At 44.2% G+C, this 252,715-nt stretch overlaps 1 protein-coding gene across 6 annotated transcripts; it reads left to right on the top strand.

The window, feature by feature from the left end:
* The first annotated feature begins 51,986 nt into the window (after window positions 1-51,986).
* SNX31 (sorting nexin 31) lies at window positions 51,987-210,989 on the top strand. Of its 6 annotated transcripts, none has more exons than XM_029591811.1 (14): window positions 51,987-52,056; window positions 52,457-52,531; window positions 64,358-64,472; window positions 74,618-74,682; window positions 118,636-118,746; window positions 125,816-125,906; window positions 131,639-131,726; window positions 142,270-142,339; window positions 163,338-163,424; window positions 170,631-170,834; window positions 184,919-185,011; window positions 189,407-189,481; window positions 190,752-190,826; window positions 206,719-210,989. In XM_029591811.1, the coding sequence occupies exons 3-14, from the start codon at window positions 64,415-64,417 to the stop codon at window positions 206,809-206,811; spliced, it is 1,110 nt and encodes a 369-aa protein (XP_029447671.1). In that variant the 5' UTR covers window positions 51,987-52,056; window positions 52,457-52,531; window positions 64,358-64,414; the 3' UTR covers window positions 206,812-210,989. The 6 variants fall into 6 exon arrangements, with proteins under 6 accessions (XP_029447671.1, XP_029447667.1, XP_029447666.1 ...); XM_029591807.1 differs by lacking the exon at window positions 51,987-52,056 and adding an exon at window positions 52,160-52,361 and having other exon boundaries at window positions 52,457-52,495; XM_029591806.1 differs by lacking the exon at window positions 51,987-52,056 and adding an exon at window positions 52,160-52,361 and having other exon boundaries at window positions 206,722-210,989.
* The last annotated feature ends 41,726 nt before the right edge of the window (window positions 210,990-252,715 follow it).

Below are 252,715 nucleotides of genomic sequence, written 5' to 3'. Positions count from 1 at the left end.
CTATTGCCCACAATAGCGTGTCGGTACGAGCGGTGCGTGCCGGCTCTGCACATCTGCTGTGCGTATAACGTTGCACACATTGTAGCGTGCATCTCTCAGTGCAGAATTGAGGTAAAGCCAAACGCACGGGCTGTGCACGCACCATGCTGTGGCCCACATAGCGCCCAAAATCTGTGCGCACAATATTTTAAGCACAAGCCAGCTGAACACGCTGTTACTGTCCCTAATGGCTCCAGTAGCAAAGAAACATAAGTACCATTCTCTCTGTGCTGCCTGTCATATTAGGGCTGCACAGTCTGACCTTGATTCTTACTTATGTCAGAACTGTGAGGAGGCCCAGGGAGAGTTGGCCTCCCCAGACTTTACTAAGCCCAGATCCTCCCACTCTGAGGATGGGTCAGCCACAACCTTAACCGGAAATACCCTGAATCTGAGAAATCCCGGGGCTGGGTCTTCCATGGGAGAGGAAAATCCAGCAGCACCTACCCCAGTATTTCCTGGGCTAGGCGTGGACCCAGCAGCCTTAGGTGAAATTCTTTCAAGGCCTTCAATCCTTTGTACAGGCGCAGTCTGCTTCACTTGCCCCTGGCTGGACAGAACCCCAGCTGATAGGGCCTCCCTCTCCCAGCCCTGTCAGGCCTCGAGACATACCTCGTCTCACCAAGGTTATCCCTTGCAGGGACCCAGACAACACGGACGAAGAAGGGGATCCAGATTCCTCGGAAGATGGGGAAATCCCACCAGGTTTGGAGCCGTATCGGACCATGTTACATTTTTTTCCTTAGAGATGAATTGCTGGTCCTGGTTTCCCAGACCCTGACGACACTGGAAGTTCCTGGGGCAGACTCTGACGGAATCAAAGAAGAATCCCATTCTGGTGTCTCTCTATGGGAAGCCTCTTGCTATTTTCCGCTGCTGGAAGCCATCCTGGAGTTAATTGACCTGGAATGGGACGCCCCTGAAGCAAGTTTTAAAGGTGGTCAAGCATTAGAAACTCTATACCCACTGGATCCAGCGGCAAGAGAACACCTGCATTTCCCTAAAGTGGATGTGCTGGTCTGTGCTGTTTCGAAGCGAGCAACTATCCCAGTGGAGGGAGGAGCAGCCTTAAAGGATTCACATGATAAGCAGATGGAGTCCATCCTTAAGCCTTTGACGCAACAGCAATGACTTTACAGATTGCTTCCTGTTGTGCCCTGGTGGCTCGCTCGTGCCTGTACCTCTCTAGAGAGGTAGATGACTCAGGGACGTATTCTAGAGAAGCTATGGAGCCTGCCACTGCCATTTTAGCTGACCTGGGCTCTGACTTAGTCCGTACCTCAGTGATAGCAGCCAGAAGACAGCTATGGCTGCGAAATTGGTCAGCAAACGTGACCTCTAAGGCAAACCTTACAAAGATGCCCTTTAAGGGATTATGCCTCTTCAGAAGCAAACTGGAAAAGCTGGCCAGTAAGTTGGGTGAATCTCCAGGGTCCCGGCTACCGGAAGATCAGAGAAAGCAGTTACAGTGCCCCTCACCTATGAGGGGTCGATCCAGGGCTCCCATCGCTTTTGGCCCTACAGAAACTCGATATTTCAGAGGTCTCAGTTATTTCAGAGTCAACAGCCCAAGAGAGGGGCAGATTCAGGTTTGACCCAAACTCCCCAATGAAGCTTTGCTGATCCAGCCACAGAACGAGGAAATATGAGGTTGACTATCCCTCTTCTACTAGCGGTGGGTCGAGATCATGTCGGACAAATGGGTACTGGATGTCATACAAGAAGGATACGCACTGGAATTTCGCAGCACTATTCGGTACATGTTCATGATGTCTCCTTGCCACTCCCAGCACAAGAAGCAAGCTGTGGAGTCTACCTTGATAAGGCTCCTCAAATTGATGGTGTTAATTCCAGTACCTGCGCTCCAGGAAAATATAGGGCATTATTCCATATATTTCTTCGTACCCAAGAAGGAGAGATTCTTTCATCCCATCCTGGACCTCTAGTGTCAACTGACATCTATGGGTAATTCGTTTCTGCATGGAAACTCTGCGCTCCATGGTAATGGCCGTACAACTGGGAGAGTTCTTAACCACCCTGGACCTTTCCGAGGCCTACCTTCATATTCCAAACCGGCAAGAATATCAGGGATTCCTACGCTTTGTGGTACTGGGCTGCCATTATCAGTTCCGGGCGCTTTCCTTTGGCCTGGCTACAGCTCCCAGAGCATTTTCCATAATTATGGTGGTCGTAGCGGTGGCACTGAGGAAAGAGGGAATCCTGGTGCACCCGTACTTGGACGACTGGTTGATCTGGGTGAAGTCATTGGAAGAGAGTCTCCAAGTGACCAGCAGGGTGACATCCCTGCTTCAGGAGCTTGGTTAGGTCGTAAACATGGACAAAAGCAGTCTCAAACCCTCCCAGACCTTGGAATATCTGGGAGTCCGGTTTGACACCAAGCAGAGCAACGTCTTCCTCCCGCCCTCGCAGTTAAGGAAGTTGATATCCCAAGTGCATCAGTTGATGAACACGATATGCCCCAAGGTGCGGAGCTATCTTCAGGTCCTTGGTTTGATGGCGTCAACCCTGGAGGTAGTATCGTGGGCGAGGACACACATGCAAACACTTCAACGCTCCCTGCTGTCGTGTTGGAACCCACTGCTTCAAGACTATTCAATTCGTCTCCACCTACCGATGGAAGTATGTTCTCGGCTCCAGTAGTGGCTATAGGAAGCTCACCTGGGCAAGGGTGTACGCCTGTCCCCACCGAACTGGCTGGTCCTCATGACAGACACGAGCCTCCGGGATTGGGGAGCTCACTGTCAGGAACTGACGGCCCAGGGGCGTTGGACCAAGGAAGGAGGCGATCTGCCTGGAAGCCCAGTCAGTGAGATTGGCATGTCTACAGTTCAGCCATATACTCCAGAATCATGCGGTCCACGTAATGTCTTACAACGCAACAATGGTAGCCTACATCAACCGCCAGGGGGGGAGACCAAGAGCCAGTAAGTGTCACTGGAGATAGGTCTCCTTATGGAATGGGCGGAATTACATATATAGTGGGCCCTTGAGTTACGACCGGCTCGGGTTACGACCAAATTTCGAGTTACAACCAAAATGTTTCCATTTGGAGAGAGAGAGCGAGCCTAGCCATAATGCCCTCATACTAGGTAATTATTTATACCCCTATATGAGGCCCACCTAGTTACTCGAGGTGAGGTGTGAATATTAGTGTAGGGGTTAGGGGCCGCTTTGACATGCAGAGTGTGGCGCACAAACAGAACAGTGCACTCTTGTGAAGATTTGATGACCTTCGGAGTGAGGAAACTCACCCAAAGATGAGATTTGTGCAATGTTCTCTCAACCTAGCTTGATGTTACCCAGGTAGAGTGTCCATATGCAGATATCGTAAAGGAACTGGTGGAGGAGGTGAAATTGTTTCTGGTAGGCTAGGCACATTTTATAACTTTTTGGTGAGTACACTAGGAAATTATTGGTGTTTCTGGTAATTACAGACATTATACAACCATTTTTTATTATAGAAATGGTTAGGTAAGAGGTGTTTTTGGGAGATTTGGAACACATTATGGGTATTTCCATTATTTCCTATGGAAAAAATAGTCTTGACTTACAACCAACTTGTTACAACCAGCCCTCTGGAACCAATTGAGTTCGTAAGTCAAGGGACCACTGTACAGATGATCTCGTCCTTCCACATTGAAGGAAAAGACGTTAGAGCAAACTTTCTAAGCAGGGAGAGTCTGGATCTAGGAGAATGGGCATTGTCAACCAAAGCCTTTCAGCTGGTGGTATATAGCTGGGGCCTTCAGTCAATCGACCTGCTGGCTGCATCTCACAATGCGAAAGTTCCCTGATTTTCAGTCGCAGAAGAGATCAATGGTCCCTGGGGATCGACGCCCTAGTTCAGACCTGGCCAGAAGTGTACTTACTATAGGCCTTCCTTCCATGGCCCCTGCCAGGCAGGGTCATTCACAGGATTGAGCACCACAGGGAATTAGACCTACTAGTAGCTCCGGATAGACCTAGGCATCTGTGGTATGCAGACATGTGGAGACCCCCCTGTGTCTCCCACCGCACAGCGACCTGCTCCAGCAAGGTCCGGTCCTTCATGAGGATCAAACTAAAAGGCTCACCTGTTGAAGCATGGATATTCGGCAGTAATTACCACCTTGCTCCGCGTGCGGAAGTTCTGTATGTCCTTAGCATATGTGCAGATCTGGAGAGTATTTGAGCCTGGTGCAAGGAATGCGGTGTTGCCCCTCGGATGGTCAAAATCCCACTGGTTCTGGAATTTTTACAGGACAACTTGAATATAGGGTTGGCCCTTAACTCCTTAAAGGGCAGGTAGCGGCGCTCTCCTATTTCAGGGGCAAGGTGAATGGAACCCACCTGTGGACGCATCTGGACATGACCCATTTTCTCAAAGGGGTGTAAAACAGCTCTGGCCACCCCTATGGTGGCCGGTTCCCTTGTGAAATCTTAATCTAGTTTTTGAGTTTTTGGCAGAGCCCTCCTTTCAGCTGCTGAACAGTCTTTCCTTGTGCTTATTAACCCTGAAAACAGTATTCCTGGTGGTGATATGCTCGGCTCATCGCATCTCTGTACTACAGGCATTGTCGTTTCGGGAACTGTTCCTCTGGATCATTCCAGGAGCATTACAACTTTGTACCATTCCATCCTTCTTGTCCATGGTAATGGTGGAGTTTCATTTGAATCAGTCTTTCATTGCCATCCCTAGATAGGCACACGGACACAGAAGAATACCACCGCCTCTGCCATTTTTTTAAATTGTTTATCAGTATTTTTACAAATTAATACAAAGAGAACTTTGCATAGAATTACAATAAATCTATATTGATATTATTCCAACTTGTATAATTTCCTTTTGAAATACAACAAAAAAGAAACATAAGAATATCATAGATCTTTCTTACGTAGGAAAATGAGGAAAAGAAAAAAAAATTAGAATTCAAATACCATTAAACATTAGGCTGCTTTACATCAGGCAATTTTACTTATAGATTCTTCCCTATGGGATGCAGGTTATTGCGCCCGAGCCTCTAGAAAAGCCTGTAATTGTTCTAGACTGAAGAATATGTATGTATTCCCTGAAAGTTTTATGATGCATTTACAGGGGAAACATAAAATATAAGTACCCCCTAATGCTAAAATGTCTGGGCGCAGAGCTATGAATTTCTTCCTACGCTGTTGCGTGGACTTTGCTAAGTCTAGAAATATGCGGACCTGACCTCCCAAGAATAATACATTCATATTCTTAAAATAATTCTTCATGATTAAACCAACATCATTTTCAGAAAAAAAGGTTACAAATAAAGCAGTCCTCTCAATTATTTCAACCTCTGAAGTTTCCAAGAAATTAGACAGATTAGACATATCTATCCCTAAATTAGGTATTATGGGAGTGCTGCTTTGTTTTAGGAAGAATATTTTTTTAACAGAAGGAACTTTATCTAGAGGTATTTTTAGGATCTCAACAACATAGTTTTTAAAAGTCTGAAAAAGTAACTCTCCCAACACCTTTGGAAAATTAAGGAGTTAAATTTAAGAGTCTCAAGTAGTTTTCAACCAACTCAAGTCTTCTCAGCGACCAGAGTCTCTCATTAACAGACACAGCACTCAGGTCTTGTAATTTTTTAACTTCTTTGGTTACCTTCATCAATGTATTTGCTTGATCCATTTTTTCTTGCTGATGGTCAGATTCCAGCTTATCCATTCTTTTCGAAACCAGCTTATCCTTTTTTTCGAAACCATCTCCGTATTGTGGGCCTATTTGAGTTTTGCCGCGTTCCCTGCAACCAAGTCCCAGAGGGTGTCAAGTGTTACAACCGCCGGTTTTACAATTCTCTGCGGGGTAAATGAGCCAAACCTTAGCTCAGATATTACTGTAGCTCTGAGACCCTCTCCACCACACTCTGAGGTCTCAGCAGGAGCCTGGATTGCTCCTCCCTCCGCTCCGGTGCCAGCAGCACCTCCCGTCTGAGCATGCTCGCTGGTGTCTCCAATCGGCCTCTCAGAAGCCGCGACCTCGGGCAGTAGAGAAGCTTGCGGCGGTGTTCTAGGATCAGGAGTCATCAAGGATAACTCCCCAGGTGAGTAATGGGCTCCTTTCCCTTCCTCTCCAGGGGGGCTAGATGTCCTCAATCCTGATATCTGGGTCGCATATTGTGATATTAAGCGTTGCCCCTCAGGATTCTTCAGTATGGAAGGAAAGACTCTGATCTTTCCTTTTCTTTTGTGTGGCATTTTAGTCAAAAGCAATAAAGAACCAATATAAAGAGGCACAGAAAACAGAGCAAGTTAATATGCGACCTCTCCGGCAGCCATCTTGATTTCCTCTCGACCTCGGAATCTTTGCCTCCGCCATTTAAACGTCAGTAGACATTTGGTGTGGTATCTGGAAGTTTCAGAACCGGTGCTCAAGATGGCCCGCTTGTTAGTTCTTCACGGTGGAAGGAGACAGGGTGATCCAGCTTCACGGGCTACCATAGCTCACTGGATCAAGGTAGTGGTCACGGGAGCCTATGTAGCCGCAGGAGAGCTACATAGGCTCAGGTTAAAACTCATTCCACTAGGGCCCAGGGTGGAAGCTATACTGCTGTCTCCCATTGACAATCTGCCGAGTGGCGACGTCCTTACACATCTCCAGGTTCTATCACCTGGACATTCAGGCCTGAGAGTGCGCAGCCTTTGCAAGGGTGGTGCTAACCAGATCGCGGGCAGCCTCCCTCCCCAATCAGGAGTAGATTTTGTACATCCCATTTCTGGCTACACGCTAGGAAACAGAGAAATTACTTACCTGATTTCGTTTTCCTTAGTATAGACAGGTGGACTCAGCATCCCGCCTACGGCTGCCCAAGAATGGTGCCAAGGAATCATCTGTGAAATGAATATCAATTCCAAGAGGTTACAGGTAAGCAGTGTCCCAATCCCTAGATCAGGGCATCTATAATCTTGCTGGGATTCAGAGTTTGGTTGAATACAGTTACGGTTATCCATTTTTAATCAAGTATTTTCATTAGTCTGTCCACAATGGCTTTTGAAGAGAATACTGAAGGGCTGAGGTCACTGCAGGGGTGTATCTAAGGTGTCATCAGCTTTGAAACCTGACTCAGTCTCCATCTGCTAGCAGGCGAGCATATAACCCATTGGTCCTGAGTCCATCTATGTACACTAAGGAAAATGAAATTATCAGGTAAGTAATTTCTCCATTTTACCACCTACTTCTTCCAAATAACTTTGAGGTTTGTGTGGTGGCTCTTATTTCTTGCTAACATCTGCTCAGTTTGCTGGTTCTGATTCATAACCAGTTGGTTATGCACCTCTACTAGCAGATGGAGAATGGAGCAAAGCTAATGTCATGGTGTATACCCCTGCACAGGCATCAGCCTGCCAGTATTCCCCATCGCCAGCAGATGGAGGATGTATATATAGATACTGATGGAGAAATGAAAAAGAAAATTCCATGGCAATACCTTACGGTCCCTTCTTCAGTAAAGTTTTCCTGAAGTGATATCTGTGGATCCCTCCCTCAGATGAGTACCTCGGTCTGGTAGTCTGTTTTCCAGTGTAGACTTAGCTGTTAAAAAAAAAAAAAAAATGCTGAGAGGCTAATGAGTACAGGAAGCCAAGAATGATGGTGAAGGCCTTTGCCCTCTCCCCCGTTAGCAGAAGATAGACTCTTTACTCGTCCGGGATGGGTTGAGTTCAGGTAAGGAGTAAAAAAGTCTCGGCGTGCCAATCCAACATCTATTTCTGCTTCTGAGGGAGCTGAGGGATTCGTGGTAGCTTGGTGGGTTGAGCAGCCTTTTTGGTTAGGCCCCGCTCTCAGGCTTTGCTTAGATGCTGCGTGGTAGGCCATGGCAGTGATCGCGCGTGCTTTTCTATGCTCGTCTGCCGCAAAACATGGCTCGTGCTTGTGTTCCCGGGTGTGCACCTGGGGGGTGGGGAAACGCAGGTGGGCATGCTGGTGGGTACCTACCTGGACCGCATGTTGTATGCCTTGTTTTTGGCCGCCCTGTCCACGCTTGTTTGGCGCACAACTGGGCACACAGTGGTCCAATGCCTTGGGGTGTGCTATTTTTGTGCTGTTGGCCATATTCAGGCATCTCAACTTGGCGTCTCCTCCCACCCAACTTATAACTTTTTGGTGAGTACACTAGGAAATTATTGGTGTTTCTGGTAATTACAGACATTATACAACCATTTTTTATTATAGAAATGGTTAGGTAAGAGGTGTTTTTGGGAGGTTCGGAACACATTATGGGTATTTCCTATGGAAAAAATAGTCTTGACTTGTATCAATGCTACTTGGAGGCTCAGGGAAAGTTTTCTCCGACTGCTTTTGCTGAGCCTGCCCTTCCCAGCATGATGTGAGAATGGGTCCAGCGGGAGACCAATCAGAGGTGTCACCTGGTTTTTGGGCTCCCCTAACTAGATCGTCAACGGAGGAAGGTTCTCAGTGAGCGCAGAATTGAGGCCCTCTGGTTTTGGTATGGGTCGCGGCGGCATTTGCGTGCTTTTCCATGCTAAAGTCTGCTGCAAAATAGCTTGGTGGGTTGAGCAGCCGTTTGGCTAGGCCCCACTCGCAGGCTTTTGCTCAGTCATTGACATGATAGGCCTAAGAGTTCAGGATCACAGTCTGCCAATCCCTGCACACCTGGTGCCGCAGGTAAGTATCTAAGTGTCTACACCTGCTACTGGTCACGCTGATAAGGACCCTGGTAGCACAGATGGTAAAAAGCGCCCCCCTACTCTGTGAAGGATAGGAAATTCCTCTGTGGTTGGAACTCTGTAGCACATTGTTGCGTTTCTTTCATAGAGATGGGTTGCTGGCTCGGATCGCCCAGGCACCGAAGATGTTGGGGTTTGCTGGATACTGAAGCCAAACTAGAATCCCATTTAGATTCCTTACGTGAAGCAGTATGGATGATATTCAAGAACTGATTGATCTTGAATGGGGTGCCTCAGGTGCTATTTTTGCAGGGGGATGAGCCTTGGTAGCGCTGTACTCCCCTGCCAGAGAGAGAAAACAGTTGTGCTGATGTGTGCCATCGCCAAGCAGGCAACTATTCCTGTGGAAAGGTGAGCGTCTTGAAGGAGGTGCTGTATAGGAGAGTTGAGGCTATCCTTAAGCAGGCCTTGAGGCAGTGTCAATGAATTGCAGATGGTCTCTTGCTGCTCCAGGGTGGATCACTATGCCTTGCATATTCTCAGGAAGTCGATAAGTCTGATTTGAATTCAGGGTAGTTCCCAACAACCTCTCCACCCGGATGAGCCCAATCTCATTTGATTTCAGAAACTAAGCAGAGTTCAGAGTCAGCTATGGCTGACGAATTGGCCAAGACAAACCAGGAGTCTGCTCTGTCGAAATGGCCTATTAAGGTTCATTCTAGTTTGAAAAAAAAAATTGCAAATAAGTGGGGCGAATCCCAGGTTCCTCGGTTACCAGAGGATTAAAAGCAGGTGCTACACTTGTTTAGCACTATATGTCATGCTGGGAGTTTTCAAATGTTTTCGACCCTACAGCGGAGCGACCTTTCTTAGGGCTTGACCTTTGAGTAGGTTCAGTCATTCATTCCAGGCAGCCAAGATGGGGCGCAGGCTTGAGTGGCGATTGCCCCCCCCCCCAAACCCCTCAATGAGGGTATGTCAACCCACTCCCAGGAACGAGGTAGGGGATCGCCGGTTTCTCCTTTTTCTCGGAGGTGGATCAAGATTACGTCAGACCAATGAGGTCTGGAGGTAATAAGAGATGGCTATGTTCTGGAGTTTCTCCGCATTCCTTGGGATGTTTTCGTGGTGTCTCCCTTCAGCTCTCCGCAATCTTGGCCCTATTCGCACGGAGCCGAAGGACTTGCGTGCATGGCGCCGAAGAAGTCCGCGCGCATGTCGCTGAAGACAGCTACGCGCACGGAGCTGAAAACATACGCGCACAAGTCAAGATCGGCGCACACGGCGCAGGAACACTCGAAACACCCATCTCATTCAATACATCATGGGTTAAAACAACAACGTGAATCCTCAGGAATATCTTATTCCACCTCTCCATCTATAACCCCACCTCGCTCGGGTACTTCTCACTCCTCGAGATCTACTTCGACAGGTTTGACAACAAAACGTAGAAAACGATCATCGTCTTCACGTAGAAGTCACACAGAATAGTTGTCACACCATTATCATAAACATTCACATCACTCGCACCACAAAAAGTCGTCAAAGATGAGTGCAACATGGAATGTAAGCCCTTCTACTTCTATGTCTTGTACACAAGGTACGAGCATCTTATCCCACAGAAAAGTAATACAAGTCACTTCTTCTAATGCTTCTACATCCTCAGATGATTCAATGAGCATAGTACATGAACAGAAGGGGAAAGAATATAAAGTTTCAAGTACTTTACCTCAAAACCTCCAATGCAACCTAAAGCATGTGCATCACCAAAATCAGTTGGTCGTTCAACAATGCCCCCTCGTACAAAAAAGGCATTTTTTCAATTATCCCAATCCTTAGCAGGGTTTTATGAAACTCTTTAAGTCATCCTTCAAGATGTCTAATGATAACTCTGTCAGTTCACTGGAACATAAGACACAAACTACTACAGAACCGTTGGTGGAGCCTCCAACATCCCCAATAATAAAACGAGCAAATTCACCAATTCATAAACATGATACACCTCTTGATTCCCATTCTCCACAAACATCCCCATTATCTACGGGATTTCCATCAGACCCGCAGGAGCAACCTCAGGAACCATATTCCCCTTCGGAAGACCTTACATACCCCAAATTTTTAGAAAAATTGGGTAAAATATTACATGTAGAGGTCCAAAAAGAGACAGACCCTAGATCAGAAACCTTTGGTCTCCTAAAGATTTTCGATGCTCCAGGAGAACCAACATCTCTTCCACCACAAGAACTCCTGCATACAGTCTTACAGAAATCCTGGGAAACACTTTAGGCACTCTCAGTGGTTTCCAGAAAGATGGATATAAAATTTCGTATGCGGAAAACATCACCTTACTCAATACCACAATTACCACATGCTTCAATTGTGGTAGAGTCGGCGATGCAAAGATTCAAGAAAACAAACTCGCATTCCTCATATCCACCGGGCAAAGATAACAGATACTTAGACGAGTTTGGCAGGAAGATATACCATAACTGAATGCTGAATGCCCGCATTATGCACCATCAATTCTACATAGTACAATACCTATATGAGTGCATACAAGCTACAAAAGGTATGCTTTCCTCGACGGCAGATCAGATACCGCTGCCTCTTCATGACATGGAAGAGTGTTCACGACACCTTTTGAGGTCAATATATGAGGCATACGAAACATCTTCCAGGGCATCTGCAACAGCCATGGCAGCCCAAAGACTGGCATGGTTACGCTCCAGTACGATACTTGAAGATTTACACGAGAAACTAACGAACCTCCCGTGTACAGGAGGACAACCTGTTCGGAGAATGATTTCAGGACACAGTGGGGCAAACTGAAAGAGGAAGCTCTAGCAGTACAATCATTAACATCACAACCTCACTATTCGACCACACGTCGTTATGTTGGATCTACTTGTCGGCAATCGTATATGCCCGGAGACCTTACAGGTCTTACCAGTCCTTTCGTACACAATCATATCCTCCTTACCAGTGTCCTGCTCTGCAACAGAATACCTCAAACCAACGTAGGGGTAAAGCACGTAACCAGAGACAGCAGACTCAACAGCCGGCTGCTGCAGTGAAATCAACGCCATCTTTTTAGTTACCCAGCCACCACCACAATATCAAGCACCACCTGGCAGAATCTATTCTTGCCTGGCAGCCTGGGGGAGGATAACATCCGATCAATCAGTTTGAGATAGTATGACATGGCTACTACAGTTTACCACAAAACCCATGCTACCTCACCTTTCTACTCTAAAGATTCAAAGCTTCCAACCACAACTTGGGGAAGAAATTGCCTTGCTTCGCAAACAACAAGCCATTCGACAATTTTCCCCCGAGGACCCAATCAGTAGGATTTTATTCCTCATACTTCCTCATACCCAAGAAATCGGGTGGCCTTCGTCCCATCCTAGACTTGAGGGAATTGAACAAATTCCTCACCAAGGAGAAGTTCAAAATGGTATCGTTGAAATCAATCCTTCCTCTGATTCAACCCAATGACTGGATGTGCTCCATCGATCTAAAGGAAGCTTACACGCATATTCCGATCCATCCCTCCTCTTGGCGATACCTGTGCTTCTGCTACAAGCATCACCACTATCAATACAAAGTTCTTCCCTTTGGACTATCGGCTGCACCCAGGGTTTTCACCAAATGTATGGTCGTGGTGGTGGCTCAACTCAGACAACAGGGTATAACCATATTCCCATATCTGGACGATTGGCTCATAATCGCCTCAGCTCCAAATATCGTGCTCGATCACCTCTGTCAGGTGATACAATGCTTACAGCAATTAGGACTAGTGATCAATTTTCAGAAATCATACCTACAACCAACACAACAACTACAATTCATAGGAGCACGCCTGGGCACAATTTGCAGCCAGGCGTACCTACCAAAAGACAGAATATCACAATTCTGTCACCTTCTACATGGATTGAACCATACTCAGACACCTTCGGCGAGACAAATTTTAGTAGTCCTAGACCACATGGCAGCAGCCATTTTCACAATCCCCAACACCAGGCTACACATGAGACGCCTGCAATGGGGACTAAAACGCCAATGGAAGCAACACTCACAACAGTTGACACAGAAGTTATTATTGACCTCCGAGATGAGAGAGGATATAACATGGTGGCTCCTAGATTCCACCATGTTTTAAGGGAGCGTTGTTCAGTTCCCCTCCTCACAACGCAGTATTAATCACAGATGCGTCTCACAAGGGATGGGGAGCACGTCTCGAGATCTACGAAACGCAAGGTTTATGGACAATCTCAGAGCAGAACCTGCAGATAAATTTATTAGAACTCAGAGCGATTCGAAATGCACTACAACTGTTTCAAGACTACCTGAAAGGCCGCAGGGTCATGATCTACACGGACAATCAAGTGGCGATGTTTTACATCAACAAGCAAGGAGGGTCCGGTTCAAGGTCCCTGTGCAAGGAGACCCTGACAATCTTCGAACATGCTCATCGAAACTGCATACATCTGCAGGCAAAGTACCTACCAGGCGTGGCAAACACAAGAGCGGACAGGCTAAGCTGCATCTTTCATCCTCACGAATGGGCACTCAATTCAGAAGTAGCCCAAGACATATTCATGCAGTGGGGGACACCTTTGATAGATCTCTTTGCAACGGAGATCAATGCTCAAGTTCCCAAATTCTGCTCGATAAGACCAAGCCAATTCAGGATCGCTCAAGATGCCTTTCTCATCCCTTGGACGACAGGCCTCCTGTACGCCTTTCCTCCTATACCACTCATAACAAGGACAATTCAAAAGTGCATAGCAGACAAAGCTCAACTGATACTCATCGCCCCGGCCTGGCCGAGGCAACCATGGTACAGTTTCCTTTTCCGACTGTCCATCATGGATCCAATTCGATTACCGAACCGCCAAGATCTTCTCTGCCAAAATCAAGGGATGCTTCTACACCCACTACACTCATCTCTCCACTTGATAGCGTGGAGGTTGAGAGGCTCCTTTTAACAGAACAGGGAGTTTCCACTTCGGCACAAGTCATCTTGTAAAAATCCAGGAAACTCTCAATGAGGAAAAATTATAGCTATAAATGGAAACGCTACTCTACCTGGTGCACTTCCAATGGTGTGCCACCATTGGACTGCTCACCTGAGTTACCATGGATTATCTTCATACACTATAACACAGCTGATCTAGCAACATCATCCATTAGAGTTCATCTCAGTGCCATAGGGGCATATCATAGACCAGTTAACAATATACAGATATCCAATCACCCCTTACTATCTCGTTTCATTAAGGGATTAACTCACCTTCGTCCTCCAATCTCTAAGCCTCCAGTTCCATGGAACCTCAACATAGATCTGCAACAGCTCATGCTATTCCCGTTTGAACCCATGGACTCTGTACATATTAAATACCTCACATGGAAAGTTGTATTCCTGGTTGCAGTAACATTGGCACGAAGAGTTAGTGAATTACAGGCCTTGGTCCATTATTCTCCATATTTGCAATTTCATCACCAAAAGGTGGTTCTCCGAACTCACCCATCCTTCCTACCAAAGCTGGTTTCTCAATTCCATCTCAATCAAACCATAGAATTACCCACCTTTTTCCCTAAACCTCATGCAAATGATAGGGAAAAGTTACTGCACACACTAGATTGCAAAAAAGCTTTAGCATACTACAAAGAAAGGACAAACTCGGACTCCCGTGTTTCTCAACTCTTTTGTCTCTTTTGATCCGAAGGCACCTGGACTACCAGTGGCGAAACGCACCATCTCCAGCTGGATAGCACAGTGTATCAAATTCTGTTATGATAAACAGGATTTACAGCTACATTCTGTTCCTAAAGCTCACCAACTCAGAGCAGTGGCAGCCTCCTTGGCACACCTTAAGAATGTACAACCCATAGACATTTGTAAGGCAGCGACATGGTCATCGCTCCATACCTTCACATCTCACTACTGCCTTGATCAACAAACAACCACTGATGCGAAGATAGGACACGCAATCCTGCAATCTCTATCAACTTGTATTCGGTGACTGCCACACTATCAAAGATCACGTACAAACATATTTATCACAAACAACATGATCGGGAGCTTGGGACTCCCATGACAGCATGGCTAATTCAGCCCTGCTATCAACGAGAAAAAGCAAGTTTGCTTACCGTAAACTGTGTTTCCGTAGATAGAGGGATAAATTAGCCATGCTGACCCACCCTCCTCCCTGGCAATCACTAAGTCTTCGACTACACTACAGCTTAATCACAGACTGAGGAGATTCCGTTACTTTCCTGCACGGGAACATGCGCAGCCGCAGAGAGCAAAAATCTAATCTCTGCTTACAAACTCCGCCTCCCGGACCTGATTGACAGATCCCATGACAGCATGGCTAGTTCGTCCTGCTAGCTACGGAAACACAGTTTACGGTAAGCAAACTTGCTTTTACGCGCCTATACCCATGGCACCACCGGAAACGGAGATCAAGGCTCAAGGCCTCTGCATGCCACATTAGAGCCGCACAAAATGAAGAGTGCGAGGAGGCCCTGGGAGATACAGTCCAGGGCCAGCCCCACTCAGGGCAGAGTACTAGCTCCTCAGTGAGTACCCCGGACCTAGCAAATTACAGCAGGACACACCCTCAAACGGGGACCCCCAGGGACATGGCGCCCCCTTAGCTTGGACCCAGCGTCTATCTCATGGGTGGAATTCTTCAAAGGCCTACACACCTTCGTTCGTATGCAGACAGAGCCTCCGGCTAACCAGCCACAGCTCCACCAGAAGACCTTTATGCCCCAGGCCCCTCTAGGCCCAGACAAATGTTTCCACCGCCCAGAAGCCCCAACTATGGGGACACGGACAACTCTGAAGAGGAATCAGAGCCCCTAGAAGAGGGGGAACTCCCCCCGGGGACAGAGCCTCACCGAACCATGAGACGCTTCTTCACCAAGGACGAGCTCCCAGACCTGGTCACCCACAGCCTGAAGGAGCTTGCTATCCCGGGCACAAGTGCTTCGGGGGAGCCTAAGATGAATACCCTGCTAGAGGGACTCTGCCAGACCTCTCGCCATTTCCCTCTGTTACAAGCCGTCCAGCAGCTAATTGACCTGGAATGGAATGCTCCAGAGTCCACATTCAAAGAGGGACGAGCTATGGCAGCCATGTACCCCCTGGACCCGGCGGCCAAAGACCTTCTGACATACCCAAAAGTGGATGCCATGGTCTGCGCGGTCTCGAAGCGCATTACTATCCCAGTGGAGGGAAGCGCAGCGCTCAAAGAGGCTCATGACCGTCTGGAATCCATCCTTAAACAGTCCTTTGAATTCACCGCTATGTCCCTACAAATAGAGGCCTGCTGCACCGTGTTATCACGTGCCTGCCTATCACAGACCAGGAGCAACACGGAAGTCATGGAACCAGCAGTATCATTCCTTGCGGATGCTGCTTCCGATCTGGTGCGCACAGCGGCCAGAGGAGTGTTTTCAGCTGTGGCAGCCAGGAGACAACTCTGGCTCCAAAGCTGGTCGGCCGACGCATCTTCCAAAACGAGACTCACGAGGATGCCCTTCAAAGGATCCTTCCTGTATGGCAGCGAACTAGAGAAACTGGCTAACAAATGGGGTGAGTCCCCATTGCCGCATCTACCGGAGGACAGGAATAAGAAAAACCAGCGACCCTTTCCCTGGTCCTCCAGGGGCAGAGGTACACAGCGCTTCAACCCATACAGAAATAATTATCAAGCGCCCCGCCCTACAGGCAGGAACCAGTCCTTTCAGAACAAGTACAACAAAAGGGGAAACAGTTCGGGTCCAGTTCCCAGCCGCACCCCACAATGAGATTCAGCCGACCCGTCCAAGGGAAAAAGCCATAGGGGGCAGACTAGCCCTATTCTACCACAGATGGGTCGAGATAACTTCGGACAAGTGGGTCCTAACCATCATTCGAGAGGGGTACTACCTGGATTTCCTACGAACCCCTCTGGACAAGTTCGTGGAATCCCCCTGCCACGACCTCTCCAAGAGGGTGACAGTGGAAGCTACACTGACCAGACTACTGGCCCTCGAGGCCATAACCCCAGTACTTTCACAAGAAATAAATACTGGGCATTATTCCATCTATTTTATCATCCCCAAGAAAGAGGGGACATTCAGGCCCATCCTGGACCTCAAGTCGGTCAACCGCCACCTGAGGATTCCCCGTTTCCGCATGGAAACCCTAGGCTCTGTAATAAGGGCGATACAACCGGGAGCGTTTCTCACATCCCTGGATCTTTCGGAAGCCTATCTACACATCCCAATCCATCAGGAACAGAAGCGCTTCCTATGCTTCAAAATCCTGGACTGTCACTACAGTTCCGGGCACTACCCTTCGGGTTAGCCACAGCACCCCGGACAAAGATCATAGTGGTGGTGGCGGCAACACTGAGGACGGAAGGAATCCTCATACACCCTTACCTAGACAATTGGCTGATCAAGGCGAAATCCCCAGAGGAAAGTCACCAAGCAGCCAACAGTCAAAACTCTACTGGAGAGCCTCGGATGGGTGGTTAACACAAACAAGAGTTGTCTACAACCCTCACAATCTCTGGAATACCTAGAAGTCCGATTCAACACCAAAGAAGACAAGGTCAGCCTGACTCCCACAAGGAGATCAAAACTGAGGAATCTGTTACAAATCCTGCTGAGCGAACCTCGCCCCATAGCATGGGATTACTTACAAGTCCTCGGTCTGATGGCATCCACACTGGAAGTAGTGCCATGGGCGCGAGCTCACATGAGACCCCTACAGCGCTCACTTCTATCGCGATGGAATCCACTGTCTCTGAACTATGCCGTATGTCTACCACTACCGGGCAGAGTTTGGACCCAGCTACGATGGTGGCTGCAGGTCAGCCACCTGAGCCAGGGAACAAGACTATCTTCACCAACCTGGTCCCTGCTCACCACAGATGCCAGCCTATGACAATGGGGAACACACTGCGAGGAGCTAACCGCCCAAGGGCAATGGCACGCAGAAGAGTCGGGATGGAACATCAACCGCCTAGAAGCACGGGCGGTCAGACTAGCCTTCCTACGGTTCGTTCACAGACTCCGAGACAAAGCAGTCAGAGTAATGTTGGACAACGCCACAACAGTGGCCTACATCAACCGTCAGGGGGGAATCAGAAGCCAACAGGTGTCTCTGGAAATAGACCCCCTAATGTTGTGGGCGGAAGTAAATTTCCAGGAGATCCCGGCCGTCCACATCGCCGGGAAAGAAAACATCACGGCGGACTACCTCAGCAGAGAAAGTCTAGACCCAGGAGAATGGAAGCTGTCGTCTGCAGCGTTCCAAATGATAGTGACCCGGTGGGGGACACCAGACATGGACCTTCTGGCAAACCAGTCCAACGCCCAAGTACCGAGGTACTTCAGCCGCAGGCGGGAACCTCAGTCCCTGGGGATCGATGCCCTGGTACAGACCTGGCCACAGGGGACTCTATTATACGCCTTGCCACCGTGGCCCCTTTTGGGCGCAGTCATTCACAAGATTCAGCTACACAGGGGACTAGTACTTCTGGTGGCCCCGGACTGGCCAAGAAGACCGTGGTACGCAAACATGAGAAGACTACTGGCAGGGACCCCCCTGCCGCTGCCTCCAAACAGAGACCTGCTTCAGCAAGGGCCGATCCTCCTCGAGGATCCAGCTCGATTCTCTCTTATGGCCTGGCCCTTGAGAGGGCTCGCCTGAGAGTGCGGATACTCGGGGGCTGTAATCAACACTCTACTCCGAGCACACAAGTTCTCCACATCTTTAACGTACATAAGGATTTAGAGAGTATTCGAAGCCTGATGCGAAGACCACGACATCATACCATGCTCAGTCAAAGTTCCCATGATCTTGGAATTCCTGCAGAACGGGCTACAGAAGGGTATGTCCCTCAACTCCATCAAGGTACAGGTGGCTGCATTGTCATGCTATGACACCAAGAGCGAGGGCGACAGCATAGCCTCTCACCAGGACGTTTCACGCTTCCTGAAAGGAGTCAAACACATCCGCCCACCCGTAAAGTGACTGCTACCTCTTTGGAATCTCAACCTGGTCCTGGAGTTTCTAGCAGGAGCCTCCTTCAGGCTCCTCAGAGGACTGTCTCTCCGACTATTAACTTTAAAGACAGCATTCCTGCTGGCAGTTTGTTCAGCCCGCCGCATTTCAGAACTACAGGCACTGTCCTGCCGTGAGCCGTTCCTCAGGCTCACCCCGGGAACCATCCAGCTGCACACGGTCCCTTCGTTCCTTCTCAAAGTGGTGTCGCACTTCCATCTTAACCAAACCATCTCGCTACCATTGCAAGATGAGTTTAAGAATTCGAAAGAAGCTCGTAGTCTACGCCACCTCAACATTGGCAGACTCCTATCCAGATACCTTGAAATGTCAGAACCTGTACGAAAAACGGACCACCTATTCGTCCTTCACAGCGGGAAGAGATAAGGAGAAGCGGCCTCATGGGCAACCATAGCCCGCTGGATCAAGGAAGTCATCAAGGTGGCCTACGTAGAAGCAGGCAAGCCACTGCCTCTACAGGTTAAGGCCCATTCTACTAGAGCCCAGGCAGTGTCCTGGGCAGAAACCAGAATATTGTCACCTGCTGAGATTTGCAGGGTGGCGACATGGTCCTCCATCCACACCTTCTCCAGATTTTACCGCCTGGATGTTCAGGTTCGGGAGGACACGGCATTTGCAAGGGCAGTACTAAGTGGGTCACGGGCAGCCTCCCACCTGGTTCGGGAGTAGCTTTTATACATCCCATTGGTCCAGAGTCCATCTGCTGCATGCTAGGAAATGGAGAAATTACTTACCTGATAATTTCATTTTCCTTACTGTAGACAGATGGACTCAGCATCCCACCCTTGGCTGCCATTACTTATGGAATTTCGAATGATACAAGGGTAAGCCATGCTTTCCTTCACTTTGGACACCCATCCTACCAGGTGTCGACGCTTTCTGGTTGAGGGCACTGGCGGTCTCCAGATATAGCCAATTCAACCAGATCAAGTTATAAAGTTTAACCAAGTTATGAAGTTATTCAAGTTAATCAAATTAGTCAATCACACATATATACACAATGCTTTTCGAGGAGAATACTGAAGAGCTGCACTTCCTACAGGGGTATATGTACTAGGGGCTGACGTCAGATTGAAATCTGATCCATCTCCAAATATTAGGAGTACACTATATCCATTGGTCCTGAGTCCATCTGTCTAAACTAAGGAAAACGAAATTATCAGGTAAGTAATTTCTCCATTTTCTAAGTCAACTTAATTAATAAGTAATAGACTTCTCCTCCAAAAACGTATCCAATTCTTCTTTTAAACCCACCTACACTAACTTCACTAACCACATCCTCTGGCAACAAATTCCAGAGTTTAATTGTGCTTTGAGTGAAGAAGAACTTTCTCCGATTAGTTTTAAATGTGCCACATGCTAACTTCATGGAGTGCCCCCTAGTCCTTCTATTATCCAAAAGAGTAAATAACTGATTCACATTTACCCGTTCTAGACCTCTCATGATTTTAAACACCTCTATCATATCCCCCCTCAGCCTTCTCTTCTCCAAGCTGAACAGTCCTAACCTCTTTAGTCTTGCCTCAAAGGGGAGCTGTTCCATCCCCTTTATAATTTTGGTTGCCCTCTGTACCTTCTCTAGCACAACTATATCTTTTTTGAGATGCAGCGACCAGAATTGTACACAGTATTTAAGGTGCGGTCTCACCATGGAGCGATACAGAGGCATTTTGACATTTTCCAAGTAGGGCTCAATCTTTCTCCAATTTAAAGGTAAAAGTAAATTTTCTTCTTCGAACTAGTACTGCAGTCCCGCTAAACACCAATCCTGGTGTGGGGATAGCACATCCACATCTGCTAGGAGATAGAGAGATACTGAATGGCTGAGGTCACTTCAGGTGTATATCTAAAGTGACGTCAGCTTTGAAACCTGACTCAGTCTCCATCTACTAGCAGGGGAGCACATAACCCATTGGTCCTGAGTCCATCTGGCTACACACTAGGAAATCTGTATTTGTGGCGTTAACATTACCTACGCATTCATGAATCAGAGGGTGAGGAAGTGGGCTCTGTCTACTGAGTTCCTCTCAGATGTTTCCTTTCTGGACCAACAGCCATTTCAGTCACTTTCATAATCAGGGTTATAGACTAGTGTGCTCTTGGACAAGAAACAAGGAGGATTCCCTTCCAGACTTGCTACAGCATATTTCTCCTCAGGAGGACCTCTGCTACTCCCTGTTCTTAGATAAAATGGTAAAGACTCTTGTCAATGACAGTAAGGCAAAGATGTGAGAATAGACATATTTGGGTTCGTGGAGTTTAATTCACAGTTGATACTGTTTCTAACCTTATTCACAAACTTTTCCAGGACCTTCAGAGGAGGGAGGTGGCAGATGCCTCAGTCATGCTGTCTAATGGCTTGGAAGCTGGACTTAAAATATAAAGTTCAGGCCACCCTGGCATTTGGGATGGTGGAATCGGCATTCAAGTGTGCTTTTAATGATAAACAATTTTCGCACAGTTCTACAAGCAATGATATTCGCAAGCACAGATTATTGTAATTCCCTGCTATTAGGACTACCTCAATCTATGACTCGGCCTTTGCAAATACTGCAAAATTCCGCTGCTAGAAATTTGACTGGCAAAAAAAGAAGTGACCACACTACAGGAACACTTGCTGAACTTCATTGGCTTCCAATTGAACAAAGAATACAATATAAGGCACTATGTATAACCCATAAACTAATCCACGATGAAAAAGCCGACTGGCTTAACACGGCACTAAGCGTACTTGTTCCACAGAGAAACCTGAGATCTGCGAATAAGGCTCTTCTAACTAACCCCTCTGTCAAATCACGTCTCATGCAAGTAAGGGAAAGAGCACTGTCACTGGCTGGTCCCGTACTATGGAATACCATGCCACTAGAAATAAGACTGCAGAGAAATTTGAAAATTTTCAAAACTAATCTGAAAACCTGGCTTTTTAAACAAGCTTTTTATAAAGATAAAGAGAAGGAGAAAAACAGATGATGGATAAAGATGCACCAAGCTAGAAGCTGTTATGTTTTAACCTACAAATGCATAGTAATGTTAAAATCAAACCGCCTAATATGTTCCTAACAAACAGGCTTAACTTACACACTTAGTTTATTATTATAAATTGTTACGTACTATGATGGCACATGACAAATTTGTAATCTATACCACCTGTATTTTTCATTTTTGTGCCCTTCTGTAAACCGTTGTGATGGTTATCTAACTTAACGATGGTATAGAAAAGTTTTTAAATAAATAAATAAGCAACTCATGATCACTCTAATGCGCCCCCAGGGAAGGACTCAAAGGTGTTTGGTCATGGCTCACTGGCTCTAAATGGTGCAATATTTGCATAAATGTGTTCAGAAGCTAAAATCCTTGACAGAATCATCAGACCCAGAACAGGTGAACTTCCTTCAAGCAGTAAAAGATGTGGATGAATTTGAGAAGCTCTTTATCTATTCCATATATGAAGTTTTTGATACTGCAGCCAGAACTTCAGCTGATTCTGTAAGGGCCTGAAAGCTCAAGTAGTTACAGGCGAGCAGCTTCATCGATGATGTGCAAGATCGTTTCACAGATACATCCTATACAAGAGATAACTTATTCAGTGACAAAGTTAGAGATGATTCTGATTATGGAGCATCAGTTCACACTACAATCCTTATTAGCTGTAATAGGAAACCAGCTGGCTTCTGCCAGAGTTTTTCTTACAAGCACCTATTCTTCCAAGGGTGACCCTTCTGCTCTTTTCATGAGCTTCTACTCTTTGGTAACTGCCCATTCAAGGTTGACAGAAGGAAAAGCAACAGCTCGAGGCTCAGCAACAGATACAGTCTAAGCCAAGCACCAATTTTTCACGACTCCTCTTCTCCACTATATCTGGGAGGAAGGGATCAATCCTTCCTTTCTGATTGGCTCTGGATCACCAAGAACTGGTGGGTTCTGAAATGTGTAGAGTATAGCTCTCTTCCATTGCAATGGATTTCAGTCTTCAACTCTGACCCTTCTCAGTCTGCCCAGATGGAGGTGGAGGCCCTCCTCTTTCAAAAGGCAGTCAAACTTGTACCTTTGTAGGAGTGTGTCCAAGATTTCTAGTCCTGTTAATTCCTAATCCCCAAGAAGTCAGGGGGATTGAAGCCTACATTGTATTTGTGGAGACTAAGCAAACTGCTAGTTCAGGATGAGACTCATTCTAGATGAATCTCCCTTTCATTCAACCAAAGATTTGATTGTGTTCACTGGATCTGACAGACATTTGTGCATATATTTCTATTAATCCTGTCCATCGGAAATTCCTTAGGTTCATGGTGAAGGGGTGCTCCTCTTTGGCCTCTTGATGGCTCTGAGGGTGTTCATGAAATGTCTTGCAGGAGTGGTAACCAAGTTTTGTCAGCAGGGAGGGTGTCTGTTCCCATACCTGGATGATTGGTTGGTGAAAGCTTCATCTCTGTCAGGAGTTCTGGATTTCCAAACAGTTCCTCTAGTCCCTGGTCTTCCTAGTCAACTAACTTCTAAGTGAAATCTGGTTCCGGCTCAAAGAATTCAGTTCATGGGAGCCTGGATAGACTCATTTCAGGTGAAAACATTTCTCCCTATCCAAAGAGCCACCCTGCTCATGCTCCTGATCCTTCACAGTCACCTGGCAGTTGCCTAGCATGTGGTACCTCTGATTCGTGTGCACAATCAAAGCCTTCAGTGGGGGCTCCAAAGCCAATGGAATCAGCTTTATTAACATTTATCCCACCAAATCTCTGTAACCTCTGGTATGAGAGCATCCCTTCATTGGTGGATAAATCTTGAAGTACTAAAGGTAAGTCTCTCAGTATAGTTCCATTCATATCAAGTGATTCTGTCTACCTATGCCTCCACCATAGGATAGGGAGCATGCACCGATGTGATGTGAACCAAAGATTGTGGCCCCAGTGGAAAGCTATCTGCAAATCAACCACCTGGAGTTACAAGCCATTTGCTATGCTCCAAGTGCTTTCACCTCAGAAAAGATAATCTTAATCCAGACAACAACTAAAAGGCCATTTCAATATTAACAAGCATGTAGATGCAGAATCTTATGCTGTCTGTCAGGAGGCCATCTAAATCTGTTTATGGGCAAGACATCCCAATCCTCATCTTCAGGCGACTTACCTTCTAGTAATCTAGAATACATTGGTGGACTGCCTCAGCAGAATGTTATAACTGTAAGAGTGATCCTTGGACGAAAGAGTCATGGATGCCTTGTTGAATCACTGGGGAAGAATGATCAAATTATTCACCTCAGAAGTCAACATGAAGGTCAAAATGTTTGGCATCATGCATCTGAGCAGTTAGGGAGGAATTCCCAATGCTTTTATGCTAAAATAAAATATCATTCTACTCTATGCATATCCACCGATTCACAAAACAAATGTCTCATTGCACTATCCTGGTAATGGCAAGTGTGGTTTTCTGTATGAACTCTTGATATTGACTAAATATGGAAACAATGCTGCAAAAATGTAATGCATTTGATTGATTATTTCAAGGACAGGTCCACATTGTATTAGTGGCACACTTTTTTGTTTGAATTAATTATCTTTGCATTGCTGTTTTCTCCATCTTGCTATCTGTGTTTCATTTAAGAATGCTATACTGGATCAGACTAAGGGTCCATCAAGCCTAGTATCCTGTTTCCAACAGTGGCCAATCCAGGTTACAAGTATCTAGCAGGATTCCAAATAGATTCCATGCTGCTTATGACCAGGGATATGCAGTGGCTTTTCCCAAGTTTACATAGTTAGTAAGGTTTATGGACTTTTCCTCCAGGAATTTGTCCAAAACTTTCTTAAACGCAGCTAAGTTGTCTTTATCACATCCTCCGGCAATGAATTCCAGAGCTTAATTGTGAGAAGTGAATAAAATATTTTCTCCGATTTATTTTATGGGTGTTACTAAGTAACTTCATGGACTGACCCCTAGTCTTTTTGTTCTTTTTTTAAAGAGTAAACAACTGATTCGTATTTACCTGTTCCACTCCACTCATGATTTTATAGAACTCGGTCATATCACCACTGTCATCTTTTCTCCAAGCTTAAGAGCCCTAACCCATTTAGCCTTTCCTCAGAGGAGCCATTCCATTCCCTTTATCATTTTGGCCACCTTTCTCTGTACCATTTCTAGTTTTATTATATCTTTGTTTTTAGATGTGACTAGAATAGCACACTGGAGGAATTCAGAGGTATTATATTCTCCATTTTATTCTCCTAATAATCCCTAACATTCTCACAGGACAAGCAGGATGGTAGTCCTCACATATGGGTGACATCACAGGATGGAGCCCTGTAGGGAAAACTTTTCTGTCAAAGTTTCTATAAAGCTTTGACTGACACTGGCACACCAAGTGCACTGAGCATTCTCAGCCTGCAATTATCCCTGTGACCACAGGTGTCTCCCTCAGTCTTCTTTTTTCCGCTCTGCAGTAAGCATAGTGATTAGGAGCTCTATGAGAAATTCTAACACTTTTTCCTTACGGAAACACTTAAACTTTTACTTCACAAACACTTTTCCCTGCATGGGTCTCCCTTTGCGTACATTTATTCGACGCTCAGTGAGTACCATGCCCTGTTTTTCGGTTTGTTCCTGTCACCTCCCTGGCCTGCCAACCGACTGCGGCCTTCCCTCTCCCTATGTTTTCATGGTTAGCGACACATAGCCTGCGAGTGTCCCTCTGTGACACTCTGCCTGGTTATTAGCGCTAGTGGGATAGGGACTTCCACGGTTTCCGTTGCTGCCAGGGCCCCTGTCGAATCCAGGTCCTTCGATTTCCTCGGTGCCCTCGTGCAGTCAATGCCCCCATTGCTACCGTCTGTACCCCCTTCCAGACTGTCCTTCATTCTTCGATGCCATCGGTACCCCTCCCCCGCGGTACATTGATGCCTTCGATCCCTACATTGATTCTATCGGTGCCATCCATGTTTTTCATCCATGGTGCTGATTTTTCCCTGGGTTTCATCGATGCCATCACTACCTGGATGGATGCCATCGATGCACACCCTTGTGTCATCTGTGCCATCAATGCCGGGGTCGATGCCATCGTTGCCCAGGGCACTTCCATCGATGCCATCATTTATTTTATTGACGTCATCGATGCCCAGGACACTTCCATCGATGCCATCATCTATTCCATCGGTCCCATCAATGCCATCGATGCCCAGGTCGACATTCCTGTCGATGCCGGCATCATTTTTTCCGATGCCAACAATGTTTTTCAATTTTTCGATGCCACATCGTTTCCATAGATACCTACGCCGATGCCATGAGTGCTTTCGTCACTGTTGTCCTTGCTCTGCCCGGGTCATCGACATTTTTCATATATATATATTTTTGACGATGCCCTCGAGGCCACCGAGGCCGCCATCGACACCGTCAATACCGACATAGCACCTCCACGTAATGCCCTCGCCTAAACACAGTGCTTCATGCTTTGGTTTCTTATTAAAGCCCCGTATTAGCCTATGACACTACATAGTGCCAGGAGCAGTGTAGGCATGCTGACAGTCCATCAACATTCACCATCCAAGGCAGCGAGGGCATCCACCTCGGCACTGGGGATAGACAGGGCCGAGCACCGTGGCACTCGTCACCAGCATGGTGACCGTCTGCCACCGACGCCATCCAGCACATCGGTGCTATCCTTATCTGTGCTGGAGAATGCCTGGGCCGAGCAACATCACCACTGCCATCGCCACTGTTCCACACAGTGCTGGCAGTCCCTGGTGCTCCAGAAACACTGGAACGAGTTCCGAAGAATTCTGGACTGGCGTATGAGACATCGAGCCGCTGCAACGAGGGCCGGGTTCACAAGTCAAAAATGGCTCCCCTGTACCCGAGGCATTCCCCACAGACACCGGTGCAGGGTTCTGTACCTCCACAAATTAATGTGGTAGCGACAGACACGCTCAGCCTGGACTCCTCTGTACCTGCGCCACCATACCAGGTTACAGAGTTGAGTCGGACGTCTACATCCACCAGGCTATCCCTCGATGACTCCTGAAATCCACGGAGCCATCCATCTTCGTCGGCTCATCCTTCTGCGATCCACGACGGATGGTAAGTACTCTACTTTAATCGCCCTTCAGCGACAATCCCATTGAGACCTGTTCTCTAAATCAGGCCATATGGTTCGATAGGTTCTAGGTCGTCTGGCCTTCCAAGAGCCGTATTAGTGTCACATATCGCTATTGCCAACTATGTTGGACACAATACCAAGAGACCCTCTCTACCAATCATTTGGGATTACATCAGGACATCCTCCCGTTGTTAGCAACGGGACTCTGTACTGATTAATACTCTGGTTTCTGGTTCCTAATTAAGGACCGAAATTCCAGATGCATTCGCTGATTTGCTAAACACGTGATTCAGCAAACACTGTCTCAATTGCAAGTCCACCTCAATACCTGGCGACAGGTCTCGACGTTTTCTTGTATAGCACACACAAATGCGGGTAAGACTTTTACCGCTCACACTCCCGTGGGAGATTACATGATATCCTAATTACGTCAGCCCCGCCATTTGGACACCTCCTGTCTCTCAACTTGCCGGATATCAGAGCGGCCACCCCACTATGTACCAAGCTTCAGGGTACAGTCCCCCGGATGCTTCAAAGTGCAGAGAGGGGGGGTGGGGGAGTTTTAATCTCACTATTCTTTCTTTCAACAGAAAGTAGTTACTCTCCGCCCATCCTGAACCTCAGAAATATCAACTTTCTTCAGAAGGGACAGGTAAAATGGTGTCTCTAGTCACCATGCTTCCATATCGCAGTAAGTAGATTGCCTCTAATCTTTCTATGTGCTTCATGGTGAGTCAACAATATTACAATCCCAAGCTCTGCCGGTTGCACCAACTTCGGCAACTGGGGTATTTCATTAAATCACTATCTGTGACTGCTGTTTCTCTACGGAGTACAACATCATTCACGCTTTTCCTTGCATGGACAGCTGCATAACCACAGTCAATCCAAGCAAGGAGCTCTAACTTCTTCATGACTCACTATAAATCTACTACCTGGGATTGCTGTCACTGCCATAAATCCCTTATAGAACACTTCTGGACACCTCAGTCACAACGACCTTCCTGTCCAGCAACCGCGCAGACATTCTAACAAATTCTTATATGTCCCTGCGCGCATATTCCATAACTTCAGCCCCTCAATTCTTTCATTGTCGGGCCATGGGGTTTTTTCACTATGCACTTTCCTCATAGATCCAAAATTGCTATGGGTTAGGTTCAGTGAAATTTCATTATCAGTGGGTCTAAGCTGTTCAACCGCTTTCGTCCCTCATCCATATTGCAGATCTAGAACCAAACCTAGTCTGGTCCTACTAATGCTCGCATTTACTCAGGGTTGTAAAGTTTGACCTAACATCTTCTCAACCCAATATGCGTCTATTCCGCTCCAGGCACAGTTTCACATGAACTTCCTGGAGCTTATGCCTTCCAATACTGCCTCTGCAACAAATCTTTGTGCATACAGACAGACAGCATAGGGACAATGTGCTTTTCCAACACACAAGCATGCATAACCTCTTAGCTGCTCTGCTAGGAAGCTCCACAGCTCTACCCTTGGCCCTTGCTCACTCCATGCATCCTCGGGCCACTTATCTAACAGACTTACTGAATGCACTAACAGACCTCCTCCATATAGGTTTCCATCCTCTTGAATGGTCTCAGACTACATGTGTAGCGAGAGAAAACTTCTAGCGCCGAGGTCAATCAAACTTGCCCTCTGCGTCCACATCGAACCCTACGGTGCATGGATTCTCCTCCCTACACATGTTTCCAATGTATTCCCATAGGCGCCTTTGTTCCATCAACGCCCTCTTATATGTGTCTCTTCCGCTGCCTCTCATAGCACTCTTCTAATGCTGAAACGGGACTGGGTTTACTGTTCCTCAGACCCACGTCCTGGCCAAGACCAGTATGCTTCCCATACTTCTCAGTCTTTCACACTGGTAACCAATTCGCCTTCTCACAAGTCAGTCTCATATCATAGACTCACTGATGTTCTCAGATACTGGTAGCGTCACAAAACCCCTTCCACACACAAATCCTACCATTCAAAATGGCATGATTTACCACATGATGCTTACAAAAGGGTTTTACCCTTTTTCTTTTTCCTACACCACTCTTTTTTCTTACTCCCTCGGATTCTGCTCCCCAGACATCCTTCACATGGGTACACCTCGGTTCCAATTGGCATACCAATTAACGGTCAACCCCTTCTGAGTCAGCTTACCATGGATTATCCACTGATCAAACCGCCTCTGTTTTCACTAGTCATGGAATGGGACATGTAATTCGTGCTTACAAGACTCATACGTTCTCTGTTCGAGCCTTTCCGTTCCTCTCACTTAACAGTCTGCCATGGGGAGCTCTTTCCCTCATAGACATCACTTCTACCAACAGGGTCAGTGAGTTACACACCTTGTTACATACTCACCCGACCCTGCGCTTCTCCATGACCGAGTAGTTTTATGTTTTCAATTCATATCCTTCTGAAGGTAGACGTTGCATCTCACCTTACTCAGAATATACTTGGCCCACTTTCCCAACACCTCTCTCTCACCAAAGCGAGAGGGTTTTTTCCACTCCTTGGACTGTAATAGTGCACTTGCATTCTATCTAGACCGCACTACACTCCATAGGAATTCCACCTAACTCTTTCCTTCTGTGGCAAGAGCCAAACTGTGAGTTTCAGTGGGCAAACAGACCTATTCCTCCTAAATGACGGTCTGTATCTCTTTTTCCTACCAACAAGCAGGCATTTCACTACAACACTGTGTGTAACCACACTCTGTTGCGTCCTTCTCAGCCTCCATAGCTTATGTTCGGCCGCTGCTGCTTGTACATATTTATCAGGCTGCGACCTGGAGCTCTCTCCATACCTTCGCAGCCATTATTGCTTAGATACGACTAGCCGGCATGCTCCATGTTTGGCCAGTTCGTCGTCTACTTTTCGGTTTAACTACCCAACATTCTTCCACCAACCTGTTAAGGGTTTCAGGATGCCCTCCGTTCCAAATTCCACCCCCATCATTGCGCCTTTTGCGCATCTTGTGTGCATCTTGTGTGCATTTGGAGGAGGAATAGCCTAGTGGTTAGAGCAGTGGACTATGAACCAGGAGACCAGGGTTCGAGTCCTACTGTCGCTCCTTGTGACCTTGGGCAAGTCACTTTACCCTCCATTGCCTCAGGTACAAAAATTTAGATTGTAAGCCCTCTGGGGATAGAGAAATACCTACAGTACCTGAATGTAAACCGGTGTGATATCTCAATTGAGATCGAATGTCGGTATATAAAAATAATAAAATAAATAAATAAATAAATTTGGTGCACTCTCGGGCATCCTCAGCTCGGTACTCACCCATATGTGAGGACTACCATCCTGCTTGTCCTGTGAGAAAGCAAATGTTGCTTACCTGTAACAGGTGTCCTCACAGGACAGCAGGATGTTAGTCCTCACGAAACCCCGCCCGCCACCCCACGGAGTTGGGTCTGAGCATGCTCAGTCTGCCAGTGTCAGTCTAAGGTTTATAGAAACTTTGACAGAAAAGTTTTCCATACAGAGCTCCATCCTGTGATGTCACCCATTTGTGAGGACTAACATCCTGCTGTCCTGTGAGAACACCTGTTACAGGTAAGCAACATTTGCTTTCTCTTTGCTTTTTTTGACCTGCTGTACGCTGAGCCGAGGATTTCAATTTGACACCTAGAGCCTGTTCCTGCTGAGTGGTGACTCCTAACATGGAACCTAACATCGTGTAACTATAATTTGGATTATTTTTCCCAATGTGCATCATTTTGCACTTGTCCACATTGGGCAAAAATTTAATGTCGTAAGGTCCTCCTATAATTTCTAACAATCTTCTTGTGATTTAACAACTGGGAATAATTTTGTTTCATCTGCAAATTTGATCACTTGTTCCCTTTTCCATCTCTCCTTTGTCTCCATTTTCATTGGGGATGTCTGACTTTCATCATACAGAATGGGGGCAGACTCTGCCATCCAAATCTACCATCTCTGGCCCCTGTGCAGTAGTCAACTCCTTTCTCCTTCCTAAGGAGATGGAGGATGCGCTGATCTTTCCTAGAAAGTCTTCATACAGAAGGCCCTACAGTTTCAAATGGAAGAGGTTCTCAACTTGGTGTAGGACCAGGCATCTGGATCCCTTATCCTGTGGCCTGAGGGATTGCTTCAGAATGTATTCTTCCTCATGTGCTCATGCTTTAGCACCTCTTCAATTTTCACCTCAATGCCATTGCAGAATATTACCAGCAGGTGGAAGGGGCTCCAGGGAAGGACCACAGAGTGATGAACGCTCTTGGGAGGAAGGTATTCCAAGGCATCATGCTTATTTCGTGCATCGTTGCCTACCAGCTCTACATAAACCAATACTTGCGGGACATCTGGAAACAGGTGCAGGAGGTTGCTTTGCAGCTACTACAACAGCAGCAAGACACCCTCGTGTCGCTGATGCACAAGAGTCTGGAGTGCAGGAAACACGAGGTCCCTATTAATTGTAAACCCTCTGGGGCTAAGGAAATACCAACAGTACTTGAATGTAATCCACTCTGAAGTGTCAAACAGTTGGATATAAATAAATACAAAAATAAAAACTACATGATTTAGCTCAAATATGTAATGGAGGAAAGATTTTGGCTTGCTTTTTCACTGTGCTTTTCAATTACAACTCCCTATTATATTTGTTGTAACATTGCTATAACTGACAAGTCCCTAATAAAATATACACTATTCTAAGAAAAGTATTTCCTTGTGGTGTCTCAGAGAAGGGTGGCTGGCAGACCATTATATATAATCAGGGGATTTACAATTTACATTAGTGACCTTCCAATGTGATCACTGCTTGAGATCTGTGGCTGCTTTCCAGCCGTGGAGAAGAAAGTGCAGAGTCATGTCCAGAGCTTCATGGAGTGATGATGTCAAACTGGTGCCTGCTGTGGTTTATTCATCATTTTTATTTGGAACTTGTTCAGTTTGTGTGCTCTGTAGTGTGTTGGTTTTAGTTAATCCAGTAGGGTAACTTGGTCCCACTGAGATCGGTGAGAGGGTAACAGGAGTTCCCGCCATGATTGGTTTGACTCTGGGGTAATTTAGGTCCCATTGAGGTCAGTGATGGTAATGTGGGTTTCCACTGTTTTTAAAGCTCTGGGAAGCTGTAGTTGGTCATTCTCGAGTAGAGCAGCCACTGGGATACTTGGTAGTAGGACATAGAGGTTCTTTTAGGGTTTTTGGACCCTCACAGGAGAGAAAATGATGGACTCCTTTTGTGGGCAACATGCCAGAAGAAAATTGATGGAACTGAGAAATAGCTGAGGAGAGCAAGTGCACTGTATAGCTGGGAAAGAAAATCTGCTGATTAATATAGTTCTTTGTAAATTATACAAATAATTATGTTGATGACGTTACCTGAATCAGAACTTGTCACAGTAGGATTCAGGATATAGTATATAGTTATTTAGAAAACTTTTTCCCCAGATTTCTTTGTTCGTGTAAGATCTTGTAATAAGAATTATCAGCTGCTAAGGCAAAAAATACTTTTAATTTTATTGCCTTTTTTTTTTTAACTTTAAGAGAAAGTGTTGAGCTGTGCTTTGAAATGGATGGGAGACAATGTTAGAGAGAAAAACATAGCTGTTGGAAGTTTTAAGGAAGTTATAGATCACATACAGAATTGCACTTAAGATCTGTGATTCAGAATTTGTTAACCTTGTAAAAAGAATTAATTTCTTGGAAACTATACCATTGATTTTCCCTACCATGATTCTGCTAAAAGACTAGCCACCTGGTTTATGGGGTCTTTGTGTTTGCTCAAGAGTGTAACTTCCCAGATAACAGTAGAGAACCAGCAAAACTTAAAAGAAATTATTGAATTATTTACTATTCCACTGTTTTCAAAAAGACTAGATAACAGCGCTGATTGTGTGCTATTCTGGCACATATCCAAATATATTAACATAGTAAATGTTGATAGAAAAAGACCCAAGTGGTCCATCCAGTTTGTCCAGCAAGGTTTTAAGAGTGGTAACTGCCACTTCATGCGGGTTATCCCCATGGGTCGTTTTCCATGGACAAGCTGCACAATTCAGCCACACAACGGAGATGTCATCCAACCAGGCTGAGTAGACTACTGCTCTCTCCTAGCTCAGGTTTTTAACTAGAAGTTCCCTGAGCATGCGCAGTGCTTTGTGCACTAATGTCTCCGTGCAAGCCCATCTCAGTCTAAATTTAGCAGCTGTGTGAAATGTTGGGACATCAACTCTCTTCTAATTTAATTTTTTAGCTATCAAGTTGGTACTTAAATTAGACAAAAAAGTAAAAAGAGTTCAGAGAGAAAAGATGGGAACATTTTAAATTACACAATCAACATTATCTCTATCATATATTTTTAGAGCCATAAAAATAAATAAGAATAAGGCTCCTGTGGGAATATGACTTCCTGTGCTATACATACAAAAGACTTGAAGCTGAGATACAAGTTACTAAAATCTTGAAACAGGTCAAGTAATAGAACACAGACAAATGTTAATTATCTTCAAATGAGGAATGAGAGTGGCATAAAAGTTTGGTATGTGCATTAAATGATGCCGTAGTACTATTGGTACATATGGCATTTCAGCTTTAAGCCATGTGTTTCAAAAAAATTTGATAGTGCTTAGAAACTGTCAACATATGAGCACTGTGTCGATGCCGAAAGATAGCTCAAATATTATGTTACAAACCAAAACAACCAAAGAACCACAAGCGTGGGTAAAAAATCACACACTCTTAAAGAACCCAAATCATACTGTTCATCCTAAAAAAAAAAATTTTTTTTTTTTAATTATTTCCAAAACTTGTATCAAAGAGAAAAACCCTCCTCAATATCTCAAATGAAATTACTTAAATAAAATTGAGAGAACAGCGGTAGTTTCATATACAATAATGTATAGGTACCATCCAGGTTACCCACATCAGCTGATTATAATCATGATCAAACTACCATCCACCCTTTTATTTGTTACTCAAAAAATGTGGAAAAACTGTGCTGAATTCAAAATGTCCCAACGTGACTCCAATCTCAAAAATGTCATAAGTTCTTTCCTGCATAAATTAATTATTTTCATGTACTCAATGTTCATTGTTCATAACCGCTTTCCTATTACTTAGCTGCATAAGGTTTAGCTGTTCCTTTTTCCCCGATATGGCCAAGTTTAGGACGAAATCCTTCATCAGGGGGTGAAAGCTCACCAAATAGCACAAACATCTCAAACTTTTCCCAAAACGCGGTACTCCTGATCACCAGTCCACCATGTGTGTTTTTAAAAGAGAAACACAGGACTCTACCTACTACACCTTCTGGAATTGGTATAATCAGTTGCACAGTGAGGGGGAGTCAAGCCATGCACCACTAAAATCCAGTTACTCACAAACTTCTAGCACAGCTCACCTGGTTCTAGTACTGCATACCTGGTTTCCTGCTTTGACTAAGCCTAACAGTCTAATTTAATATAACTTTATTCTGTATTTTCCCAATATACAGCCCAATACAGAAAGGATTGCGGGAGAACGGCGCTCTTTGTTGAGCATCCACTCTCCCAGCGCGCGCTCAGCCACCTCTCCTGGGTGCGTGATCCTATATTTAAATGAGGGGTCGTGCTAAAAGGAGGTGCTAGGGACAATTTTGCACCCCTAGGGACTCCTTGGCCCAGGAGAGATGGATCTGTCAGCGGGTTCAGGAAACCAACGCTCCCGAATCTGCTGACAACGATCAGTTGGGAAAACTGACACCGGTAAAATTGAGCATCTGATCTCCTAACTGAACCGGCCGGCACTTTTTTATTTTTATTTTTTTTATATTTTTGGTTCCTCCGACTTAATATCGTTAGGATATTAAGTCGGAGGCTGCTCATAAATTGTGCAGATTGGCCGCACATTTTACTTTCTGAAGCCCGGGTGACTGACTAACAGCCTCATCAACATGCTACGCGCGCATGTTATAAAATCAGGCATACATTTGTGCATGCTGGGTTGCACGCACAAATGTATGCCCGCACGTAGGTATTAAAATCTGGCCCTTAGTGTTTTGACTAGGAGGTGAGCCTGCAACCCACTTTGCACAAAATTAGCCCAGAAACACATTAAATTTACACTCCGATACCCAGTGAAATTGCAGATTTGGTTTGAAGATAAATCTCAGCTGTTTAAAGAAATAGAGAAAGCACAACAGTTCGTCAACATGCTGTAATATCACTTTTTTTGTTATATTCTCAATCTTACTGGTTTTGGCAGTATAGTTTCAAATACTTGTTGAAAAGAAACTAGTCCCATGTTTGAAACTTTTCATTTTCCTTTCCCTGTTGGTTCTACAATTCTTGATGCTGCCAGTTTAAATTTTGACCGTTTCCTATTATATGCCGGTGAGAAAAGGCAGGTGTCGAAGGATTTCAAAATCAGGAGTTTCTCAAAATGATGTTACTGACAAGCCAAAAAGTGCTGAGGAGAAGCTTCAACTGGGCATTACTTAACCTTAACTCCTATACAGATCGATACTCTAAGGCCGCGGTAGAAACAGTGCGGCAGTGTCAGGCGCACCCTCGTTCCCCGCACGCACAGTTCTCTTCACCTACCGCTCGATACTCTCTTCAAATTGCATGCAAATGCATGCCACAGCTGCGAAGCCTTAGGCAAGCGTTAGGCCCGCGCAACCCATTATACTGTATAGAGCGCCTATACAGTATCCTGGGTTCGCGGGCCTAACGCTTCACGGCCGTGCTGGTATCTGTCATTTCAAATGACATTTGAAATGACAGGTACCAGGAAGTGGACAGTTATGTTCCTTGATGCTCGGCAAACTTTCCCCAGCCCCCGCTCACCTGCCCTGGCCCTGTCCGGTCTCCGGTGCAGCCCCAGTCCTGTCCCCTCCTCCCGAAGCAAAAAAAAACAAAACCGAAAAAGTAGCAAGGCTCGGGCTTGCTATGGTAGTCCCTTCTCCTCTCCTCCCGATTTCGGCGCTCAAGGCGGCCGGGTGGGCGTGCATTCATCCAGGCAGAGGGAGCCGGCGGCGAAAGCGGCCTCCGGCTCCCTCTGCCTGGATGAATGCACGGCCCCTGCCGGCAGTGAATGAATACCCGTGCGATTTCGGCGCTCAAGGCGTGACGTCACGACGCTTGACGTCATGGCATGTGACTGCCTTGAGCGCTGAAATCGCACGGGCATTCATTCACTGCCGGTGGGGGCCGTGCATTCATCCAGGCAGAGGGAGCCGGAGGCCGCTTTCGCCGCCGGCTCCCTCTGCCTGGATAAATGCACGCCCACCCGGCCGCCTTGAGCGCTGAAATCGCACGGGCATTCATTCACTGCTGGCGGGGGCCGTGCATTCATCCAGGCAGAGGGAGCCGGAGGCCGCTTTCGCCGCCGGCTCCCTCTGCCTGGATGAATGCACGCCCACCCGGCTGCGGCCTGGATCGAACACGCGCCCATCCGCCTGCCGGCTCCCACCGCCTCCTGGATCCAACGCGCGCCCACCCGCTCGCCGGCTCCCGCCGCCGCCGCCTGGATGAACGGGCGCCCACCGCTCCTGCCGCTCCCGCCTCGATGACCGCACGCCTTGGGGGATTCGGAAAGTGACAAAGTGACAGGTATTTATACATATATATAAACAACTTACGCTGCAATGTTTTTTACACTTTACTCCCTTTGGTTTTACCCCCATTTTTTACACTTTATTCCCGTTTTAATTTAAGAACACCACACTAACACCAAGTAGAGGGTAGGCGGTAAACTAACAGGTTAAGGACGCGGCAAAATAGCGGGTTACAAAGGAGATAATCTGAGCGCGCGTCACGGTATTGGAGGGGAATAGCTAATTCCTTCATTATACAGCTAATTCGTTCATTTACATATCATATACATGCTGCGTGCGGAAAGGGTTATGCATCTGTTTTAAGAAGCGCTAAGGACGCGTGAAACTGGAGACTGTATCGCTGGATCGCCTTACGCGTCCGAATTGTGCGCTCCCAGCACGTTACAGACGGGAAATCTTCAACCGCACGTTACAGTATCGACCTGATGAGTAGAATAATTTTTCCAACTGTTGCTATAATAAGTCAATTCATGGCTATGGAGGCCAGATGTGAGAGAAGGAAAGTTAAAATGGAAAAGGAAAAAAAATGGAAAATAGCATTTGAAAAATAAGAGCGGATGACGGGCATGTCCAATGCCAGCCTTAACATAGCTGGGTGAAATGTAAGAATGGAGGAACAATCTGAGATCGCTCACCTCCAGGATTACAGATTGGTCAATGAGGCAGGACATTTGGCAATAGGAAGTTTACAGTGAATCGCACCGGTGGTGACTTGCTTGGCTGTAAAGAAACGCTTTATTAGAATGCAAGCTGAATGTTTATACTGAGTTCAATAGGAAGAGAACAACAGCGGTCACACTGGAGGTGGCCCACTCATCACAGAAAAGAAGCTATTTAAGGTCATACAGAGGATGAAAGACCTTTGCTTTACAAGTGGGGAAAGGACAGCAACATTGCAGAAGACCTATGTATTTGGTATATCTTTTGTTATTGGAAAATCACAGGGAGAGATTCATGTCAGTAGTGGGGAGATGAAACACCCGTTCACATTAAACGGATCCCATGCTCTTATATAAAGAGCATATAGGGTACATTTTCAGGGAAAAGAACAGAAGAGTTAATGGGGGGAAGGGAGGGAGTGGTGGTGGGAGGTAAAGAAAAATGGTGAGCAAATGGGAAGATTCATAGAGAACACTGGGCTATTAAATTTGGGGAGTTGAATGGCCATTGAATGTTTGGTTGGGGTTCGAATGGGTGAAGAAGGATGTGTGGGACAAGGCTGGGTGCCTCACATTGGAATATTTAGTTTTTATGTATCTAATTTTTGGGGACATTTAGATAATGGCTGACAGTATTAAGCTATTATCTTTGAATGTGAATGGTTTGAGCTCTCCTGTTAGGAGGACAAAAATGTAAGTGCTGAAAAGAAATAAGGCTGATATTGCATGCATTCAAGAAACATCTATCAGACTTGGAAAGTACAAAATTAAAGAGGGCATGGGTAGGCTCCTGCTATTATTCTAGGGCAAAGGGACAGAAGGTTGGAGTAGCCATACTCTTTCATAAGCATATAAACTTCCAGTTAGGAAAAGAAATCATTGATCCAGAAGGCAGATTTAAAATAATTAAAAAATTAAGAGGTACTGAGATTACCATATGCAACATTTATGCCCCAAATGAATATCAACACTTTTTTTTGTTAATCTTGTAAATTTGTTAATATCAAATAATATAAAAGGTCAATTATTTCTAGCTGGATGTTTTAATTGTGTCCATAATTCACAAATTGATAAATCACCAGGATCAAAAGTGTTATATAAAAGTGAAAAGAAAGGTATAGCTTTCCTTTGCCGCAGATTACAAGTTCTAGATGTATGGAGGTCTTTGAACCTGGAGGTAAAAGATTTCACTCATATTTCAAGAGCAGATGCATCCATGTCAAGAACAGATTATATTTTGGTCTCATAGGAATTTTTCTCCTGTATCATATCAACATCGACAGGTTAATTTTTTAATTATTTTATTTTATTTCATACTTATAAGTGTGTCAGATCATGCCCCTTTATGAGTAGACTTCCAGCTGGTAGCGATGGAAAGGGATGAGAATGTATGGAGGTTTCTAGGCTAATTTAAAGGGTGATAGAGTTTCAGACATTTTTGCAAAATAAGTGGAAAGAATTTGCTTTTAACAGTGCCCAACATGCTGGTCACCCGAGTTTGTTTTGGGAAACCAGCAAGGTGATCATAAGAGGGGAGATAATCTCCTATTTAATTGAAAGAAGGATGCACCATGATAAAATGATTTTACAGTTAGAAGAAAAATTGAAAGTGGTGAAAGACAAGATGATACGACTAAGAAAACTAAAGAGGAATATCAGTATTCTTGAGAGTTTGAATGCTTGCCTTTATCAAAGGGTGCAAAAGTTGGTATAACATTCAGAGCACAATTTCTTTCGATTTGGAAACAGGGAGATTCTTAGCCAATGCAGTTAGAGTTTGGAAAAGGAAAACTTATATAGAGAAACGCAGAACTAAGCAGTGGACACCAGTAACCAAAAGGGCAGGAATTTGTGAAACCTTAAGAACATTTTATGAATTTGTGTATGCAGAAAGAGCGGAAAGACAGGCAGAGGAAGAGAGTATCTTTGTGGTTAGTGCAGTTAGTATAGCGGTGTTTAAAAAAGGATTGGATAAGTTCTTGGAGGAGAAGTCCATTACCTGCTATTAAGGTCACTTAGGGTCGGATTTTATAAATTAGCGCGAGCGTGTAGTTTTGTTCGCGCACCAAGCGCGAACAACAGTACGTGGGATTTTAATAGATACGCACATAGCCATTATAATCCGGGGTCGGTGTGCGCAAGGCTGCCCAAAATCAGCAGCCTGCGCACGCTGAGCTGCGCAGCCTGCCTCCATTCCCTCCGAGGCCACTCTGAAATCGGAGCGGCCTCGGAGGGCACTTTCCTTCCACCCCCCCCCCCCACCTTCCCTTCCCCTACCTCTTCCCCTGCCTCTTCAGCTTACCTGCTCCAGCGCGACCGAACTGCTCCAGCGCGACCGTCCGTGCGAGGCCTGCGCAGCCGGCGCCGAGACCCACCAGGGTAAGGCCTTGATCGCACCCTTGCCCCCGGCAGACCTCCGCGCCGACCACGAGGCACCGAGCTGTGACCCGAGGCGCCTCCCTCTGCCCTCCTCCGGGCCGGAAGCAGCCAATAAAAATCTAAAACCACCCGCCAATCGCAGCAGGGCCAGGAGCCCTTTAAACACATCGCGGCGACGAAAACACAGCCTCTTCAGCTTACCTGCTCCAGCGCGACCGAACTGCTCCAGCGCGACCGTCCGTGCGAGGCCTGCGCAGCCGGCGCCGAGACCCACCAGGGTAAGGCCTTGATCGCACCCTTGCCCCCGGCAGACCTCCGCGCCGACCACGAGGCACCGAGCCGTGACCCGAGGCGCCTCCCTCTGCCCTCCTCCGGGCCGGAAGCAGCCAATAAAAATCTAAAACCACCCGCCAATCGCAGCAGGGCCAGGAGCCCTTTAAACACTCCGAGGCGCCTAGGCGTCGCACGCCGAGCGTCGCACGCCGAAGGAGCACGACAAAGGGGCTGGCCCCTTTGTGCGCCCCTTCGTGCAGCCCCTGAGAGCCCCGGAGCGCTCCTTACTACCATCAACACCCAACCACATTAGGAGCCGGCGAAAATCCTCTATTACAACGAGACTCCCGAGCGCCAACAGCACAGCGAAAGCAGGTCCCCAGAATAGATAGGTTCCATCCTGCATCCATCAAAATCCTGCATCCACCCATCCACCTTACCATCATTCATTCATCCACTCATCTACCATCCACACCGCAACCACTCATCTAATCGTCTTCTAACAGCCACCCAACCACAACTCTGGATTCCAAGAAAGGATACAATTCAACACACCAGCACCATAACATGCACCCTACATCTATACCTACTATCCATTACACTCCTAAACTCAAACCCAATAAACCCAGGATTCTAGGCTTACGACAACAGAGATTGATTCCAATCATGATCTCCCCCATTTCTCAAACGCTAGGATTAACACTATTCACGCTCACACTATTCAACGCCCAATCGATCACAAAAAAACTCCACCTCCTCAACGACCACCTGACAGACAACAACCCCGATATCTGCGCCATCACTGAAACATGGCTGAAACCCACAGACACAGTTCTATTAAACCAGCTACCTAACCATCTTTATGACATACATTCAATCCCTAGAACCAAAAAAAGGGGTGGTGGGATCCTTCTAGCCACAAAAAAGGGCCTAGGGCTCTCACTCCAATTATCTACCACAATAAAGAACACTGAAATTGCCTTTTTCAATTCGGACCATCTACAAATAACTTTAGTCTACTCACCTCCTGGAACTTTAGACACAGACCCTTCTCCTCTAATTGAATTTACAACAAAACATTGCAATCAGAACAAACCAGCCATGTTGTTGGGAGACTTTAACTTACATGTAAACAGCGCACCTCTAACCCATAACTGTGATATCCTTCTCTCAGCACTCAACTACCTAGGCTTCAATCAGATAGTTAAAGATCCCACGCACAAAGCGGGACATACCCTCGACCTGATCTTTCTCAACCATGGCATAACACCAACAAACAACCCTATTTGCGTCCCAGTCCCATGGTCGGACCATCACGTCATCTCTGCAGAATTCAAATTAAAGACCAGCCCCGTCCTATATTTCCAGTAACCACTATACGTTACAGGAAACCCTGCTCCATAGACAATCTTAGTAATATACTTTCCAAAGAACTCGACCGACTGGATTTAACAGACGCATCATCAGCTATCACCTCCTGGCTCAACATTACAAATGAGATCGCAGATCTTACCTGTCCCTCTATCACCAAATCCGTAAAACCACCCCAAGCAAAAAGACAACCGTGGTACACTCCGACACTCAAAACCCTCAAACAAGAACTTCGGAAAAAAGAAAACAATTGGCGCAAGTCTCCTTCCACCATCACAACGCTAAACTATAAAGCCCATCTCAACACATACAGATTAGCCATCTTAAAGGCCAAAAAAGACTTCTTTGCAAAAAAAATCCACAACTTTGCACTGGACTCAAAAGCTCTATTCTCATTTGTATCTTCTTTAACAAAACCCACTCCACCTATCATTCCAGATGAACAAGCAGCCAACAAAGCTGAGGAACTAGCAATCTACTTTGATAAAAAGATCACCAACCTCCTTAAGCCAATCTCCACCCAACTAACAACAGTTCCACAGCCAACAACCTCATCACATTACAAAGAATACAGCTTATCATCATTCGAAACTCCTTCATCATTGGAAATCGAACTTATTCTCAAGAAGCTCAAACCTTCTTCCCATCCTCTGGATACCATACCCTCCAATCTTCTCCTATCGACCCCTAACACCATTTCTAAATCAATAGCAGACATCATCAACTGCTCCTTAATTCAAGGAAAGGTCCCAGATCAACTCAAAATAGCCGTTCTGAAACCTTTACTAAAAAAACCAAACCTTTCAACGGATGACCCTGCAAATTTCCGCCCTATCGCTAACCTTCCCCTGATCTCAAGAGTAATGGAACGATTCATCAACAAGCAATTGTCGGAATACCTGGAGGATAACAACATTCTCTCCCCTTTCCAGTTCGGCTTCAGGAAATCACAAAACACTGAAGCACTTCTAACATTGTTATCGGACACCATCCTTCTTAATCTCGAAAAAAAACAACCTTACCTCCTCGCTCTTCTCGACCTATCCGCCGCATTCGACACAGTCAACCACACCATCCTACTCGAGCGGCTATCCGATATAGGAATTCAAGGAGAAGCCCATAGCTGGTTCCAATCGTTCCTGGAGAACAGATTCTACAAAGTAAAAATCAATAATGAAGAATCGCATCCTATCAAATCAACTCGAGGAGTACCTCAAGGATCATCTCTCTCACCTACGCTATTTAATATTTACCTGCTTCCACTCTGCCACTTACTCTCCAACCTCAAGCTAAAACATATTTTCGCTGATGACATTCAGATTCTCTTGCCCATCACAGAATCACTGCAAAAAACTTGGGCACATTGGAATAACTGCTTACAGGCTATCAACACTCTGCTATCCAGCTTGAACCTCATACTTAATCCAAACAAAACAGAAATCCTCATCATCTCACCAGACGAAAACAATACCCTTACCAACTCCCAAAGCGCAACACAATTCTCAAAACTAACTATTAACCACTCCACCTCCGTCAGAGACCTGGGAGTGGGTCTCGACAACAAATTCAACCTTAAATCCTTCATTACCAACACAACTAAAGAATGCTATTTCAAACTCCAAGTGCTAAAAAATCTTAAACATCTTCTTCACTTCAGTGACTTCTGGCTAGTAGTCCAGTCTATAATTCTGTCTAAGCTGGATTACTGCAACTCTCTACTGCTAGGTCTTCCAGCCTTATCCACAAGACCATTACAGATGGTGCAGAATGCCGCAGCGAGGCTACTCACTAACACAAATAAAAGAGCCCACATAACACCTATTCTTCACAGCCTTCACTGGCTTCCTATAAAAGCTAGAATCTCCTACAAGACATTATCAATGATCCACAAGGATATCATGGGCATCGCACACCTAAATCTAATCTCACAACTCCGCCCTCACACATCACAAAGACCCATCAGGTACAACTACAAAGGTTCCTTATATGCTCCCCCGATCAAAACTACACTAACAAAACGAGCACTCTCCACAGCTGGGCCCACCCTCTGGAACTCATTACCGCCGGATCTACGCCAAGAGACTTGTCATCTAACTTTTAAAAAAAACCTAAAAACGTGGCTTTTCAGGCAAGCCTATACAGAATCACAAGATCACTCAGACACCTGTCAAAGAGGAAAATAGTCCAACATCAGATCCTCGATCACCCATATTCCCCTCAAGAACCAACCACGCCAGATCTGAACAACTCACCTGTTTAAGACTCCTTCTCTGATTCATCAGTCTTCTTTAATTCATGCATAACTCGGATTTTTGCACTTCAACAAGGTCTATGTACCAACACATCACAATTTAGACTATCCCTCTAATTATTAAAGATATTTATTCACGCTTTAAACATTCCTTACATTGATCCTCGTCCTGTTGACGAGTTAGTATCATCATTATTATTATTATTATTGTCTATGTAATATTTAAGTTGTATTATTTATATTTATATTTACATGTTATATGTTACTCTTATGTTAAGAAACGCTGTTTAATGTAACGCCTTTATTGCGACAGTTATTGTTCTATGTAAACCGACCTGATTAGATACTTGTATTGAGAATGTCGGTATATAAAAATCCGAAATAAATAAATAAATAAATACCTAACCCACCCCCCCGGCCCTATCTAACCCCCCCCCTACCTTTCTTGGCAAAGTTACGCCTGCTGGAAGCAGGCGTAACTTTGCGCGCGCTGGCCGGCTGCCCCACTCCATGTTCTGGTCCCGGGGACTGGTCCGGAGGCTGCGGCCATGCCCCCGGGCTGAAACCACGCCTGCGGCACCGCCCCCTAAACGTCATGTCACACGCGACATGCCCCCAAAACGCCGTGTCACTCCGGGCACGCCCCCCGACACGCCCCTCCATGCAAGCCCCAGGACTTACGTGTGTCCTGGGGCTTGCACGCGCCGCCAAACCTATGCAAAATAGGCTCGGCATGCGCAGGGGGGGTTTGGGGTAGGTTTTTGGGGGGTACGTGCGTATCCCTTTGACAATCTACCCGTTAGAGAATAGCCACTGCCATTAGCAATGGTAACATGGAATAGACTTAGTTTTTGGGTACTTGCCAGGTTCTTCTGGCCTGGATTGGCCACTGTTGGATACAAGATGCTGGGCTTGATGGACCCTTGGTCTGACCCAGTATGGCATTTTCTTATGTTCCTTTATCAATAATCACTGAGCAACAATTGAGCTACTTAAATAGACTAATCCAGGCCTATGAAATTCTGAGGGTGATTGGCATGAGTAAATAGGGTAAGGCCTCGGGCCCAGATGGATTCTCCCATGATTACTATAAGATTTTACAGTCACAGATTTTTGCGGAAGCCTTAACATTAGGAGCATTCCCCAGAGAATTTAACACAGCATATACTATGGTCTTAGCTAAACCAGGGAAAATGCCAGAATTACCATCATCATACAGACCTAGCTTGCTGCTGAACTGTGATCTAAAGGTTTTCTCTAAAATATTAGCTGACAGATTGAATTTAGTACTCCCTTCAATCATCTCTAGTAATAAAAGTGCAAAAGGTAGGACGGCAGGCACCCATATTATCAAACTGACCACAGCTATGACCTTCTGTAAAATGCAAAACATTCAAGCCATGGCTCTAGGTTTCTACTGTGAAAAAGCATTTGACAGAGTTTCATAGTCATACATGTTTTCCATCAAAGATTTGGATTTGAAGGGGACATAATTAAGTGTATATCGCTTCTTTATAGAGCTCCAATGGGGGCAGATCCCTAAATTTTCAGGTACAGAGGGGTGAAAGACAAGGATGTCCCCTCTCATCTTTATTGTATGTGGTGTCCATCAATCCTTTGCTGAGGAAAATAGAAAGGGATAAGTCAATAACGGGATTTAATTGGAGGGGCTGAATTTTCAAGATTGCAGCCTTTGCAGACGATGTTCTAATATTTTTAATCAACTCGGTTAACTCCTTACCTAAAGTTTTAGCACATCAGAAGTTATTCGGAGAATTCACAGGATTAAAAATTAATCAAGAGAAGTCTGAGGCTTTGGTGGTATATGGAAATTTGAAAGAACAATGGAGAAATAATTTTCCACTGCGATGGGTTGAGGAACAAATGAGATACCTTGGTATCAAAATCCCTGTTGATATAAAATTAATATATAAAGCAAGTGTTATCCCCCTACTGCAGAATATGACTAAATATTTAAAACAATGGACCTTGATGCCCCTATTGTTAATGGAAAAATTCAGTTACTGAAAATAATGGAGATTCCCAAATGGCTCTTTTTGATGCAAATGTTATCAATTTGGCTGTCTTGGAGGGACCTCACAGAGATAAATAGATGTATAAGACTTGGAATGGGAAAAAGGCAAGACTGCCATTAAATACTGTGATGAAGTCTCTGACCCAAAGATGGCTAAGCTGCTTGAACCTACAACGCTATAATTTAGCATGTATGCTGAGACACATTAATATCGTGGGGTTTTCCTATCGTTTTGGGGGAGCCCCCGATTTCTGATGATTTTGAAAATATCAACGATATTTTCAATCGTCCGAAGCCCAATTCACATCTCTAATATATATATATATATTCCTGTATATAATCCTCAAATACTGAAATGATATACCCACACTTGTATAACATGAAACAAAATACAAAAAATAGAAGACCTGTTATATATAACATAGTCATACAGGTTCAGGTATTGGGACAGTTCAGCTATCGTGTATGTGAGCCAAGTTCTGGCTTCTAAATCATTAGGCACCTCAATTAGGTTTTAGATTTTATGTTCGTGTCCACGGGTCCACGGGTCCAAGTGCATGGGGTGGCAATGGGGTCCCCAGTGGCCCCTGATGTGGCAAATCTCTTTGTGGCAAAATTTGAAGAGGCTGCAGTCTATACTAGAGATGTGAATCGTGTCCTCGATCGTCTTAACGATCGATTTTGGCTGGGAGGGGGAGGGAATCGTATTGTTGCCATTTGGGTGTTTAAAGTATCGTGAAAATCGTGAAAATCGTGAGCCGGCACACTAAAACCCCCTGAAACCCACCCCCGACCCTTTAAATTAAATCCCCCACCCTCCCGAACCCCCCCCCCCCAAATGCCTTAAATTACCTGGGGGTCCAGCGGCGGTCCGGAACGGCAGCAGTCCAGAACGGCCTCCTGCAATTGATACGTGTTGTCTTCAGCCGGCGCCATTTTTCAAAATGGCGGCGCAAAATGGCGGCGGCCATAGACCAACACGATTCGACTGCAGGAGGTCGTTCCGGACCCCCACTGGACTTTTGGCAAGTCTTGTGGGGGTCAGGAGGCCCCCCCAAGCTGGCCAAAAGTCCCTGGGGGTCCAGCGGGGGTCTGGAAAACGATCTCCTGCCGCGAATCGTTTTCCGTACGGAAAATGGCGCCGGCAGGAGATCGACTGCAGGAGGTCGTTCAGCGGGAGTTCCGGTCCGCCGCTGGACCCCCAGGTAATTTAAGGCATTTGGGGGGGTTCGGGAGGGTGGGGGATTTAATTTAAAGGGTCGGGGTGGGTTTTAGGGGGTTTTAGTGTGCCAGTTTTCCTGCCCTCCCCCTTCCCCCGATTTACGATTTTTTGACGATAAATCGGGGGACTTGGTATTGTATCGTGGCCCTAACGATTTTTGACGATTTAAAATATATCGGACGATATTTTAAATCGTCAAAAAACGATTCACATCCCTAGTCTATACTTCTAGTTTTTTTAAACATGTTACACAATGGACCAGATACATAGATGACGTCTTTTTTATATGGACAGACACAGAAGCCACATTACTGCAGTTTCATCAGTGGTTGAATCAAGCACATCCAAATTTAAAATTCACAATTACATACCATAAGGAGTTCATATCCTATTTAGACATTAAAATAATTAAGAAGGGATCCACATTACAAACCACCTTATATAGGAAACCAACGGATAGAAATAATTTACTTCGCTTCGACAGTCACCATCCAAGGAGGTTTAAAGAAGGCTTACCCGTCGGACAATTCTTTAGGATACGCAGGTTATGCTCAGAAGAAGCAGAATTTCACAAACAAGCGCAAACACTATCTTCCCGGTATGCTGTCACAGGCTATCCCAAACAGGTGATCAATCATGCCTACAAAAGGGCAATGTATTCCAATAGGGAATCCCTCTTACAATATAAGAATAAACCAAGTAGCACACAATTAATATGTGTTCTTCAACATATCCAAATGACCACACAGATTAGAAACATTTTGATGAAATATTGGCACGTTCTCAGCCCATACCCGATATTCAGTCAAGTGCCCATGTTCGCGTACTCGAGAGGACGTAACATACGACAACACATCATCAGAGCAGCAATTCCAGAATCAATTAATCCCGTCACAACTGGGCAAACTACCTGTGGAAAATGCATATTTTGTGCACAAGCCCATCAGGGCACCAATTGGACTCATCCAAATACAGGATACGTGGTAAAGTTAAGCAGTGACGTTAATTGCAACTCCGATCATGTCATATATATGTTGCAATGCCCTTGTCCCAAAGTATACATTGGTAGGACCAAGAGAAAAATACGGATTCGACTCACAGAACATAAATGTAGGATTAATAATAAAGATCTCAAGGCTCCCATGGTACAGCATTGTGTGGATACCGGCCACTCTTTTGCTGATTTAGAATGGGCAGTGTTAGAACACGTGTGGACATCCTGGCGAGGTGGAGATCGTGAAAGCATTCTCAATAGAAAAGAAAATCAATGGATTTACCGTTTGAACACACTAGAACCCAACGGTCTTAATGATAAAATTGAGTGGTTGTCACTGATTTAGCTTCCACTCACGTCACTGTTACTCCAGTGACGTCAGCAGTACCGCCCCGCACGTCATGAGTGTGGCTAGAACGAACCCCTTTAAAAATGGCGGCTATTCTCGCCGGCTCCCGTGCTAGTGAAAGGAGCAGGTCGTGGCAGCCGTCAGACATACAGTAAGTATTATCCATTCTAACATGTAGGCAATGATATATATATATATTTTAAGTGGGCAAATATATCTGCACCATCTGAAATATGTTACAAGTTCAATCAGAGGCGAATTCTGTACTCCACAGCAGAGTTCAACAACCTGCACTTCCAACGCCGAAGTCCACAGAAGTCTATACAGCCACCTGAGCAAGTATGTATTCTGTTCTTCAGATAAGTGACCCAATCAAGTGACAGCCAATGTCAATCTTTTCAAGATGTTAGTAATGGTTTATTTTTATGTTATGTAGTTTTCCACAGCGTTTTCCGCGGTCTCTCTTGTCAAAGCACAGCCCGTGAAGAAGGAGCCCCGCTCCGAAACACCCCGGTGTCGGCAGCACAAGATTGACTACATATACGCAAGTACATGATAAGTGGTGGCTATATTATATTTACAGTCAAGGAAATAATTTCAAGAGTACGCAAACCCGTGGACCCGTGGACACGAACATAAAATCTAAAACCTAATTGAGGTGCCTAATGATTTAGAAGCCAGAACTTGGCTCACATACACGATAGCTGAACTCTGTTCGCATGGTATGAAGGCACACTCAATTCACATCTTATATATAACAGGTCTTCTATTTTTTGTATATAATCCTCGGCATTTTTAGCCTGATGTATCAACCTTGTATATAACCCTTTTGTTTTACAATTACTGTATAAATTCCTCTGCATAATGAAACCATCATACCCTTTCACCCTCTACCCCTCTCTGGTACCCCTCTTATCTCTACCTATCTCTGTCTCCTTCCCCCTACTAGTTTTATTGTAACTTTGCTTTCTGCTTCTGTGTTAAGTAACCTGAGTTCTATGTAAACCGGTGTGATATGTTACATGAATGTCGGTATAGAAAAGTTTTAAATAAATAACCACAGCCACAAGAGTTCACATTGCTTACAAATAAAGTGATAAGCAATGGTCATTGCAACTTTTTTTTCCTTTAAAAAAATGTTTCTTTTATGGGTCAGACTATTTCTGTATTTCCAGATGGGGTAAAAGGCTAGGAAACTAAGGTTTCAGCTGGCATATGATTCTACAAGGCATTGTTTTTGGGAATATTATGCCTTACTTAGTATAATAAGACATTGCCTCTACTGTTTTCATGTCTGCTAATGCTATACCATATTTGTTATATACTTCTTGACTGATCTTTCTATATTATTGTATTCTGCTGTTTTGAATTTATTCCACTCTTTATTGTATGCTGTTGCTTAAATAATCTTAGAGGCAAACTTGTAAGATTTACTTGAGGGACCCAATACCGTTGCACTGGACTTGATTCTATGCAATGTCACACTAGAGAAACAAACAGATGCATTTCCTCCAATGCTGTGAAAACTACAAAGATCAGGAGTTGTTTTCTCACTATCGAGTTTCCTTGCTTATTTTCTTCCCATTTTCTGGGCTCTCCCTCTCTTATGTTTTTGGGCTGATAGAGAGTATGCATTATAATTGTGTTTTGTTACTTTGAATATGTCCTATTTTTTGTTGCTATTCTGTTTCTGTGCACGTGTATGACGTTTGTATAAGAACATAAGAAATTGCCATGCTGGGTCAGACCAAGGGTCCATCAAGCCCAGCATCCTGTTTCCACAGAGGCCAAAACCAGGCCACAAGAACCTGGCAATTACCCAAACACTAAGAAGATCCCATGCAACTGATGCAATTAATTCTCCAACACCTACTAATTCAAGGGAAAACCTTGCTCGGTGGTTTTTTTGTAAATGGCTTTGTACAAGGATAACCAATTTTTAGTTATCCTTCTTGTTTGCCCTGTCTATTATTCTTTATATTTCTTTTTTCTTTTTACTTGTAAAATCCCTTCTCCCCTGGCTACTTAACCTACCCACTTGTCTGTTCTTATTATTATATACTTTAAGGCTGCCGCCCTTGTCGCTTCTTATGGGTTCGGATCTGCCCATAAGAAGTGACAAGGGCGGCGGCTTTGATAAGTATACAATAATAAGAACAGACAAGTGGGTCTGATAAGTAGCCAGGGGAGAAGGGATTTTACAAGTAAAAGAAGAAAAAAAGGAATATAAATAATAAAGAATAATAGACGGGGCAAACAAGAAGGATAACTAAGAATTGGTTATCCTTGTACAAAGCCACCGTACAAAAAAAACACCGAGCAAGGTTTTCCCTTGAAGTAGTAGGTGTTGGAGAATTGTTTGTGAAGGGAAAGAGGTTAGTTGGTGTATACTGATGCAATTAATAGCAGTGGCTGTTCCCTAAGTAAACTTGATTAATAGCCGATAATGGACTTCTTCTCCAAGAACTTATCCAAACCTTTTTTGAACCCAGCTACACTAATTGCACTAATCACATCCTCTGGCAACAAATTCCAGAGCTTTATTGTGCGTTGAGTGAAAAAGAATTTTCTCCGATTAGTCTTAAATGTGCTACTTACTAACTTCATGGAATGCCCCCTAGTCCTTCTATTATTCGAAAGTGTAAATAACCGCGTCACATCTACTCGTTCAAGACCTCTCATGATCTTAAAGACCTCTATCATATCCCCCCCTCAGCCGTCTCTTCTCCAAGCTGAACAGCCCTAACCTCTTCAACCTTTCCTCATAGGGAAGCTCTTCCATCCCCTTTATCATTTGGTTGCCCTTCTCTGTACCTTCTCCATCGCAACTATATCTTTTTTGAGATGCGGCGACCAGAATTGTACACAGTATTCAAGGTGCGGTCTCACCATGGAGCGATACAGAGGCATTATGACATTTTCTGTTTTATTAACCATTCCCTTCCTAATAATTCCTAACATTGTTTGCTTTTTTGACTGCTGCAGCACACTGAGCTGATGATTTTAAAGTATTATCCACTATGATGCCTAGATCTTTTTCCTGGGTGGTAGCTCCTAATATGGAACCTAACTTCGTGTAACTACAGCAAGGGTTATTTTTCCCTATCTGCAACACCTTGCACTTGTCCATATTAAATTTCATCTGCCATTTGGATGCCCAATCTTCCAGTCTTGCAAGGTCCTCCTGTAATGTATCACAGTCTGCTTGTGATTTAACTACTCTGAATAATTTTGTATTATGTTGAAATTCTAAATACATCGTTTTTAAAAAAAGATATCAGAGATGCATGTTTCCTAAGACTGAAAGAGAACATCGAAGATTTCCCTCAAAGGGAACAGCCTAGAACGCAGTTCCGCCACTTCTTTTCAGACTTCGGAGGCAGAGTAGCATGGATGTCCTGCTGCAGCCCCTCCCTTCTAGGTAGGGTACAAGGAAGAAGAGTGGAGGGGGGAGGGGGGTTTGAGCCTGGAGCAGACAAAACAAAGAATAGCCACTCCGCTCCCAAATCCAGCCCTGCCCTCTTAGTATGCAGGAACAGGGGGGAAGGGGGGGGAGGAGTGTGATCCTGAAACAGAGCAAAAAGGAATTAGCACAAGTTTGAAACTTGAGAGTAGCAGTGCCCATAATTAAGGCTTCAGTCCTGGCCTCGATGGTGGACACTACGGCTCACAAGTTTCAAGTTTCTGTTAATTCGACCCATTTTGTGTCCTTTACCGGAGGCTTCATTTCTGGCAGAATAACTGTTTTCAGGCATTGTCACCTTTTTTCCAGGACCCAATGAACCGGACCAGAATTAATGGTGTAACTCATTGTGCCTCCCCCTTGGAAATGGAGTGCAAAATGAGTGTTCACCTACGTGTAAAAAAAAAAAGAGAGAGTGGACGTAGGGGAGAGAGAGTTTATGCCCTGGGCTTGCTCCCTTCTCAACCAACCCCCACTCCATAGTTCTACTTCCTTTTTTTTTTTTTCTACAAATTAAACCATGAGATAAACTGGGAAACAGTAGCTATAGCAGCAAAGTGTGTGAGATCCTGAGCCCAGGCGAGAAAAGAAATCGGACCAGGGACAAAACAGCACCAACAGGGTAACTTTACTTGACTTTATTACTTTACAATTCTTCGCCCCCTCCTTTATCTGAATCATTATAATAATTCAGGCAGACAGGTAAAATGGTCGCGCCAGTCGAGTTCTCGGAATGCGAACGTCCCTGGGAGCAGGGGAGGTGGCAGTGGGCGGCCTTTCCCCGCACAGGCTCCGCCCCCTTCCTCAGGTGCCGCTCGCGCTGGGGCGGTGGTGGTGGTGGAGGTGAGCGGCGCCTGGGCTCCGGCCATGCATTTTAGCATCCCCGTCACGGAGGAGCTGCTGGACGCCTTCGGAGGCCGCTATGTGGTTAAGTATTTGCGCGCCGCTGCCTCGCTGTCGTCTGCAAGGAGCTGGTCGGGGTGACTCGGGCTGACCTGGGGTGCTCTCTCTTCTCGTTGCAGCTGTATTCCGTGTATCTGGAGGGCTTCCTCCTCTGCAAGGTGCGCTACAGCCAGTTACACCGGTGGGACGAGCAGGTAAGGGAGCGGGGGCGGCTTTGATCGTTTCGAAGGGAGGGGTCGGGTCGAGCGTGGTATGCATCCTGCGTTCAGCCCCCTAGCACGCCGGCTAAAAGGCAGTCTCCTTGTTAGGGTTAGAGGAGGCCACGTGATAGGACCCTGAGTTTGTGGTAGCCCTTGGGAGGAAAGAGAACTGTATAACAATGGCCTGATGCAGGAGGTTTATGCGTTTATTGGTTCCACATTGTAAATATACAATACAGTAAAGTTCCAATAGCCGCATGTGAGAACCGTCTTGATGTTTCACTAGGATTAAAGGAAAGTGAGTTTGTGACAGAAATTTGCAGTGAAGTATGAATTTCATGGCAAACGATCTTAAAGGTACAGAGTTAATTCCATTCCTTTCTTTCTCGTCTGCATCCTATCTTTCTCTTCCTCTCCAGCAAATGCTCCCACCCTCAAGACAATAGACCGTTTTAAGTGTGAAATGACTCATTACAAGCGCTGTCATAAGCAGATCGGTGTTAATACTGTTAATTCATGTTCTAGTTACTGAAGGGGAAAGAAAAATCTGTCCCTGGCTGATATTGTTGCCACTGTTAGTATCACGCAAGATAGACCTAAAATTGAAGATGGCATAATGTTCTACTAATCTAAACTTTTGTAGTTTTTCACAAGTTACATTTGATTGTATCATTTTGTTGGAATGGGATTTAAAGCAACTGTATTGAGCTAGATTCTTCCAAACATCAACAAGCTTGGTTTTTGTCTCTTCCTCCTTGGTCTTAATCTGGGGTGGGTGTGTGTATTTGTGTACACACCCACCCACACCACAAAGAGCTGAAGTATGGTCTCACGGGGATAATAGATATTTAAAAACAATGCAAGTATAATGAAAGACCCTACTGCTCTTATTTCAATGGTGTTTAAAACTGTAAAAAGCATGTTTGTGTGTACACACTCGCTTCTCCCCCACCCAGTCCAATGAATAAGACCAAAAGAGCCAAGTATCAGGCTCCTTGATGTTTTGGAAGAACCTAGCTTAATACAGCTGCTATTTTCCCCCCTACCAAAATTATGCAACCAAATAAAACTTGTGAAAGGATGCAAATCATTTTTAGAATGTTTTATGACAGTAGAACATTGTTCTACCTTTTTAAATTTTAGGGCTATGTGGATTGATAGCAGTGGCAAAACTATTGCCTCAGTCAGATTTTTCTTTCAATATCTATATTCACACATACACAAGCTGGGGGGGGGGGGGGGGCAATACATATGTGTGTATTTGTGTATATATATATGTACCTGACCAGCTCTGCACTCTTCAGTATATCTGGTGGGGGGAGGGGTGCATCAGCATGCATGAGCACCCCACCACTCACTCACCTTTCCACCCAGTCGCAGTTACAGCAGCAGGAGCATGCTCGCCGGCTCCCACTGTCTGTTGCAGCAGCGGCAGGACTCTGTCAACACGCCTTCACTGCTGGACAGATGATTGCCGTGGCCTGCTGCTCTTCTCTGTTCCCTGGGTTCTGGAGGTAGGGTCTGTGGCACAAGAAGGCAAGTGATATTGAGGAGAACCGGCGAGTCTGGCCAGGAACTGGAATTGGGAGCTTGCTGGGGCTAGGGATATTGGGTCAAAATGTGTTTTAGATTGCGTTGGGGAGGGGGTTGGGAGTATGGAGGGAAAGGAGAGTGCTGCACGGTGGGAAATAGAGGGCTAGGCTGGGAAGTGGAGGGTAAGTCCGTGCTGGTTCTGGGGAGGGGGAGTGGGTACAGAATGCTGGGTCCAGGCTAGGGGGATGAGAAAAGAATGATGAAGTGAGGCGGGGCAGAGTGTGCCGGAATTGGGCTGGTGAGAGGGGGAAAAGGCAAAAGGAGCGTTGGGATTTTTTTTTCTTTTCCCCTACACCCTTCCTCATAAACTCTACTTATCAGGCCCTTCTCGTCTATTGCTGACTCTGTGCTTTCCACCTGTTTGTGCTTGCCTGCTTCCCTTTCTTGCCTTATTCAAATTCATTCTAAAAACCCACCTTTTTGAGGCAATTTTTTAAATCTTAACCACTGATCATCCTGCTTACAGCCTTATTGATTTTAACCATTTTCTTAATGAAATTCCCAAAGGTTCTTTTGCCTTGCATGTTTGTCTATATTATTTATTTTTTAAATTTAAATTTTATTAATGGAAGCAGCAAGAAGCATATACAGGGGGGAAAAACATTTCCTCAGACATTGCCACCCAAATTAAACAGCAAATATAATGATACAATGTGTTATATAGCTGCTAACAAAGTTTTGAGTGTAGACCCCCCAATCTCCCACCTCCCCAGATCAATAGGGCATTCATTCTATGCAAACTAGGTGAACAAGGTTGGCACACTTAACAATAAAAAAAATAAAATCCGCTTAACTACTTAGCAAAAGTATAGTAACAAAAGTGAAAGGGTAAGGAGAATCCAGGAGACATAAACTGGTGAGGCAGTTCAATGAAGAAAAAAAAACCCCTTAAAAAAATCAGTATTAAGGAAGCTGTTGATACCATCAAATAAAAGGTTTCCAAATCTGTACATGAGCAGCCACCTTGTCCTTCTTAACGGCCGAAAGATAAGATAAATGATGAACATCCCAAAGCAATGGAAGAAACGAAATAGCAGAGGGAACTGCCTCCTGTTTCCAATGAACTATTTCCTACCGTGCTGCTCACAACACGATTTGTTATGCAATGTTCAGCGTAAGTCCAACAGGATGGAAATTGTAAAAAAAAAAGGTAAGGTTGAGAATCAAAGATGATGGTCAGAGAGGTAAAGTCACATAGGACTGACTCAATCCATTTCCGAAAAAGAAACTAATTTTGGACAAGTCCACCAGATATAAAACAACCTAACCATCCCACATAATCTCCAACATTTATCAGAAAAAAATAGAAAAGATCTTATGTAATCTTAGAGTGGATAAGGTACCAGCAATACAGAATTTTATAATTGGTTTCTACAATGGAAGTAGATATTGAACTCTTGGCTATAGCAATATAACATTTTCCACACTTCTCAGCGAACCACTGGCTCCTCAGTCGGATTCCCAACCCAACACATGTTTAAATGGAGGGATCTGTTTGGCAAATAACATAATATATAATTTGGAAATCAGCCCCTTCTCAGTACATTGTTGAAAATATAGATCTTGAAAATCAGAGAGAGCCCGAGAAACCTGGGCCTTGAGAGTTAGATTAGAAAAACAATGTAACAATTGTAGATAGCAATAATAATCAGAATCTGTGATAGTGTGATTTCAAGTCATCAAATGTTAAAGGCTTAGAATTAGCAAACAGTCGTCCGCAGCACCATATCCCCTTCTGGGTCCAACGGGGGAAAAACACTTATAGAATCAGATAAATAATGATCCCCCTAATAAAGACCCAGGGGTAACAATGGTGACAGATATTGGTGACCCATCAATTGTTTCCTCCAATGCCACCAAATCTTCAAAGTTAACATAGAGAAGGGATTGGTGCTATTATAACTCCTCCCCGCCTCTGGCAAACCCTGTGCTCTAAAATAAAATACAGGGAACTTAGTGACAGAGTAGCCTGCTCTATAAAAACCCACTTCTTATGAGCTGACTGAGAGGACCACTCGCAAACTGCTCTCAAATGAGCGGCAGCATAATATTTCATGAAATCCGGTCCAGCTATAACCCATCCTTAAGTTTGGGAAGAAATAGCAACCTTTTAGCTACTCGAGGCAGCTGTCTCTTCCAAATAAAGTGAACATTTTTCTTGTGCAGTGATTATATGAAAGCATATGGAACTTCACTAGGAAGGGTATGAAAAAAATAAAGCTACCTTGGTAAAATGATCATTTTGATAGCCACTATTTGGCCTAGCCATGAGAAGTTGTAAGGGGACCAGATAGCCAAATCTTTAGAAGTCTTTTCTAAAGAGGAGTAATTCATAGCAAACAATTGCTCCCCCACCTGAATACCTAGGTACCGAATACTATGTTTCATTTGATCCAACTCAAAAAATATCCGAGTACAATCCATTTATCTTTATACATGCCTTTGGGGAAGAATACATAATTTTCAGCCAAGCCAAAAAATTGCATCCCATCCTGATTTTCTGTAAAACTTTAAACATTGCACATGGTCAAAGGCCTTTTCAGCATCTATAGCTAAAAGAACTGATGGTATTTTCCCTTTCCTAGCACACCATAATCAAATTTACAATTTATGGGATATTGTCCACTGCTTGTCCGCCCGGTATAAAACTGGACTGATCCACATGGACCAGGTCAGGTAACACATTATTCAATCTCCCAGCCAATATTTTTGCAAGATCTTCAAATCTAAATTCAATAATGAGATTGGTCTATAGGCGCCACATAAGGAATTATCTTTTCCAGGCTTTGGCAGAACTGTAACTCCTGCCAAATTCATAGAAGGCAAAATTGGATTAGTCAATAACTCATTAAAGAGGCAGTCGATTAAAGAAATTAGCAGATCCCTGAATTTTTTATTAAAAAAGGCCTGTATAGCCATCTAAGACAGGAGCTTTATTAAGTTTGAGAGATGATATAGCTACCTATATTTCTGCTTGTGAAATTTCACCATCCAATTTCTGAGAGGCTTCCCATGATAGAACAGGAAATTGGACCTCTTCCAAATATGCATCAATGTCCGAGTCCAATATAGAGCTCTCGCATGTATATAGCTCCTTATAGAATTGGGCAAACCTTTCCCATATTTGTTTATTATCATAAACAACTCCCCCCCCCCCCCCCCCGCCCATCTTTGATGTTCAAAATTTGGCTGTGGGATATTTGCCTTTTTAACTGCCAGGCAAGCCACTTGCTATGTTTGTTGCCTTCCAAAAAAAAAAACAAAAAACCTGGCGAGACCTCTCTATTCTATGTTGCATATCACTGCACATGATGGCATGCAACCTACTCCTTTTTTGCATCCAGCGCCCTCAAGATTTTCGTACCCCCAAATGTTTTATGCCACCACTGCTTTAGAAATGAATTTACCGTGGAGAACAGCTTTAAGGCAGTTCCAGAGAGTCTGAAATGACACATCACCTGTGTCATTAAACTGAAAGTACTGTTTAATATCATTCCGTAGTTCCTCTCAAAATCTTTTATCTGTCAACCGCCAGTATCTTTATCCCTTTTCAGTCTGCAACAGCTGAAAATTTCCAATGATTGGGGCATGGTCGGACCAGGAAATCAGGCCTATATCAACCAGAGTATACCCTTGAACCCAAAATTTTTCCACAAGCATCATGTCAGTTCTAGAATAAGAGCCATGTACCCTAGAATAAAAAGTATAATCTTTCACCGTGGGATTCGACACCGGACAAATGTCTTGTAGACCCCGTGGTTCCTGAAAGAACTTTAATCTGGTTCCCTGTGATTTTTGGCCATCCCTGGGTATAGGATAATTATCAATATTAGGATTTAAAGAAAGATTAAAGTCCCCTTCCATCAGTAAGTGTCCTTGAATAAAATCCCGCAAATCACGTTCAAGTAGCACAAAAAATTCCTCTTGTGCAGCATTGGGAGCATAAACCATTTATTATTAAAGTCATTAGAACAGTATCTATCTTAGCTTGTAGCGCTATGTATCTCCCCTCCCTGTCTTTCCTACAATCCAAGACCTCAACTTTTAGATCTTTAGAAAACATAATACCCACATGTCCCTTTTTCCGGTATAACATATTGGAGGCCAAATATATGTGCGGGGAAAAAATTCCGTTAGTAAGGGTTCATCTTTTTTAATAAAATGTGTCTCTTGAAGAAAAAAGACAAAGGTACACCAAAGTCGTGCCTCCTCAATTAAAAGTTGCCTCTTCCGAGGAATATTAAGACCTTTCACATTTAGAGATCAGTAGTAATATCAGCTATACTAAACTAAATAAGACCATAAGAACAATTTGGCCCAACTCGCCTGTCGAATAAACATCAACCCGGAACACACAAAGCCCACTGAACTCTTCTTCCCCACCCCACCAAAGAGGTGGGGTGGGGAAGAAGAGTTCCTTAAGCAAGGAAACATGATGGCAAAAACATCACCCAAGCCATGATGGCAAAAACATTACCCAAGCCAAGATGAATGACTCCTCCTAACATGGCACAAATATCATAAGCTGAAACAATGACAATGTTAATATAACATCTTTGAATACAACAACATAAACAAGAAAAGATCATCCAGAACAATTTCCTGGAAATCATATATGGAGGAAAAAACTAACACCCCGAGCTGGATAATATCCAAAGTCAGGTTCCAGTAGCGTGGAGAGAGAGATCCCTGCTAGAATTTCTCTATAATCGCTTGCCCACTTTACCAATGCGCTGCCATCTTGTTACTTCCCTTCGAGGGCCAGGGTGTTCATCCATTTTAGCTTCTTTGATATCAGTACTCTTCTATCTTTAAAAGACCCACCGGTGTTCGGGCAGTAAATGACTAACTGCTTATAGTGAGATATGCCAAAGGGATTTAGCCACTTATTTCTGATTATTACCAGCTTGCAAAGAATCAGTGATATATTTCATATGTCTGCAACTTTGTAAAGTAATGGCAGAGACATCATTGAAAATCTGGAGCTTCATTCCCTTCCAAGGAATAGCTCCCATGCTTCTTGCCTTTTGCATTATTTTATCTTTTACTGGAAAGTCATGTAGGCAGGCTATAATATCTCTAGGTTAGTTGTTGAGCGCTCTGCTCAGGGATCTATGAGCTCGATCAATCTTACAGCTACAGTAGAAGTTATCAGTAGATTCAAAGTCCAGAACAGCCTTACAGATATCCTGAACAAGCACACTATAATCAGTGGAGCCTTCTTCCTCAGGGACCCCTCGGAACCTAAGTTTATTCCGGCGAGATCTATTTTCTAAATCTTCCAGTTTATTGGTGATTTCCTCTCTCATGCTTTAGCTGCTGGATATTTTTAGTTTGCTGTGTCACATCTTCCGATTTTTACCTCCATCTTATGCTCAAGCTCTGACACTCTTTGGTCCACCTCAATTCTCCCATAGCATCATGAATTTTCATTTTGACGGCTGCAATATCATTTTTTAAATCTTTAAACCATTCCAAAAATTCATCTCTGGTTGGTCCTGTTAAGCCGCTATCCACCGCAGCTCCCATGTTGGGTGTTTCTTTATCGAATGTAGTCTTGCCAGCTTCGCCAGAATCGGCCTCCTTCAAATAAGCTGTGGCCCCAGGAAAAGAAATTTCACGATAAGTGGTATCTCCAATAATCTAGGGCTCAAAGAGTACTTGACCACTTTTAATGCTAAGCCATGTGGCGCAAGAGCTTCTAGCAGCCATGTTGGACAGCTGATGTCACTTTCCTCTATAAGCTCTCTTTTTGTAGAATGCTGTGTACATTGAGTAATGCTATAGAAGTATTAAGAGGCACAGTATGAGAGAGTGATGGGGCTGGGCTGCTGAGTGGGGAGAGGAGAAAGGAGTTGTTCTGGGGAGGGTGATCAGTATGTGCAAGCGATGGGAAGGAAATGCTAAGGTCAGACTGAAAAAAGTGGATGGGTAGACTAGGGAGTAGGACATGGGGTTTCTGGAGAGTTTTTCGGCAGGTTTCACCTAATGTGTGCATGTGGTCTACTGAAAAATCCCCTTCATGCCCTTCAGTTGCAAAACTCTGCTGCCTGGTTAATCACTGGGAGGCCTAGCAAGGTGCATATCACCTTACAATTAGTTGAACACCATTGGCTACTCTTGATTTATAGAGTCAATTTCAAGGTGATCACGCTTGTCTGCAAGGCTTTGAGGGGTGTGGGTCCTCTGTACTTAAAAGATTATCTTTGTTTTACAGTCCTGTTTGTGTACTAAGATCTGCAGATAAGAATTTGCTGGTAGTTCTTCTCCTGCTGATGGTCATTTGGCTTCAACTTGGCAGCATGCTTTTTCTGTAACTGGGCCAATCCTTTTACTTTATCTTTATTTAACATTTGTACACCGCCATATAACTAGACCCAAGGTGGTTCACAGCTAAAAAAAACACACATTAAAACAATAGACAGCAATAAGGTACAGCAGATAAAACAAATGCTAAAATGAAAGCATGTAAAATCATAAACAGTAAAATAAAAAACATATCAATTAAAAAAACTCGAACAGAAATGGTTTTAAACATTCACATACAATCCAATACAGTGACATGTCAATTAAATGCATGCTCAATAGGCAAGTTTTAAGTATTCCTTTAAACGTCCCAGTTCAGCCTGTAAGACATAATGCCATGGAAAGTGAGTTCCACAAATCTTGAGCAGCAATTGAAAAGGATCGCTTGCGAGTTTCCACTAAGAGGGCTAGGTGCACTGAGGACACTCCAGTAACCCTCTCTGGCAGAACGCAAGGCATGGCATGGATAATAAACCTGCAGGAGCGAGTTGACCCATAGAAAAGACTTCAGGACAAGCAAATTATGGACCTAGCAATAAGACCTTGTACATGATTCGTGAATGAACTGGCAATCAATGCAATTCCTTGAGCATGGGAGAAAAATGGTCTTTCATTGATCGGCCAGAAATCAACCTGGCAGTGGTGTATTTTCCAGTATTTGCAAGGCTCTAAGGGTTGATGCAGGGAGACCAATATGCAATGCATTACAGTAGTCCCAATAGGGGCAATATCAATGCTTTTGCAACAGCCTGAAAGTCAGCTGAAAATAGTAAAAACATAACATTATGTAGAACATGTAACTTAAAAAAATCCCGCTCAAACCACTAATTTAATTTAGCTTGAAAATGAGGCGTGTCAGTAAGAAAAAGCAGACTTTTAACAGCAGGAGACATTGTAGAATGCTGTACCTAAGCTATTTGTGAGATCATTGATTATCATGCTTTAAGGGAGCAACTTAAAGCATTTTATTTTTCCCAAGCCTTTGGAGGTTGAGAAACGCACTTTGAGCTTTACTATTGCACGATTACTAATTTAATTTTGACTGTGATTTATGCTTTTGTTTGTATGTCCAAAATTTGTTTTTGTGTATTAAATTGAAATCTGCCCTTAGCTAATTGTCTGGGTAGGATAAAATATAAATTTATATATAAATTCTTTGAAAATGTCCATTCTGTTAGCAATGAGCTAAGCAAAAGAGTGGCTATATGAATTTTCAAGACCCTTTATGTTCCATAATGTATTGTAGATGCCCTGCACCTAAAATTTGGTGCTTGGTGCCTTCCTTGGGCAGTAAGAGCCACTGTAGTCATTTGCCATTTGACTGCACAGAAGAGAGGCTGAGGTGGGGAGAGAAGGAACAAGAGGCCTTTAAGCATGCCAGTAAGGTTTATTAATGATTTCTAGTGTAGATACGGTGAACAAATTGCACCTAAATTTCCAACTCTAGGCAAATGAATTACCATTCTAAATTTAGAAAAATTGCTGGCCGAAGATCCACCTAAATTTAGGGACAAAAATTTAGCACCTAATTTAGGTACTGAGCAATTTTGTTTTTTCAAATTGACTCAGAAGTTTTTAATTTAGTTTGGAGTGGGGGTGGGGGCTACATGATTACAGTTAGCAGGCATTGGGTAGAGGGAGATTGCAAGCTATGGTATTGTTCTCTAATAGAAGTGAAGTGCTTGTTTCAAGAAGGATGAATGCAAGGGCCAGAAAGGTCAGGGGGTGGGGGGGTGGGGCATACAAAAAATAGTGTATTGAGTTCAGTGCTGTATTTGGCTGCTACGTGTGTTTTTCTAAAAACTTCTTAATTTTGGCCTTAATCCCACAATAGTTTTCATGACATGCATAGTATCATCTGTTTTTTCATAAATATTTATCAACTTTTATTTGTTCTTTTCATTGCTTTTCATATGTCTTACTATTTTTTCTCAACAATGAAGCATTTAACAATTTTAATACCACAAACTTAAAATCACAATCTCATAAGGGTACATATAAATATTAATATCAGACCCTGCTCTAGCTTAGTTCTCCACCTTCAGTCTAAGACATTTTTCCATTCGGTATTGGGAGGGGAGGAAGTTTAGTAAAATGGGCTCTGGGTCTGATTTAAGCTGAGCCCATAGGACTGCAACATTTAAAATACTTAATCTTCAATTCCTGTCTAAATTCCATTAGATCATTTGTTGGCTTGCATGGTAATTCATTCCTGGGGACCTTCATTTTCAGTTTTTAGTTTATTTTTCCATGGAATTTTTTCAATATTTATTACAAGAACAAAAATATTTACCTAGAAAAATGTCATTTTTTCCCCTGCTAATTTCACCCATTTTTCTTCTTGTAAATATACTGAGAATTCCCAGGAAAAATAAAATAGGAGCTGAAAACGAAGGTCCCTATTCATTTCATAGTTGTAGAACTTTGTGTTCAATTGTGGCTACCAAGCTCACTTGCTATACTGTAGGTACCTTCAATAGCCCTTCCTACCTGCAATTTGTTATGTATTTGTCCAATTTCCTGTTGAAGTGCATGGGCTCCCTGCCATGTAACATTTATAAAGGTCAAAATTAAGGGCTTGAATGTGATGTGAGCCTGGCTAGGGAGCCAATGCAATTGAGCAAAAATAGGCATGATATGTTGCCCAGATTTGCAGCCTATCAGCGATCAATTTGAAGTTTCCTCAAATATATATATATATATATATATATATATATATATATAATTTTATTTTTTTTGGTTATTCCAGAAAAAGAATATTCCAGTATTCCAGCCATGATGATAATTTGTCATAGATGATAACCACAAAAGAGTTCTGCTCAAAAAGGGTGAATTTTACTTGATTGGTGCAGATAAAAAGAACCATGCATAATGAGCCAAAATCTGTGGTTCAAATGATAACTGGGTATCCGTCAAAACACTCAGATTATGAACCATATCTTTAACAAACAGAAGATTTAGGGACATAAAAACTTTGTTCTTCCTCACCCACAACACTTTTTTTTTTTTTTTTTTTTTTGTGGGCCTTAGCTTGCTAAGGACATAGCAGCAAATGACCCAGAGTCTTCTCTCTGTCTGGCCCTAAGGGTACAGTTGTTTAGCATCTGTGATTGTTGGGTAATTAATCACGTTTAGTTTTTTTTTTTTTGGGGGGGGGGGGGCTTGGAAAAGGGAGAGAAGACGGAAGACAACATGCATTCACTATGCTAACGGGATCCTTGGTGGCAGTGTTGTAAATTCTTACTGTTCTTAAACCATTGTATATTGAGTATCAGTTTTGGGGGGTATTGATATGCACAGCAATCAAGAAATTGCTAGAAACTAATCGAACATATTAAAGGTCAATACCATAAGTAAAAAAAAAAAAAAAAAACTAAACTAAAAGATGGTGACTGTTACAGTATAATTATGCTTAATATCACAACATCATTGTAGTACTTTCAGTTTTTCTGCCTGTGGTAATATTTTTCAGGAAATCATTAGCAACCTAAATAATGCATTAACCTTTTTCTATCCTGTGGAAATCATCACCATTTTACCTGTCTAAGTTTGAAAATCTGCTGTATTAAACAAGAACTCATTGATTGAAGCCATTTTAAATAATTACAGGGGTGCATGATGGTCAAGTAACCTTTTATCAGCATTAGTCTGTTTTGAAGGATCTGTGCAACTTGCCTCTTTTTAACAGGTTCACTCTCTTTGTCCTTTCTTCTTTGTCTACTTAAGGACAATTTGTTTTTAGAACAGAGAATTCATGTTAAGTGTTTTTCTGTAGAGCTTGTTCTCTGTGCTTTTCTAACAATATTCCTGCTGGCCTTAAGTGCAGCTTAAAGTTGGTTACACCATAAAGTGCCTTAATTCTCATTCCAAAAGTATATGGTGTGCATGTGATTGAATATTGATTGTATTCTCCTGTCTTAGCTGAGACGAGTCTTTGGCAGCAGTCTGCCCCTCTTTCCACCCAAGTTTTATCTGGCAATGACCAAGTCTATGACTGCTGAGAGGAGACTTCAGCTTGAGCAGTATCTACAGAACGGTATGTGCTGTCTCCCTCTATTTCTTTTTTTAAATTAATGAAAATAAGTTAGGAAATATTTCTTCAAGGAAAGGTAGATGGATGCATGGAGAACCCGCCCAGTGTAAGATGGTGGAGGCAAAAGCAGTAACTGAAAGCATGTGATAAGCACAGAGGGTCCTCGTATATATGAAAAAGTGAAGGAAACACCAGAAACGAAGTGGGAACTTTGGGATTGCAACAGTGCAATAATATTTTTATCATTACCCTTGTTGCTCCGTGGAAATAAGACACACACACACACTCTCTCTCTTTTCTTTTGTTCTGTGGCATTGGTGCAACAATGGCTTCTTTTTGTCAACTCTGCCATGCAGCCAATTTTTGTTCAAGTACCATATTTTTCGCTCCATAAGACGCACTTTTTTCCCCCCAAAAGTGGGGGGAAAATGTATGTGCGTCTTATGGAGCGAATATTAAAAAAAACAAACAAAAATCTAACAACCCCCCCCCCCTGACTCCCCCAAGACCTGCCGACTTAGTTTACCGCAACCCCCCACCCTCCTGACCCCCCCAAGACCTGCCAAACGTCCCTGGTGGTCCAGCGGGGGTCCAGGAGCGGTCCGGGAACGATCTCCAGGGCGTGGGCCGTCGGCTGCCAGTAATCAAAATGGCGCCGACGGCCCTTTGCCCCAGTGACATAGTGAGGGCAAAGGGCCGTCGGCGCCATTTTGATTACTGGCAGCCGACGGCCCACGCCCTGGAGATCGTTCCCGGACCGCTCCTGGACCCCCGCTGGACCACCAGGGACGTTTGGCAGGTCTTGGGGGGGTCAGGAGGGTGGGGGTTGTTAATTTAAAGGGTTGGGATGGGGTTTTTTTTTGGGGGGGGGAGGGGTTCCCAGAGAAAAAAGTTTTCTGATCTGGGGAGTGGACCGAAATGGCCCTCCCCAGACCCGAAAACAAAATGGGGAGGAAAAAAAAAGCTATGCACTCCCCTAATTTGCTCCATAAGACGCCCAGACGCAGAGCCGGTTTAGCACAATTTTTTTTTTTTTTTAATTTTCCCCCTCTGAATCCTAGGTGCGTCTTATGGTCAGGTGCGTCTTATGGTCAGGTGCGTCTTATGGTCAGGTGCGTCTTATGGAGCGAAAAATACGGTATCTCCTTATTGTTCATGCTGAAACACCCATGCCACTTTGTTTCAGAGAAGCCTGTATTTTAGTAGAAGTTGCTTGTGGTTTTTTGTTTTTGTTTGTTTTTTTTCATCCCAACAAATTTTTCTGGTAGTTGTCTGAAATCTTTCTTGGCCTATAGGGAGACCTTGAGTTCAACCCCTCCTCCTTTTATGTATATATACCTCCTATTTACTCAGCGATTCTCCTGTCCATCTGCTTAGAGAATTAACCAAACTGTCTGAAGAATATCTTTACTTATTTCGAATTTACTCAGGGCTAAGCTTCATACTTCATCAGGAAACATACACAATTAGGGAAACAGAAAAAAAGAAAAACAATAGTCACAAAAGCACGCTTGATATCCAGTGCTTATCAGATTACCATTAAATTAATGCTAGCTTCACCCCCTCTAGCAGAGACTTGCATGTAAAATATTAAGAACTTTAACTTGCTAACTCACTGAATAGGGAATGGAGCCCACGGTTTCTCACCATATGGGACTTGCAATGACACAAGCTCTCTGGATCTGGTCCAGCGGTCTCTCCCTTCTCAAGTCTTCAGTGCACAGGCAGAGAGGATGTTATGACTCCGATTAGGTATGTGAATCCTAAATAGCCAACAGACTTACCTTAGGCCATGACTGTTGATCAGATGGTTGAACGGGGCCACAAGAGAAGATGGTTCCAATACCCAGTCCAAGATCAGAGGGAATGGCAGGTAAAAGAAAGTCCAATCCAGTCCGGGTCGTGGAAAGGCAGCAAACAAACAGATCCAAAGCACAGTCCAAATTCAGCAAGACAAAAAGCAAAATCCAACGGGAGCACCAGCACAAGCAAGCCTGTAGCCGAGGCAATGCTATGCTGGGCTCAAGTCTTTAAATATCAAAAGTTCCCGTGCAAATGCGGGGACTTCCAGGAAGGCTAATGACGCGCCCCAATGGGCGAAGCCTGAGCACGGGTCACACTGGGCCATGCTGCCACAGGAAGACGCCGCTGAATGGCAATCCTGCCGGGAGCCCTCTGCTGCACGGATCGCTGAGAGGTAACAGAGGACAGCCTCTGTCAGAAGCAACAGGGCTGTTCAACTCTCTAGGCTTTGCAAGCTGCTTCTGCTCAGGATGCAGGGAGGCAAGGTGGGAAGTAGCAGCACTCGGACAGGTCATCCTTCTCTGGGGATGAGCAACGTGCTTGCCTTCTGCCACTTTAAGGGCTTAACTATGCATAATTCAGCAGCTTCATGCATAGTCAGGTAAATGCATAATAAAGGCTTTAATTAGCTGATTTTCCTGCTTTTTTTTTTACCAGTTCATTTCTCTTCTCTGGGTTCATCCAGCAATCAGTTTTGATGACTGCCAGTTGTTAATCTCTGACTGGGCACTGATAAGTCCTGCTCTTGGATTGACTTTAGAGCCATAAAAAGAGGTTCCTAGTGCTCTGGGTATGCTGACTCACACAGTACCAATTGTCCTGGTGTTTCTTTTGACCTCTTTCAGCTCCAGCTCGACTGGAAGGGGGCCATAAATCTGTCCAGGCTAGTCATGTTCACAGAACTGCAAAATCTGTTTTCATCTCTGCATTTAGCTGCCCATAGATAAACAGGCAATGTCCATTTTTATTGATATCAGATAGTCCAACTTAGCTGCTTGTCCTATTACCAAGAACAGGGATATTCCTACAGGTCTACCTTGGTATTAACAGAACTCATTTTTTCCACTTCTTTATCAGTTTGAACAGTACTGATTGGCATTTTCAATTCTTAGGATATCTTTTTATATCTTTCTCCCGATTTATAAAGTTAAACTACTTTTGCTCGCAGATCCTTTGACTGTTCATTTGCTTCCCCATGCTTCAGTAACCAAAATCAGTGCAGCCCTGGATGAAATGCACAAGGGGTTCTCAAGAACCAAGAAACTCATTGACTATTTATAAACAGACACTAATTTCAATTAAAGCACAGACAATGATACCTACCCTTCATTGCCATCTCAACCTGTGTGTGTCAACTTGAATGTATATTATCAGCCCAGACATTCAAGGGTATGTAAACTTTTGAACAGGATAATTTTATTATTTCCCTTATTGCTATGGTTTGTTTAATGATTGTGCTATTCTGTGATGCATAATTTTTAATTTTAAACACACAAAAAATAACAGATGTGTTTTGTCTGATCACTCATGTTTCCTTAACATGCTTACACATCTTACAAATTCTGCCAGGGCTATTTAAGCTTAGGAGCATGTCTGTCTGTCTGTTACAGTGATGGCATCAAATCTGGGTCTTGTTCATCATTTGTACCATTTGTGTTGTGCTCAGATTCTTTATATACTGTATGAAAAGGATCTTGCTTGCATAATGGCAGTCTTGTTTACTGCCCTTTACAATTCAGCCAACACCCCAGTTAGGAAATAGAGGGGGCCGGAGGAAATGATGTCATCTGGATGAGCAGAAGCCCAAGAATAAGCTCCTCCATCAAGTGGCCTAATCTGGGAGATATCTTAGGCTTTACTTATTAGTGTGGTCCTCCTCTCTGTGACTGTTAGTGAAGAAAAAAAATCTGTCTATTTTTGCAAATAGTTAATGTTTATGCACCTGATTCCCAACAGAGGAACCTTTTTTGATTCTCTTGGGGCCCTGTTGCAGGAGAAGGAGGAAGGATTTTTAATCATAGGGGGGGAGTTCAATGTCACTCTGAACTCTGCCTTATATAATTCCTCCTATCAGAGTACTGAACCCTGCCATGCTAGAGCAGCTTTAAAATTGTTAATGTCCCAGGGGAACGTAATTGACATCTGGAGATCACAGTATCCTAAATCTAAGAATTTTACATTCTTCTCATGCCCACATCACTCATACTCTCGCTTGGATTTTTCCTTGCTAGATAAGGGGATTGTTAATAGGGTTCTGGAAACTGGTATAGAGCCTGTGATGTGATCAAACCATGTCCCTATTTGGTTCACTATTTCCTTTTCAAAATAAGATCAGAGCCATAGATACCAGTGATTGAATGATTTCCTCTTAGTTGATAAAGAATTTGTGGATAAGCTTAGTGTTGATATTCAAGATTATTTAACCCTTATCGATAATGGGGAAGTAACACCAGTAGTGGTCTAGGACTGTCTAAAAGCTCTAGTTCATGGACTAGATACCAGAATCTCTCTGACTTCCTAAGGGAATATATCCCATCTGGCCTCATTACCTTGTCCACTTTCAATTTTGCTTTCAAACCCTCTCTTCTGTATATGAAATGATATCTATCTTATAATTTAAATACTCTTTTTATGTTTTCGACGATTCAAATACTGTATATTCAGGAGGACATCAAAAAAAGTCGTACTTATAAATGTAACTCTTTATAGGAATCCCAATGCCACAAAACACTCTTATTTTTCATTGACGATATTCATACCGCTCTACAGTATTCTTGAGCATTGCTGCCCATAGGCTATACTGCTTAGAGAGCCATCTCTAATCATTGGTTGTTTAATGAATTTTGTCCCTTTTTTTTTTTTTATCTTTTTCAAAATTATGGTAAAATTATAACGCCCGCGGTTGAAAACATTCTCGTAAAAGAATTTTAAGAATATATCCCTTGGCATCTGAAGTACTGGCAATCCGAATTTGATACCAGAGAGGTCCCTGAGGCAGCTGGGATGCGAAACGTAATTATGTTTCATAACTTAATATCTTGAGAGAGAACTAAAAGCAATATAAAATTTGAATTTTACCATAATTTTGAAAAAGATTAAAAAAAAAAAAGGGACAAAATACATTATACGACCAATGATTAAAGATGGCTCTCTAAGCAGTATAGCATACGGGCAGCAATGCTCAAGAATACTGTAGAGCGGTATGAAGGTCGTCTATGAAAAATAAGTGTTTTGTGGCATTGGGATTCCTATAAAGTAACATTTTATAAGTACGACTTTATTTGACGTCCTCCTGCATATATGGGGGTAGATTTTCTAAATCTACGTGCGCGCGTACATTTGTTCGCGCACCAGGCACGAACAGAAGTATGCCGGATTTTATAAGATACGCGTGTAGCCGCACGTATCTTATAAAATCCGGGGTCGGCGCGCGCAAGGGGGTGCACATTTGTGCAACTTGTGCGTGCCGAGCCCTGCGCGTGCTGCCCGTTCCCTCCGAGGCCACTCCGAAATCGGAGGGAACTTTCCTTCTACCCCCCCCCCCCCCCGCACCTTCCCCTCCCTTCCCCCTACCTTTGGCAAAGTTACGCCGGCCGGAGGCAGATGTAAATTTGCGCGCGCCATCATTTATTTTATTTTATTTATTTAACAGTTTTTTATACCGACCTTCATAGTAAATTACCATATCAGATCGGTTTATAGTTTAACAAAGGGAAAAACTAGAGTAACAATTCACGTAAAAGAAAGATAACAATAAGTAGGAATAAGTCAAAGTTACAATCAACAGGGGGAGAGAACTTGGAAGCTTGCAACAAGCTGGAAAGAAGAAAGGCCGGTACAAGTATTGTATCATCCGACCCGGGGGCTGGTCCGGAGGCCTCGACCACACCCCCGGGCCGGTGTCACGCCCCCGACATGCCCCCTTTGCGAAGCCCCAGGACTTGCGCGTGTCCCGGGGCTTGCGCGCGCCGCTAAGCCTATGCAAAATAGGCTCGGCACGCGCAAGGGGCTTTTTTAAGCCCCTTGCGCGTGCCGAGCTTTTTTAAGCCCCTTGCGCGGGCCTTTTAAAATCCGGTCCATGATATCTATCCTGCCATACATAGCCCTGCCAATATCTGTGGTTCTTCTACAATCCCTTTGCTGAACACAAGAAGTTGTTGGAGATGTTGCTCCTACCCAGTGTTCTGTATGGGTTCTGGCATGCTGTTTGCCTTTTCAGTCTCCTCTGGGTCCAAAATTTGAAGGGGTTGCCTGTGGTCTTATCCAGCAATCCTGAGAAGTTCTGATTATTTCCTGGTTGGGATTCCCTGGGCAATGAGTAACCTGGTGAATCCTCATCCAGCCCAGTGAGAGAGAAGATAATGATTCATTAGTTCTCATCCAGTTAGGAGTGAGATGACGACTGAGAGGGGAGAGGCTGTTTTATTTTGCCATGCAGCAAAATAAATGAAAATCCCAGTGAGGGGACTGAGAGACGGAGGGAGAAGTAACTGCTGCTTCCTGAGCAGTTGGTGGAGAAAGAAAAAAGGTTCTTCAGACCAATGAATCCAGAGTGATTTGATACTGAAATCAACTGACAAGTGATTTTTTTTTTTTGCTTCCTTGAGAAAGGTGTTGGTGTGATAGTGAGAACTGCAGAAAGTTCTTTGACACTGTCATGAATAGTTCCCTGAAAGAAAAAAAAAGGTGGAAACTGTCTGTGTGCTCTCTGCTGCCTGTGTTTCAGTAAGGACCAGGACTGCTTGAAAATAAAGTGGAAAGGAAACAGAGAGGGCCAGATTTTCAAAGCTCTATGTGCATAAATCAGCTTACGTAAGTCCCCGGGCTTGCAAAAAGGGGCGGGGCGGGGCCAGAGGCTCCCGGCACAGTGGCCATTTGCCCTAAGGCTGAAGTAAGTTTTTAAAACAAAAAAAAAACTAAGTAAAAGGTAGGGGGAAAAGGGAAGGGAAGGTGGGATGGGGGAAGGCAGCACGGCTCGGCGCATGTAAGGTGCACAATTGTGCACCCCCTTGCGTGCGCCGACCCCTGATTTTATAACTTGCACATGCAAGTTATAAAATCGGGCGTACATGTGTGCACACCGGGTAGATGAGACGTGTTTTATTCAGAAGCTAGTGCCTAATTGGCTATGATGAGGACAAATCTAAAGCCCTGCCCAAGTACTGGAAATTTTAGCAGGCATAAAAAGTGTAGAAACAAGAACGATCTTTAGTGTATTTCCTGGAACTTTCTTGATTTTATATTTTGCTTGCCACAGTGACTGTTTGTTTGTTTGGTTTTAAGCTAAGACTGCATGACCATTGCAGTTTCTGTTTTGCTGTATATATGCAGAGAAGTTAAGATTAACAAAAAAAAACGTTGTGATATCTTTTTAATGGACCTACTTAATACATTTTTTGACTAGCTTTCGGGACTATACTCCATCAGGTCAGAGCAAAAGATGACATTGATAGAAAAATAAATACAGGTGGATCTCAAAATGTGTTTCCAATGATAGTGTGAAGGGGAAAGAGAAGGGAGATGGGTATGATGTGTTAGATTGATCCAAGGGTGACAAGCAGCAGAAATGTATTTTTTATACTTCATAGTGTGTTAAGCCCAGGATTTTGTTTAGATCAGCTGTCGATAAGTAAAGTATGCATATTTTTCATATTTAATTGAACTATATTTAGTTGAGTGAAGTTGTATTGAACTGCACCCTTGGTATTTTCTTACGTCTTCTGTGAGAAGAGGGGAGGAACTGAAAAACCCTAAGGGAAATCAAGGTGTGGTATTGTGTAATTAGAGCACGATTATCCTGTAAAATCCTATTTTTGCTAAATGAATTTTAAGAAGTAGCAGAAGTCCTGGGAATCTTAATTATTTCCAGGCCCCCTCCCCTCCCCCAATAAAATAAAAAATAACTTGTGGTGTTTTACCAGTGATACAGGAGCAGGATTAGAATATTTTCTATAGTGGTTTCCCGCCATTGACTGGCTGAACATCCCGGTGAGGGGCCGGGAGAGGAGAGTTTACAGGCATTTCTGTCATTTCCTTGTCGCCCGTCGCACATTCCTCCCCTTTTACAGCTGTCTGCACTTCCTTTTTTCACAAACGCATAATAGATTTTTATGTTATTTATTTATTTGCTTTTGTATACTGACATTCGTTGGGGGTACATCACATCAGTTTACATGTTGGCGTGGAGAAGTAGTAGGACGAGCGTGTCTTACTATTTTACATGGAGGAGGCAAATCAACAGTTCAATTACGTTATGCAAATCAGCAGTTAGTACAATTACCGTTTAGCAGTGGTGAACATTGAAATGGAATTGATTCAAACGGCTTAACAGGGTGATTTGGTTCAACAGCTCAGCAGGTCAATAACTATGGTTACATAGGGAGGTAAATGTGCAGAAAAATTCAATGTCCGCACATAATTTTAAGTGAGAAGTATTGTAATTTTAAGATGGCAACTCCAGAGTGTTATACAATGGAATGGGGGACCCGTTCTGAACCATTCCATTGTATAATACTGTGGAGTTGCCATCTTAATTTTAAGTGAGAAGTGTTGTAATTTTATGTGTGGACATTGAATTTTTCTGCACATTTGCCTGATTGATTTGATTGATTGCGTGCAGTAGTGCTCCCTCTCTGTTTTTTGGATTACTTAGGGAGGAGGTAGGCATCTCTAGTTATTTACAGAGGGGGGGGGGGTCTATACATAGGAAGGAATATGAGGACCATAAGGCCTCATATAACCTGCCCGCTTTTATTTTCTGGTACAGTTCCAAGGACCCGATTCGATTTTGCTGCCTTTTCCTTCACATCCGCACACTTGGCAATCTCCTCTGCTTATCCCGGACAACTCAACAGTTCCAAAGTCACAAAGCAAGAGGGCAGAAAAATATCAGAGAGCCTGATTCACTTGCAATTCAACAGGGACTAGAACCTAGTCCTGGAGTTAATAGTAATATCACGTCTTTGGTTTCTCTGTACTTGCGTGACAAGTGTATGTGGTATTTTTCTGTTAGGTCTTATTAGGCCTAACAACATGTTTATGTATATTTTTAATCCAGTGCACTTCAAGAGAGATTTAGACATTTTCATCATATTCTTTATTTAAAATATTTATACCATATTAGTCTGAATATAAGATGAGGCATGTTTTTGGAAATGTTTCCAAAGACTACCTCTTATATTTGCAGCCTAATCTAAAGAGTGCCCCTGCTGCTGTCCCATGTGGGAGGAAACTGCTGCATCCAGTGATGAAACTGTGACCGACCCAGGCCTGGCAGAAGAGGTGGTGGCTGATTCGGAGTTGGGGGGGGGGGGGGGGGGGGGGGGAAGAGGCGTCCCAGTCCCCTGGACCCAGAGGGGGGAGCAGGCAGCAGCTCGGATGGGAAGAGGGATCAGCAATGAAAGATTAAGGGGGAGAGAGAGCCTGTGGGAATGGAGAAGAAAAGTGGAAGATGGTTGGTCGGAGGAAGCGAGATAGCTGGGGGGGGGGGGGGGGGAGAGGAGAGGAAGGGAGCAAGGGCAGAGAGAAAAAGGGATAAGGGGAGGCCAGGGAAAAAAGTAAGGTGAAAGGGGGTAGGCAGGAGAGGGGAGCAACAAGAGATGATGATTATTCTGATTGGTTCTCAGAAAAATGACAACCCACTAAATCTAAGGCTTTCTATCCACGCCAGTCCAGTGTAGGTGACTACAGGTATTGCCACCCAAAAAGTTCCTTTGCCAGTCCTCTCTTGAAAATTTTCACCCTGCAGGTTATTGCATGGTTTTATAGCAAGCTTAATGGCATTTTAGTGTCTGAATCCTTATGCATTGGTCCCCCTAGACTCAGAATAGCAGAAAAATATTTGTGAATCAAGTCCTCGTTCTGCAGTTAAACCTGCACGTTTGCTTTATTGTACTGTGAAAGAAGTGGTTATGGGGCCGGTATTTTCAACTTTGTCTATGTTGAGAAAAGAGCTTTTCAGACATCCAGGTCCATTACGTGGGAGACGGATTAAGTGTTTTGTTTTATGTGTAATTAGAGTGCTCAGGCTATAGCCCCTTGCAGCCGTCTCCCTCCTATCCGCATCCAGCCGCTATGCAGGGATGTTCATGACGGCCTTTCATGCACCTTTTATGTCTCTGTAATGGGAACAAAGCATATTTCTCTGAAAAATGATGCAACAGCAGAGGTTTTCACATCCATTTATAAGGCATGGTATTTAAAGAGACGCTGAAGTAGATATCATCTTTCTTGCTATCCAGTATTTGCACTTCATTTTATTGATAGATTCTTTCTTTCCCCTCCCCCTCTTCCAATTTTCCAACTCTTGTCATTTTATACCTTTTTTTTTTTTTTAATATTTTCAGTTGCTGTAACTCCACATATTGCGAGCAGTGAGATCTTCATCGGTTTCTTAAAGAAATTACAACTGGTATGTCTTTTTTTTTTTTTTTTTTTTTTTCTTTTCTGCTATGTGATAATTGAATGAGATTTTGTAGAGGTGTGGGGTGTGTTTTTGTTTGTCGCTGAAGTCTATGGAAGGATGCTTACTTTTTCTTGCAGTGAAGAAGAGTTAGTGTATGCACGCTCAGGGCCAGCAAAATGTACTGACAGCTAGGGTTGTGCATTCGTTTGCGACGAAATAGGAAATATCGTCCATATTTCCTATTTCGTCGGGGGGGGGGGGGGGGGTCCCCGAAAATGATAGGAAAACCCCATGAAATTTCGTGTGGTTTACCAGCCAATGGCACTGATAGCCCCTGTCACATGGTAAGGGCAAAGAGCCACTGGCGCCATTTTGATTAGTGGCAGCCGATGGCCCGAGAGGGGGACATTGCTCCCGGGACCCCTGCTGGACCACCAGGGACTTTAGGCAAGTTTGGGGGGGTGGGAGGGTGGGGGATTGTAAATAATTAGATCTAAAGGGTCGGGGTGGGTTTGGGCTTTTTTCTCTGTGTGCCCTTTCTCCCCCCCCAAAACAATGATAAAACCACACGAAAATTTCATGGGGTTTTCCTATCATTTTTAAGGACCCCCGATACATGACAGATTAGAAAATATCATACGATATTTTCATCTGTCAAAAAAAACGATGCATACCCCTACTGACGACCACTCCTGGCAAGGTTTAGTTTGCCACAAATTGGAGGACATGGAGGATGAGCAACCTTCCTTCGGTTTTCAAAGAAGCGTGGTTACTGTTAAGTAAAACCTGAGCCAAGAGCACTGATCTTCCAGGGCCATCTGAAGGGATGGCCCTGGACAGGCACCAAGCCGGGGGGGTGCCATTCGGCACGCTACCACTGTTGTGCCAGTGGCATGCTGCACAGGAGCTTGCTGCCATGGCTGGCATGTCCTCCGCCAATGACGAGTGGTTACATGCTTGGAGGAGGACTGGCTGGCCTCACCACTGTGGGAGGGCAATCCCAGCTGCCTGCAATATCCAAAGAGGACCCCTGTACCCCCTTCCCCCGGGACACTATTTAGTCCCATGATGGTCCTTTTGGTTTTCCTGCTTTTTCTGTCAGCTTATGTTATTCTTATTTGTATTGAATCTGGGCTAATCAGATGCTGCTGAATGTGTGTGTGTGTGCTCTCCCTATGCCACTTTATCATTGCAACAGCTGGACCTTGCTCCATCAAATTTGTGTGGAGGTAGGTCCATGGTAGGGGACGGACGGGGGACATTGGACTTTTCTACTCTTCAAAATTGGGGAGTGATGTGAGAGCGGGTGGCGTATTTTTTATTCTGTTTTTATTGTTTTTATATTTTTACTGATGTACACTATTCTGACCAGATCTGGTATCTGACTTAGCAGTCTGAAACAAATTCGGAAATAAATTCAGAAGGTGAGCAAAATTGGCACTTTTCCCATAAGAAATGAATTGGTTTTGCTTAATAATATAACCAGGCAATGACGGCAGAAAAAAAAAAGACCAAACGGTCCATCCAGTCTGCCCAGCAAGTTTCTTATGGTAGTAACTGCCGCTCCGTGCAGGTTACGCCCATGCCGTACGTTAATGGTGGTAATATTTACAATCAAAATCGAATCACTATCAAGCCCAGAAGAAAATTACTGCTAGAAACATTTCTTGGGTTGAGCAGCCTTCATGATTCAGGTAATTCATAATAATTCATACAATGCTGGAACGTGCTTTGCTTTTGGACTTGGCCATAGAAACAGTCCTGTCCTTTTTTCCGGAATGTCTCTTACGATGTCATCGTAAGCATCGTAAAAGTCAGGGCCCGGCATTGGCTGTCCTTTGAATCCAATTCCTCCTTTTGTCCCCCACCGTCGAAACAGAGAGCAGTGTGGCAGTTGCTTCAAAAGCATTAAGGATACTAATTCCCATGCCTTCTGTTAAAGGTAGTAACTGCTGCTCCATGCAGGTTACCCCCGTGCACTCTCTCCTTCATTTCCACCCTCTGCCTTTATGGTTTTGAACCAAGGCTATCTAGAATTTCACACTTTCTACCGGTCTTCTGAAGTGGTCGTTTGCAAGGTGAAAAAACAAGCAGTCCACCTACCAGTTTGCAGCGTATTTCACACGAACCTTCTTTCCTTTCCAGAAAAAGCTGTCCTTGTAAATGTAATGGTTTCCATCTTTTCTCCTTCACATCTCCAGAGTTTTCTGATATTGGCGTGCTTGGGAAGGCACCAGGTGTAGCCACTCTCACAAGCTGAATCGGATAAATAATGTTAATTAAAGAGACTGGAAAGTTCTTCAGCCGGTTAGTTTTTATTGCAGGGCCTAGTTTAGTAAACAGTGATCTGACACCCGTAAAGTAAGGATGTGCCACAGAATTAGCCAAGGGGCCGATGTAATAAAGTGCGCTGAAGCTGCTGCGGGTTTCTATGCGTGTTTTTTCCTGCGCAAAGACCTACAGGGGTATGTAATGGTATTTTGTGCGTGGGGGAAAAAAGCGTGTACAAACGCGCTTACTGACCTGTGGTTTTTCCTGTGCAAGTGTATGCTAATGGCATTCAAAGGAGGCGATTTTATCTATTCACAGGCAATGGAGGGAGCCGCAGTAGTAGGGAGATCAGATTAATGTGGGTTATTTTAATGCTGGTTTTTAGCACCTGAGTCAGGGCAGGAGTTAAGTGAAAGTGCCAGTTTTTGATGATTTTGCGGGTCAGCCAAATTGGTGGATGGAACTGGTAGATAGAAGGCAGCTTCTCAATGAGGTAGAATCACTGATCTGCATTTCACGCTCTCGCTGGCGGTCAGAGTCCGATCATGAAGGGGTTAGATATTACTCTACCCACCTTCACGTCAACTTCCGGACCACTAATTTATTCATTTCTTAGAAGAAGAAAGGCTTTTGCCTTGAGAGTCAATCGCAGGTGTTCACCCACCAGTAGGTGTCAGAGCAGTTTTCTCTGCTCGGATGTGTACACAATTCATTACATAGGGCCATGTACACATTTTGGTGTGTGTGGATTTTATGCACATATCTAATTAGCATATGTGGTCATTATTACATCCCCCACAGCTTCTGGCTTTTGCCATGAGCACCAAAAAAATCTGCACAGACAAATCAGTGTGGACTTCAGCGTGGGTCTTATTACATCGGCCTAAGGCATTTAAAGCATATTTTCCATTCTTGTATAACCCCAGGCAGTCAATTGTGCCAGCAGCAGGGTGTTTTTTTTTCTTTCTTTCGTAAGCCTGTCTGAACAAAAATATTGCAAATGTCAGGGCTGATACTAGCTCTTGATACTGTAAAGGTGTTTGCTTGTATACAATGGGATTTTCGATTTCCTGCTCTTAGGCAATATAGCTTTGGCACTTATTTTTTTAAATTGGATCCTGGCTCTATATGTTCATCCGTCAATTAGAGTGTTGGCAAACCAGTTTTCATTCTGTTCCCTTTCCTATTAGGAGGGGAATGAGACAGGGGTGCCCTCTTTCCCCTCGTTTGTTCAGTTTTAGATGTTTATGCTTTGGCTCAGGTAATCAGGCTAGAACCGAAGATTCTGGGATTTCAGTTGGGTACCAGGGTGGGTGCATAAAACTTTGCGCTCTGCAGATGACATAATCCTTTTTCTAATTAACCCGCAGGCTTCCATGCCTAACCTTTTTTGTGTCTCTTGGAGGACTATGGTTTGGCATTGGGTTATAAGGTCAATCTTCAGAAGTCTGAACTTTTTGTAATAGGGCCTGGGAAAATAAGTCTCGTACCTCATACTCCTGGGAGAATTCTGCGCATAAAAACTTAAAATTCTGCAAACTTTATGTTGGTCAAAATAACACAATTTACATGACAGTCTTTCAGTAATTACATTTTAAATTAATATAGAAAAAAGTTATTACTTAAATATGCAGAATTTTAAATATTTTGAGTAGAATTTCCCTAGGAATTCACTGTAAGAGTGTCCCTTCCACTCGCTCTTCCTACTCCCCTGACCACTTTGCCCTCTCAGGCCCCAACTCCTCCACCTGCCAATATCTCTCCCCTCCACCTCTAGGCTCAACCCTTTCCACTCTATCGTCAGTCCCAGAGTTTGACCCCGTTCTCAGTACTGCCCCTCACACAGACTCCCTTTGTCCCTCCCTCTCTCTAGTACATATATACACACACCCCCTCATACATGCTCCCTCACTGTCTCACGCACACACACACACACACACACACACACACACACACATCCCCTCATACAGGGCCCTCTCTCTTGCATACACACCCCACACAAGCTCCCTTTCTCTCTCACGCATATATCCTCACACAGGCTACCTATGTCTCTCTCTCACGCACCCCTTCACACAGGTTCTGTCTCACACATACACAATCCCTTCACACAGGCTAGCACCCTCACATACACACGATCCCTTTTTCAAACACACGAGCTCCCAATCTCACACACATATACACACTCCTTTACAATCTCCTCATATATGCTCCCGCTCTCTGAAACTCACACTCAAACATCCCCCCCTTACCTCCCATGCTCTCACTCACACTCTCCTGCTACTTTTCTCTGAAATCCACACCCAAGCATCCCCCCCCCCCCCAACTCCCTTACCTCCCATGCTCTCTCTCTCACCCTCCCCTTCCCTCGTTCATACCCATTCTCTGTCTCACCGGGGCCTTTATCTTTGCTGCAAGCAGAGCAAACTCCGTTCGCAGCACACAGGGGCCTTCCATCTTCGCCAAGAACGGAGCACATCCCATGGCACACGCGGGCCTTCGTCTTCACGCGCTCCATTCGCGGCATGCCGGGGGTCTCCTTTGCTATTTTCAGAGTTTGGCAGTTCTGCGCAGGAGGGAATTCTGTGCAAATTCTGCGCTCCGCAGTAGCACAGAGTTCCCCCAGGACTAATTGCTTGCAGCATTTCTGAAGGGCTAGGAAGTGAATTAAGTATCTTTGCATTTTCATTTCTAGTAGATGGGCAGACTTTTTTTATAAAAGAAGAACTATGTGCCTCTTGTACAGAAGATGGCCGATAACCTGAAATATTGGCAGGATCTGTTTATATCCTGGGCTGGGAGAATTCCAATCCTTAGGATGAATGTCTTGCCTAGGTTAATATTTTTCAGCAAATCCCATACATATTGCCTGTGCCTTTCTTTGCAATCTTAACAGGGATTTATCAAGTTTTATATGGCAGTCTAAGATGCCTAGGATTAAATTGAGTTATCTGTGGAGGACAAAATTAAGTGGGGGTATGGCAGTGTTCAACTTATTGTCCTATTACTGGGCATCTAGACTTGCTTGTCTGATAATCGAGGACTAGCTTGGTTTTCTCTTGAGGCTGGCATGGTGGAGAGAGTTGATTTATCCTCCTCTCTTGAGTGCACTTTTCAATCTAATCCAGTAGTGGCACACACTGTAAGGATGTGGAGGGCCTTCTGCAAAGAAAATGTTATGGATGGTGACCTTTCTCCTCTTTCATTGTTACAAAGTCATTAGGATTATCTCTTATTTACCTTACATGTTGATATGGTGGATTGGTGGAATGTTTATTTAAATTTACTTTTATCCTGCACCCTCCAAAGTTTGCAGTAGGTTACATCGTAAACATACACAATAGATGAAAGCAGAACATTACAAAATGACAAGGGGCAGTTTGCTGTTACTGCAAATAAAAAAAAAATGGCTGCAGAATACAATGATGGAACAGGACACTTTTATGGAAAGCCTGAGTGAATAGATACGTTTTCAACGCTTTCTTAAATTCCTTAGGGTTTGCCATGGATTGTAATTCTGCTGGTATGGAATTCACATGTGATTGAGAGTCTGATTTATTTTGCAACTGGGATGTTGAGGAGAAATTGATTCGCTGATCTGAGATTTCTAGTCGATGTGCAAAAATGTCGATTTGGGCTCATCTCTGGACTGGTGACATTGTGTAATAGGTCATGAATTATTACTACAATTTTATAAGTTATTTGCCATCTAACTGGTAACCAAGGAAGAGATTTGATAAATGGTGTTGGTTTAAGGTTCCTAGTCAGTTGTGGGATGAATGGGGATGGATAACGTTTAGATCTTTAAAGGCTGACTTTAGTTTAAGGGATGAATCGAAGGATCTGTATAAGCGTATTAGAGGAGCCTTGACCAAAACTGAGGGTGCTAAGTGGAGCAGAAGACTGCCCATTAGGGCAGAAGCAGTGTTCATGCAGGCTGCTGAAGGGGGTAAAATTGTTTATTCATTGTTCGAGACTGCTATTCAAATCTTGGAAGGTACAGCCCTCTTGACTGTTCTGCTTAATTAGTGGAATACAGACTTGGGATTGAATATACAGGAGAGTGATTGGGAAAAGATCTGGAGGATGACCCCTGCTGTCTTTTATATAGTTGTAGGATGGATTACTTTGTATGCTTGTTGCGCTGAGCATATAAATACCATGTTTTATATACAAAATGTTCTCCTCCCTCTTCAGGAATTTGTTGGCGAGGCTGTGTAGGGGGAGGGGAAGGATTTTCTATCCATATGTGTGGTGGTTTTGCTTGCAGTCTGTGGGTTCTGGTCACAGATGGTGGATAAAACTGAGGAAATTCTTGGGGTACAAGAACGTCTTATGCCTGCCTTGTGTGTGTTAGGCTGGCGAGAATTTGCAACTTTTAAATGTATATTTACGTAAATTGTGTATGCAGTTGCTCTTGCCAGCTACATTTATGATAGCCACGTTCTGGAAGGTGAACCTATTGAGTGTGCATTGGAAGAAACAGGTGCATGAAGTGGCCCTAACTGAGAATTTGACACCAGCTGAGAAATAAGAGCTCTGGTATGGTCAAATATGGGGGAATACTAGGACTTTGTTTCAAGACAGAGATTTGGCATTTTACTTCAGTGTATACTATTGCATTTTTTTTTCTGTATTATTGAGTCTTCTGTAATGTACTGAATATTGTTGTATTTGCATGACAGCATTGTTTGATCTGCCAATTTCAATAAATAGTTTAAAAAAAAAAGTTGCAAAAATAAAACTGAAACCTATTTGAGGGAAAGGGAAGCATTGGTAGCTGAGAAATGACCCCTCTACTTCCAGTCGGGGATGTCGTCCGGCTCCAAGATGGCTTACTCTTCTTGCATCCAGTTAGTAGGGGGAAATCTCTCTTCTATGTACTCTACTTCCTTATCAGCCTCCAGTCCCAGTGGATATGATCTTCATAAAGATACTTGGTTTAAGGATAGGTTCCCGATGCTGTGGTTGCAGATCCATTGAGAAGAAGCAAAACTAAGCGCTGTATCATTAAAATAAAAAAAAAAAGGTGATTCAATGGCCCCAACTGTGCTACCCCTCTCCCCAGTGGATGGCATTAGAGGCCTTCATCGGGCCCCTAGTGGGACACCTCCTCTTTGGGGTGGTTCAGATGCCGGACTGCTTGAGAATGTCTTTCCCACCTGCTCGTCAGTTTCTCCCTGTAATTTAGTAGGTGTTTGGAGGTGGGGGGGATGTAGGGGTAGACTGAGGCGCCATGAGCCACCTATTCAGAAACCGATTTGTTAAGGTGGCTCTGGTGCTTGCAGGCCCGCAAATGGGATTTTCAAAGGGAAACTCTCCACAAAATTTCCCTTTTTCAAAATCCACTGCTCGGTGCCATGGGTAATCTCCTCCCCACGTGCTTTGCAAGCTCATAGTATGCAGGGATTTCTCTATGAAATCGCCATGCTTGCATAAGCTGGCCGTCCCCATGCCATCCGTTTTTTCCCCATTTTGGGGGGGGGGGAATGGGAAGGAAGACTTTTCAAAGGAGTTTCTTCTGTGGGTAAACACCCATTTACCAAGAGAAAGCCCCTGACTGGATTTCACCCATTTGTAATTCCTCTCCCCTCTGGCTAAGGGGCACAGATCATGGTTCATTAAGGAGCCCAGCAGAGAGAGACCCCCTTATCCCAGCTAATAGAAGTCACTGTTGAGCAGTAGAGGGGACTCTTTTCTCCCAGGGAACTATGAATGTTGCCTCCGTAGTATCCTCAGCCCCTGCTGGCTTTATGTGTGTTCTTGGCATCAAATTTTAAGCAGTGGAAAGTGTGTTTCCTCTCCAGGCCAGTGGCTTTTGAACTGTTTTTCATATGAAAGAAAAATACTTATGCCTCCCTTCCCCCTGCTCGTTATGTTCTGGAGCACCACTCTTGCACATGCCCTGCTGCTGTCTTCGGAGCCCCTGTTCCTGCCACTGCCCTGGATACTGCAGACGCTTCTTGAATCTGGCTTCGTGTTTGAGCTAGATGGGGATCTTAGCTGGCAGTGTGGGACTTGAGCCAGTATATGGCTCAGACTTGCTGAAAGAGCCACGTGAAGCCAGATTAGAGGAGCAGTGGTGGTACAGGGGCCATGCAAGCTGTGTAAGACCACACGTTTTGTAAAATATTGCTCTGGGCCAGCCCTGTGGCTCAGTGCTAGTTCTGGGCGCTGCCATGTGGAAGGTACCTGTTTGATCCCCAAGTGAGCTTTCCACCCCTTCTCACACCCCGGGGTTGGCTAAGGATTGCTGTGGGAGTCCTTTTGGAGCAGCGCAGAGTAATATCTTAGGGAAAATATCAGCGGGATCAGGCTTTACCACAGCACTGCAATCCCACAGGCCGATTCAGTAAAGTCCGCGGGAGAGCGGACGAACGCCCGCTCTCCCGGCGCGCGTGATGCAGTATACAAATTAGGTGGCGCAGTAGAAACAGGGAAAAGGAGGCACTAGGGACACTAGCGCGTCCCTAGCGCCTCCTTTTTGACAGGAGTGGCGGCTGTCAGCAGGTTTGACAGCTGACGCTCAATTTTGCCAGCGTCTGTTTTCGAGCCCGCTGACAGCCACGGGCCCGGAAACCGGATGCCAGCAAAATTGAGCGTCCGGTTTTCGGCCCGACATCTGCTGACCGAATTCAATTTTTTTTTTATACTTTTTTTACTCTTCGGGACCTCCGACTTAATATCACTATGATATTGTGATATTATCACTTAATATCACTATGATATTAAGTGGGAGGGTGCACAGAAAAGCAGTTTTTACTGCTTTTCTGTGCACTTTCCCGGCGCCGGAAGAAATTAGCGCCGGCCTGTGCGGCTTGGCTGCACATTTTACTTTCTGTATCTTGCGCGCATACCTAATAGGGCCACCAACATGCATTTGCATGTTGGTGGCCCTATTAGGTGCTGCGGGTTGGACGCGCGTTTTCCTCCCCTTACTGAATAAGGGGTAAGGGAAAACGCGCGTCTAATAGCAGGGTAACAGTGCGCTCCGCACTGTATCAGTCTGCCAGTGGGGAAGGGGGATGCAAAATCTCCTCACTTACAGTCCAAAAAATGCTTTAAAGCTGAAACTGGACACATCTTCTTAACTGGTATTCACGATGTCGCAGGTGCTTGCCACATTCAGGTTGTGAGTGGGCTCGCTGGCCTTCAGCCCCTGTGCATTGAGTACCCAGTGAGGATGATTTTCCCCAAAGAAACACAGTTCCTTCCAAAAATAGGACTCTTCTAGCCTTAAACATCTCTCGCAGCAGGATCCATCATTGGTGCTTGCCTACCTAGGGTTTAGAGTAGGCTTTACAGGTCTTTGGTCACCTGGTGAGAGCGCTTTTTCCTCTAAAGAGTATCGGGCTTACAAATGTATCTTTCTGTAATTTATAATGAGAGGGACCTCTGGCAGGGATTGCACTATGAGGTATCTCTCCTCAAAGAAAACTCCTTTTGGCAAGGCCAGGAGTCCCTACCAGAGTGAAAAAAAAATACATCTATACTCTGACTGCTCCTCTTAAACTGAACCCCCTGAGCATTAACATGGCTTAGTTAAATAGCATTGAGACATCCAATCCAGAGCCTTCAGGTGGAAGGGACTGAAGGATATAGATGGCTAGTGTGAAAAAGGTGCTAAGGACAGGGATAGTGGCATCTAGTGGCCAGACCAGGAAGGTCTGCCACATAAAAATAATGGATGGAATCCAAGATGTTTTCCATACCTTAGGAAGAAAAAGAAAACCACTTCCAGTAACAGAAATACAATAACAAAATTGCAGTGATACTTAAAAAAAAAAAAAAAAAGGCATGTCAGGCTAGGATCTATCTTTCTTCTTTGTAAATGTTTTCCATGTAGCTTCGTTCTGACTCCATTTTTCCCTCTCAATTGTGTACATCAGGTTTTGGGTTTCACTTTGCCCTGGATCCATGCTCCTTGCAAAGTTGTTGCTACATTATACCCAATACGGCTTCAGCCATAGGTGCCACTGTCAGAAGTGTGTCCTCATTCTGCACCCAGGAGGGGATGTATTAGGGAGCAGATTTGCTCTTCTTTTGGTTTGTTCTGCTCTATCCATGCCAATATCTCATCCTCCCTTCCTGCAAGTTGTGCGCAGAGGGGCTGGATTAGGGAGCAAAATAGCTCTTTTCTGCTCTGCCGTCCCAAGCACTGCCTGGTAGGGGAGGGTCTAGAGCAGGAAGCAGAGGACTGCTCTGCATAGTAAGATTTCTTGTAGAATCCTTGTAGGCCTATGACTAGGGAAGGGGAGAGTGCTGGGGTTATCCCTGGATAGAGAGATGTGGCACGGGAAGGGAGTGCAAGAGAGAAAGCTGGTGTGCACCCTTCCCATCCCCAGTCTACACTGAATCTCAGGGTGACCACATCTGAAGAGTTCCCAGGTGTAGCATGTGCAGAGAGGTAACTGAGTGGGGAAAGGGACTAAAGTGAAAAAGTCAGACGGCACTTGGAACACACACATTTTCCTTTTTGAAAGTCTGCAGGCAAAAAAAGTGCCTATGGATTTTATAACCAAGCAAACAGTTTGAAAATTGCCCCCCAGGTTAGGGGGTGGGTACTGAATCTGGTAAACTTATCTTTCAGTAAGGCTTTTCACAAAATATCTTCCTCGCTGTCCGTTCAAAGAGTTGAAAACCAGTGGCCATCTCGACTCCCCGTCTATCTATAAGCCCAAAGAGTTCTGCAGGGCCATCGCAGCCTTGGGCTAGCAGCGTTCCCCATCCCTCAGCCAGCTGAAGAGAGAGGGTCTTGGCCACAGATGGCGTACAGCAGGCATTACCTGCCCACCTTCTTTTCGGTTTGAAATACTCTGAGGCGGGTTTCTTGCAAAAGAACATGTATGTTTTCCTCTATTTAAAGCAGCTAACACTTTTTGCCATTTTACTACAGAGTTAATCCCCTTCCTCATTCCAAGAGAGAATTTTGAAAGAATTTGTTTATCCTCCTCTAGAACATAATTCATCAAAAAGAGGAAAGATAAAGGTTCCAGTATCATACCACAGATGAGAACCCCCCATCCCTAGCCTAGGCTCCCATCACATGTGCCACTTCCAAATCCAATTGTAGATGTGTATGAAAAATGAACAAAAGATCCCTTTACTCACTCCTCATCCCACCCCAACTAAATCCTCCCCTCTTACCTAATTATCCTCACCACCCCCCAACTTATTGAGCGTCTGCTTTCCTAACGTGTGCACAGCCACTTCACTGGGCGCTCAATGCTATATTTAATGGAGCTGGTGCATTAAACAGGACGCGCTAGGGACAACTTGTGCGTCCCTAGTGCTCAAATGCATCGGGCGCCCAGGCGACATGGCTGAACGCTGACATATTACTACGGGCACTCCACGAAAGAATTAATGTAATGGATCGATTACAAAAGAGGCTTTTCTGGATGCACAATAGCAAGGGGCGAAATCGGCCTGGAGCGTGTGTACTGTGCGTCCAGAATTTTTATATATTTTTTTTAATTGATCCATTTCATTAATTCGTTATTGTTAATCACCAAAAGCAACAGATCTACTGTTCTTTGTAGTTCTTTCTCTGTGGAGAGACCAGAGAGAACAGTGTACTGGATTTTTTTCATAAACCCATGACTCGTGGAGTGACTTAACACCAGCTCTGGGGCTGGTATTAAATTTGCTGCATTAAAAAGTGTGTATTAGGTGCCCAGGGATTTACTGCATCAGGGAGTAATAGCTAATAGCATCATCCTCATAGAATTTACATGTGATGAGCGCTGTCAGCTCGCAGTGTGGGCCTGCATTTTGGATGCACTAATCCTCTTATTGCATGGGTGTTAGTTTAGCGTGTCCAAAACGCATGTCTAATTGCTCGTTAACATGAGCGCTAGGCTGGCCACACTTTTTTTTGTATCGGCCCCTAAGATAGTTATCTACTCTAACCCACTGCACCCCAAACCTACAAAACAACCCCTCCACTTTACAACTCCCTAATTTGGTAGTCTACAAACCTCGAAACCAAAATGAATCCCCCACTTAATGGAAATATATTTTTTTTTAAAAGTGCGGTATCCAGTAAATAAGTAGAACATACATCCCTTGCTTCCTGCACTTCCAATCCCAAGATTGCAACCTAAGAGGGACCAGAAAAGAACACAGAAAAGAAATGCAAAGTTTAACTAAAGATACAACTATCATTAGCCCCCTTCAAGCTCTGCCAACCCACTGCTGTCATAGGAAAATACAAGTTTAAACAAGACCAATGGTCACTGCTTCACTATCAGATTAAATAAGGAAGGCTACAAATGTTCGAATTTTACTTCCGAACAGAATCTAATCCCCAGCATAAAAATTGCACAGCAGATTCAAATGAAGACTGAATTGCAGTCAGATGTAATAAACAGTGGGCTTATAGAGCTTCAGTGATCCAACAATGCACTCTCTCCCCAGTATATAATTTTATGATGAGCATTGAGAAGTAAGAGCTAATGCTGTGAGCATCAGCACTAGCACAGTCACGCATTAGATCAAAGGCAGTACTCAAGAGCTGGATGCAAGATATCCAGATGCATTAAAGGAAAACTGTTGATATAGTGACAAAAGCAAATAATTGTCTGAAAAAATGACATTGTCATGGTCTCCAGCTCCCTCTGTCCTTCTAAGGCCGCAATGCCAGGAGCCGCAATAAGAATTCAGCCTCAGAAGTAGTACCAGTGGCCCTCACAATTTCCATAGGCAAGAATATAAAATAGTCTGTAAAACAGCAATACGCCTCTGTTAATGATGGTTGTGAAATCACTTATAGAGCAATATAAATGGTTGAAAAGCACTACTTCAGCAGGTTCCCCCTGTTTATTGTTCAGAGCCCATAGAAAGTCCTTAACCTTGGCAACTGGCACAAACCACTTAACTTCCCCATTGTACCACACGTAATTTCACGGGGTACAACAGTGAACATCGAACCTTATGAGCATGGAGTATTGAGCGTATGGGACAAACCTCACAACAGATGGCCGATAATTTCGCCAAGTAGTCTTGGAAAACCAGCATTGCTTTATTCTCATACAGTAGATACTTTCCAAAACAGAATGCTTGCAAAATAGCAGATTTATGGGCAAAATGAATTACCCGAGCAATTGCCATTTGCAGCTTTATAGACAAGGCCTTCTTCTGGCCTATTCTGTGCGTGCACTCAATATTGAAGCCAGAACAGGCCCAGCTCTTGTAGTAATCTTTCCACTAAGAAGCCCCAGGGTTCTCCATCAGCAAGAATCTCCAAGAGGCCGACAAAATGGAGGTTATTAAGCTATGCCTTGTTCTCCAAGTCTTCCAATTTTTCTTCGCAAGCATGCAGAGAGGTTTTCATCAAGGTAAAGTTATCTTCTAGCACATGAACATCATTTTGTACATTTGATACTCTGCATTCTGCTTCAGATATTCGACTTCCGAATTATGCAATTGCAACAGTAACCTCCAAGTTACCCTAAATCTTGTCAAATTTAATCCCAAGGGCCTTTACCGCAGTCTCAGTGAGGTCCATCAAAGTCATAGCAGCCACAAATTTCTGGTCTTAGTTAAGGGGTGCAGCTGCCATTTTAGAGTCCTGCTAAAGGCATTTCTCCTTTTTGGTTGAGTGAGAGCTCACTGCATAGTCATAACAAGTGACAGGATGCATATATCGAATATGCCAGAGAGATCTTGTAATGCTACAGAAAGGAGGCAGATTAAGATAGATAGCCCCCAGAGCAGGGCAGCTTAAATTTTGCCCTGTTCATAGTGTCACCTGATCCCCAACCAACAGATTTAAAGCAAATCGTAGAATACATTTTTTTCATGTAATGCATAATCAGACCTTGGAATTTGTAGCCAGAGGATGTGGTTAAGGCATCTAGCATAGTTTAACAGAAGTTTGGGCAAGTCCCTGGAGAAAAAGTCCATAAACAGTTATTAGCTAGGTAGACTTGAGAAAGCCACTGCTTATCCCAGCAAATGATTTTTAAGCAATTTGCTGGGTACTTTCTAGTGACTCGAACTGACCACTGTCAGAGATGGGATGCCTGGCTCTATGATCCTTTCATCTGACTCAGCATAGCATCTTATGTTTTTAATCCTTGGAAACTAAAAACAACCTGCGCTGAAGGTTTCGTTAATACTCCCAGCAGCCACGAACAACAAAGCGAATTGTAAAATGTAGTAGCAACCTTCAAAAATTCAGTGGTTTTTTTTATTATAAAAAGCTAGCCAAAAGGTAAGATAAAGGCTTAGTTTGTCTTTCCCTCCCACCCACCCCTAGCTCATCCTTTGATTTATAAGCAGGAGATACTTTCACATTAAAAATCAGTCAGCCTTTTATCTAAAACACAGGATTGCCCCAGTTGCACTGGAGAAGGTACAGAGAAGGGCGACCAAAATGATAAAGGGGATGGAACAGCTCCCCTATGAGGAAAGACTAAAGAGGTTAGGGCTGTTCAGCTTGGAGAAGAGACGGCTGAGGGGGGGATATGATAGAGGTCTAGAACAGGTAGATGTAAATCAGTTATTTACACTTTCGGATAATAGAAGGACTAGGGGGCACTCCATGAAGTTAGCAAATAGCACATTTAAAACTAATTGGAGAAATTTCTTTTACACTCAATGCACAATTAAGCTCTGGAATTTGTTGCCAGAGGATGTGGTTAGTGCAGTTAGTGTAGCTGGGTTTATAAAAGGTTTGGATAAATTCTTGGAGGAGAAGTCACTTAACTGCTATTAATCAAGATGAGTTAGGGAATAGCCTCTGCTATTACTGGCATCAGTAGCATGGGATCTTCTTAGTGTTTGGAAACTTGCCAGGTTCTTGTAGCGTGGTTTGGCCACTGTTGGAAACAGGATGCTGGGCTTGATGGACCCTTGGTCTGACTAAAGAACATAAGAAATTGCCATACTGAGAGTTTAGTTATCCCATTGCAAGTCACTACCAGATTAATAGTGAATATACCAAATTTAAAGGACTCTTATTTCCACATTCTTACTTCCTTAGCAACCTAAACTTAAGAACTAAGAACGCAACAAAATTAAGATGAGGGGAGCCTTCCAGTCTTCTGCATCAAATGTCACATGTGTGATTTTTTACCTGCTGGTGAGAGGTTTTATGTTTGCATCCACTGCAAAGAGCTCCTGGCTCTCAGAGAATGAGTCTGATCTCTGGAGACAGAATGGTTTATAGATGAGATCTTCAGAGACGTAGCCAAATCCCAACTCCAGTCTAGCAGCCCTGGTGCTGCCTTGGAGGAGGAAGGTCTCCTGGTCTGACAGCATCAACCGTGTGTAGCAAAGACCTGCTCTTCAGGTGATGCATTGTCCTCTCGCACCAAGGATGAATCTGAGGGCCACTGCCCAGGAGGGGAGGGCTAGGATCACAGTCATAGTTGGTGATTCAATAATTAGGAATGTAACTAGCTGGATGGCTGGTGGCCACAAGTATCACCTGAAAACATGCCTGTGCGAAGGTGGCAGACCTTACGCATCAAATACATAAGATTTTACACAGTGCTGGGAAGGACCCGTCTGTCATGATACATTTGGCACCAACAACATATGAAAATGTGGGAGGGAGGTTCTGGAAGCCAAATTTAGGCTTTTAGGTAAAAAGGTGAAAGCCAATTGCTCCAGTGTAGCATTCCCTGAAATGCTCCCTGTTCCATGCGCAGATCCCCAGAGGCAGGCAGTGCTCCGGAATCTCAATGCATGGATGAGATGACGATGCAAGAGAGGGATTCAGTTTTGTAAGGAACTGGGGAACCTTTTGGGGAAGGGGGGGGGGGGGGAGTCTTTTCCAAAGAACGGGCTCCACGTTAATCAGGGTGGAAGCATAGAAAAAGATGGCAGAAAAGGACCAAATGGTCCGTCCAGTCTGCCTAACAAGCTTATGGTAGCATCTGCTGCCCATACAAGTCACGCCCTTACTTAGTTTCCCAAACCGTTAAAGTCAGAGCCCTTGTTGGTTGCCTCCTAAGCCGAATTCCCTCTTATCTCTTGCCATTCAAGCAAAGAGCAATGCTGGAGTTGCATCAACAGTATGAAGGCTTGTTGATTAAGGGTAGTAACTGCCCCACCAGCAAGTTACCCCATGCTTATTTGTTTTCCCAGGCCATAAAATCCAATGTCCTTGTTGGTTGCTGTCTGAATCTAATTCCCCTTTTCCTCCCTGCCATAGAAGCAGAGAGCAATAATGGAGTTGCATCAACAGTATGAAGGCTTATTGGTTAAGGGTAGTAACTGCCACACCAGCAAGTTACTCTAATGCACTCTTTTTTTTTTTTTTTTTTTTTTTTTTTTCCATTTCCATCCTCTAGCCCAGAGCTTTCCAAACTGTGTGTCGGGACACGTTAGTGTGTCGCCTGCAGTGTGCAGGTGTGTCGCGCAAGCCTGGTCAACTCTGCGAGTTTGGGCTTTTTTTTTTCTAGAGATTCACTTTTTTTTTTCAGTTTATGGGTTGCTTATTATTGGGTGATTTTTGCTGTCAATCGCGTTTTTTGGGGGGGGCTTGGTGGGTGGAACGAGCCCAGCCATCCTTGCATTGGCTGCTGCTGCCGCCGATGAGGCCTGGCCATGAAGAGTACTGACTGCAAGCAGCAGTGTCTGGTGATCATGGAAAGGAGTGAAGCACTTAACTGGCAACAATCAAAAAGACGAGGTACATGAGTGTGGGGGCCAGACATGTGCTGGGGGGAGAGAGATGAGTGAGTGGTGGGCACACGTGCTGGGGGGACAGACATGTGCTTGAGGGGGAGAGATATGAGTGTGTGGGGTACAGACATGTGCTGGGGGGAGAGAAATGAGTGTGTGGGGGTCAGACATGTGCTTGAGGGGGAGAGATATGAGTGTGTGGGGTACAGACATGTGCTGGGGGGAGGAGAGAGATGAGTGTGTGTGGGACAGACAATTTGTTTTATTATTGTTTCTCATAAATTATAACAATAACATGAATCTTGGAATATATATTTTTAATATAAATTTAAGGTTTTCATGAGATAGGTTGTGTCGTGAAACATTTTATTTATGTATATATTTAAGGAAACGTACATAAATTGTCGAAATATGTTTCGTTCGTTTAACCTTTAACCTCTGGTTTACTAGTAGACTGAATTACTGTGTCCCGAAATTATGTTTGTCTAAAAAGTGTGTCACCAACATGAAAAGTTTGGAAAGCTCTGCTCTAGCCTTTAGGGATCCCATGCCCCTTTGAAATCTTTCACCGTTTTTTTGTCTTCCCACCTCCTCCAGAAGGGCACTTCAGGCATCCACCACCCTCTCTGTGAAGAAATATTTCTTAACGTTGATCTGAGTCGTCCTCCCTGGAGTTTCTTTATGTGACCCCTAGTTCTACTGATTTCTCCAATTGAAAAGATTTGACAATTGTGCATCATTAAAACCTTTCAGGTATCTGAAGGTCTGTATCATATCTCCCCTGCACCTCCTCTCCTCTAGGGTATAGATATTTAGGTCCTTCAGCCTCTCCTCATAAGTCATTTGATGGAGACCCCCCCCCCCCCCACCACCACCACCATTTTTGTTGCTCTTCTCTGGACCGCCTCCTTCCTGTCTCTATTCCTTTTGAGATACAGTCACCAGAACTAAACACAATACTCCAGGTGAGGTCTCACCATGGATCTGTACAAGGGGACTATCACTTCCTTTTTCATATTGGTTATTCCTTGCACTATACAGCCCAGCATTCTTCTGGCTTTAGCTATCGCCTTGTTACTTTGCTTTGCCGTCTTCAGATTGCTAGACACTATCACTCCAAGGTCCCTCTCTCTTGCTCCATGCACAACAGCCCTTCACCCCCCAAGACATACAGCTCTTTTGAATTACTACACCCCAGATGCATGACTCTGCAATTCTTGGCATTGAATCCCAGCTTTACTTTACCACCTATTGAATCCCAGCTGCCATATTTTTGACCACTGTTCAAGCTTCCTTAAATCACGTCTCATTCTCTCTACTCCTTCCAGTGTGTCCACTCTGTAGCAGATCTTAGTATCATCCGCAAAAAAACAAACTTTACCTTCTATCTCTTTCTCAATGTCGCTCACAAAGATATTGAACGGGACTGGTCCCAACACCGATCCTTACGGCACTCCGCTTAACACCACTCTCTCTTCAGAGTAGGTTCCATTTACCAACACACGCTGTCTTCTATCATCAATCAGTTTCTAATCCAGGCCACCACCTTGGCGCTCATTCCAAAGCTTCTCCTATGCAGGTCCATATCAAAAGCTTTGTTGAAATCCAAGTAGATCACATTGAGCACTCTTCCTTGATCCAATTCCTTAGTCACCCAATCAAAAAAGTCAATCAGATTTGTCTGAAGGACCTTCCTCTGGTGAATACATGCTACCTCTTGTCTAGCAATTCTTCTGACTGTAGATAGTTCACTATTCTTTCCTTCAGCAGAGTGTACATTAATTTTCCCACCACTGAGGTGAGGCTAACTGGCCTGCAGTTTCCAGTCTCCTCTCTGCTCCCATTCTTGTGACGCGGGACCACCACCTCTCTTCTCCAATCACTCGGCTCCACGCCCATTTCCAGGGATCTGTTGAACAGGTTGTGCAGCGGACCCACCTGTACATCTCTGAGCTCCCTCAGTATCCTGGGATGAACCTCATCAGGTCCCGTGGCCTAGTCTACTTTGTTTTCCCTAGCTCTTCCCATACATTCTCTTCTGTAAATGGAGTTTCGTCTACTCCACCCTCCTCATTTTCTTGTTAATTAGCGAGGATCCTTCTCCAGGGTCTTCTTTAGTGAGCTCTAAACTGAAATATTTGTTTAATATTTCTGCCATTTCTTTGTCTCTCTCCACACACTGATCCTTTTCACCTTTCAGTTTCACTATACTACTTTGGATGTATCTGAAAAATGTTTTGTCACTTTGCTTTATCTCTTTGGCAATCCTTTCTTCTGCTTGACTTTTCGCTTTCTTGTTTGCTTTCTTCGTCTCCCTCAGTTTCCCCAGATATTCTTCCTTGTGTTCGGGATCCTTTATATTTTTTGATCGCTGTTTTTTTTGCTTTTATTTTATCAGCCACCTCTTTTTCTTATTTCTCTTGCGTTTGTTTACTTTTCTAACATATAGATTAGTTGTCTTTGTAATTGCTCCTTTTGGTTTGGCCCACTGTTCCACCTTTCTCATTTTCTCCCAATCTTCTAGTTCTCCCTCCAGGTACTTCCCCATTTCACTAAAGTCCATATTTTTGAAATGCAAAACTCAAGTCTTTGTGTGACTTCTCCATTTCCTATTTGTGATATCAAACCATACCGTTTGATCACTGGTGCTGAGGTGGGCACCCACCTGGACATTAGAGATGTTATCCCCATTAGTGAGCACTAAATTGAGAATAGCTCTCTCCCTCATGGGTTCTATTACCATCTGTTTGAACAGAGCCCCTTGCAGGGCATCCACTATCTCTCTACTTCTGTTAGATTCTGCAGAAGGGATACTCCAGTCTACATCCGGCAAATTAAAATCTCCAACAATCAACACTTCTCCCTTCATTCCCACCTTTTGGATGTTTTATTTGAAGGCCTGTAAACCACTCCAGTAAAAATGGATGCACCATTATCTTTACTAGAAAGGCCCATAATACTTCTTCCTTGCAGCTCAGTTGCTTGAATATTGTTTTTGATATAAAAAGCTACTTTTCCCCCTTTTCTTTCCTCTCTGTCCGTCCTTAACAATCTATAGCCCGATATGGCTGTATCCCAATCATGAGATTCTGTGAACCATGTCTCCATGACAGCAACAATGTCCAAGTCTGCCTCCACTGTTAGGGCTTGCAGGTCTGGAATTTTTTTTGCCCAGGCTACAAGCATTTGTGCTCATACCTTTTCAGCTTTTCTCATTCAGGTTACTGCTTTTCTTGGACTTGTTTTGTGTCTTATTCAGATGACTCTTGTTATCCCCTTCACCCATTTCCTTTGTATTTGGGGGCTAACATTCTACATAGGAACATGCCATACTGGATCAGACCAAGGGTCCATCAAGCCCAGCATCCTGTGGCAAGTACCCAAAAACTAAGTCTATTCCATGTTTCCATTGCTAGTAATAGCAGTGGCTATTTTCTAAGTCAACTTAATAGCAGGTAATGGACTTCTCCTCCAAGAACTTATCCAATCCTTTTTTAAACACAGCTATACTAACTGAACTAACCACGTCCTCTGGCAACAAATTCCAGAGTTTAATTGTGCGTTGAGTGAAGAAGAACTTTCTCCGATTAGTTTTAAATGTGCCATATGCTAACTTCATGGAGTGCCCCCCTAGTCTTTCTATTATCTGAAGACTAAATAACCGATTCACATCTACCAGTTCTAGACCTCTCATATCCCCCCTCAACAGTTTCTTCTCCAAGCTGAAAAGTCCTAACCTCTTTAGTCTTTCCTCATAGGGGAGCTGTTCTACTCCTGTTGTCTAGTTTAAATGCCTTATGGCATAGGATTTGAATTATCTCGTAGGATCCTTTTTCCTGCCACAGACAGATGAAACAGGAGAGTTAGGGCATCCCAATAGAGAGGTTCCAATAAAAGCAAAAGTAGTCCATGTGCCTATAAGTAAAGAATCACTCGAGCTAAAAAAAGATTGCAAATTATCACTGTCAGCTGAAAAGCAGGCTGTTAATACAAACAAAAAACACACTTTGAAATGTCTGTATGTCAATGCTAGAAGTCTAAGAAGTAAGATGGGGGAGTTAGAATATATAGCAGTGAATGATGAGATAGACTTAATTGGCATCAGAGACAGGAAGGAGGATAATCAGTGGGCTAGTGCTATACCAGAGTACAAATTATATCACAATAATAGGGAGAAGCAGCTTGGTGGGGTTGGCATTTTTTTGTCCAGGATGACAGAGTCCAACAGGTTAAGGATCCTGCAAGAAACTAAGTGCAGAATAGAATCTTTATTTTATTTATTTATTTTATTTGCTTTTATATACCGATATTCAGCAATGCCATCACGTCTGTTTACGTATAACAATTTAAACTAAAAAATGGATACAATGTAATAAATATAACAAATGAGGGGGAAAATGGGATATGTATTACTAAATGTTATTATCAAATATGTTAAAAATCAATGAAAGATTGGAGGTTGAGAAGAGGGAGAAACGAGAGGGATGGGAAAGTGTAGTGATTGATAAAATGGAAGGGGGATGGGGAAAAAGGGGAGTAAAGGGGAAGGTATAATTGAAAGTGATAGAGGGGTTATTGATCTTAAGACATTGTAAATGTTTTATTGAAAAGCCAAGTTTTTAATTTTTTCTTGAAAGTTTTAGTAGCTTCTTCAAGTCTTAATTCTGTGGGTAACGTATTCCATAAAGCTGGTCCTGCAATGGAAAAAGCACGTTCTCTTGTATATTGATAGTGTATCATTCTTGGTGAAGAAGTTAAGAGAAGCCCAGTATTTGTTGAACGTAGGTTTCTAAGAGAGTCTTTAAAAAGAAGTGTGTCTTTCATCCATTCAGTTTTATTATTATAGAGAGCTTTGTGGATTAGAGTTAGGGTTTTATATATTATCCTGTGAGAGATTGGTAACCAATGAAGTTGTTTAAGAATCGGAGTGATATGTTCTGTTCTTTTGCAGTTGGATGAAGATCTAGCTGCTGCATTTTGTAGAAGCTGTAAAGGTTTTATAGTTGAGATTGGGAGACCTAGGAGAATAGCATTATTAATAGGTAGAATTATTAATAGGTAGAATTCCCATGTGTGTCGGGGAAGAGTATAGTGATGAGAGAATACTACCGTCCACCTAGCCAAAAGTTTGAGACAGACTATGAAATGCTAAGAAAAATTAGGGAAACTAATCAAATTGGTAGTGCAATAATGGGAGATTTCAAGTACTTCAATATTGACTGGGTATATGTAACATAAGGACATGCTAGAGAGAGAAAGTTCCTGGATGGAATAAGTGACAGCTTTATGGAGCAATTGGTTCAGAGAGATCTATTTTAGCTCTAATTCTTAGTGGAGCACAAGATTTGGCGAGAGGCAATGGTGGTGGACATGCTTAGCAATAATTATCATAACATTATCAAATTTGAATTAATGACTGGAAGGGGGGACAGTAAGTAAATCCATGGCTCTAGCACTAAAATTTCAAAAGGGAAACTGATAAAATGAAAAAAAATAGCTAGAAAAAAACTAAATGAATGTACAACAGGTGTGGACATTGTTTAAAAAAAAATCTTAGTGCAATCCAGATATATTCCATCCATTAAGAAAAGTGGAAGGACAGCCAAACGATTGCTGCTATGGTTAAAAGGTGAGGTGAAAGAGAGGCTATTTTAGCCAAAAGATCTTCCTTTAAAAATTAGAAGGATCCATCTGATGAAGATAGGAAAAAGCATAAGCATTGGCAAGTTAAATGTAAAAGATTGATAAAATAGGCTAAGAGAAAATTTGAAAAGAAGTAAGCTATAGAGGCAAAAAAGCATAAAAACTTTTTAAAATATATCCAAAGCAGAAAGTATGCAAGGGAGTCGGTTGGACCATTTAGATGATTGAGAGGGTAAAAGGAGCACTTAGAGAAGATAAGGCCATCATGGAAAGACTAAACAAATTCTTTGCTTCGGTGTTTGCTGAGTAGGATGTTGAAGATACCCGTTCAGAGACTCTTTTCAAGGGTGACAATTCAGATGAACTTAACCAAATCATGGTGAACCTGGAAGATGGAGTAGATTGACAAATTCAAGAGTAACAAATCACTTGGACCAGATGGTATACATCCCAGGGTTCTGAAAGAACCAAAAATGAAATTTCAGATCTATTACAAATAACTTGTAACCTATCAAAAAATCATCCATTGCAAGGTGGCTAATGTAACCCCGATTTATAAAAAGGGCTCCAGAGGTGATCTAGGAAACTATAGACTGGTGAGCCTGACTTCAGTGCCAGGTAAAACCATGGGAACTACTATAAAGAATAAAATCAAAGAACATATAGATAGATATGATTTAATGGGAGACAGCCAGCATGGATTACCCAAGGGAAGTCTTCCTTCTCAAATCTACATTTTTTTTGAAGGGGTGAATAAGACTGTGAATAAAGTTGAACTGGTAGATGTAGTATATTTGGATTTTGAGAAAGCGTTTGACAAAGTCCAACATGAGAAGCTTCTAAAAATGAAAAAGTCATGGGATAGGAGGCGATGTCCTCTTGTGGATTGCAAACTGGTTAAAAAACAGGAAACAGAGTACCATTAAATGGTCTGTTTTCACAAAGGAAAAAGGAGAACAGCAGAGTGCCTCAGGGATCTGTACTTGGACTGGTGCTTTTTAATATATTATAAATGATCTGGAAAGAGGTTTGACGAGTGAGGTTATCAAATTTGCAGATGACACAAAATTATTCAGAGTAGTTAAATCATAAGTGGCTTGTGATAAATTGCAGGAGGACCTTGCGAAACTGTAAGATTGGGCATCCATATGGCAAATGAAATATAATGTGGACAAATGTAAAGTGATGCTTATAGGGAAAAATAACCCATGCTGTAGTTATACAATGTTAGGTTCTATCTTAGGAGTTACCACCCAGGAAAGAGATCTAGGCGTCATAGTGGATAATACATTGAAATCATTGGCTCAGTGTTTATGGCTATCAAAGCAAACAATGTTAGGGATTATTAGGAAGGGAATGGCAAATAAGAGAGGACGTCATAATACCTCTGTATCGCTCAATGGTTAGAGTGCTCCTTGAATACTGTGTGCAATTCTGGTTGCTGCATCTCAAAAAAGATAATGTTGTAATGGAGAAGGTACAGAGAAGGGCAACCAAAATGATAATGAGGAAAGGCTAAAGGGGTTAGGGCTGTTCAGCTTGGAGAAGAGATGGTTGAGGTGGGATATGATAGAGGTCTACAAAATCATGAAAGGACTTGAACAGATAAATGTGAATCGGTTATTTACTCTTTTGGATAATAGAGGGACTAGGGGGCACTCCATGAAGTTAACAAGTAGCACATTTAAAACAAATCGGAGAACATTTTTTCACTCAATACACAATCTCTGGAATTCATTACCAGAGGATGTGGTTAAGGCGGTTAGCTTAGCTAGGTTTAAAACATGTTTGGATAAGTTCCTGGAGAAGTCTATAAACTGCTATTAATCAAAAGGGAATAGCCTCTGCTTGTTGCTGGCATTAGCATCATGGGATCTATTTAATGTTTGGGTATTTACTAGGTACTTATGACTTGGATTGGCCACCTTTGGAGACAGGATACTGGGCTTCATGGACCCTTGGTCTGACCCAATGTGGCATAACATAAGATATCTGAAAGAGGAAATAACTCACTCACATGTACCCATTCTGTTACTCTCATGATTTTATAGACTTCTATTATATCCCCCCTCTTCTCCAAGATGAACAGCTTTTTTTTGGGGGGGTGGGGGAGGAGGTAGAATGTAGAGAGAGTTCCGCTTTCCTTGTGCCATAATAATCTAGTTTGCCTGTTTTACAGCAGCAGCCAACTAACATTGTATGACAAAGCCTTTTATTGCTGCTTTAATATTTTTAGCTGCTTTTGATCCAGTTTAAACCTTTACTGCTGGCACAAGTCCCCTGAACATACAGGATTTACTTGTCTGAAGAAGCCAAGTTTTCCTAGCGTGTAGCAGATGGACTCATGGCCAATGGGTATAGTGTGCTCCTGATAGCAGTTGGAGACGGATCAGATTTCAATCTGACGTCAGCCCTAGTACATGTACCCTTGCAGGATGCCATGCTCCTCAGTATTTTCCGTCTCCATAGCAGTTCGGGACTCTTTACACATCATTAGATTATTCTAACCAAAGAAATCCAAAACAAGAAGAAATCTTACCTCTACAGACGAGCCCCGCTCTCCTGCAGTGATACCTACGGGTCTGTCCCCCAGTTGAGAATTCCTGAGGTGATTTCCACGATCCCTCAGAGGTAAGCCTCGGTTCGGCAGCCGGTTCCCGGTGTGGACTTAGCCCCTGACATCGGATGCGGCTGAGAGGCAGCAGGTGCAAATTCGAGCACGGCGGTGAAGGTATTTTTCCCTCTCCCCCTGCAGCTGGAGACAGCCTGGAACAAGACTGGGAAATGCCGAGACAAGGTAAAGTAGAAAACTTCCTAAAGTCTCCGAGGCTCGAAGAGCCGCACAGATCGCCAGCCGGCGTCAGTGCCACCGGGTTGATCAGTCTTTTCCGGACTAGACCCCGGTCTGATACGAGGGTCCTCCCACGTGGAGACCTTCCAAGGTGGTCGCCATATTGCTCGAGTGGTCGCCGTCGCCATTTTCACCTGATCGCCACCCTGTCCGCTGATTCGATCCATGCACACAGAGGCGAGCCGTGCGTACAAAATCTCTGGGGCGCACACCGGCGCGTGCATAAGTGCCGTGTGCACAGCCGCACGCTTTACTGTGCTGGGCGCATAAGTAAACCCCGTGTGCACAGTGATGCGCGCATTCGACCTACACGCATAAATTAGGCGCACCCGGAGCGCACAACTAAGCCTCCCGGCGTAGTCTTGAATGCACAAACCGGAGGTTTCTGCAATCCTACGTGCACAAGCCATGGCACCACTGGACAAGAAGCTCAAGGCTCAGGGCCTCTGCTCAGCATGCCACATTAGAGCTGCGCAGCACGAAGAGGCCTCAGCCTTGTGTATACAGTGCGAGGAGGCCCTGGGTGATCCAGCCCAAGGTCATCCCCAGCCGGTACTGGGATCCAGGTACACAGACAGTACACCAGACCTCACTACCCCCAGTGGGAGCCTCCTTCAAACGGGGCCCCGGGGACGCAGCATCTCTCAATTTAGACCCAGCATCTTTCTCCTGGGAAGAATTCTTCAAAGGCCTACATACCTTTGTCCACATGCAACCGGTGTCCCCAATGCCACAGCCTCCCCCAGAGGACCCTAACATCCTGGGACTCTCTAAACCAAGAGAACTGCCTCAGCCACCCAAAAGCCCCAGCATTGGGGACACAGACACCTCTGACGAGGATCAAGACTCCCTGGTGGAAGGAGAAATCCCTCCAGGAACGGAACCTTACCGAACGATGAGGTGGTTCTTCACCAAAGACGAGCTTTCAGACCTTGTGGCGCACAGCTTGAAAGAGCTTGCTATCCCAGGCAGAAGTGCCACAGGGGAACCTAAGACAAACCTCCTCCTAGAGGGACTCCACCAAACCTCCCGCCATTTTCCTTTGCTACAAGCTGTCCAACAGCTGATTGACCTGGAATGGGAGTCTCTGGAGGCCACGTTCAAAGGGGGGCGGACCCTGGCAGCCATGTACCCACTGGACCCCGCTGACAAATATCTCCTGGCATTCCCCAAAGTAGATGCCATGGTCTGCGCAGTCGCAAAGCGCACTACCAACCCAGTCGAGGGAGGAGCGGCACTCAAGGATGCCCAGGACAGATGTCTGGAATCCATCCTCAAACAGTCATTCGTTTCAGCTATGTCACTACAGATCACGGCCTGCTGTGCCGTGGTGACACACGCCTGCTTATCTAAGACCAGGAACGCCACCACGCCCGTCGAAGCACTGGAACCAGCAGTTATCCATTCCTCACGGATGCGACCTCCAACCTAGTACGCACAGCAGCCAGGGGCGTTTCGTCCATTGTGGCAGCCAGAAGACAACTCTGGCTCCGAAGCTGGTCAGCCGACGAGACTCACGAGAATGCCCTTTAAGGGAAGCCCCCCTGTTCGGAAGTGAACTGGAGAAGTTAGCCGACAAATGGGGTGAATTCCCACTACCGCGGCTACCGGAGGACAAGAACAAGAGAAGCCAGCTCCCCTCTCCCTGAACATCTAAGGGCAGGGGATCACAGCGCTTCAAACCATACAAGAGTACATATCAAGCATCTCGCCCCACAGGCAGGGGCCAGTCCTTTCGGAACAAGCATAACAAAAGGGGAGCCAGCTCTGGTCCAGGCCCCAGCCGCACCCAGCAATGAAAATCAGCCAGCCCATCCACAGGAAGAAGCCATAGGGGGCAGGCTTGCCCTATTCTACCAAAGATGGATCGAGATAACTTCGGACAAGTGGGTCCTAACCATCATCCGAGAGGGATATTATCTGGACTTTCACAACATCCCTCTGACAAATTTGTGAAATCTCCCTGCCACTACCCCTCCAAGAGGACAGCAGTGGAAACCACGCTGACCAAATTGCTTGCCTTAAAGGCCATAACGCCGGTGCCCACGCAACAACAAAATACTGGGCACTATTCCATTTGTTATCGTTCCCAAGAAAGAGGGTACATTCCGACCCATCCTGGACCTCAAGTCTGTCAACCGTCACCTGAGGGTCCCTCGCTTCCGCATGGAAACCCTACGCTCTGTCATAAGGGCGATACAGCCGGGAGAATACCTCACCTCCCTGGATCTGTCAGAAGCCTACCTGCACATCCCGGTCCACCACAAGCATCAGCGTTTTCTGTGCTTCGCGATCCTGGGCCACCACTACCAGTTCCGGGCACTACCCTTCGGGCTAGCCACAGTGCCCCCCGAACATTCACCAAAATAATGGTGGTAGTGGCGGCGATGCCGAGGAAAGAAGGAATCCTCGTACACCCATATCTGGACGATTGGCTGGTCAGGGCAAAATCCCCAGAGGAGGATTCTCTCTTCAAAGTTCATTGTAAATTCGGGGGACAAGAATGAGGGCCAAGGAATGATGGCAAATGCTGAGCTCCCGAGGTGAATTGTTTACTTTCGATATTGCCTAAATATTTCTTTTTTTCTTCGTGTGGAATAATGCCGCATACGAAACACAAAGTTGTTTTTGGTTTTTTTTATTTAATATTTTTATTAAGTTTTTATAACATTGCTTTACAATGAAATAATCAAGGTATTTAAAGAAACAATTATTACAAACAAAAAATTCCCATTTATCATCCACATTTGTATTAATACAGTCCACATCTAGAGAAAAAGGAGAAGAGCCCTTACCGCAGTTACATCTATTTTCTTTAATACAGCCCATTAACCTTCATAGCAATCTAGCATTACTGAGTGCTAATTTTATCCCTAATAAATTGCTCTAGATGTAGTGGATCAAAGAAAACAAACTTGTTGTTATACGGAAGTAAACATTTACAAGGGTATTTTAGAAAGTAACTGGCACCTATATCCAGAACTCTTTGCTTGTATTCTTAAAAAAAGTTTCCTTCGAGCTTGTGTAGCTCTGGAAACATCAGGAAAAATTTGAACTTTCTGTCCACAAAAATTTAAGTGCTTATTCTGAAAATATTTACGAAACACATTTTCTTTATCACTCTTTAACGAAAAGGATACAAGCAGTGTAGCTCTAGTAGGGATATTATCAAGGGAATCCTCAAGGAACGTTGAGATACCAGGACTTTCCAAAACATCTATCCCCCTTCTTGATTTACAATTTTTTTCCCAATAGGAATATAATAGATTTTCGAGATAGTTGGAATCTTGTCCTCCTCATAGGACAATATCTCTATCAAGTATTTTCTTAATATTTCCCTCGGTGACAATAATCTAGTATGAGGGAAATTTAACAGGCGTAAATTATTAGACCTCATTTCATTTTCTAATGCTTCAATTTTATTATAAATGAATAATTTATCCTTTATAAATGATGTAGTCACTCCCAGTAAGGGAAGTAATTGAGCATTAGTTTTAGAAACAAAGTCCTCTACATGCCTTAATCTTATATCCTGTTCTCCTATTTTAGCACTAGTCTGAACAGAAAAATTATGCATCTGGGAAATAGAACTTGTCACTTTCTTATCAACTTTTGCAACCAATTTCCATACATCCTTCAAAGAAACTGACTCTGGCTCTATTTCTCCTTCTAACACTTCGGGCATATCAGGGATAATAGAGGGTATAGGCAATAGAGAGTTACTTTCATTACCATCCATATGTACTACATTAGTTAATAACAAATTCCCCCCTTCTCCAGCCGTCCCCCCTTCAGCTATTAGCTGTGGGTTAGTGCTGGAGGGATTAGTTACCTCCATTAATAACCCTGGAACTGTCCTACTGTCCATCTGCAGGATTGCAGGTTGAAGGGGTGGCTGCTGAGGCCCAGGGCTCAGTGAAACTCCCGAGGGTGAATTAACCCCGGAACTGTCCTGCATGGATGACTCACCCAGGTGTAGTACGTGGTCATCCATCGGCCCAACTCTCACAGATGATAAAGGCAATGGAGAAGAAGTCCAGTTCTTCGATTTCCTCTTCTTCCCCATTTTTACCCAGGGGCGCGCCCCTTTGGTGCGCGGCTTCAGCTGAGCACCTGCGGCTGTGCGTCGCAGGACCGTGGTTTAAAAAGTTTTTCCGGGCTCCACCCGATGACGTCGGCAAAAGGTCACGCCCCCTCTCTCTCCTGGCGACAGCGTGGCCTTCAGGGAAACCAGCGGCAGCAGCAGCGAATCTCTCTGGGGTCTTTACTGCGGGTAGGGCTCTCCTTCTCTCCTCGAAACACAAAGTTTAAAGAAATTACCTCTACTCCTGTCTCGTTATCATGGCAACCCCGGATTGAGGAAGCATTTGCCGGACTAGTGCTGTTGACGCCGGAGGGAGGGGCCGCTGGTGGAGTCAGCAATGAGCAGACGCTGAGCCCCCTGGCCACAGAAACATTGAGTCCTGGCATGCCAACTACTCCAGCTCCCCCGTTTGAGAGAAGAGAATTTGAACTGATTACATCTGCTCTGCTGGAAGAAAAATCATTATCGTCGCTAGAGGTAGGACCCCAGAGAGGGAGTGAATGTAATGTACTACCCTCGGTGAGCCTTGGATCATCAGACTCCAGAGGCCTGCCCGGTGAAGCACTGCATCAAGCTGTTGTGGGAGCTGATCCCCTGAAGGAAGAGGGAGGAGAGGGAGAAATACACGTGATTTGTGGAGTTCCTAAATCTAGGTCTTCTAACTCAACTTTGCAAGAAATTCTGAAGGCAATTTCTTCTATGGAAAAAGCGATAGTATCCTTAACGATGGTAAAAGAAAGCATTACCAAGAATCAACTTCTGGAAGGAAGAATTGAGAGAACTGAATCTTCTATGGGTGGAATGGAAAAGAAAATAGTTGAAGTGGAAAAAATTCAAGTAAACTTGATAAAGTCGGAGAGTATTCAATTGGCGAAGATGGAAAACCTTGAAAATCTTATAAGAAGAAATAATATAAGGATTCTTAATTTTCCTAAGATGAGGTTGCTTGCACATCGAGAACTTTTTAGAAGTTATCTTCTTAACATACTAAAATTCTCGGAACAAGATCTACCAAAGATTGAAAAAATTTACTATTTTCCTCAATCTATTGGAATAAGAAATCCTGAAGAACAGAAAGAGAAAGAAGAAGCCACATTTGATTTGTCATTTATCCTGGAAAAGTCCCACGAATCAGACTCCAGAGGCCTGCCCGGTGAAGCACTGCATCAAGCTGTTGTGGGAGCTGATCCCCTGAAGGAAGAGGGAGGAGAGGGAGAAATACACGTGATTTGTGGAGTTCCTAAATCTATGTCTTCTAACTCAACTTTGCAAGAAATTCTGAAGGCAATTTCTTCTATGGAAAAAGCGATAGTATCCTTAACGATGGTAAAAGAAAGCATTACCAAGAATCAACTTCTGGAAGGAAGAATTGAGAGAACTGAATCTTCTATGGGTGGAATGGAAAAGAAAATAGTTGAAGTGGAAAAAATTCAAGTAAACTTGATAAAGTCGGAGAGTATTCAATTGGCGAAGATGGAAAACCTTGAAAATCTTATAAGAAGAAATAATATAAGGATTCTTAATTTTCCTAAGATGAGGTTGCTTGCACATCGAGAACTTTTTAGAAGTTATCTTCTTAACATACTAAAATTCTCGGAACAAGATCTACCAAAGATTGAAAAAATTTACTATTTTCCTCAATCTATTGGAATAAGAAATCCTGAAGAACAGAAAGAGAAAGAAGAAGCCACATTTGATTTGTCATTTATCCTGGAAAAGTCCCACGAATCAGACTCCAGAGGCCTGCCCGGTGAAGCACTGCATCAAGCTGTTGTGGGAGCTGATCCCCTGAAGGAAGAGGGAGGAGAGGGAGAAATACACGTGATTTGTGGAGTTCCTAAATCTATGTCTTCTAACTCAACTTTGCAAGAAATTCTGAAGGCAATTTCTTCTATGGAAAAAGCGATAGTATCCTTAACGATGGTAAAAGAAAGCATTACCAAGAATCAACTTCTGGAAGGAAGAATTGAGAGAACTGAATCTTCTATGGGTGGAATGGAAAAGAAAATAGTTGAAGTGGAAAAAATTCAAGTAAACTTGATAAAGTCGGAGAGTATTCAATTGGCGAAGATGGAAAACCTTGAAAATCTTATAAGAAGAAATAATATAAGGATTCTTAATTTTCCTAAGATGAGGTTGCTTGCACATCGAGAACTTTTTAGAAGTTATCTTCTTAACATACTAAAATTCTCGGAACAAGATCTACCAAAGATTGAAAAAATTTACTATTTTCCTCAATCTATTGGAATAAGAAATCCTGAAGAACAGAAAGAGAAAGAAGAAGCCACATTTGATTTGTCATTTATCCTGGAAAAGTCCCACGAATCAGACTCCAGAGGCCTGCCCGGTGAAGCACTGCATCAAGCTGTTGTGGGAGCTGATCCCCTGAAGGAAGAGGGAGGAGAGGGAGAAATACACGTGATTTGTGGAGTTCCTAAATCTATGTCTTCTAACTCAACTTTGCAAGAAATTCTGAAGGCAATTTCTTCTATGGAAAAAGCGATAGTATCCTTAACGATGGTAAAAGAAAGCATTACCAAGAATCAACTTCTGGAAGGAAGAATTGAGAGAACTGAATCTTCTATGGGTGGAATGGAAAAGAAAATAGTTGAAGTGGAAAAAATTCAAGTAAAATTCAAGGAAGAGAGAGCGACATTGTTCAACTAGCAACATCAGCTGAAAGAGACTCTATCTTAAGAACATTCTTCAGTAACCAATCCTTGAAATTTTGTTTATCCGATAAAAATTTTCCCAGATATCACAAAGATTACCCAAATTAAAAGGAAAAAATTCCTAGAAATGAGGGAAGAAACCCAGGCGAAGGGAGCTAAATATACATTATGATTTCCATGTTGTACTATATTATATAGAAATTCGAGATATATATTTAGAGAACGAGAACAGTTATGGTTATTTCTCGACTCCCACTCTAATTTAACCTTTAGGGGGGAGTTGGTATAATAAAAAAGAATGTAACACTGGTTAATTCTGAAGCATATGTTATATAAGTGTTATATATTTCCTGTTTTTTTTTTTCTGCTTATGTTACATCTTGTTCCCCCAATTACCTGCATATTAGACATATATAGAATCAGGTTTATATATTACCTTTTATTATGAATCCAAAAAATTTCCTATGTAAAAACCTCAACTATAATGTTGTTATTTCTGAACATCTGTTTTGTATATTTTTGAAAAATTCAATAAATAGATAAAAAAAAAAAAAATCCCCAGAGGAAAGTCATCAGGCGACCACCAGAGTCAGAACTCTATTGGAGAACCTCAGGTGGGCGGTCAACACGAACAAGAGCTGTCTGCAGCCCTCCCAATCTTTGGAATACCTGGGAGTCCGGTTCGACACCAGACAAGACAAGGTCATCCTAACTCCTACAAGGAGAACAAAACTGATGAACCAATTGTGAAACCTGTTAAGCAGTCTTCGCCCCAAGGTGTGGGACTACCGCCAAGTCCTTGGCCTCATGTTATCCACACTGGAAGTGATCCTATGGGCAAAGAGCTCAAATGCAGCCCCTACAGCTTTCCCTACTGTCACGATGGAATCCGATGTCCCAGAACTACTCCGTCCGCCTCTGGCTCCCGGAGGAAGTTTGAACCCAGCTACAATGATGGCTACAAGAAGACCATCTGAGCAAGGGAGTAAGGCTATCCCCGCTGACCTGGATCATTCTCACCACGGATGCAAACCTATGAGGGTGGGGAGCCCACTGCCAGGAACTGACCGCCCAGGGACAATGGGACAAGGAAGAATCGGGATGGAACATCAACCGACTGGAAGCACGGGCAGTCAGACTAGCCTGCCTATGGTTCAGTCACAGACTCCGGGGCGAATCGGTCAGAGTCATGTCTGACAATGCTCCAACAGTGGCCTACATCAACCGCCAGGGAGGAACCAGGAGCCAACAGGTGTCCCTGGAAATAGACCCCTCTAATGTCGTGGGCAGAATCAAACCTACGAGAGATCTCAGCCGCCCACATTGCGGGAAAAGACAACGTCATTGCGGACTGCCTCAGCAGAGAAAGTCTAGACTCAGACGAATGGAGGCTGTCGGCCACAGCCTTCCAGTAGATAGTAAACTGCTGGGGAACACCAGCCATGGACCTCCTGGCAACCCGGTCGAACACACAAGTTCCCAACTTCTTCAGTCACAGTCGGGAACCACAATCCCAAGGGATCGATGCCGTCCAGGCCTGGCCACAGGAAATCCTGCTATAGGCCTTCCCTCCATGGTCGCTAATGAGCGGGATCATCCGCAAGATAGAACACCACAGGGGACCAGTACTTCTAGTGGCCCCGGACTGGCCAAGAAGGCCGTGGTATGCAGACATGCGAAGACTACTGACAGGGAGCCCTCTCCCTTTACCTCTGCACAGGGATCTGCTCCAACAAGGCCCGATCCTCCAGGAAGACCCAACTCTGTTCTCTCTTATGGTCTGGCCATTGAGAGGACTCGCCTGAAGACGAGCGGATACTTGGGGGAAGTGATTGACACCCTGCTCCGAGTATGCAAGTTTTTTCCACATCTCTAACATACATAAGGATATGGAGAATATTTATTTGAAGCCTGGTGTGAAGACCGCAACATCCTCTCGCAGACAGTCAAAATCCCCACAATTCTGGAATTCCTGCAGAATGGCTTACAGAAGGGGTTGTCTCTCAACTCCATCAAGGTGCAGGTGGCTGCGTTGGCATGCTACAGAGCCAAGATGGAGGGTGGCAGCCTAAGCTCTCACCTGGACGTCTCCCACTTCCTGAAAGGTGTCAAACAGATCCGACCACCCCTAAAGTGGCTGGTGCCTCTATGGAATCTCAATCTAGTCCTAGGCTTCCTAGCGGGAACATCATTCAGACCCATCCATGGTCTGTCCCTCCGACTACTAACATTGAAGACTGGCTGCCTATGAAGACTGGCTGCCTATGTCGGAGATGCGACAGGCTGAACAGACTGTCGCATCTCTAGTGGCAGTCTGTTCAGCCTGTTGCATCTCCGAGCTTCAAGCACTGTCCTGTCGAAAACCGTTCCTCAGGTTCACACTGGGATCATACAGCTACGCACGGTCCCCTCTTTCCTCCCAAAAGTGGTTTCTCACTTCCATCTAAACCAAACCATCTTGCTGCCATCGCCAGATGAGCATAAGGACTCAGAAGAATCTCGGCACCTTCACCACCTTAACGTCGGCAGTCTCCTCCTCCGCTACCTGGAAAGGATGGAATCCGTACGAAAGACGGACCACCTATTCGTCCTTCAGAGCGGGAAGAAACAAGGGGAAGCGGCCTCATGGGCAACCATAGCCTGCTGGATCAAAGAAGTAATCAAGGCAGCCTACGTAGAGGCAGGCAAGCCTCCACCTCTACAAGTCAAGGCCCATTCCACTAGAGCCCAGGCAGTGTCCTGGGCGGAAGCCAAGTGGATGTCACCTGCTGAGATCTGTCGGGCGGCAACATGGTCCTCCATCCACACCTTCTCTAGGTTCTACCGCCTGGATGTTCAGGCTCGGGAGGACACAGCATTCGCAAGGGCTGTACTAAGTGGGCCAAGGGCAGCCTCCCACCCAGTTCGAGAGTAGCTTTTGTACATTCCATTGATCCTGAGTATATCTGCTACATGCTAAGAAATGGAGAAATTACTTACCTGATAATTTCGTTTTCCTTAGTGTAGACAGATGGACTCAGCATCCCGCCTATGGCTGCCGGCAATCATGGAAATCATGGGGGCAATCCCCGAGAGCAAGACAAACATGGGTAAGCCAAGCTTCCCTCTAATTAGGACACCCATACCTACCGGGTGTCGGCGTTTCTCAGTTGAGTGCACTGGTGGTCTCCAGCTATAACCACATCAACCAGTTCAAGTTAACCAAGTTATGCAAGTTAATCAAAGTTAACCAAGTTAATAAAGTTATTCAGTCACACATATATCCACAATTGCTTTTCGAAGAGAATATTGAGGAGCATGGCATCCTGCATGGGTATATGTACTAGGGCTGACATCAGATGGATCAGATTTCAATCTCCAACTGCTATCGGAGTACACTATACCCATTGGTCCTGAGTCCATCTGAATCCACTAAGAAAAACGAAATTATTAGGTAATTTCTCCATTATCAGTCTGACTGGCCCATGTGACACTTGCTGGCTTGTAAAGATCCTTTATTCAAGAGATACACATCAATGTTGGACAACTTGAATCATGCTCATAGTACTGGGGGGGGGGGGGGGGAGGCCAACATAAGTAGTAAGGCAGCATTACCATATAGGAGAGGGATGCAGAACTCTCGTCTTTGAATGCAGCAAACAGGTCTGCTTTCAGGATTGCATAATGGATATTTCTGTGATATACTTATGGCCACTCATTCAGCCCTTTCGGATCACCTCCAGGCTCTGAATTTGGCTGTGCCTTTCTTTGTCTCTTCCTGTCTTGGTGTCTGGATTGGATTATTGTAATTCTGTCTGCTTGGGCCTTCTTTTCAGTACAATTAGAGCTCCCCAAGTAGTTCAGAATGCAGCTGCTCAGGTTCTAGCCAGGGCACAGTTGCATCATCACATAACTCAAGTATTAGTCAAATTGGTTACCGATTACATGGCAGATTAAAAATAAGGTAGCCACTTTAGTTCACAAGGCTCTGAATTAAGTCCTTATGTACATTGCTTTGGTGCTAAAAAAAAACAAAAGAAAACCCAAAAATCTATCGACCAGTGCATACATTATGCTATAGCAGTCAAGGTTGACTGGAGATTCCTTCATTTGTGTGAGGCATGAGAAAGGGCTTTCTCAGTAGCTGGATCCACTTTTGTAGAATGCACTTCCAGCTAATCTTTGATTAATAACAGTGCCATAAGACATTTTAAAAATCATTTGAAAATATTTTTCTTTCAACAAGCTTACTAGGCTGGTGGTCAGCAGTAGTCAGGCTCTTGTCTTTTGATTAAAGGGTGATGGATGATCATGGTTTTTATTTGTTGAGGTTTTGTTTTTAATTATGAGTATTCTCTGTAATTCACAACGAACTGGAATGAGTGAAAAATACATTTTTTTTGTTATTGTTAATAATAATAATAATAATAATATCCTCTGCCTCGAATGTGTCTGAAGCAATGGTCCCAATAGGAGCTCCCAGGCTTCCATTCTGGGCTTCTTTAGGCTTCCTCTGATCAGGTCCCTGCCTCTACTGTCCCCTTGATCCACTTTGCTGGCTATAAACCTGTTCAGCAGCACCTCTGTCTGCTTTTGTATATTTCCTAGTGGAGCATGATCTGAATTCCTCTATCTGCCTTTTCTAGGCCTGACAGTGAGTGGAGTCCTCTGCTGGAGGGTGGAGTCTGGTTCCTCCATTTCCCTAAGATCCTCCCAGGGCTTATATTTTGTGTTTATACTGTCACCCTGTGGTTGTATTGATTGATTTTTGTGTATCTTCCAGCATAGTTATAATATTCAATCTCATAGGTCATGAAAGCTGTGCACTATAGGGCATTTGCCTTATTGTGTGGGGGGGGACCCTCTGTTTTCCATGTCCTAACTCAGGATGTAACCTTTACCCCAATTGCTCATCCCTAGAGGCAGGTAGAAGAACATTATAGGGAATCCGTTTTTCACTGAGAGAATTATCCATTTCACATGTAATCTCTGCTTGCAGTTGGCATTAGTACAGGGGCACACAGGGTTCTTGGGGTCATTATCCACTTCACTCACACAATCACACAATTCTCTTGGGCCTCAGGGCCGTGTTCTTTTCTGGTGGAGAGGAGGAATCTCTCCTCCAAGGCCCAAAGTAGCAGGAGTGAACTAGTTCTGAAACCTGGGAGAGATGTCAGTCTTTCTTTCTGCATTGTGAGGATGTGAGTGCCAACAAAATACTCAGGAGCTTCTGAGTGTCCAAAAATAAAGCTTTTCTTGAAAATGTTCTTAGATAGTAAAATGGCACAGTTCACTTCCATTCTTGGCACAGCCAATGGAATTTACATGTCTTAATCCCTTCTCTGTCTGTGCAAGGGTCTCTGAATGTCAAGGCCAGTGGAACGCTTACTCTCCAGGGAGTGGAAAAAAAAAACAAGGTACCTTAGTGAATGGGAGTACCCTTGTTGGGTAGGAAAAACCCCTTTCAAAATCTGGCGTAAAATGTAGGAACTCAGATTTTGCACAGAATCCCACAAATTCTCTCCTAGAGTAAAGACTCCTGAAGGGGGGAGTCCTCAGAAGACAGGGGTGGATTGGCCTTTCGGGGGGTCGGGCATCCCCCAGTGGGCCGGTCGCTCTAGTCACGTGGTCTGCTGAGCGCGGCTGTGACAGAGTGATATCTCCTGGGCCGGCTGGGGGGGCAAATCCCCAGGCCGGTCGTCATCAGGAATCCGCCCCTGTCAGAAGGTCTCATTTGGTTTTTCTCGTAGTTCTCCAGAATGTATATCCAGACCTTTCTGGAGACAGCAAAACTTCCACCCAGATCTTCAAACCAAAAATCTTTCCTCAGTTGAGTCGAAATACTGGAATTTGCTTGCAGCAGGTCCCTACCATGCCTCTTGTCCCTGAAATGGGTGGAGAGGGGCAGGTCTTCCCTATCCTGGCCCACCCAAAAAGCGACTTCCCTGTAATCTCTCTTCAGATTATAGGGAATTCTTGACAGGACCCCCCCCCCCCCCAAACAGGAGGGTCTGACAAGAATTCCTCAACACAGGCAAAAATCCTAAAACAACCTGTAGGATAACCCAGCCAGTCAAGGAGTAGACTGAAAAGAGCAGCTCCCCAACCTTTTCTCCTAGAAATGTAGGCTGGAGAGCCTGGGTCCCAGAAGTAGGCCAAAAATCAACCTAGGAAAAACCTACATATGGGGTTTACTTTATCCTTTTACTTTTTCACTGCTCCAGTCTACTTTGACCTCAGTCCAGAGTTGGTGACCTTATATATAATTTCAAAATTCAAGTTCTTGCACTATTGCAGGCTGCTTTTATAATACCGTGGACCAGCCATTCCAGCAACCTCAAGGGAGGAGCTGTTCAAAACGGTGCCTTCCCTTTCCCTACTGCTCCCTCTCCTGGCCTAGCTCAAAAGGGTAAGAACTAGGGCCATATTTCATAATGAATCCCAGAGAGTCATTACACACACAAGCTCTGAACTGAGCCTGCAGCTCCAACCTCTGAGACATCAAAGAAAGTGTTGTCTCTCTTTATTGATTCAACTATTTATTCAAAGATCATATTACATCTTTGATACATTTAAGAGACTTTTGTTCCAGTTACTCTTGCCTCCATTTCATCTTCCAGTTGTATCTTGAATATTTATGGAATTTGAGTTGAATGGGCGTTACTATGATGACTACTAATAATAATCACTTCTATATTGCTGCTCGATGTATGCAGTTCTGTTAAAAAAAAAAAAAAAACATGCAAGGCAGTCCCTTTTCTGTAGAGCTTATAATCTAATAAAGGATAACAGACAGGGCATAGTTGTGCAAGGAAGACAGAATACATTTGTGGTATTGGTTCTGGTTGTCTGATCAATTGATATTTGTAGCTTGCCAGGTTTTGATACAGAGATGTTTAAATAAATATTTGAGCCAAAAGTTGGGCATTCTACTGGGGTCGGAGCTCTTTTTAACCTGGTTTCCTGCTCTTTTGTTATTTCAGGCCATTCCATAGTTTTGATGTTTTTTCCTTTTCCATGTTCTCCTATTCGCAGGATAGCCATCCTGTTTCTATTGTGCTCTACCCCAATTTCAGAAAGCAGCTGAAAGCCTGATTCTTCTGCCAAGTGTTTAAGGGGTGATACGACTGATGGGCTGGGCAGGTCAGGGCATGTATGGTTTGCCTAACTCCAGACTTCAGGTCTCTACGGTATTCCTTGTCCACTATGTAAAAGTTTGCATTTATTTGTTTGTTTGTTTGTTTGATTTTATATACAGACATTCGATCGAGATTTCACATCGGTTTACATGTAACTGAACATAAGGCAGAAGCTGCTTATTTTACATTGTAACTTTAATAATTAGATTTACATTGTAACTTTAATAATTTAGAAATAAGGAAATACGTAGTAACTTAGCAGATAAATGGCATAATTTTGAGAAATAACATTTGGCATGACATGTGACTTGGAGAAAATAAAGGCGGGATGGGGTAACATAGAGGATTAGATATGTATCAGTTATTTACAAGGGTGACCACCGGGTGGGTTGACGGTGGGCTGCAGAGCAGGGGAGGGGGCCTAGGCAGGGGGGGCTGTGTCTGGTCGGAAGGCTTTTAGGAAGAGCCAGGTTTTGAGGTGGTGTTTGAAGATTTGAGTAGAAGGTTCATTTCTGAGGAGGGGTGGATGGGAGTTCCATAGCGTGGGGCCGGCTTCAGAAATGGCTCGTTTTCGGGTAGAGGTGAGGTGCGCTATTTGGAGTTGGGGACGGTGAGGAGCCCAGAGTTCGACGATCTGAGGTTTCTGTGTGGGGTGTAAGGGAGTATGGCAGAGTTTAACCAGTTCATCGAATTGTTGTTTATTTTTTTTATGGATGAGGGCGAGGATTTTGTATTTCGATTCTTTGGCTGATGGGTAGCCAATGTAGCTCTTTGAGGGTGGGGGTGATGTGATCGCATTTCTTGGTGTTTGTGATGGATCTAGCGGTGGCGTTTTGTAGTACCTGAAGGGATCTGATGGATGCTGGGGACAAGGTTGTTTGTATGTCTACCTATAATAAAGATTAAAGTTGCCTTGCACCTGTGTCCCTGGTATGCAAATTGAGCTCTGCCCCTCCTTCCCTCCCCTGTACGCTCTAGATCCTCCTCTCTCTGTACTCTTCAGCACTTTCCCACTCTCTAGCTCTGCTCTCTCTCTGTGTTTTGTCCAATCCACTCTCCACCACTACACATGGAAACTGGTTGTACTCTCCAGCTCCGCCTGTTTCTCTCTTAGTCAGTTCACTCTCTACTACCATATGGTGCAACTCAGCTGAGCATGCGCACTCTATAACCTCACATCTCAATTACTCACCACACTTCACAGTATTTCTTTGTCCTTGGACAGACTTTTATTACTAGCATAATATATTTGTATTTCACTATAACTTATTTTACATATTTATTTATGCATATTGCCATAATGTGTATGACTCAAGTCAGACAGCATAGCCAATTAGCCATAATGTGTGTGTATATAATATAACATAATGGAGTGAGAGTTTATATATCTCACAAATTAATTTCTTATATTTATGTTCTACACATGGGTATTACTTTATCCATTTGCTTTTTCACTGCTCCAGTCTACCTTGACCTCAGTCCAATATTAGTGACCTTATAAATGTGCTGTGCCTCCTTATATCTTAATGTAAGTCCTTTATATGCTGAGCCTATTTTATCCTAATGTGAGATCATAAGATTCACCTTGGTGCCCAACATATTGCTAATCATTTTAACTTGCTGTACTCTGCCTTGAGTGATTCTCTTCAAAAAGATGATTGATAGACAGATAAATTTAATATATACATATAAATTAGGGGATACATTGGGAAGGTTTAGAGTTGCAGGAGGGAGAAGGAAGCTGGAGGAGTTTAGTTACTTGTTGCTGAGTCTGTGGAGGTAGAAGAAACCAGAAGACTGGAGAAGGGTGCAGTACCTATGGACACATCAGAGACCAAGACAAGTCTAGACATGGAGCTAGTTTTTGTGATTTAAAAGACTGCCTTTTCAGAGCACTGCTACAACTGAAGAAACTGTTAATTGTGTCTCTCTGGGAGGAGGGGTAGAGAAAGAAGCAGTGAGATACTCGGCTAGCCTTTGCTATGAGTTTTTGGATTGCTGAATGAACAGGGAAAAACTTGTTAACTCTAGGACTGAAGAAGGGCATTGCGGTCAGGTTAGTTGTTGATCACAGGTGAGCAGGGGTGGATTGCAGGAAAATCAGCCCGGGGGATTTTTTCAAAACCGGCCCACGGGGATCTGACTCCCTTGTGCATTTTCTCTATAGTACATGCATCAACATGCCAAGTCGACTCTGAAACCTGGCAGAATTAAGCCCAAATATTTACAAAACAAATTTCAAATTTTTTCTAAATAACTAAGAAATAGAGCATAGTCTAGATCAGCAATGAGTAAACAAAGCTGTAGACCCCCATTCCATCCATACAAATTTGTTGGGGCTACACCATAAGTCTGCTTAGTAGAATACCTCCCCTTAGTCACACATGTAGAACACAGACAGACCCTCACCAAATACAAAATGAAGAGATAAAGTATAAATAGAAACAAGCAGACAAAAACCGAACTTGAAGCTGCAACAAGCCAGACTCTTTATGGAATGGAAAAACAAATAGCATTCCTCACTAAACATCAAACAATAACATCAAGAAATATAAAGCATCAATCATAATAGTACAACCAAACTTATGAAAAGAATAAATATTTCAAAACAGCTGATGAAAAGATCATCCAATAATTACAAATATAGAACATTGTTTTTTCTAATTTCCAAAACATTGATAAAATATTTCAAGATAGCAGACACAGCAAACACCCCCCAATAATTAACATTAAAGCTAAAATAAATCCCCTGCTCTCCTTACCTGGGAACTTTAGATTCCAGTCACGCTAAGATTGTCATGGATTAGTAAGGGGTGGGAGATATGCACAACTTTCTTTTCTCTCTAACACACAATTTCATTCTCACATAAACTCCCTTATATTCTCTCACACGCTGTCTCTCATATATGCTCACTGGCTCACATGCTCTCTGTCACTCTCATGCTTATGTTCGCACACATGCTCACTGGCTCAATTACTCTCTCATAAACATGCTCACACACGTTCACTGACTCGTTCTTGCTCACACACAGGCCCACTGGCTTAAATAATCCTCTTGTTCAACATATGCTCACTCGTTCTTTCTCGCTCACAAATATGCTCTGGTAACCACAACAAGCCCAACTGTATTATGCAGTGCAACAATGGAAAAACAGAAACATAATCACAACTCACAAAACGTCAAGCAATAAAATCGAGATATAAGGCGGCATTCATAATATTAAAACAATGAAAAGAATGAATATATCAAAACAGCTGACAAACATAGGAGACCAGTGCTACTTAGCTGGATAAGTAGGACTTGTGTGGTTAAGTAGCGGCTGTTGAATATACGCTTACGTTTAGTGGCTGCTGCTTAGCCACATAAGTCTCTTATATGGCTAAAAGGTTGGCTGCATAAGTTGTGGACAGGCAGTGGGTGGAATGACTTAGCCGCATAACTTATGCAACTAAATAGCAATGGGCATCATTTTCTAAAGTATCACAGGCCTGCGATACTTTAGGTAATGAGGGGCGGGGGCCGAAACGGGGGGGGGTGGTTCTGCGCTAGCCGGCAGCGATCGCACCGCCACGGTGCAATCGCTGCCGGTTTCGCACCCAATAGCGCCACCATAGAAGGTGTAGCTATTGGGCACAAAGTAGGACGCGAAAAGGCCATTACCTTTTCGTCGTCCGTGTTGTCTTCATGGAGTCGGCCCGGTGACGCCCCGACTCCTCCTCTTCCAGGGCCGACTCCGCCCCCGTCTTGGTATCGCACGCGATAAGAAACTTTTCTCGTGCGAAACGTCCCTTATCACATGCGATCCGTCTGGTAAATGACCCCTGAATGTAGTGTTTTGTGACACATTTTTTTGTGATTGTGATATAAAATTATTAATAAAGTTTTGTTGCCTCTCATGTACATGTGAGAACATAAGATATGCCATACTGGGTCAGACCAAGGGTCCATCAAGCCCAGCATCCTTTTTCCCAACAGTGGCCCTTCTTCAGTACTGTAGAGTAGCCAATAAGAACAAGATTTGAGGGGAGAGACAAGTGACAGTAATATAGTTGAATTGTAGAGATGAGTGCTAATTCAGGGACTGAAGTCCAGCACTATGTTTGTTTGGGGCAAGGGCAAAATGTATTTTAACTGTGCCGTAGAGGCACAGCATTTTTATTCACCTTCCTCTCAATTTCGACATGACAGCAGCCCTTTAGAAGAAAGCCAGACTCCTTTTGGCCTCTGTAGTTCTTTCCGCGGACTACACATGTAACTGTTTTTAAAGCACCTGCTCCTGTTGCCCTGCTCTGTGCAGATCGACATTCTGCATTCCTCTGGAAAGCCTTGCTGCTTTCAGTGGAGCACGGGCTCTGTTGAGCAAACTGGTGTCCAGCTGCAGGATAAAATCACCAAGAGGCCACATCCCACGTCAGCTATGACCCAGTTACAGTGCGGTGCTTCTCTCTTTTCACCCCCACCTGCAGGTGCCTGCCATCAGGCTATGCCCCCTATTTCTTCTGAGCACGTGCGTCTGGGGGATCCATTCCTAAACCTTCCCCACAATAACGCTATTCTGTGAGAGAAACGTGGAAGCTTAGCATTCAGACCTCATTCAAATGTGGACAAGGAAAAAAAAAAAAGTCTGCAGCACGGATCTTGATGTTGTCTTAGGATTTGTAACTCTGTGCTGTTGCTTTTCACAGGACACATTTCGGATCCTGACAGAAAAAACAAGCCTGAATGTTTATCTGGCAAATGGAAGAAAGATTGCAGTTGATATTCAGACATCGGACACCGCTGAAAGAGTGCTGGAGGTAACACGAGGCAATAAGAGCAGAAGGGCGGAGATGTTTAGGGAAAAGAGAGGATCACCACCTTGGTTTTTCTTGACTTGTAGATGAAATTACTTTTCTAAAACTTGTCTGACTGATGTACTTTTAAGAACTTCTAGTTTTTAAGTGTCCTTTTGAACTGACCTAGTTTCCATTATTTGTTGCGAGTCTGTTTTTGGCACATCCAAATTTACTTTCTTCAGAGCAGAAAGCTAAGGAGTCAAGCCATGAGATAGAAAGTCACTGCCTGGAAATTTAGGAGAAGGCCTTGACTTTTTTTTTTTTTTTTGGTCCTAGAAGGTGAGGTAACAAGGCTCAAGGCCCAGGGATAATGGTAACTTTTTTTCCAGATTTTAGATGCATAATAACGCAAAGCACAAAGCCTTGTACAAGTCAGTCTGGCAGAAGCTTCCTCCTGCAGCCCAGTTTTATGTCTGTAGGTTATATTTTGACTGTAGTTGGATGTAAGGGCAATACGGATCACACCGTGTTAATGCAGAGAAGGACATGGGGAGGACAGTGGCAATATTTAGGAATTAAGGTGATCTGTTTCAGTAGAAAAATTCAAATTGGGATTACATATATCTGAGAACTCTCCAGATTTCCTGCAGAGACTCAGGAAATTTGCATGGATCGATCGCTGGGTCTCGGGGAAAGCACTAAAAAAAAAAACCTCCAGGCCACTCTGTTTACTGCCCGCAGGCAGGGGAGGGGTAAGCATGGAGTGCACGCACTGCAGGTAGGATGTGGGGAGAACCTGCAGCTGTGATTCTAGGTGGGATTCAGCTGAGCACAGAGTGAGGGTGTACAAGTTTGTGAGCTGTGACTTTTATAAGGAGATGGGAGCAAGGAGAGTGCTGGGGTCAAGAAGGAAAATATATGCTGGGGTCATACCTGGAGAGGAGAAAAAGTGTTGGTGGTGGCAGAGAGATTAGCAGGGAGGGGGTAGAACAGAGAAAGTGGATGGGATGAGGGTGAAAGGGGAGTAATCTAAGGAAACATTTCTTTACAGAAAGTGTGGTGGTTGGATTGAAAAGCCTCCTCATGGATGTGCTGGAGTCAAGGACAGTATCTGAATTCAAGAAAGCATGGGATAAAGACAGAGGATCTCTTAGAGAATGGTAGGGATCCTAAAGCTGAGCAGTTGCTGTAGATGGGCAGACAAGATAGGTTGTCATGTTCTTCCTCCTCCCCAGATAATCAACAGCAATCTCAGGGTGACCACAACTCATAGGTTCCAACATATGGTATTATAGAAGCAAAAAGCATATTGTTTTCTTATAAAACTAATTCTTTTTGGAGGATGTGTGTAAGAGGCAATATAAATAAATAGCTTATATGCCCAACTTCCAGTGCTATTATGCTATATGCTTGCTACTTGCTGTTTTAGTCAGTTTTACTAAATTCTAATTTATTATATATTTATATCATTTTGAATATTATGAAATGTAATTTTATTTATTTATTTTTTACTTTTAATTACATGTTTGATTTTAAATGCTATGAATTGATGTTTAATTTTTTTAAATTTTGCTAATATGATTGTGGACCACCTAGGGTTTCCTTTCAAAAATGGTTCAATACAAAAATGTAAATAAAGAAAAATGTGGATGGCGAACACATTTTGGGGGAGAGATCTTTAAATCAGGCAGAGACATTTCAGCTTCAAAGTGAAACCAATATCTTTAAAAAAAAAATAAATAAATAAATTCAGGTTAGAGTTGCTTTCTAAATCTATCTTCTAACTATAATAAAGGGGAAAGTTGCCCCACACCTACATCGCTGGTATGCATATTGAGCTCTGCCCCTCTCCCTCCCTGTACTCTCCAACTCTGCTCCTCTCTCAGGCAGATGCAGAAAGGGGCATTCAGTCGAAACTAAAGCACCTTTTTGCCTGCACTTCATTGTGCATTTTCTGCATGCAAAACTTGCTCCCGACGTAGGAAAAGCAGAGTTGCTTACCTGTAATGTGTTCTCCGAGGACAGCAGGATGTTAGTCCTCACACATGGGTGACATCATCAGATGGAGCCCCGATGCAGAAAACTTATGTCAAGGTTTTTAGAACTTTGACTAAGCACACTGATCATGCCCAGCATGCCCTATACCACACATCCACTGGGGTCTCTCTTCAATATTGTACCAGAATTACGATTAAAATAAAATAATAGGAGAAAGCCAACTCTGCGGGGTGGGGTGGGTTTCGTGAGCACTAAGATCCTGCTGTCCTTGAAACACCTGTTATAGGTAAGCCAATCTGCTTTCTCCAAGGACATGTCACCCATATGTTGGTGAATCCGTAGGTACAGGCTGCTCCCCAACACAAAAAGGGGACCAACAGACACCTAGGCACAACAACACCGGTTCTGTTGGTAACAGAGGGGGAGACAGCCTGAGCCCAAATAACTTGCCCTAGGTTGGGAGACTTGGGTTCTACACCTCAAACAGGTTCCGAAGGACAGACTGGTCAAACTTACTGTTGCGTTGGCCATCCCTATCCAGACAGTAATGGGATGTGTATGTGTGGAGAGAACTCCATGTCACAGCCTTGCAGATCTCCATGGGAACTGCTTGCAAATGGGCCACCAATGCTGCCATTGCTCTGAAGAATGAGCCTTCACATGACCCCAAGATATATTCCTGCCTGGGCATAACAGAAGGAGATGCAATCTAGCTAATTGGATAATGTCTGTTTGGCAATGGCAATGCCCAACCTGTGTCAAAAGAAACACAAAGTTGGGTGGACTGTCTATTTATTAGTGATGAGCTTCGTTTTTTACTACCGGGTCGTTTTTTGAGTCTGACGCTTCGGGGTAAAGTTCGGTTTTCCTCTGTTAGTTTTTTATTCGTTTGTCAAAAAAACTGAGAGAAAACAAAATCAGCTCAAAAAATGACGCAGGAAAACGAAGCTAAAAAAACCCCACCCCAAGCATTAAAACTTACTATAAAACATTAAATACAAACCCCCCCCCCCACCATACCGATCCCTCCCCAAGACTTACCAACATCCCTGGTGGTCCAGCAGGGTCCCGCGAGCGATTTGTTCCTCCGTGCCCGGCATGCCTGCCTCGCTCGCTCAGGCCTCCAGACCCCCCCAAGCTGACAAAAGTCCCTGGGGGTCCAGCAGGGGTCTCAGAGTGATCTCATGCCCTCGGGCTGTCGGCCATTCATCAGCCCCTTGTCACATGGTAGGAGCAAAGTCTATCAGCGCCTCCTGAGCACCTCCTGACCCCCCCCCCCAAGACTTGCCAAAAGTCCCTGGGGGTCCAGCGAGGGTCCGGGAGCGATCTCGTCGTCTGCTGCCAGTAATCAAAATGGCGCCGATAGCCTTTGCCCATACTATGTCACAGGGGCTACCGGTGCCATTGGTCAGCCCCTGTCACATGGTAGGAGGACAAGATGGTGCCGATGGCCATGTGACAGGGGCTGACCAATGGCACCGGTAGCCCCTGTGACATAGTAATTCAGAGGCTATTGGCGCCATTCTGAACGAGGCAGGCACACCGGGCACGGAGGGACAAATCGCTCGCGGGACCCCGCTGGACCACCAGGGATGTTAGTATGTCTTGGGGAGGGATTGGGATGGTGGGGGGGGGTTGTATTATAGTTAATTGTAATGCTTGGGGTGGTTTTTAATTTAAAAAAAAAAATAATAAAATGTGCCCCTCTCCCCATACAAACCCGAAAAACGGAAAAATCAGTTTTGGGGTTAAGGGCCCACGACGAATTAGGCAATTTTGTTGAAATTGCCTAATTCGTGATAAATGAACCACATCTCTACTGTCTATGAGCCTCAGTCCACTCCAGATAGAAGGCTAAGGCTCACTTGCATTCCAAACTGTGCAGTTCTCGTTCGCTGGACTGTGGGCATTGGCGAAAACCAGACATGGCCCTGACTGGTCATAAGCCAAAAGTGGTGGTGGGGATATTGATGGCCAGCGGGCACCGAAGCACCACCAACTTGGGGGGAAATAGACCATGAAAGGAAGCTTACCCGAAACACCGAAAACCCTGACTTAGGGGACACTACAGGAAGGTGCCAAGAAGGACCCGGAGAAGGCTTGAAGTAAAAATCGCAAAGAGCAAACGTTTTTCCCAAGGCAACAAACAGCCAAAATGAGCTCAATCACACCTCGAGGCTTACAGCTCCATGGAAAAAAAGACTGAAGATGGACCCTGCGTGGACGTGTGGTATAAGGCATGCTGTTCATGCTCAGAATGCCTAGTCAAAGTTTCTAGAAACTTTGACCCAAGTTTTCCACATCGGGGCTCATCTGATGTCTCCCACGTGTGAGGACTGCCATCCCGCTTGTCCTCAGAGAATGTGCGTTCCTAATTGGGAGAACTGATTAGTGCCCTAGCATGGAAATCCCATGCAAATGAGGGTATTAATCAGTACCCCTGATCAGGCCACATTATTTTTAGAGCTGGAAATTTAACTCCAGATCAGAGTTAAAAACATTAAAAAAAATGTCTGCGGTTAAATACAGACTTATCCAGCTAAGTAGCGGCTGCCACCACTTACCCGGATAAGTATCAACTTATCCGTCTATCTGGCAGATGCTTCCTTCTGCCATATAGATGGATAAATCTGTATTTATCCGGCTAAGTGGCAGCTGTCATGAACAGCTCCCTTCTCCCCTTCTGAGTTATGTGCATTTGGTCAATGCCAAATGCACATTTTAAAGTTTTTGTGCTTTTTTTTTTTTTTTTTAACTCCTGATGCATTAGCATATCATTAGCTTACTGCATTTGGAGTTAATTTTTTTTTTAACCTTTGTTAAAAAATGTGTGCAGGAAATAGCGCACAGTTTTTAATGCTCGGATTATTGTATTTACCTGTCTGTGTGGGAATTGAGCTCCGCCCCTCTTTTTCCCTGTACTCTTCAGCTTCACCCCTCTCTTTTTGTATTCTCTAATCCACTCTCTTCTACCACATATGGAAATTGACTCTGCCCCTCTCTGGCTATGCCCTCCAGCTCTGCCCCTCTTTCTGAAGTGTCAATCCACTCTCTACTACCACACAGTGCATCCGAGCTCCGCCTGCTCTCTCTACTACCACACATCTCAATTACGCACTTCCTATACTTCGCAGTATTTCCACATCCTTGGATGGGCTTTTAATACTAGTGTAAGTATATTTAGTTCACAAAGGTCTCTCAAATCTTGGTCTGGCATGTGTTGGATTGCTTTGGGTTTTAAAGGTTTTTTTCCTTGCAAAATTCACAGGGTATATACTTACATAAATCTTTTCAAAACCGTGGCAGCCCCTGTTGGTTTGAGATGTTCATGTTTAAGATGAAACTAGTAACACTTACTGTCAAGGGCACTATTGATGTTATAAAATGGACTTTAATTTTATAATTGGTTTTCTTACTTTTTTTTTTTTTTAATTGGCACCTTAGAGGCCAAATTCATCAGACTTCTAATATAGGTTTAATTTATTTATTTGGTTTTACAACTTGTCTCCTTGTACAACTATTCCCTAGGTGACATAAAATACAATCATAAGTATCAACTAACAATTCCAGTGAACATTCATAAAACATAAAACCAAAATGCAATAGACAGATGAACAATATATCAAACAAATCAAAATAAACATCAAATCAAAATAAACATCAAAATCAGTTCAAAATTATAAAATTAAGTTGTTACCGTAACCCCCTTTTTCCGGGTTCCCCCAGAAATAGGCAAAGGGCCATCCTCAGATGCTGCAGAAGAAAACTTGGCCATGACTCAGGATTCTTCTATGGGAGTTAGCAATGCTGTAACATAGTAATGATGGCAGAAAAGACCAGATGGCCCATCCAGTCTGCCCAGCAAGCTTCTTTTGGTAGTATCTGCCGTTCCGTGCAGGATACCATATTTATCTCAAGGGTAGTAACTGCCGCTCTGTGATAAGAGTAGGAGTATTTACAATCAATCAAAACCAACTGTCAAACCCATAAATTGTTAGCAACATGTTTACTGGGTGAGGATCCTTCTTGATAATTCAGACAATATTGCTTGATGTTCTTTGCTTTGGGACTTGGCTGTAGAAGCTGTCCTGTGCTTTTTCCTTTGTCTGCATGTCCGTACCCCAAACCATAAAAGTCAGGGCTCATGTTGGTTGTTGCCTGTATCCAGTTCCAGTTCCCCCCTCCCTGCCATAAAGCCCATATCACAGTATTACAAGAAACAATTTCATACATCAAATTGTCTTCCAAATCAAAGCAATACTTTACGATAGTAAAAGTCACGAAAAGCAGTTCAAAAATAGAAAAGTACAGGAAAACAGCTCTTCGCATTGTATTCAAATGGTAGACTATCTCAATCGGTCAGAAGAAAAAAAAAATGAAATCGCAAGAAATGAATTTCTCAGACTGCTTGAGTAATAAGTGTGGGAATTGTGACCTCCTCTGCCACCTATGGGCTGCTTCTCCCTTATGATCTCACCCAAATGGAATTTGAAATCCTCTTTCCCATACTTGGATACCTCGATAGTGAACACTACAGTAAGGACAAGTTTCTATCCCTAGGACCTGGGAATATTTACCTTCCTATGTACTGCTCTCAAATTGGTTGAAGGAGGGAAATGTGAGTTTTGAATGGAAAGGAAAGGTAAACTAGCCTTCCCCTTCCAGGAGTCCTGGAGCGTGATAGCCACTTGCTGTCTTTCCCTTACTCTTCTGGTCGATGCTGCTCCCAGTGCCTCTTGGAGAGACTTGTGTACATCCCTTTTGGGATGCACCATGAAAATCAAATAAACGTTCTACACCCTGGAGCCTCCCATTGCTGGACTTTTCCTCACTTTACCCTATTAAGGCTTTGAAAGCCTTACATCATTTAAGATCATCAGCGAGGACCAGCATTAACAAGCCCAAAATTTAGAAATGCTACATGTTAATACCTGCTGTTTAGTGTTAACATTCACTATCTCAATATCCGTCATCGGACTGCTCTGCAGTTACATCTCTAGAATAATTTATTCAAAGCTGTTTAAACTGCAGGTACATCACTACTATAAAGACCCTAATGTATGCTTACATATTGTTTTATTCTTTGCTTTAGGTTGTATTCTACCAGCTGGAAATATCCAGAGATCTGGCTGGTTATTTCAGCTTGTTTGTCATCCAGGATGGCAGCAATGGTGATTTCTCTGGTAAGAGCAGTACAAGGCATTGAACCTTTCCAACCATTCATGAAATAGAACTAGGGGTAGGGCCTGAAGGGCTTGGCCACTAAATGTTGCATTGGCCCGACTACAGTTAAGAGGCTTTCCACCTCGTGTATCAGTGAGAACAACAAGATTGTCAGGACAGCTCTGGCTGCGTGGGGGGGAGAACCACTGCATCATTCCAAAGGAGGTTAATTTGTAGTTTTCCACAGAATAAAATCTTTAATATAGATAAGAAAAAATATTGGGTATGTTTAATGTTGATATAGTTATGTTTCAGATCAATTAAATGTACTTAATTGTACTTATAGGTTTACATACCCCTGGCAGAATTTGTAAGAGTGTAACATTTTAAGAAAACATGAGTGATTATACAAAACACGTCTGTTTATAATGTGTCTAAAATTAAAACTATTATGCATCTTAGAATAGCACAATCATTAAACAAACCATAGCAATAAGGGAAATAATAAAATGGTCCTGTTCAAAAGATTGCATACCCTTGAATGTTTGGGTTGATAATACACACTCAAGTTGACACACACAGGTTGAAATGGCAATGAAGGGTAGGTATCCACACCTGTGCCTCGTTTGATTGTAATTAGTGCCTATGTATAAATAGGCAATGAGTTTCTTAGCTCTTGAGAAATCCTTGTGCATTTCATCCAGGGCTGCCCTGACTTTAGTTACTGAAGCATGGGGAAAGCAAAATAACTGTTGAAGGATCTGCGAGCAAAAGTAGTTCAACTTTATAAATCAAGAAAAGATTTGAAAATGCGAATTGGTACTGTTCAAACTCTTATCAAGAAGGGGAAAATAATGAGTTCTGTTAATGCCAAGGTAGACTAAGAAAGATTTCAGACACAACTGCCAGGAAAATGTATCAGGATGCAAAGAAAAACCCACAAACAACTTTTACTGAAATACAGACTTCTCTGAAACAAAGTGGTGTGAGTGTTTCAGCGTGCACAATAAGGAGATACTTGAACAAAAATGGGCCTTATGATAGAGTTGCCAGAAAAAAGCCATTGCTACACCAATGCAATAAGAACATAAGAAATTGCCATGCTGGGTCAGACCAAGGGTCCATCAAACCCAGCATCCTGTTTCCAACAGAGGCCAAAACCAGGCCAAAAGAACCTGGCAATTACCCAAACACTAAGAAGATCCCATGCTACTGATGCAATTAATAGCAGTGGCTATTCCCTAAGTAAAATTGATTAATAGCCATTAATGGACTTCTCCTCCAAGAACTTATCCAAACCTTTTTTGAACCCAGATACACTAACTGCACTAACCACATCCTCTGGCAACAAATTCCAGAGCTTTATTGTGCGTTGAGTGAAAAAGAATTTTCTCCGATTAGTCTTAAATGTGCTACTTGCTAACTTCATGGAATGCCCCCTAGTCCTTCTATTATTCGAAAGTGAAAATAACCGAGTCACATCTACTCGTTCAAGACCTCTCATGATCTTAAAGACCTCTATCATATCCCCCCACAACCGTCTCTTCTCCAAGCTGAACAGCCCTAACCTCTTCAGCCTTTCCTCATAGGGAAGCTGTTCCATCCCCTTTATCATTTTAGTTGCCCTTCTCTGTACCTTCTCCATCGCAACTATATCTTTTTTGAGATGCGGCGACCAGAATTGTACACAGTATTCAAGGTGTGGTCTCACCATGGAGCGATATAGAGGCATTATGACATTTTCCGTTCTATTAACCATTCCTTTCCTAATGATTCCTAACGTTCTATTTGCTTTTTTGACTGCTGCAGCACACTGAGCTGACGATTTTAAAGTATTATCCACTATGATGCCTAGATCTTTTTCCTGGGTGGTAGCTGCTAATATGGAACCTAACATCGTGTAACTACAGCAACGGTTATTTTTCCCTATATGCAACACCTTGCACTTGTCCACATTAAATTTCATCTGCCATTTGGATGCCCAATCTTCAAGTCTTGCAAGGTCCTCCTGCAATGTATCACAGTCTGCTTGTGATTTAACTACTCTGAATAATTTTGTATCATCTGCAAATTTGATAACCTCACTCGTCGTATTCCTTTCCAGATCATTTATATATATATTGAAAAGCACCGGTCCAAGTACAGATCCCTGAGGCACTCCACTGTTTACCCTTTTCCACTGAGAAAATTGACCATTTAATCCTACTCTCTGTTTCCTGTCTTTTAACCAGCTTGTAATCCACGAAAGGACATCGCCTCCTATCCCATGACTCTTTAGTTTTCGTAGAAGCCTCTCATGAGGGACTTTGTCAAACGCCTTCTGAAAATCCAAATACACTACATCTACCGGTTCACCTTTATCCACATGTTTATTAACCCCTTCAAAAAAATGAAGCAGATTTGTTAGGCAAGACTTCCCTTGGGTAAATCCATGTTGACTATGTTCCATTAAATCATGTCTTTCTATATGCTTTACAATTTTGTTCTTGAGAATAGTTTCCACTATTTTTCCCAGCACTGAAGTCAGGCTCACTGGTCTATAGTTACCTGGATCACCCCTGGAGCCTTTTTTAAATATTGGGGTTACATTGGCCACCCTCCAGTCTTCAGGTACAATGGATGATTTTAATGATAGATTACAAATTTTAACTAATAGATCAGAAATTTCATTTTTGAGTTCCTTCAGAACCCTAGGATGCATACCATCCGGTCCAGGTGATTTGTTACTCTTTAGTTTGTCAATCTGGCCTACTACATCTTCCAGGTTCAGTGATTTCATTCAGTTCGTCTGACTCATCACCCCTGAAAACCATCTCCGGAACTGGTATCTCCCCAACAACCTCATTAGTAAACACGGAGGCAAAGAATTCATTTAGTCTTTTTGCAATGGCCTTATCTTCCCTAAGAGCCCCTTTAACCCTTCTGTCATCTAATGGTCCAACAGACTCCCTCACAGGTTTCTTGCTATGGATGGCCAAAAGTTCCTGGAGGTCCAGCGGGGGTCAGGGAGCGATTTCCCGCCGCGAATCGTTTTCGTACGGAAAATGGCGCCGGCAGGAGATCGACTGCAGGAGGTCGTTCAGCGAGGCGCCGGAAACCCTCGCTGAACGACCTCCTGCAGTCGATCTCCTGCCGGCGCCATTTTCCGTACGAAAACGATTCGCGGCGGGAAATCGCTCCCTGACCCCCGCTGGACCTCCAGGAACTTTTGGCCAGCTTGGGGGGGGCCTCCTGACCCCCACAAGACTTGCCAAAAGTCCAGCGGGGGTCCGGAAGGACCTCCTGCCGTCCAATCGTGTTTGTCTATGGCCGCCGCCATTTTTCGGCGCCATTTTGGAAAATGGCGCCGGCTGAAGACAACAAGATTCAGTAGCAGGAGCCCGTTCCGGACCGCTGCCGTTCCGGACCGCCACTGGACCTGCAGGTTATTTAAGTCATTTGGGTGGGGGATTTAATTTAAAGGGTCGGGGGTGGGTTTTAGGGGGTTTTAATGTGCCGGTTTTGCGATTTTACGTTTTTTCGATTTTTCACGATTTTTCACGATATTTTACCCCCCCAAACGGCAACAATACGATTCCCTCCCCCTCCCAGCCGAAATCGATCGTTAAGACGATCGAGGACACGATTCACATCTCTATTAAGAATGGCTTTGTGGGTGATTACTAAAAGCTTGTATAGGATTCTGAATTTGACTGGGAGCCAATGGAGCTTCTTAAGGATTGGTGTTATGTGGTCCCTTTTGTTAGACTTTGAGAGTATCCTTGCAGTTGCATTCTGAAGCAACTGGAGAGGTTTAATGGAGTTGTCTGGAAGGCCTTGAAGAAGAGCATTGCAGTAATCGATTTTTGAAAAAATGATCACTTGTAAGACATATAGATTCTACTGAGCATTTAGTCTCTTGTATGATCTTTATCCTGTTGGACTCTATACCCTCCCGGACATAAAGTGCCACACCCCCACCAAGTTGATCCTCCCTATCATTGCGATATAATTTGTACCCTGATATAGCACTGTCCCATTGGTTATCCTCCTTCCACCAAGTCTCTGTGATGCTAATTATGTCAATCTCATCATTTATTTATTTATTTAATTTCTTTTACTATACCGATGCTCAAGACTAGGTCTTATCGTACCGTTTGCTGCTATACACTGTAACTCTCCCATCTTAGTACTTAGACTTCTGGCATTGGCATACAGACATTTCAAAGTGTGTTTTTTGCTTGTTTTAACAACCTGTTTTTCAGTTGTTTGGGATAATTCGGAAATCATTAGCTTTGGTGATTTTTTACATATAGGTATATGAACTATGTTTGCATTTAATGGAACCTCTCTGTTGGGATGCCCTAACTCTCCTGTTTCATTAGTATCTTTCAAGGATACATATCTCCGATCCATGCACTGCTGAGTGACTGTCGGCTTTCCCCCTTGTTCTAGTTTAAAAGCTGCTCTATCTCCTTTTTGAAAGTTAGTGCCAGCAGCTTAGTTCCACTCTGGTTAAGGTGGAACCCATCTTTTCGGAAAAGTCTCCCCTTTCCCCAAAAGTTTCTCCAGTTCCTTACAAAGCTGAATCCCTCTTCCCTGCACCATCGTCTCATCCACGCATTGAAACTCTGGAGCTCTGCCTGCCTCTGGGGACCTGCACGTGGAACAGGAAGCATTTCAGAGAATGCCACCCTAGAGGTTCTGGATTTCAGCTTCTCATGCCACAAAGCAGCCCTCTTACAATACGCCAAACACCACCTAGAGAAGCCTCAAAACTTCTGGAACAAAATAATCTGGAGTCATGAGAACAAAATTGAACTTTATGATCACAACCATAAACACTATGAAGAGAAGCACACCATCCCTGCCATGATGCATGGCGGTAGATCTCATCTGTTTTGAGGAGGAGGGGGGGTGAGAGCTACAGTGGCCCAGGGAATTTAGTCAAAATTAATGGTAGGATGAATGCAGCATCTTATCAGAAAACACCGGAGGAGCGTTTGCATTCATCAGCCAGGAAGCTGTGCATGGGGCGCACTTGGACTTTCCAATATGACAATGATCTGAAACAAGGCCAAGTCGACCCATCAATGGCTGCCGCAAAAGAAAGTGAAGGTTCTGGAGTGGCCATCACAGTCTCCTGACCTCAACATCATTGAGCCACTTTGGGAAGTTCATGCTAGACAACCAAGGAATTTACAGGATCTGGAGGCTTTTTGCCAAGAGGAATGGGGGCAGCTTTACCCCATGAGAAAATAAAGGGCCTCATTCAGAACTATCACAAAAGACTGCAAGCCGTCATTGATGCAAAAGGGGGCAATACATGATATTAAGAGCTAAGGGTATGCAAGCTTTTGAACAGGAACATTTTATTATTTCCCTTATTGCTATGGTTTGTTTAATGATTGTGCTAGTCTGTGATTCATAATAGTTTAATTTGAAACACATTAAAAATAAGATGATTTGTTGGATCATTTCATAAAATGTTACATATCTTATAAAGTCTGCCAGGGGTATGTAAATTTATGAGCATAACTATACTTGTCTCAAACACAATGAAGCAACAGCGAATGAGTTTATTATAGAATGCAGCAGATAAAAGCTAATCAAGTGCTAAGTTACTCGGTTGGGACAATTTACAATGTATTTCTTCAAAAGTACATGGTAGGAGGATCTAAATCTTTTTATTCTTTTCTCTTCTCTCCCCCCTCCCTCCAACCCTCCACCAGAAAGCATAAATATAACCTTTCTTTTCTTTACATTTTTGCAGTGATGAAAAGAGTGGTAGACTTTGAACTCCCATACGTGACTCTCTGGAGTATGAAAGCTGAGCAGTACAAGCTTGGAATCAGAAAGTGGTGAGCCAGAAGATGGCAATGAAAGATGCTGATTTATTTTATTGGGATTGGCTGTAATTTTAGCAAATGATGGATTTCCTAGAATAGGAATCTCTGGCAGGGTAGGTGGTGCAATGCTTTTTTTTTTTTTTTTTTTTTTAAATGCATTAGCCTTCCACCTCTGAATGCTATGTAGCAAGTCAGAATGTAGATGGAGAAATTACTACTTACCTGATAATTTCCTTTTCTTTAATGAAGACAGTTTAATACATACCAGTGGGTTATATATACCTCTACCAGCAGATGGAGATGGAGCAAAGCTGACATTACGGTATATATACCCCTGCACTGACATCAGCCCGCCAATATTCTCTGTAAAAGCCAACTATGGGCATCTAAACAATACGTGATCAAACAGTCAGTTAACAGAAAAACATTGAGGTCGGCCAAGGAGTGTAATATTACTGATCTAGGGACTGGATCTGACACTTATCAGTAATCCCCAGAAACGCAGCCACTCAGGATTATAGCACCACCATCCAGCAGCCAAGGCTGGGAAGGTGGATTAACCTGTCTTCATGTAAGAAAAGGAAATTATCAGGTAAGAAGTAATTTCTCATTTCTTAAAATTCAGACAGGTTAATCCACACCAGTGGGATGTACCAAAGCTGACGAACAGGGTGGAAGGCTGCCCATGGTTCAATCAACAATGCATGCGCAAAGGCTGCATCCTCTCAGGCTTGCACATCTAGGCAATAATCATCCATATCTCTCTCCCTGTCGAGAGTTGGCAGAGAATTGAGTGATTCAAGCAGTGGCGTAGCCACGGGTGGGCCTGGGTGGGCAGCTGCCCACCCAACTTAGACCCAGGCCCACCCAACTAGCACCGGAACTGCAAGGCTGTCGCGGGATCCCATCCCCGCGACAGCGAACAAGAGAACCCACGCCTCGCGCGCCATCACGGCACACGTGGGGAAGCGCTGTTGCGGCCGTATGGCCAACCGGTCTTCCTGTTCGGGGGGGGGGGGGGGAGTGGAAGCGCCGTGCGCAACTTCCGCTTCCTCCCCCCAATGCAGGAAGATCAGCTGCCTCTCCTGCTGCCACCCGTTCTCCTGCTATCTTCGGGTCAAACGGCCTGCCGAACCTCCTGTTTGGGGGAGCGGAAGCGCTGCGCACAGCTTCCGCTTTCTCCCCCAAAGCAGGAAGATCAGCTGCCTCTCCTGCCACCGGCCCTCCTGCTATCTTCTTCCGGCGTCGGGCCGTATGGTCCGCCGATCTTCCTGCTTGGGGGGGGGGGGGAGGGAGGAAGCGGGCGTTGTGCGCTGCGCTTCCGCTCCCCCCCCCCCCCCGACAGGAAGTTCGGCAGGCAGTACGGCCCGACGCCCGAAGATAGCAGGAGTCCGGTGGCAGCAGGAGAGGCAGCTGATCTTCCTGCTCTGGGGGAGAAAGCGGAAGCTGTGCACGTGCTTGAATGTGTATGTGTGGATGAGAATGGGAGTGTGTGTGGGTGAAAACTGGAGCCTGGAGTGGTATGTGGGTGAGAATGGAAGCTTGAATATGTGGGTGAATGGGAGCTCGAATGTGTGTATGTGTGGTTGAGAATGGGAGCCTGGGTTTGTGGGTGGGTGAGAATGGGAGCTTGAATGTGTGTATATATGGGTGAGAATGAGAGCCTGGGTTTGTGTGGGTGGGTGAGAATGGAAGCTTGAATATGTGGATAAGAATGGGTGCTTGAATGTGTGTATGTGTGGGTGAGAATAGGACCTTAAATGTGTATATGTATGGATGAGAATGGGAGCTTGAATATGTGTGGGTGAGACTGGGAGCATGGGGTTTGTGGGTGAGAATGGGAGTCTGGGTTTATGTGTGTGGGTGAGAATGGGTGCCTGGATGTGCGTCTGTGTGTGCATAAGAATATAAGTCTGGGGAGGGGTGAGAAAGTGAGAACTTGAATGTGAGCTTGTGGGGGGGGGGGGGGAGAGCATATGAGAGAGTGACAGCTTGAGTGTGTGAGAGGGAGTCTTGTGAGAGAAAGCGTGTATGTGTGTGTGTGTGTGTGTGTGTGAAGGGAAGAAGAAAGTAATAGAAAAAGACACTGAAAAGGAATTAGGAAATGAGCTATAAGGGAAAAAATGGGAAAGAGACCAGGACCAACTGATTAGAAAAATACAAAGATCAGACAACAAAGGTAAAAATATATATCTATATTTTGAGATGTTAGCAATTTAAATATAAGCAACACAACCCCGCGTCTCTCAAAATTATGGACAGGTAGGAGCCGTGTATAAAATCGTAATAAATAAGAAGGCTAAAGTACCACAAATCACCGTGAATTAGTTTGTATCATTAAGGTAAACCTCATACTTAGGCGTAGATGTGAATGCTATGCTGCATAATTTGGCATTATTTATCAGTAAAAAAAACAACTAGTAGACCTGCATGCCTACAGCCCACCCATGTTAACCTTGTGCCCACCCAAAAAATCAATTCTGGCTACGCCACTGGATTCAAGTGAAAAATACATGATCAAATTTGGCAAAAAAGATGACAGTTCGCAGCTGGACCGCCCCCAGAATCACTCGCAGAAATGGTTCCCGGCAAGACAGAACCCACAGTTCTGAATCTCTCTGCACAGAACACAGTTCTCTACTAAGTAACCTCAAGAAGAGGCTACACAGTAGTCAAAAGGTGGGACCTGCCAGAATCAGATTAAAACTCCACAAGGGCACCAGCAACCGCAAGGGTGCACGAAGATGCTTCACCCCTTTCAAGAACTGAGCTATAACCGGATGGGCCAACAAGGGTTCACCATTCATGTGACCTCAGAAACAGGCAAGAGCCACCACCTTGTACCTTCAAGGAATTAAGGGCCAAGTCCTTAAACAATTCATCCTGCAAAAATCCAAACTGAGCAGGATTTTAACCGAACGAGGATGAACCCCTCATTCTTCACACCAAGCCTCACTTGCCAAACACAAACATAGCTAAGGAAGTGAAAAACTTTCATGTTCTAAGCAAGGTGGAAATCACAGCAGTGGACTACCCATGCTTCAGCAACTGAGCCTTCTCAAGGGCCACACTGTAAGAAAAAATAATAGGATCTTCAAGAAGAATAGTCTCCTGCCTTAGAAGATTCCTATGGACCGATAATTGGAGAGGATATTTCACCAGAAGCCTCTGCAGATCTGCATTCCACAGCCTCCTGGGCCAATCTGGCTCCATCAGAAGTACCAACCTAGTGTGTGTCTCAAACCTTTGAATCATTATGCCCAACATGGGAAAAGGCATAGAGAAGTTTGCCTTCCAGCCACTCCTGCACAAGGGCATCAATGCCTAAAACTTCAGATCTCTCCTGCGACTGGAAGAAGTGAGGAGCCTTACCACAGAGAAATCTGATTCCTGTTTAGCCTCCTCTTGGACGCGCGTTTTTCCCTTACCCCTTATTCAGTAAGGGGAGGAAAACGCGCGTCCAACCCGCAGCACCTAATAGCGCCCTCAGCATGCAAATGCATGTTGATGGCCGTATTAGGTATGCACGCGGGATACAGAAAGTAAAATGTGCAGCCAAGCTGCACATTTTACTTTCAGAAATTAGCGCTGACCCGAAGGTAGGCGCTAGTTTTCTGCCGGGCACCGGGGAAAGTGCACAGGAAAGCAGTAAAAACTGCTTTTCTGTGCACCCTCTGACTTAATATCATGGCGATATTAAGTTGGAGGTCCCGAAGAGTAAAAAAAAAGTTAAAAAAAAAAAAAAATTTGAATTCGGCCCACGGCTGTCAGGCCGAAAACCAGACGCTCAATTTTGCCGGCGTCCGGTTTCCGAGCCCATGGCTGTCAGTGGGCTTGAGAACCGACGCCGGCAAAATTGAGCGTCTATTGTCAAACCTGCTGACAGCCGCCACTCCTGTCAAAAAGGAGGCGCTAGGGACATGCTAGTGTCCCTAGCACCTCCTTTTGCCCGTTTTTTACTGCCGGGCCTAATTTAAATACAGAATCGCGTGCACCGGCGAGTGGCCGGTGCGCGCGCCGGGAGGAGCGGGTGTTCGCCCCACTCGCTCTCTACTGCGGACTTATTTACTGTATCGGCCTGTAAGTAACTTAGGCCTGGGAACTCTGAAAAGAAAATTTGTGAAAGGACTTCTCTGCCATAGTTTCTCTTTTTTGCTCTCCCTTTCCTTTTACCCCTCCCAATTTTTTTCCAAATGAAATTTACACCCTCTAAATGAGAGCATGGGGGTGCGCTTCATATGGATGCCACTCCCCTCCATAATTCTTAAATGTATCTTTTTTTCCCTGGATACACAAAACAAAAGCAAAAAAACACCCAAACACTGTACCTTTGTGGAAGGCTTACAGTCTTTTCCATCAAAGATCAATTGCCCCAGCTGTGTGCTGGAACCTGAAAATTAGGAAGCACAATGTGAGAACTTAGTCAAAACATAGAAACATAGAAATGACGGCAGAAGAAGACCAAATGGCCCATCCAGTCTGCCCAGCAAGCTTCACACATTTTTTCTCTCATACTTATCTGTTTCTTTTAGCTCTTGGTTCTATTTCCCTTCCTCCCCCACCATTAATGTAGAGAGCAGTGATGGAGCTGCATCCAAGTGAAATATCTAGCTGCTTTAGTTAGGGGTAGTAGGGGTAGTAACCGCCGCAATAAGCAAGCTACACCCATGCTTATTTGTTTTAACCCAGACTATGTTATACAGCCCTTATTGGTTGTTTTTCTTCTCCCCTGCCGTTGAAGCAGAGAGCTATGCTGGATATGCATCGAAAGTGAAGTATCAGGCACATTTGGTTTGGGGTAGTAACCGCCGTAACAAGCCAGCTACTCCCGGCTTTGTGAGTGCAAATCCTTTTTTTCCACATTTCCTCTTGCTGTTGAAGCTTAGAGTGATGTTGGAGTCACAGTAACCATGTGTATGTTTATTGAATAAGGGTATTGTGTCCAGGCAGTAGCCATCATTCTGGCGAGTCACCCACTCTTCATTGGCGGCCTCTTGACTTTATGGATCCACAGTGTTTATACCCACGGCCCCTTTGAAGTCCTTCACAGTTCTGGTCTTCACCACTTCCTCCGGAAAGGGCATTCCAGGCATCCACCACCCTCTCCGTGAAGAAATACTTCCTGACATTGGTTCTGAATCTTCCTCCCTGGAGCTTCAAATCGTGACCCCTGGTTCTGCTGATTTTTTTCTTATGGTAAAGGTTTGTCGTTGCCTTTGGATCATTAAAACCTTTTCAAGTATCTGAAAGTCTGTATCATATCTCCTCTGCTCCTCCTTTCCTCCAGGGTGTACATATTTAGATTCTTCAATCTCTCCTCGTACGTCATCCGATGAAGATCCTCCACCTTCCTGGTCGCCCTTCTCTGTACTGCTTCCATCTTGTCTTTGTCTTTTTGGTAGATACGGTCTCCCAGAAACTGAACACAGTACTCCAGGTGAGGCCTCACCAAGGACCTGTACAAGGGAATAATCACTTCCCTTTTCTTACTCTATATTCCTCTCTCTATGCAGCCCAGCATTCTTCTGGCTTTTGCTATCGCCTTGTCGCATTGTTTCGCAGACTTCATATCATTAGACACTATCACCCCAAGGTCCCTCTCCTGCTCCGTGCACATCAGCCTTTCCCCCCCCATCGAGTACAGTTCATTCGGATTTCCACTCCCCATATGCATGACTTTGCACTTCTTGGCATTGAATCTCAGCTGCCATATCTTCGACCACTCTTCCAGTTTCCTTAGATCCCGTCTCATTCTCTCCACTCCTTCCGGTGTGTCCACTCTGTTGCAGATCTTAGTGTCATCCGCAAAAAGACAAACCTTACCTTCTATCCCGTCCGCAATGTCGCTCACAAAGATATTGAACAGGACCGGTCCCAACACCGATCCTTGCGGTACACCACTTAAAACCGCTCTCTCTTCAGAGAAGGTTCCATTTACCATCACTCATTGTCTTCTGTCCGTCAACCAATTTGCAATCCAGGTCACCACCTCGGCACTCACTCCTAAGCTTCTCGTTTTATTCACCAGTCTCCTGTGCGAAACCGTATCAAAAGCTTTGCTGAAATCCAAGTATATGATATTGAGTGCTCTTCCTTGATCCAATTCCTTGGTTACCCAGTCAAAGTCAATCAGATTTGTTTGACAGGATCTTCCCCTGGTGAATCCATGTTGCCTCTGGTCCATCAATTCTCCGGACTGTAGATAGTTCACTATTCTCTCTTTCAGCAGTGACTCCATTACTTTTCCCACCACCGAAGTGAGGCTAACCGGTCTGTAGTTGCCAGCCTCCTCCCTGTTCCCACTCTTGTGAAGCGGGACCACCACCGCTCTTCTCCAATCACTCGGCACCACTCCCGTTTCAAGGGATCTATTGAACAGGTCACACAGCGGACCCGCCAGAACATCTCTGAGCTCCCTCAATATCCTTGGATGAATCCCATCAGGCCCCATGGCTTTGGTCCACTTTCAGGTTCTTTAGCTCTTCCCACACATTTTCTACTACTGTAAAAGGATTTTCATCTATTCCATTTCCTTCCAGTTTCTTGTTGTGTAGAGATGGCCCTTCTCCAGGGTCTTCTTTAGTGAACACAGAGCTGAAGTATTCGTTTAATATTTCTGCCATTTCTTCGTCTCTCTCCACACATTGATCATTATCACCTTTCAATTTCACTATACCACTTGGACCTTCTTCTTTTCGCTGGATGTATCTGAAAAATGTTTTGTCACCATTTTTTATCTCCTTGGCAGTCCTCTCTTCCGCTTGAACTTTTTTGCCAACTCTGATTATTTCTTTGTCTCCCTCAGTTGAATCAAATATTCCTTCTTTGTGTCCTCCCTTTGGGATCTTTATATTTCTTGAATGCTGTTCTTTTAGCTTTAATTTTGTCAGCCACCTCCTTTGAGAACCAGATAGGTTTCAATTTTCTTTTGCTTTTCTTTACATTTCTAACATATAGAGTAGTTGCCTTGGTGATTGCTCGTTTTAGATTGGTCCACTGCTGCTCCACATCTCTCTCGTTCTCCCATCCTTTTAGTTCTTCCTCAGGTACTTACCCATTTCCTCAAAGTCCGTGTTTTTGAACTGTAAAACTCGGGTCTTTGTGTTTCTTTTCCATATTCTTTTAGTGATATTAAACCATACCGTTTGATGATCACTGGTGCTGAGGTGGGTGCCCACCTGGACATCGGAGACATTATCTCCATTAGTGAGCACTAAGTCGAGTATAGTTCCTTCTCTCGTGGGTTCCAATACCATTTGTTTGAACAAAGATACTTGCATGGCATCCACTATCGCTCTACTATTTTTAGTTTCTGCAGATGGGATTTTCCAGTCTACATCTGGCATATTAAAGTCACCCACGATCACCACTTCTCCCTTCTTACCTATCTTATGGATGTCTTCAACCAGATCTCTGTCCAGCTCTTCCTTTTGGTTTGGAGGCCTGTAAACCACTCCAATATAAATGGATGCTCCGTCATCTTTTTTTAGGTGGACCCATATTGCTTCTTCCTTGCCCCAACTTCCTTGCAGCTCAGATGCTTGGATGTTGTTTCTGACATAAAGAGCCACACCAAACTTCTGGTTTCCCCAGGATTCCAGCCGTGTGTTTTAAAGAGTCTCCTCCGGTACGGCCCGTTGTTTTTTCCAAATGTCAAATAACTTTTAGAATAATGTACTCACAATAAATGACAGTTAAAGCCTCTTTTCCCTAGCAACAAGGACAGCTCTAGGCTTTAGGTTTAAGCAGATCTTCCATATTCAAAAGGAAAGCGGCACTATTGAGTGCAAGCAGGTAAACGGAAAGTCTTACCCTCCATGTATAGGCCGCTATCCTGGGCTTTCGGGGAAGTTTCATAAGCGAAATCACCTGTGTCATCTAAAATCTCTGCCCAGTAAGGAACATTCATTTTGGCATTCTTTGCCACCGCTGAGCGATTTCTGCTTTTTATATAAACTCAACCTCTCCATGCCCGTTCAAATGAAAAAATATTCATCTGGGGGGAGGACCAAGAGCTGTACGAGCGCCATCTTTCACTTTCAGAACCACGCAAAATTGGAATAGATCAAAAATGGCTCAGATTAACACAGTGAGAAAGTCTTCTTACTCAAACTGCCTTGCCTTTTTCACTTCTTCAAAAACTTGTACTTTGCCATCGAACCAAATCTGGGATATTGTAGAGAAAATTTGATCTGTTTCTGCACAGACATTGAATAGTCTTGAAATAACCATATCAAATTGTCTTTATACTATAGCTCCTTGATCTTCCTAAAAGCCTACAGACTCAGCTATTTGTGCACTAAGTTCAAAGCTTTTTTGCCAATGCGATTCTAGGCCTTGGGTCACTATCTTTCCTGACACCAAGACTGTCTGCATATTCAATTTTAATAGATTCCTGTAGGCTCGGTATATCTAGGGCTTCCGGAAACCATTTTTCTAAAAAATTTGCAAGACTGGCATCAGTGATTTCTTCAGTCAGGCCTACTATTCTGATGTTTCTGCGGAACCTATTTTCTAGGTCTTCTATTTTAACATCTTGGAGTTTTACGATTTGTTCTAGTTTAGCTATTCTGCCTTCTTGTGCCACTGCCTCATCCTCTGCAACGGAGACCCGACCCTCCACATTATCCAGCCTGAAGCTGAAATCAGAAATTACAGATTTTACGTCCACTATTTGCTCTGATATAGCGGAGAGATTTCCTTGAAAGGCAGCTACTACTGCAGCAGTTAATTCTGCTATGGCCTCCTTTGGAAGACCAGGTCCAGAAGAGCTCACCACCACAGCAGCCGTTTTGCCTTCTCCTCTGTTTTTTGGTTTTTTCTTTCTTTCTTTTTTTGCCCCCTTAATGGGCATATTTCCAGGCTATTTATGCATAAAACTGTCAATTGACGTGAGTTGGTCTTTTTTCTCTTTTAAATCTTGAATTTAACTTCTTCCAGGGTCAGAATGCAGAGCGTGACCCTCTGAGTCCTGAGAAACACTTCCTCCCAGGCTCACCACATCACATGACTCCCACCCCCACCCCGGACTTGACTTTTAATGCCTTTTTGGTTATTGGCAGTGCATAATGAACAGAATTTTACATTAATAACAGTCATATTATCAGGCTTCCCTCGTACTCCCCAAGAGCTTTCAGAGCTCTGCTGGAGATTTTTCAGTAATGTTAATTGTGATCAACTGATTTTTGCCAGATACTCATTAGAAGTTGGAGACTTGTAAGGTGTTGAGGTTGCAGGATATCTGTACTGAAGCACAAAAGGCTGCGCCTGCTGGTGCTTTGTCTAGATGTTTTAAACTGATAGGACCTGAAACTTCAGATGTAATGCCATCCCTTGCAGCTGTCGTCCTTGTGCATATGACAGGAGTGTCTGAACCAAGGAAAAACAGTATGTACTTTACACTGCCAGGCAACTGTGATAAACCAAGGAACAAGAAGGGGGGGGAGGGGGAGGAAGGAATTTGCTTTGTCATAGTATGTCAGTGACTGAGACAGAATTTAAAAAACAGGAATTTCTGGTTCCAGCACTTCCATTTGTGCTCTGAGCATTGGACAACACTTTTAAAGTATTTAAAAGAGCAGCATATAATTAAATTCATTCTCTCTCAGCTTTATTCATTCATTCTTTATTTACACTTTCGGATAATATAAGGACTAGGGGGCATTCCATGAATTTAGCAAGTAGCACATTTAAGACTAATCAGAGAAAATTATTTTTTACTCAACGTACAATAAAGCTCTGGAATTTGTTGCCAGAGGATGTGGTTAGTGCAGTTAGTATAGCTGGGTTCAAAAAAGGTTTGGATAAGAAGTCCATTATCGGCTATTAATCAAGTTTACTTAGGGAATAGCCACTGCTATTAATTGCATCAGTAGATGGGATCTTTTTAGTGTTTGGGTACTTGCCAGGTTCTTGTGGCCTGGTTTGGCCTCTTTTGGAAACAGGATGCTGGGCAAGATGGACCCTTGGTCTGACCCAGCATGGCAATTTCTTATGTTCTATGTTCCAGAGCCCCCAGCTTCCTGAAGCAAGCGTTCAGAAAATCTGTGGCAAAGATGTTTAAGTGCTGCGGCACACTCACATTAATTTATATTTTACATTATACTTTACATTTCCAGCTTTTCTGGATATTTTATTGTATTTTGGCTTTTTCATTCTTTTCTCTATTTCAGATTTCACCTTATTTCTGTCTTCTTTTCTCTTCTCTCCTCTAGCATCTTCTGTCACTATTGTCTTTTTTCTTGCCTGCTGTCACATAATGCTTCAGTGTCATCCCAAATATCCACTCAGGGTAACCCTGTGGCCACTTGGAGTGTCCTGCCAAGCACTGCCCAGGTCACCTGCACCTGCGCACATGCTCCTACATTGGCAACCTCCCACCAGAGGCACCATTGGTGTGAATATATGCAACAAAGGGTCTTAAATAGATCCTGTGTGTGTGCTTTTTAAAAATTTAGTTAATGAAGAATTTGTCAGCCTTGGAAACATATAACATTGTATCAAAATTTTTAAGATTTGACTCTTAATAGTAAAGTACAATTTTTACACTTTGCAGGTATATGAATCCATCCCTTGACAAAACGCTTATGAATTGTCGAGCTGCTGTGAACTTAATCTATATCCAGGTAAAGCATGTCTACTATGGCTCACTAATGGTGAACTGGGTAAGAGTGTGTCAAAGGTAATACAAATGGCAGACTTCTTATCAGACTTCAACCAGTAGTTATGCTCCTAGAGTCGTCCTACACTATCTGCAGCATTAAACCAGATGTTCATTTTTTGAATTTTTGAAAAATATTTATATATTTAAATTTTAAAAAATGGGTGCTTGTTTTTGCACATTCACAGTTCAGAGATTGTTGAGGCTCTGGCCAATAGAAATCTGTCATTTTCATATAACTTTAGAGGATTATGTAGCATCTCGTGCTGCTTTCCTCTGTGGAAAAAGCAGGATTGCGGGCTGCCATATACTTTGAAATATGAACTTCAAAAGAAAACGAATGGTGAACCTGGAGCAGCCCAATTATTAATTTGGGTTTGTATTTGTCTTGTGCTCTGTCTCATATCTGACTGTACATTACTAGTACTGTATTTTCTATTGTTTATAATCTGCCGATAGCTTAGGAATGGTATGTTTTATTTATTTATTTAAGATGCAGCTTAATCTCCTAGGACAAGCAAGATGGTAGTTCTCACACATGGGTGACAACATCAGATGGAGCCCAGCATGGAAAACTTCTGTCAAAGTTTCTAGAAACTTAGGCTGGCTCACTGAGCATGCCTGGCATGCCACTATCCCTGCATCCACACGAAGCTATCATCTCGCGGAGATGGAGCTTGTGCTCTTTGGTCGGAAAACTCGTGTTTTCTTCGCAAAATTTTCTCTTTGCTTACATTTGCCTGTGCTGGGTTTTTGATCACTCTTTGGTCCCCTCGGATTCTTCACAGTCTGAGTGTTTTTTCGCTTCTCCCATATCCACCGGTCATCATGCCCTTGCAGTCTCTGTGCACCTCAGGGCTGCCTCGGGCTTTCGCTCATGCCCTCAGTGCCCCCGGACTGTGTCCCTAATGGATCCGCATGAAGTGTGTATCCTCTGCCTGGGGGCGTCGCATGATGTCCATGGCTGCGATTGTGTGCCCAGATGACCGTGAAGGGCTGTTGGGCCATGCTGGACAAATGGAGAAAGTGTTTGGCTCTGGTAAATCCAATCCCTCTACTCCGGCATTGGTGCCCTCGACACCTAGGGACCAAGGGAACTAATTTCCCTCTGTCACCACCCCTTCCCTGAAGCCCTCAGGGCAGGGGGGGGCTCCGGGGATCGGCTAGTTTCTGTATCCTCGAAGTACTGGACTTCTGGATCCTCTTCATCATCCTCGGCGCTGGGGAAAGACTGGGCTGAGCACCATGGGAGGTCCCACAAACATCGACTTCAGTCCCAGTCTGCGCATGGGACTGGGCATATGCAGACCTTGACACTTTTTGCCCTGCCGCCTAAGCGGCCTCGACATGATTTCTGTGGTCTGGTGCCATCCACACAGATTCCAGTGCCAGTCATCAACCCTCCCCTCTCAGCCTTCCCTTTCGTCGGAGGCCTTCAAGGAGGAGTTGGAGTGTCAGGACTTTGTGCGAACGAGAGCTGGCACCTCCAGCACAGATACCAGTGCCTTCCTGTTATGATATTGAGGTGTTTGGTGGATTCTTAGGGGCAGCAGTGATAGTGACTCCCACGAGGTGGAGCCTAGTAGGGAACTGTAGCACCAGGCTAGACTCAGGCTAGATCCTTTCGTCGGAGGCCTAGACTCGGATGCACAAACAGAGAGAATATATCTATATTATGCAGCTTGTATGGTTCACCAGAGGTGGTAGAGAGTGGATTAGATAGCAACAGTCTGTGATCCTCGGCGGAGGAGACCCGTCCCACAATGGTGGTATAAGACCCTGATGCAGATATCCAGTGAGGCGCTGTAGGAGAGAATACCTGGATTCAGGATAGGCACCTGGAAATAAGCAAAGGGCCCCGAGGAGCAGGTACCCAAGTTAGTAGAACCCCAAAGGGTAAAGATAGCTTCCAGCAGCAGAACAGCTTCAGACCGGAACAAATCCAATCCGATTGCTAACTCGGTGAGAGTCAGCAAATGGGCAACCTTTTGTAGTAGGAAGCAGTGATGTTACTCGAGGGGGACGCCCCCGAGGTTCGCGCCAACAATGCTATAAGATGTGAGGAGTGCACGTGCCCTAGGAGGCCTCAGGTCAACATGGCGGGATGCTGCACCAAAGCCGCTCCAAGGACGCTAGAGGGTGTGGCAAGGAGACACTACAGATGCCATTCTCCCGAGGCTGGTGGAGAAGGCTGAAATAGAGGTGAGGCATGTCGTGCGAAGCCGTCTGCTTCAACGGCAGGGGAGAAAGTCTGATACTTCACGTCCAATGCATATCCAGCATAACTCTCTGCTTCAACAGCAGGGGGAATGAAGAAAAGTGGAACTATATACAGACAACAACCAATAAGGACTGAATTATTTAGTCTGGGTAAACAAATAAGCATGGGTATGGCTTGCTTATTGCGGCGGTTACTACCCCTAACTAATTAAGCTAGATATTTCACTTAGATGCAGTTCCAACACTGCTCTCTACATTAATGGTGGGGGTGGAAGGGAAATAGAACCAAAAGTTTACTAAGAGCCAAGAGTAACAGATAAGTATGAGAGAAAAAAAGTGCGAAACTTGCTGGGCAGACTGGATGGGCCGTTTGGTCTTCTTCTGCCATCATTTCTATGTTTCTATATGTTTCTATATCTGAGACCGGATGTAACACTTCCCCCGATTCCAGTGCCTTCGCTGATACCTTCGAGGCCGGTGCCTGCACCGATGCTGGCACCACAACCTCCTCTGTGTCCTCCCAATGCAGTTGATGCTGACTCCCTTGTTGACCAGTAGGGTGCAAAGCGTCCGAGCTGGTCCTCGAGTGAAGAAGAACCGTCAGTGCCATCTGCACATCAAGGTCTCTTGGCGCCGTGCCTGGCACTTCCGGGGCTAGGGCCCCCAGCCCTCTGAGACCCCTGGTTCCCCTGGGCCTCCTGGTGCCATGCCCGGGGCTACATGCCCCTCCTCTCCGGGTGGTCTTGAAGAGCTTGAGGGCCCCTATGACCCCTGGGGCCAGGATACCTCAGACATCTCCTCGGTAGATTCTGATAACTTTCTGTTGGATTCTTCCCTTTCATAGGAACGCTGGCGTTCCCCACCAGAGGACTTGACTTTCACTGGGTTCGTCTGTGCGATGGCCGAGGCTATCCCCTTCCAACTTATGACAGAAGAGGATACTCACCATAAAATTCTCGAGATCCTCCAGTTTGTCGATGCCCCAAAGGAGTTCGTAGTGGTGCCGGCGCATGAGAGCTTCTGGGACCTGCTCCTTTGGCTATGGGAAACCCCCCCTCCTCTTTGTTGCCCTGGTTAACCGGAAGACTGATGGGGTGTACAATATCTTTTTGTATCTTTTTCCCTAGAAAAGGATAAAGAGTTTATAGTATAGCAGACTGTAGGCTTTGAAAAGTGCCAGCTTCTCCACCAGTCTTGGTGGATGAGTCAGCGCTCAAGAAGGTAAAGTGATCAAAAACCCAAGCATCAGCCCCTCCGGGTAAAGACAACCGGGCATGGGATGCCATGGGAAGGAAGGTATATCAGGGCTCCATGCTGATAGCCCAGATCGCTTCCTACCTTTTTCTACATGACTCAGTATACCCACAACCTCTGGAAACTAGTTCATGAGGTGGCAGACGGTCTGGAGCAGCAGCCCCAGCTCATCCAACAGAGCCTCGAATGTGTAAGCACAAGGTGCGTGCTACCTACGATGTCTTTGAGACGGCAGGGCATGTAGTGATGACAGGTATTTTTTTTTTATAATTTATACTTTATTCAATTTTTAAATTCAAAACAATAAATAAAATTAACATAAAAGGCAATAAACAGTAAACAATTCAGGCAAACTTATTACAAGAAGACTAATACAGTCAAAAGTAAATTTGATTGTCGCATTTATCCAATAAAAGAGGGTCTTTATACGGTAAAGAAAACTTACATAATACAATTACCAAGGAGGAGAGGGGTAGAAATCTTTATTTTTACAGACCTGTTTCTGCTGCTTCAACCTGATTTTCCTTTACTAACTCTTTATCTCTCAAAAACTTTCTAGATGTTGTGGCATACTAAAAATAAATTTCTTGCCTTGATAATTGACTAAACATCTACATGGGAACCTTAAATAAAAAGTTGCACCCCATTCAATAGTCTTACTTTTCAAAACCAAAAACTGTTTCCTGCGCACCTGAGTGGCCCTTGAAATGTCTGGAAAACATAAATTTTTTTGACCACAAAATAATAGTTCCCTATTTTTTTTTTAGAGATTTTTCAAAAATAAACTCTTTATCCTTTTCTAGGGAAAAAGATACAAAAAGAGTAACTCTTATTTATGATGTCAATAGATTCTTCCAAAAAAGTAGACACTCCTGGGGATTGTAGGTCTCCCTGATTCCCAGGAGTGTCTCTTAATTGGAGAGGAAAATAATAGATCTTAGAAAAGATTGGAATCTTATTATCTTTATATGCTAAATTTTCCTTAAGATATTTTACAAACATCTCATAAGGAGACAAAAGTCTTGTATAAGGAAAATTTACAAACCGCAAGTTTTTAACTTTTAAACAAGTCTCCAAATTCTCTAACTCATTATGTAACACTATATTATCTGAAATACAATTAGATTCAACACTTTGAGCATTTTGAATTTTCAATGATAAACTATTTACCTTAGATTCCAATTCAGTTAATTTTTTCCCCTGATCTTTAATCATTGATCTATTTCCACCTACCATAGCTGAAAAGGATAAATTAATTTGTGTTACATTAGTATCTAGTTTCTGCAGCATTCTCCACAAGTCACCCAGAGTAACATTGGTGGCATCTACAGCATTCGCCTGTATGCCACCAATGTTTACAGAGGGGCTTCCATTTACTCCCTGTTGATGAATATTAAAGGGTTGTGAAGCTGCTGAATCTACATATAACTCACCTACATTTGCAAAACTCACACTTGCTGCTTCATTTTCAATGGAATTGCTCTCCTCTGTAAATCCTGGGGGCTGTATAGGAGTTGGTCCAGCGCCAGGACTTAAAGAGACATCTAATATGTCTCTAACACTGTCCTCTCTTGGCAAGTTGAGCCTACTTAGATGACCATCCATCGGACCGAGTCTTAAAGTAGCTGGAGAGGAGGTGATGATCTTGGCCTTCATCTTGCGCCCCATATATCCCAAAACAATTGCAAAATAAAATACAGCAATCAGAAGACAGTCAAAGCCAGTCTAGGCCATACACGGGGTTTTAAAGCCCCAGTCCAGCTGATAGTCTCTCTGCAGAAGCCCTAGCTGCAGCAGCTGATTTCAGGGCTTACCACGAGTGCTTAGAGGGCTCCGACTGAGCTCCCTTCTCTCTCCCTTCAAGGCCCTGATGACAGGTATTTCTGCGCGTCTTCTAGCCTGGCTTCGGGCCTTCTAACCTTTGTCCTGAGGTTCAGGACTGGCTGGTAGACTTGCCTTGCACCGGTGTTAATCTTTTCAGTGACAAGTTCAAAGAAGCGGTTGCTCGATTAAAGGACCCCCATGAGACCCTCCAACACTTGTCTATCGGAGCCTTGGCCTCGCCGGCCTCTTCCAAATGGTCACTCCGTCCGGTACTAAGGAGTTCTTTCTACAAACCTAGTAAGTTCTTCCCGCTGGCTCCTCGTTCCAAGCCATAGCAGGTGAGCACCAGGGACAGATCCCACCAGTAGCGGGGTCCATGCCCACAGCCAGCCCCCCAAGCTAGTCCTGCTATGGGGTTTTGACTGGCAGCAAAGGAGCTTGTGCCAGTCATCTCTTCTGGTGCCAGAGGACCCTCAGTCAGGGGCTTGCTCTGCCTTTTTGCAGACCGGCGTGACATCGGATTGATGGGTCCTGTCCTTCATCAGGCGGGGTCATGCGCTGGATCTCGTGGAAACTCCACCAGATTTTCCCCCGAGCCCGCAGTAGGGACCTGTCTCGCATGCAGAGCTGCTTCAGGAGGAACTCCTAGGCCTTCTGCAAACCAGGGCAGTGGAACCAGTTCCTCAAGGACAACAGGGTCAGGGATTTTACTCCCCTTACTTTCTGATTCCAAAGAATACAGGAGGCCTTTGTCCCATTCTGGATTTGCAAGCCTTGAACAGATTCCTCAAAAAGGAAACATTCAAGATTGTATCCTTGGGCACCATAATTCCTCTGTTGAACCAAGGGGACTGGCTTTGCTCCCTCAACTTAAAGGACATATATGCACACATCACAATCCTCTTGAGTCACAGGAAGATCTTCGCTTTGTGGTGGGGCTCCAGCATTTTCAGTACCGCATGCTTCCTTTCAGCCTCTCCTCCACGCCACCGGTCCTCACAAAATGTCTTGCCGTGGTGGAGGCTTACCTGTGCCAGCTCGGAGTCCAGGTGTTTCCATACCTGGACGATTGGCTGGTGCAAAGCGACACGCAGGCTAGGGCACTGGACAGTACCATTCAGGTCCTGGAGCACCTGGGGTTTTTAATCAACTGCCCGAAGTCAAACCTCCACCCCTCATTGGGGCTGGCTTTCATCTGGGCTGTGCTGGATGCATCACAGTCAAAGGCCTTCCTGCCACATGACTTGTGCTGGCCTCCCTGGTGAGGGAGATTCAAAAGAGCAGGCTGGTTTCGGTGCAGCATATGCTGCAACTTTTAGGGCACACGGCCGCAGCCGTGCATGTCACTCCCTTTGGCTGTCTCCATATGCGCCAAGCCTAGTGGTCCCTGCGCTTCCAGTTGAGACAGGGCACCCAGGGCCTTCAGGTCTGCATCTAGGTGTCCCCATTACTCTGGGCCTCCCTGATTTGGTGGATGTCTCCATCCAACGTAGAGTGGGGTATTTCCTTTCAGGCACCCTCATCTCAGGTTGTGCTGACCATGAACACTTCCCACCTGGGGTGGAGAGCATATGTCGATGGCTTCCGTACCCAAGGTTTCTGGACTGCGCAGGAGTCACAGTTACAGATAAACTTCTTGGAATTGAGGGCGATCTGATATGCTCTATGGGCCTTCCAGGATCCACTTGGCCAAAAGATCATTCTTTTTTGAACGGACAACAAAGTGGCCATATGGTATATTGACAAGTAGATGGGGTACCAGGTCCTTCCTCCTTTGCCAAGAGGCAGTGTAAATCTGGAGCTGGGCACTGGTGCAGGGGATGTTTCTCCGAGCCGTGTACCTGGTGGGTGCAGAGAACACCCTAGCGGACCGGCTGAGTCGCACTTTCCAACCTCATGAGTGTCCCTGAAACAGGAGGTAGCAGATCGGCTCTTCCATCTCTGGGGGGTTCCGGATGTGGATCTGTTCACCTCCCCCAGCAACACGAAGGTGCCCAGGTACTGCTCTCTGTCCAGGTCAGATGGTGTGCCACCCACAGACACCTTCACAATCCATTGGGGGACGGGCCTCCTGTACGCCTATCCACCTCTTCTGTTAGTGTTGAAGACTCTCCTGAAACTTCACCAAGACTGGGGATCCATGATCCTTGTCGCCCTGCATTGACCACAGCAAATATGGTTCCCACTTCTGCGGCATCTAGCCAGACGGAACCCGATCTGTCTGGGGACGGCTCCAGACCTCCTCTCCCAGGATCAGGGCAGGCTGCACCATCCCAGCCTCCATGCCCTGTCCCTCACGACATGGATGTTGCAACCCCTGGCCTTTTTGGAGGATGTGACTAGGGTCCTGGTGGCTTCCAGAAAGCAGACCACCAGGAAGTCTTATACCTTGAAGTGGAAGAGGTTCATATATAGTGTGAGCAGAAGGGTCTCTATCCCTTCTCTTGCCCTATCCAACAACTCCTGGACTATCTTCTGCACCTCTTGGAGGCAGGTCTTAAGACCAACTCTGTGCGGGTGCATCTCAACGCCATAGGTGTGTACCATCAAGAGGTGGGTGGTTCGCCCATCTCTGTGCAGCCTATCGTAGGGCAGTTCCTGCAGGGGCTACTTCAGCTGTGGCCTCCTCTGTGGCTCCCTGCAGTCACATAGCCCCTGAATATGGTACTGGCCCAGCTGATGAAACTGCTGTTTTGAGCCGCTGCGCTTGTGCACTCTCAAGCTTTTGACATGGAAGATTGTCTTCTTGATAGTTGTCATATTGGTGCACAGGGTCAATGAGTTGCAAACCATAGTGACTTATCCATCCTACACTAGATTCTTTCATGACAGGGTGGTTCTGAGCACACACCCCATGTTCCTGCCAAAGGTGGTTAAAGACTTCCATCTTAACCAGTCTGTTGTGCTGCTTAGTTTCTTTCCCCGGCCTCATGCCGGCTCGGGAGAGAGGGCGCTGCACACATTGAATTTTAAGAGGGCCCTGGCCTTCTACCTGGACCGTACGGCAGGCCACAGGCTATCCATCCAGCTGTTTATCTCGTTTGACTCCAACCGGCTGGGCAGGGCTTTTACTAAGTAGACTTTCCACCTGGCTAGCAGGCAGTATCTCTTTCTGCTATGACCAGGAAGGCCTGTACCTGGAGGGCCATGCCACGGCGCACTCCATAAGAGCCTACCTACGTGCATTTCCATTGGGAGAGATCTGCAGAGCTGTGACATGGAGTTCCCTTCACACTTTTTTGCTGCACATTACTGCCTGAACAGGGATGGCCGGCGGGATAGCAGATTCATCCAGTCTGCCCTATGAAACCTTTTCCAGCTGTGGGCCCCTGTTTTTTTGTTCGGATTGTCCCCGTGGTTACCACCAGCACCTCTGTTATGCCCGTTGGCACTTGATTCGGTGTCTGCTGGTCCCGCTGGTTTGGGTCCAGCTTATAACTATGGATTAATCCATGTGTGAGGTGTTCTCCTAGGATAGCAGGATGTTTGTCCTCATGAAACCTGCCTGCTGCCCCGCAGAGTTGTGTTCTCCTGCTTGGTTTGTTCTTTTTTCTTGTATCTACAAACTTGACTGAAGAGAGACCCTGTGTGGATGCAGGAATAGTGGCATGCTCAGTGTACCAGCCAAGGTTTCTAGAAACTTTGACAGAAGTTTTCCGTGCCAGACTCCATGTGATGATGTCGACCATCTGTGAGGACTAACATCCTGCTGTCCTAGGAGAACACCTGTTACAGGTAAGCAACTGTGCTTTCTAGCCTGGAGTATTGGCAACAGGGCCCTGCTCGGGCCTTTTTTACTCTATTTACTTCCAAGCTGTAAAGCCTCCAAGTTTATAGTCCTTGTTCAATGTAACTTTCTTGCTCTCTTTCTGATTATAACTTATTGTTCCGTTTTTTTGTTACAAGTTTCTATCCCTCGTTCGATGTAAACCGATCTGATATGGTATTCAACCATGAAGCTCGGTATAGAAAAAAAAAAAGTGAAATAAATAAATAAATGCTGGAAATCTGGGTTTGAGTCATAAGCTTGACTTGTGCACCTCAGGTTGGCTCGGACTAGAGATGCTGCAAAGGAAGTGTTTACAGCTCCTGGGGGGAGGCAAGAAAGGGGGCGGGGCACTTAGTGGACAGACTAATGTGCATGCCCATAGGTTCCAGAATAGTGCCAGGGTCTGTCGCCAGAGGAGGAGGAAAGTATGACATGTACAGTAGATCACAATTTTAAATGTATGTAGTGGTTTCCATGAAAAAAAGAAATATCTGCAGAAAAAGCAGGTGCAGATGTTCACCAGCACATTATCCCCACAGCAAGTTTCAAAATAAAAGAATGCTGGATGTTTTCTTTTCAAAAATTGGGGCAAAGCCCCAGGGACTTTGTTCCAAAATGCACAATTTAAAAATTGTTCCCGAAAAGAGCTTGCTGGAGTGAGCATCATTGCAAATAAGGTGTGGATGTTAAATGTTATATAACCTATAGTTTTGTAAGTGAGGAAAAAGCTTGGAAATATTAGCAAAAAAGATAAAACAGAGTCAAAATTAATCTGAGTCCCACCTCTTTCATGATTGCTACGATGACAATTTCAAAAAAGATACTTTATGAAAAAAGTATTGTTGTTTATTATAAGGATTATAAAAAAACACTTTTTAAAATATATTATAAAAAAGCCTCCCATTCCAAGGGGGAATTCAACCCATGGGGTGCAAGGTGTTCCATTCAATAACGAATCTTTGTTCATGGCATCGCATCAGTTTTTTTAATCCGTATAAAGCTTTTATGCTGTATTACAGTGGTCCCCAACCCTGTCCTGGGGGCCTACCAGCCAGTCGGGTTTTCAGGATATCCACAATGAATATGCATGAGAGAAAATTTGCATGCACTGCCTCCAAAACATGCAAATTTTCTCTCATGCATATTCATTGTGGATATCCTGAAAACCCGACTGGCTAGTGGGCCCCCAGGATAGGGTTGGGGACCACTGCTGTATTATATGCGTTTTCACAGGAAGCTTGTTGTAATCACAGGTCTGTCCCAAAGATTTGAGCCCTGCAAACAGACAAACATGTGGTATATTTCAAAACTTGCCTTAAGTTGCAAAATAATCCAATGAGAATGTACAATTTTTTTGTATTTGATTGAACTGATGCATGTACAGCATGACAAAAATCAGAAGGTCCAGACGGTTGGCAAAGATGGTTTTGGAGGAGTAAAGTTCTGTAAGCATAAAGGGTCCGCTTATATGCCTTTCTTATAAGCTTGCAGGGATAACCTCTAACTAGGAATTTCTGATACATATGTTGGGCTTGTATCTTGAATTCTGCTGTATCCTCACAAAGGCATCACAGATGTAGGTAGGAATTGGCCAATAGAAATATTGGTCCGCAAATCTTGAGGATGAAAACTCTGATAATGAAATAAGGTATTTCTGTCACTTGGTTTTGTAAAAATTGTGGTAGCAAATTTATCATCTTTTTTTAATAATCCACAAATCCAAAAAAGCAATCTGCTGTGCATGATAATGTATAGTAAATTGCAAGTGAGGATCTTGAGTATTGATCCACTCTGGAAAAGATTATAAAGAGGAGGCGGAACTGTCCCAGAGAGAGAAAAATATCAATGAAATGCACCCAGTAGACAATTTGTGACATAAAAGAAGGATAAATTGTATGTTCTTCAAAATTTGTACATACAAGCACACTACTGACTGTGCCATGGTCGCACCCATGGCTGTACCACAGATCTGTTTGTAAATGCCATGATCAAACTCACAAAAACTTTCTTTTAAGGCAATAGATGCTAACCGAACCAAAAAATCGCTGAAATTGTCAGAAAAATCATGATGTAATAGAGTATCCCGGATGATGTTCAATGAGGCCTCTTGTGGAATGCTAATATACAATGAAGTAATATCAGCAGTAATGAAAAGTAATGGTTTAATATCAAGATCCAAAGCTTGTAAAGACTATATAAAATGTGCTGAATCTTGAATGTATGACCAGCTCTGGGTCACCAATGGGTGACAGCGGCTCCAGAAGTGACCCAATTCCAGACACAATTGGACATCCTTGAGGGTAACTTAGACTTATGAATCTTAAGAATGGTATAAAAAATAGGTATATGCAGAAACTGTTTCAAAAGAAAATTATATTCCATTGTAGTGATGTATTTATGTGCAATACCTTCATCAAGGAAATGTTGAATTCAAACCCAGAGCTCATCCATAGGATCTAAATCTAATGGTTGGTAAGATGAAATATCTGACAATTGGCGTAAAGCTTTATGGTTGTAATCAACAGTGTTCAGAATGACTATCCCACTGCCTTTATCGGTGGGATGCATAGTGTAATGTCACAGTCCCGGGCAAGTGAAGTGCAAGTTTGTTTGTCATAGGTAGAAAGGTTTGTTAAGCGCCACGCCATTTTCTATGATGCTTATATATCCAGGGATACAAGAACACTTAGATTTTTATTGAAAGCATAATTTTTTATTGAACAATATAAGTATTCTTGGGAGATGCTGATGCACTGTCTCTGACAAACAGACCACCAGGATCTCATTGTATACAGGAAGTGATCCTTCTTTTATAGATAACATACAATATTGTGGAAGATTCTAGTGTGCTGAGCTAGCTGGGCATACTAAGGTCACCTGAGACAGAGGAGTTCAGAGTAGCAGGAGCATAGGGTGGGGGCATCTTACTCCAGTGTCATCAAGAACAGTATCCCTTTGCCTAGGTTCTGCAGTAAAGAAGGAATACAAGTTTCTAAAATCTACAGGTCTCGTAGAACCAAATCTTAAAATGCAGAAATAAGGGGATCAACAGGACCCCGAGGTGTCCATTTAGATTTCTGATGTAATGATGTTCCAGAAAAAGAATTAGTAGGGAAGAAGCAAAAAAATTTTTAGCAGCAATTGACGGATAAATTTAAAAAATTGCAACCTGATCAGTATAGAAGAGTATAACCATACAATATTCATAGATAGTACAAATCTTTTATTCTGTTACACATACATAAAACTATTAAATAACAAGAGGCACCACCTACATATTCAAATGTCTATATTACAGTACACCTACATATTCAAATGTCTATATTACAGTACCATATTGTAACCACATACATACATACATACATTCACACTTATAGCACAAACACAGTCTCAATCTCTGTATTAAAGTTTAAAAAAAACCCCAAACCTATTAGGATTACCAATCAACGCATCTTTAACAATGCTGAGTTCACAACTTAAAGTACAATATAATGCACAAATAATTCGCCAGTATATAAAGAAGTGTTTCCAGAACTGCAATCGCTGCTATATTCTAAATTTTACAACTAAGGTCATACTGTTCTTAGACAGATTTTTCAATGGCATAATGTCCATAAAAAGATCTCGTGTATCGAAAGACTTTTTGAAATAATTAAATCATTGTACTCATTCATATGAGCGCCATACTCCCTGCTTCATACTCCCGACAAAGGCCTTTGTTTAGCCTGTAATAAGGCCTCAACAAGAACTCTTGTTTGCCATGGGAAATCTGTTCCAATGACTCATCGACTGGTGTCAAGTGTGCAGTATCAAGTGTTCCATATCTGATGCAATGCTGATTCAAGTGCCAAGTTTCAACACTGTAAAACATCCCATAAAGGATGAGTTCTAGCCTCATTACAAGTGTGAGGCCATTCATCAATTATAGGAGAGACAATTCTATATCCCTTCAGATCATGATCCTTCAGACCGCTTGAGCAATGAGAGAGCAGCGTTAGCCCATGCCAAAAAAAAGGGAATTAACAGGGAAAAACATGGTTTCATTCTTATTAGAAAACCATCCTGTTACATCCCATTTCTATTTAGTTCCCAAAATACATAAATCCTTAGAGTATCCACTTGGAAGACCCATTGTTTCAGGTATAGGTTCACTCTTAGAACCTTTGATCAAAATATATGGATTTTTTTATAAAACCGTTGGTACCTTCAAACAAGTCTTATAGTTGGGACCCTACCTACTTGCTTCATGAACTGCAATCTGTTACCCAGTGTGAAGAATCCTGGCTATTGGTGACGGCTGCCATCACAACCCTGTACACCAACATACCTCACACTTCAGCGATTGCTATTATTGAAGAATCTCTGCAGACTACTGATCTTATTATTGCTCACCAAATGTTTATTACTAATCTTGCTAAGATAACTCTCTCAAAAAAATTATTTTAATTTCAGTCCATGTTGTACTGCCAAATTAAAGACATGGCCATGGGTGCCACAATGGCCCCCTTCAGTGGCCTGTCTGTATGTACCTTGTTTTGAGCAGAAACATGTATATACTTCACCCTTCTGTGATAACATCAGAATATGGCTGTGCTTTATAGATGTATTTTTTTATCTGAAAATCTACCCAACAGCATCTAAATGCATTTTTAGAATGGTTTGACCTCCAGGATGTTAATTTATAACTTACATTCTCTAGTAATCAGCAGAAAATACCATTCTTGGATACGATCATTTACAAACCTGAATGGTGGGTTAAACACCTCAATTTTTCATAACCTGACCAATCATATCACTCTCTCTTTTAATACTCATCACCCTCGCAGGCTTAAGAAAAACATCCCAGTGGGGCAGTATTTACGTTTACGTAGATTATGTACTTTAACAGAAAAGTTCAAGATTTTCACCCTAAACAAATGTCTAAGCAATTTAGCCAGAAAGGTTACCTACAGAAAATTAAGCAGGCATTTAAATGTGCTTTACATGCTGATAGGGAATTATTGCAAACATCACATAAAAATCCTTTGGAATACATGGTATCCGTGTTATGTTCAGTACGTACCCATGAGTTCAAGCTGCTATTCTGAAGCACTGGAATGTTTTATCCACTCATGATAGATTTTCAGAAACTCAAACTTAGTTGGAATTTAATAAATCTTTGTGAGCACATCTTCATCCACAAATGAGCATGATGATCTACCCTTAGGTCAGTTTTGCATGTGGTAAATGACTAATCTGTGCAAATGTACTTCAAATTAGTGAGTTTTGTCATCCTTTACCCATTACTCATTATAGCAAGAATCATTTTGACTGTAATACGACACACATCATTTATGTAATTATTTGCCCATGCTCCAAGATGTATATCTGTCACACCAAGAGACTCTTATCATACAACACTCTAGCTGCATTTGCACACACAAATTAGAAGCTCCTCTTGTACAACACTGGCTCCAGTACAATCACACTATTATGGAGCTCAGAACCCTGGGGTGTATACTATCCAGTCCAGGTGATTTGCTACTCTTTAGTTTGTCGGTCTGGCCTCCTACATCTTCCAGGTTCACTGTGATTTGGTTCAGTTAATCTGAATCGTTACCCTTGAAAACCGTCTCAGGAACCTGTATCTCCCCAATATCTTCCTTAGTAAATACTGAAGCAAATTCATTTAATCTTTCCATGATGGTCTTGTCTTCCCTAAGAGCCCCTTTTAACTCCTCAATCATCTAATGGTCCAACTCACTCCTTAGCAAGTTTCCTGCTTTGGAAATATTTTAAAAAGTTTTTAATATGAGTTTTTTGCCTCTACAGCCACTTTCATTTCAAATTTTCTCTTTTAGCCTGTCTTATCAATGTTTTACATTTAACTTGACAATGCTTATGCTTTTTCCTATTTTCTTCAGATGGATCCTTCTTCAAATTTTTGAAGGATGTTTTTTTCTGTTTTTTTTAAAGCTAAAATAGCCTCTTTCACTTCACCTTTTAACCATGTTTGGTCTTCCTTCCACCTTTCTTAATGCATGGAATAGATCTGGACTGCACTTTTAAGATTTTTTTTTTTTTTTAAACAATGTCCACACATGTACAGTTTTAACCTTTGCAGCTGCACCTTTCATAATTTTTTCTAATTTCCTCATTTTATCAAAGTTTCCCTTTCTAAGCTTAGTGTTAGAACTGTAGATTTACATATTGTCACTCTTCTAGTCATTAGTTCAAATTTGATCATGTTATGATCGCTATTGCCAATATTGTATGGGTATACTTTTGTATATTTTCTGTATTTACATACTATAAGGAACCCTTTTGTTTTTTATATAGTACCCATTTGTTCTTACTGTATATATGTATATCATCAGTGTTTATATACATTCCTTCTTAGAGATCCCATGTAGAACTTGCACTTTGGTAGACACCTACAGTGCTGCAAAAGTTTAATTCCAAGTATAATGAGAATTACGAGTTCTTACCACTATACCCTTGTTTAATTGAAATCGGTCTTGTGCAATAAAAGGAGTATAAATTAAGCAATTTCTTGAGACAAAGTAGGAAGAATGAGGTCATATTCAAAAGCATTTAGCTGACTAACTCAGAAGTTAAGAAAAATCAATATGCCACTGCTACAGCGATAATAAATATAATACCAAAAATCAAGGGCGCTAGCTCAATCGCTGGAGTATTGAAAATTATCTTTTTTTTAAAATAAAAAACAATTTAAGTTTTTTTTGAAAAATTATTTATGAAAAAAATTTTGATGACACCTACTCTGTGTGGATAATATTTAAATATTGCTTTTGGTTTAAATATGGTGTATTTATAATATGAAGGAATTGGAGAAAAGTTTCATATAAATTCGTAGGTGTCTCCGCACCACGAGTGTGTGGTGTTATAATCATTAACTATCCCCCGCCTCCTGTGTGAATTTTTTTAAAAAACGTTTTTTTCTAAGAATTACTTCACCTCTGTGAGCCTCTTCCGTATAATGAGCAACAAGTGAATTGATTTATATACCTTGACGGTATTTTATGCCAAGAGTTCTGTGCTCTATATAATTAACTATAAACTTTAAAAGAGTAAAGTTCAGACTTCCCTTTAAGATGTTGGTTGGTTGTATTGTCCAAATTTGAACGATGGTCCCGACACAGCCGATCCGTGTTTCAGACTGATTGTCTTTCTTCAGGGGTGTAAAACGTTGTGATGCACCCAACTTTTACGGAATCTGGATAAACTCCGTTGAAAGAGGTACTCTAGCTATCTTGGCTCTGGACGGAGTTGCTCTGGCTCCGTCGCCGGAAGAATGATTTGTGTGTTGTGCTGAACCCTTTTTATGTGTCAGCAGAAGAGCGAGAAATTTGGAAGCTCTTCAAATACATTGGGAGTCCATTAACATGATTACAATGGACATAAATTCGTTATACACCAATATCCCCCAAAACAGAGCTTTGGAGATTTTGGAAGCAACTCTCAGCCAACGATCATCATCAGAAAGAATTCAAACGAATCTATTACTGGAGCTAGCAGAAATGGTGTTATATAATAACTACTTCTGGTTCGGAGACAACTGTTATCACCAGGTCCATGGCATACCCATGGGGTCCCCGTTAGCACCATCAGTCGCAAACCTTTATGTAGCTTACTTTGAGCATTCCGAGGTTTATCCATCCACCTGGTGGCAGTACATAAAATGTTGGTATTGCTTCATAGACGACATCTTCTTTATCTGGGACGGCCCCCAACCACAGTTACACACATTCTTAGAATGGATCAATACAGTAGATCCCAATCTGCAGTTCACATCACAGTCTTCAAAAACAGCCATCACGTTTTTGGATGTTTTCATCAGAATAGAACATGGGAGACTGTTCACAACCATACATCGAAAATCTACAGACCGTAACAACCTATTAAGGTTTACCAGTCATCATTCACATGGCTTTAAAATGGGTCTCCCAGTCAGCCAATTCTTCAGAGCCAAACGCATATGTTCCACAAACAGGGATTTTGAAGCTCAAGTGGACATTCTAGCAAGCCGATTCCTGGTAAGAGGTTATCCTCAAAAAGCCATTACAGCAGCATATAAAAGAGCAAAGTACAGTGACCGCAATACGTTACTACAGTACAAACTTAGTAAACAGGAAACAAGGTTAACTTGCGTATTAAAGAAATCGGATGCATCCAACATCATTAAATCAGCCATACGGCGACACTGGCACATTTTGTCTATACATGACACATTTCAAGAATTGCCCATATTCGCCATGTCCCGGGGTCGCAACATAAGAGACCATACAGTACACGCACAGATCAATACCGTCAAACGAGAAGAAACATTAATAGGTCACCAACCATGTGGCAATTGCGCATGGTGTGGTCAAACCATCCATGGCATAGAATGGGAAGATCCTGTTTCAGGATATAAAGTTTGGCGGAAACACAATACCAACTGTTTATCCAGCAATGTAATTTACGTCATCTGTCCGTGCCCCCAGCTGTATATAGGCCGAACCTCGAGACCAGTCAAGGTGAGACTAGGTGAGCACAAGTCTAGATTCAATACAGCAAAGATGACGGCACCTATGGTGCAACATCTGACAGATAAGGGACACAAGATCATTGACTTGAAATGGACGATCCTGGAACATCTCGAAACCCCGCCCAGAGGCGGGGACTACAGGGCTCTTCTTAATCAGCGAGAAGCATTTTGGATCTTCACTCTAAATACATCAGCCCCTCGGGGAATGAACGATGATCTAAATTGGAATTCTCTGTTGTAATACTCACAAAATATTCAGGTATACGCCTTCTAGAATCATAGTTATTATCCAGCGACGTCCGTTATAGGTATTTACACGCCACAGATCATGGCATGTAAGGGAGCTTGACGCGAGTATACAGACCATGTTTCCTGTCAGGTCGGAGAGTACGTTCAGCCAGTACCAACCCGGCGTGATAACGTCAGTAAACCAATATACGGCCATTGGTCAATCTTTGCTCTTCTGCTGACACATAAAAAGGGTTCAGCACAACACACAAATCACTCTTCCGGCGACGGAGCCAGAGCAACTCCGTCCAGAGCCAAGATAGCTGGAGTACCTCTTTCAATGGAGTTTATCCAGATTCCGTAAAAGTTGGTTGCATCACAACGTTTTACACCCCTGAAGAAAGACAATCAGTCTGAAACACGGATCGGCTGTGTCGGGACCATCGTTCAAATTTGGACAATACAACCAACCAACATCTTAAAGGGAAGTCTGAACTATACTCTTTTAAAGTTTATAGTTAATTATATAGAGCACAGAACTCTTGGCATAAAATACCGTCAAGGTATATAAATCAATTCACTTGTTGCTCATTATACGGAAGAGGCTCACAGAGGTGAAGTAATTCTTAGAAAAAAACGTTTTTTAAAAAAATTCACACAGGAGGCGGGGGATAGTTAATGATTATAACACCACACACTCGTGGTGCGGAGACACCTACGAATTTATATGAAACTTTTCTCCAATTCCTTCATATTATAAATACACCATATTTAAACCAAAAGCAATATTTAAATATTATCCACACAGAGTAGGTGTCATCAAAATTTTTTTCATAAATAATTTTTCAAAAAAAACTTAAATTGGTTTTTATTTTAAAAAAAAGATAATTTTCAATACTCCAGCGATTGAGCTAACTCAGAAGGTAGCCAGCTAAATAAAAGTTTGAACACATATCTGGCTAAATTCTAGCTGCTTAATATTAGGAGGCTACAATTTAGCCAGATAAGTTGGGGGTGTAACTGGGAGGAGTTGAGTTAGCTGGCTAAGTCTTATTGAGCAAGTGAACTGTCCTAAAGTTAGCCAGCTATATTCAATAGTGCAGCTGCACTATTGAATATACCTCCAGAGTTAGCCAGATAAGTTTATCTGGCTAACTGTGCTGTCTGGACAGAAACTGAATATGGACCTCATTAAGACTAATTCAGAATCAGTGTGTGTGAAATAATAGGCAATCCCCTAGTTTCTTAGCACAATTAATTGGCTAATTAGAATCATGTGCGTAAATGGCTATCGGGTAAACCATCCTGCAGAGTAAATCTGCATGACTGAGTTTGGGCATCCTGTCTTACATAAAGGTCCAAAAGTCTGATCTTCTCAGGGCCTTCATAGAAATATGATGGCAGGAAAAAAAACATTCGGCACTTCTAGTCTACCCATCCACTCAATTAATTTAGCTTTATAATTTACATCCTTTCCTTAGAGATCCCCTATATTCATCCCATGCTTTCTTGAACTCAGATACTGTTTGTCTCCTCCACCTCCACTGGGAGGCTGTTCCAGGCATCCACCACCCTCTCTGTAAAGAAATATTTCCTAAGATTCCCCTTGAATGTTACCCCATTCCCTCTCATTCCATGACCTTTCATTCTAAAGCCTGCTATCTGTTGAAAGAGGCTCGCCTCCTGTACATGGAAACCTTTGAGAAATTTAAATATCTGTCATCTTTCCCCATCCCACCTTTCAACCAGGGTGTACATGTTCAGATATTTAAGTCTATATATGCTTTAGAACGAAGACCACTGACCATTTTAGTGGCCACCCTCTGGACCAACTCCAACTGGCTTATATCCTTTTGACGGCACGGTCTCCAGAATTGTACATAATATTCCAAGTGAGGTCTCACCCAGGGGCAATATCACCTCCATTTTTCTGCTGACTATTCCTCTTCTGGCCCCTTTTCAAAGAATTTGCATCCCCCAGTCCTGCAATGAGTAGTTCAGTGCTCAGCAGGGGCTGGGAAGTGTGGCCCCCTTTCTGGGGACTGGGGAAGTGGAGGGTGGCAGGATTACAAACATAGACCTTTAATGTAGAACTTGGTGGGAAGAAACAATTCCACAGCAGGTACACTAAGGCCTAGTGCACAATCAGTACAGAAAAATAAAGTCCAGAAAGAAAGCTGTCAAGCAATAGTAAGGCTGCACATCCTGCTAGGTAGGCACTCTGGGTCTGGCACACCCAGAGTGCCTACCTGGGCATTCCCCCCTGGTAGCTGCTGCTCTGGATGCAGCTCTTTCTCCGCCCTTTCTCTTCCCAGATACCAATTGAAGAGGAGCCTCTGGCTGATGCCTTCTTTCAGACAACAACTCTTGAGACCTTCTTTTGCTAGGCATTGCTTCACTTACTCCTGCAAAAGCAAAATCCTCTTTCTCCAATCTCTCTGAAGAAATCCCTCTTAGAAGGAGGCTTATGGAACTTAATTCCCTCTTCTTAGAGACCTCTTCCTTTATTTGTCAGGCTATCTCAGGAATCCACTCTTGAACCTCCCATGTACCGAAGGCTTGGGAAGCCCACCCTTGGACCTTTAGCCACCTCCCCAGAATAGGAGGCAGAACTGGTAGGCCTTTCCCCTTAGAGAGACCCTGAAGAATGACCTCTGTCCTTTCAGACCTGAACCATCAGGCACATAAGTTTATCAAACTCATGACACCTCCCGCTGGGGAATGTCAAACCTCTTCTTACACTCCCACTCTTGACACTAATGCTACTCTAGTAAGGGGTGGCTTAGGACACCTACCCCCCTTGCATATAGATGATTTCGTTAGAAGACCAACAGATTTTTAAACATGCAAGCTTTTGGGATTTCATGGCATAAAGGAAGGATCTTTGTAATCACAGAAACGTGTTAGCTTTATAAAAGAGATGCTTTTACCCAGCTACTTATACTGGTTTCTTTTAACTTATTTTATTGACAGGCTAACACATTATTCCCTTTCTGTTGTTTTAAAATATGATATAATCCAGCAAATTGGGCGATTTAAATTTGGAACAGAATGAGGTTCATTGACTTTTTTAGAAATCTCTTGTCTAAATAAGATTGCTTTTAATTTGCCAGTAATGATGATGTAAATTATCTTAAGGCACTGCAGGAAATTGAAAGGAGTTGGTTGAAACCTACACTTGGACAGAAGCAGAAACTCGAGCTAGAAAAAAACAACAAAGTCAAGGTAATGTTTAGAAAACGAAACTGCGGAAAAACAGCAGCAAGTCACTGCAGTTATTTTCTTGCTAATAAATGACTTGACCTGAACCTAACCAACAATTTTAAAGAGGCATTTTAATAGGTTGAAACTCACCCGGAGGATAAGTGGCTGTGAAGAACAACTGGCACAGTATAGCCATAAAAGAATAAAATAACTTTTAATAACAACTGAGGACTTGCCCCAGGTCAGAAGAAAATGTTTTCCTTCTCTATTGGCTTGGCTACAAGAGGAAAATCTGCATTCTTACGCGTAAGGCAATTTAGCTGCGTTCACTCAGACAGAACCACAGAATATGACAGCAGATGAGATCTGTAAAGCCCATCTCGTCTGCCCAAGATAATGGTTTAACTCTTCACTGACATTCTAACTGCCACAAATTTAATATAGTTGTTCTGCCTAAGTGTCATAGGAAACTGAGGATAGTCTGAATGTGTCTCCATGAGAGCATCTTGGTAACTTGCAAACCATTCATCCCTGACTTGGTGACTATAATTTCATGTGAAGTTCCTTCTCTTTCCCTGCTATGTAACAATATATGAGTAGATTTTGTTTCTCCTGAATCGGATAGTTCAAATTTATTATCAGTAAATCTGAGACATGGACCTACAAGGCATGGTAAAATAGAATCATACACCAAAGAATGCCCCAGCGGATGCATCATCCAGAAGTCACATTGAGCTAGACGCTGTAGGTATTGCTCCCATATACATAATGTGAGAAACCCTCATCTCTGCTGTAAAATGAAACTGTTCAGAAGTGATTGTTTGGTATATCATGTCACTAACACATGAATCTAGACTTATCTAAGTGTGAGTGTTGCATACATTATCCAGATTCAATTTGGTTTTCTTTTTTTGTTTTGTTTTATTTAATAAATGCATCAAGAGTAACTCAGAAAAACTAGATTCTTGAGGCATCATAGCTACATAAACAAGACAAAATTACCATTCACACATCATATAAAAGTAATACAAAAGACTAATTGCAAGCAGTGGAATACTGAGACTGCTTCAACTTTTCCTTTGAAGGTCATTAGTTAAAGCTTCATAAAACCTTGTCCAAGCAATCTGATAGCCTTTGGCAGATGGTTTCTGCATCAGTATGGCATCCAATCTCGCCACCTGCATCCCTTCTATCATGAGTTAGTACCACACCCCAACAGAAAGAGAAGTTTTTCATCCAAAACTTCAGAATACAAAGTTTAGCAATCGAAGTAGCAACAGAGGCAAACTTCTGAAAACAAAATTCAAGGTAACCCAAACAATAAAGCTTCACTCCAAAAGGACGAATGTATGAGTAATGTGATATATAAAACAGAACATCATGCTAAAAATCAAATAAGTAATGACACAGCATAAAATCATGTAAGTGTACCTACAACAATTTTACATTTCCACAACACAAATCTGAGCCCAACCAACCCATATGAAAAACTTTATACATAGCATAATACACCTGGTGGAAAATCTTAAATTGCATTTCATACAACTTGGAATCAACCAAGACTTTTTGAACATTTTGAAACAAACATAAAATCACCAGTAGTCAAAGTTGTGTCAGTCTTCATATTCCATTTATTAGTTAGCCTTACAACAACTTTCAGATCTGGTTTCATCAAATGTAACTTATGCCAGCATGCAATTTTTGTTTTTATAACTTCTTAGACTGACGAACATGGATTCTAAAGAGTCCTATATCAAATAACTCAGAACTATGTTTTATTAGACTGTGAATACAGTATCTGGCTTGTAAATACATGTAAAAATGCTGATTAGGAAGATCATATATAGCTTTCAATTATTCTAAAGAAAACTAAATATTCTGAGCTGCACAAAAGAAAGATGCATTCCTCTTGAACCCTTTATGAAACCATTCTACAGAAATCTTGCTATGCAACCCTGGCAAAAAAAATTAGAATTACCTATAAAAGGCATAAAATTAGAAACCATTCATGACCCACATTTTTTAATTAAAAATTGCCAAGCCTGATGCATTGCAGGGTAAAAGGGGGGGGGGGGGGGAAGCTTTTATTTTCAGAGGTATGCAGCAGGGCATTGATGAACTAAACCCCCAAGGAGGAAAAAAGGGATAAAGTGTGACCATCCAAGCCAGGAACACAATATTGGTAGCTACCTTACAACCATTCCCACCTAAAACTAAGCTGACAAGCAGCATTATACAATTTAAAGTCTGATATATTTAGATCTCTCTACATGTTCTATCTTTCATTAAAATAAGTAAATATTATGAATGTTTTTATTGTAAACCACTATGAACTTTGCCTTTAGTGGTATGTACATTTTGTAAATAAATGAATATAACAGCTAATCCTTCTAGCCTTTGACCTCCACAAAAATCTAGATACCTGAGCAACCAACTTTTTCTCATCTTGCAAAGTAAGCCAACAAGGATGTAGGCAACGTGGCTGTATCTTTCGCAGGGCCCACCTGATGCCCCTGCTCTGTTACCACTGGCTCTGTCTCCAGTGACAGACCCAAGAATTCCAGAAGCCAAACTTGCAAAAAATGAAGACACTCCTGACCTTCATGCTCTCCAGCAGTCCAATTTACATGGATGATGTTCCTATGGTCGCGGTTTTCTTGTTCTTTGATTTTTTTTTTTCCATTAAAGCCCCATTCTTCTTTTGCAAGGCTTAAATTGCCCAACAAATTGTTCCGATGCCATTTCCTGCATGAGCATCTGCTCCTCAACCTCAGTAATTCTTGATATGTGTTTGTCGAATCCCTTCTTTATCTCATTCAAAGAGGATTGGAGTTTCCCAAGTCTGTCTTCTAGGACAACAGAAACTATTTTAGAAATATCTCGAACCAGCTCGTCCTTGAAATCTAGAAGAGACTTCTCAATTGCTGCCATTTTGAAATCAGAACTGTGGATCTTTTCTTTAGAGGTCTTTGAGGCCAAAGTTGTCATCGCCAGGAAACAGAAGAAAAAAGTGTCCTCCAGCTTAGTTCACACCTGAGGTATATAAACTGCTTAGGTGCAAATTCATCAGCAAAAAAAAATCATTCGAGAGGACCAATTTTAGCTGATAAACGAGCAGGCCTTTTTGGAGCTATTCTCTCCTACGACTTCTCAGCTGAAAGGCATCATCAGAAGTCTCTCAGTTTCATTTTCGAATAATAAAATGAGTTGGACCAAATTAATTTCTTTATTCTTTCTTTGAAAATAAATTAAAGCAAGAACAGTTTGAAATTATAAAATAATGGTTAATTATCCATTAGATTGAACTAAAAGAAAAATACAAAAGCATGATCACCATTTGTAGATCTAATTGAGGAGGCAAAAAAAAGGAAAAATATATACATTTTATTTATTTATTTTATTTATTTATTTATGCAATTTTTATAGACCGTGAGTCAGAACACATGATTCTATCTTTACGGTTTACAATATAATTAAAAAGCTAGTAGGAACAGAAAATACAATAAAATAGATAAAATAAGAATAAATAATTAATATTACTTATGATAAGCTAAAAAGACTAAAAGCTTAGCTAGAATTACAATAGTTAAGAAATAAATAGATAAAATAGAAACATGATGTGGATTTCAGCTTTCAGTAGTCCTTTAAATCTCAATCCCATAGGCTTGTTGGAAACACCATGTTTTCAAGTCTTTCTTAAATCGTTTTGGATCATCCTGCATTCTCAGATCTGGCGGTAAACTGTTCCACAATTTCAGTCCTGCAACCGAAATTGCCCTCTCTCTAACTTCACTTAAGTGCGCCGATTTAATATTCGGTATCGTTAACAGACCTTTATTACAGGATCTGAGATCCCGTTGAGGCACATGCAGCTTGATGGAAGAATTCAACCATTTATATTTGTCTTCATGTATAATCTTGTGGATCATACACAATACTTTATGCTTAATTCTGTACTCTAGCGGCAACCAGTGTAGCGATTTCAATACTGGAGTAATATGCTCCCTTTTCTTGGTGTTTGTTAACAGTCTTGCTGCGACATTCTGAATTACCTGGAGAGGTCTCAGAGTAGATTTAGGGAGTCCTAACATGGTAGCATTACAATAGTCCAAACCAGTAAACACCAATGTTTGTAAAACATACCTAAAATTATTTAATGAAAGCAAAGGTTTAAGACGTTTCAATAACCTCAATTTATTAAAATCTTCTTTGACTTTTTTAGATACGTGTGCCGTAAAGTTTAACTCATGATCAATTATTAATCCTAAATTCCTGGTTATATCTGTTAAATTAAAACTAGTTTGATCACTAAGGATATCTTTGTTTCCAAGTTAAAATTTTTTCTATCTAAGATCATAAAAACGGATTTGTCCAGGTTTAGGACTAATTTCATCTGTGCAAGAAGTTGACTAATAATTTTAAGATACATATTAATCATTCTAAATGTGGATTCAATATCTGCTTCTATGTTAAATATTAACTGAATATCGTCTGCGTAAATATATTAATTCAGGCCCAACCCAGATAGCAGATGGCAAAGAGGTAAAAGATACACATTAAAAAGGGTAGCCGACAGAGCAGAGCCCTGTGGTACTCCAGTAGTTAGTCCTATCTTATCAGACAAAGCATTTTTATCTTAACAGTAAATGTTCTATTTTCTAAGAATGATTTGAACCATTTTAATGTAGTATAAGCTAGACCTATATCATACAGCCTATTGAGAAGAATTCCATGATCTACCGTGTCAAACGTAGCTGACAGATCTAACATAACCAGAACAAAACTTTGACCTCTGTCAAAACCTCTGAGAATAAAATCTGATAATGATAATAAAAGTTCTCAGTGCTAAATAGCTTTCGGAAACTTAAAAAGCTTAAAATAAATAAATAAATAAATAAACACCAATGAGACAACATTGTTAGGTAAAATCCTATTTTGCATAAAGCCCTCTAATTGTTCCAGATCAAAAAAGATATATTTAGCCCCTCTCATTTTCACCAAACATTTACAGGGAAACTTAAAAAAAAAAAATAGCGCCTAGAGCAACCACCCTTTAAATAAAAACAACTTACTATCTCTGTTGTGTAGCCCTAGCTACATCAGGAAACAAGGCTATCTTTTGCCCCATGAAAAGACTGTTTTAAGCAGGAAATCATTATCTAGTTTTTATCTGGCTCTGTTGCAAAAGTAACTAAGAGAGTTGCTCTGTTGTAACTTCTAATTGTGATTGCTACAGAAAATCTGTAAGATCCAAATCATGAATGGGAACACAAACATTTGGAAGAGGAGGGAATAAACTCAGTTTTAACAGAAAGCTTTGAAAGTTCCAACTCAGCATATCTAAAGGAGATATTTAAGAACATTTAGGAAAATTAAGAAAACATAAACATAAATTTAGTTTCCTAGAATAATTTTCCATAGTCTCCATTTTTTGATGTAGAATTTTGTTCTCTTAAAGCCAGATCACAATTATGTAAACCTTTGCACTGTGTTCCAAGCTCTATTTTCCCTTCTTGATCCTTAAATCAACCGAGTGGACAAACTCCTTTGGGTAGTCAAATCTCTTAAAGAAGATAGCATTTTATCAATTCTAGTAGTAACTGAACTTTCAAGACTCGTATCTGTCCAAAGTATTTCCAGAGTAGTGACTGTGGGCTTCAAAAGGGAAGGGTGGCTGACTGTTCCTGAAACATTTGAAGAGGAAACCAAATCAATATGAATGTCTAACACAGTAGCCATTTCAGATGCAGAAATCTCCCTGTCATGGGGAGAGGGGTTTGTGGAGGATGCATCCAACAGTCTCTTGACCTCAGATCCTGCATAACCCCCCATGCCTACTTGAGGGACAACCCGGCAGCTGGGACTCAAGGAGACAAATGTTTCACTAAGAGCAGAGACAAAGTCCTAGCTCACTAGGCCCTGCTTCAGTACTAAGTTGGAATATCAGAGGAGGATCAATACTCGGATGGGAAAGCCCAGATGACTCCTTTCCTCTTCCTGCTCATAACCAGTCTAGATACCTAGAAGAAGAAATGCTGAGTGGAGCCCAATTACAAAACTTAATCCTAGTGTGTGTGTGTGGTTTGTAACAAGTATCCATAGTTATCTATCTTCTGCATCAGTCCTCTGAGTATAGGTAACATATAATATAAACCTGGTGTGGAACTTGGATAACCCGGACTTTGCCAATGGAGTATAACCAAGGGCGTGAATGGCCTAGGAGTTACCCACCACTGTGAAATGTACATTTTTTATTTAAAAGCAAACCACCAATATCCATGTTGGAATCTTGAAATTATTTTTGTAAATAATAAAATGTTTTTCAGTATTGGCATACTCCTCTGGATTGGGCTTTTTCCTAGTGTTGCTGAGCTGCAGGAGAGGCAGAACCTGGAGACTCCTGCTTCATTAGTGTCAAAACTGCCACAGTCTGGGCAATCCATGGGGCCCTACCAGACCTCCTTTGTCTAGGTTTACTAGACAGTAAACACACTCATAACTTGTAACTCCAGTAATATTTCTCTTTAGTACTTACATGTAAGGAGATAGCACAACTAGCATAAGCTGATCTGACAAAATCAAGAAATACAGACCAATATATTATTTCAGTTGCGCAATATTAAACAGTAGCTCATTATTATAAGAATAGCTAAATAAATTACAGAATATACTGTTATTACTGTATGGTATTACACCATGATATCAGTTTCTAATCAATGACTCTACCATCAGTAACTGCAGAGTTAGTAATGTCATGAATAATAATTTAGAAGCGGCGATATGTCTCTGGTTCTCTAAGAATGCTATCGTTAGCTGAAAAACAAATCTAGCCTGAACCAGTTTAGGGCACTAGCTTTAGCTGAAGTAGAGCAAAGGTTAATACAGTTCTCATCATGCATGTTTTTCCTTCTGTGTCTATAACTTCTAACCTTGCTCTAACTCTTAACTCAGCACAGTTTTATTTAGTAGCAAAATCGGACTGAAGGTGAGTACTGATAAAACTTCACATGAGGCATATTAAGTGTTTTGCATATGCTATTGTAGTGATGGTCAAAAAAAGATGAAAAGGCATATCTCAGTAGAATTAGAATTACCAGTTTAGACAGAGAAGAATTAACCAGTCAACTCTAAATATGTCCACCACAAATTATTTCGCTTATTAGTTGTTCTTTTTGTAATGTTTATGTGCACTGTGATTTTTCTAATTTTTTTTTTCCTGTTGTGTAGTTTCTAGAACTAATGCAGGAAGTACAGCACTATGGCTATCTACATCTGAGTCCTTGCATTTGTGACTATCCAGAGCCAAACTGCTTTGTTCGGGTTTATGTGGGGAATGAGGAAATTAGCTGTTGCATCACTTTGCCCAGCAACAAGGTAGAAGAGGTCAGCTTTAATATCAACAGGATGAGGTGCTGGCAGGTCTCATTTCTAGTAAGTATCTTATTGGTAAAGCTGATGATTCCTTATCTTATAAAATATTTGAGGCCCAAGTATTCAACTTAGCTGAATAATAACAAAGAATATAATTTCTGCTGGCTCTTTAGTGAACACTGAACTGAAGTATTTGTTTAATATTTCTGCTCTTCCTCCACACAATGACATTTATCTCCTTTGAATCTTACAGTACCAACTTTGGCCGTCCTCCTTTCCATTATATCTTTAAAAAATATTTAGTCACCTTACTTTGCCTCTTTGGCGATCCTTTCTACCACTCGAGCTTTTGCTATCCTGATTTCTTTCCTCCTCTTTCAGATAATCTTCCCTGTCTTTCTCTTTTTTTAGTTCCTTTGAACTTTTTGATTGCTGATCTTTTAAATTTTATTCTTTCAGCCATCTGTTCACTTTTCCTCCTTATTTTTCTTCTAGCTCCTCGTCAAGGTACCTCTCCATTTTAACAAAGTCTGTATTTTTGAAATCTAGGACTTTGGTCTTCGTGCGACTTCTCTCCGGCTTGGGCACTACACCGTCTGATCACTAGTGCTCAGAGGGACACCTACCAGACATTAGAGATGCTATCTCCATTTGTGAGGGCCAGATCTAGTTTTGCTCCTCCTCTCATGGGTTCCATCACCATTTCTCTAAGCAGAACTCCTTGAAAGGGCATCTTTACAGCAGGGATACTCCAATCCACATCTGGAAGATTAAAATCTCCAATAAGCAACCCTTTTCCCTTCCTTTCCACTTTCTGTATGTCTTCGGCCAGATCTTGTCCAGTTCTTTTGTCTGATTTAGAGACCTGTAGATCATACCAATGTAAATGGACATGCCATCTTTTTTTTTTTTTTTTTGACAGCCCATGGCGCTTCCTCATTTCCCCATACCCCCCTGCTTTTCTGGTACTAGATATTGTTTTTGACAGAATGGCTCCTCCCCCATTTTGATCCTTTTTGTATCCTCCTTCAACAGGTTATAGCCTGGAATGGCCATATCCCCTTCATTTATTATTTATTTAGTTAGGTTTTTTTATATTCCGCTTTTTGGCACTTCAAAGTGTATTACATTCAGGTACTATAGATATTTCCCTATCCCCACAGGGCTTACAATCTAATTTTGTACCAGAGGCAATGGAGGGTAAAGTGACTTGCCCAAGGTCACAAGGAGCGACAGTGGGATTTGAACCCAGGGTTGTAGCCCACTGCTCTAACCACTAGGCTACTCCTCACTGAACCAGGTGTCTGTAATAGCAACAATATCCAAGTCTACCTCCACCATGTGGAACTTAATAGCAGAGATTACTAGCATTTGTGTATATTGCTTTGCAGTTTCTCTCCCTTGGCTTGCTGCTATTCCTGGATACCTTTTCTTCTATTATCCTTAAGTATGGACCAGTATTGTTCTTTTCTCCACTCACTTTCTGTATTTCTATGTGTTGGGGGCAACATTCAAATTTTATTGACTTCCTTCTGCCATCCCCATCCTTTAGTTTAAACACCTGATGACATATGTTCTGAATTTCTCATGAAGGATCCTTTCCTGCCACAGACAGATGCAGGCAATCTTTGCTGTGTAGGCTTATTCAATACACAGCCCCAGCCCCCGATAAATCCAAAACCACCTCCTTTACACCAGGTTTTGAGCCATGTATTGAAGTTGTCCATATGGCTTAGCCTTCCCCCTTCCCTTCCTATGAACAGGGTAACATTTCTGAAAAGGCAGTGGTCTTTGCCAAGTACCCATGGTGCTTCTCTGGAGTCTAGAAATCTTTGATCTGCTTGGATGTTGTTTCTAACAAGGTCATTGGTCCCCAGATGGATGATATCAATTTTATAGCCCTTACTTTTTTCCTTATTGGCACTGACAACCTGGTTCACACTTCTTCCAGCTGAAGATCCTGGAAGGCATTTAACTATTGTGTGTTCATTGAAATGAGTCCTTAAGTTAGTGTGTCTAACCAGAAGGCGCTTTCTGTTAGGATGTTTGGTTGTATTTTGCGATTTCTGGGATTCTGCTGATATTGTCTCTCAGCAGAAGGGACTTTCTATGGTGATTGAAAATATTTGGGGGTTTGTGCACATTGCATGTCTTTCCTTTCAGGTACTGCTTCAGTTTCTATTTCCAGAGCATCATCCTTGTCCAATGTGGAAAAGGCATTTTGTAAAGGCATCATTTGCGAGAGACCTGTGTTGCAGGTCTTACCCTCTCAGAGCCCGCTGTGATCCATTTTGTTTCTGGGTTTCTGAATCCTCTGTAGGAGGATGCTATGGAAATATAGGAAAACTACACTATGCTTACTCCCATTACTAGAGCCGCCTTTAGGTTGGAGCAGAGCTTGGTGCAGTAATGAAGTGAGGATCTTTGTCATAAGGCAGAGGTTCCCAATCTTTTTGGGAGCATGGACCCCTTTTCAAGCTCCAAAATGTTTGCAGATCCCCGCATGCTTTTCTTTCATATTTACCTGCAGTTATGTGCCGTATATAGAAAAGATAATGTAATAAAGAAATAATTATATATACACACCAGACTTATTGGTAATATGTAAAACTTATTAAATGCTTACTGATTTAAACTGAATATATAAATTGCAAAGCACAGCTGTAAACATGCAAAAATGCACTCATATTCAGTAACTTATGTGGTGTAACTAGAGGTAGTCACACAGCTTGATCTGTTTGGATCTGGCATGACCAGAGGGAATGGACTGGAGAGGCAGTAGTGAAGTGGGATAAAGAGACTGGTGGTGGGAGAGAGAGACTGGAGGGGATGGACTGGTGGAGAGAGACAGCAACTGTTAGGATGGGCTGGTGGAAAGAGAGAAACAGAGCGAATGACAGGGATGAACTGGTGGAGAGAGAGATCAACTGGGGCTGGACTGGTGGAGGGTGAGAGAGCAGTTGATGGGGCTGGACTGGTGGAGGGTGAGAGAGACTTGTGGTGATGGAATGGTTGAGTGAAAGGGAGACTGGTTGGAATGGACTGTGGAGCAAAGACAGAGTGAGATAGGTGAAGAAGGGGGAGAAAAAGGGATGTTGGAGACAGGCTTGCATCACCAAAAGGTAGATATGGAGAGAGGTTTAGTGCACATGTTTCCCTCTCAACTCTCTCCCCCCCCCCCCACCAAAAATGACAGGGAAATCACCCTATTCGATTTTGGCAGGGGTCCAATGACTCTTTCTACACCTGTCTGTCACCAAATTCCAGATATGCAGAGACAAGACACCCCCGCTGATAAAGCAAGAGGCACTGTTACAAACATTTTGCAGTATTATCACAAGGTGCTGGACATGCATGTCAGTTGCATCTCTAGACAAAAAGAACATTCTAAGTAACAAAGAAACACCTGACCAGTTTCAGCCATCTATTAAAACTACCACTAAAATTATTCAAGATCAACAATCAAAAATTCTTCCATATAGGAGTGGGACAAATCCCAAATTAAAATCTGCACTTCACATTCTACTTTATCCTGCATTCACAGAAACTCTCCCAACAAAGGATGCAGAGCAGAACAAGGACATTTCCTCTTACAACCCACCACAAAAAAATAATATTCAGATTCGGTTGTCAACTCAGTAACAGCAATGCAAAGTCCCTCACTACCAGGAATATTGTATATTATAAAATTCTGCAAAAATATACTCAGAATCTACAGGAAATCTGCTATACCATAATTCCCTAACTACCAGACTCAAAGTAACCACCTTACCTATGAAAAGGCAACACTGAAAACATTACATCAGGCCCTAAAACACCAATTTATCTCCAGTTAGGAAAACAGAACAAGACAGGCTGCTATAGATCCCTATATAGAAATTACACGCTAGCAAAATTCATCACCCTGGTGATGAATACAAACATGCAGACAAAAACTGAACTGGAAACCGCAAGAAGGCAGACTCTGTATGCATTGCAACAATGGAAAAACAGAAACATCACCATTCCTTATAAAATAAATACAATCAAATATAAAATAATAATATAACCATAAAAATAAAAAGAATATTTAAAATAACTGACACACAAAATATCCAATAATTTAAAACTTATAATTTTTTTTCAAATTGCCCAAACAAAATATTTTAAAACATCAGACATATCAAATAGCCAACAAACTTATAAGGATTTAAATATTCCCCACTCTCCACACCTGAGAATTTTTTATTTCCAGTCTCCCTGAGATTGCCATGAGTTAGTTGGGGGTGGGGAGGAGGGCACACAAACTTTTTCCGAGGACAGGCAGGATGGTAGTCCTCACACATGGGTGTGACATCATCCAATGGAGCCTGATGTGGAAAACTTATATCCAAGTTTCTAGAAACTTTGTCTAGGCACAGTTAGCATGCCCAGCATGCCCTATACCATGTGTCCTTGTGGGATCCCTCTTCAATCTCTTTAATTCCCATGTGGTGCTATCAGCATCACGTTTGGATTGAGCTTTAAAACTTTGGCTTTTTGCCTCGTGGAAAACTTTCTTTTGCGGTTTTTCATTGTCTCTCTTCAGAAGTCCATCGCAGGGTCCCTCTCAGTACCTACCTGTAGTGTCCCAGTCGAGGTTTTCGGCGTTCAGGTAAGTTTCCTTTCACGGTCAATTTCCCCCGTGTTGGGGGTGCCTTGGTGCCTGTTCTCCATCGACGCCTGCTGCCATCGTTCTGTATTTTCTAATTTGTTTCGCCCTGTCATGGCCACGTCTGGCTTCCGCCAATGCACCCAGTGCCTGAGGACTATGTCAACCTGGTGCCAGTTGCTGAGCCACCTTGCAGGTCGAAGGAAGATCTGGCCACACCTCCTTTCTCCCAGTCAGTGTTGATGACAGCAACATTTGGGGAGGAGCTGGAGTGTCAAACTGTGGAGCAGACATTGCAGAGCTTCAGTCCCACAGCACTGGAGCAGATGCCATCTATGCTCATACCGCTTCTGGAGAATCTCAATGTGCTCATCTGTGCCTTACCGACCCAGCTGGTGTCAGTTCCTGGGACAGCACCAGTGCCCGGTGGGGCACTGAGGCCTCCACCTACCATTAAGGTCATCATTGATGGTTCCTCAGAGGATGAAGCTCCGCTGATGCCGGCAGAGACACCGAGGCTGGTAGTGTTTCCCCCCCCCCCCCCCCCCAATCCAGTTCCATCAGTGCCTGCACCTCTGGATGTCTGCCGAGCATGTAGGGCTCCATCCCCGGTGGTCTACAGTGAGGATGAGAGTCCCTACAACCCCTTGAGGGGGTGATCAGGCAGACTCCTCTGATTCAGATGGTCTCCGTCAGACCCTTCTCCTCCAGAGAGCAAAGGAGGTCCCCGCTTGAGGACTTGACCTTCACAGGGTTTGTCAGGGTGATGGTGGAGGCCATCCCATTCCAGCTTTTGACTGAAGAAGATGCCAGGCACAAAAAGATTCCAGAAAACCCAGCCAATTTTCGCCCAATTGCAAATTTACCATTCATCGCAAAAATCCTGGAACGAGTTGTAAATAAACAACTAACTGAATACCTAAACGACCACAACATTCTTTCCCCAGCGCAGTTCGGTTTCCGCCAATCTCGAAGCATGGAAACCCTCCTAATCTCATTAACGGACTCCATATTACTGAATCTTGAAAACAGACACCCTTGTCTTCTCATCCTCCTAGATCTTACATCAGCATTCGACACGGTCAATCATAACACATTAATAGATCGTCTGTCAGACATTGGAATTAGAGATGAGGCCCTCAAATGGTTCAAATCGTTCCTACAGAACAGACAGTATAAGGTCAAGGTCAACAAGGAAGAATCTCAACCAGTCACCTGCAACTTGGGAGTCCCACAAGGATCGTCACTCTCTCCAACCTTATTCAATATATACCTTCTACCACTCTGCCAGCTCCTCATCAACCTAAATCTCATCCACTACTTATACGCAGATGATGTTCAGATACTGATTCCAATTACTGAATCTCTCCAAAAAACTCTGGACTTCTGGAACTCTTGCAAACAAGCCATCAACAACTTGCTCACTAGCCTCAATCTGATCCTAAATCAAAACAAAACAGAATACCTCCTTATCTCCCAAGACGGAACCTACACACATCCCAGTACCATCCTGTCTACCCAATTAACAATGTCCCCACAAGTCAGAAATCTAGGTGTTTTACTTGACAACCAAATGAATTACAGATCTCTCATAAATAACATCGTAAAGGATGGATTCTTCAAATTACAAGTTTTAAAAAGGCTGAGACCTCTCCTCCATTTTCAAGATTTCCGATTAGTTCTACAAGCAATCATTCTCACGAAAATAGATTACTGCAACTCACTTCTACTGGGCCTCCCTGCTAACGCCATAAAACCGCTACAGATGCTGCAAAACGCTGCAGCAAGGATCTTAACCAAGTCCAACAAAAGAGACCACATCTCTCCCATCTTAAAAAGCCTACACTGGCTTCCCGTCAAATTCAGAATACTTTTCAAAGTGCTCTCAGTAACCCACAAGGCACTACACAACTTGGCACCACTTGAGCTCAAAATCCCTCTCCAATTCCACACCTCTACCAGACCAGTGAGACAAGCCTATAGAAACAACCTTCATATCCCACCGATGAAGTCAGCTTTAAGCAAAAGAGCTTTCTCCACAGCTGGTCCCAAACTCTGGAACACTCTCCCGCCAGAACTCAGATCAGTGCAATGCTCCACTACATTTAAAAAAAGACTCAAGACTTGGTTATTCAACCAAGCTTTCCCATAACATCAACCTGCGGAATATCCCTGCCAATGATCCCTTCGGTGGTAATCCACTAGAGAACTATTTAGATCATCTCTAGAACTCACTTGAACTTTGGCAGTCTAATATCAAAACCCAGTATCATAACTATCAACTGTTTATTTAGCCTACATTAGGCACCGTATCTTTTACTTATGTTATTAACCCCATATATACTAATCCAAGTTATATCGACCTGTTCATTGTAAGACATTTACCTGTCAATGTTATTGTTTAGAATGTAAACCGAATTGATCAGTAATTCTGTTATTGGAAAGTCGGTATATAAAAATGCTAAATAAATAAATAAATAAATAAAAATGATTGAGGTTCTTCAGTTCGTGGAGCCTCCTAAGGAGATCATAGCCGTCCCAGTAAACGAGATCCTTATGGAGTTGCTGCTGAGGATGTGGGAATACTTCCTCAGTGTCTCCTGTGAATAGGAAGGTGGACGGGGGTTACCTCATCTAGAAGGCTTCCAGAGTTGATAAGTGTTAGCTGCCCCACCAATCGATGGTCGAATCCGCTCTCAAGAGGGCCAAGTGCTCTCGGACTCACTCCTCGGCGCCCTCAGGGAAGGACCACAGAGCATTGGATGCTCTTTGGAGGAAGGGGTTCCAAGGCACTGTGCTTATTGCCCGCATCACTGCCTACCAGCTGTACATGAGCCAATACTCGTGGGACATCTGGAAGCAGGTGCAGGAGGTGGCCAAGCAGCTGCCTCAACAGCAGCAAGACACCCTCATGTCACTGATGCACAAGGGTTTGGAGTGTGGAAAACACAGGTTCCGTGCAATATACAATGTTCTCGAAATGGCATCAAGATTCTCTTCAGCAGGAATAGGTGCCCACAGACTGGCATAGCTGCAGGCCTCTGATCTCAGACCAGAAGTGCAGGAACAACTTGCTGACATGCTGTACATTGGAGAGAAACTGTTCGGAGATAGTGAAGAATGCTGTGGCCCAACTCTGGGACCATCATGAAACCCTCCAACAGCTCTTCATCAGCACTCCAGACCCATCCTTCTTATTCTGGACCCCTGCCTCAACAGCTTCCTGGAAGTCTTTCTTTCACCAGAGGATGTACTATCATCTGCCATCTCGATCCCATACACACCATCAGAGCTCTCCCGCAGCTGTTCCAGGCAGCAGAGAGCTCACAAGCCCCAGCAGACTCCTCAGTCAACTCAGGGACGGAGTTTTGACTGGGCTGTACGGGGCATAAGCCCCGGGATGATAGACCCTCCAGTCGGGGGCAGGCTGCTGTTTTGTACAAACCAGTGGCCCAGTGTACCTCGGACCAGTGGGTTTTATCCATCTTCCGCCAGGGGTACCAATTAACCTATTGGGTGTCCCACGAAATTGCCCTCCATGTCCGTCTTGGGGGCCAGTAGCCCATCAGGAGGTGCTACAAACTGAGTTCTTCTCCCTCTTAAAGGCCAGGGTGGTTGAGCCCATACCACCAGGGCAAAGAGGACAGGGATTTTACTCCATTTACTTCCTGATTCCAAAGAGAACAGAAGGATTCCGTCCCATCCTAGACCTGAGGGCCTTGAACAAGTTTCTAAGAAAAGTTCAAGATGGTTTCCCTGGGCACTTTGATTCCCCTTTTGAAAAAAGAGGATTGGCTATGCTCCCTTGACCTAAAGGAGGCATACACCCATATCAAGATCTTCCCTGGTCACAGGAAGTATCTCCAATTTGTGATGGGGAAACAGCACTTCCAGTACTGGGTGTAGCCATTCGGGCTCGCGTACGCCCCATGAGTCTTCACAAAATGTCTAGCTGTCGTGGCGGTGCACCTCCACAGACTGAGAGTGCATGATTTCCTGTATCTGGACAATTGACTGGTCAAGAGCACTTCTCAGGCAGGGGCCATCCAGTCCATGAGCTTGACCATTTGGGAGTTGAGTCACTAGGGTTTGTTCTCAACCACCCAACGTCCCATCTCAGTCCATCATCTCAATTGGGCATCGGAGCCCTGCTAGACATAGTTCAAGCCAAGGCCTTTCTGCCACCCGCCAGAGGGCCTGTCACTCTGACGACCATTGTGACACAAGTGCAACAGAGCCAGCAGGTATCAGCCTGACACATGTTGAGGCTGTTGGGTCACATTGCCACGACAGTCCATGTCACTTCCTTGGCACTATTACACATGTGCAGAGCCCACTGGACCCTGAAGACACAGTGGCACCAGGCTACTCAGGGCCTCCAGGATTGCATCCCAGTCACCCTGTCTCTCCGAGACTCTGTCTTGGTGGTGGGTACTCTTCAATCTGGAACAGGGAGTTTCCTTTTGGAGTCTCCCTGCTCAAATTGTGCTAACTGCGGATGCATGGACTCAGCACCCAGGGGCTGTGGTCCACTCAGTAACGTTCTTGTCAAATCAGCTTCTTGGAGCTTCAGGTGATCAGGGATGTGCTGTGGGCTTTCAGAGATTGGCTGTCTTAACAAAATTGTCCTGATCCAGACAGACAACCAAGTAGCCATGTGGTATGTCAACAAGCAGGGAGGCACAGGATTATACCTCCTGTGTCAGGAAGCAGTCCAGATCTGGTCCTGGGCCCTGGCCCATGGGATAATGCTCAGGGCCATGTACCTGGCCAGAACAGAGAACGTGATGGCAGACAGGCTGAGCTGAGCCTTCAGACCCCCACGAGTGGTCCCTGGACCAGGGGGTAGCAAATTGGATTTTCTTCCTCTAGGAGAGCCCAGATATTAGATTTGTTTGCATCCCTCTGCAACTGGAAAGTGCCTCCTATTCTGCTACCTGTCCAGGTCAGACACCCTTTGCCCATCATTGGGGCAGGGGTCTTCTCTATGCGTATCCTCCAATTCCCTTGGTGGCGAAGACTCTCTTGAAGCTTCGCGAGGACAGAGGGTCTATAATTCCACAGCCCCTCATTGGCCAAGACAGGTCTGGTTTCCACTCCTGTGGGAGTTGTCCATCTGGAAACTAATCAGTCTGGAGACTTCCCCAGATCTCATCATGCAAGAACTGGGCAGGCTGTGGCATCCCAACCTCCAGGCCCTGTCGCTTACTGCCTAGATGTTGAGAGGTTAATCCTGCAGTCTTTTGATCTTTATGAAGATGTCTTGGGTCCTTTGTGGCTTCCAGAAAGCCTTCCACTAGAAAGTCCTATGGACTAAAGTGGAGGAGGTTTTCCGTGTGGTGTGAGCAGAAGGCCCTAGATCCGTTCTCCCGCCCCACACCAAAACTGCTTGACTACCTTCTACACCTTTTGGAGGCTGGCTTAAAAATCAACTCCATCGGGGTTAATCTTAGTGTGATTGGTACATACCACCATGGTGTAGATGGTATGCCCATCTCTGTACAGCCTGTAGTTGTACATTTCATGTGCGGCCTGCTTCAATTGTCCAAGACACAATGGGAGGCCTTCCCTAAGGCCTCCCATTGTGTCTTGGATCTTAATGTGGTATTGGCTCAGGTGATAAAAGCTCCTTTTGAGCTGCTGTGCACCTGTGACCTGACATACTGGACCTGGAAGGTTTATTTTTGGTGGCAGTTACTTCAGCATGCAGGGTCAGAGAGCTGCAGGCTTTAGTGGCTTATCTTTATACTAAGTTCATTAATGACAGGGTGGTATTGGGTATGCACCCTAGGTTCCTGCCTAAGTGGTGACAGATTTCCATTTTAACCAGTCAATCGTCCTGCCAATTTTCTTCCCTAGACCCCATTCGCACCAAGGCAAATGAGCACTGCATGGTCTGGAGTGCAAGCGAGCCTTAGCTTCTATGTGGAGCGAACTGAAGTCCATAGGAAGTTCTCCCAACTTTTTATTTCTTTTGATAGGAATAGGCTGGGTGTTGCCATTGCAAACACACTATCCAGCTGGCTACCAGATTGCATCTCTTTCTGTTATGCTCAGGTGGGACTGCATCTTGAGGGTCATGTCAAGGCTTGTTCTGTCAGAGCCATGGCAGCATCAGCCCATTTGCGAGCAGTTCCCATGGAGGAGATCTGCAAGGCTGTGATGCGATGTGGAGTTCTCTCCACACATTCACATCCCATTACTGTCTGGATAGGGATGGCCGACATGACAGTAGGTTCAGCCAGTCTGTCCTCAGGAACCTGTTCAAGGTGGAGACTCCAACTCTCCCAACCTAGGGCCCGTTGTTTTGGTTCAGGCTGTCTCCCCCTCCCAGCACTGGCTGTGTTGTGCTCGTTGGCACCTGGTTGTGTGTCTGTTGGTCCCCTTTCTGGTATGGAGCAGCCTATAGCTAGGGATTCACTCATGTGAGGACTACCATTCTGCTTGCCTTCAGAGAAAGCACAGTTCCTTACCTATAATGGGTTCTGTGAGGACAGCAGGATGTTAGTCCTCATAAAACCTGCCCGCCACCCCAAGGAGTCGAGTTTTTCCTTTTTTTTTTTTTTTTTTTTTAATTTTTATTGTAATTCTATGTTACGCGATTGAAGAGGGATCCCATGTGGACATGTGGTATAGGGCATGCTCAGTGTGCCTAGTGAAAAATTCTAGAAACTTTGACATAAGTTTTCCACATTGGGCTCCATCTGATGATGTCACCCATGTGTGAGGACTAACATCCTGCTGTCCTCTAAGAACACCTGTTACAGGTAAGCAACTCTGCTTTCTCCTCTCTATAATACACATTCCTACATTCATTCTCACTCACACACACATGTGCACTCACATGCTCACACAAACACGCTTCCTCTCTCTTGTACACATATGCTCTCTCGTACACACATTCTCACATACATGCTGCTTCATATACACACATGCTCACACACATAGTTCCTCTCTCTCATGCACACATACTTTCATACACACATACATGCTACCTCTCTCACACGCTCCCTCTGTCATATACACACATGCTTCCTCTCACATACACACATGCTGTCTCTCATTCACATGCTCCCTGTCATGCGCTCCTGCTCATACCACACTACTTCCCTCTCACACAATCGCCTCCTTTGACAATCATACATGTTCTATCATCTCACACACACAAGTTCCCTCTCTCTCAAACATATATGCTCTCTCACACACAGGCTCTCTCTCTCATACACACATGCACATGCTCACACACACACACACATACTCTTTCTGTCTGAGGCTCTCTCTTACACACCCCCTCTCACCAGATCTCCTCCTCACTCAGTCTGCTGGCAGCCCCACAGCCTGCTTCATCGTTTTACCACTGGTAAGAAGGGGTGCCCTGGCAGCTCCTCAGTCTGGTTCATTCTTCTGCTACTTTCAAGATGGGATTTGCAGGCAGCCCAGCAGCCCTCTTCCTCCTCCTGCCAGTGAGATGGGATGCACCGGCAGCCTGTCTGGCCTCCTTCACTCTTTAGCCACTGCGTGATGGGGTCTGGCAGCGGCTTATCAGCTCCTTCTTGGCACAGACTTCGCAGACCCCCTGTTATGGTCTGGTGGATCCCTAGGGTTCTGTGGACCACAGGTTGGGAACCATGTCATAGGGTCTATACTTGCTGACAACCTGCAGCTTCTATGCTTTCCCAGCAGTTTCCCTCACTTTTGAAGAGATCTGATGTAGGGAAAAGGTGGGGGTCACTGTGGCTGACCCTGCTTCTCACTTATGCCGTGGGCTGATTTTGAGATATGTGCAGTGAGGTTGCCACAAAGCCTGACATGGCCACGCCTTTTGCATCTGCCTGTTCACTTCCATCACTTCCTTTTTCTCTTCTACTTTAGCAAATCCATAAAGATGTAAATATTTGTAGCTGTGGAGGCAACAATAAAAAATTAGAAGCCGAATGTCTGATCTGGATTCTTTATTGGATAGAGACAGATATCTTTTTACAAGCCCAACTCAGGCCGAGTTTCGCCCTCTTAAAATGGGGCTGCATCAGGGGCTATAACATACAACAAATAAAACATTCATAAATAAATAGAAATCATAATTAAAAACAGACATATAAAATGGTAACATACATATATGTGGTGTAACATAAAATGATCCAAACTGTGTGTCTAAAAAAGTATTGAGTGTTATCAATGGAAATGTATTGCCTTTACCTCAGCTTAATTTTTTCCGAATGTCTGAGTGTGCAGGTTGAAAATTATAATTTTGCATCAAATGGTCTGTAATATGTAAATCACAAAATAAGGTTTGAAGATTAATAAAATATGAATTAAATAAAATACATTTATTTATGATTAAGTCTCATAGAAAAGATCCCGTCCTATATTAAAGATGCCACACATTTTATCAATTTTTTAAATGGTTTTAATAATTTAAGTAATGACAGGGCGAAACAAATTAGAAAATACAGAATGTTATACCACATATATGTATGTTACCATTTTATATGTCTGTTTTTAATTACGATTTTATGATTTCTATTTATTTATGAATGTTTTATTTGTTGTATGTTGTAGCCCCTGATGCAGCCCCATTTTAAGAGGGCGAAACTCGGCCTGAGTCGGGCTTGTAAAAAGATATGTCTCTATCCAATAAAGAATCCAGATCGGACATTCGGCTTCTAATTTTGAATTGTTGCTTCGACGGCTTGGTTAGATAACCTCCCTTGTTGCTTCATCAGTCCAATATTTGTAGCTGTACAGAGAAGAATGAAAAATTAAAGTGATTATCTACCAATAATAATGGATTCCATTATTCATCCTCTTCACCTTATAACTGAGACATTTCGAGCACTGCAACCAGGGTTGCTAAGTCTGGAGAAACATTTTTACCAACAGTCTGAAGTAGGGGATATTTGTGTGTGGGAGGTTTCGTTTGTTTTGGGATTTTTTTTTTTTTTTTTTATATTGACAATGCAACATTTTTACTATCTGCTGATAAAACGTATGTGGATGGGGAGGAACCCCTTCAGATTTTGCAAAAGATTTTTTCCCCCCTTATGCGGGAGCCCCCTGAAATTCCTTCGCCTCTGCCAACACAGGAACATGTATACCTGAGCTATGTGCCCATGGCCCATCCTGCATGGTGAAAGAGAAATGCAGCCTGGATTGCCAACTGCCTGGAAGATTATGGGCGCTGCAAAGACATTTCCAGATCTTGCAGACTGGTCCATTTTTCTGCACGTTTTTATGGACAGCCCATGATTGCATTCACTCTGCATTGCGGGGCTTTTTCCTAGGGAAGGAGCTGGCATGTAATTGACAGTCTGCCAAAGGCTTCCAGAGGAGGTGCCAGGAATTGTAGAGATGAAGAGATTAATTATCTCAATGGATGGGGACGTTTTTGGGGGGGGGGGTTCTAGGTAAAAGGCACATGGTGCGACTTGTCAGATCAGTTATGATATCTTAAATAATGTACCATGTGGTGTTCTGTAAAGCAAAGCCATTTTTGCAGTTTCTGTTTTTATTTCAGGGATCAGATCTGGGAGGAGGACAGAAACTGGAGCTGAAGTTTGAGTATCATGAATTCGATACTTGGAGGTGGATCACCATTTACACAGAACAGGTGGGTTTTAGGACCGTAAAGGCTGCTATTGAATTCCAAGCATATGGTGCAGCCAGGTGGAAAGCACTAGAGTCGAGAATTGGTGGTAGAGGAGAAGGGCATGGATAGGTGTGACTTGCCTGATGAGTGGCGTGCACAAGGAGGGGGGTGTAGAGAGATGAGGAGACATAGTAAGGAGCTGCAGAGTGAAGGCTCTTGTAGGTAAGAGAAGCTGTGAGGGGGAAAGGATATGTAGTAACTTGAGAAGATGGTGTGTTATGTGTGTAGCGATTTTGGCAAAAGATAAGTCACGCAGCTGAACTTTGGATAGATTTTAGTGGAGAGAGATGACTCACTGGAAGACCTATGAGAAGCAGATTGCAATAGACTAAGCAGGAGGTGATGATAGAGAGGATAAGGGTTCTGGTAGTTTATTCAGACTTAGTTTTTGGGTACTTGCCAGGTTCTTATGGCCTGGATTGGCCACTGTTGGAAACAGTGGCCAAGCTTGATGGACCCTTGGTCTGACCCAGTATGGCATTTTCTTATGTTCTTATGAAGGGAAGGATTTCAGTGATGTTACAGACAAACAGCACATTTTATCAATGTTTTGGATATGCATAGAGAAGGAGAGAGGAGGACTGAAGCATTAGAGTGTTATCTTCAGAATTAGAAGGGAAGTGGGTTTTGGGAGGAGGGGGTAGATACGGAGCTTTGTCTTGACCATGGTGGCGGTGGGACATCAGGCAGCAATGTCAAACAAGCAGGCTGAGACCTGGGTCTAGATTAATGATGACATTTCTGGTGCAGAAGTAGATCTGGGAATCAGCATAAGTATGACAGGAAATCAGAGCACTAAGGAAGAGAGAAGAGGGCCCAGGACAGAACCCTGAGACACACCAGGGATGGCAGTAGGAGAGGATCTGTCAGAGGAAACCTAAAAGTGCGATGGAAGAAGTAAGAGGACTAAAACCGAAGAGAGTCCTAAAATCCAAGTGAGGACAGAGTATCGAGGAGTAGGTGGCAATCAATAGTGTCAAAATCAGCAGATAGGTCGAGGAGGATAAGGACAGAGTAAAGGCTTTTGGTTTTAGCCATAAAAGGTCATTGGAGACTTTGGCAAGGGCTGTTTCTGTGGAATGTAGAAGGTAAGAAACAGACTGGAGTGAATCAAGACTGGCTTGAGATGAAAGGAAGTCAAAGCAGTGGTGAACATCACGTTTAAGTAGTTTGGAAGCAAAAGGGAGGAAGGAGATGGGACGATAGTTGGCAGGACATATAGCGTCCTGTGAGGGTTTTTTGAAGCGTGGTGCTATCACAGCATGTTTGAAGGCAGCAGGAAAGTGATTGAGGATGGAAAGGATGGCGCTTCCCTTCCAGATCCTCAGCAGTCCCAGAAAAATCTCATTCTAAAAATCCCAGTTCAGATTGGGGTAGGTTTTCAAAACAGTGCGCCACTGTACATGTACACCCGATTTTATAACTTGCGCGCGCAAATTATAAAATCGGGGGTCGGCGTGCACAAGGGGTGCACAGTTGTGCACCTTGTGCGCGCTGAGCCGCGCTGCTTTCCCCCACCCTTTCCTCCCTACCTTTTCCTTGTTCTTTTTTTTTATTTACAAACTTACTTCATCCCTGGGGCTGAAGTAAGTTGCGTGTGCCGGCCCCTGTGCCAGGAGCCTCTGGCCCCGGACCGCCCCTTTTTGCAAGCCCCGGGACTAACACGTGTAACCTTTTGAAAATCCGGCCCATTGGTTCCAGATCATCTCATCCCTTGACCTTGGTCAGATACAGTTTCCTCAACTCTGCACTAAAGCTCCATATAAATACAGAACTCTTCTTCTTGTCCTGCAGGCCTCCACCACAGTTCCTTTTTATTCTCTGTAATCTACGCTGCTTCAATTTTCTTACCACATCTGTCTCTCTGCACATCAGACTTCCTGGAGAGCTTGTGAAAGCATCTCAAACTCCTTTCAACTTCTCCAAAGAACTATCTCTCCCTCTGTCTTTCTGTAAAATCACTCTGGTGCCTCATGGGAGGCATATTTTATACTCCCAGTATGCTGCATACCTCTTTAGAGGAAAACTCTTTGTCACTTAAGTAAATGACCTTCACATACTTTGTCCTCTTTTTGAATTTCCTTTTCCAGAAAGCTTCCAATGTTAAAAGCATAGTGTAACCTTCCAGAACTCCTCTGAACTCCTGTTGACTTTCCACTGCTGGAAGATTCTCATTGTTATTCATAGACAGGGCCAGTGCAAGGGGATTGGGCGCCCTAGGCAGCTTCAGCCTTGCGCCGCCCCCCCCCCCCCCCCCCCCACTCCCTCACTCCCCCACCCTACCAAACCCCCGCAAAACTCATAAAATCACCTGGTGGTCCAGCAGGGTGCCTGGGAGTGATCTGCCGCTCCTGGGCAGTTGGCTGCCAATAACTAAAATGGCACTGGTGGCCTTCAGCCCCTACCATGTGACAGGAGCTACCGGTGCCATTGATTGGCCCCTGTCACATGGTAGGGGCTAAAGGCCACCGCACGATTTTGGTTAGTGGCAGCCAAGTCCCCGGGAGCGGCAGATCGCTCCTGGGCCCTCCGCTGGACTACCAGGGGGGCGTCGGGAGGGTGGCACAACAGGGGGGGGGACACAGAATTTTAAAGGGGCACTTTTTGCCCTTTCAAAATTCTGCTGCCTGAAGCGGCAGCGGCTCTCCCTAACTGTCTGCACCCTAGGCACAGGCCTAGCTCACCTAGTGCTTCCGCCTGCCTTGTACATAGACCCCATTTTTGTCCACTACCAGTACACCATCTAATGGACAATAGGGGCCACAAGGATCAATGTTTCTCCATACCTTCATATTTTACCAAGGTGTACCAGCTTTCCAGTGTTTGTTGTTGTTCTTACGGATATGTCTTTCTCTCCCTGGAGTTTTGCTCACTGACCAGCCCTCCCTAAAACAGGGTAAATTTCAGCCTACTGGTAGCACACAGGGGAGTGCACCCACTAGTCAATGGAATTTATAACCAAGCTCAAGATGCTTCCTCTCATAATCTATCTGTATTTCTTCTGTAGTGAGCCTCGGGTCTCTAAAAGAACTATTTTTCACAGGGAACAAACTGTAGAGCTGTCCAATCAAATGTCCAGCAACTGGTATAAATTGATAGGTGGATTCAAATCTCAATTCAAGTCCAGGGCCAATCAAAATAATATGCACGACTGTTAATGCACCACGCTACTAAAGGTGTGATGTTCACTAAAGAAGAAATGCTGGTAGCAGACCGTGAGCAGAGTCTGTTCAAGCGGCAGTTTTCCCCGACGTTTATACCACCAAATCCAGGCATGGTACACCAAAACACTAAGGTCGAGTTTGTTAAATTGAAAGGAGTACCTTCAAAGATTGAAGTTTTGGGTTAATTTCAAACCAAATGGACCATATTTTGAATTAGTTCATGCAGTTTTGAAGGGATTTTGCATCCAGTGAGAAAAGAGAGCTACTCTTAGTCAGTTTTGAATCAGTATTTGTTGTGCATAATCTCTTAATTTGTGTGACAAAGCTTAAAATTGTGGAGAGATCTGCACGCATGACACCATATTAGTTAGAAAGAGTTCTATAGTATACAGATTTTTGTTCTATTTTAATAAAACCCACTTGGTATATTTTGACTAATTGTTGTGTGGGACTCCCAAATGCTTCTTTCATTTTGATATTTTGACTTGCATGGGAACAAAATTTTCATTTCTACTGTTATTTATAGAATTCACATAGGGGAGGTGCCTTTAGATTCCAGTTAGAAAACCAACACCACATCCATGAACAAGGGGGAGTGGTAAACTGAAAATCAAAAGTGCAGCAGCTTGTCATCTGGAAAGATCACAAAGTGATGTTTTAAATTGGGCTGGAAGCAATTCAAATATATGCCTATTGCATAGAGCGCATGCTGTGCATTCCCAGTTTTGTCACAACATATATATAAGAAATTTTTGCCTAGAATTTTATATTTTTCTTTTGGAATCAAGTGGGACAATAAAATAGTCATTTGGGGATGAATTTTCAAAAGCATTTATATACACAAAACCCATTTTTATGAATGTAAATGGGCTTTTGAAAGTTACCTGGGGAATTCTGCACAAAGATACATACAAAAGGGATTCCATGCATACTTTTACATACATTGCCAAGAGGCATTCTGGGAAGGGGGAGTGGAGCTGGGGTGGGGAAACCATGTGCGCACACATGCACGCGTACCTGCTCCCTGGCAGGTATACATGCATGCCTATATGCCAGGCGTACCCACTGATTTTTCAAAGCAGACTTCTATGCATAAGTTTGCTTTAGTCCACATTTCCAAAATCTACATGTACTTCCTACATGCAGGCTTTATAAAATAACCTCTTCCATGTTTTGTTTTTCTCCTTTCTAGGCATTTCTACTGAGCAGCTGCCTACGTAAGATTTTGTCAGAGCAGCTGATGCCCACCAAAGGAGATCTAGAAATGGTAAGTTGTTACCTCTCTTCAGACTTTCCTATGCGATGTACTCCAAACCCACTAACACCAAGTCAGCGTTTGATTGAGAGACACAAGGAAATCCCAGTTGTGTTGGAGATGGTTAGGACTGAGGGTGAGTTCCTGTTCCTGGGTTACACTGGTATGGTCCTGCCCTGAGCACAGCTGTTTTCTATCAATAGCTGTTTTAACTGCTTTCAAAATGTGATGTAAGCTGGACCTAAGTGGGTTTGATTTTGAGGGAATGCAAAGTTCTGCATGGAGACTGGGAGAAAATGAAAGGCCATGTGCGTGCTTTAAATTGGTAAAACAAATATTATGGGAGCACTGGCCTGGGAATCCAATCCAGAAGAGCTGGATTGGATTCCCAGATCAGATCTTCTACTGTCCGGGTTGCCTGGGGCTGGGGATGCTAGAGAGGGGTGGAAGAGGGAATCTGTCATCACAGAGTGACAGCTAGCAGTTTGCTTTAGGGTCCACGTAAGCCAGATTCAAGAAGGGGCCGGCGCTGGCCAAGCAATGTTGCCACAATGACTGGGCTGAGTTTGGGGGGGGGGGGGGGGGGGGCAAGGGATGCAAAATGGGAGAGGTGGGGAGGGAAACTCCTGGCCATCGTAAATAAAGGCTGATGGCCCAACAGAGACCAGATCCAATGAGTTGAAAGCCCAAAGGAGCAGGAAGAGCTACAGGATTTAAAAATAATAATAAAACAAAACAACAAAACCTATTTCTTCTTCACATATTATAATATGCAAAGAGACTGTTGTAAATGGTGTGCGTGTAAATAACTGGACATTTGTGTTCACAGTTTACACATCTGTTGCATTTATGTATACATGCAACTACTCTAGATCTGACAGAAATATAGGTACAGAAACCTTTTTAAGTGGCTGCAGCAGAATGGAAAGCGAAGAGGTCTTTTGCAGAGTCAAACATCATCAGCTGGTCCTAAAAAAAATTCTTCCACTTCCCAACTGGACAGGAAACCCAATGATAAGAACTAGAAGTAAAATATGTCAGAGAATAGCCTCCTGTAATCAATAATGAGATCTCGAGTTTGCAAAATAGATGTTAAGAGAGCTCCTTTACGTTTTGAGTATCCTCCAGGGCAGCCGGTGCCCATGAGAAGATGGCACTGCAGGAGGCGTTACTCCCTCCAAACGTGGAAGGAAGGGGGGATCTGCCCATTTACATTGCGTACACAGATATGTTCTTAATTTTAAAGGGTGTGTACTGATTTGAATCTCACTAACTCTTCCAGCAGATTGAAGTACCTGTATTAGATTCAGTGAAGAAGTCCAGCAAACAGCAAAGAAAGTTCAGTGGGGACCTGCAGGTAAGAAACTCGTGTCGCAGAGTGAGCAACTTCACTTTTTGGAGAAAATGCACTGCTTGTTATCGCAGCAGAAAGGTCCTACCTCCTAAAATGTTTTGTTTGGATCACATCCGCTTTTTATTCAGATCTAGATTGCCCAGGCCCATGCTTTTCTGCAGCACGTTTCCATAATGTTTGCAGGTTAGCTTTACGTTACTTGATCTGTACAGAGAAACCAGTTTTTTGTGAAAAAATTTCAATTTTTTGGAAAATTCTGCTTCCAAAAATAGCTTTCTGGTAGATCCCATGACGTTGCTGTTGTGCTGTGGCAGGGAGCCTCAGGTTCAAGTTCCTTGTTCGCTGAGGGCTGGCGGAGCTGAGACATGCTGTGGAGGCAATACCCTTGAGCTCAGGAGGCTGGAAAGATGGCTGCCACTTCCATTTTTACCTCATTTGCTGGGATCCATACCAATTCCATTGACAGGAAGGGAGAGGAGAAGGGACCAAGGCAGATATCCACTAAATATATTGACAATGGAGACTGTGCAGTTTTTCAAGTTAGAACCAAGACAGAGAGCCTTTCAGAGCGGTAGCTGGAATCTGGTCTGGGTCAGGAATTACAGAATATCATGGGGACAGGTCTGGGCCCTCCATAATACTTCGCCCCGATGTTCATAAAGAAAAAGCAGAAAGGCAAGAAATAATCTTTAAAAAGAAATCATTTTGAATGTAATTTTCTGGGTACTCTTTAGAGGAAAGGAGCAGGTTAAAGTTACCATCAGGTGCTAAGTTATTGCATGAGGATGCTATCTTGTCAACCTTTGATTCTTGACCTCTGTGCTCAGCATTTCCTACACTGCTCTTAGCTCTGGAGATTTTCACCCCCTCCCCCCCCCCCCCCCGCACATCAGTGTTCACGGAAGAACCTAAGGTGCCTTGTACCAAAGATTTTTTGCCGCAGCTCAGGGGTACATTCTACAGCAAGAGCTAGAAAAATCCATGCCACTTTCACATAGTTGTACGTGCACAAAAGCCAATTTTATTGAAGAATGCACAAGCTTTAAAAATGTTATTTTAAACAAATTTCTGTAACGTCCAACCTATTGTCATATTTCTTTTTTCTTGCCACCAACAACCAACACTTCCCAGTGCCAAATGAACTCCCACACGATCAGCAAATCACATTGGTATTTTTTTTTTTTCCAAAAATACAAAGCAAAATCCTTGTGCCCATGCATATAACGCACACTAAATGTATTATTTGCAAAAAGGAAAACTTCAAACAGCCCACACAGAAAACATTCTTCAATCTTCATGCTTTCTCTCAAGAATGGGCTTCAGTTGCCTGTACAATAATTACAGTACACCTGTATGGCTTTAAAACACGAGGCCGCAGTTTATTTCATAACATAACCTGAGCCCTCTAACTTATTATACAAACAATGCCAAATCACTAGCCCCTTTCCCCCTCCTCCTCCTCCTCCTCGTTCCTCTTCACTTACCACCGCGTCCCAATGGTAAAAGAAAGCCAACATTCCCCCTCTTACCCCGCCACAGCCCCAAGTGAGGGTAAGTCCACGGCCTGAGCATCGGCTCCCCCCCCCCCCCCCCCCCGGTTATAGGCCATCCCATGTAGCGGCCCCCAAACCTACACGAGATTCTTCCCCCCACACCCCCACCCCTCCAATGCCCTTTACAATCCAGTACTAACACTTATCAATTTAGGGCTCGGGTTTCCGCCACAAACAAAGACAACCTTGGTTATCTTTGTTCCCCCACTGTGGCCCCTAACCCCTTTAAGTTGTTGCTCCAAAACCTTACTGCAAAGCATTGTTAAAGAAGTCGATGCCTCCTCCAAAAGGTGCACACCAGCAGGACGGAATAAACTTCCTAACACCTCCCCTGACCCATGCACCCAGCTATCGGTTCAAATTTTACGCCCCGTCGCCTCAAATGGTCGATATGATGTCTGATTCGCACGATTATGTCCGACCAACCCACCTTGGCACCAGGCATCACCATAATAAAAGCAAAGTCTTTCATCATTTGCACCACCAACTTCCCAACAAGGAAAAAATTCGCTATATCATTTCCACCCAAATGTATGATAAGGAGCAGTGGGACACCCTACTCTTAACAAACCCTTGCAGGAATACTAACAACTCCCCCTTTTTGATGCCCCTCCTGCAGCACCATCGAATTGTCTGCTTCCTGTTATCCAAGGTCACTTTCTTCATATGTACACTTCTCTGCCTGATACTGAGCTCCAATGCATGAAGGAATCACAAGTCACCCCTTTCTGGGTCTGCAAAAGAGAAGTAGGACATTAGCCTCCACACTTCCCCCTCCCCTTCCAACTCCCCTTGGTCTGCTTCTCCGGATATAACCCTTGGAAGCATGAGATTGCCCTTGCCCCATGGCCTGAATCATCTTTACTGGCAGCCCTAATTCTTCTGCGGTAGTCGCTACTCCTATACGGAAGGAACGTATGCAAAGTAATCTCATTCCCAACCCAAACCCTTGACCCCCCCCCCCCCCCCAATACCAAAGCCTTGGCACTGCAATATTGTCATAGGCGTGCCATTGACGTGTAGCTATACAAACCCTGAACTTCCGGCCACCCCCGAACTTGCTTGAGGTGTCCACACTGGGCATACCAACTCGTGGCGTGTCAGAAATAACGAAATCCACTGACCTCTACCGCTTTGATCCAGCTTTGATTTGTGGATACCCCCGGTGACCACCCTCTCGCTAAACCATACCTGCTGTGCCAAAAGACCGTCACGAGCATTCGCCTTGGAGCGTGCAACTAGTTCGCTCACTCGCAATCCTTCTAAATGAGAACGCACTGTCACTACTGCATGTCCCTTCCACCTGCACGAAATACGAACTGGACGATATCGTATGCAAGGACCATAATTCCGGCTGCCTGGCACGGACCTACCCGTGATAATCACATCCATTACAATACAAATGTGCCGACTCCCGAAACCTAGAGACTTGTAAACATCTGGCAGACTGCTGATTAATCGCCTGCACCACCCCTACGTTGTTACACCAAAAACCACTCTGCTATTCTGTACTCTATTACTACCGCTACTGCTAGGTGAAACAGCTCCAAGAAGAGATATTCCTAGTAATACACTTCCCCATCCCAGACCACCTGCCATACTCCTCGCCCCGTCCTCTTGCAAGTGTACTCCCAAACCGAAAGCCCCCAACTGCATCCAGAGACCACTCCAGCTCCCGGTTAGATACCTCCCCTTCCTGCATAATGCAAACTCCATTAAATGACTGTAAGAAGCCATCCCATACCCCCCAAGTTGTCCTTCACGTCACGCTTCACCCTAATATCATGATGTCCTGCTCTCCCTCCTATGTCGTCAGCGAAAGCCTGCAAATGAAACCCTACCCATCAGACTCCCACGGCATACAAAAGTAAGCAAACCATACACGGACTGCATCTGCTGCAACGTCTCCTTGGACGAACATCGCACCAACCTCACCAATTCCTTCAGCTTTACAACTTTGCCTACATGCAAACGCAACCCCAGCCTAACCAAATCCAATTTCATACCTAAGAAATTAAGCTTTGTAGTCGGCCCCTCCATTTTTCTTTTTTTGCTCAGTCGGCACCCCTGATGAACTAGTTCCCTCCAGAAACCCTCCGACTGATACTGCCAATGCTGGACTGACTAGGTCCCACAACAAGAAATCGTCTAAGTAACGCAACCCATCTCCATACCCTGTATACCACCTGGTGACCCCGTATAAGAAGATACTAAAAGCCTCGACGCATGTGCATGAAATCACAAAACCTATGGGCAAACGACGATCAACATGGGAACCTCGTTCGAACACAAAACCTAACTACGGAAATCTCGCTGGGTGAATGGAAACACCTGGAACTGATACGATATCCACCTTCACTAGTAAACCCCTTTTCCCACACCTCACACTAAAGCAACTGCTGCAAAGAAGGACGCATACCGTATTGTATCCTCTCACCGCAGAATAAAACATTTATCGACGACCTCTGTGTCCCAAATAGGCTAACTGGATCTCCGATCACAGTTTTTCTCTTGCACTGTCCCCAAGTTGCGATGCCGGCCTTACATTGCGCGCACAACCCCCACTACCGGGACCTTCGTACGAGATATGAAAAACCCAAACTAATCTACACTCAAAAATGAGCCACCTCCACGTCTAACAACTCCGCAACAATTCTTGGACACTGATGATAACAACTGGGGAATCCGCCAGTCGCCGCAAACCTCCTAACTTCCCCCACCCCTATAAGTGTCTGTACACAGCCCTGGTGTGCACTCTGTGGCGGGATGGGCTCCCCGTATATCACACACGTATGTCATGCATTTACACTCTGAAAAAGACAGGTAAGCTTAGTGAATCGCCAGCAGACATCTGACCCTCCAAGTGATACCTTGCTCCCCCAACGTACTTCATTACGCTCTCTTGTCCTTGAAATGAATCTCCTTTACCACCGCCCGTCCTGAACCCCACCGAGTTACCCATACTCCCTCCACGTGCCTCTAAGCTCTGGCTATGCTAATGACTTCACTGATCCCCTGAGTTAACCAAAGGTGGATGTCCTGCATTCCCCTAGACAAAAATCTGTTTCCCACCATCTTGTCACGGAACTCCTCATCATAGTTGACCCAAGCCCAACCTTCGTAATCCATGCAAGCTCCCAGGATGCGGCTGGCATAAGACCGCACGGACTGTATTGGGTCAGGTCCATATGCCCCACTACGCTTGCTAATCCCATAATGCCGCACCCTAATTAACAATAAGTTTATAGACCTTTGGCCCTGCCCTCACCCTCATGCACTCTTCGTTGCTGCCTTCTTATCCTTCCTACCCCCGCATCTCCCTTCTAATCTTGTGAAAAAATTCACATATTTCCTTTGACGAATATGCTGCGTGCAACTTTTAGGAACCACTTCCCACAACTCAGTTAACGCCACAGCAGGACATCCCCTATCCTGTTTAAAACCCTCCTCCAATAACTCACGCTGAACTGTCCTTGGCTCCCTACTAGGTCTGACCCTCTTCTACTGCCGCGCCAGCACCCATGATCCATGTTCTAATGCACTCCCTTTCTTACCTGACCCCCTCTGCTACACATCTGCCTGGAACCTCCATGGGGCGCGCAGCCGCCGATGCACCTCCTATCAATGCGAGACGCTTTGCCTCTCCCCGCTTCCTGCTGCGAAGTTCCCGGAAACACAGCATCTGGAAAAGAAGATACCCATATTCCCCCTCCTCCCCCAACCTCAGCCTTTTCTTTTTCTTTCAGTGCCCCAACTTCCGGGGCTGAATTGTTTGTCTGTGCGCTCTCCCTACTTCCTCACCCCCCTCCACCCGAACTATTAGATGCTGGGCGGAAATAATTCTGGCCCCTTCCACATCCACGGATCCAGGGCCCAACCCCTCACTCCCCCTTGCCCCAATGACCATTCCCTTTCCTTCCTGTAGTTGTCATCCTACATCGAGTACTGACATAATGCCCTAGGATATCATCTAGCCTCTCTGCCGGAGAAAGTCCCGTCGCCCCTATCCACCCGCCGCTCACTATACCCCCCCCCCCCCCCAAGCCGCCTATGTTGCCTTCCATCTGGCTAATACTTTCCCCTCCCTCCCGCACCACCAGGCTTCTCCTGCCCGCAAAAACCTGAGGGAAGAAGGGGGTGAAGGGGGGTGGGATGGCATCCCACTCACCTGTGCCCGTACAGCCGTGAAATACTGCGTCTCAAGCCGCACCTGCACATAGGGGCCTTTCTTTTGCCCCCCTCCTCCCCAGAGCATCACTTGTCCACCCCCCCCCCCCCCTGACAGGGTAGGCCATGCACAACTGGGCCCTGAGTTAAAGCTAAAAGAAAATTGAGGGGGAGGTCGGGGTCGGGGGGATGACGCAGGAGCTGGGGGACAACTTCTACACCAGTGCTATTCAAGGTTTATTTCTTTATGGGGTTTTTTTGTTTGGTTTTTTTTTTGCGGGGGGGGGGGGGGAGCCACTCTGGGCAGGAGGATGCGAGAGGGGTAGGAGGAGCCGAAACCGGACATGCCGGGCTCCAAGCCACTCTCCCCGATTTCGGATGCCCTGACAGGAGAAAAGCGGTGGGGGGGGGGAGATGATGCCGGGTGGGGGGGCAACAACAGGGGGACCGCTCGCTAACAGTGCTACCAGCGAAGGAGTGCAGAATAAGGGCCCGCCCCCAGAAGGGGCATAAGCACTCACTGTTGATGTAGGCTGGCCGCTGCGGCAGGGAGGGAGGGGGAGGAGTCTGCACGGCCATGTTGCGCTAAGAACCGCCGACCTCGAGACCAGCCTTTAATTCTGAAATAACGAACTACAAATTAGAAATAGAAACATGCAGACAAAGCCAAAATAGAAAGTCTAGGAAACCAGACTCTGAACAGTGGAACTCTAAAGAAAGAGAAAATTCAAAAATATAAGAAATGCACATTCCCAAAGATGGCGTTTTACAGTTGCTAAAAACTCAAACTTTATTTTATCTATTACATTTATTTATTAATCACCTTACTGTTAAAAAAAAAAAGCAATGTACAACAGAATAAAATACAATATAAAACAAATATTTAAAATTATTAAAATTATACATTTCTCCAATTATTAGCCACCAATACTTCTGATAAGGCACATTAATGTCACCATATTACTTTTGTTGTCTGATTTTATTTTTCTAATCTGTTGGTCCTGATCTTTTTTACATGTCCCCTTATCAATCTTTTCCTAATTCCTTTCCAGAGTTTCTTCTTTGTTTCTTCTCCTATCTTCTTCCCTCCCTCCCCCCCCCCCCCCCCACACGCTAATACTTTCACAGGCTTCTACACACACACACACACACACAATATCTCATGCTTACATACTGTCCCCCACAAGCTTACTCCCCCACACACAAGCTCTTACTTCCACATACTCTCCCCTCTACACACACACATACAAGCTGTCACTTGCATACTCTCTCTCTCTCTCTCTCACACACACAGACAAGTGTTCACTCGCATGCTATCCCATATACACAAGCACAAACTCGCATGCTCTCTCCTACACATACACATGCTTCCCCTCTCTCACACACCCCCCACACCCCTCCCCAGGGTCGCCAGCTCTTCTTTGATTGGGATCCACCAGTAGCTCTGGGGTCTTCGGGCCGCATGGCAGTTGGAAACTGCCAGGTGGCCCGCAGCTTCTTTTTTTCATCCTGCCTGCCAGCGGGTTGGGCTCCACCAGGTAACCATTGGCCTCCTCCGATCTTGGGCTGCTGGCTCTTCCAAAATGGAGGAGCCAGAGGGAGGCAACCAGCACAAGAAAGAAATGGCGAGGTTTCAGTGCCCTATTGGGTAGCCCACCCCGTAATCCGGCCTATTCACAGCATATGAACTGACCACCATGATCACCACCCTGAGGTTATGCCAAAAGCAGCAATGATGGAAGCTGAAGCCTGTTCTTGAGAGACAGAAAGAAGAATCTTTTTCTGTATGGGCTGTCTGAGATTTTCCCTTTTTTAAATAATAATTTTGGTGTGCAGTATGCATGTGCACAGGGATTTTTTGGGTTGAATATATGGAAAAAAATGAATACTGTTGTGTGTGTGTGTGATTTTTTTTTTCCCCATGTTTTTAGACTTTCTCCTTATTCCTTTTGAACTCCGATTTACTTTTTTCTCTTATTTTATCCTACCTTTTCTTTCTAGTCATTTGTCCCTCTTCAGATGCCTTTTCTGCTCAACTACCTCTGCTTTCCTAGTTATACATATATAAAAGCAGTAAAAGACAATACAGCCTATCTAGTCTGTCCATCAACACCAAATGCTCATCTCTACAATTTCTACCACTCCCTTAGAGATCCCATGTGTCTGTCACAAGCTTTCTTAAATTCAAATACTTTCCTTGTCTTACCACTTCCACTAGGAAGCTGCTCAATGCATCCACCACCCTTTCCTTAATTAAATATTTTCCAGCTTCTATCCCTTCACCCTTATCCCATAACCCCTTGTTCCAGAGCCCCCTTTCTGATGAAAGAGGCCTTCCTCCTGTGCATTGGTACCTTGGAGGTATTTAAATGTGTCTATTATATCTCCCCTATACTGCCTTTCCTCTTAGGCATACTTGTTTAGATCTTTAAGTCTGTCCACCATATGCTTTACAATGAAGATCACTGACCATTTTAGTAGCCACCCTCTGGACTACTTGGTTTATATCCTTTTGGAGGTGAGGTCTCCAGAACTGCACAGTATTCCAAATGAGCAAGGCTGCTGGAAGCACTAGGTGACTGCCTAGAGCACCACAGGTTTGGGGGCAGCGGCTTACTGCTTCCACCGACCCTACTCAGAAATGTGAAAGCAGCACTGATTGCAGCCGCAGGACCTTAGCAGTCGGGCCTCTTTCTTCTCACCCACGGGTGCCAGAAGAAGAAATATGATGTGGGCCTGCGCGGGCAGAAAGGAAGCCCAATTGTTGCAGTCGGAAGGCGTAACAAATATGAGTCCCGCAGGGCCAGAAGGAAAGACTCTGAGGTCCATCTGATTATAGAAGCAAGGTCAGCATTAGTAGGCTCTCCCGGCCGAAGAGTGGCAGAGCAGCAGCAGGCCTGGTGGCACACCCAAAGAACAGTGGAGCATAAACAGATGGCTGCCTGGCTGAAGAGAGGAGCCAGAGCAAAGCTTCACAGCCTAAAAGAGAAAGAACAGGAACCAAACTGCAAGGCCAAGGAGCAGGGTCCGGGGCTGAGCAATCACAGGAGCTGCATCCGCTCCACAGCCAAGAGTGACCACCTCCTGTTGCCATGGAAGCCCAAGAAGAAAGCTGCCTGTGCTGCCTTCATGTTCTGGAGAGAGGGAGAAAAAGGTGTGTGCGTGAACATGTGGGAATGCATGTGAGTGCATATATGAGCTTGTGAGCATATGATAGCATGTGTGGAAGAAAGAGCATGCATGTGTGATCATGGGGGGGGGGAGAGAGCATGTATTTGTGTGTGTGATTATGGGGGGAGAGAAAAGGGGGGGGCGGTAAGTGTGTGTGAGACCGCTTTTAAATCTAATGCCCGATTGTCTGTCTGCTTTTAGCCTTGTTAACTAACTTTCTTTTTAAACATTGTCTTGCTTTATACCGCAAGTCTCTATTGATCAGGGACTGTCTTTTTGTATGTTTGCACAGCACTGCGTATGTCGTGTAGCGCTATAGAAATGTTTACTAGTAGTAGAAGATCATGTGGGGGAGAGAGCATGTGTGTAGGAGAGCATATTAGGAGAGAGAGTGCATGTATTAATGTGTTAGTAACTGAGCGTTTGTGTTGGAGAGTGCGTATGTGAAAGAGAAAGAGAGGAGAAAGTTTGTGCATCGCCACCTCATCCCCCCACTAATCCATGACAAGCTCAGACTGGAAATCCAAAGCTCCCAGGTATAGAGAACAGAGGATTTTTTTATCCTTTTTAATTATTGAGTGGTGTTTGATGTGTTTGCTACTTTTAAATATTTTATTGATGTTTGAGAGAGCCTTCAAAATTTGTACGAGTCTTTAAATATTGGATATTTTGTCAGCTATTTAGAAATATTCTTTTATAAATGATTTTACTATTATGATTTATATTTATTAAAGTAGAGATGTATTTTTTAAAATAATGCATTATTTTAAAAAATACGTCTCTAATAAATATTTGAAAAAGGACCAAGGCATCTATCTCCTTTTGTTTTCAAGAACTGAACCCTGCATCACACTGCTAGCAATGCCACTCTCCTCAGAGTGAACTCCACTTACCCCACTTCCCTTTGTCACCTCCCACTCAACCAGTTTCTAACCCAATCAATTACTTCAGGGCCCATATCAAGAGCCCTCAGTTTGTCGGCTGTGCAGCATCATGTTAAACGCCTTTCTGAAACTGAAGCTCTTCCCTGATCAACTCTCTGGTCACCCAGTCAAAGAAACTGATCAAGTTTCATCTACCTCTGGTAAAACTGTGCTGCCTTGGATCCTGTAACTTACTGCATTCCAGAAACTGTGCTAGCCTCTGTTTTAGTAGCGATTTTCTATTAATTTACTCACCACAAAGGCCATAATTCCAGCCTCCTTACTTCCACATTCATGAAGGTGAACCACATCAACCCTTCTCTGGTCTTCCAGAACTGCTCCCAACTCTAAAGAAGTGTAGAATAGGTCAGCCAGTGGAGCTAAGTTCCCTAAAACCCTTGGATGTATCCCATCCAGGCCCATAGTTTAGCTAGCTCAACACAGTCTTCTGAAAATCGTTTGTTTACCTCGCTTCTCCCTGTGTCCATTTTCTGTGCTCCTAGTCTAAGTCCTTCCTCCGTGAACACCAAACAAAAACATTTGTTAAGCAATTCCACTTTTTTCCTGTCAGCCTCTGCATAGTCCTCTCTTTCACCTCCGAGTATCACAATGCCACTTTTGAACTTCCTCCTATATTACTTGTACGTCTAAGAAAAACGTTTTGGGTCTCACCACCACCTCCTTTACCATATTAGCTTTTTTTTTCTATACTCTCCTGACTGCTTTCCTAGCTTCTCTTAGCTTTTCTAGATATTGTCGCGTGTTTTCTCTATCTGTGATTACTTGTAGTTTATGAATGCTAAACTTTTCCCCCTGTTCACTACATTTTAGAAAACCACAGCGGCCTCTTTTTAACTCTTATCTTTATTTCCTCCTTCCTTCCTTCCACTCTCCTCCTCCTCCAGCTTTTCTCTTCTCTCCCCAAGCTGCTGCTTCCCAAAGCACACAAACCTCCACTGTACCACTGCCCCCGCTTCCTTATGGAAACATTCACTGTCCACATTACACAGCTAGAGCTGTGTAATGTGGACAGAAAGTGAATGTTTACTATTCATTGCAAGAAAATTACTGTTCACAACACATGGCTAAGATAAATGGAACTTAGGGAAGGAGGGGATGTAAAATATGGCTGTTTAGGGGCCAGCAGACTAAGGGGGGATGTGAGCTAGACAGTGGGGATGGAAAGTTATCTGAAGGAGACTGGGTCAAGAACCTCTGGATCATCACAATCCTGTGGCAGAAGGTAAATTGTGTAACAACTGTCATGGTTAGTGGAACCAAGGACCCTTCTTGCAATGCCCTGGGCCTATCTTTGGTCCCTGAATCACTCTTCTGTGACCCCCACTACCCCCAAAACAAAATTATTTTCTTATTCTTATAGCTATCTCTCTTGGCATATTGTCCTCACTCACACTCCTTGCCTCTTTGTAAAACAAAGCCTGTAATCTCGCCCTACCCCCACTGGACCCCGCGCTGACCATGTGGGATCCGTAGCTCACGCTAGCGATCCTATCAGCGCCGATTACCTCATTCACAGGCGACCCGCCGATAAATTTAAAAGCCCGGCGCGCCCAGAACTTCCTCTTCGCTGCAGACCAGCCGGCTCAGGAACACCTCCGGAGCCCGTAGGAGCTGGGAGAGAGGCCCGCGCGATCGGCGCAAGAGCCCATCGGGGTAAGGCCTGTAATCTCTCCCTACCCCCGCTGGACCCCCGCTGGACCCCGCGCCGACCACGTGGGATCCGTAGCTCACGCTAGCGATCCTATCAGCGCCGATTACCTCATTCACAGGCGACCCGCCGATAAATTTAAAAGACCGGCGCGTCCCCAGGCGCCGCGCGCCGAAGGAGCGCGACAAAGGGGCCAGCCCCTTTGTGCGCCCCTTCGTGCGGACCCGAGGAGCGGAGCAGAACCCTATATCGACAACGACAATCAAACTCACTCTAGCACATATACCCTCTTTTGACGGGCCATGCGCGACCGGCGCAGCATAATCAGGGTAAGAGCCCGCTCTCCTTCCTCGGTGCCGTGCTAAGAAAACGGGAGCTCCAAAACAAAAAAAAAAAAAAATTAGACCAGCAGAAAGAAAGAGCACGTAGCCGTTGCTAGGCACTCCGGGGTTAGACTCTCACCAGGATCCTTTTTTCACTTACCCACACCCCGAAGGGCCACATGGTTCGCTCCTTCCTACACTTCAGAAATATACCCACTCAACAACAGACGAAGCAGACAACCACAGACTCAAACAATGTTCTGGGAATCAGCACCCACACAACAACGCCTGACTCAGACAACTCCACACGCAGACAACCTATCAGGACTCCAGCAGCCACTCAACAACGCATGACTCAGACAACTCCACACGCAGACAACCTATCAGGACTCCAGCAGCCACTCAACAACGCATGACTCAGACAACTCCACACGCAGACAACCTATCAGGACTCCAGCAGCCACTCAACAACACCTGACTCAGACAACTCCTCAGACAACTCCACACACAGACAACCTATCAAGACTCCAGCATACACGCTGAGGACGCCAACATTTAACACAAATCAAGCTTCCATACAAAAATGCACCTCCATCCTATTCCCACAATCAGGAGAAAACCCAGAAATAACACCCCACCAGACCCAATCCACATACCCAGACAACAAAGACTAATCTCCATCATGACATCTCCCATCACGCAACTACTAGGCCTCTCACTTTTCACTTTAACCCTATTCAATGCACAGTCTCTTTCCAAAAAAATGCACCTACTCAATGATTACCTCATTGATAACAACCCAGACGTATGTGCAATAACAGAAACCTGGTTAAAACCTTCAGACATAACACTAACAAACCAACTACCAACACAAACCTTTGATCTCTTCTCAATACCCAGACCCAAGAAAAAAGGAGGAGGAATCCTACTTGCTGCAAAAAAACAACTGGGCCTAACCTTACAACAATCATACTCCACTACTAAACTGGAATGCTCCACATTCAAATCTCAACAACTTCAAATATTCCTCATCTACGCTACACCAGGAACCCTAGACGCTAACCCCTCTCCTCTAATAGAGCTGATAGCCAAACACCTCAACTCAGACAAACCGACCATCATCCTAGGAGACTTCAACTTACACGTTGACTCCACCCCACAATCCTCAAACTGCGAAACATTTCTAACCTCCCTCAGTCACCTAGGATTCACACAAATAATCAGCGGTCCCACACACAAGGCAGGTCACACATTAGACCTCATCTTTATCAACGACAGCTTATCCACCTATTCTAATCCCTCCTGTACACCAGTCCCCTGGTCAGATCACCAGATCATCAACACAACCCTCAAAATGAAAAACACACCACCTCCAAACATCAACAATACCACTATACAGTTTAGGAAACCATGCTCACTTGAACTACTTAACGAACAATGCTCCAAAGAACTCAGCCAACTAGACCTCTCAGATGCCAGCACAGTCACTACCTCATGGATCAAACTCACGAACAAAATAGCAGATCAACTCTGTCCAATCTCCTCCAAAATAATACAACCAGCACGAGACAACAGAAAACCGTGGTTCACTCCGGAACTCAAATCCCTGAAACAAAAACTACGAAATAAAGAACAAAGCTGGAGAAACAACCCCTCACATACAGCAAGACTGGACTACAAAAACACCCTCAACACCTACAGAAATGCCATACACAAAACAAAGAAGGACTTCTACGCAAAAAGAATTCACAATTTCATCTTCGACTCAAAAGCTCTATTTTCTTACGTCTCATCTCTTACCAAACCAACCCCCCCTTCCATTCCAGACCAACAAGCACTCAACAAGGCCAATGAATTGGCCACCTATTTTAAGACAAAAATCTCCAACCTTACTCTACCTCTTACAACCCACAATGCTCCACTAACACCTCTGAGTACATACCAAATCTCTCAGAATGCCAGTCTAGAGGCATTCGAACCTACATCCGCCATGGAGATGGAAAACATACTCAAAAAAATCAAACCAGCTGCACATCCCTCAGACCCTCTACCTACCAACATGCTCACCTCCATCCCAAACACCGTAGCAAAACCCATTGCTGAAATCATTAATACCTCCTTAGCCCAAGGTACGGTACCCAATCAGTTAAAACTAGCAATTCTTAAACCACCACTGAAAAAACCAAACACATCTCCCACTGACCCAGCAAACTTCAGACCCATTGCGAACTTACCATTGATTTCCAAACTGATGGAAAAAGCAGTCAAACAACTTTCCGAATATCTCGAGGAGCACAACATTCTCTCTCCTGCACAATATGGTTTTCGGAAATTATTAAGCACAGAATCCCTACTGCTTTCTCTCACGGATACCTTACTTCTGAATCTGGAGAAAAAACAATCATACCTACTGGTTCTTCTAGATTTATCCTCAGCTTTCGACACGGTAAACCACTCACAACTCTTAGACCAACTATCAAACATAGGAATTAAAGGCACTGCCCACAGTTGGTTTAAATCGTTTCTATCAAACAGGTTCTACAAGGTCAGAATAAACAATAAGGAATCTGAACCCATCCTATCAGACCAAGGCGTACCACAAGGTTCATCTCTCTCACCCACCCTGTTCAACATTTACCTCCTCCCCCTCTGCCATTTGCTATCAAATCTCAAGCTTACGCACTACCTCTATGCAGACGATATCCAGATCCTCATACCCATCACAGAATCTATTCAAAAAACCTTCTCCTTCTGGGAGGATTGTTTACAACCAATTAAACAACTCCTCTCCAACCTAAACTTGATTTTAAACTCCAGCAAAACAGAGATGATACTTATCTCACAAGACCCACGTATCTACTCACCCAGCCTTTCGCAACCCTCCTCTTTAAACATTTATCTCTCCTCAAAAGTCAGGGATCTAGGAGCATGGCTTGACAATCAACTTAACTTAAAAAATGTTATAAACACCACCACCAAGGACTGTTTCTATAAACTACAAGTCCTCAAAAAGTTAAAACCACTCCTTCACTTCAATGACTTTCGCCTCGTCCTTCAATCCATTATTTTTTCAAAACTCGACTACTGTAACGCAATTCTACTTGGTCTCCCCGCTAACAGTATCAAGCCTCTACAGATGGTACAAAACGCCGCTGCCAGAATCCTAACAAACACCAATAAAAGAGAACATATTTCCCCCATTCTGAGCAACCTCCACTGGCTACCCATCAAACAGAGAATCCTTTTTAAAACCCTCACCATTATTCATAAATCAATACACAACATCGCACCTATATCACTCCAAACTCAACTTCGTCCACACCTATCCTCCAGACCCATCAGAAGCGCTTACAGAGGCACATTATTCGCCCCTCCAGCAACATCATTACTAAGAAAAAGAGCACTCTCAACTGCAGGACCACACCATTGGAACGCTCTCCCCCCTGACCTACGCCTCGAACCCAGTCTACCAGAGTTCAAAAAAAAGTTAAAAACCTGGCTCTTCAGGCAAGCGTTCCAATCTCCAGAATGTAACTAAGCGCCGCATCCTGATTGAACTTGGGAATATTCTGTGTTACAGTTAATAATATGCAATTTTATGCAAAATTAAATTTCAATTTACCTTACATTTAATTTAAGTTCAACATGCCATTGGCCTAATTTTAATTAAATTACAAAAATATTTAAGGATTTATTGTTATTGTTCAATGTTCTTTGTATTATGAATGTATTATATGTTATTGTTCAATGTTCTTTGTAAAAAAAACCCTGATCTGACTTCCCAGACCAGGGCTATCTTTTCGTTCCATGTAAACCGGACTGATTTGTATTGTATACAGGAATTCCGGTATATAAAAATTAAAAATAAATAAATAAAATAAAACAAATGTCAGAGCACATAGAGTGCGAAACACTTCATGCATCCCTCATTCTTAGTGCAGCTGTTTAGATTTTACCTCTGGTAGGGGCACGTTCCCTTCTAATCCCATTAATTTCTGCTTGTCTAAATTATAATCACCTGGTTTGCTTTTTACTTTATTTTAATCTCTTGTTTACACGTATTTAACATTCTTATCTTTTGTATGCCAGCAGATAACTACTTCTAGAATGACATCTGAAAACCAGATTTTGAGGAAAGGAAAAGACAAGGTTTTTGCAGAAATCAAAGAAGAGGATCTCTGACAAATGTGCCCCCCCTCCCTCCCCTTTGGCATGTGGCACCTCCTAAACTTTTGTATATAATTCTGGTTGTAATGGGGCTGCAGTCTACTAAAATCTTGCATGATTGTCTCCAGACCATGTAGGAGCATCAGAGGCCTTCCTAGATCATTCATCCAGAATATATTTTTACAAACCACAAAAGAATGGGATAATTAATAGAGAAAACTGCATTGTTAAAATATTAGAGCATGTGCTAGGATGGCTGTGTCAGTTAATATTTCTCATAATTAATCCAGGTCTAAGGTGCATTAGGATGGATGTTTTGCAGAACTGTTGAATCACAATAACCTCAATTGTGCAAAACTGCTGCAATACATAAAACGTTAAATATTGAGAGAAATCTCTCATGTGGATTTTTCCTATGTTGTAAAAAAAAAAAAAAAAGATTTAGGCTGTCATGGGGGCATATTTGCCTCTTGTCACATAGCCTTGTACATAATTTTTTGCACACTCAGCAGATGTACATATAATGCAGTACTATGTACGTTAAGCTCTGGCACATTTGGATTTCTTTGGTATTAATATATAATGTCAGTTGCAGATCAGTGTATGGATGCTATTGTATGGTCACTGTTCAAATCATCTTTCATATTTTATATGCTTTTGGCATGTGACTTTTTAGGAAGGTCCAGGTGGAATGCGATGTGCTTTTTGAAGCACTTGACCTAGTCAGCTCAGAAAATTACTTCAGCTGAACTGGCTGCCTTTCAGGTACAAGAATGCTAAAATGTAGTACCCTGGAAAGAGAATAAAGTAATGCCTTTAAGGTGGAAAAGCTGTGTTGTCCATGGTTTAGAAGCACTGCACACTCAGCCACCCTCTCTCTGGCTGGATATACTGGATATACTGGGAGCCACTTAAGAGTTCTACATTGATGGAACAGACATTCTTTTGGCATCCTGAATAATTATGAAAAAAATTGACTTAAGTTACTATATACTCTCCGGTAGCATTTCAAGCTTCACTAGACTGGGTTAAATGCCTCTCTGAAACCATTCAGACTCTTGTTTCTAAAAGATGGTAAACATTCAGAATCCTTTATTCAACCATATATAGATACCACAGTAAACATATACAATAAATAGTGAACATAGCATTCCTAAACCAAAATCCCCCTCCTCTTTCAAGCCATAATCCTCAGAAACTACTCTTCAGCTGGCCATGCAGTCCATCCGTCTTGATCATCTCTGTCTTCAGCATGAACCACATGGAGCTGCAGTTCTCTTGGAAGTGATTTTATATAGGGAGTCCACACTTTACCAAACTTGTGTCGCTTTCCGTCTATACTAAATATCCAGGTCCTATGATCTAGGTGCATTAAATCCATAAACCTAATAAGTAAATAAAATAAATAAATAGTCAATCCTTGGACCTTCTGATTATTATTTTTTTTTTCAATTTACTCTATTGAAAATTTTTGTATACATTTTCCATAATCTCAAAATAAAAAGGAAATCTTGTTATACAACATCCAATACTATATTTCCTATATCAATTTCTGAAAATCAAACAAATGTTGAACAAGAACTTATAAAAGGGGGAGCAAAACTATAAAACATATAACCTAGCAATAATTCAAAAATACGAGAGGATGTCAATGGATTTACTTAGGCCTTAATTGTGGTGTTACTATACTCTCTTTGTCTCAGATTTATCTACAAGGAATGTCTCCAAATGTGTGGGGTCTGAGAAAATAAATTTATTTCCCTGAAAAGTAATATAACATTTTGAAGGAAATTTTAAATAAAATGTAGCCCCAATCTCTAGGACCTTACTTTTCAGGGTAAGGAACTGTCTTCGACGTGCCTGGGTAGACCTCGAGACATCTGGAAATATGTATACTCTTTGCCCACGAAAGGAGCATTCCTTGTTCCTTTTGTGGAACTTTTCTACAAAAAACTTTTCTAATACCTGATCCTTCTCTCTCTCGAGGGAGAAGGAAACAAAGTCGCTCGTTTATTAATAATATCCAGAGATTCCTCCAAAAAGGAGGAAATCCCTGGGCTTTTCTCTAGATCTCCAGCTAGTGGAGTTCTAGTCTGAATGGGGAAATAGAAGATCTTAGATATAATTGGGATCTTGTCTGTCTCATAGGCAAGATTTTCTATCAGAAACTTCCTAAACATCTCGTATGGTGACAGTAACCTCGTTATTGGGAAGTTAACTAAACGTAGATTTTTAATACGCAACATATTTTCTATATTTTCAATTTCTGAATGTAATGATAAACTATCTACAATATGCATATTTTCAGCATTTTGGATATTTTGCACCTTATTGGACATAGACTTCACAACAGATTCCAATTCAAACAACTTTTTCCCCTATTCTTCAATTGAGGACTTATTCACATTTACTAGAGAAGTAAGAGATTCATTCACATTTGAGACATTAGAGTCTAGTCTGACTAACATCCTCCACAAGTCTCTCAACGTAATATCTGTTGGCTCTTTAGGGCTCAACAGAATCTTACAAGGAGCTCCTAGTGTAGGTCTGTCTTCAGTTCTTTGAGATGTTCCCTCCGAAGGGCTTTCCCTATTCGCACTTGCTTTCCCTCCGAAGGGCTTTCCCTATTCGCACTTGCTTGACTGTCCTCAATAGAACCTTCCACTTTTGAAGTTCCTGGACGTTGCGGAGGTGTAATTGGGCCGTTGCCTGGACTCAGGGACACTTCAAGAGTGGCACACTCACAGTCCATTTGTGGCATTTTCCTATTGACGTGGGCGTCCATAGGTCCAATATTGTTTGGGGCTGGAGAGGAGGTGTAGACTCTAGCCTTACGCTTTTTACCCATAGAAATTCACAAAAGTTACCTGTTACGGCAGAATCAGCCAAGGAAACTCGAAACAGTCAGAGGCAGTCGGAAGTGGTCGAAGCCGGTCAAAGCTGCGTGCGCCCCTTCGGCGCGCGCCGGCGTCGGCTGCGCGCTGCTCAGCCGCGGGTTTTTGAAGTTCCCGCGGTCCGGCAATGATGATGTCAGCCAATCGGTCGCGCTCTGTCGCAGGTGTTCTCCTCTCTCCGACTTGGCAGCAGGCAAGGCTTTTCACGTTCCTCTCACCTCTCTCTCGCTCCCCCTGGACCTTCTGATTCTAACCAAAATTTGAATATACTTCTGGCTACCATCATGCTTTTCAATTTAAACAGCATGCCATATTGATAACAATCAGAAATATCAATTGTATACCCTAGTACACAAAGCAGGGGGGTCAGCTAGTACCCGCAGACCCTATACTTTTTCATTATTTCGGCTGCAGAATAATTTTCTGAGACCCTAAGTGGTGCAGTCAATCAGCATTTTCCATTTGTCCATCTATAAAGTATATTACTTGTCCTGAAAACCAAGTCATAAGTATGCAAATCAGTTGGTTCTAGGATCAAATGTATGCAAACACCTCATGAATATTCATTATAGATATCCTGAAAAGCAGCCCTGTTTGTTGCTCTGAACTGGTGTTGGAGTGCTTGTGTGTATGGGATTTCATGATCTCACTTTGCCTTCAGCAAATCTGTAAACTTGAATTTTGAGGTTCAATATGGATTTCAGACTGACTGATTTCTTAAATTGTATATGTGTGATGAAATAACCCACCTAACTAATACTATTAATCATTTCTGTCCTGCTATTAGAGATGTGCATTGCTGTGGACATTCACAGAAGAGACAGATCCTAAACCGTTGAACTTATAATTTAGTCACGACAGACAGATGGCAAATAGACTTTTGGAAATTCATTTTGCTCTTTGTTTTTTTTAAATCCATATTGGGCTCAATGAGAAGATCCCTCACTGTCTATGCCTAACTGCAGGCTGTTTTTTTTTCTCCTAAGGGTTTAAAGCTCCATAAAATACATGCTTGGCCAGGTGCATTTCAGCATAGCCAACTGTGACTGAAGTTCTGCTTTAAAGTTTGATAATCACTAGCCTCTTATGAGAATGTTATAATGGAAAACTAATATAAAAACCTGGACGTTTTTTTCCTACCTTGGATTACTGTTAACCTTGCCGTCTGATGTGCTATAAAGGGCACTGTATATTGTGTTGGTGGGAGACATTTGCAAGTTGGAAGGGAAGACTGGTTTTAGCTCTCATTCTGGCTTGCTTGTTCTGTCCCTGTTTAATAAAGTTTTATTTCTGAGAGTGTGCATTAGTGCACTTTTTTTTTTTTTTACCCCTGAATTCTGTCTGCATGGTGACACATACACAGTTCAGGCACATAAGGCTCTATGTTCTGAGGTTTCTTTCTGGAGCAGCCATTGGTCTTGATTCTAAACAGAGACCTCCAGGCGGGGCACCCAGAAAGAAGCAGAAGTTAGAATCCCGGGACCCTACACCCTAAGGTCAGAAATATTGACAACTCCCGCCCACCACCACCATGTCTGGTCACATTAGGCCTCGCTTTGGTCTTCATTCCAGAATCCTAACACACAAGTGGAAACCCATGTTGGGGGAGGATTTATTTGCTTCTATTTCCAAGATGTATTTAGACTGCTCTCTCTCTCTCTCCCCATCCCTTGTCTGCTGCTTTGATTTCAGGGAGAGGATCTCGCAGACACAGGATCATTTCTATCTGCTGCCAATGTCCTGGAAGTGGATACCCTTGACCAGGTTTTCCCCTCTGCTGCAGGTTCCAGGGAGTGGAAGCCCCGGTCCTGCATTCACTTTTTGTATCCAAGGCGGACTCCTGTCTTCTGGGTCTGCATGATATCATTGGCCGTGGTAACACTGAAGGCAAGTCATTTTTAGACCACTGGCTGTTGCATTTTTTTCTTTAAAAGCTTTTTTTTTTTTTTTTTGGCAAAACTCTGGCAGTAAACACCTCTTGAACAGCATTGGCAGGGAAACATGAAGTACCTGATAATCACAGTTTACTCCTGGGGGGAATTCTGCACACACAAATGTAAAATTCTGCATGCTTGTATTTTGTAGTATTTTGACCAATATAACCACAGTCTTTGCAAAATTCATTTAAAATGTAATAGAAAAGTTGTTAGTCATAGATGCAGAGTTTAAAATATTTTGAGCACAATTACCCTAAAAGTATACTCTGCTCTCTCAGAACCTAACTCCTCTCTTCTTCCCTATCTCTCCCTTCCCCCTCCTGCAGGCTCAGCCCCTCTCACTAAATTTCCATCGCCAGCCCTACACTCCCAAGTTTTGACCCCTCTCATATACAGTCCATCACCTAGGTTCCCTCTGTCCCTTGCACACACACACACACCCCCTCACATAGGCTCCCTCGCTCTTGCATATATACACCCCCATACACAAGCTCCTTCTCTCTGCATGCGTACACACATACACACTCACAAAGGCTTCCTCTATCTCTTGCATATACCCTCCTCTCATAGGCTCCCTCTCTCTCTGACACACACCCTTACACAGGTTCCTTCTCTCTCGCGCACACACCCTCACAAAGGCTCCCTCTATCTCTTACACATACCTTTCTCACACAGGCTCCCTCTCTCTCTCGTGTTCACACACATACTCGCACCCCCTTACACAGGCTCCCTTTCTCTCGCACATGCGCACTTTCCTCACACAGGCTTCCTCTCCGGTACACACACTTTCACACAGGCTCCCTCCCTCTCTTGCAGACACACCCTCACAAGGCTATCTCTCTCTTGCACACATACACACACAGCCTTGCACATAGCCTCCCTCTCTCACATACAAACATGCCCAGACATATCAAGCCCTCATTCACCCATACAGGCTCCCAATCTCTCACTCAAGCTCCCTCCCTCCCTGTCACACGCAAGACCCTTATATGCACAGTGTCACACATCCTCTCTCAGGCTTTCTTCTCCTGTCTTCTTCGGCCGTGAGTAGGATGGACACTGCTTGTGGCCCACCATCAGCGGGAAGGACTCTGCTGGTGGCCTGCCGGCTACCCTGATCTTCAGCCGCAACTGAGAGGAGCTCCACTCACAGCCTACTGGGCCTCCTTGTCTGTGAGCAGGATGGGCTCCACTTGCAGCAAGCCAGCCACTCTGATCTTCAGCCATGAGCTGGATGGGCTCTGCTCGCAGCCCACTGGGCCTTTCTCCAAATTATGCGCAAGGGGGTGGGATTGGCGGTAATTCTGCATTCCGCAGTAGTGCAAAATTCCCCCAGGCATAATAGTTGCACACAACAGATGAGTTTCTTGTTACACTGTGGATATTTATGAGCTGGACCCAGTGTTTTTCACCTCTGAGAGTTTATCCTACTTGCAAGGGCTCTCTTCTAAAGAGGGGAGGTAGGAGACAAGGTCAGTAACTGGCAGCACCCATCTGCTGACTAGAAAACTTGATCAGAATTTCATGTTGGATGTAAAGAGACATTTCAATCTGGCTGACTCAAGTCAGTTTAGTGGTGGATGTCCTTAATGGACAATACCCAAAAAGAAAAAAGTTTTATAATACAAAATTATTCCTTGCATAGTTGCTCAATGCTCTCCTGCCACACCATTGCCCTTTTATCCTCCATGGAGTCTATTGGAGAATTGCAGTGGGAGCACATAGCACTGTATTAGGATCAACATTTATTTTTTAGTACTGCAAAAGAGGGAACAAGAGCAAATAAGAGAGAACTTGTTCCTTTTTTTCTGTTTTCATCTGGGCAGCACCCTATTTTCACATCATATATCCTTGAGAACATTTCCAGTCAAAGTACAATTTATAGGGGTGGGCAGGTCACGTGATGCAGTTGCTGTGAGTGGACATGTCTTAGACTAGCTCCCGATCCACCTCAGCTTTATTACATTTTTAAACCCCTCTTTGGATCCCTTGCAAAGATTCGTTAGTGGAAAAAGCGCAGAAAACGTCTCTGCCCATGTTATGGGGAGGACAGATCCTGCAACTGAAATGATCATGCAGGAAGCCAGCCGGTGATAAACCGACTGTTGGAGAGGAGGCCATGTCAGAGGATAAGGGCCCAGTAACAGCAACTCAAACTCCTTCTACTTCCAGGCTCAATATCTCTACTTATGAAAAGACAGCATTTTACCACCAATGCATGTCCTTTTAAGAAAACACAACAAATAAGACTGATACAAATGCTTACATGCTAGTAAAATATCTCATCTCGGTAACAGACACAGAACCGACCTAACATACTCCCAGGATCTGTAGTAATGCACATAAACTAATCCGCACACAGTTACACCTGTATTATGGAATACACTCAAACAGGAGCAACCCTATCTATGAAAAGGCAACACTACAAATATTAAATCAGGCCCTAAAAACCAAATACACCTCTTATTAGGCAAACAGAACTAGCAAGCAGCTATAGATGCCCACCCAGAAATAATTGTAAAACTATACTAATAAGCAGAATAAATGTTTCTAAACAGCTATGAACAGAATAACATCCAACAATTAAAAACTCATAAAAACTATTAAAAATTCTCCAAACACCAATAAAATATTTCAAAAAAGCAGACACATCACATAATATTAAATAATTAAAATGGCAGTCAATCAAGAAAAATAAACTTAAAAAGCCACCTTTACTTACCCCCTCCAGCAGCTCTCCTACTCCTCTTTCATGCAGGCCGTAGCACACACCAGAAGCAGCAGTAGTGGCCAAGCTCTATACTCATGGTCCTCTTCCTTAGGGCTCATGTCTCTCACACACACACACACACCATACCAGTCATGCCCCCATGACTAGTTTCTTCTCTCACACACCAATCATCTCCCAAACAGTCTTTGACACACACATACACCAGTCACCTTCCTGAACAGTTTCTCTCATGCCATACACACACACAGGCTTCCCACTCCCATGTTCTACTTACATATACGGGCTTCTCACTCTCATACTCACTTTCTCTGTCTCACACACACACTCTCACCAGTCTTTCACTCCCATGCTTGTTCTCGCCACATGCACAGGCTTTTCATTCCCATAATCACTTTCTTTCTCTCTCACACACATACACACAAACACCAGTCACCTGATCTCTCTCATGCATACACACACCAAGGTTTCTCACTCCCATGCTCCCTCTCTTCACATACACAGGCTTCTCATTCCCATAATCACTTTCTCTGTCACACACACACCGGTCTCTCTCTCATTTCCATGCTCGCTCTCCATGTGCACAGGCTTCTCATTCCCTGAATCACATTCTTTCTCTCACATTCACACACAACAGTCTCTTTCTCTCACACATACCCTCACCTTACCAACCAGTCTCTCTCTCATGCACGCACACACACACACACACACACAGACAAAGGCTTCCCACTCCCATGCTCTCTTTCACACACACCCCCACAACACCAGGCTTCTTATTCCCATGCTTTCTCACATACCCACATTTCTCACTTCCATGCTTTTTCTCTCTCACACACACACACACAAACGCATCAGTCACCTCCCTTATCAATGTCTCACACTCTCACATACACATCAGTCATCTCCCTAAGCAGTCACTTTCATTGTCTTTCACATATACACACACATCAGCTCTCTGACCAGTTTCTCTCAATCACACACATTCTCTCACTTACACATAGGCTGGCTGGCTGTTTCTCTCTTTCTCTCACTCACTTCCTCCCCCCCCCCCCCCCCCAGCACAAATGGTAGCTGCAGCAGCCTCCTCCTCCAGCCCCTGCAGGCCAAGAAAGTAGAATCCCATTGGCCGCGGGCGGCTCATGCTGCTGTCTCCTTTCCCGATTACCGGCTGCTTCGATTACACAGGGGCCGATGCTGCTGCTACTTTTACACGTGGCACGGCTCTTTCTCCTTCCCGCGCACCGCACTGTATGTCACTTTCTGTTCCGGGTCACGGGAGGGGAGGGGGGGGGCGCGGGAAGAAGAAAAGGCCAGCCACAGGTACCACAGCTTCTTCTACCACCGCTGCCGTTCCCACTGGGCTTGAATGTGCTGATAGCGCGGCAGCGGCAACAACAGCAGGGAAGGAAGAGCAGCAGGAGAGACCGGGAGCACGCGACACACCAGCCGGTGCTTGGTGACACACTGGTGTGTCGCGACACACAGGTTCAGAAGCGCTGATATAGAGAATAAAGAGACCATAGAAACAAAAATGATGGCAGAAAAAGGACCAATGGTCCATCCATTTTGCCCAACAAGCTTATGGTAGTTTCTGCACTTAGTTTCCCAGATCATCAAGGTCGGGGTCCTTGTTTTCTGTTTGAGTCCAATTCCCTGTTACCTCCTGCTGTTGGAACAGAGATCAATGTTGGAGTTGCATCAAGAGTTTCATGCTTATTGGTTAAGGGAGTAACAGCTGTATCAGCAAGTTACCTCTATGCTTATTGTAAAAATTGTAAATGTGCAGAAAAAACTGAACTGCATACCAACACACTAGACTCTGTATACAGTGCAACAATAGGAAAACAGAAAAACTGCCATTAATCATAAAATATCAAACAAAATCAAGAACTATAAAAGAATAATAGTAAAACCATACTAGTAAAAGGAATATTTCAAAATAGCAGGCAATTTAAAAAAAAAAAAAAAAAAAAGAAAAACATGCACATCAAATTTTAAAATCCAATGATTAAAACCAACAAGGATATAAAATTAACCGTTCAACAAACCTGGACACTTTTGCTTTCCAGATTTTCTGAGATTGTCGTGTATCAGCTAATGGGTTGGGGAGCAAGGATTGTTGCGCACAAAAGGCCAAATTTTAAAACGGCCACGCATAAAAAGTCTGCTCTTCTACGCGTGGCCGGGCGCTTGTTTCGCGCCTTCTTAAAAGGACCCGGCCATGCACATGAGTGCCGATACACGCACGAGGGCCGGGCCCTGAAAAAGGGGTGGACCGGGGGGTGTAGTCGGGCGGGATGGAAGCCGGCTGAGACAGTGGCCATTAGCCGCTGTCCCGGGCCAGCACACGCAAACTACTTCTGCTCAGGAGGAGCAGTAAGTGGAAAAATAAAAAATGTTTGGGTAGGTAGGTAGGGGTTAGGGGTTGGGGTGGAGAGGGGAAAGAGAAGGAAGGTTAGGCAGGGGGGTAGGGAAGTTCCCTCCCAGTCCGCTCCTTAATTGGAGTGGACTGGGAGGGAATGTGGGAAGGCCCGATTGTGTCACCATGTGTAATTTCCAAAAATTCACACGTGGGCCGGGAACTGTGCACGTGTTTTAAAATCTGCCCCAAATTTTCTCTCTCTCATGTACACACACATACACTTTTGTCCCCTCTACCACACTGTTGCGTCCGTCGCTGCCCGACGCCCTCACTCCGCCCTCTTTACCTCTGTGGCGACTCCCTCCGGGTCTGATGGATGGCTGGCTACCACGGCGTCTCCCTCCGGCGTCCCCGGATAGGCTCGACGCTGCAATTCCGCCATCTTGTCCTGATGCCTAGGGCACGCACGCGTCCCGACTCTTGTACCAGCAAGGGCGCGAACCTCAGGGGCATCCCTCTGAGATGACATCATCTGCTTCCAATATTTAAAAGTCTTTGAAAATGCTAACAAATCGAGTTAGTAAGGATTTGTCCAAGCTACTTTGCCTCCTCGGACTTACCAGAGGTACCCGTTCCTCGGGGGCCTCGCTCTTTTCTTTACTTTCAGATTACAGATAGGAACAGGTACTCGCTCCTCAAGGGCCCATGTTCCTGGACACTCTGAAGATTCTCTACTGCCTGGAAGCTATCACTGCTACAAACAATTGTGAGTTACCATCGCTCTCTCAGAGCTTTCCCTGGAACCAGGTACTCGCTCCTTGAAGGCCTAAACCTTTCCAGCTCCTGAGCTTTCTTGAGACCTTATGTGAGTTTTGTTATCTAGTTCTGTTTATGAACTCTGCCTACTCACTTTTTACAGTTTCTCAACAGCTCAGCCATCCTGGGTTCGTTGTTCCAGTACCTGAGGGACTATAGCCCTGCCGGGCATATCAGCTCACTACTGCCACCTCTGGTGGTTTCTAATAACCTGTTTAATAAAAGAACTAACGTGTGTCTATCTCCATACTCCAGCCTAGCCGGTGGTCCCTCTCGGGGTATCCTCCCAGGAGCGTGGTCATCTGCCATCGGCCCAGGGATCCACCCACAACTATTACAGATTGCTCCTCCCATCAAGCATCTTCTCTATAACAGATTGCTAACTAGAGCAGCAGATATACAACAGATTGCTAATTCCAGAAACTCAGTTCAAAACAGATTGCTAACTCCCTAGCAAATCGCTAACAGATTCATATCAGATTGCTAACTCCTCCCTTTTCAGGAGCCCGCACCACAGATCTCTAACACACACATGCTTGCTGTACCACACATACACATACATGCTCTCTCTCACACACCCTCATTCACTGACAGCCCCCCCCCCCCTTTTCTCTCTCACACACACCCCTCCCACAGACACACTCTGCATCTTGCACACAGGCTCTTGCTCTCATTCCCCCCACATAGGCCTCAATTTGTCACTCATACACACTCCCTGACACAGGCTCCCTCTCATATACACACAGAGTCACCCCCACTTACACACAAATACACCCTTCCACACTTTCTCTGACTCACAGGCTCTCTTGGTCTCCCATTCTGGGCTTCTCCTTCATCTTCCTTTTGCAGGTGGTATGGACTCTGCTGCCAGCTCTACCTGGCCTCTCTTCAGTCTTTGGCTGTACCCATACATCGCTCTCTCCCCTGTCTTCTGCTGATCATCGGCTGCTCATTCCTACAGAGTTGCAGTCTTTCATACTGCATTTTCAACCAAGCAGCAAGATGCCACACTTAATAAAATTACAGAGCCCTATCTCATCTAAGGATAGGACAGCATCTGAAAAAAACACTGAAAGTTCTGTCAGACTCCCAAGAGGGTGTGACCATCTCCAGAACCAGTCAGGAGTACCTCTCCACCGGAAGATTTTGGTTACTTAACTTTTCTTCAAAAGATGGCTACCTCACACCCATTTACTTTACAATAAGAAAAACCTACAGATAATATATTTGGAGTTTTAAAATAATACAATCCCACAAAGTATTTTCTAGCCATGACAGTACACAGAGTTCTTTAAGAACTAAAGTAAAGAATATGGCGAGCCTTGAATATACTTTTATCATTGCCAGAAAAATGGATTTGAAATACAATCATGCAAAAGCCATTCAAAGGTACAGCTCCCTCACAAATCAGTTGTCATGGAATTTGAACAAATCAGTTGTCATGGAATTTGAAAAGAGCTAAGAAAACAAATGCCACCTCCTGGAAGAGAAATTAAACTGTTTAACAGTATTGCAAAGAAAATCTTCCTTTCAGCCATGTGGAATTCAAGAATAGCAGTTAACCAGTTATATATGATCCCGTGTTTGTCAGAGTCTCAGCAATGTGTCCTCAACTCCCCCCAGAATCTCAAGGCCTTTTCACATCACATTTTAAATGAAGCAGCAGCGCATGCAAAGCACCTCATCCATTCCGCTTATAAAGCCTGACACATTTTCTAGGGCCTCAGCCAAAAGATTAGCATGGATCGGAGCATCAGGGCTGAGAGAAGAGTTACATAAAAAATTAGCAGATATGCCTTTCTTGCGAAAAAAAAAACCAAAAAAAACTGAGATAGACAGACTGTAGATCGAGTTGTTCTGCTGTGACAGCAGATACTTGCTCCACACTGCATATAATATCTGCTGCTACAGAGGAGCAACTTGTTAATCAAAGAAGCTAACCTTTCCATTATAGAAGACTGCAGCAGCAACATCACAATCAACGTCAAGAGACAGGGTACAAACAAAGTCAACTCTGCAAACTCAATAATAGCCTAACCCAAGCTTTAGTCTGCCTTTATGACCTCTATTCACAACAAAATTTGGAAGCCCTTCCAGAGGAGAAGGCTTCAGTTTTTTTTCAGCACCCAACGATCCCTTATTATAATAAAGCAATGGGTACTGAAAATTATTCAGAGATGTTAAAACCTACGTTTCAAATCCAGAATCTTCAAAATTCTCCAAATATGCAGTCCTTTTTCTGGTCATCACTTCCAACATCTCCAAACAGAACTCTGCTCTCCTGCTAACTCAGCAGTAAAACTAGTCCTTCACAGAAAAATACAGGCTTTTATTACAAATCTGTAAAAGTTGGCTGAGTGGTAGTTATACTTATTTACAAGTATAGAAGTTTACTAATAAGTCTGAGGCTAAGCAATAAAAGCATACAAGATTAGAGTTTTTAAAGGCTATATACAAAAATACTTCCTCTCACAGTTTCCAATGTGAGTCTTATATATCTTTGTAAATCAGAAACACAGCACTGGGGAAACCAGGAACAATTCATCAGGCACTTCCTTGACCACTATAATGTCCAAAAGCTTTTCCTCTGAGCTGTTCTCTCTCTGATTTCAGTTTGTCTCATGTTGCACTTTTTAAGTTAATTCTTCTAACTCCTTTGCTCTAGTTTCTTCTCTGGGCTACTCCTATGTGTTCTTGAGACCCCTACTATCTGTCCTTATCACATCAGTGAACACTTACGCATGGCCAAGTTGCTACTGTCGTGTTTTCCTCTGATACCTGCACAGTTGGCCTCCTGAGTAACTGTTCTTTAATATATCTGATCTCATGATGTTTTTTCTTACAAGCAGGCTAAGAAAAATGGCATATTTATTTTTAGAACTTATAGCCCTTCTATTAAATAATTACACTAGTAATATCAGTGATTCTCTGCTTCACTAATTTCTGTCATGGTACAAAATTCTTCATGTAAGCTAAATAGCTCCCTAAAATAATTTCCCACATTCCACCCGCCGGCTCTTGAAGCAGATTAATCACTAATAATAGTTGTCCATATATACTTCCACCTTGCGCAGTGGAAGGGTAAGCACATGAGTCATAATAGCTTTCACAATACATATAAAAATAGCAATTCCAAGTATAATACCAAGGCTAATGCAAACAAATCAGTATTTTCTTTCTCCATGCCTTAATCTGTTTCTAGCATACATACATGCTAATAGCCTAGTCAGGTTCTTTAGCCTTTCCTAGGGGGAAGATTATAATGTTCAATTAACCATTTAGTACTGTTTAGCACCTGTAGGGTACAATCGATAATCTCTGTGCCTTTAGCTGAATTACATCTTTTCCATTTGAGAGGGGTGTGTTCTCCTTTTCTGGAAGAACCTATCCAACCTTCTCTTCCTGAGGCTCAGTTCCCTCTGTCAAGCTTCCTGCCAGGCTCCTTGGTCTCCTACCCCTTCTATGTTCAGGGAGCGCCCTGGGGAGTAGCTCCAGTATATGGCCTCACTCACTGACCTGGCCATTGGACCAAAATTGCAGGGTCCTAACCCCCTTGTCCAAAGCCTCCATGGGCTCTGCCACTTCTACAGTCAGTGGTGGAGCCGAGTGAGGTGGAGAAAGTGCCATGACCACTTCTGAGGTGGGGGTGGGGAAGGAGCAGCTATTGCTAACTACTAATAGACGTAGGAGAGTAAGACTAAAGTCCCTAGGTGGTGCCTAAAGGTGCTTCCAGATTTTCGGAGATTAAAACCTTCCATATTGTATCCTGCCATAATCTGGAAGGGGGTCTATTCAACCTTCACATCAAGCTTCTCCTTGGGTAGGGGGAGATGAGGGCTTTCAGGGGAGATTCTTCTTTCCCTATTTTTGCTTGCCTGGCAGGGGAACCCCCTTATGGTGTACCTCAGTGAGAGGTCTAGGGTCACCTCCCTTAAAGTACTAAGCCAGGGGAGCAGTATTGAGACTGGGTCTCTGATAATACCACTGTGGAATCCACCTCCCTAGTTTGCATCTCACCCTGCTCTTCTCTACTATGAACCTCTGCCAATATTCCTTGTGGATGCTCTGTAGGGGGATATGTCCTTCAGCGAAGAAAACAAAGATGATCGGTGTCAAAGGGATTCTTTATTTGAACTGTGCCCGACTCTGGCCGAGTTTCGCTCTTGTTAGAGCTGCCTCAGGGGCTACAATGAACAAAATTAAATAGAGTAACAGTAAAACACACATACATGTAAAGGACAAATGAACATACATATATATAAAAATGACTAGTGTGTATCACAACTCAATATGTTTAAATACATATAGAGGTGTCCACTTAACTTAAAAACATATAAGTTACACAATTAATTAAAAACTCAAATGAGTAGATTAAGAGAAATCACTACATGAGTCAATGATTAACCACTGTATACCATGAATGGGCTTATTTTGTATTGATATCACGTGTGTGAACAGCACAATGGACATAGATGCATAGTTGGAGGGAAAAGTGCAATCATAGGGCCTCATTTTCTAAAGTACTGCAGGCCTGCGATACTTTAGAAGATGAGGGGCGGGGGACCAAAACGGGGGGCAGGCCTACGCTAGCCGGCAGCGATCGCTGCCGGTTTCGCACTCAATAGCACCACCATAGGAGGTGTAGCTATTGGGAGCGAAATAGGCAGCGAAATGGCACTTACCTTGTCGCTGTGCATGCCATCATCGCGGAGTCGGCCCCGGTGATGCCCCAACTCCTCCTCTTCCGGGGCCGACCCCGCCCCCATTTTGGTATCGCGTGCGAAACATCCCTTACCGCGTGCAATACGTTTGGAAAATAAGGCCCATAGTGAGGTACCTGTACTGATGAGTTCTTATGTTCAAAACCCTTCAATTGGAAGCTTCAGAAAATTGCTGGAACAATGCTAAAAAAGAAACCAGAGTATGGACATACCTTAAAGTGCAAAGGTTAATCCATGTCAAAAAAAATGGATAAAAATTAAAACTGCATATGAAACAATTGAAAATCTAGTAAAAAGTAAAAGTGGAAATTAAAAATTAAAATAAATTAAAAAGTAAATATGTAAAATTTAAAAAATGACACATTGTCTACCACATGGTGGACAAAATTAAAATGATGATGATATGTATGGGGGTATAGATAACAGCTAGTTTTTACCTTGAAAAGTCCATGTCACCAGTTTCTATATTTGTTGTACCAAATATCTGAGACCCAACACTGTCATTGCATATTATTTATCTCAAGAGCAGTGTCAAATTCACATTGAAAATATCGAACCTGAAAAAGACACATTATATCAGATGGCTGCTTAATCATATAATGTGTCTCTGTTGGCACTACAGTTACTATGAATGTTGAAACTAAGTTAAAAAATTATGTGAAGATTAAAGGTGGCTGTGTCAAAATTAAAAGATATCTATACAAAATGGCTGTGACAATGCTAAAAAAAACCCAACTATATATGAGTTTGACGGGGCTACTATATAGAGTGGGAGCTGACAGGAACAATTCAATGTTTGCATGCTCTTCCCCGACGGCTGCTGCTAGAGCATTTACATGTTAGAAAAATGTTTTAGAATGGCAGGGAACAATGGAAGTAAATTTATTTATTTATACTGACATTCAATTCAAAATATCACATCGGTTTACATTGAAACAAATTGTCATCAAATACTAATACAGTAAAACAGTTCAAAAACATAACGTATGGAACTAAGAAACATTGTGAAAAAACACATTAAAATTAATAAATTTATTAATTTCACATTAATTGTGAAAACGCTGACTAAAAAATGTGAAGATTTAACTGCAACGCACATTAGAGAGAATTGCGCGAGTGTAAACAACTGGGGCATTTAAATATTATTCTCGCGATGTTATTTAGGAAAGGAACCCCGCCAAAAAACCATATTCTTTTAGTATGCTCGCTAATTCAAGTCTGTAACTGTCTAGTTCACAGAGCGGGACGGTGCGGTAAGTGCGGTTAATGGTTAAAAGGAAATTAATAAATAATTTAAAATTATAATTAAAATGAAAACTGTAAACACCAAAAATTTTTTTTAGTCTTTTTTATACGTGGTCAGAACGAGTTATATAACTTTTTGAAATAAACTTATCTGTGTATCGTGATTACGAAACTTCTTCTTATCCTGTGAATCTTAAATCCAACTCGCCGGACTGAACACTAGTCCGAAACATTGTGCGATGTCGGGCACGTTTAGCGATATGATGATTGAACATATCGCTAATAACATTTCGGGCATCTGAGCTGGCGAGTTGGATTTAAGATTCACAGGATAAGAAGAAGTTTCGTAATCACGATACACAGATAAGTTTATTTCAAAAAGTTATATAACTCGTTCTGACCACGTATAAAAAAGACTAAAAAAAATTTTGGTGTTTGGACCGATGATTAAATATAAGGCTGAGTATCAAATGGTATAATCATACCTTACTATGATGCCTATTATGATGGTCTAATGTTAGACTTTACGTCCATTAACAGTGCGGTGAATAGAAAAAAAAAAAAACAACCCAGGAATAACTCGATCCTAGCCCATAATTTCATAGCCTGAACTTATTAATTATTAAAGGACCCGTGTATATCCTGGACTGAGGTAAGATACAATATTTAACTCTTTCTTTCGTGAGGAGTACAGGCATTAGGGATCAAGTGGTGCTAGCCACTCACCTCCCAGATGGCCACAGTGTGGCTGGCTGTGGCCAGAGTCCCAGCTTTCGGGATGATACGCTCGCTGGCCTCCATGAGTTCCAGGGCAGGGGGAGTTGAAGAAGGGGCAGCAAGCTGGGATGTAGCTGGGGGGAGCACACAGGGCACCTCCCTGGATTGCAGCCGGCTCTGCCATACTTAAGAAGGGAGGACTGGTAACTGAAACAGGAGAAATAAAGCAAAAGGGAAAAATCTCAAACAGGAGATGGAAGGGTAGGGGTGGGGCCAGAATCAATCAGGATTAAGATACCTAGGGCCAAAAGTAAAAGGAAGGAACTGAAGAAAAACTACGAGGAAAAGTTACTAACACTCGCTCTCCTCCTGCGTTATCCTTTCTTCCCCTTCCCTTACTATAGGGAGGGGAGGCTCCTTTTTTGAGAAATTGAGCCGCCTTCTCTTCAGAGAGCTCTGAATCTTAAACTCAAGTAAAGGGAAACCAAAAAAAAAAACAAAACTTCTCCCTGCTTTTGCAGGTAGAGCAGGGGAGGGAAGCAGAGAATAGTCTTAATTGCACCTGAAGAGTTGCAGGTTCAGGGTCTGATGCAACACAGTGCACTCAACAGAGCGCAAACGGGCCGATACAGTAAGGAGCGGTAGGAAGAGATGCGTTAGTGCCGGGCGCACCCGCGTTTGCCACACGCACAGTCCTGCTCACCTACCGCTCGATACTGTATTTAAATAGCTTGCAAATGCAAGCCACGTCCAAGAAGCGTCCGGCCCGCGCAATCCATTTTACTGTATAGAGCGCTATACAGCACCTATACAGTATCCTGGGTGCGCTGGTACCTGTCATTTCAAATGACATTTGAAATGACAGGTACCAGGAAGTGGATGGTCCTCTCTCCCTCCCTCCCGAAGCAAGGCACAGGGTGAAAGTTAAAACAAAAGGGAATAAAGTGTGATAAAATAAACTTACTGGCGGGAGCCGACGGGCGCGCATTCGTCGAGGCGGGAGCTGGCGAGCACGCATTCGTCGAGGTGGAGGGAGCCGGCGGCGAAAGCAGCCTCCAACAGCCCCCGTCGGCGGTGAATGAATGCCTGCCTGTGCAATTGGGGCGCTCAAGGCGTGATATTACGACGTTTGGCGTCACCGCGTGTGACGGCATTCGCTAATGCGCTGCAGCGCCCAAATTGCATTCATTTACCTTCGCCGGCGGGAGCGGGCGCTCAAGGCGTGACGTCACGTTTGGCGTCACGGCGTGTGACGTCGGCGTTCGCTAATGCGCTGCCTTGAGTGCCCAAATTGCATTCATTCACCTTTGCCGGCAGGGCAGCAGCTTCCAGCAGCCCCCGCCGGCGAAGGTGAATGAATGCAATTTGGGCGCTCAAGGCAGCGCATTAGCGAACGCCGACGTCACACGCCGTGACGCCAAACGTCGTGACATCACGCCTTGAGCCCCCCAATTGCACAGGCGTGCATTCATTCACCGTCGGCGGGGGCTGTTGGAGACCACTTTTGCCACCGGCTCCCTCCGCCTTGGTGAATGTGTGCCCGCCGGCTTCCGCCTCGAAGAATGTGTGCCCGCCGGCTCCCGCCTCGACGAATGCGCGCCCACCGGCTCCCGCCAGTAAGTTTACTTTTATCACACTTTATTCCCTTTTGTTTTAACCCGGCTTCACGCAAGGAACAGAAGTTGCAATTGTTCCTGCCGTTAAGAAACGCATTTGCAAGAAGAAAGGAAACTTTTCTTTTGCAAGACTGGGGCAGAGCTGGGTTGCAGCTCCGGAGAGCCCGGGGGGATTGGCCCGTCAATTTGAGAGGCCTGGGGCTGCCCCGGAGACCGGCACCCATGGATGCGGCCAGGGCAGGTGAGCGGGGGCTGGGGGAAAGTTTGCCGCCTACCCTTACCCCTGCCTCTAATGCAGGGGTAAGGGTAGGCGGTAAGTTAGCAGGTTAAACGCGCAGGAAAAGTGCAGGTTTAAAAAGCGATAATCGGGGCGCGCGTTACTGTATGGGAGGGAATAGCTAATCCGATCGTTTACATCTCATAATCATGCCAAGGGCGGAAAGGGTTACCCGTTGAGTTAAAGAGGCGGTAAGGATGGGTTAAAGGGGATAGTGAATAGCAGGTTGGGCTAACGCGGGTTAGAAGCAGGGTAACCGTGGCCGCACTTTACTGTATTGGCCTGAAAGTCTTTTATCTGCATTTGTGTGCATATATTTTGTGCATAGACTACTCCCAATGCAGCAAGAAGTTTTGTGCATATTGCTTAGTGCCCTTGCATGGAAATCCCATGCTAACGAAGGCATTAGCTATTATCCCCATCCCACAATGCAGAAAGGTGCACTGGCTCAACTCAGGTTTTCTTAGCACTGGAAATGTTACTTCTGGTCAGAGGTGGAGTAAGGTTTCTGGCCACTAGTGTCAGTCTATGGGCGGAAGCAGGCATTCGGGTGCTGGGATTTATGCACAGAAAACATTCTTTGAGTGCACACAGCATGTAAAGGAGAACCTTCCAGTTAGTGAAAGGTTTTGGGAGGTGTGATTAGGGTGTTGAGGAAAAGGGAGTTTTTTCCCCCTAAAGGGGATGGGTTTGGGAATAAAGATACTTAAAGTGCTTCCAAAAGCACTGAGAGAAGCAGTTTGTAGAAGTGGTGGACACAGATTCTCAGAAGGCAGCAGACTGAGCTTGAGGACTGCAGCTTTGGTGGGTGCCCAGAGGGGTACTGGGTTAAAAAGATCTCAGCGTTGGAATGGAAGAGGCCCAGGAGGTTTTTCAAGGAGAGAGTCCCTCAATTAATTGGGATATTTTTTTGTCTTCCTTGGAAAGACCTCAGCTTGGGCCAAAGCTTTTGTAGGGGTAGAGGAGTTTCCACTGCCGCATTTTGGAGTCTGACAGAAGTAAGCTGCCTTGAATTGTAAAAACACTTTGAAAAGTGGTCAGCTTTGAAGTGAAGAGAACTAAATAACATTTGTGGAGTTCTTGGTGACTGGAAATGAAAACCTGTTGGGCCAGGGGCAGCTCTATAATGAGGCAAGGTGCTTCAGGCGGAAAAATTCTAGAATGGCAAAATGTCACCCAAAACGATCCTCTGGCCACCTCACCTTGCCACCAGACTAATCTAACAACATGCTAAAAGAAGCAAATAGTTGATGTGCCCTTGGGCTGGAAGAAAAACTGAAGAGGCCCCATGGGCCGCCGGTGGAGCCCAACCCGCTGGTGGCAAAAAAGAGAGGTAGGCTGGGCTGGCTACTGGCAGAGCCCAACCTGCGTGGGCCACCAGCAGAGCCCAATCTGCTGCCAGTGGCGGCGAAGAAGAGGAGGCCACACAGGCTGCCTGTGGCAGTGAAGAGGGATAGAGACTGCGCTGGCCATCAGCAGAGCCCAACCCAATGGTGGCAAAGAAAAGGAGGCTGTGTGGGCTGCTAGTGAAGCCCAACCCATCAGCGGCACAGGAGGGAGGTCGTGCTGGCAGCCAGCAAAGCCCAACCCGCTGGTGGTGGTGAAGAAGAATGGAAGCTGCTGGGCTGCCGACAGAAAAGAAGGGAAGGAAGGCTGTGCTAGGCGCCAGCAGCAAAGAAGAGAGGGAGGCTGCGCAGCTGCACTAGCAGCTGAAGAAGATAGAGGCACGGCAGGAGAAAGAAAGGCCTCTACTGCCTGCTTAGCTTAACCACCCACAGCAAAAAAAAAAAAAGGAAGATACAACATATGTGACAGAGAATGTGTATATGTGTGGGAGACAGTGATATATACATATAAGAGCATATGTTGTGTGTGTGAGAGCATATTTGTGTTAATGAAAGAGCACATATGAGAGTGGCTGTGTGTGAGAGAGCATGTATGAGAACAGCTGTGTGTGTGAGAATATTTGTTAGCATGTGTGTGAAGGCATGTGCGAGAGAATCTGTATATGAAAGAGCATGTGAGCACATCTGTGCGTGAGAGCATGTGTGTGAACAAGCATGAAAGAGCATCTATGTGTGTGAGAAAAAGAATGTGTGTGTATGTATATATGTATGCATATCTATGTATTTGAAAGAAGAAAGTTCCCCCTCCCTGCCCATACCCTAATCCATGGCATTCTCAGGGTGACTACAAATCAAAAGTTCCCAGATATGAAAAGTGGGGAATTTTTTATCCTTATTAGTTTTAATTATTGGGTGTTATTTAATATTTCTGCCATTTTGAAATATTTTATTGATTTGGGGAAAATTATATAATTTTTATATTAATTTTTAAATATTGGCTGTTATTCTATTCATCAGCTGATTTGAAATATGTATTCTTTTTATTGTTATGTTTTTACTATTATGATTGATTTATAGTCCTTGATTTTGTTTTGAGGGATGGTATTTCTGTTTTTCCATTGTTGCACTGAATACAGTCTGGTTTTTTGTGGTTTCCAGTTAGTTTTTTATCTACGTTTCTATTTATACTTTATAGTTTCTTTATTCTGTATTTGTGAGGGTCTGTCTATGTTCTGCAGGTGTGACTGAGGTGAGGTATTCTGCTAGTATTCCTGGGGAATTGTGCTACTGTGAAGTACAGAATTTGCACAGAATTCTAATTTTTGGTGCAGAATTTGGAGAGCATGGCAGCAGGCCATGAGTGGAGCCCATCCCACTCATGGTAAAGATCTGGTAGGCCTGGAAACCATGAGCAGGGCCCATCTTGTTCATGGCAAAGATCTGGCAGGCCTGGCAGCTACAAGCGGAGCCCATCCAGCCCACAGCGAAGATCTGGCAGGCCCAGTAGTGGCAGTGAAGATGTGACACGCTCAGCGGGATGAGAGACCCAGTGTGCAAGTGTATGTGTGAGAGAAGAAGTCTGTGTGTGTGTGTGTGTGTGTGTGTGTGTGTGTGTGTGTATAAGAGAGGGAGCCAGCTGAGGGTGCATGTGGGTTTTTGCAAGAGAGAAAGAAGGAGCCTGTGTGAGGGTGTATGCTATGGGTGTGTGTGAATGTGAGGGAAGATTGTGAGGGAGTGTGTATGAGTAAAAGATTGAAAGCTGGTGTGTGAGTATGAGGGAGGGAGGGAGGGTGCATGTTTGTGAGAGAGGGAGCCTGTGTGCAAGGGTGTGTGTGTGAGAGAGAGAGAGGGAGCCAGTATGCAAGAGTGTGTGTAAGAGAGAAAGGGAACTCGTGCAAGGGTGTGTGTTTGTGGGTGGGTGGGTGCATGCCATGGATGTGTATGGGACTGTGAAGAGAGATTGGTTGCTGGTGTGTGTGTATGAGGGAGGGAGGGTGCATGTTTGTGAGAGAGTAAGCCTATGTGAAAGAGTGTGTGCGAGAAAGAGAGGGAGCAGGTGTGAGAGGCTGGTGTGTGAGAGTCAAACTCTGGGAGTGGAGGGCTGAGGAGTGAAGATGGAGAGGAAGGGATTGAGCCTAGTAGGGAAGGGAAGAGATAGTGGAGGAGTTGGGACCTGGAAGGCAAGGTGAAATGGGTCTGGCCAGGGTAGTAGGGAGAGAGAGGGAGGGAGGGACACTCTTACAGGGTAGTTCTAGGGAAATTCTGCATCTTTGTGTAACCCTTCCTTAGTGTACAGTATGGATGGGTAGAAAAACATATTTGTTCTCTTCGGAGAAGGAACCCGGACTAGCTCTTGTGTCTCCTTTACTTCCCATGGTGTGGATTCATTGGACTGGAGGAAGAAAGGAATCCTTTCAGGTCCCGATGTGACAGGGGTGATTTCTTTACACATACTCTGATGTATGTAGTTTCCCCTGGGGAGGATGGTAACCCTTGATGTGGGTGCAGTGAGTGCGCAAATGCTCTGTAGTCATTTGGCTAGTGCCCAAAATAAAAATCTTTACTGTTAATGCTGAATGATGAATGGCACAAAACTTAAACTGCAACATCACAGAATACTCTCCTCAGCCTCTTTCCTCTATCTGTGCAGGATTCACTTAGATCGGGAGAGGGAAAACTCTCACTCTATCGGATTAATTAAGTGGAGCTCCCAGATGGGCAGGGTCTTTTAGGCTGGGCAAAAACCCCTTCCAATACCGATAGTTTGATAAAAGTCTATGGCACAGAGAATAAATCTGTTTTCTCTCCCCAGGGTTTGAAGCACACGATGGCTGTTTCTAATAGTCGTTGTGTCCCTTTACTCACAGTTAGATCTCCTTGAATTTGGTACAGTCTTTTTAGTTCTCTCTCACACAGGATCCTTGGTGAAAAGGATTCCCCTTTGGAAACAAGATGTTCTCTTGCTTCAGAACAGGAAGGAAGGAGCAGCCAAACTTCTCCTGGATCTTCTAAAAAAATGTTCTTTTCCCCAAAAATGGAACAGAATTAAAACAGGTCACCACCATTTCAGGGTATATATTCCCTACCCCTGGTACTTCTACACACCGGGTTCCCCAATCCCAGTGGGCAGGAAAAGTCCAGGTGTCCAGTGAGGCTCCTAAGAAAAATCTCAAAATCCCTTAAAATAGACCCAGAGGGAACTCAACCAGACAGGTTGTGCACTAGAAGAGGAAAACCTCTCGACTCTGGTCAGGACCAACAAGTTGGATTAGCCTGCCTTTACTGACTGGGCCTGTAAAAAAACAACAAAAGATTAAAAAGTCTCTTTAGCTCCTCACTCACTGAAAACATTAAGGGACTGCCTCCTGAGCTCCCTTGGGAAAGCTCCTAAATAGACTCTTAAGGAATTGGCCATTCCAGACTCCTCAAAGGGAGGAGCTATATTTGAATGGAACCTCCCACTATCTAACCTATTCTCTCTCTAGCTGAAAAAAGGTTCACCTAGATATTATTAGTGACTGGACTGGTGTCCCTGACACATTTCAGTAATAACTTTTCTTAATTTAAAATGTAAAACCTACTTAAAAACTGTGATTTATATTGGTAGTTTGTACAATATAAAATATGCAGAATTTTAAATTTTTATGGGAATTCCCACAGGAGTATGCTAGTTTGTAAGCTCTGTGTAAGGATCTATATAGCAGGCTGGCTTGTTATGTTCACCTAATAGGAGATGTTTAAAGCCTGGTGTAATATTTGCAGCATTGCTTAGTTAGGGAATGCTGCACTTGAGTGCTGGAGATTAGTGCTTTTTGAGTATGAGAGGCCAATTGTAATTTGTATTTTTCTGGGCTTTTTGAGAGCAAACCCCCCACACCCAACATGCATTACAGTAGGCCTAATACCATATGCATTCCAAATGGGAATTTTGCTTTTTTGCTGGGTTGTGATATTTTAACCTCAGAAGATAATATCTTTAATGTCCTTTTTCATTTAAAATTGGTTATTATAAATGTAGAATTTTTAACTGTGTGTGGTGAGGGGGGGGGGGGGTCGGTCACAAGGCTATAAAATTTGCCTAAGGTGCTTAATGCCCTTGCACCTGCCCCGGACTGTGTTACACAAAGACCCCCACCATTCATCCTTCTCCCATTTCTCCAGGGAAAAATGCTGTGAGAAAAAGGGGGGAGACATATTTTAGGGTTCCTGGGAGTGTGTCAGGGTTGCCAGCTTCCAAGAAAAGTTATCACTGACAATATCTGACACTCTTCTGAAAACCCTGATCTCTGCTTTCTCACTTCTACAGTATTTAAAATCACCAAAATGGCCAGACTACAAAGAGACTGCCCTGTTGCCCCTCTTGATGATGTGATCTGTGCCTTGCCCACAGGGGTGGGGGCGCCATCTCCTTCCTCACCTCAGGCACCAGATTGCCTTGAACTGCCCCAGTGTTTGTCATCTTAAAGGGTTCCCCCCCCCCCTCCCAGTTTTATTCTGCTCTAACTAGATTTTGATTTTTTTTGGGGGGGGCTTCTGGAATAAATTCTGTTTTTGTTTTGGAACAACACTTGGTATGGCATGTGTTTTGTGCCTTCAGGTTGTGACTCCCTTTGGGCTGCATGCATAGCTTTTGTGCTATTCCCCTGTGGAAAAATACAATTCTGGGGCAGCAGAAAGGTCTATTCCCACCCCTGTAGATGATAGAGTGGGGTGGATTTACCTGTATATAAATATGATTTATGTATATAGTTTTGTGCTAAAAACATTTTTGTGTACATAAATCCTATCTTGAGACGCCCATTTGCCACCCGAGTTAAAATCTGCAATCAACATGGGCCGGGTGCACATTTTTAAATCCCCATGCATTAGGATATAATTTGTTTACTATAACAGGAGTAAAATTATTTTCGTGCCTGCCTTAAACTGTAAGAACATAAGAACATAAGTTATTACGTTCACCACTCTGCGACTGGACAGCTAGCAGGGAGAAAGGAAAAACCTGGTTGCAGCAGACAAAAAGCTGAGGCTTTCCTCTTCTGCTAGAAGAGCTGGGGACAGGCATTGTCCTCTGCTTGCGAGGTGTGAGACCCAGGAAGTGTTTTGCCTAGACTTGGGTGCTACGGGCTCAACTTCTCCCTAACCTGTACGTTTACTTGACTTGTAGCCAGTTTGTAATTTTTTGTCATTCTGTATAATCCTTAGGCTGCACGTATTTACCTAAAAACTGGAATGTAAGTATACGTACATTTGTCATACCCATAAAGTTATTTGAATCTCTCCTCCTCTGCAGGAGGGGGAGGAAGACAGGAAGCGGGCAACAACCTCCTGCTCCCATCATTCCTTTCTGCTAACGATAAAACAGAAATAAAGCTAAGAAATGCTATCACAACAAAAATAAATGTAAAGTGACCACGGCGGAGGGCTACTCGGGCCCGCTGGTGACTCCCCCCTCGGCTGTATGGTTTAGCTTCCCTTTCCGGCGTCCCGCCCACTCCGGTCCATTTCTGAGTTTTAGGCTTGTCCGGCGGGCTGTCTCTTGCTGCTCCAGTCTCCGGCTGCCTGGGACCGCTGAGTCGCTGCCGAGACGGATCCAGGCGTGGGGTTAAAGGAACGACACGAGGCGGGGTTGGGCGCGGCGGCTTTTCTTCCCTTGTTCTCTACCCCGGGGCTAGCTCGGGCCTGTCGGTCTCTCTTTATCGTCTCGGACTTTTGACGTAGGAGCGGCCTCAGCTGTCTTGCTGATTTATCATAAAGCATTTTTCTTGCAGTTATTTTTTGTTTGCGGGATTCTGACCCTTCCCCCCCCCCCCCCCCCCGTAAACTGTTACTCCCCGAAACTCTCTGGAGCTAACGGGATTATATCATAGTATTGGGGAAATAGATAAACAGGCTAACTGATGCACTTTAGAATTGCATTTAATGCCTCTGTTATACTGCCAGTTAATTTTTTTTTAAAGAGTCTGTTTATTGAATCATCTTAGAACTTATAGAAAAAAAACCCCATAAACAAACGTAAAATACAGTGATGGGACACAACGCCCCACCTGATCAACCGTATGATATACACACACCCATCAACAAGCAAAAAGTAAGCCGATCCATAACTTTTATTTTTATGATCCCTATGTACACCGGTCCCATAAATCACAAAACACCACAAGGAAAATGTAGGGGTAAAGCAATCACAATCTGGTCTTATGTTCAATGAATAATGGGAATGAAGACAATGATATGTTATCGAATTGTTGCAATAATTGAAGATATGTTTTATTAAAAAAAAACCCACTACCCTGGTAAGCTATAAGCTCCGAATTCTCATTTTTTTCCATAATGGCACTAAGGTTAGTGCTAGCTTTTTTGTTGCCCTGTGTGAACAATTATTTTGCTGTTCCCCCCCCCCCCCCCCCCCCCCCCCCCGGATTCATTCAGTCTGTGCCTCAGGTCTGTCAAATAAAGCTCTGCTCCCTCTTGAAATCTATATTTTTAAAAACTGATATACACCCCCTCCCCCCAACCATTGAATAAGGAAGGGTATTGGGTACCGTAGGCAAACCTTACAGCTTTGCACACATGCCGTCACCCCCTCACACAGTCCCATACCATTTACAGGCACATACAATTAAATTATGAATGTATAACACATTTTATATGACAAAGAACATTCAAAAGTACAGTCTTCTGAGGAAAAATATCACAACATGCATATTATACTTACATGCACTGCTGAGGTGCTAACCAGAAAACTGCTAAAAAGACTCTTGGCACTCCGGAATTAGACTTTTTGTAATGCATGTTGGGTGTGGGCTTGGCTCTCAGGAAGCCATGAATAAACAGAATTACCATTACAATATAATAAACCTCCCTTACCAAAACAACCATAAGAACATAGTATATGCCATACTGGGTCAGACCAAGGGTCCATCAAGCCCAGCATCCTGTTTCCAACAGTGGCCAATCCAGGCAATAAAAACCTGGCAAGTACCCAAAAACTAAGTCTATTCCATGTTACCATTGCTAATGGCAGTGGCTATTCTCTAAGTGAACTTAATAGCAGGTAATGGACTTCTCCTCCAAGAACTTATCCAATCCTTTTTTAAACACAGCTATACTAACTGCACTAACCACATCCTCTGGCAACAAATTCCAGAGTTTAATTGTGCGTTGAGTAAAAAAGAACTTTCTCCTATTAGTTTTAAATGTGTCCCATGCTAACTTCATGGAGTGCCCCCTAGTCTTTCTACTATCCAAAAGAGTAAATAACCGATCCACATCTACCCGTTCTAGACCTCTCATGATTTTAAACATCTCTACCATATCCCCCCTCAGCCTTCTCTTCTCCAAGCTGAAAAGTCCTAACCTCTTTAGTCTTTCCTCATAGGGGAGCTGTTCCATTCCCCTTATCATTTTGGTAGCCCTTCTCTGTACCTTCTCCATCGCAATTATATCTTTTTTGAGATGCGTCGACCAGATTTGTACACAGTATTCAAGGTGCGGTCTCACCATGGAGCGATACAGAGGCATTATTACGTTTTCCGTTTTTATTCACCATTCCCTTTCTAATAATTCCCAACATTCTGTTTGCTTTTTTGACTGCCGCAGCACACTGAACCGACGATTTCAATGTGTTATCCACCTTGACGCCTAGATCTCTTTCTTGGGTTGTAGCACCTAATATGGAACCCAACATTGTGTAATTATAGCATGGGTTATTTTTCCCTATATGCATCACCTTGCACTTATCCACATTAAATTTCATCTGCCATTTGGATGCCCAATTTTCCAGTCTCACAAGGTCTTCCTGCAATTTATCACAATCTGCCTGTGATTTAACTACTCTGAACAATTTTGTGTCATCTGCAAATTTGATTATCTCACTCGTCATATTTCTTTCCAGATCATTTATAAATATATTGAAAAGTAAAGGTCCCAATACAGATCCCTAAGGCACTCCACTGTCCACTCCCTTCCACTGAGAGAATTGTCCATTTAATCCTACTCTCTGTTTCCTGTCTCTCCAACACCACCTTCAGTAAACACCGAAGCAAAGAAATTGTTTAATCATTCTGCAATAGGCTTATCTTCTCTAACTACCCCTTTAACCCCTTGATCATCCAATGGTCCAAGCAACTTCCTCGCAGGCTTTCTGCTTCAGATATATTAAAAAAAATGTTATTGTGAGTTTTTGCCTCTATGGCCAACTTCTTTTCAAATTCTCTTAGCCTGTCTTATCAATGTCTTACATTTAACTTGCCAATACTTATGCTTTATCTAATTTTCTTCTGATAGATTCTTCTTCCAATTTTTGAATGAAGATCTTTTGGCTAAAATAGCTTCTTTCACCTCACCTTTTAACCATGCCGGTAATCATTTTGCCTTTCTTCCACCTTTTTTAATGCGTAGAATACATCTAGATTGTGCTTCTAGGTTGGTATTTTATAACAATGTCCATGCATGTTGCACAGGTTTTACCTTTCTAGATGCACCTTTCATTTTTTCTAACTATTTTTCTCATTTTCTCAAAGTTTTCCTTTAGAAAGTTTAGCGCTAGAGCCATGGATTTACTTGCTGTCCCCCTTCCAGTTGTTAATTCAGATTTGATCATATTATAAGAACATAAGAAATTGCCATGCTGGGACAGACCAAGGGTCCATCAAGCCCAGCATCCTGTTTCCAACAGAGGCCAAAAACCAGGCCACAAGAACCTGGCAATTACCCAAACACTATGAAGAATCCATGCTACTGATGCAATTAATAGCAGTGGCTTATCCCTAAGTATAATTGATTAATAGCCATTAATGGACTTCTCCTCCAAGAACTTATCCAAACCTTTTTTAAACCCAGCTACACTAACTGCACTATTGCCAAGCAGCCCCACCATCATTACCTATCTCACCAAATCCTGCTCTCCACTGAGAATTAGATCTAAAATTGATCCCTTTCTTGTTGGTTCCTGAACCTATTGCTTCATAAAACTGTCATTATTCCATCCAGGAACTTTATCTCTCTAGCATGTCCTGATGTTTCACTTACTCAGTCAATATTGGGGTAATTGAAATCTAGCCACAACAGTATCGAAGCAAAACCTTGCACATCAGCAAGTAACCAACAAGAATGGTGCAAGAACAAATCTTCAATTCCACAGATTTTGATTTTATTATAGATGATAACTCATAGAAGTGAAAATGGCAACTCCACAACTCAAACAGCAGTCATTAGTACACAGTCCCCCGACACGGTCCCGTGTTTCGCGGCGGCTGCATCGGGAGGGACCACAGGAATTTTAAACATAACGCAGGTACTCGGGACCAGTCGTTCAGGCACTCACACAACATTGCCCCCCCCATAACCATTACAAATTAGACTCTACAACTGATTGGATACAAAATAAGGCCGCAGTTTATTAAACCTAACCCGAGCCAACTTAACAATGTTCCAAAATAACTCCCCCACCTCCGCCTCCTCCGCCGCATATCAATTCTTCACTTACCATCGCGGCCCAATGGTAAGCAACTTGGAATTCCCCCACCTTCACCTACCCCGCCGCGTCGTCAGCGAGGGTAGGCTAGCGGCCTGAGCATCGGTCCACCCTTTGCTCTTTAGGCCTTCCCGTGCAGCAACCCCAAGCTGCACGAGCATTACTCCCCCTTTCCAACGTGCCCTTCCCAATTCAACATAATAAACAACCAAATAAGGCTCGGGTTTCCGCTTACTGCGACAGTCCAGTAACAAAACACCCCATAGCACCGAACGACATTAGGGCGGGAGGGAGGGAAGCAAAAATACCTCCTCTTGCTTCGCTGCCGAAATCCTCAATGGCCGCTCCCGACTATCCTCGCTCCCTTCTTTTGGCTCGTTGCCCAATGGCAGCGCGGCAGTTCAAATTGCCGCGCCGCCATTGGTTCCCCGGTCCTCCTCCTTACTTACACCCCCCCCCCCCCCCCCCCCCTTTCCTCCCTTCCCTGCCGCCTTGCCTCCCGCCCGATCCCGCGTTATTGTCGGCGATACCGGGACGAGCCCGGTTCGCCTACCCTAACGCAGGTACTCGGGACCAGTCGTTCAGGCACTCACACAACATTGCCCCCCCCATAACCATTACAAATTAGACTCTACAACTGATTGGATACAAAATAAGGCCGCAGTTTATTAAACCTAACCCGAGCCAACTTAACAATGTTCCAAAATAACTCCCCCACCTCCGCCTCCTCCGCCGCATATCAATTCTTCACTTACCATCGCGGCCCAATGGTAAGCAACTTGGAATTCCCCCACCTTCACCTACCCCGCCGCGTCGTCAGCGAGGGTAGGCTAGCGGCCTGAGCATCGGTCCACCCTTTGCTCTTTAGGCCTTCCCGTGCAGCAACCCCAAGCTGCACGAGCATTACTCCCCCTTTCCAATGTGCCCTTCCCAATTCAACATAATAAACAACCAAATAAGGCTCGGGTTTCCGCCACCAACAAGGCAATTAAATGGCCTTGTTCCCCCACTGCGGCCACACTTGCAACTGCAACTGAAGACCTTCTTCCAAGGCATTGTTGAAGAGATCTATACCAATGTCGGAAAGGTGAACCCCATCCCCCAAGAAGTACCCGTCTAAAACCTCCCAGGACCAGTCATGCCGAATCCAAAACCCCCCTTCCCGGACTAACCATTTGCCTATTTGGCGATTCAATTTTTTGACGCCATGGCGCCACATGGGCTCCTCCCGGTGGCGAAGGCGAATGATGATGTCCGACCACCCCAATTTCGTAGTGGGTAAGCGATTCAGGAGAAACGCTAAGTCTTTACGGATAATTTTAATGAACTCACGACACGTGAGGTGACCAATGTCATTCCCTCCCAGGTGAACCACAATGAATCGGGGTACACCAAAAGCCTCAACCTGGCCTTGCAAGAAGTCGCAGAGACTGCCCCAGCGCATTCCTCCTTTTCCCAGCCAGTGCACAACACCCTCGGGTGCAGCCACGTTCAGATTCTCCCCATACGGTCGCTTCCGAGCACGACGTTGAGCCCGATGAACAAAAGAGTGGCCCACAATCCAAGCACAATCTCCAGGCGAATAGAGTCCGTGCAGATCTGAAAGAGAAACACAAACATTACCGCTCGAGCTCGCCTACCCCTTGAACCCCCAACCTGGGAACCCCGCGACCGCCCAGGAACCCCGTTACCGGACATAGCGGCGATACACAGCAGACTTCCAGCGTCCCAACGCCCGAATGCGATCCGCAGGCCACCCGGATTCGGCCGCCACCGTGGCAGCCCCAATATGGAAGGAATGCGGAGTATACTGTCCCACATTCCACCCCAACGACGCCACGACTTTCCGCAGCACAGTTGCAAACTGAAAGCGTGTCAACGGGGCCCCGTCCGCATGCACCAGGAATTGCTGGCCACAGCGAGGCCGCAAAGCCGTGTAGCGCAGCGCCGTCTGAACCGGACACGCTAGGACGTGCGGGGCACGCCGCAAAGATATCCACGCCCCTGCGCCCTTCTGATCCGTTTTAGAAGTTCGAAGGCACAGCGTCACACTATGCTCATATAAACAGACATCCCCAACTAAGAGGCCGCCCATACCCCCGGGCCGAGCAGATCGCGCTACAAGCTCTCCAATGCGAAAAGCAGCAAAGAAGGCCCACGCGAAGGCCACTCGGAATAAGGCCAACTCGAACGGCGAACTACAGATACCCTGCAGGCCCGCAGAAAGTTGAAGCAGATCGGGAAACCGGATGGGCCGCCGCCGATCCGGCGGGCGACCCAAACCGCGGCGCCAGCCTGCCAATAACTTCCGCACCAAAAAACTACGAAACGGGCTGCCAAACCCGGCTAATTGCTGGAAAAAAGCAAAGCCTGCTAACTGGCTCCGAACCGAGGCGACCGAAAACCCCGACCGTTTCGCCCACAGTATAAACCGCACGAGATCGTCCACCCCCACGTCCCCCCCCCGTCCACCCAGAAGAGTACAGAAAACCAGCCACATAACGTCTGCCGGAGAGATATGATTTCCAGGTAGCTGGCGCAACAGAGTGCTGGATCAGGTCCCACGTCAGGGAGTGCCGAGCTTCCAGAGGCCAAAGGGCACCCTCTCCCCCGTCGGGCAGGCGTGTGGAGCCGCAGCTCTGAAGACATCCCACTTAAAACGAGAGAGAGCGTCAGCAATACAGTTCTGAGCGCCAGGCATATGGCGCGCTTTGACGGTCACATTCCAGCGGAGACACAACATCACTAATTCCCGAACCAGCGATGATACCTGGGGGCACTTAGCCGCCAACTTGTTAACCACTTGCACGACACCCAAATTATCGCACCACCAAACCACCCGTCTATTGGCTAAGTCCTCACCCCACAGAGTCAATGCTACCAAAATGGGGAAAAGTTCCAGGAACGTAATATTCCGGACCGTGCCCGCCGCCACCCCAAGTATCCGGCCAACTCTCGGCGCACCACCTGCCTTGAAAATAGAGGCCCAAACCCGACGCCCCCGCCGCATCAGAGTACAGTTCAAGATCAACATTAGATACCTCCGGCTCCTGCATAATGCAAACTCCGTTGAAGGATACCAGAAACGCGGCCCATATTTCCAACTCATCCCGTACCGCCTTGGTGACCCGAATATAATAATGGGCCGCCCCCACCCCCGCCGTCCGCGCCGACAAGCGGCGAATAAACGCCCAACCAATCGGAATGACCCTGCACGCGAAATTAAGGGAACCGATTAGGGCTTGCATCTGTCTCAACGTGACTTTCACCGCTCCTTTGACGAGCGCAACCAAACCCTGGAGCTGAAGAAGCTTATCCGCGGGCAGGCGACAAGACATGCTCACGGAATCCAACTCTATGCCAAGAAAGGTTAATTTGGTAACCGGACCTTCCGTCTTAGCGGGGGCTATGGGGACACCCAGACGCGCAGCTGTGCACAGGAAACCCGTTAATTGTCGTTGGCACGTATCGTCCGTTCCCGGCCCTACAAACAGAAAGTCATCCAAATAATGCACTGAGGCCTCACAAGCGTTATGCAGGTTCGTGGCCCAATGAACAAAGGTACTAAACGCTTCAAACAACGCACAGGAGACTGCACAACCCATGGGCAAGCAGCGATCTAAAAAATAGTGACCTTCAAAATAAAAACCAAAGAGCGGAAAACAGCATGGACGAATGGGGAGCAATCGAAAAGCGGATTCAATGTCCGCCTTGGCTAAAAGTGCACCCGAACCCGCCGCACGAACCAAGGCTACGGCATCATCGAAGGAAGCATAGGTGACGGCACAAGCCTCCGAGGGAATGAAATCATTGACGGAAGAACCATCCGGGGAGGACAGATTTAGTATGAGTCGAAATTTGCCCGGAACCTTTTTTGGAATGACCGCCAGCGGAGACAGGTGCATAACCTCAAAAGGCCGACGCAAAAAGGGGCCGACTATTCTACCCAAGGCAAGCTCATCCGCCAGCTTTTCTCGAACGACAGACGCCAACCGGGAGGCTGAGCGAGAATTCCTTGCCCTCCCCCAATACCGGGACCTACATAAGGGATTAGAAAACCATAACGAAAACCATCGGCTAAAAGGTTAGCCGCCTGACGATCCGGGTAAAGCCGTAACGTCGCCTCCAACTCATCCAAAAGGATCGGTGAATCGGCTTTGCAATAAAGGGACAAATCATTTTGCTCCTTTACCGGCCCCAGCACTTTGTGCCTGAGGGCATCGAAGGGCGGAATTGGCTCCTCCGCACGTGATGCACGCGTGTCGAAATTTGCATTCGGGGAACAGGCACGTAAGCTTGTTGAATCTCCAGCAAACGTTGGACCCGCCCCCCCCAAGTTTGACTCCGGACTCACCTTTGCCCCCGGACCCAGGGCGAAAGGACTGAACCGCAGCTACACCGGCAGAATCCATGCGTGAGGGGACGCGTGAGGGGCCACTGCCCACGCCTCCCGCCCCCGAGCCACCCCTGGTGGACACGACCCCTTTATTGGTCATTTGTGTAAGCCACAAGTGAATGTCCTGAGTCCCCCAGGACATAAACCGATTACCCGCCATCTTATCACGAAACTTCTCATCGTAGTTGAGCCATGCCCAACCATCGTAGTCCCGGAAGGCACCTAAAATACTATCCGCATGAGACAACAAGGAGCCATACTGAGAAGCATCGAAATGGCTAACTACACTAGCCAGCCGTAAGAATCCACGCACCCAATTAACAATGTTCTTAGCAATGCGAGGCCCCACGCCAAGCCTGCGATTACGCTTCTTAGCCTTCTTAGAGCCCTTCTTGCCACCCCGACGACCCTCCAAAAGCCGGAAAATATTGATAAATTTTCGTTTACGGATGCGTTTAACCAACCGCCGGGGCACCTCTTCCCACAGTTCTGTCAATGACGCTAAGGCGGGAGGGCCGACGTCACATTGCTGGCCCTCGGTGGCAAATAAAACTCGAAGCGCTCAGTACTCCTACTGGTGCCAGAGTCCGAGGTGGTAGACGAGGAACTGGACCGCACCCGAGACCTCTTGGCCCTCACTTTCTTCCCCCAAAGCACCCGGGTCGACAATGGACTTACCTGCCCCCTACCGCGGTTCTGACGACATCCCGTCACGGGGGGCCGGGGTAACAGTCCACGAACACCGGCACCAGGATCACCGCCAAGATGGACACAGGTGGTATCACGGTCCCTCCAGGCCTCCTGACACGACGGCCCCCGGGCGCTTCATCGTCTGCAATAGGTGCCCGACGCAAGCCCTCCGCAACTCGGGGGGGGGCCCTCCGGCTGCCTATCATGGGTGATGCTCCGCAGGGGGCTGGTTGCCCACTTTGGGGAAATACAAGCTCTCCCGAGGGGAGGGGGGCTGGGCCATGCTGCCAGGCCCCCAAGCTTAAGCAGTCACGCGGCAGGGCAGCAGCCGCACTCGGCGGGGCACCGGCCACTGGGAAAAAACCGTACCCAGCCTTGGCCATGCGCTCCAGAAAGGCCGCCACTACCGCTGCCTCCTGGGGGGCATTGGGAACTAAGGGTACGGGGCTAGGAGGACGCAAGGGGCCATGTGGTCTGTGCGTGCGAAGGTCACTGCATGGGGAGGCAGGACGGGCGGTGCGAGCCCTGCCGGCCCTGCCTTTAGGCACCTGTGGGCCCCGGATGCTATCGGCTGAACCGCCGGCTGAAAACACCGGTCGGCGCCGAGAAGGGGCCCGTGGGGAGGTAGGAGGGCGGCCACCACGGGCTGCGTGGGGGGTACTCGGGCGGCGGCCGCGTGTGCCGACGCTGGCCGAGCGAGGAGGGAGGGAGACACGTGCGCCCGGGGAACCAGCAGTGAAGGCTGCAGGGTCAGACAGTGCTGGCATCGCTGGGGGGCTCCGGAAGCCGCAGGGGGGGCGACCCAAGAAAGAAAATGTAAGGGCGGACTCTGGGGGCGAAGCCGGGCGGCCAGGAGGGAGGAAGCGGGGGGGTGGAGGGGCAGGCGGGTCCACGTCCGCTTCGGGGCCGCTCTCCCCCGAGTCGGAGAGGTACGGGAGGAGGCAAGCGATAGGCGGGGCCGGAGGCAGAACAATAGGAGGTGGGCCGACAGGGGGACTAGTACTCACTGCGCACGGGCCGGCGGCCGCCGTCGGAGCCGGGACCCGGGGCATCCTAGGCCTCGCCGGCGGGCGAGATCGCGCTATGGAGGCGGGCCTTGCCGCGCTCCGAGTTTTAGAGCGCCGCATCGTCCCAGCAATTGAGACGCGGGACGGCGACAGAAGAATTTCGGCAGAGCAGCAACGGGGGGCAAGCAAAAATACCTCCTCTTGCTTCGCTGCCGAAATACTCAATGGCCGCTCCCGACTATCCTCGCTCCCTTCTTTTGGCTCGTTGCCCAATGGCAGCACGGCAGTTCAAATTGCCGCGCCGCCATTGGTTCCCCGGTCCTCCTCCTTACTTACACCCGCCCCCCCCCCTTTCCTCCCTTCCCTGCCGCCTTGCCTCCCGCCCGATCCCGCGTTATTGTCGGCGATACCGGGACGAGCCCGGTTCGCCTACCCTTCTGTAAACAAAAATAAACATAGAGTGGAATACAAACATACACTACTAAACTCAAGCCATTCAAAAGACAAGTGTACATACCATTTTCAGCTGTCAAGGAGCGCAAACGCCCTCGATCTGACAGGCATTTAAAACCAAAAATTGGCGCGAAACTGGGATCCCTCGCTAGATCCTTCCACCAATCACAGAGCACATATCAGCAAAATAGATGCCACTCAATCTCTTTGTTGAGGCCTCCCGGGCTGACGGTGTCCAACAAATAAATCCATCTTTGTTCTCTTCTCCCCAGTACCTCAGAGAAGTCTCCTCCCCGAGAAGGGGGCGAGACCACCTCAAGCACCGTAAAAGAGAGATCCGAGACGGAGTGATTTGACTGAGACCAATGAGTAACAAGGGGTTCATCCATTCTAAGATGTCTTATGTTAGAGCAGTGTTCCGTCATCCTAGTTTTAACCATTCTACTCGTCTTTCCCACATATAAGAATGGACACGGGCACCGCACTAAATAGATTACACCTCTAGTTGTACAGTCAGACTGAGATCGTAGACGGAATACATGTCCAGTTTTTGGATGTTTAAACACAGTCACCAACTCTGTATGTTTACACATGGTACAGTGCCCACAAGGGCCATGCCTCCCTTCCAAACTAGACCCTGTGTCATACCTCAAAAAATTAGCATGTACCAGTCTGTCACATAAGTTCCTTCCTCTCCGGAACGTGAATCGGAGGGGACCCCGAAACAAATTAGAAAGTGAAAGTGCGTTCCAATGTCTGCGGACCATATCTGCAATGGTTTTTCCTACAGTGGAAAATGGAAGAATACAATTATAACTAACTGAGGGAAGGAAGAGCCAGTCCCTGTTTGAATAGAGGGCACGTTTAAATGCCTTTCTGACCACCCGTGCCGGGTATCCTCTCTGTATAAATCTAGCAGTCATACTTTTTGATTGAGTCAAGAATTCCGATCGGGAGGTACATAACCTCCGAAGCCGCAGAAATTGTCCAATGGGGATATTGTCACGGAGTGCCCTCGGATGACAGCTGGAGTATGCTAAAAGCGTGTTCCGATCAGTGTCTTTTCGGAAAAGGGTGGTACTAAATTGACCCTCCCCTTTTGAAATGAGAATATCTAAGAAAGCAATTTCAGAAGGATGGATACAAAAATTAAACTGTAGATGGATATTTAAGGAGTTAACCCAGTCCAAAAACATATAAAACTGAATGTACCCACCCATAAAAGAAACACGTCATCTATATAACGTAGCCAAAGGGGAATAAAAGAAAACCATTCCGAGGGGTAAATCAAAGAGGACTCAAAAAAATCCATGTACAGGCAGGTGAGACTGGGAGCCATAGTAGCCCCCATCGCTGTGCCTTTAATTTGTTGATAGTGGATTTTATCAAATCGAAAAAAGTTTTTTGTAAGGGCTATTTCTGTAAGTTGTAACAGAAACGAAGTAGGGATGCGATAAGGCTCAGGACGGGAATTTAAAACATTTTCAATGACTCGGAGAGCTTCCCCCTGAGGGATATTCGAATATAGGGAGATAACGTCCAGGGTCACAAAAAAGAAACTTCCCGAGGGCACAGGTAATGCAGCCAAAATAGAAATAAGATGCGCCGAGTCTCTTACATACGATTTGATCTTTGATACAAATGGCTTCAAAAAGATGTCCACAAATTTGGACAAAGGCTCCAAAAGGGAGCCAATGCCCGAAACAATGGGACGGCCAGGGGGATGATCCAAGGTTTTATGGATTTTAGGAAGGGTATAAAAGACCGGCATAATTGGATGTGAGGTCACCAGGAATTTACCTTCCCTGTTAGTAATGATATTCCGGTCAAGCGCCCCTTGCACCAATGTTTTTATTTCTCTTAATAGAGACTCAGTCGGGTCATCAGGTAACGGTATGTAAAAGGAGGTGTCATTAAGCTGGCGTAGTACTTCAGTTTCGTATGCAGCCCTATCTAAAACAACTATGCCCCCTCCCTTGTCTGCGGGTTTTATAACTATCGAAGTGTCACTAGCTAAACTCCTGATGGCAGCCTCCTCCTGTCTTGTCAAATTATAACGGATGTATTGTTTGTTATGTGTAAGTGTCTGGGCATCTAAACATACCAGGCGTATGGTAATTGAAATCTCCCATTATTAGTGCACTACCAGTTTTGGTTAGCTTCCCTAATTTCTCTTAGCATTTCACTGTCTGTCGCACCATCTTGGCCAGGTGGATAATAGTATACTCCTATCACTATACTCTTCCCCAAAACGCAAGGGATTTCTTCCCATAAAGATTTGATTGTGCGTTTAGTTTCATGCAGGATCTTTATCCTGTTGGACTCTATGCCATCCCGGACATAAAGTGCTACCCCGCCACCAAGATGCTCCTGTCAGTCATCGCGATATAATTTGTACTCCAGTATAGCACTGTCCCAGTGGTTATACTCTTTCCACGATGTCTCTGATATGCCAATTAAGTCTGTCATCATTCACTGCCATACACTCTAATTCTCCCATCTTACTACTTAGACTTCTGGCATTAGCATGCAAACATTTCAAAGTGTGTTTTTTGTTTGTATTTACATTCTGCTTTTCAGTTGACAGGTATAAATTGGAATTTTTTAGCTCAGGTGAGTTTTTAATTATAGGTACTTGGACTACGTTTCTTATTGGAACCTCTCTGTTGGGATACCTTAACTCTAATGCTTCATTAGTATCCTTTGAAGATACCTCCCTCCGAACTCTGCGCTGCTGAGCGACTTTCGACTTTCCTCTTAGAGCAGCTTTTAAACTAGAATGATCTCCTTTTTAAAGGTTAGCGCCAGCAGTCTGGTTCCACTCTGGTTAAGGTAGAGCCCATCCCTTCAGAAAAACGTCCCCCTTCCCCAAAAGGTTTCCCAGTTCCTTATAAAACTGAATCTCTCATCCTTACATCATAGTCTCATCCATGCATTGAGACTCCGGAGCTCTGCCTGTCTCGGGAGACCTGCATGTGGAACAGAAAACATTTCAGAGAATGCTCTCCTGGAGGTTCTGGATTTCAGCTTTCTACCTAAGAACCTCCCGCCTACATTTTCCTATGTTGTTGGTGCCCACATGTACCGGGACAGCTGGCTCCTCCCCAGCACTGTCTAAAATCCTATCTAGGTGACGTATGAGGTCCTCCATCTTTTGCACCAGGTAGGCATGTTACCAGGCAATCCTCACTCTCACCAGCCACCCAGCTGTCTGCATTCCTGATAATCGAATCACCAACTATGACGGCCGACCTAACCCTTCCCTCCTGGGCAGTAGCCCTAGGAGACACATCTTTAGTTCGAGAGGACAATGCAACACCTTTAGAGCAGGTCCTTGCTACAGGATCATTTCCTGCTGCACCAGGTCGATGCTGTCCGATCATGAGACCTTCCTCCTCCAAGGCGGCACCAGGGCTGCCACGCTGGAGTTGGGACTTGGCTATTAACCCTAACAGCCTTATCTATGAAAAGGCAATACTGCACATATGATACCAGGCCTAGAACACCAATAAAACCCTTATTAGGAAACCAGGCTGCTATAGATCCCTACACAGAAATTACATGCTAGAAAAAAATACCTCATCTTACTCACATATACAGAACACAGAGAGACCCTGACCAACTACAGAATAAAGAGATCAGAAAGTATAAACAGAATCGTGCTGAGAAGAACTGAACTGGAACCCACAACAAGCCAGCCTCTGTATTTATTTATTTTTTTATTCATATTTTTTTATTCCTCTTTTTTGCACTTCCAAAGTGCTCTTCAAAGTGGATTACATTCAGGTACTGTAGACATTTCCCTATCTCCATGCAGAGCAACAATGGAAAAACAGTCAGTACCATTCTTCATAAAACATTAAATAATAAAATCAAGAAATATAAAACAATCATATTAAAATCATATTCAGAAAGGTAATTCAAACCAGTTAATGAATAGAATATAAAAAATTTCCCAAACACCAATATTATTTTAAAATCTGATGAATTAAAATTCCAAAATTAAGAAATGTTCTATTCTCCCCCCAAAATTAAATATTTTAAAAGAGTAGAAACATCAAATTACACCCAATAATGAAAACTAATAAGGATTAAAATATCTCCTGCTCTCCATACCTGGGATCTTTTGATTTCCAGTCATCCTGAGATTGTCGTGGATTGGGGGAGGTAGGGCCACACAAATTTTATCTTCTCTCTCGCACACATTCATTTTCTCACACATTCCCTCTCTCTCGTGCATGCCTGTGAGCCTATATGTGACACACAGGCTCTCACTGGCACACAAATATACACAAACGTACAGGCTCTCACACAGACAAACACAAAGACACACATAGACAAGCTCACACACATGGCATTCTGTTGTCATCGGGCTGTGGTGGGATGAGCTCCACCATAGCCCAGCAATCTTCCTGCTAGTGGGGGGGAGAGAGGGAGCGGAAGCTGTGTGCGCCCACGGGTAAAGGCGTGTGCATGCACGCAAAGCAACACCAAGCCCCTCATTTTCAGCTTCCACCTGCCTCTGTCCTTCAGCCACTGGTGGGTTAGGCTCTGCCGGGGGCCCCATGACCTCTCCTGCTGCTGCCAGCCTGCTGTCCCCCTCCCCCGGGTGTGCCACCCTGTGCAAATGCACTGTATGTACACCTGATTGCGCCAGGCCTGAATGGCACATTGAATGAGATCTTAAAGTAAGTCTTTGTTACTTTAATCCGAAAATGAAAGATTGGTGGGAAGCAGGGCTTCGGCTGACAGTTTTGGGATGATGAGGGTTGGTTCTCCTTAGAATCACTAAAGAGAGAGTTTGGTCTTCAGGATGGATTTGTTGCTCCAAGAGATCTTTGCAAGGTAGCAACCCAGTAGCTGAGCAGGGTAATGAAACCTCACTTGTCACGGGTGAGATGGAAAATGTAGAAATAGGAGATGCAGCCTCTTGCTGTGATATACTCCCAAATGAAAAGCCAGAACTGGACTTAACGATGAATCCTTGCATGGCTTGGTCAATGTACACCTTATAAGTGGCAGGCTCCTAGGCATAGATATTCACCTCAGGTGGAATGACAGAAAATATTTGCCTGGCTACCACTGCACTGATGGCCACATTCCACTGTTTTCCTAGCATCTAGACAGATGGATTCGGGACCAGTGAATTCTACCAGTAGATGGAGACAGAGCAAACTGACTTCACAGTATATATACTCCTGCAGTGACATGAGCCGGCCAGTATTCTCTGTCTCCAGCAAATGGTGGACGTGCATTTCCTTACTGAGGATTGCTTCAAAATTTAGAGGAGAATTATTTGGAGATTTGAGTTGCCCCACTTTTCTGTGGTGATACCTAATGGTCCATCCCCCCGTTGAGAATTCCTGAGGTGATTTCCGTGATCCCTTAGATGAGTTCTTTGGCCCGGTAGCTGGTTCTTCATCCTGTGTGGACTTAGCTTAGCTGAATTAAGCAGCTGAAAGGCAGCGGGTGCAGGAAGCCAAGCATGGCAATGACAGTTTATGCCCTTTCCCCACTGCAGCTGGAGACTGTCTCTGTACTCAGCCAGGAAAGGCTGAGCTCAGGTAAGTTTAAAAAAAAAAGTTTGAGACAGAGTAGAGGGGTTGTTTAGGACTTCCTCTGGACTCTTGTGTTCGTTGCGCTGTTCTGACGGTTGTTCCCACTCCCATGGGGGTTAAGGGGACTGGGCAGCCTTCACCAACTGCTTGCTTGAGATGGGGGCTAGCCGAATACTGTCTGGTTTAGCCTCCTGGTACAGAAGATGTGAGCACCTGTAGCACTGGATACTGACTATCTGAGAATAAAGGAGCATGAAGCAGGTCACATTCCAGAGCCCAAGGGTTGGCATCCACTAAGATTGAGCTTCATTCTTCCCCTCAGGGTAAAACAATTTGTGGCCTCACCTCCAGCTGATGATCCTATGTTCGTTGGTTGCACTTGTTGTCCCCCGGACCCCGATGGACTGGGTCCTTTGCCTTCTGGGTGCAGCAGCGGAGCACTGCCTCCCGCCCCAGATGTCGGGGACTCTGCCATGGCTCTGTAACATTCCTTTCCCACAGTGGGCGAAAGAAAAAAGTGTCATCATTGTTTATTTACAATCGCAGCTCAATGCTCAGCTCTGCTCACTCTGTCTCTTCGCTCCTCACAGGCCGCCTAACGTGCTCGGTTCATAAGCACATGATGACGCCATGCATACATGGGGATGCTGAGCCGCTCAATGATGCCAGGCGATGATGCTCTCTCTTCCCCCTTGCAGGTGTTTGGCATGCTTTCATGTCTTGTTCGTAGTTTCAGTGGGAACAGTGGTCATGTTTTGGAATTTTGCGTTGTTTCTTCTAAATGCCACACAAGTTGTCACAGTTGCAAAATAGCAGAATTCACATCCAAATCTTCCCAATTCACTCCCTGCACATCTCCTAGCCCCAAATTCCCGGTGCCATTTTATGTTAACCTTCCTTTGTGTCCAGTTCTGGTACGGATGGGCATACAAACTTATTGATCTCTTTGGAGAAGGAACCCTGACTAGCTCTTGTGTCTCCTTTACTTCCCATGGTGTGGATTCATTGGACTGGAGGAAGAAAGGAATCCTTTCAGGTCCCGATGTGACAGGGGTGATTTCTTTACACATTCCCTGATGTATGTAGCTTCCCCTGGGGAGGATGGTAACCCTTGATGTGGGTGCAGTGAGTGCGCAAATACTCTGTAGTCATTTGGCTAGTGCCCAAAATAAAAATCTTTACTTGTTAATGCTGAATGGCACAAAACGTAAACTGCAGCATCCCATAATACTCTCCTCAGTCTCTTTCCTCTATCTGTGCAGGACTCACTTAGATCGGGATAGGGAAAACTCTCACGCTATCGGATTAATTAAGTGGAGCTCCCAGATGGGTAGGGTCTTTTAGGCTGGGCAAAAACCCCTTCCAATACTGATAGTTTGATAAAAGTCTATGGCACAGAGAATAAATCTGTTTTCTCTCCCCAGGGTTTGAAGCACATGATGGCTGTTTCTAATAGTCGTTGTGTCCCTTTACTCACAGTTAGATCTCCTTGAATTTGGTACAGTCTTTAGTTCTCTCTCACACAGGATCCTTGGTGAAAAGGATTCCCCTTTGGAAACAAGATGTTCTCTTGCTTCAGAACAGGAAGGAAGGAGCAGCCAAACTTCTCCTGGATCTTCTAAAAAAAAATGTTCTTTTCCCCAAAAATGGAACAGAATCAAAACAGGTCACCATCACTTCAGGCTATATATTCCCTACCCCTGGTACGTCTACACACCGGGTTCCCCAATCCCCGTGGACAAGAAAAGTCCAGGCGTCCAGTGAGGCTCCTAAGAAACATCTCAAATGCCCTTAAAATAGACCCTGGTCAGGACCAACAAGTTGGGTTAGCCTGCCTTTACTGACTGAGCGTGCAAAAAAACAACAAACGATAAAGTCTCTGTAGCTCCTCTTGTGAAAGCGCCTAAATAGACTCTTAGGGAGATGGCCATTCCAGACTCATCAAAGGGAGGAGCTACATTTGAATGGAACCTCCCACCACTCTAACCTATTCTGTCTCTAGCTGAAAAAAGGTTCACCTGTCCCTGTCACATATGAGTAATAACTTTTCTTAATTTAAAATGTAATAAATACTCAGATACACCGAAAGGTTTTTCTATTATTGAAGCCCGAAGCTATTGCATTAGGAGCTTCAATGATAATAAAATATCCTTGTAAGTGTGTGTTAAAACTTCAAGGGACAATATATATTTTCTTTGAAATAAATCAGTTAAAAGAATTCCTGAGTGCTAAGAAACAAGCTCTGACAATTGAAAATGTGAATAGAGGTAATTAAATAATATATGCCAGTCCCTCATATTGCCCAATCTGTTGCCATAAGATTTACTAATTTCCCTATTAATTCCCCAAAGTATAACTTTACACAAATTCTCTTGCAAGTATTACCTCTATGATGATTTAGCTGAATGATATATGCTTAAATATGGTGTGAAGTTTCTTTTATGTAATATTTCATTTGTTGAATTGTAAAATTTTAAGCAATATGTCAAACAGTAATTGTATTTCAGATGCAAAGTTCGTTTACTTTGTAAATCAAATGAAAAATGTAATAAAGAGAAAATAAAAAAAAATGTAATAAACACTCAAAAACTGTGATTTATTTTGTTGTTTTGACCAATATAAAGTATGCAATATTTTGCAGAATTTTAAATTTTTATGTGCAGAATTCCCACAGGAGTATGCTAGTTTATATTTCTGTGTAAGGATCTTTAGCAGGCTGGCTTGTTCTGTTTCCCTAATAGGAGGTGTATTGGTGTTTAAGGCCTGGTGTAATATTTGCAGCATTGCCTTTTCTTAGGATTTTTACTGTTTGAGTGTTGGCAGTTAGTGCTCTTTTAGTATGAGATGTTTACAATATTGTAATTGGAATTCATTTTTTTCTGGGCTTTGAGAGCAAAACCCACATGATTAAGGTAGGTTTAATACCATATGCATTCCAAATGAGATTTTTGCTTTTTTGCAGGCTTGTAATATTTTATAAATGCAGAATTTTTAATTGTGTGTGCCTAAGGTGCTTAATTAGGGTTGTCAAGCAGCTCCAGATTTTCAGGGTGATCTGGTCCTGGTTTTACCTCATTGCATGCTGGGACTTATTCTGATTTACCTATTGCAGTTCCCCAGAAAATCAAGACTATAAGTACCTGCATGCAGAGGAGTAAAATCAGGACCAGATCAACCTGTCCTGAAAATCTGAAGCCATTTGGCAACCCTGTGCTTAATGCACTTGCACCTGGCAGGAGACTGTCACTCAAAGACCCCCACCAATCATCCATTGCCCACTTCTCAGGGGAAAATGCTGGTGGAAAAGTTGGAAGACAGATTTTAGGATTCCTGGGAGTGTCAGGGCTGCAAGCTTCCAAGAAACATCACTGACTGCCACTCCTCTGGAAAATCTGATCCCTGCTTTTTCCCTTCCACAAAATTTTAAAATCACCAAAATGGCCAGACTATTAAGAAAGCCCCTGTTGCCCCTCTTTGTAACCGTCTCTAAAAGTCAGTAAGGAGGTCCAGACAACTGATCCGTAAAGATAGACTTTTATTGCCAGCAAGATGCAGCTAAGACAAAGGCTTAGTACATCTGCATGCCACGCCCCCTTAGGAGCAAACTTTTATACACCTTACAGTTCTTATCTATTGCACATGCGTTTTACTTTCTGCTGAACAAACAATTTACAAACTGCT

The sequence above is a fragment of the Rhinatrema bivittatum genome, chromosome 2, assembly GCF_901001135.1.
Source record: "Rhinatrema bivittatum chromosome 2, aRhiBiv1.1, whole genome shotgun sequence".
NCBI classification, from domain to species: domain Eukaryota; kingdom Metazoa; phylum Chordata; class Amphibia; order Gymnophiona; family Rhinatrematidae; genus Rhinatrema; species Rhinatrema bivittatum.
The sequence above is the reverse complement of the archived record's forward strand: the minus strand, read 5'-3'. Positions and strand labels throughout refer to the sequence as shown.

Bases quoted from the DNA above. Each gene is read 5' to 3' on its own strand.
- SNX31 (XM_029591805.1), top strand. From the start codon at position 52,302: ATGCATTTTAGCATCCCCGTCACGGAGGAGCTGCTGGACGCCTTCGGA. The intron at 185,012-189,406 runs GTGGGTTTTAGG...TCTCCTTTCTAG, and splicing joins TCACCATTTACACAGAACAG to GCATTTCTACTGAGCAGCTG. The intron at 189,482-190,751 runs GTAAGTTGTTAC...TAACTCTTCCAG, and splicing joins CCAAAGGAGATCTAGAAATG to CAGATTGAAGTACCTGTATT.